We start from the raw sequence: 288,358 nt of genomic DNA, 5'->3' as shown, positions 1-288,358 counted from the left end.
GGTGACCAGCCCATCTGGATGCACTGATGTTCCTTAACTATTGGGTTGCTTTGACACCCTGAAAGTTAGAATGCCTTGCAATGACAATGTCTTTAACAAAGAAAGGTGTCTGTGAGCACCTCCAGACAGAAATCCAGTCATTCATGTTAGCAACTTGTCTTTGGCAAGAGGAAAGATAGACAGCAAAACCTATTAGTTTAGCTGAATGGCCCTCTAAAGAAGTTGTGTGTCCAGCTTTCTTGAATGATACTTCTCTTCCTTTGGTTCCTTCCAGATCTTATGTAGTTCCTATTTATGAGACTCCCTCCACTCTGAGTTCACAGGGCTGAACTGCTTCCGTGACCTAAAAGAACTTAAAAAGTCCTTTAGATAATGTAACCTGGCAGATATCCTTTCATCATGTATTTTATGGAACCAAATATATTTTTCCACTTTGTCTAGCTTTAGTGTTACTGAAGATATGAATATTCATTACCCTAAACTGCAGCTACTAATATAAATAATATATGCATACTTAAAGAGGTTTTTCATAACAAAAATAGCTTTTATAGTGCAATTCTATTATGTACAGACTATTTGCAGCTCTGAGACCATAGGGTCAATAGATATTTAGACTTTTTATGAGCATCTCACCAGCTAGTGCAGAAAGTTAATGGTTTTGCTGCCTTAATCTCTCCCTCTCTCTCTCTCTCTCTCTCTAAAAAAGACCTTCTAGAAGAAAGCTAACTGTTGTTGAGGATAAACCCAAGATAAAACAAATTCCTTGTTTTAGCACATGCTTTTGCTTTTGAAAATGTGTGTTACTCTTTAGCATGTTCTATTAATCTTGAAAGTTACTTCTGTCAGTGATCGTTGTTTACACAGTTGCTCCTTTGCGTTATTTGAGTCATAAAAAGAAGATACAAATGAAAACTTCACTGAATTAGGGAACTATAATAAAGTCTGTTCCATCCCAGCTGAGTGTCACTTGTGTGTATGTGTGTGTGTGTGAGTGCCTGTGAGTGAGTGTGGATGCATCTTCAATATGTGTTTTTTTCACAGCTTTTATGGAAAGGTAGAGAATAGCTACTGCCAGCACACTTGAGTAGAAGCACAGGAAAATTCTGCCTTCTTTGTTGGAGTCTGTAGATCACAGCTACATAGAAAATGCACAGTAGATAATTACCTTTTCAGCATATTAATTAGAAGAGCTCATTTGCATTATAATGCATAACACTATATGCACAGTGATAATAAATTTAATTTTTAACCAACACACAAAGTTTAGCATTTACTTAATTGTACTCTCCACCAGCTTTAATTGAGCAAGAGACATTTTCTTGTCTTCTATATGTTAGAGCAATGCTGTGGGATCCACACAGTACACAAGTACTGCCAGGCATGCACATGATGGGCTTGACTCCATTGTCATGCATAGATATCCAAAATACATCTAGGCTACCTGAGATGTCTGTGAAGAGCTGGTGTAGATGACAAAGGACCAGCAGGATCCATGCCTTTTGTCAGCATCAGCTAGACACTAGCCTACTGAAATAGCACTAAAATGATTGCACAGAGGCAAAGGTGCACTGGGATGGGAATCAGTTTGGGAGTGAGTTATCTTAGCATTTGCATGTAGGTGACTATATGTAAGTGTCTGTGGTCTCACTGAGATCTCTTCAGTGTAGTCAGGGTAGGTATCTTGTCTAACCTCCAGTTGCTGCCTCTGAGGCCATGTATCTCCTTAAGGTCATGCATCCCATCTGCCAAGCACATCCAGATATCTTGGTTGTCTTTTGGGGTCTCAGATGTTAATAACCACCTGTGTTCAGGAAGATCTTTTTTGATGATAAGGACAGCCAAGGTATCTATTTGCAAGCTCACATGTAGACACCTAAAGGTAGGTGTCTCTGTCCAAGCCATTAATTCCTTATGTCCTTCACGGAGAAACCAGCTCGGCTTGCATGAAAAATATCCTGTGGATTCTGAAAATTATACTTTTTTATTATACATGGATTATATAATGTATGCAAAGTCTGGATTTCTAAATTCTTTTCTATGATACTAATCAGAAGCACAACTTGCAGTGTCAGTAAGCATGAAGACTTAATATGAAAAATAATCGTGGGATCTCTCCTGCGAAGCACATAGCATGTTTCATTAGAGCAAAGGCATTGCTAAGATTGGAAAAAGACTTCAGAGGATTATCAACATTATTTAGGGCTTTCAGCCTCTGAGTCATGAGGCAAGATAAACGACACAAAAAGAACAAATATTTCACAGGACTCCATTCCATCTGGAAAACAGCATAAGAAAGTCATGTTGAGAAAGTCTTTGATACTGTAACTAATTCAAAAAGATGATGCCATGATGTTGGCTTACACTTGGAAAAGTGATTCAATAGATGTTCTGCAAATCTTCAAGTACCACAGGTAATTCATTCAGGAAAGAGTCAGACTATTTCAGTGAGGGAGGAATAACTCCAAGAAAAAAATGTCCTCTACCTCTCCTTAAAACCTTTTAATTTTAATCTCAATAAACCTAGACTGGAGAGCTGGCAGCTTTACTGGTAAAGGATTTTTTGTCTGCAATAGAAGAAATGTTTGGTTCAATTCAGGAAGATTCCCCTACCAATAAATTCCCTTGCTAGTGTTTGGTTTTTTTTTTTTTCCCTCCTGTAGACAGAATTTTCACAACAGTGGTGGCAGAAGAGACTTGATATTTTTTTTTTTTTTTCTGTTGCCTATTCTAACTTTGTGGGAATTCTGTATCTAGGTACAAGAAGAGACGTAGACATAAGGAAGAAGTGGGGAAAAAACAAACAAACAAACAAACAAACAAACAAAAAACAGAATAAAAAGAGACACAATACACACAGAAATTAAGTTTTTTCTATTCTTCATTATTTTATTTATTTCTTTCCACACTGAAGAGTGATGTCTCCAAATAGCAAAGCTGGGGTAGACTGTGCTGGAAGGAACTAAGACATCAAGTGGTACGTTCTACTGTGGCCATAAGTATCCAATGACAAGAGCATAAAGCCACATTAAATCACAGGGAAAATGTAGAAGCGGTAAGAAACAGGACTGCCAGAATCAGTTCAGCTTTGTGCAATCATTCCCACTTTTTATTTTCACAAATTCTCACTTAACTGTCTGAGCTTTCCTGGGCTTTCTGTCAAAATCACCATTACTGCTGCTATTGCATTGCCTTTTAGCTGCTTCTCTAATGATGGAGATTCGAGACTAAGGCGAGAAAGGCAACAAACACTTACACAAGGGAAAACCTTACAAACTGAGTATGTCCAATGGGACTCAAAAGTATTTCTGTGAGTTGCTGGAATTGGAATGCAACTTAGATATGAGAGCAAAAGGATAGAGAGTTGCTGGGATGAAAAAATTGTTAGAAACTAGATGTAGTTTGGGAGAATGGGCAACACTTATTCCTTAGTGCTCAGTTCCTTCTCTTTTCTTGTTGTTGTTGTTTTCTGAAAGTTCCACTCAAGGATGAAGAAAGAAAAGGGAAACAGGCTCAGGAACAAAATCAAATTGCATAGATAAGGGTATTGACAAATGGAAAACTGGCCTCTTGTTTCTTAAAACAAAATTACTTCTAAGGGTCTAAGGAACATTTATAGGAATGCAGCAAAGCTGAATAACATACTGACTCTTTCTGTCTTCAAAGCATGACGTCCTCTGGCAAAAGCCTTGGTTTGTGGTATTTTGGTGTCATACCTCATCAGCTGTAGCCATCATTCTCTGGACCCCTGAGCCATTTGCACAGCATAACTGCTCTTGGGCACAAAGGTCTATCACCGAGACTACAATGAAGGAATCAAGGTTACAACATTCTCAAACCAAAACCCACAGGCATGGATCTGAGTATAATACTTTGTCCTAAGAACTATGGATGTTGCAAAAATTAATCCTCCAGGACATAAATGTTTGAAAACTTTTGTTTTGATGAAGCATATTTTTCAGACCTTAGCTAAAGGAGATTGCCAAGGTTTTTTTCTAGCTGGAAACATTTATAGATCAGAAGTAATTTTGAGGACATTACTGAATGTTTCAGATTTATACTGCCAGCTGAATTTATGCAAATTTCAGACATTAACAATAAAACTGGATAATTAAGAGACTTGGAACAAACTCTATGGATTAACACATCTTCATGTCATTCTATGGCACACTGCATAAATGTATAAAATTACTAAATCTAAGTAAGCTGTGATGGAAATAATTTCAAACTACATATACACCTCTGACCGAATGTTGTTCAGAAGTGTCAGTGTTGTGCTTTTGCATATGCAGATCTGAAGTAATTAGAATAAATTTTAAACTCCTATGTTATTTGCATTGCTCTAATGGCTCCAGTAGTGTGAAATCTACTGAATGAATTAAAACAATTAAAAAGCTTTCTCATTTGTCTTCACCTATAAAGTTATACTGCTTTTTTTTGAGAAGAATTAGGATTATACATATGTGTGAGTTCTGTGAGGAAAAACATTTAGAGACAAATTTGTTTTAAAATGGGGAAACAGTTTCTGGTTACTATTGAATTAATGAATCTTCTAAAATCCAACTCATTGTTTAAACCTCTACTTTTCAGAGTTCTGTAGTACCCAAAATTAAATCTGTATTCTCTGTACAAACTGAGAAAGTTATTAGGTATTATGTCCATTTCAAATAGTCGATAAGTGAAGAAGCTCCCTCTCCCATTACAGCCTTTGCTGATGGGCTGTCAACACGTTTCAACATCTTCTTGACTGGAAGTCAACTGAAGAGGTGCAGTGCATTTCAGGAAGTGAGGATTTTACAACATTGTAGTATTAAAAAAAGGGGGAAAATGGACACTCACCACCAGTTCAAGACTGCTGGATATTTTATTTGGAAAATTCAAGATAGATACCTAAGTAACAAAAATGCAGAAGGTTTAAGGAGCTAGCTTATGGCCTATAATCATCAAGAAACTTAATTTAACCTCACATGTCAGGAAGAGGAAAAGGAAAAGGAAGAGGAAGAGGAAAAAAAAAGGAAAAGGAAAAGGAAAAGGAAAAGGAAAAGGAAAAGGAAAAGGAAAAGGAAAAGGAAAAGGAAAAGGAAAAGGAAAAGGAAAAGGAAAAGGAAAAGGAAAAGGAAAAGGAAAAGGAAAAGGAAAAGGAAAAGGAAAAGGAGGAAGAAACAAATGTTGCTGCTGAACATGCTACAAGTGTCAAACTACTGTCTCAGAAAGTGTTGCACAGATTCCTTAGGGATTGAATTGGGATGAATAATTTCCATTTTTGCAGACTGCCAACCTCTGAATGATCCTGGCTAAACCTGGATCTCAAGTGACAAGAACAGCATGATAACATCACATTATCTGATCCTTCCTGAGCATGTGTTAGTGGTATACTACAGCCAGAAATCCTGCTACTGCTGTGCTAAATCAAAGAAATTCAACATGGTGTTTCCAGAATTCTGCAAGGGAGACAAGCCCCTCTCTTCCTCATCTGTTTTGGCCTAGAGCAATACAAATAGTGAGCACTAGATTCATGTAAACAGTGGAGACATCACTGTTTCTGTGATTCTCCTGTAGGAGTCATAGCAACCAGCTAGCACTAAACTGATGCTTTTATTTGGTTGCTATCAGAGCAGAAGAATTTTGGCAACATAAGGTGCTATGCACATAGGTTTGAGATATTGTGTTTAAATAAAAGTCATTGTAGTCACTTCGGCTGCATTGAAACAACAGGAAGAAAAGAAATAAAATTTGTCATATGGAAAAAAGGGAAAGAAATCTGTAGCGGAAAATTATTTTCAGACTTCTTATAGGGCACAATCAACAATAAGGAACAAAAAATAAAATTTAAAACTATTTAAAAAACCATTTGAGAACATGCTTTCAAATTAAATTATTCAAATTCCTTTCATAATGAAAGTCTCATAAAATTGAAATACATTCATCTCTCCTAGTAGTATTCCACAAAGATTTCTTTGTGACTGATGAAATAGACTTTGCCTTGAAGGACTGTCACATTAAAAATCTCATGCATTCTTTTTATGGGAACATGCCACAGAAACAGTCAAACAGAAGCAGTTCTGTTGTCTGTGGAGATTTAGTTAACATACACAGGGATTTAATAAGGCCTTGCCAATGTGAGTCCATACCAAGATAAATCAATTTAAGAAAAGAAGTAATTATTTGGAAATTGGGAAAACCATGAAGGCTCAGTCATTTGTGCTTTATTTTGCTTGGAGTATGTGTGCTCCTCATATAACCTTTATGTTTTGGTCTGGGAAGTCGCAGAGGATGCTATGACTGCTCACACAGTTATTCTTCACATCCCCTCTCTGTCAAGTCTGAGTTCATGCAGATTTTCCTTTTCTACACAGACATGGCCCTCCTTCAATGATGTGTACTTCACTATATCAATGCAGATTAATAGACAGTGAACTTCTCCCTCTGCTTTCTCTTTTGAATGAATATAGAAATGCAGATACTGTACTTTTCCATGTATTATATATTCTTTCTGTTCTGCATTGTTTCAGTGTGGATCACAATGCCTAAACCAAAATAATATCAATATCATTGTAATACTATTTTTTCTCATCTTGGCCTTTAAAAAACGGCAACAAAACCACTCACACACACTGCTGCTTTTATTTCCCTGGATTTAAAAAAAAAAAAGAGAAAAAAAAAACCAATATATTCAGGAAGAGGCAAGTCTTTTGAAAACAATTAAGCTCTCAGGTAAAAAATGTCAAAGTTATTTATACCTTATATTAGAATGAATGTAGGATCTTTTGCTAGTTTTGTTGTAACATGTAACAGAGGAGAAAGCATGCATACATCTTCAGAGGAACCCATGGGCTTGCATGCACTCCCTGAAGATTCAAGTCTATTTTATGAACCAGGTATTTCTACCTGAGATCAAGCATGGACTTGAACCTGGGCCTCCCTCAGTTACGTCTCTGCTGCTGAGATACTGACATGGGCCCTCACAGATGGAAAATCTCACTTTCCAGCCAGCCCTCAACCCAAGGTCTGATATCTGTATCTGAAACAGGGAACTTACACCAAAGAAAACTGTGACTGCACAAAACACCTACACATCTTGTTAATTTAATCACTTAAGAGGAGAGTAACCACTTTATTTAATCTCAGGTTGCAGATTTGAGGCTTTCAGGCTACGGACACTTCACTGACATGCTCAATTAGGTAATGACAGAGGAAAGCAGCCCCACACCTCAAGCATGAAGCTTCAACTGGAATTTTAAATGGACCATGGCAGACTGGCTGGTCCTGGGGAAGAGGCACTCGCTCCTTCCTGCTCACAGTCAGACAGCTCAGGAGGTTATTTCGGGAGGACAGTTTTGGTGGATAACTGATAATTTAAGGCTGACAGCTTGCCTGGCTGGATCCCATCTGAGGATCCTGACTGGGGAACCTCAGTTCAGTGAGTACATCTCAGCAGTAAGCAGACTGTGACATTAGTATTGCCCTTTCTTTTCCTCCATTGCATCTTCCATGTGAGAGATTTTTTTCCTTATATTCTACCTAAAGCTTTTTTAAAAAACATTTTATTTTTTCACTCCTTATCACCTGCTTTGCCTTTTCTCTATTTTTTTCTCTTGTCTTAAATATCATCTTCCCCTTTTCTGCAATGCTATGTGGTTTTCTGCCTGGATATACAGGTTTGAATTGAGCCAGTTGATTAGTGGTATAAAATTTACATAATGCTTTCAACCCTCAGCTACCATAGGAATATTGCTTAATGAATCTCTACAACTTGCCTGTGAGGTAAGTCTAGCAAATGTTATTACTGCATTATTTTTTTTCTCTTATTCACAGAAGAGGGAAATATATAAATTGAGGGCCAAGACAACACTTCTTCTCAGTTTATTCAGCTGTTATTATTCTACTTCATTATTAATGCTCTCCTGCCTTCTCTTTTCCTTTAACCTTATTTGCATCTCTGTCTCTAATTCTATTTATTTTCTGGTTGCCACACACAGAGGTGACTGTTAGAGGTTTATTTTGATCAATGTAATATGCACTTGACTGATCTGTAGTTGCAAAATACTTGTTATTAACCATAACCATTAAAATATCTTTACTTGGACAGAATTACTGTGTTTCAGAAATTGCTGTTACTCTCTTATTTGTATCAAAGGCACTTCTTCTTTTATTTCCATTTAAAATACTGGTTCTTTTATCCTTTTCAACTTTCATGTCACCTTTTGAGCTGCAAAGCTTTTACAAATTGAGTTTGAAGTATCTCCTCAGAACTGTGCTATTAGTCATACAGCAGAGTTCTCTCTGTTTTATTTTTTTTTTTTTTTTCTTTTAAGAGAAGAGAGAAATATCTTTTTGCAGCAGTACATGATATACACTTCCTAGGACAAATAAAACCATACTACAGCATCAGGGACCCTTAATGTTCTGTTTTGTTTTCTTTTGGATGAGCCAGGAAAAGGACATAACCCAAGGTTTTCCACGGTTGCATTGGCAGAGGCATCCAAAGACACATGTAACTCATTAGGAACGTTACATCGCAAAGCATATTCTTCTAAGGGAGTCAAGTCACACTGGGTCCTCATTTGCCAGAAATAACAGAAAGAAACTCTACTGATGATTCTTTTAGAAAAGAAACTATGATTAACATGATAACTGAAGTTTTATTCACATTTAGTAATAAACAATCTGAAGTACATGTGGATCATGTTGATCTGAAACAATGTAATTTTGTGCATAAACAACACTGTTTAGTTATTTATATCATTTATTACACTAATGCCAGTACCAATGACCAAGACAAAGCCTAATCCCAGGTTAGTCTGCAGTATAAGAAAAGACAGACAAAGGATGAGCAGAAAAACAGTAAAAGAGGTGAAGTGACTCATAACACACAGGTCAATGAGAACCTCTGATTTCAGTGGAAATACTTATATCATAGCCTGACAATTTATTCTTATAGCCAAGGCTGTTGAGGCCATGCAGCCAAAAGCTATATTTGAGCTGGTTTCCGGACTTGCTGATCTTCCTGCACACATTGTTTTATGCACCCCTAGTCCTTATTATATTGGGATTTTCAGTTTAAACCACATCTAATCTTCATTTAACAAGTTTAATCTTCATTTACAATTTCTGTGTATATTTACAGCATTATCATGATTAGGTTCCTTAATGTTTTTAACAGAAAATCTCAATATTTGCCTCTACTACCGCCTTTTTGTTTGTTTGTCTGGGCATGAACATTGGAATGTAGATTGATAATTGTGTAACTAATATCTTTTTAAGATGCATACCTAGATTCTTCAGTTGGGAAGGAGGACTCCTGTTCCAATTTTCTGCTCTAATTTGGATGGAAATACAGAAGGATTCCCATGTCCGTCTTGGAGTTCTCAGTAATCTTTACATGAAAAGTAGTTAGAAAGCACTGATAAATGAAGGACTGTTTAAAAGAAATAAAAGGAGGAGAAGGATGCAATCCTTCTCTTTCACAGTCTCTTGCACGCATTTGAAACCGCGGAGTAAGGCTGAACACAAGGTTTTCAAAAGATAAGATTTTCTGAGAATAGAAAAAGGCACATCATGCGTTAGCTGGTCAAATGCTTTTGGAGTGCATGTGTATGTGCATGTATTTGTGTATCCATGTGTGTGAATGTTGTTTTGTTTGTCTTCTTAAACTGTTTATGATTCTGGGCAAAGAATTTTGTTTAAACAGGAAAACAAATTAAAAAGGTCCCCGGGCACTTTCTACTAATGCACACACTTTCGAGACAAGAATTATTGTAGGCATTGAAAGAATAATTTCTACAGAAATCTGTGCTCAAAACCCTGGGAATTTTCTCCAGAATGTCCTGTGTGTTCACTAGATGTTTTTCTTGAATATCAACTGGTCCCAGAAGCAGCTGCATTTGTGGCCAGTGACTATATTTAACTGCTTCCTTCAGGGGCTCCCAGCTGTGGTCCCTCACTGCAGCTTGCTGTGTATTCCTGAGTCCTCTTGCTGTCAATGCAGCTATGACAATTTCTCCTCCTTCATCTTCTGTCCTGCCAAGACCAGTGCTTCATGACATCCACCATACATTCTTCTGTTAGCAATGTCTTTTATAAATTTTGTGAACACATCAGTTGTGAATTGTTCAAATGCTACGTTGAGGGGCACAGAAGTGCCTTTAAGAGAATCTGCAGCTTTTACTGAAACAAAACACCATCTGGAATAAATGATACACTTGCCTACACAAGCCCACTCTGCTTGCTTCTGTCTCCTTGTAAAACTGCAGTATCTCTATCACATTTTTATTCCACCTACTATCTGTGGGACTATCTCGCTTTAACTGCCTAGAAGTTAGGCATCTGATCTAAGCTGGCAGGCTGAGCTCCCCTTAAATTCAGTGGAGAGTGCGAGTTCCTCTGGTTGGGGGTGGAATGGAAAGAGATTCTTTCTGGAAAGGTCTACCACTTTGATCACAGAAGTAGCCTGAGCATCTAACTCAAATACTGTATGTGTAGTAAAGGACGCGATAGATTCTACAGTTAAGAACACTGATTTCTTTTCCATATATAAGTGAATGTGAAAACAATATTTATTAAAAAAAAAAAAAAAAAAAAGTGACAGAAAAGTGTCCACTTAATAAAATATGCTGAAATTTTTCATATGTTTTCATAACTACCATGGATCAGCAGTTTGGTTGTCTAGGGAAAGAAATGTTTTTAAAACTCTTCCTCACAGTTCTGGGTCCTTTCCTGGCTCTGCAGACCACTTCTGCTAGGCAATCTCAGGTTGCACCAGAGGGATGTGGTGTGTTCCTTCCTCAGCACATGCATGGCTGTTCTGCTGTTAACCAGCGGCAGGATTTCCATATGCCAACCTTTGCCTTAAATCTTCATTCTTTCCTTCATGAGGCAAAATATCCCATTCTAAAACACCTCTGAGAGTTTTCTCTGGCATCTGCAAGATTTGGTTTCCAGGTGGGGGCAAACTGCACAGACTTCACTGCAGCATCAAGCAGGAGGAGAAGTACTTGGTAACACTGTGAGGGTTTTCAGCCATGTGAATCTTACCAGCATGAAAATCTTAGATATCCTTACCAAAGTCTAAAGAAAGAGTTAATTAGGAAATATGATCTTTTGAATATTCAAATCTCACTCAATACAAAGTCTATCTGTTAAAAGGTCAAAGGGTTACATTAATTTTCTCTCACTGTATTAACTTTATTATGCTTATTAACTATATATGCATTTTCTTTTTATCCTGTTATTGTATTTCTTTAACTTTGTTCTCTCCTTGTAAAGAAATACGTTTCTTTTCTGATCCTCTTCTTTCTGTGTGATCGCTGGAAAAAAAATCAGCTCACATCACTCTTACTTGAGTAAGCCGCATTCTTCTCCTGGTCAGTAAGTGATGAAAAATTATTCCCTGTTACACATTAAAGAGGAGATGCATTTACAGTTTAATCCAGGGAAAACCATTCATATATACAACCAGGAAAATTTCTTTTTAGTAGCATCCTTATCCATTGGCTTGAAGGTGGCAAGAAAGACTCCATGCCCTACATCTCCAGCAGCTTTGCACCCTTGGTCTGTCAGAGGAGAGCTGTCCCCCACGCACTCCTCCTCCAGCCGCAGCAGTCATATTGGTGCTGGCATGAATGTTGGTACCTCTAGAGGACAGGGGTGCTCTGCTGGGACCAGAACCAGCTCCAGATGCCTCCACCAACAACTGCATCTGCCAGAGCCTAGGATGTCCACCAGAGCAGCACCATGATGCCAAAAGCAAGACTTTGCTGCTATGGAGCCACCCTCTGTGCAGTCTCCAGCCATGGAGAGTTTCCCCTAATTTCAGTAGCAATCATTGCAAGCTTTGGTGTCGCAGTGAGAGGGACATGAGAAAAGGAGAAATTGTGAATATCCGACCTGCGTGCATTGTGCTGTGCACTCAAACATGTAATTACACTGAAGCATTTCAAGGAATTTGACAGCCTAAAAAGGCAAACTGTGTAACAAAGGTACATTAAAGATTTTTGGGTATTCATACACAGCCACTGGCAGGGCTTGACAGATTTGCTTGAGGTCAATGAAAAGCTTCCAGAATATGGTGATTTCACTCACAGGCGTGAAAACATTTTTTTTCTTTATTTTTTTTTTATATATTAGTTAGATTTTTCTGTCCTGTGTGTTTGGCTGGTCTGCTCATGAGCTAGTAAACATGAAAAAGACAGTCTTACGCTTCAGAAATTGTCTGCTAATGAAGGAAAGAAATAAAGAATGGCTTGCTGGCTGCAAGATTTCTCATGATAAATCTTCTCATTACATTTCCTAGCTCAAGTTCTGCACATCCAAAACATTTGGACTCTCTTAACAACTAGAACCAGAAACAAACCTATAAAAAGATCAGTTCAAAATTTATGTGCCAGAAATCCAACTTTGCTTCTTTTGTACTGCTCAGTTAGACCAAAAAATCTGAAACATTACTTTTTCGACAATCAAAACGAAGTGAGAAATTCAAGAAAGCATTTATGTGTGTTACTGTTGTTTCCAAAAATTTGCTTTCCAGGAGAGATGTTTTGGGAAGTTTTCAGTCTGACAAGAAGCTGTAACCACAGGCAACCCAAGGCCAAGAGTTAGAAAATAACCAGTGTCTAACAACTATTAATGAGAATTGAATAACTAAGCACAAGTTAATTTGTAGGTAAAATAATTTTAATGTTTTTAGTCTTTAAGTAAATATTTAGCAATGATGGGCAATTTAAAATACGGGTTATTCATTGATTCATGCTACTCATTTCTATTTGAGTTTATTTTAGTACAGCTCTAACTTTTTGCCTTAAAATAGGAAATATATTTGTGCATTTAAATATAAATTATTTTCTTTAAATATTAAACCTTAATGTTCTTCCTGTGATTCTCACACCATTTAAAAAGCCTATTTTAAATAGTCTCCATCTAGTTTTAAGACTGGTTTAAAATTCTGACAGAAATCATAAAGATTTTATATTTATGTTATACACTTAATTCTTAATACCTAAAATTCCTTTTGTGACTGTTAAACCCATTCCATAGCCAGATTAGTGGGGGATACTTGAATTTTAAATATCAAATTGTCACATTAATCATGGAGTGGTAGGCTGCACATTTAAAGATGAGGACATGAAAAATTTCAGATAGCTACTTGAAACTCCTGTACCTCAGTCAAACTGCCTACTGTGTACATACATCTTACTGGAACAAAATATATGCGCTTACAAGGAGTCATTTGTTTAAATGCAAAAAGAACTTCACATCAGTCTAGAAAAGTAAAGATTATCAGGGACAACTAGTCTGTACAGGTAAAAAGTTCATACTAAGAAATCTCAACCATAGATATTTTCCCTCAGATATTTGAATTCAATTTGAGAGACAATGTATCTTCTTAAACAGATATCTGATCTTAATCTATAGACACTTAAGAGCAGAGAACTGTCCCTGATTATCTTCACCACTGAAGTGTCCTTATTTGTATCACTGTGGTGGTTTGTACCAAAAAATTTCAGACTTTGTTAATATTAATATTCCTAAAAGGGAAAACGTAAGCTTCATTTGTCTTGTAGCAAGCATAAATCTCTGCTGTTAAGGAAGCATTATTTGCATACAGTGAAAAAATCATAGGACACCACATAAGAATATGAGGTGCTCAGATCATAAGGGTTGCAACCAGCATTAGTTATTAGGTTGAGCTACTGGCCATACTCACTCTGCTGAATATTGCACAAACTCTGAATGGTCCTGGAACACATAGTTCAAAGAGCTGTTTCTAAGGCTGGCGATAATTTTGGACTGACAAAATGAATGGATAATAATTATGAATTTTGAGCAGAGCCTAATCACTTTTGAGTGTTGGTTTTCCAGTTTTCCCCAGTGTCTCTCTTTCATAGAATCATAGAATTTCCTGAGTTGAAAGGGACCCACAAGGATCATTGGGTCCAACTCCTGTCCCTGCACATGACAACCCCACAGTTCACACCATGTGTCTGAATGTGTTGTCCAGTCTCTTCTTGAATACTGTCAGGCTTGGGGCTGTGACATCTCCCTGGGGAGCCTGTTCCAGTGCTCTACCACCCCTTGACTGAAGAACCTTTTCCTAATGTCTAACCTAATCCTCCCCTGGCACATCTTCCTGCCATTCCCTTGGCTTCTATCATGGGTCTCTGAAGAGAAGAGATCAGCACCTGCCCCTCCTCCTCCCCTTGCAAGGAAGCTGTAGCCACCATGATGACTCCCCTTAGTCTCCTCTTCTCCAGGCTGAACAAACCAAGTGACTTTAGCTGTTCCTCACACGGCTTCCCCTCAAAATCCTTCACCAACTTTGTGGCCCTAAACAAGTCACCACTGAATCTTTAGACATTTATTTTCTCTTTTAAAATTGGTGTTACCTACTTGCCAGCTTTTAATATATGGAATCACCCAAGCTCCGAGCATTATTATATTATTGAATATGCTTAGCAATTTTTAAAAGAATCAAGAGGATACAGATTTATAGCTAGGTTAATAGAGTTCAGATTTGGTTATATTTCCATTACTGTATTTCAAATGAAGTCCTAAAGTGATAAGAATAAAAAGAAATATTCTACTAAAGCTAATTGTATAAAAATATTAAGGGTCTGGATTTATCAGTATTAACCTCAATGTATTTGATAGATTCCTTTATCAACCTGAGACGAGGCCTACAGGTATCTGGAAGAACATGTTATGAAAATACCAGTCTCTGTTATAAACCACAAAGTCTGTTATAAACCACAAAGCTTGGTCATGTCATCGCAGAAAAAAAAAAGAAAAAAAAACAAAGAAATCCTGAGGTTTAATTAGCAGCACAGTTTACCTCCACAGAGATACCACAGACTGCAGAAGGAGGCTGCACATGCTGCCTGGTTAAAAGCTAATTGCTTCTTATTGTCTCTTTGCAGTAACAATATTCCTTTCAGAATTAAAGTAATAAATACTCTGGAATTGCAGCACAGGAAGAATGTATACACAACAGACTTGATGTTCTGCAAGGAGTTTAACAATTTCTAGCCACAAGTGTTGTGTGTGAAAGGTCTACTGGAGGATGCAGCCTTATAGGCGACCCCTTTTGATCCTGTTCTTCTTGGGAAGGCACGACTATCTGGAGTGAGAGCAGAGAAGCTGTGAATTGTGTTCTACCTTCATGGCAGCATGTTAAATAGAGAAATGTACTGCTTAGACTTAGACAGGTAAAAAAAAAAAAAAAAAAAGTTGCTATGTTTATCTGTATCTTCTTGTTTTCTTGTGTTTCTCAAGCAAGTAAGGACATAATCTCAAAACATTTATGAAAAGCCTGTGCACTGTGAGATTTCTGCCAGTGTAGCTTAGATATTTAAAGCATGTAAAGGCAATCTTTATAGAAATAATTCATAAAGAGATAATGGGTTGGAATATTTTGCCTAGTTTCTAAGGAAATTAAACTTTTACTGTCTCTCTTCCTATTAATTTTCCCACAGTCCCCAAAGCTTCTAAAGCTGTCAGTCAGTTTCAACCACATTTGACAGGTACAGGTGCCCTGCATTTAAGAACATGAGAAATACCCTCCCAGCTCACAGCAGTGGCACATCTACCCACTGGGATACTGCTTTGGTCAATGGCAGTGGGAGAAGCAGTTTAGGGAGAACTCATGAACCCCTTTTCCCAAAATCCACTACTGCGGAAATGTTAGAAGGTTCATCCCTGCCTGTACCTTTTAGTAATTAATAAAGAAGTTCTTACTCATTTTGGTAAAACCAGCAGGAGGGCTTAAGACAGACATACAAATTAGTGCCCTCTCCAACATGCTTCTGTGAAATTAAATTTGGTTATACTTTCCTGGCAACAGTCAGCTAATCAATGCATGTGCACTGGTAGCCAAGTAGCATATGTATGTTTTCTAATAGGTCAAAGTAGTGCCTCTGTTCAGCTGTCAGAGCAGTGAAGGGCAGCTGAAGGATGTACTGTTGGTGGACAAAAACCTTAGGAAAGTCCTACCACCCTGGAGGCAACTTGCCATGTTTGTTTATTTGTGCTTTCTATGTTACTCTTCTATTTGGCTAGTATTCAGAGTTGAGGTATTTTTTCCACATTAGAAGAAACTGATTATAAAACTTGGATTGTTTTTCTGATTATTTTTTTTTGTCTGTACAAGCTGACTGTTTCTCTGGATACACTGAGGAAAGAACCTCCCTTGCCATAGCCCTAAGCCTCTTCCTCTAGACATAGGAAGAAGGAGCTACGTTTCTTCAGTTCTTTTTATGACAACGTATTGCTCCATTTTCTATTTGGTTTGAGTTTGAATTTTTTTGTTTGTTCCTTTGTGTGTGTGTGTGTGGTTTGTTTGGTTGGTTTTTTATGCATATTGTTAAGCAAATTCAATAGTTTGACTGGTTTTTAATTGTCTTTAACTACTTCTATTAGTTCTTATGAGTGAAAACCTGCTTCCTTCAAACCCTGGTTTTGCTCAAGAACAAGTCTGCTTGTAGATGCCTACTTTCTCCAGGAAAACAACATCAGTCAAAAGCTCAGTTCATTTGCTTCAGCTTCTAACAGAGCTGAGCAGAAAATCCAGAAAAAGTGCAAAAAATACTTTTTTATCTAGGTAATGGTAGACCCTTCAGAAGCCAATCCAGTTTGCATTAGGTAATATCCTTCCATCAACATTAAAAACAAAAGACAAAAAAGCCAGAGCACAGTGAAATATATACTTTGAAAAATGTCTTCTAACCCATTTGTCTGAACAATTACTCTCACCAAGCACCAAGAAAATTAAACCAAAGAAAGATTAAAAGCAGCGAGTATGTACAAATTAGTTGTGAGTTGACTCAAGGGGTAAGTCTTTAAACTTGGACAAGAGAGGAAATGTTTGGTGTGAAGAAGGAAGATAGAAATCTCTGGAAGGCAAATTATATTGGTAGAATTCCCTTTTGGGGGTTACGTTATGACCTCTGTGTCTTTGTGGAAAAGAAGAAAGCTTGAGGCTTGAGGCATGTAAGTGAAACAGCTGAAAATATGGAAACCCAGACTTTAGAGAACATTCCCACAAAGCTAGGGAGATGCTGTGGGTGTACATGTTTCAATTTATCTCATGAGTGGTTTTCTGTATTTTTTTTTCCTGTACGTATTGTTTTGTTTTTGTTTTTGTTTTTGTTTTAGAGATAGCTTAGAAAAATCTTGTACTCACACAATAGGAGGGAAGACATCATTAAAGTTTCAAAACGACATTTACCTTGAGTTAAATCCATCTTTCTCTTGGTCAAGAGGAAGAGAGAGTTGTGATCTGAATTGCAAAAATCAGCTGAAGTGACCCGTGTCATTTGCCCTGGCAGCTGATGAGGGTGGACACAGTAGCTGATGCACGTGGACCCATGAAGGTAAATCAAGCCTGTTTAACAGACATGCACCCATAGCTGACCTCACTTCCCAGCTGCCCTGTGCCACCCTCTCTGCACAGTCAGATGCTCCCTTGGCCCATCGGCTTTCCTTTCATGTCCCCTGCCTGACAACAAAGGTCCGGGAGACTGGGATGGAAGGGGCTACACCATCCACAGATTCACCACGGTTCATGCTGAAACCTGTGCTAACTCAAACCTCAGACAGAAATAGCTTAACTCTTCCATCAAAACAAGCTATGCTTCTGCTTGTTTTCCAGCAATTTAAAAATATTGCTTGCATACATGTAACTGTATGCAGGCAAGATCAGTGTTCTCAGCAAGTTATTAATTAAACACCAATTATTTACGTAAATAAAAGAGTATGGGAATTGTGAGTTGTTGTACCTGGCATTTTAAAATGTCACCTAAAATTTGGTACTTGAATTCCCTCCCCGAGGATATGACTGAGTCCCCTGGTGTTTTTGATGAACACGAGGTGTAATTGATTATGAGAACACTTTCCTTTTCCTGCCAAGAATACTTTTTCCTTAAATGCAATGAACCGATTATCAGGTCAAGGTAAGAATCGCATTGACTGAATATATGAGTCTATATTACATTAAGCCAGTACAGTAATTTTTATCTACAGTGACCCTCTAAGCTGCCCAGAAGCATGCACTGGTCAGGTGGGAGTGATGCAGCAATTCTGTGGTGTTTCCCACTGTTACGGTGGGAATTGGTATGCTGTGCTCAATAGACAAAGCCCCGTTTATTCTAGGTGCATTTTGGGTAGCTGGTTATGAACTTTGAGGTCCAAAATGACATGAGGATTATTAATGTAAGTGATTACCTCTCTGTGGATTGTAGCTATAAGAGTTGATTGGTGAAGACATTGAAAGTGCCATTTCCTTGCTCTTAATACTGCTCTTTAGGTTTTTTACTCCACACAGCACCAAATAATCTAGGCCCAAGGTGGACACATGACTTAAGAGGCTGGGAACTGCCTGTGAAAGGGAAATCTCTTTCCACCTGGACTGAAGCAGATCTTTCCCCAAACCACTACTGTAGTATCAGGACTGAGTCCCAACCCCTGCCTTTGAAAGAGACCCCTGAGGGTTTGGTAGAATTAGGATTTGTAAGTTAAATTGAGACCTATGTGTTTATTACAGGCTTTTTACAGGGTCTGTGGAAAGTTCTGCTTGTACCATAGTGGAAATATATATGACAAAATACAGTTGGTTTTTGATATGTTAAAGGCAGTTAGATATGTAGATGGCTAGTTATGCATCTTCTGTAAATAGATGTCTTTCATCCATCAAGTAAGCATACAAGCAAAGTGTCATTTCATTGAAAAAATACATATTGCATTAATGCAATCTCTGATGAAATAATATTTTTCCATCTGTCACAAAATTTGCCATAACAAATGGGAAATCTAGGCAAGCTTTATTTTAATGTATGATACTGAGATAGTGAGAAAAAAAAAATGTGCTTTATGTCTTTTTCTACCTTCTTGTTTATGTATTTTAAATATTAAAGCAATAATCTTCTTTGCTAATGTTCCCTGAATTTACTCTAGCTCTATCCTGGAGGCTATAAATTCAGTATATTCTATTTTTTTAATGCCTTTACACCTCTGTGAAAAATATATTTATTGAGAAATCTGGAAGGTCAAAAGGTGAGACTAGATTATATATATTAAGAGATTTTAAGGAAGGTGCCTGTTCTAGACTGTGGAAAAACTTCACAAAGAAACCCATAGATTCATGTGAGGAACCTGCTGAAGTGTGAAAATTGTTGACTCAGCCCCCTGGTGAGTTCTGAACTAAAGAATACAGAGTAAAGAGCTGAAAGGGAAAAAAAGCCAATTCTCAGCTAGCGGGTACACTTTCTCAGTAGTATGAACAGATCTACTAAAGCTAATGCAAGATAAACATGTAAAACTGCTGAAGGACCAGTTTTAATCTGATTATAGACAGAAACAGGTACCATAAAATCTAACAGGTGAGATCTTTAAACAGGTGTTCCTCTTTCTTTGTGTTTGCTGAAGATCTTATTACTGCAAAATCACCATTTTTCTGGTTTTCCTGCTTCTGGGTGCTATGCTTCAAAATTTGTTACTGGGTTGTAACTGTTCTCCAAGTCTTTTTCTTATATTCTTCCCAAGGCATTCAGTGCTGGGTACCCTAAGGGACAGTATATTAGGCTAGACTTCAAGTCTGACATCTTACAGCTGTTTCTACATATTTGTATTTCATCCCAGCACTGAATTGGATTGAGGCCCCATCCATAGCTGGAGCAAACAGCCAGACCTGGGAGCTGAGAATCACTCCTGCATTTCAGAGGCTGGATGTTTCTTAATACGACTACCAGTGACTTGAAGCAGCAGATTGTTGTAAAGACTCCTTAAAATCTTAGCCCTGAAATGAAAGGTCTTCTAGAAGTGAGGTGTCAGAACATGTTTCATGTGAGACCCTGGGATAAAGACAGGGAGCTATATACTCTGCATCTATCTTTGCTGTTACTCTTGTTGCTGTAATGGCTAAAAGCTTCAGTACTCAGTTCAGAGCTGTTTTCTGGTCCATTTATGCAGTATAAGAGATGAAAACACCAGCTGAGTGAACAAGTGAACACCTACTGGAGACAGAAACAAGCTGGCATGTTAAATAAAACAGTTCTGTTAATACAGTGCTGGTGACATTTGCACAATACACACAGTGACACATGATGCTGATGACTCGTATTCCTACGCTCCTTCAACTCTTACAGAAGCAGTTATTCCCTGCATTAGGCTGATATATGTGATTCTTCTCTATCTTAAGGCCAGTGCTTTCTATTTGCCCTTAGTAAATGTCATTTTGTTGATTTTTATACATTCTCCAGTTTATAGTATTTGGATTCTAACTCTGCCCTTCAAAAGTTTACAAACTGCTGTCATAACATTGTGCAAATCACTAAGTAATTTCTTGAAGTAGCAAATGGGACCTGAAGACCCCAGGAAGTCCCAGAAAAATAAATAATTGGTAACTTTACATTGAATTACAGATCAATGAGAAGTTGCATCGCAGAAGCAGGAAGGATGAGAGCAATGGTTCAATAGCAGCTATAAAAGACAATAGCTGGAGCAGCAACAAGACACAGAAACTTTTAACAATAAATAGCTTTTATTTAACAGTGGGAAACATATGTGAAGACGGACTCATGTCTTAGAGGCTTGGAATTTTTGGAGGTGGCATACAAAGAAAATTATCTTTTCAGCAACAAAGTGAGGCAAGTTTAGAACAAGAAGAGAATGTGAAATAGTCAAGTCAAGAGGGCAGAATATAGTTGCATGAGATGCTGAAGTGTTTAGAGAGAAAAAGTCTAGATACTTGAGATACAAACCAAGGAAAAACTGTAAGACTTACTCACTGCCTAGATGTAAAGTAATATCTTGACGACACAGCCAGCTCCCTGCGTGTGCTTTGCTATAAGCTCTTTATTAAAGATACCCAGCCTAATTCTAGATGAGTGTTCAGTCATCACAGTACCATTCAAAGATAGCAGCTTGCATAGTACATTATTTAGCTGTAGATTTTTCTTTCACCCATTTGGAGAGTTGTTCAGCTACCTGAATATAATTAGCTAAATAAGTGAGTTACCTCTGCACCATTTTTTATCATGCAGGATACATTTGGACTTAACAACCCAGCATTTGCCTGACTAAGAATTACTTGTTTTGAAATGCAGACAAATGCAATTAGTTTTAAATATTCAGAATTCCTGCTGAAGTCACTGAAGTAAAAACAGCAAAAAAAGAAGCTAAAACTTTCAGTGTTACCTCCATTCTCTTTGTAAGTTTCTAAACACTAAGAACATCTCCCACACAGGTAAAATTTTTCAGTGATGTTTATCAAGACTGTATCCCAGAAAGCCAAGACACCCACACTCTCTCCGTCCACTTCTAGAAGAATCACTTCTAACCCCTTTCCTCTATCAAAAGGAGGAATACAATTGCTTCTTTAATGACATTCAGAGGCATCTCAAGAGGTGCCTCTAGCTTCATTCTTTATGTTGTTTATTTCACAGAATCACAGAATCACAGAATTGACTGGGTTGGAAAAGACCTCAAAGTTCACAATTCCCAGGATTAGTAATAGTACTGTAGGTGCTGACTCTCAACTTAATTTCTCTTGTTACAGAAAAAATCTTCAGTATCCTATTTATCACTCATTCTTTGTAAGCGATTGATGGGTTATCATCTCAAATTACAATGGCTTCATCTTTGATAACTCTGTTGTTAGTGCCAGAAAGGTCTTACAAAATGCAATGACTAGTACAGTGGATAAACTGCAAATGATGTCAAACTTCCTCAGCTACTAAATATCTGAAGTATTTTTAACTGTCTGAGCAGACACAGTTAGATGTAAAGTCATTCTTGGTTGCTATGGGTTAAATCTAATGCAACTTCACTGAAGCCTTTCATTCGTGATGCTGTAACACAACATGAACTATCACCTCTGCACTAGTAAAATCAAATGGTTCATCTGAAAAAATGTTACCAAGCATTGCATGGGAAACATTTCAAAATCAATACTCTGTAACATTACTGCCACTTAACAAACCATACCCAGGCCTCACACACACAAAACAGCCCTGAACAGGCTAACATTTAACTTTTATGGCAGAAAACATGTAATACAAGGAACTGCGAAGACAGAACGGTTGCTAATAAGTTTAAATGTGAAAATAATGCCATTGTTACCATTTTCTACAAACTCTTTCAATGTCATTTGGACTCAAACATCTGAAACTGCAGTGTCTTCATTTAAAAAGTAATTTGTTAAAAAAACCAACCAACCAAACAAAAAAAACAATTACTGTTTCTTTAGCCTTTATCTACTACTTTTGCTGTACAGCACAAACCTAATGGAAGTTATTGAGAAGAGCATGGTGCACTCACAAAGCAAATAAATATGTAAGCCTAGGGACTTAGGCTTATATCTGGATGCATAGATCAATATGTTGCATAAAATCAGCAATAAACAGGTGTAAGGTTTAGGGAATGTGCATAACGTTTTTAGTCTTGCTGGCACAGTGACTAAGCTTAAAGCTGCATGCCAGCTTTATAGCTGTAGTGGTTATAGCCTCCAGTGTATACGCAGTATGTGCTAACTGTACTTAGTACTGTTTAAAATGATCTTGATTGTAGCAGATCAGAGAACTGGGCAACGCAGCTTGGAAACAGCAAGTGGGTCACTGCATATTTCCAGCTCCCTCTCTGGAGAATTTCCATCTGTATGGGTGACTACCCCACTGATGCCCACCCAGGAGCAAAAATGCCAGGAGGCTTATTTCAAAAGGTGGAGAGAGCTCCAACCTTTGCTCTCATGAGCCTACTCCTAAAGAAAAAAGAGAAGAGAGGAGACAGCTTAAGTCCTTCATAGTGGCACCCAGCAAAGAAGGATGGAGAGTCCAGAGAAGGAAACAGGAGAAGCAGCCACACCTGCTGTAGAGGCTGAAGGACTTAGTGAAGGGAGCAGGTTAAGTTGAGGCATGGGGAAAGATGCAGTTTTGTGCTGTTAAGATAAATAAATGCTGTTATGGTGATGAATCTTTATTCAAAATTTTCAGGTTACTTTAAGCACTGTTAGCTACTTTAAACATACATCCAACCCCCCTATCCTCATCACTTCCCCAATTTTCTACCTAGAGCAGTAAATAGGTACTCCCATTAGGAGCTGTGGGAAATAGATCTCTTCCCTGTGATTGTTATTGAGGTAGCTGAACACCACCTCTAAAAACTGTGCAAGTTTAAGTTTCATATTCTGCCTCTTCAGCTTTTCCTCTGGCTCCTGTGAAATGTTCCAATCTGACTTTCTCTCTTAGTGATTTTTACTGATGGTATATTTTACATCAGGACTATTATTTATGACTCAGTCATAGTCACGGTTAAATACCGGTAGTCCTTGGCACATTATGCAAGAAGGAAATCGGGGGTTTACCATTCAAGTATCCCAATAAAAAGACGATGAGTTGAATTACGCCCTGAGTTAGTGAGATTACATGTCTGTCAACAAGTAGAAGGTCTGCCTCTGCATTCAGAAGACAGAGGGCCATTGTTTTCCACTGGTAAATGAGGCAGCATGATACGCAGCCCTTCAGTAGGACAAGACAGATCCCTAAATTCATACCTTAACTACAACTCCTAATGGATCCCCAAATGCTTGGGACTTTGGAAGGTGCCGGATGTTTTTATATTTCTGTTGCCATAGGGTATAAGAATTTCTATAATTCTTAGTACAATGGAAGCAAAGTTAGTTTGAGACAGACTTCACTCAAATAATTCTAAAAACTCAGGAGAGTTTTGTTATCTGCCATCTGAAGCCTTACACTGGCAGGCTGAACTTAGTTTCTTTTTACTAACAATTCTGTAGGTGGCATTCACTATAAATAAAATTAACCTAATTTAACCTGTTTTACAATTTATCTCAAGACTTTCCTTATTGTTCCAAAATTGCCTGAATACACATTACATATATGTTAAGATGCAGTGCAATACATAATTTGAATATTTAATAAAGTACATGTAAGTTGATGTTAATTTAGTTTCTGCTTGTCACATGAAGTAAAGATACATTTATTTTATTTAAAGAGATTCTTTACTAACCAGGTAAGTCAGCTGAAATTGGTCATTTATTTTTAAAGTAAATCCAGTGTTCCTTATGTCGCTGTTTATTCTTTATTTATATATGCAGATATAATTACGCATACATGTGTGAATGAAACTGTAACAGCATTTTCTTTTGATTGTGAGCTTTAAAATCCTGCCATCTATATTTTGCTTCTGTGATGTCACTTCAGGGACATTTTATGCTTTCAGTAAACATTGCCTTGAGGTTTTTGAAAATATACTGCTTCTTTAAACCAAGATAGAACAGATGGAAACTTTATTGCTTAAACAAATGCTTACAATTTTCTTCAGGGCACAAAATAGTATCATGAACTTGACTGAGAGCTTAGGAAGCTTCCAGAAGCTTTTAATCTGTCTTTGCTGGCAAGAGGATTGAATTCACAAATGTTGTTAAAGAAATGTTTTCCAAAAATCCCTTTGTTTCCCTTTTTTTTTTTTTTTTTTTCCCCTTGTTTGTGTTTGGTTTGGTTTGGTTGTTTTTTATTTTCCTTCTTTGAAGCAAAGCACTGGCATTCCTGATACCAATGACCTTTTGGATTAAATTATTATGAGAGAGATTTAGCATGACAATACATTTTCTCATTAGCTGTTGAAATTTCAGTGCAGACACAACAATGTAGACTGTTTCAACAGACTTCACATTAGTCAGTTACCAACTAGCGCAATTTAACCTGATGAAGTATTGTGAAAGAGTGTGATATGATCTGTCAAAAAAATGTTGCATTTTTGTAGCAGTTTTCATCCTTGAAAGGATGCATAGAATTAATTCTTGTCTATCCTAAACCAGCCAGAAGCAGGACTATCAGTTTCTTATAATGTACATTAGTGTAAATCGCAACACATCCTCTGAGTCAGGGTCTTTATTGATCTCAGTTCAGAACATGCTTGTATCTTTGTGTGAGAGACAGACAATAATCTCAGTGCTTTTACAGCTGTTTTAATTTAAAATCTGCTGATAAAACACATCTATAATAAGGTCTGCTGGAAGAGTTTCCAGCCCTGACAGTTATCTATAAATTAATGGGAGTCATATACTTGTGCTTGTTTGGAAAAGTATGTACAATAGCCTAAAGCAGATAACAGAAGTCACATCTGCTGGAGGATGCTTGCAAAATGTATAGACAAAGGTGAGCCTTTGTTCTGAGTCACTTATTCTGGCAACAGAGTCATGGTGCTGCTAATACAGACAAGAATAAGGTATGAAGTTCAGTTAGAAAAATAAGCTAGATACTTTTCTGGGAAGTAACCTTAATGAGACTACTTACCTATAGCCAAATCTCTAACTTGCTCATTAACTTGATTTGCCAGCTGGTCCAGGGAGGTGTTTGTACCACTCTGCTCTGCACTGGTGTGGCCTCACCTGGAGCACTATGTGCAGTTTTGAGCACCACAGTATAAAGAAAGATATAAAGCTACTGGAGAGTGTCCAGAAGAGGACTACAAAGTTGGTGAAGGGTTTGGAGAGGAAGCCGTACGAGGAACAGCTAAAGTCACTTGGTTTGTTCAGCCTGGAGAAGAGGAGACTGAGGGGAGACCTCATGGTGGCTACAGCTTCCTCACAAGAGGAGAAGGAGGGCCAGGAGCTGAACTCTTCTCTCTGGTGACCAATGACAGAACCCGAGGGAATGGCAGGAAGATGTACAGGACATTAGGAAAAGATTATTCACCCAAAGGGTGGTGGAACACTGGAACAGGCTCCCCAGGGTGGTGTCAGGGCCCCAAGCCTGACAGCGTTCAAGAAGAGACACCCTCAGACACATGGTGTGAACTGTGGATTTGTCATATGCAGGAACAGGAGCTGGACTCAATGACCCTTGTGGGTCTCTTTCAACTCAGGAGATCCTATGATTTTATGATTTTGTCAAAGGTCCAGCCTTGCGTTCCTTGCATTCACAAAACATCCATGAAAGGTTTGCACATTTCACATTATCGTGGCATTGCTTCAGCAACTGAAAGTAACTCCAACGTAGATGAATCCTTAGCATCATTCATGTATAGTAGATTGCCCCAGTGAGACTAATTCTTACATACTAAAGGTATTGAAGGTGGAGAGGGTGACATGGCAGCTAGATATGACACCTGTGCTCAGATTCTGCTTGCTTCCCAGAACAGACAAAGCCAAGACATCCATGCAGTGCCTCAGGATCGCACTGCAGCGCAAAACCAGAGCAAGATGACTCTGCCTGCAAGCATTTACACATTTGGACAGAAGACAATAGGAGGGCACAAAGGAAAAAGGGACTACAGAGTAACAGTGAGACAGAATGGGTGTGGTTGGTGAGAAGGTTGCATGGTTGCAGCCTAGTCAAAGATGTGATTTTTGTAAGCATCTCTACAGGATTTGGAGGAGGGACTGGAAGATGCTTACGAGTATGAAAGGCAAAATGGAGGAAGAGATAAGTAGGCTTGTTTGGAAACATAATACTTGGGTGAGGGAGGCTGGCAGCATAAACTGACTGACAATGAGTATTTGACATCCCAGAATTCACAGGATTAGGAAGGCAATAGTCTGTGAAAGACTGTGAATGCGAGGATATGTAATGCAGCAGTTGTAAACCATTGCAAGGACTATACAGCAAGCTATCAGGCTATCACTGCAACATCATTCTGCATGAATAGCAGGAGGACAAATTTCGTTTATTTGAGGCAAGAGAAAAGAATATTGCAAGAACTGAGTCATAAAATCATATTAATCTAGATGAATTTTAGCTGTGGAGATGAGACTTTTTCCAGAAAAAAGCTTTCAGAAATAACTGTGCATGAACACCAAAGATCAGCGGATAATTCAGAGTCTGTGACAGTACTTCAGCTGTGAGCCCAGGTGATAGGCAGGCTGATGATTTCCACACTGATCAAAAAGGCAGTAGAGAAAAGCTATGTTGCATAAAGACAAATCAATGTGAATTTAGCCATTTTTGAGCTTTAGGCTTTGACTACTCTTCTAGACAGACCTGAGAAGAGGCTGAGACTTTTAATTCAGTAGATTTGTGCTTATTTGTACTAGGTGATTATCTAGCTCATTAAGATATAAACTGGATAGTGTTAAATCTTTCCTTTGAAGTCCCTACAGGTAAGTTCTGTACCACATGACCAGCAGTTCAATCCAACTAAAACACATTGAAATATGCTAATATACACTCACTTGTGTGTGTGTATGTGTGCACATATAATGAATGACAGATATTATTAAATGAAGGCTGTGCTATGCATGGCATCTTCAAAGGCATCTCTCAGCATTCCTTAAAAGTGTCCCACAGGAATAATTTTCATTAACAGTTATATTGACTCTATTTTTTCTTGAACTCAAGAAGGACCTATTTCCAATCCTGGTTTGTCTAACAGCTTATTGGATAACCCTGAGAACAATAACTGTCTGTTTTTTGCCTCAATTTCCCTTATTCTGTACAAAGAGAATAATAATACCAACTTCAGTCCTAGAACATTTTGAGCATAGATGAAAAGCACTATGTAAGGTGTAGGCTCATCTTTAGCAGATTTCTCCACACATCAAAATAGTATTTACATGTAAGGAAAATGTCATAGAAGATGAGTTTGTTTCTCATCCATTTAGAAATTCAAAGTGCAGTATAGAAAGGAGAGTTTATATGATAGTTTTGCCACAAAAAAAAAAAAAAGAAAGTGTAATCCTAGCTTGTATAACTATTTCCTGAAATGTAGCCAGTCCTTATACTGAACTATCTGGTTTACCAAAGCCGAGTCTCAGTAATTCAAAAATTCTTCAGTAGTCAATGTTCCAGTGAAAACTTCACTTACATCCTGAACTGTTGTTTTCTCTTTCTCATCTATCACAATTTCCCACCACTACAAGACCAGACTCTCCTTTGCCTGTGTGCACAATTTCAAGTCAAATAAGTAGTGCTGCCCAACAACAGGATGAGGGGTAATGGGCACAGACTGAAGCACAGGAGGTTCCGTCTGAATATGAGGAAAAGCTTGTTTACTTTGAGGGTGCCAGAACACTGGAACAGGCTGCCCAGAGAGGTTGTGGAGTCTCCTTCTCTGGAGACATTCAAAACCCACCTGGACACATTCCTGTGTGATCTGCTCTGGTGAACCTGCTTTAGCAGGTGGGTTGGACTAGATGATCTCCAGAGGTCTCTTCCAACCCCATTCTGTGACTCTGTGACTCTGTGATTCTGTGATCCTGTGATCCTGTGATTTTGGATTGTCTGGGTTGTATGATTGAGTCCTTATGGAATAAACATTTATCCCTCCAAAATCTAAACAAATGAATTGCTCTGACAAGCAGAGTGTTTGAAATGGCATGCCAAAGAGTGTATAATACTAGATGACATATTCATTCTCTATCAGTATGCTGCCTGCATGAGAGAGCACTGGAAATGGAACTAGCAGAGTAATGTGTGTAGGTGGTGATGACAGAAGGGATAGAAAGGTGGCAAAAAAAAATTATGTTTTTAATTTAAATAACAATTCAAATTACAGCTTTAGAGAATAGTCACAATTCATAATACTGTCTATAATATGTGAAAAATACTAGATGTGTGTCAGAGAGTATTATATGGTTTATCCAAGATCAAGTAAGTCCATTAAAGGACAAAGGGTGTATTTTTTGCCCATTGGCAAAAAAAAGGCAGAGCTTCCATACCATTCAACCACACCATTTAAAGAACAAAGAAAAAAGCAAAAGAGACTTCAAATCCTGTGCAAAGGGTAAAGAAAGTAATACTATCAAATCCCCAAACCAGCTTCTCTGGTTACAGGAAATAGAAAGTAATTTTCCTTACATTTGTACAAAAGCTCATCCATACCACAGTGATAAAACCTTCTGAGCCTAACTAGCATTCCACCACATTACCTGCCATGTGTAGTAGCAATGTGCAGTAGCATAACGTCTTCCTCACAATGCAAACATCCTCATTACTCCCCAAACACAGTTTCCTTCAGAAGCACAGCAAAAATAGAATTTTTATTCCTTAAGAAAGGATTAGTTAGGTAAGCCAAAAGCCCACTACATCTCTACAGCATAGATATGTATTCACAGCTTTATCTATCACCATAGGTAACACCTACAAACACTTTCTATCTAAAAGCAAAAGTAAGTGTGATCCCTGGGGAATTTCTGACTGTTCTCTTTGTATTATATCAAACGTGTGTTGTTGGGAGACCTTCTTTAGAAAAAGGAGCCGATGGTGCTTGTTCTCTGACTGCCAACTGGGATAAGAATTCCTTCATTCATTAGAAAATATGAAGGACTAATATTGATCCCTTCCTCTCTTCCACTGTGGCATACAAAATGCTGGAAGCATAATTAATTGCTTCACTGGAGCAACGTAAAGAAGCAAGTTTGGAAACACTCTTTAGGACAACATTCATTTTTTTGGGAGGCAGGAGTCTTCCAGTGTTCATCTTGTTATTAAATATGTATCAGTTTTTTATTTATAGCATTAGAAATTGTGAATATAATGTTTTTTATTTTACATTGCATTTGTAACAAACTCCTGCATCATTCATCAGTCAGCACAGGACTCGAGTTCATCAAAGAAGGAAGTAAATAATAACAATTAATCTGTCCAGTGTTACTTAATAATAGCATGAACTACTTCATGGAGTCAGAAGTAATTGCCACTAAGTGTATTATACAACAGCCAAGGAAAACTGATTTATAAACCCAGCTGTCAGGCTGCAATCTAATGGTGACTGCATCATGCTGTGGAAAGCTGTAGTAATTTTGGAAATGACCCCACTAAATATTCTGGAAGAGAGCCTGCTGTTATCAGTAGTTACATCTACAGTCACCCTCAAGGGCTGTCCCCCAACCCAGGGTGATGCTCTTGATTTCTGCTTCATACATGCACTCCAAATGAAATGTCCTTGGGGATGTCTGCTCTTCTGCAAGATTTTGTCTGCTGCCATTTTGCTGCCCAGGAATGGTATCTGCCACAGAACCCCTATCACTTTCTTTGATCCAGGTCTATAAAAAATGGCATGTTTAGACATCCCATCTAACATGGCATGACAACACCCACACTGGTCCAGGTTGTGCAAATCAGCTTTGGATCCTTGAGGTGCAGCAGAAATATCCCTGGTCTGTGGCAGGAGGAAACCTTTCTCTAGAGCAAGACTGTAATTCAAAGTCCAGCAGAGTGAATAGTGTCACTTGGAAATTAGCCATGTTACCTCCTTAGATAACATGACATTATAATTGGATGGTTCCCTCTGCTTTTCCCTGCTTCTCTCACTAGTTTTGTCTCCCCTCCTTCCCTCCAGGTCCTCTCTTCCCTGCAATTCCCTTTGTGGACAACAGTCTGAAGCTGCAGTCACCTCTGTGCTAAGTACTGGGTTCTTTGCCCAGGTGACTGTCCCTGCATATTCCTGGCTGCTGTCACTGGTAGCAGCTTTTCTTCAGCACGACAGTCACTTTGCCTCAGCACCTTCTTCGAGTCTTCTTAAACAGGCTGGGGATTCTCCTACCTGGGGATTCTCCTACCTGCCCATGACGGGGCAGTCCACACAGGGCAAGATGTGCAGCTGCACAAGCATGACCACCTACATTTTCTTTATCATCTTCTGGAATGCTTCTAGATCAGAATGCACCTTCTTTGGAGAGAGCCTATAGGTCTGCCAGGGAAACACCAGGTGTGTCCACACACAGGTATCTGTCCAGACAGAGCCTTCCTGGTCAGAACACTATGACCACACATATACAGCTCCTGGAGGCCATCAGGGGTTAGAGCTGATTGTGTTCTTGGTAGCATATAGCTATCCTGTGCACCTTATTTACTAGCAGGAGCCAAAGTCTCATAGCTGAGCCTGGGCTAGAAGAGGTCTTTTGGATAGCAGTAGTCTCCTGTAAGCTTCAGGGCAGAGGAACCACTTCAGTCTTCCCAAACAGCAGCCTATTGGCTGGTCTAGGCCATCCGTGCTTCTGTCTGACCCACCTTTCACAGTAAATAGTGTCCTGACAGTGTGTGGCTTGGCCTCCTGGCAAGAAGAGGCCATGTATCATGATTGACTCAACTGTTGTCTCCCTATAGAGGGCCTGCAGAATATGGGCATTGAAATAAATAAGATTGTCTGCTCATAAGGGACATTTGGACACTTTTTAACAGTATGATTTTAATCTCCTAGGCTCATCAAGGTGAATATCAGTGCATCATTTTTACAGTCATGGATGTGCAGACTACAACCAACATGTTATCCTTCCAGAGTGATCAGGTCTTCAGTGGCACAGCTGGCATCTTTCTGAGCTGCTAGGAGTCAGTACATGACAAAACCTGCGTCTTATGAAGAGCCACAAAATGCAATTTGGCATCATCTCCTGGTTAGGTGGACTGCAAAATCCATGAGCATCTGTCTGGGAGCTCCCTGTCAGAAACGCAGGCCAAGCACACTCAGGGTGAACATGACAGCTGAGCAGCTGAACAGAAGTTTGGAGGGTATTCCTGTGGCTAACCAGCATGAGCAGTTGGCAAACTTGAGGTCGTTCCTACAAAATAATGTGAATGCTTTCCTTTTGAAGCTGGCATTACAAAGAATCTATGAAGGACTACAGTGCCGTTTCTAATTACGAAAAATAGGTAAGCACAGATCTCAGCTTATGGAGGCAGGATATACAGAAAGACAAGGCAGTCATTGCAACGTGATTCATCTTTGGTAATAAGGAAAAGAATAACATACTTTTCAGGTAATCCATCCTAATTGCTGCTATTCTCAAACAAAAGCAAACTTTCCTAGGTTTAATTTGGGAAGGAGGAGGTTTTTTGCTTTCTTCTGCATCATCAGGAAAAGGACTTTTTTGAGAACTATCAGCCGGAATGGACAATGTGTCTTTCACTGTGGCTGTTTTGCAAAGGCGTTACTGACCATTTCACCTAAGTAACTTTTGGGTTTTCTTTCAGTTTTTTCTTGTTAATGCTGTCTTTTGCTCCAGTTGAAAGCCATTTTTTCTCCACTGGAGTATCTGTCTGTGCTGAAGTCTATGTTGCCTAAGACACCAGCATATGGTATATTGGCAGGAAGTCAGGAGGCATCATTTCCATTCCTACTTCTGCCAATAACCAGCTATAAGACTCAAAGCACCAGCTCCCAAATTCCCTCCCACTTTCAGTCTTTAATGAAAAGTTTACGATGTTAGAGATAGTGGTTTTTTCTCTCTGCAGTATTTGCAAGTGTTTTACGTACTGTAAATATAATACAGTATGGAACGAAGTTAAAGTTTGCCTGCTCTCAGCATCCTTCTTTTTTCCACACCAATCAAGAGACATCTTATGCATCCAAATCCTCCAGTTTTGTATTCATAAATTCTTTTAGCAGAATGTGAGTTATATATGCCTATTGACATTGCCTATCTCTTATCAATTGCTCCCTCATGTGGGGATCTGTTAATATTATGAACAGTTGATAAAAAGCTTTTTTACATAGCACACATAAAATCAAGAGTTTGCTGGCTGAGGATCCATTTTGCATACAAATATGTGAATAATTAAGTCTCATAAACAGAACTGCTCATTCCACTCAAGTGAGTCACCCTGTTCCACAGCAGAAGAGATGCTTTGCAGTACTTGTCAGTCTGGGAAGTCTTCAAACCAAGCAGCAACTGGAGCGTTAATGTCACTGCCTACTGTATTTGGGGCCACAGTGTCTGCTACTGTGTTTACAAATGGATGTTTCCTGTAGATGCGGTACCATATTGTGGGTGCCGCCATGAAAGTTCCCGGCCTTGTCATTCCCATCACGTGCATGTATCCGATAATGAACAATAGCTGCTATGACTTTTTGTATTCCAGGCTTGTTATCTTGGTATATATGAGAGAGCTTGTCAAATTTCAAAGGAAAAAAATGCCATAACTTTAACACTCTACTGCAAGATATAACAGCGTGTCTCGTGAACCAGTAGGATAAACCAAATAGCTGGAATGACAGGCCAGGAGACCAGTACAATTTACTCATTATTTCTAATCAGAGCTGTTCTGTGTCTACCAGATCAAGACCTCCCAAAGTCACTCTTAATTCCTAGTTCAGACCCACCCTGTATCATACCCTTGTCCTAAGCAAGAAAAAATGGTCTAATCCTGCCAATGTTGATATCTCAAAAGGTTTATTAGTTCTTCTGCAGCCATAAGACTTTAACTCAACAAGATTTGATTTCAGTCTCAGCTAATGGATCAAAACATCAGGCATATACTTGCCTTGAATCAAAACAGGTAATACAAGTGATTTAAACTATACTGGAAAAAGGCCATTTGTGTGCTTGCTTTTTTCTCCTTTCAAAATATCTTTAGATTCAGATTTATTTCAATGACTACGAAAATATTTAACTTGTAGATTCAATCCTTCAGGGCTTTACTTTTTCATAAGTGATATTATTTACAGAAATTTTGGCAAAAATTAATAAAGGCTTTATAACATTATTTATAGCTTCATCCCATTGCATGAAACATCAGCTTTAATAAGCAAGTCTGGTGAGAGATTAGATAAGAAAACCTTCAATATTGAGGTGAACTCCCATGAGTATAGAAAACATACAAAATTTTGGCTTATAGTCAAGATTACTGAAGGAAGCCATGTCCTTTAAAAGGTTTTTTTTTTAGATCAGATCTATGTTTTTTCCACCTGGCAAGATGTGTTATGTTGACACACTGCATAGGACATTTCAGGTTTATTTATGTGATGGAGAGCTTGTATGAAAATTTCTCTCATAGACCCAGTCTGTAGATTTTATTGCTCAAGTAGGAAGGAGAAAACTCAGAATGACCTCTGAGTATCACATCTTCTTTTAAAGTCAGATTGATGGCTTCTCTACTTTTCACTCTCCTGTGCCTTTTTCTCAGTAATGCATAAAAGCCTGGAATAAAATCTCCAGTGTGTAATGCATAGCTAATTTTATTTTTTTTACTCCAAACCCTAGCAATTCAAAGCCAAGTAAACACCAGCAGGCTGTATTCACTTACACTATGCATGTTGATGCTAATTGCAGTTCCCTAAGCATTTTACATTGTTTGCACAAAATAGCATTGCTTTGCCTTCAAACAGTCAGTTCAGTGACAGCTGGAATGAGTTTATCTCATACTGCTTAGTGTCAGGTGCATTCTTACAGCTTTCCTGTCTCCTTTTGAGGGCTAATTAAGGCATTCTTCTCTTTTGTTTAATATTTACATTTAAACAGCTGCATCTCATTTGGATATAGTGCAAAGATGGCACCTGGCTTTCTTTCCCTGAATTAATTCTGGAAGCTTTTTTTCCACTCCTTCCCTTCACTAAAGAGCCAAAGTGGTTATTTTTGTGTTTATGTAGGGAAATGAACCAAAGCGGCTGTAAATGGAAAGGACTGCTATCCATTCATAAAGAGGGTGCATCTTCCCAGGATCCTTCACAGCTAGTCTCCTTAGGATACCCAGGATGAGAGCAGAATGCAAAGCAGAGTCTTTGAGGTTTTCGTCAGGCTGCTGCCTTTGTCAGGCCGTGGTCTCCTCAGGGGCTTGTTCATTGTTATAGTCCTTTTTGCATTTTGGGTTGTTTGTTTTTTTTCCCTCCACTTGAACGAAGAGTGTACAGGAAGAAAAAAGAAACAAAGCCTAAACATTATGGAACTAGGAGTGCATAGCAAATGTACATGTAACAATTCCATAAAATGTCTGACAAGTCAGTAGGAAGAATTGCAGAGGTGCAGCCCATTCTGCCTTCAGAGATTCACATAGGCCCAGGTTCTCCAAGGAGAATGTCTCTGTACAGAGGCATGGTCAGAACTGCAGCCGAGCCTCAAGGCACCAAGTGTTTTGGCAGAGTATGCAGCACTGTTCATGATCTTGGTGAAAGGTAAGAGCCTGTCAGGTATATTAATGCTATCTTTTGTGGTTCCTTCCACATTTACAGATCTCTGTCGTCAGCTAGGTGAAGTCTTAAAATTATGAAAAACAATGAAATAATCTTCTTCGGGAAAATACAAGGGAAAAGACCTAGCTCTATATAGATCTGTGTAACAATTATAATATTTGCTCGATTTTTAATATTTTTTTGTCAGTAAAGAACTACTAGGAACAGTTAGACACTAACTCTGGCCTTTAAAGCAGTAGGGCACTTAGCTGCGATAATCCACATAGTCAATAGTAATGGTATAAATACATGTGAGAAAAGTAATGAAATCAGAAAATTATACTGGGATGATAAGTTTAATGGCCGTATGTTCATTGATACAAGCTAACGATGTCATTTTCTTCTGAGCAATTTTCATTTCTCAAAAGGAAGGGGAAAAGAAAAACCTTTACTCCTTGGACAACATTATAGTGGGAAGCAAAGGAACTCAGGAGGTATGTCCCATCTGTCCTGGCAGAGGCCAGCAGGATGGCAGTGCTGCTGCTGCAGTATTCCCTGCTTGAGAACCCAGAGTAGCAGAGGGCAGCATCAGAACAGCGAGGCACTTGCTTTGCTAAGGGGTTCTGCAGGGACTTGGTGACAACAGAGGAGGTTTGGGGGCTTGATGCTGTTCCTGGGGAATATTTTTCTCTCTGCCAGGAAGGGATCTGCCTACAGTTTGATCCCTCCCTGTTTTGTTCCAGGTTTATCTTCTATGATTATATGATTCTATCTCTGCCCTTCATCCTTGCCCTGGAGACACCAGGATTGAAGTTTCCTTTCCATCCTTCTCCCATTGCCACCTTTCTTGTTCTGATCTCCCCTCATCAACCGTAATTCTCCCACAATATGATAGCTCCTTGGAAATCCTCTTTTCCCGGGTTACCTCTTTCCACTTGATGGTTTCATTTTGCCAGTCCAGACCTTCCTTTCTTTCTTCATCCCTCTGCCAATCTACAGGCTACTTGTGCTGGTATATTCTTCCTAACCACATCCCATTCCCTGCTAATTTCAGTGAAACAACTTGTCTTTTATTGCTTGACAAGGATCAGTTTGGAGAGCTTTAAGAGACTCTCGGCATAGGGACTCAGGCAGGACCAGGTCTGTAACAACAAAAACTGGAGCTGAAAAAAAAAAGTCCTGCCTGAATAGCACTCAGTATAGGACTGTACATGGGACAGGACTTTTCAGAAGACTTTATTGCAAAGCTATAGCAAGTCTCAGTATGTGTAAATTGCACTTTTTCCCAAAAGGCTTGTAACTGGGCAGGTTTTCAAAACTGACAAATGGCACATCTGGTTTGGAGGCCAGACCTCTCCAATCCAAATTTCAAGTCTGTGTATGAAATTATGGGACATTAGAGCCTCTAAAGAGGAAGAACACCAAGGGGGCATTCATCTGACTACATACGAATGTCTTTATCGAAGCTTGTAGTCACTGAACACAGAAAGTGCTATAGAGAGAAATAGATAGGCACTTCTAAGACAGGCTGCTAATATAGTCCAAGCATTCATTACAAAGGTGTCTTAGAAGGATTATCTCATATACAAACCTCTAGAGTATAGATATCTAAAATCAGGTGAAATTGATATCAACATTCAACCTGAGCAAACTCTTTTCCAGCCTCACACTCGAAACCACCCAATGGATATTTACTGAACCATTCTATGCAGAGCAATGTAAACCCTGAATATAAAACAATAACAAAACATTGTATATGGAAAGTGCTAGGCAATCCTAATACAAGCAGTTTCTTACTACACATAATTTTATTATTTCATCTGAAAAACATCAACCTTTTATATTACAGCAGAGGTACACTGACTCTGAGGAACAGGACTACTTTGAAGACTGTTAGTTCTCATAACCAATTCTGCATACTCAAGTTTGCTGTTTCCTCAAATATATTAATGATATAACCACAAGGGAACTATCTACATTGTTCATTATGTAAAAACTGAAGCTTTTTCAACAGCCTGTCCTTGCACAAAGGTTTATCACCAAATTGGACGGTACTGAAAAGTTTGGAACAAGGAGCAGTTGTCATTGTCAGCTTTTATCATGAGAAAACATGAAGAACAGATTAGGTGGTTGTCATTTGGTTCTGGCCTTAATGGATTTTTTTTACACTGGAAGAATCAGCTCCTTCAGAACTTAAACTTGCCTCAGGAACATATTGATTTTAACAAACAAGTATCAAAAGGCAGTCTTTAACTCTCAGTTTAATTCAAGTGGTGTTAAAGTGCTTCATGGAGGGTAACTGAATAATTTTATTGAATTTGAGTAATTGCATTCAATAAATGTTTCTCTGGGAATCTAACATCATTTTACTTGGATTTGTAAATCTTGTCCCACTGCAACTTCTGAATTACAGTTTTCATACTGTGGCTGTGCTTTACATTTTCCTCTATCCTGGTTGGCTGACATCTTTCAATTTAAGTCCCTCTTTCTGTTATTAATAATGGATCTTGACCTGTTCTCTCTTTCAGAAACAATTCAGTCTTCATCAAGGTTGAAAATCAGGGAAATAATAAATTATTTGATTCATTTAAAAAAATCATACTGACATTTTCATTGAGTAGCAGAAAAGCTATTCTGTGCAGTAAGAACTTACATCCTGATGAAAATCTAACAACAAAACAAAACAAAACAAAACAAAACAAAACAAAACAAAAAAACTCTTGAAAATTGTTTTCCACACACACTAAAATTCATATTATTTGATCTATTTCAGCTCTTGGTCCTGTCTGAACCCTATGTCCTCTGCCCACACGGCAAATGTCAATGCCATAACCACAGAGCAGCTGAGCAAATTCAGTGCCAGAAACGGATGAACACTGAGCTTGAGAGGTGTCTGTCTTTCAGGCACCTGGGTTATACTGAAGGAGAAACTTTTTTTTATTATTATTATTAAAAAAAATAATATTTTAATGCAGTACATCAAAAGCAAGACGGGTAAAAAGAAAACAGGCACAATGATATTGAGGTGTGAAGAGAAACAGTGACTTGGACTTGGGTAGGAAAGAAACTACTATTAGAGTTGCAAGGGAGGAAACTGGGCAGAGAGGAAAAGTAAATATTGCATATGCAAACTGGGACTAAAACCAGTGGAGTGATCCTACAGCTGGTAGCTGCTGAAGGTAACAGGATATTTGCGTGGTAGCAGGAAGACAGGGCTATGATCTCTGGCAGTTCATCGTCTGATAAAATACATGGGCAAATGGTCAGAGACCACAAAAGAGGCTAATGAAAGCCACAGGAGAAACAAGGGAGAGAATGAAGATGATATGATGCAGCAAAACAATTATAGGGCTGAGGCTGTGTGAAGGGAAGAAGATACTAAAGGTCAGTGACAACATTGACAAAGCACCCTGAAAGGAAGATGAGGGTTGCTTGACCAAGAGACCTCTACTGGGATTAGGAGTTTCTGTGGGCTTGTTCCATGGTGGCCTGTAAGGATGATAGATTGTGTGGAGGCAAGTCTCTTACCTGAAGTTATGTGCTGAGTTCTGAACACCCTGCAGCAAAAATGATAGAACAGAAAAAAAAAGGTGGTTCCAGAGAAAACAGCTTACAGGAACTGAGAAAAAAATTAAAATAAATGTGACTGCTTATTTCACTGTAAGATAAAAAGAAGATAAATAAGAAGGTGCAAAATAGAGACATGCAAACTAATAAGGAGCAGTCAGGTGGTAAACTGAACACTCCTGTGTACTTTCTCCATTATTTTGTCATAACACGGGGACATCTGGGGAAACAGAAAGGCAGCAGATGTAAAACCAGTAAAAGGAAATGTGTTTTTCCTGCTTGGCCTATAGAACATCTTCTCATGAGGCAGCAATATAGCCAAGAGCTCAGCATGACTCAAAAAGGGATTGAACATTCGCATGGATGAGACCATGCAAAGTTACAGGTTTATAAACTGTGAACAAATCTGAAAACTTAGAAAGGATGGAAGTCCCCTGCCTCAGGATATTTACCAGCTTTTAAACGTAACAATGAGAATGAAGCTTCTTCCTTAGGAACAGCTTGTGGGATTTCTAGCCTCCTAAAACTCAAGGCAACTTTATCATACAATAACATTAAATTACTCCTCTCTCTTTTTAGTGGATGCCTATATCTATTGACAATAAATATACATTCTTTTTGCAGGCTGTCCCTCATATGTATGTTTCTGGATATGTTTGGACAATTCTTGTGGTATTCTGGTCATGAATCAGCAACTCTTGTCTAGATGGATGTCTGAGGAGTCTAATGACCCCTGGTGACTTGTTCTAGAGATGGGCTTTAAACACACCATTCGAATCTGGCTTGTACCCAAAGTTAGAGCTGCTACTGTTAGCACTCCAGTATAGGTGTTAATCATGCTTTAGTTCAAAATCTGATCTCTCTGTCACTTAAATTAGGATAGGAGAGCTCATGCTGGGAGCAGACTGTTACACAGCCATCTAATGCAGTGGGTGCCTCTGCCTTACTCTGGGGAAAGCTTTAACACTGCTTCAGACAGCATGGTGGCCTAGCAGACTCCATGTTGGTATCCATATGGCATCATACGGCCAAATTCACAGTAGGAATCAATTTTTGAGGACTACCACAAGAAAACCTTACTGTAGATAACCCAGTCTTTTTAAACATGAAATTTCAGGAGCTCAGATTCAGTAAAGAACTAAATAATGCGAGCTCTAGGAACTGTACATGCTTAAACCCTTTATTAAATCAATGTCTCTCATTTCAGCTCTCCTACCTCTATTTCCAGCTGCCACTTGCAAACCGTAATGAAAGATGAGCATTCCTTTCCCCTGAAAACAAGCCAGCCAGTGCTTAAAAATGATATATGGGCTCCTCAGTGTGTGCCAGTACAGAATCTTCTGCTGAGCTAGAGACAGTACATTCCATCCGAGTCCCAGAGGGGTGCCTACGTTAGTGTTGCAGTTTAGAGGAAGTGTGAGATTTTGAAGCAAATTTCCTATTATGTCTATTTGTCATGCTTTGATTTGCATCACAGAATAGTCTGAGAGTGCATGACCTGGATTCCTTCTGGATGAAACTAAACTGGAAGATGTGCTCCTGGGAGTGTACTTAATGCACTTCAGCTGCAAAGGGCACTTAGGTCATGGGACCACTTTAATCCTAACACAAAACCTTGAAATGTGCATATTGAGAACGTCAGGACCTAAACATCAACTGTTACTTTTATGGAACTTATTTGTCCGCATTGCTTAATAATATAGACGTAGCAAAAGTCACCAAATGCCCTAGATGAGCATAAGAGAAATTACTACATAAAAACTATTGCCCTGTTGCTTTTTTAGATACAATATTCCTAGGAGCTCAGGCAAAATTACCACACACTGACGGCCTATTTTTCTTCAGAGATACCAAGGCATTTATCAGTATGATATCTAATCACTGTAAAACAGGAAAAAATAATAGTCTTCTAAAATTGCAAGCACTATTTTAAGCATCTAGGTTTTATTCTTCTTTTATTCTTTTTTTTTTCTTTTTTTTTCTTTTTTTTTTTTTTTTTTAGTTTTGTTTTTGTTTTTTTTACTCGAAAATACTTGCACTTACAATTGCTATCCGCACTTCCTTAGCAGATAGTTACATACCTAAGTACTAAATAAGATCCTTGATTTTGGTACAATTCTTTGGGGATGCAAAGTGTTATATGACTGCTAAGTGTTATTAAGCTGAGGAGAAGGCTGACTAATGAGGAAGGCTTTCTGCCTTTTAGCTCTGCGATGGAGAGGGCCTGTATTAGCTTTTTATATAAAAGCCTTGTAGGTAAATCCTCGTTTGCGAACATCATAAGCTCCTGCTAATTTGTTTGTGTAATGCCATTGGAACCAAAACACCTTCCTTGTTCATCTTTAAGTGATTATACAGGTTACAATAAGATGCTGAGGTACATGGATGGCACAGTGTCTCGTCAGACCAAGAGAATGGGAAGTACTGATTCTCTGGAAAATAAAGAGGGGAGTCTTGACCTTATTTCAGTATTGATGATACTCAGGACTTTTATTATTAGTGCTGAAGTTTTTCTTAAATTCCCCATTTCTTTATGCCCTACTTTATTAAGAACAAACTTGAATGTTCTTGGTTACAAATACAATTAGTCCAAAAGATGTAAAGTGTAAGTAATAAATAAGAAAAAAAAAAAAAAAAGTAAAAAAGAAAGAAAAAAAAATACTTTAAAACTTTGTGATTTCTGTGACAATCCAAAGCTATTTTGGACCAAAATGCTTGTGAACAGCAGTCTACTACTGTCAGATGGCTATAAGAAAAGGATTTGAATTAACTTCTCACCTTCTAACTTAACTTACCTTTCAATTTCTAGAAATCAAAGTTCTTCTTTAGATAGTCAGTTCTCACCAGCTTTATAAAGGAAACTGGACACTGTCTCAAGTGGCGAGTCAGAACCAGACCCATGTGGGACTGATTCTCCTGCACTGTTCCAGTCTGATCCTAACATTTTCTCTCGTGTTGTGGATCCTGGCATAAACTGAAAATGCCAGGAAGCATGAGGAAGAGATGGACTGCACCACACCACACTTTTAAATTACAGATATTCTACACTGAGAGAAGATGCCTTCACAGAATATGAATATATACCTAAAATATAAGTCAATATTTACAGACAACTTCACAATATTAAATTGAAGTAAAAGGTTTTCCAGATGTGTCTGCAGATAGAGCTATGGAGAACAATCATTTATGAGTTACTCAATGTGCAAACATGCTTATTCAGCATGGAATGTTGCACAGAGATTTTATTGCTAAGTACCTTGGTGTTAGTAAACTTTTCATTAAACCAATATGAAGGTCCCAGTATCTAAAAGGCAGAAAGTACCAGAGTCTAAATTTAAGGATGACTCAATTTTAACTCAGTGCTACTGGATTTGAAAAATAGAACCCAAAGGTTTTTCTTTGGAAAGCAACAATATATCTGTTAATTGAAATGAGGGGCATGGGGAGGCTATGTTAAACATATTTTAAGTCCAGAAAAGGCTTTTTAAACACAGTCTTGCAATAATACAGATGTCAGGATTTTCCAAAGATACTCTTGCATTACCCCCTTGATTTTCAATATTCTTTTATCCTCACTGCTAAAACTGGATTTAATAGTGTCTCTCTGATCTGGTCTGAATTCACCCCAATGGGAATGCTTAAAGTCTGTTATGAAGTTTTCCTTAAAATTTCTCTTGGATAAGATAAAAAAGGAGAGTTTATTCTGATTCTCACTGAAAAAAAAAAAGCCTGACTTAAATCATGCTTTCGGTCATTCATGGAGCCTGTGACCAAGTGCATCTCCTTGGAGTTGTTAGCCACAAAATGGACCCTGGGCTCCTCATTGCTTCCCTACAGAGTAGCAATACCAGACCTGTACTCCTCTTCAGCCGTCCTCTGATTCCCTCAGGGACAGCATCACACTGACTGTTCTGTAATCAGCTGACTCTTTTTCCAAGCTGCTGCTTTCCACAGCACAGTGTCCCACCCTACAAGTACAATCTGTGCTGCTTCCAGATGTATGATATAGCACTAAACTGTTACAAGTTTTCTAAATTAATAAAAGCTTTTTAGCAAGGGATTTTTTATCTTCTTCTAGAAGCTATAACTCTGTGAATATTTAATAGGTATTAATTTTAAAATGGAATTTAATTTGCGTTTCCTTAAAAACGTTCTGTATGATCTCTGACCTAAAATATTCTATTGTTACTGTAGAAATCAGCTTGAAAGCAGAGAACTTGTGGTAGTGTCCCCCTAATGCTGCCAAGAAACATATCCTTAAATAAATACAGGTTTCATTCCAAACCTTGCTTTGGGACCTCAGACAGTCATGAGTCAGATTTTCCATGTCACTGGCACTCAGGCTGTTCCAGGGGTGCAAAACTTGGATGCTGCTATGCAGCCCAAGGACTAAGTAAAACAGTTTGCATTTTTCAGCTGAACTAGTGCTATACCATTTCCTACAACTGCTTTTCATCAGACAGACCTCCTACCTGCCACAACGCTGATGTGGCGTTTGTATCACTGTTGATATGCTTTTTCAAGAGTTGCGTTCCATAGCATAGCTTCTGATTTTGCAGGCTCAATAAAACTTGCTATTGTATTCTACAAATGGCTTCTTCTGGCAGCTGCTGCTATCGGTTTTTAACAATGCTGGCATTCAATTACACAATGGAAAAAAAAAAACAAACAACATTTCCCATCACCTAAATTAACACAACACGATATTATAGCAGTTGGAACTTCTTTTTGGCCTCCCAAGTGATAATATAGAAGAAATATCAGCAACTTTATTTGAACATTAATTGAATTGATCTAGTTCTGATTACCAGGATCCGCAAACAGCTTCTTCAATGTGAGGAGGATCTAATTATTCCCAGAAGAAGGAGTCCTGTAAATCTGAGGTGTAGTAAGTATGTGTATGGACTAAATAGTCTTGCAGTTCATAACCCTGTAGGTCTCTCCATATACTGCAGAAAAGCAAACAGAAATGTCTGAGGCATGAGCAGAAAGAACACCTAAGAAATAGGGCTGTATCTGGCAGATGAATGTACACCATGTAGTCCCATGTGCTTCCCTTTGAAGCCTAAAGATGCCAGAGGAATTCAAGGCATAAGGAGAGCCAAAACAACTATATCAGTCCACCTCACAAGGCTTCAGCAAAGATCAGACAGTTAAAAAAGAGGTTCCAGGTTATCTCCTGCTTGAAAAAGACAAGACTGTTTCGTAAAGGCAGCATCTAACGCTGTATGGTTGGGGATAACACAACAGCAAGTGTCATTGCCACAAGTAGCAACCCATCAGCTCTCTCATATGCATGCCCAATCCTTTAATCATTATTCAGATACCACATACATAGATCTTACTTTGAATTCTGCTGAAGTATAAGCTGCTAGATTAACTGCTACAAAATGTTGAAAAATTAGAGAAAATACTCTGTGCAGGAATGGTAATGCACAAACAATATCAATAACATTTGTATTGTTAGCTGAGCCAGAAAAGCTGGGAGCAAGACAAGAATAGGCAAGCCACTTGATCATGCCATTTATTTCGCCTATACACTCACTGTTGCATGGGGTATTTTCTGAGATGTTCCTTCTGTTTTACCTGCTAAAAGAAACTTACCCTGGAAGTCCTGGGCACAATATCAGGACTGAAAAGGATCATGTTCATGAACTCGTCAAGATTTGATTAGGCAGCTAAAATGATTTCTGTTTCATAGTTTAATAGCATGTTACGGATATTTTTTCCTATGGTGGAGCTTGGATAAACTGTCATGGCAATTCTGAATGCATTAGCACACTCCGTACTGCAGGAATGACTACCACTGCAGACTCACAAACTTCATATCAAAACCTCAGGTGTCTGAGATACACACCTCCCCAGGGCCTGAGACAAAGAGACATCTAGTAGTAATTTACAACTGAGCAATGGCAATTGCTTCCCAAACTTCTAATTCTCTGATGCAGAATAAGAACAGGCTGAACATTCAGGTGAAATTCCTTTAACATCCACTTCATCACATATTCTAGCCTGCTGCTTCCTACAGCTGGAGGTTCATTTTTGCTCCCATGTCAGTAAAACCCAAACCTCCTCCTAAGATGTACATGACTCAAATGCCTAATTTTGTTTTATTTGTCTTTTGGTAGGGTCACTATGTTCCTATTTTAGGAGCTTCCACACTAAGCTTAAAACAAATGATACCAATATTCATACTGCTGCTAATAATAAACAATTACTAAAGGGACTAGAATTTCAAAGTATCTATAAAATGCCATAATTAAAGCTGATGTGAGCCCAATCTTGTCTGTCCTCTTGTATGCCAGATTACTGTGATCAACAGCAAAGTGAACATCAGTTTCCTGAAGGATTGTGCAAAGAGAATCTGGCCCTGGCAGGCTAATTCCAGGCATCTGGTGTCCCTGTATAACCAGTGAAAGCCAGTAAACACTTTTAAGAGTAACTGGCAGAATTTAGACAACTAGTTTAGGCTCTTTGAATCGTACTCTAGATGTGGCTATTTCTGTCTAGTGGTTATAAAGGGGATATTGCATGACCAGCTGAGATATTAACAGATGCATTTAAGGCATCAACTGAAGTTAGGTCAGATGAATCCCTCTTAGGAATCCAGTTTCTTGTCTGCATTATTTGTGTCTGCTTGTATGACCTTGAATTTGACTGTATTAAAACACACTGTTCTGATGGGCTCACCAACTCACCAAGTTGTGTGAAACCCAACTGATCTACTATTAAAGTTTATTTAGTTTCACTGGTTTCTGAATCACTGTACATATTGACTTTACAGATCTGTGCAGAGGAGTGCTAGAAACATTCCCATTTGGTAAGGACTCCTTATGATTTGCATGAAGATGTAAAATTGCTTTTCTAGTCAGTTCCAGCCAAGATGAGAACTTCCTCTCTTGCTCTGTAATGTCAGAAATATAGACACTATTCTTGGCAGCTGTTCTCCTTTGAAGTGTTTCATTAACAAGATTATTATTCAAGGACCTCTCTTTTCAAGAACTTTTCAAAAGAGGTAACAAAATTGGAACTCTAAGAGTTATTGCAGTCCCATCAAAATTATCACAACCCCATCACGTCAAACATAACAAGACAAAACAAGCTCCTAGCGTAAGCAACTATTACATTTCTTCTAAATAGTTTTTAATGGTTTTGAAACATGTTCCCCTCTTAGTGATATTTCACAATTTCCAATATATAAAAGCTGTTATTACTAATCAACGCTTTAAGCCATCATTGATGACACTAATATCCTTTTGTTTCCATTTTGGCTCTGGTCCGAAATCTTTCAGAAAGGCTGTGGAATGTCCCTTCACTTAGCCCAGACAGATAAAATCTTCATTGCTGCCTTGCAGCGCTACAGTCAACAGGAAGCAAATGCCTGAACATCTGGGTCATAGTTTTCAGCAACAGTAGTCATCCCCCAAAGTGTTATTCAGTGCAAGTTAAGGCTGAAGGCCTAATGTCTTCATAGATTGGTCAATTTTGAGAAGCCTTGCAGTAATCAAGAATTTCATGTTTCCCAGATTAAAATAATGTGAATAAGCCCTGAGGTTAAAAATATCAGGCCAAAGTCCTGCTTGGGACACCAGTTGAAATACAATAAAACTTTATTTAACTCAAAATTAAGGTGAAAATACAACCTCCTAGTAAAAATCTCATGCAAACATCAAAACACAAATAACACCAATACTACTGCAACCAAACAAAGCTTTCTGCCTGTTTCCTTGTGGCCAGGGGAAGCTGTTTAAGAAACTGAAAGTAATTTATTCAACCACAGAAGAATACATTATATTTGTATCTTGAAAATCACATACGCAACAGTCCTATTTATAAGTATGGCCTATACAACTTCAGAAGCCTTATTTTCATTTATTAGCAGAAGACAACATACTATTGCATCTAGACCTATCTGTATCACACCAATTGCCATTGCCAGATGTAGTAGTGACAAACAGGACTGAACAAGGAGGCCACGGAAGAATTAGTCTGACTAAGAACCTTTTTTAATCAGTTTCTCAGTATCATTAACACAGGCTGTTGCTGCTTTTGCCAAAGAAGTATAAAGACTCTCTCCAGCTGGTCTCAAAATTGGTCAAGCTACCTTGCATAACTTCATCCATGCACCTTAGGGTGTTAAGCATTATCCAAGAGAAAGACCTTTTTATCCTCTGACTGGGTAACACTACACAAAGCTTACTTTTCTTTTTTGGGTCAGTGGAGAGAGGAGTGCAAAGACATAGACTGCATCCTAGGTATATTCTGATGATCCTGCTTCATGCCACAACTTGTCTGGACTCACCCGAATAGCCAATTTCAGCACTCTCTGACTAGGTATGATTTAGCATTGGCTGAGATCTACCCAACTCCTCAGCTCAGATGAAATTAATCACATTGTCTGAGTAAGCAAAGGTATCCAGGGTTCTGGTAATCAAAAACTTAATGAGTGCCTGCAAATGTGACCACTCTTCTTTTGATCAACAGATATGATATCCAAAGTTTCAAAAATAAATATTTTTAAAATATAAATACAAACAAAAACACTAGGGGGTGATACAAACCCTCAAGCTGAGGACATAAAACACGTTGTTTACTTTTTTCTTTTTTCTTCATGACACTTTCTTGAAATGTTTCTCATTATATTAAATAGTAGAACTGAAACTCAAGTAGTTGAACAGAGTAACACTTCTCAGAATAATGCACAATGGTCTCATTAGGACTAGAAACAAAATTTCCTGAAAAGATACAAAGACCTTCATGGTACATATTAGTTTTGCATGAAGTTATTTGCTATCACTTCAGAGGACTGGTTCTCAACAGCTTCCATTAGAAAGAGTTAATTGGAAAAAAAAGTTGTCAGAGAAAAATATAAATCTGAGAATACTAATTGACTGTAAGAATATGTATGTTTGGTTAAGTAGGTAGAGTGACTATGCATGAATCCCAATTGAAGGAAATTGTTTTACTCTGCTTCTATTATCTATGTCATTGTCACCAAGACTGATAGCAATGACATTCCACTCTGAAAAAAGACACATAAATTTGAGTACCTACATAGAGATTTTTACATGAGTCTTCTACCTAGATATGAAAAGACCTTTGGGAGACCCACACCTCCTTGACTGGTATCAAGAGTCAAATGGGTACAATAAGGCACCAGGCCAAGTGACTGAAGTGTAGGCAGGTAAATCACACCCCAGATTTCAACTGACTGTAATGAGAGCTTAGACATCTTGCTCAAATGTAGATAACCACATCTAGACAGATACATTTAGAGTCTTAGTGGCACCCTAAGTCTCATGCTTTTTATCTAAAATCTGATTGTGAGCTTGGATCCTCTACATTCGGCTCACTGGATACACAACAAATGTGACAATTATCAGACAATTCCATTAGTGACACACACCAACAATAGTTAGCGTTCACCACATCTGCTGTGCTGGATGCTAATAGATGACTGCATTTAAGAAGCTAGTGCAAGCAGATCCAGCTATCAGCGGACATGCGAGAGGCACCATTGTTACCAAAGGACAGGGAAGAGGCAACAAGCACTAGAGAATTTACAGTACTGCCTCACTGCATCACACTGTATTTCTCCTGATTACTGACAACTCCCTGTTTAGGGCTGCTTATTTCTCTTTAGTGATCAGTAAAGTTAAAGTCTTGCTGTGTTCTTCATAGTCATAAGCTTTGCATTTTTAAGATACTTACTAGCAATAATGTGAAATTTTAAGGAGATTTTATATCTTTTTATTGCCCAATCAGTCATTACACAACTTGGTGGAAGTAGTATATTAACTGAGCAGAAAAAGCCTGTTATAGCAACTGCCAATGAGAAGCAATGGAAGGGAAGCCTGCAATGAGAAGATGACACTTGGAACAGCCTTGCTTTGAGATGTCTTTCCCAAAGCACAGTTCCGGTGTCCATTGGTGTGAAGCAGCCCTCCCTTCACCCTGTGGTCTTTGGGCTGGCCAGCAGTCAAACAGGTTTGCACTATAAGTCTTAAGGGTGTACACAGGAGGTAAGTTAGGGCACCAACCTGACACTCAGATCAGGGTTTGCCAGAAGGTGGAAATGTATTCCAAACAATGCGGAATTTCACAACTATTCAGTTGCATCTGAACTTTGTATCTTAAAGAAACTTGATTCTGCAAGAAAGACTTTCTTCAATATGTTCTAATAGAAAAAGCAGAATATAAATTTGTAATACTTTATTAATTCCTTTTTATACCATTTTTGTTATAGATTTGAAAAAAAAAACAAACAAAAGTCGTATTACAATTGTTAATGTATTTTTACTTCTGAGACCAATCAAATGGATTTTTTTTTCACAAAGTAAATTCAATAGAAATTGACATTTTACCATAGATTGTTTTTCTTCTGGAGAAACTTGCATTTCTTTTAAACTTTATGATCAGCTCTTGTATTTTTACAAGAATGCAACAGAGGCCTAACATCAATGCCTAAAGAAGTAAGTTAGAAAATATGAAGTCTTTGGCATATCAGCTGCATACCTTAGGGAGAAAAACAGATTTTTCTTGCAACAGAAAGCTGCCAGTAATAAGACATTAACTGTGCCATTTCTGCAAGTAAATCTTGCTATATTACACTATCCAAAAAGTTTGGACTTAACGAGCTAATCAGCTCTGGGCAATGTTGTATTTGAAATTATTGTATAAGACAACACTTTTCTACAGGACTAACGAGTTTTGCAGCTTTAGTAGTTAATGTATTTATTGATTTCCAATAACTTAGGAATTTTTATTGGTTTGTTAATTCTTTAAGTATTCATATTAACTTTTTATTATCTAAGACACTTCACACTCTTCCTTCAGCTTTAAAAATTATTCTAATACAGTAAAACTTATGGTAGAGCTGGTACATCTATTTATACTTTTATTTTTAGATGCTAAGCTCTCCAAAAACTGTAAACTTTGGGTATTAATTCCCCAGATAGTTTTAGGCCATTTCTTTTATAATATCTAGTGGGAAATATTTGACCAAAATCTTTCTGTTTCTTTCATCATCAGCTGCTATTTTCGCCTGTTTGGAAAAGCCTTTTGTAAAACAGCACAGGTGTAGGACTTGACCCTGGAATAGTTCCCAGAGCAGCACCTGACCTTCCTTACCTTGTGCAACTATGGGCTGTTTTGAAACTGTCAAAATCTCATTCTCAATTCCAACTGAGCTAGAAGAGGACATTTGACTGTGCTGACTGGTGTATGTCTTGGTAAGTTTAAAAAACAGAGGCAAGTTCAGAACAACTTTGCTCACAGCTATAACTTCTTACAGCCTGCTCTCTCATATTCCAAAAATAACAGGCAAGTATTTGCTAAAAGTTTAATAACTAACCTTAAAATAAGCTACAGAATGGATCATTGGGTGAGATTTTGTTAGTTCATTATTCAGTACAAAAGCAAAGTTCATAATAAATCCAATTCATAATTAATAATTTGACCTGTTCTATTGGTAACAGTGACTGGTGTGGTTTTAGTTCAATTTATATACATCACAGCAGTTTCAATAAACACATAAACTATAAAGAATTTCCTGCGCTGTAGCAAAGTGGCTAGTTTTGTAAATACGGACTCATGGTACTGATCACAATGATTTCAAGGGGATTTCCTGAAACACTGAGAGCTTGCAGAATCATCTTTAAGGGTAAACCCATGACTTCAGTTTGGCTACAGCTGATGCCTTCCCACACAATATTTCATAGTCTATCTGACAGGGAGATCCAAGCAATATTTTTCTTTGCCTCCCCAGAGGCGAAATCATGATGATGTAAACCATTTTTGCAATCTTATTTAAATGCATCATTAGATATATGCACATACTCTTCCTTTGACCACAGTAGTATGGCTGGTTTATATTGTTCCGTTTCTTCAGCTTTGCTTTGTATTTCATTCACCTGTGTCCCAGACCTGCATAACTTTCCAATAGGTAAAGCTCAAAGTTACATATCTGATGGATGCAAAACCAACTCAGGATCATTATCTCCCAAAACACTTGTTCCTGGACAAAGACAATCAAGGTCAAAGGAAACCAACCAATTTCTTCTTTTAGAGGTGTTTGTCCCTCATCTTGCATAACCAAGGTTCAAACAATGATTTCTTACAATATAACCCTAAAATCAGTAAAAGAATAAGTTATCCTAAGGGTTATTTTCCCACAAGTGGGTCAACTGGAATGAAAGTCCAAGTCCAAATGGGACAACATCAGGATACTAAAACAGGTAGCACGGATTTCATCCTTTCTGCATTGAAATGACAAAGTCAACTCATCCAGAAGACATAGGAGGAGTAGAGAAGATCAGAAGGGCAGACACTTGTCATTTGTGCCATTGTGAAAGATTCTGAAATGTCTGATTCACTTACAGCACCTTACATTAAAGTCAAAGAGGCAAAGAATCTTTCCTGACATGTCCTCTCACATCTCAGGAAAGTTGGCACAGAGACTTTGGCAGCAAAATCTTACAGTGAGTCCTGGCTATCAGGAAGCATGCAGGGCTCAATTTGCTCACATCCCAACTAGAAACAGCCCCTGGGCTGGAGGGGCAGAACTGCTGACACCTTTGCTGGCCCAGGAACACTAGTTTCTCCCCCAGGCTTCTCATCTTGGGTGCTTGACTCTTCCACCTGGAGATCTGTCCTGTGTTCAGGGAGGGCATTTTCTTTACCATGTCACCCCCTTCTGCCTCACTTTCCCTCCTGCAAGCTCTGCAATGCAGGCTTGGAGGGGAGCATAGCCTCTGCCAGCACCACCAACATTGAGCCGTCCCGATGCCTTGCAAATAGGAAGTCAGAGACAACATCAAGGCCTTCTTCACATCAGACCTTTCTCATCCCAGAAGAGAAAAAACATAGATACATTTAGTTATATGCGTATGCAATTACTGCATAGGTTCAGCTTTTCTTCCTTTTAATCACAGAAAAAAAAAATTACTTTCTCTGACATCATGCCAGTTAGTGCTTGCCCTTTGATGTCTCAGACATTCTTTCTAATTCCTAATGTTCTTAGCTTTTTCTTTCTGTAGCAACAACACTTAAAATCAGAGGATTAGCTCAAATACTAAGAGCAACATAAAGAGCAGCTGAATGCCCAAAGGTGCAAGGAGAAGCAGAAGGAAAAAGAAAGGAAGAATATCTGGGTTCACAGCAGCATGCTTTTATTGGTTAAAGTGTTTGTCTTGAAAGTGTTTAAAACCATATAATAGTGGTTTAATGGAATTTCAGTCTTGTCTTTGAAGTCCTCAAATGTACTCTGAAGCAGAGTCAATTTTCTTCATATTTAAAATATCAAAATAAATGTTGTGTATGGGGTTTTGTTTGTTTATTTTGTTTGTTTGTTTGTTTGTTTGAAAATGAACATCAGTTTTCAGCGTACAAAGATTTTTCAGATGAGGCCTCACAACAGTGGTGCTCTCTGCTGTGAGAGATTCTGTTTAGAGCTATGTTCTCCAGATTAATTTGACCTTTTCAAGACTCTTTTAACTGTACTTTTTCTTGTCATTTGACCACAAAGTATTTTCCTCTCTCTGAACAAGCAGAAATCCCAAAGGGTTCCTTGCACACAATAGATTTTTCAGGTGCCTTTCCTAGGAAGTTCCACTGTAAATTTTGATTTCTTGCCTTCACAAGCAATAACTGGTGTATGGATTCTAACTGCTGACACTAGCCTTCACATCACTTCTGAAATTTATGCAGCTAATCATGCCTTTTCAGTTAATACACTTACATGGAACTAATAACATAATCAAATTAAAACACTGAGAGGTTCCATGTAATAAACTATACTCTGCCTCACTGTGTTTTTAGACTGACCTTGACAGTAAGATTTTTGCTTACAGCAATTAGTTAGATGGCTACTGTTCCCTTCAGAAATTCAGTTCTCTTTCATAATCTGAGGGGTCTGTGAAATATTGCTTCAGTGTTTTGTCAGTCTTTGTAAATCATTGCCACACTGTGCTTTTTGTTTTCTTCCTGAATACTACCATAAGGACAAATATCTATTGCAGATGAGAGCTGCTGGGTGAAATGGGCAGAATCCATGACAAGGGTCACCAGGAACTTAAGTCGTAAAGAACCAGGATATCCGAACCCCAGAAATGGCACAGATTGCACCCAAATAACAAAAAATAAGAACCTGAGACACAACTAAGAATTAAAACAATAAAACTTGTCCCATGGAAGCTTTATTTTAGCCAAAAGTCCAAAATTATTATGCTGGCTAAAAACCCAAACAATATGTATAAACTTATGAAGGTTCTTACAGCTACTCAAGGCCATTACAGGGGAATGCGTCACAGTCCCGTTTTCTTGTACTATCTGGGCTACCAAAGTGGCCCACACTTTTCATGAAGCACCATGAGAGAAGACAATCCCTCGCAGTCATCATACTGTGCCTCTGAGTCACTGAACTGGTGAGGCTATCGAGGAAGGCAGAAGGGGATAAACAAATCTCCACCCTGAGGTTTTGTGGCCACAAACTGTTTCAATTGATCTGTGCTTCACTATCGAGGGATCGTTTGTTTATTTTTCCACAGTCAAAATCAGTGACGTTTTCCATTGCAAAAACCTATTTTGCTATTTAAACAGTTTCATCGCATTTTTGCCTCCTTATTACTCCTTCTTCCCTTTCTCAGATTCCTCAGAGGCCAAGTGCCTTGAGAATGGAGAATATTAGCAAGACCTCTAGCAGCCTTATACTATTTATTGTACTCTGATCATGTTCTCTTATTTTCTGCAATATATCTTGACTCTCTTTTCTATTTTCTTCAGCAGCTGCTACTACTTCCAGCTGACGGTCTTTCAGAAATTTGTTTGGCCTCAAAGAAACTATATGTCCACATGTAAGTTCAACTTTGCAAAACATTCATTGTCAAAAAGGACATCCTCTAAAAAGTGAGATTTATGAAGCATTGGGCTTTAAGATAAAGGATAAAAATGTGATATTTTAGAAAATTCCAGCAGGCTAGACTTAGAAAAGAATCTGCACCTTCATTTTGCAAAACTTGGGGCTAGGAAAGTACATCTCATTCTTTTCTTCCTTCTTTACGAACCTTTTTGTTTTTAGAGTAGCTCCTAATGTGTGACCCCGTCATCTAACGTTACATAACCTGAAACTAGCCCTTCTTTATATTGATCATCTCTAGCCAAAGACTCAAGTAATGCTTTCTGCTGTTGGATCTGCAAGCTAAACAACCCTTTTTCTTTTCCTGTGCTGAATTTCTGATACAGCTGGTGCAAGCTCAGTGCAGACAGGAGAATAGCAATCTGTTCTTCCAGAAACCAGAAAAAAATGCTGAGAAATTAAGGATGTTTTCCTTATCATTATCCTACATGAAAATGCAATGATATAATATTAAGAATCAGGTATGTTAATGTGCAGAAAGACTCCAACACCTTTAGAATCTTCCTTTACATAAACATTTTTTGAAAGATGTTTTCCATCATTGAACCCTTTTGAAAAGAAATCTAAAAGAGAATTTGATCACGCATTTCAAAGAATATAAGGCTGAACAAATTCCATATGCTAATATTTCAAAAAGACAATAAAATCCAGTTCATATTCCATTTTTCATTAAAAATACATAGAAACAAATGACACTAAAGAATTATATAAAGGTTGTGCCAGTAAAGCTTTCTTTCCATGGTGCTCCATAACCTATTCTATACAGGTCATACTTTTTACCAAAAACAATTTTGGAAAAGTTTCAGTTCTTTAAACATTTATCAAGTGTTTTCATATCCTTCTGCATAATCAGACATACTTGGTACCCTAGGTCTGCCCAGGTACACTTCTGAGAGAGGGAGAAGAAAAAAAAATACTATTAGAATTCCTTAAAAATTGTGAACATCTACCAAAAGCTTGTGTTTTCCAAGTAGCATATGCATTTAACTTTATTACAGGCTTTCAGGAAATAACTGTAGCACTGGAATTTTTTGAGATGTTTCATTAAACAGAAAACAATCACAATTTAAAAATCTCCGATACAGGCAAATGCTGACTATTGTTACAATGCTCACAATATGCAGCAATGTTCATGCTTCACATTGCTGTGGTTAAAGTTGGAGCACAGTGACTGAATAAAACAGCCTAAAACTAAAGCTAAGGATAATGACAAAATCTTTTTCATGGAAGCCTGAGATCTCTGGAGAGGCCAACGTGGCAAATTTTTATGAAAGACAGAATACCTCAGACTGTTGCTCTCCAAGACAATTTCAGTTTCTTTCGGAATTTCCACAACTTCATAAATATGCTTTATGGAGCTTGTGTAATTGATTGCTTTGTTTTAGTTTTGTGCACAGATTTGCTTTTCAGCCTGCCAACCCATGATCACTACATAAAATATTAACCAAGTACTTGTTTTTACTGCAGTTACTGGCTAAGTACTTCTTACCAAAAATGCTCTTCCTGTCCCATTTGGCGTGAAAGAGTAACTTACCCAGTTGCATGGACAAATGAGAAGTTCACAATATCACACACAGGGAGAGTATCTCGCAGGTCTTACAAATTATTTGAATTTCAATAAATGAAAAACAAAAAACATCTAAACATCCTAGAAGAAACTCTGAAGACAAGCTGACACTTTATATTGCAGATGATGTTTCCTCTGCAGTAGCTGCAAGTCATCTATCTTCTCGAATTGTACATAAAGTGTAACTATTTGTATTACAGAAACAGTCCAAAAATTAATTCTCGATTGGCCTAATTATTCATCTATTTCAAAAGGTACTCCTGCTTCCTCCTCTTACCCTCAATTTCACATTTTAATTATTAACACAGACAGATCATTCAATCAGAAATACTATTCCTATGAGAATTGAAGCAGAATTAACTGAAGAAATCTAGAAGTCCAAACCAGCTGTCCTCTAGCACAGGCTTGTGTCTGCATGAAATTATCTTCTCTCTGACACCGGGTGTGAGGTGAAGTGGACTCTGCTATGCTGTCAAGCTCTGATTAATTAGCTTGTGAATTTTGTAGTTCCAGGGGCTTGAGCAAGTTTTTGTAATTTGTACACAGTGTACCTAGTACACAGAGAGTACACTGAGCTCATGAACAGACTCCTGTTATTGTTGCATAAAGCTATCTAAATGGAGGGTTTATTTTTCAGTGCAGCATTATTAATGCCTTCTCTATTATTGTGCAGTGTGAGGAATAGGATGCCTTTGTCTCCCTTGTTGGCTGAAGCATTACTACCTTTAAATTTCTAATGCCCTGATCCATAGATATGCTGTAATCATTGATGAAACAGTTTGCCAAACTCCACATTTGAGATCAAGGATATGGACTTGCTAGGAGACTTACTCAAAAAGTTTTGTAGCTAAGATGCATAACTACATGTGTATTTAAAAAGGAGGAAAAAGTTTGAATGTATCTTTTGAAAACTAGAAGTTTGCCTTACTTCTTCCCAAATGGTGAGATTAGATGTCCTGTATGTTTTCGTGTGACTTCTGGCATACCATAATACAAGAATTCTGGGCTAATTTTCTGTTCTTTGGTGTTTGTGACAAATTAATTTCCCTTTTCCCTTTGTTTCTATTTCATCCCACACATACTTTGAACTGAAAACCTTAAAGACCCAGGTGTTGAATAGTTTGAGCTTATAATATAGGCTGCCAGAGCAAACAATTAAATCAAATGATAGGAGAAAACAACAGTACAGATCCCTACTGTTCAAAGTTTTTGGTATGCCTCACTCTTTTCCATCAGTTTGATATAACTTTGTGCTACACATCTTTGTTCCTCACTTGAACAACCATCAGGCAGCTGGCTCCCCATCCTTCTGCAAATGCATTTGATATCAACTGCGATTTGCCTGATTCACTCTAGATGTCCACAGTGCAGATGTGTACATCTGAACTAGTCATCACAGATCTTTCACTCTCAATAGACATCCAGTTAATGCAGTCAGTGGAGTTTAGATTAAATTCTTCATCTGCTGAGGTGGTAAATAGAATTTATTTGATTAGACCTTCACTATTAAAGGATAGCAGGATGATTACTTCAGATACAGATCCCCCGTGTACAACTACAGTTGCATAAGTATAGACGTCTAGTGTCATTTTAGGTGTTGTGGTGTATCCCCTTCAGCTATTTCAGAGAGGAGTGAGTCTTTTCTAATTCCTGTCTCAAACATTCCAGCATTATGGAGAATTGCATGACAGCATATAAGAGCTCTGGACAGTCCTAGATACCTCTGGTAATGCAACTGCATCTAGTCAGATTAGATGAATCCCACCTGTCGGGACAGGAGAGTGAGTGAAAACACGAAGGGCTTCAGCTTCTCTGCCAACCTTGGGACAGAGTCTTCATGTGTCACACACTGGTAGGCAGACCTGAGCCTGTATCATACTGCTGGCCGTTGGGAATCTTCCTATAAAATGTAGGAAAACCTTTTTGAACATGTTTCTATGGGTTTTGTTGTTGTTGTTGTTATTAGCCAAATGCATCTTAATGCACTGCCTGAAGCCCACAGTCATGACAGGGGTTTTGCTGTCTTTGGCTGTCTACAAATAACAGCCCTTAAGGACTGCCACTGGCTTTGATGCTGTCTGTTCAAACAAGGCAGGCAACAGAGGAGCAGAAGCAGAGGCACCAAGACATAACGAATCCAAACCATAAGTAGTAGGTCAACAGAGAACAAAAAAGCAGAATTTCGCTTTCCTAAGAACAATCTGAAGCCCAGGCTCTGGGCCACAGGGCTTCTGTTTCAACCTCTTTTCCACCAATTTCCTATCCTCACCCTTTTCCTGCTCACCCCACCAGTGAAAGAGCAACAGAGATTTAATCTCATTGTCCTTATTTTCCTAACTTTCTTTCCTGGCACTAGCTGTGTGTATACACCCACTTCTGGTTTTCAGACTGGGACACATTTTTTTGTGAAGTCATCCAGCTCTGTCTCCACACTGAGCCCTTCCTGGCTACACTGCTGTAGTGTTTCCATGTAAACCACACTCTTTCTTGCTATGAGTCCCAGCAGGATAACTTCTGGCACAGATTTTCACGTTTTATCTATTGGATAATTACATGGAAGGACTCCACACAAAAAAAAAATTGCCCCTCTGTAAAGATCCTGTGTTTCCTGGGTGCTTCAGCTCGAGCTGGACTTCCAGCCCCAATCCCACAAATTGAACACTGGGGTCTTTCCCAGCACCAGCCCTTCTGCAACCCGGACTCCTCCCACTGTACACCGGGCACGCTCTCACTTCTCTAGGTCATCCATCCCCTAGCACACTTGAAAAGGGCACCCTTGGTTACACTCTGCTCCCTCTCTACAGGAGAAGAAACCTTATTTCTTGAATGGAATTAAGAAATACATCCAAGCATTGGAAAATATTCATTGGAAATTGCCAGGAGCACCTACAGGGGAACTGCACACCCACCCTACTCTCAATTTAGATGTCATTCACCGTCACAACTAATCTCATTGCTGCAGCAACACACACAGATTAGAATATCCTCAGAATTACAGTGACAGAATATGGTAAAAAACATTAAAAGACTGACATAAAAGGACGTTAATTAATTTTCTATTCCTGGATGTATCCATGCCCACTAATCTGTATAGCCACTGTGTCATACAGAGGTCAATAGAAAACAAGAATGAATGATTGTTAGGGTAGGGTTACTATGGAGAATTTCCCATCCCAGAAAAGAAGCTAAAGCACTTGAGATAGTAATGATAACAGTATAAAGAAAAACAAAAATAAATAGAATAGAGAACTTTTTATGAACTATGCCTCTGCAGAGGCATGGAGCATCCAAAAGAAAGAGGAGTATTCTATTTGTCTTCAGAAATAACCTCTGCTTCTGAGTGTTGCAAGTAGCAACAGAGGACAATACAGAACTATATCTGAAAGCAGAACAGGAATGAGAGACTGGAAGACGTTGAAAAAATTTGTGGCCACCTCCATTTCACATCTCACCCGAAACATGACCTCTGGATGTGCACAGCTTCCCCAGTAATGCACTAGGTGGATCTGAGCCAAAAACTTTCAGTCCCAGAGGCGGAAGGCTTATCTACTAAGTCACAGTGACACTAAAGCCCTTCATTAGGACCCAGGATTTTAAAGGCAGGGACTGTTCTATTCCAAAGTACACTGCACTCAGTTTTTAAACACTTCTCATTACCTCAGTACATTGTTTCCTAATCTTAATTGTCATTTTCAAAGACTTCTCAGTTTTTCTTTTTTTCATGCATTTCAGTGGACTTCTGACAAAGACAATTTTTTGTCACTACAGAACACACACACAACCTGAGTTGTGTTCAGTGTTGTGTTAGCTATGTCAATAGGTGACCTGAATGATAACTTTTTTAAAAATTATGTTGTTAAATAATCCTCCCCTGTGTTATCCTTAATAGAGTAATTTAGACTTCACATGTGGAACAGTGATATTAAAAAGGTAACCAGATAAGAAAGTATCAGGAATACTCTGATATTTTGTATAATCAAAAAAAGACTGGAGCTCTTGGCTAGGACTCTGCTACTTCAGCATTTCTTCCTATATACGTTACATAAGCACGATGCAAAAAAAAAAAAAAAAATAAATAAATAATACACTGGTTATAACAGTAATAATAACTGATACAATCTGACATTAGATACATTCAGAATCATTGTATGCAGCCTGTTCTCACCGTATTGCTCATTGTTGTATGAGGCTTTCAGTCTCTGGTCTACTGAAATTTAAATATTTATCAAGAAGTATACCTGTTAGCTCCAAATGCTCCATAGCCTCTGATTAGGGAGCAGAGTCCCAATCAGACTCTTCATGTCAATATGGGAGAAGATGCCTCATCACTTAAATACCCCAGCCTCTCCTCACTCAAACAGCTATTAAGCAAACACAGGATGTCACCATCAGCATGTCACTCTTCTGAAAATTTCACTTCCATAACTATTTGGTTTTTGAGGTTTTGTCTCGTTTTCCTGCAGGTGTCTAAAGTAAGATTCACTGATCAGCTTGTTTCATTTCACTTAGAATGATTTAAGGAAAACCTAATTTTTCAGTTTTCCTCTTTGTAACAAGAAAGGAAACCATTATTTTGTCAATCTAAACTGCTTTCCCCCTCCCCTTTCGTTTACATTATGTTACTTCATATTTTTGTTCTGCTGCTAACCCAGAAAAAGTGAGGGTTTGCACAGCTCTAGTCATTAGCTAATGAGTGAAGCATATGAATTAATATGAGCATAAGATGCAGCAGGGAAGACTTCAGATGTGGGGAGAAATTAAACCGAGAGAACAGACAGTAAAGTTAAGAGGATATTGTAAAAAATGCCAGTAGAATACAGATTTATTTTGGTAGATGAATCTCCTCCAGCTATACTTTTCTTCCCCCACCTGGAGTTGATTTCTGTGTACACTTTATGTTCATGGCAAAACAAATTTCAATTTCATGCATCTAAATTTGCTTCTGTAACCATTTATTTGATAAGTGCTCACATACTTATCCAATCAGAGAAGAAATACAGCCTTACATAATTTCCCTTCAGTTTATGAAATTAAGTAGTGCAGCCAAAATAACCAAGATGAATTAATTTCAGATCCCTGGTCCTGATACATTTGAGTGAGGTGCATTACAGTGAAAAATGAATACAGTGAAATAAGGTGTCCAGAGATGTTGTGAGGAAAAAAACTGAAGGTTAGCTAACATCATCATTCTCCATTCAAAAGAGGAGATAGAGACCACAAAAAAAGAAGTCTGGTTTTGTAACTTTGTAAGGATGGCAGCACCTTCTTACAAAAGTGAACCCTCTCTACACTTGCACTACTTCAGGATGCAAAGCTTTATCCCAGTCAGCCTAACAGATGCAGCAGCCCCTTGTTTGCAATCAGCAACTTCAACCTTCCTTCCACCTTCAAGGAGACTTGGAAGGTCACTTGGTGCAATGTCAGATTCTTGGAGAAAATAAAGGGAGTGGCAGGAAAGGGGGTACACTGAGGGACCTCACCTATAATTTAAGCTTTTCCCACGGAGGAAGCAACTACATCTACCCTGATAACAATAATAAAACCTGTTACACTTGCTCCACAAATAACAGGAAAGTGAGGGGTGATTATGGTCACTTCCATAAAAAGCTGCTGATAAAAGCCCTCTACACTCTTGAAACGAGTGCTCAAATATGGGAAAACAAGGGTTTTTTCTGTACCAGTGTGTTTTTCAAAGACAACAGCAGAGTAAGCTTTTCTATACTGACCAACAATGTTTGCAGCCCTAAAGAAGAGGAATTCAAATATTCTTGTCACTATTTTGTTTTTGGAAACTACTCATATTGCACGTGATAGCACTAGTTATAGAGTGAGATCTGAAAACCAGGCAATAATTTGTCAGTTTGGGACTGGATGTCAAAACCACTTTTCTCCATCTCTTTCCTGATGTAATCATATTGGAAATGTAAAAAAGAAATCAATCTTCAATGAGATGTACCACTACATCCTTATTAACTGATAAAGATAATTACTCCAAGATTCTACTTTATAATTAGCAAGCTAATTTCTTTTATCATGGGAAAAAGCACACAAACTGCTAAAATTACTTTTTTAAGAAACAGTGCAAAATATTTGGTTTTAACTTGTGTATCTGTAAAGATCTTACATTTTCCTTACTGGCTTGCTCACTATTAGAATGCCACTATTTTGTAAATATCCATCTGCATATTGTATTACCATTATCACTATCATCATCATCTCATAGCACAAGACCTCCTAGTCCCAAATATACCTATAAAGAGTCCTTCCACTTCAGTACAGTTCAATAATAAAAGTTGCTGAAATGAGAGGTTGTCTGTTAAGCAAATAGTTGTAATAGTATAGGTCAGGTAAGCAATCCTAGTTACTATATCAAAATATCAGCACAAAGTAAGAGCACATTTAAATATCAAGGAACAAGATCTGAAGAAGACAATGCAATTTTATATGTGTGTAACTCTAGTCTGTGTCAAAACTGTATGATACTCTGCTATGCATGTAGGGAGGCAAAGTCTCTACTGAAAAGCACTATGAAGCAGACAAATTTCTATGAATTTGTTAGCTTATACTCTCACATTCAAAGGCAACTCCTACTGTCAGAGCAATGTCAAAATCTACTGAACATTTTTCCCTTGAGTTCTTCTAATACACCTAACTTTGCTCCTGGCTGGCATACTTTGTATTATAAATACTGGATGCGGATAATATCTGACCATTACTAGTACTCTGCATCACTTACACTGGTTTAAGACAGGCAAAATGAGAAGCATTCATACTTGTAGAAAACATTGTTTAGAGTCATCTGGCCTGGATTTTTCTGTTCAGAAGCTTCTATTTTTCCCTTATGCCTTCATGAACTTAGTGAGACAAATAGGATATATCTAAATGGTGTTATCAGGTCAAACAGATGAGATATGTTTATTCATGGATGAGAATGAAATGAGCTAGAATTGTCCTGCATAACCCTGGCAGCTACTGCAGGGGGAGGCAAACTGGAAGAAGGCAGAAACCCCTCAAGCTTCATTCTAAGCCCATGCCTAGTTTAGCAGCTGTGAAAAAGGGGAAGAAGCATGACCTGTAAGTCTGCGTAATAAGAGGAGGAAGATCCCATGCCTCTCCTCCCCGCTTTCATCTGTTCCCAGGTACGAAAACATTGCTTACCTGTGCAAAAACATGGTTCTTATTACCCAGACCCCTCCCACAGGCTAATATTGATCCTGAACAAGAATGTACTGGGTAGACATGAAAACCTGCATTATCCTGAAATGGTTACACTTCATTATCCTCCCCTCTCCCATTTTGTGTCTGCCTTAATTGTTTCAATCAAAACTGCTCTTAGGAAGAAGCAGCAACTGGCATACCGTACTTTACAAGATGTAGGTCCTTTTGTTTCCTCCCACACAGTGTAAGCAGAGGCAATAAGATGTCCTTCTATGAACAGATCATCTGTGTATTACCTGACATTTTGTTCTACTTTGTGACCAAAGCATGACTGTTTGGGTTTCTTTTTAATTCCAAATATTTTCAAGAATTCTCCTTTCTCTTGAATTTTACATTTTAAAAATGAGCTACCATTCCCTTCGGTCAGGAACAGGAAGCTTTGATAGCCAGAAACAGCTGCAACATAGCGGATATAGTATGGTCATTATGAGTTTGTTTTAGCCACGCATTAAAATTCTGTTGATTTAAGTATTCATGTGTGTCTAATTCTGCTGCATGAGCCAGAGAGTTTTCAGGCATCTGTGTGAAATATCAATATCACTTTCTATTTACTTTCCATGTGAAAATGAAGGAACAGCTTGTCAGTCTGATGCTGATTTTTTCCCCCGTAGTATTCTGGTTTGCCTTTTCCCATGTGCCTGTTCCTACATCCCACTTTTCAATGTCACTTTATTTTAGCAGGGAAATCTCCTCGACTTTTATTTATACAAGCTAAGAGGACTATAGGCACTGAAAAATTTCAAGTCCCACCCCATAGTCCTCCTGGAAGCTTTACATTTGCAACTTAATTTGAATCACATTTCCTAGATAGTAAAATTACATGTTAATTAAGGGGCTTTCCCGGCTCCTGTTATGCTCATGCAACTCTGATAAAGTCCAAGCAGTTACTCTAAATTTAAATCACGTGAAACATTGGTTCTGACTTTTTCTTTTGCGAAGAATTAAGAAATGGGATAAAAGACACATAAGAACAGATTTCTTGCACAAACAGATGGGAGTTGAGTTGAGGCATTGAGTAAATCCTCCTTAGACCATATAATGTACCTATTTAAGTAGGAGCAGTAGCTGGAAGTAACAGCACTCAATTGCAAACTACGTGACATCATACAGCTGCATCATGGACCACTGCCACTTGAGAAAAAATGAATTTATCCACATACCTAAGATTTGATGCTAATTTTCATTATATTTGCCATGAAATAAGTGCAATTATTAGCTTTGATAACTGCACAATAGGCTTTTATAGAAACAATAGTTTTAATTCAGTACTATGCAGCATAGACACATCTATCAGATGGCTGTTTGCTGAATGACACTTATTGGCATCCACATAATTAGTAATTAATTACCATACATATAACACAGTATCTTGCATATCAATGGGCCAGTGACCTATAACAAGGCTATGAAAACTGAGCAATGTATTAAGCAAAAACATTTATAAAATTATACTATATATGATTCCACACATTAGACAGGAGTTTCAAGTAATGAGAGTAAATGTAAAAATATGTAAAGAAGGAAGTGAAAAGAGAAGGCAATAATTATTCTAATCATGATTGGTTTTTGCTAGAAATGTAATTTATTCATATAACAGGAATTGAAGAGGAAAAAAACATAATCACACTAGATATGAAAAGCCTATGGAGGAAACTCTTGAGGTGCATGTTAGACATAAAGAATGAAGTGAGAAGGAAGTGAAGAGTCAGAACAAGCGCATATGGGGTACGGAACTTCCTTCAACACATTGCACATGAACCCTCTCTGGTCCAAGTAATATCTTACCAGAGACGCTAAATATAGACTTGAAAGAGGCAAACATGGGGCTAGAGGTCCTCTCTTACATAGACTTTGGGGTTTTTTTAATAACATTTTTAATTGATTTTGCCTTCATATTTCCTGGAACTTCCATGCCTTGAGTGATTTTTTTTTTTTTTTTCTAAAAATGGATTAGCAAAAAGCTGCAGCTTGTGATGGAATATTTTAAAATAATAGAATGTCCTCCTAAGAGTACCTGTTACACAGAAAGATCAGTACCTTTCTGGGAGAAAGACTCCCTCTGACAAAGGCTTGTTTTTTACTTCTCTTTCCCTCATTTGTGGAACAAAAGTGTCAAAGCACCACTCTAACACATACAGTATATGAAAGCTACCTATTTCAACAGTATGAAATGGTGGATGACTCAGTCACAAAATATCTTGGATATTCTGCTAAAGCCATACAATAATACAGAACTGTGTTCATATGATGCAACTGTCTGTAGCAGTTTCTCACTATAGCATTACTGCCTGAAACTTATGATTGCTGCAGCCCATGGGACTACTTTGTACATTAATTTCAAGAGCTTGAGAAAATTTTCTAAGTCAGAGGCTGTGTTTTGATTGCTTAGCATAAATATTAGTAGAGATTAAAAGAAAAAAATTGTACCAGTACTAGAAATACACCTTAAACCCTGAAAAAATAAGGAGAAACCTCTTTAAAAGTTCCTGTAGAAGTTATTTTCTCTTATTCGAGAGAAAAATCACATAAGCATAGCTGTGAGTGAATGGGATTGCATGTAGCTCAATTTCGTCAGCGCAGTAACATAAAAGGATTGTTTTCCACATGCCATTTGGAAAGGCAATTATAGCTTCTGCCTTCATATTCTCTCAAGAACTGCTGCATCAGAAGATAAAGCCTTAGAAGGTCATGCTGGTCCAAGGAATATATTTCCATCTCTCCATCCCTCAAATGAATGAAGGAAGAAATTAAAAATAAATAAAAACAAAAAAAAGATACTTTCATTTCTTAAAAACCTTGTTCATTTTCTGGCTGCTTGATTTCCTGTATGACATGACATATGGTAAAGTGTTATTGTGCATTTACCTTTTATATGGTTTTCTAACAGGTGCTCAGACTATGGCCAACTTCCAAATCATAAGGTCAATGTTTAAATCGTGGAGTAACCGTATATATTTTTAATGAATGTAATTTACAGGCTTTAAAGTTAAGATACATTTTAGTATGCATAACTATTTGGTGTGACCAGTAGAATTTTATGCATCTATCCACAAGGGCTGAAAATTGATTTTCTACTTGAACTGCCAGGGTTGCTCAGTGATTGTAAACTATTATACAAAGATTATTTCCATTATATTTTCAAGGATCTAAGTAAAGAGGAAATTTGGTTTTGACATCTTCTTGACCCGCAACTTGCTAAGTATTCTGTGATTTTTCTATTGTGTTTTTGAAAATGTAAATAATATGAACATTAATGTAAATTTTTTCTGCATACAGAGATATATGCAACTGTGTGTGTAAGAGTAGAAATTAATGACTCCAAACATGTGGTTTACCTATTCAACTTAAATGAGTTACATATGGATCACAGAACTGGGCTCATAATTCTGTATGTGTGAAATTTGGCTCAGTGTTTGGCATTCCCAGCACTTAGCTGACATTGTTAACTTTGAGCCAGTTTGGATCTTCTTTTCCGGTTCTCTTTTTCTAAATTCACTAGAGTGAACACAACATTAGATGAACTTTTACCTGTCTTCCTTGCAGCATCTCCAGGCAAACACACAGACTCCCTCACATAAACGAAACTAGCAGAACATAATCAAACTGTGTCTTCAGATGAGAAAGCAGCAGACATTGTCACGGCAAACGTTTTATTAAAATATTGCAAAGGCATGAGCAGAGTGCGGTGAGTGATGCCAAACCGTTGTCTTTTAGGACAGAGAGTGTGCACAGACAGCAAAGTGGTCGGTCCTGAACAAAGGGCTGTGAGCAAACAACTCATTGCAGTACCATTGTCTGCAAAATGCTTTTCACCAGCATTGATCAACCCAGGTGCAGCCTGATGCTCTTGGCCAGACAGCTTTCAGCTCGCCAGACAAGTTTAGTATGATGCTCAGGCATCTCCAGCCTGTGCAGCAATGTGTGGTACAGTCCACCTTTAGAGGAACTAGACAGAATGAAAATTAAAAGGAGTCATGGGATGCATTTATTTAGGTGATCTTTAAAAGCAAACCACAATTAAATTACTGTAAAATTTCTTCACCGTATATTTGAAATGCAACTGTGATTTTATTCATTAAACTTTCAAGGAAAAGATGCTATTTACATTCAGAAATATCTGAAATTATTTCTGTTCTGAAATTATGAATGTGTTATTTAAAAAAAATGAAAATACAATGTGCAAACAAACAACAGCTTGTAATTCTCATGTCATCATTTAGATGACTCCAAGGTAAAATCTACACATTTTCTCTCTCCTTTTTTCTATATAATTATTCTGTCAAGGTAACTTTACTAAAAGTCCACCTTAAGTTTTTATTTGCAAAAGTAAAACAAATTGATTTCCATACTCAGGAAAATTACCTTCATAACATAAGTTCACAGCTAATAACACTTTCTATTTGCCAGTATATTAATTAGTATTTCCTATTTTTCTCCTCTTGCTTTCAACATAATTTTGTTATTGCTACTAAATGGTGTGAAAGACTGTTCTGAATGCAGACTTGTCCATTTAAAGCATTGATGTTGTAAGTGATAGCAAATAATTCAAGTATGCAATATAAATCAGTACAATCACTTGCAGGAGTCTGTCATGGGAAAAAGTAGAAGTCTAGCAGCTATTCAGAAGCCTTTTCATCTATCCATCAACCTATCTTTCTATATCTACATATTAATTTTAGTTTACAGCAGTGCTCAGTGGGATTTCAATAGTTAAATCTGTATCTAAGTTCCTATTTTAAATCCCTGTCTTAAAGGGATGAGAACTCAGATATAAAAATTCCCTCCAGGCTGGTTTGACATATGGTTTCTGACAATATTGCAAGTGCAGCATGGTGGAAGAAAGAACAGTTAAAATAACTTTCAGGAGGAATCTTGTACACACCTAATCCCATCTAGGACTCCAAGTCCCTGTTGGTAGTGACTAAAGCAATTAGTCTTGTACTGTTTGCATTGCAGTGGATGTCCCTGCTGGAGTCTCAGACCTAGGCCACACTTTCACCATGGGGAAAACAGTGCAAACCTGGGAGAAAGAGAAGCGAGGAAGAGAAGTCTTCATGCCCCTCGGGGTTTTCTGCTCAGTTCCTCAGAATTTGCCACTGTAAAGAAGACATCTTCCTGAACACATACAAAGTCCCTTTTTGAGGGACAGTGGAAAGACAAGAGCAGCACAGCACAGAAAATAAGAAAGTGAATCTTCTGTTGTAGCTGTATCTTGGCGGGACTGATTTTCAAAAGTATGTTGCTGTTCACACACACAAGTTGGGCTAGTACATGCCTAGCCTTGGGTAGGGTGAGCCATGAACCCCCTACCAGTGCTGGGATAGACCCTCCCTTACCACCTACAGAGTTCTTTACTTTGCCCACAGCCTACAAAGATCTTAGTTCTCTAGGATGGCTAGATACCTTCCATTCTGAAAAACTTGCATGTTCGTGTTCCTTCACGTGGCTGGTCTTTGTAACCATCTCTCCCTATTGTATCAAACTGCCTTCTTTCTCCAGATGCTTTTAGACTATTTCTCACTACATTTTAAGATAAGCATTTTCATGCCTTCTCCACTACTGCCATTCCTTTTAGAAAGAGTTTCCTGTGATCATCAGAGCTACTTCATTATTTTCAAAGCAATTTCCTTATTCTTCAAAGTTTCAAAGGTATGCTTGAAAATACTTGACACTGTCTAGGTATCTGCTGACGCTATCATAGTAACATTTCATTGCTTCCTTGCACTCTTACATTTTGACTGTTCATTACAATATTATGAACTATAGCCCTTTTGAGCAGGAGTCCTTCGCTCTGGCAGCACAGCAGTTGGGATCTGGAGCCATCGTAGAATCAGCAGATGCTCAAATATTTGCATCAGCAAGAATATCTTCTGTGCTGAAGCATTGTGATGGAGTTTCCAAGGTTTCTAGTGTATAGTGTGAGGTCTTCTAAGCTGTGGCAGGCACAGAAATGTCACTGAAAATTTACCTTAACTGCCAATCCCACTCAGAGCAAACATGCGTTTTGTTCCCTGTGTCTCACTGAGTTTAGTTTGGCCTGAATATCACAGTATCACAGTATCACAGTATCACAGTATGTTTGGGATTGGAAGGGACCTCAAAAGATCATCTAGTCCAATCCCCCTGCTGGAGCAGGAACGCCTAGGTGAGGTTACACAGGAACATGTCCAGGCGGGTTTTGAATGTCTCCAGAGAAGGAGACTCCACAACCTCCCTGGGCAGCCTGTTCCAGTGTCTGTCACCCTCAGTGAGAAGAAGTTTCTTCTCAAATTTAGGCAGAACCTCTTGTGTTCCATACCTTGAGCATACCCAACAGATCCCTATTCAACCATGCAGGCCTCCTGGCTCCCTTCCTTGACTTCCTTCGTGTGGGGATGCTCTGATCCTGAGCGTGGAAGAATATGTGACCTACTCTACATATTTAATGCATTAGGAAGAGAAGCCTGGTTTAGCCAGATGAAACTGTGGGAGGTTGAAATGCAATAGATAAATCATCAGTAATTACAACTTCATATCTCATTTCCCCTAGAATAACAAGTGACTCCACAGTCTCATGTAGCCTAACAAGTTGAGTCCTTATGAGTCAATTATGGCTTTGGTTTCCAGCACAATTATTAACCTTGAACCTTCGTTTTGTATTTGTTGTACCTGGAACATCACCAAAAACGGTTATAGTTTTAGTAATCGTAACACTGTAGGCAGCAGTATTTACTTACTACATCACCTCAAAATCTTTAACATTGAAACACTGAGTTCTCACTACATTAAAAATATAATGAGCTCACCTCCCTGCCTTAAACAACTTTCAAGGCTAGTGTCAGAAAGCAGACACCAGCCACAGCAGGACAAGGCAAACAAGCAAACATTACCACTCTTTTGGACAACATGCTTTACGAAGATGAAACAGCTGGACAGAGACTGATCAGGTCAGAAACCAAACAACACCAAATAATATATTATTTGATATTTCACACCCAAACATTAAAAAAACAAACAAAACAAAACAAAACAAACAAACAAACACACACACACACAAAAAAATAAAACTAAAAAAAGTTTCCCTTTCTTCCCAAAAAGTCTTTCACTTGACAAGCAGTGGGAAAAAAAAAAAAAAAAATTACAACTGAAAACCCCCTATTTTCCATATTTAACCATCCAAAAACTAATGAAGTTGTAGCTACGAGAAGCCATTCCACACAGCATAATTCTACTAAGATGTTCTTCACACATCAAAAAACAGTTCAAAACCACATGGGTCTGATTGCCCTTTGCACAAAGGCCACTAATCGCCACTTTGGCTGTATAAAGGAGCTTTGAAGTGGGTATAAATTCTTATTCTGCATTCTTATTAAGGATCCTTTCATCTGTCAGAAAGGTCTAAAAAAAGACAATGGTTATGTCTCTACATACTTCCCATCTCACTGCAAAAGACACTCAAACTCATACTAACCATTTATCTCAGTGTAAAATTCAGGGCACTTACAACTCAAGAAATTGCATCAAAGTAACTGCATCTTGCCTCCTCCAGGATTTTACACCGAGGTATCTGTCTATAAAAAACAGTAAAAAAGGTGAAAATCTTTTAACAGTGAAAATCTAATTTTCACATAAAGATACAAAATCTTGGATCATATTAATTCTGCTAGATTTAAACAGAGTTCCAAGCTGTTATCCCTGGATCTGGTAGTGATGATCACTTCACTATGCAATGGCAGGCATTTCAACAGGAAAGGGCTCTTTTAATTCCCCCTCATTTTAAACATTCTGGCCCATTTCAGAAAAAACAGTTATACATCTTAAAGAAGAACATGTGATAAAATCTTTGTGAAGCAGGCCTGAATCAGAAATATTGTTCTTGTTCTATAACATATGTTGGTGAGGTGCATGTATGTATATGTGTATATTTATAGATATGAGGCACACACTTATATGTGTCAAAACACTTTAAAATAAGGTGGGGCACATAGGTGAATAAAAGCTGCCTGTCATCAGAAACAGTTTGAATGTACAAGGACAGATAAATCCTCTTGCAAGGATCACAGGGCTGACTGTGCTCTGACTCTTCTACTTCATGATGTACTCTACTTGGCCTATGTCCTCCTCTAACCACCCTGGAAAGTCCACAGGACACAAAGCTCAATGCTGCTTCCAAATGTCCACTACCACCCAACTTTTGATAGTTGCACTGCAGCCCTCCAGCTCTACTCATTCAGAGCCAAGACACTACTAAAAGAAGAGTAAAAAGGGGGAACAATAATTTCCATTTGTCCTGTACTTCAGCAGTAAAGTTGGCTTCGAAAAAAACTGCAGTGCACTCACCTGAGACCTAGTCAAAATGGCTCGAATTGCCTAGCATCACTTAACAAAAACGTAGAATCAAGCCATTCAGTGTTAAAACAAAACAGGAAATAAAATGAACAGCAGTCATATTGAATGAATCCTGATGGATGTTTCCAATGGATGAGTTAGTCCACGACTGCAGTGTTTGAAGGAGAGCTCTGTCTTTCTACAGTTGCCTGATGAATGGTTTTAACAAGCCTGTTTCAAACAGTAGAGTACGGTGTTCATAAAGTCTAACTGTAGCCTGGGGAGACTGTCACTGGCCAACAGAGTCTAGAAAGAAACAAAACAAGTTACTAAATTCAGAGTATGATAGTTTCTGCCTCCTGAACTAGTGTGTCTGGCTGTGATTCCCTTCATCCTTGGCTAAAGATGGAGACTATGCTTAGACTAATACTAGAATTTATTCATGACTCTTCCATAAGGGTTCATTGATTACTGCTTTGAATATCATCTACTCATAGATGGCTACTTACTGTGTCTGCCTAGCCACTTGCTATTGCTTCTTTCTCTGCAATGGCTGGGTTTGAATCCAAAGATTTTTTTAAGTTGATTTTTAGCTGTTGCAAATATAAGCAGACTTATCTAGGCACACAAATGGTACTCTCTGCGTATAGGAATACCATGATGTGAATATTCTATGAACGTTCTTGTCAAGGAAATTGGTTTTGCATGAATCTTAATTTTAAGTGACTAAAGGGATTGCAAATATCATCTAGGTGATTGGTTTTGTATCATTCTTGCAGCTGTATTTCTAGTTATAGGTCCCTGGATAACAGTGAACAGTTCATCTCCTTCCTAGGAACATATGTTCCTCAAATAATACTTGTAGATCGTTATTAAAGGCAGAGTAATTGTAATTTAACCAAGCAATACTTACAAAGTTATTTTAATCTTTTCTCATAAATCATTTATCCCAGCCATTTAATCAATTAGGTAGAACTCTACTGAAGGCCTGCTAATTTGAGAAAAACTTGCTGGTACAGAAAGACTCAGTGCTTTTAAGTGTCCTCTAGACATCTTGTTAGCAGAGACAGATTGAAAACAAGGGTCTGCCCCCAAGGTAGAGTGCTTCTCTGTACTACCTTCTAGGGAATTTGGCTGAACAGCTCACAGCAATATCACAGAAAAAGAAAGTGAGGGGAAGTGGAACAACACTGACAAACTAGGAATTGTGGTATTCCAATGCTAGCCATTAACACAGACAGTATATCCCAACAGTACCTCACTAACCATAGGCACTGTGAATTTCAGCTCCTGGTCCCAAATGGGTTAAATGAATTAAGTCTGTACCTACATGTTCTTTTACTGATTAGTAAGAATGTAACCTTATTCTTGGAAAATACTTATTAATATTTATTAAATACTATTAAATACTTATTAAACAAAATTAAATTATTATTTAAACTATACAGACGTATTTTCTAAATTTTGACAGGCTATTTTTATTTAGAGATTTATTAATGCAACATGACAACTCTCATCATGGTTAGGGTAAGTTGCTTTTAACAGCAGTGTTGAGCTACTCAGGAGAGAAAACTTCAGTCCATAATTAGGGAAATAGAATTCTTTTCTGTCACACCATCCCTGGAACACCTCACATCTTCTGTTTAAACAAATGCATGCCAGTCATGTCATAGGAAATTTATCTTGCATTTTGATCCCTTTGGATGTTTGCCAGCATAGAACTTGAGGGCTTAAAAAGTGCCTCTTTTAGTGGTTCATAATCCTCGCACCTGGTGTCTTTAAAATCATTGCCTGTCAAACCACCACAAACAGATGTTCCTGTCTGTTTGGCAGCGCTGTTGTAGCAAGTTAAACTGCCTGTGTCTGTCTTTATAGGAAAGACAAATCTTTATCATTTTTCTGATCATTATTTTTCCAAGAATCATTAATCCACTTGGCAGTTTATGTAATACAGAGCAATACATGATCTCTTCTCCTGGGCCACCCATGTCTTGTAATGTAGATAAATGTGCTTCACATCACTTATATTAATTATCTTGGCTTCCTGTAAGGAGAACAGACTTCAAAGGATATTCCACTCTCTCCCTCATTCTCCCTCTCTTTTTTTTTTTTTTTTTTTTTTTTTTTGTGGGGTGGGGATGGACTTTCTAAAACTTGTTGGTTCAGTCAGGGTTGTCAATCGAGCATCTTCTGAACCGCAGGCTCAAACAATCAAGATGGCAAAATCCACAAACTTCCACCTCTGGCTAATGAAAAGCAGCTGTACTAACAGAAGTATTAGCTATAACCATGGTAAACCATGAACGCAAAGTCTCTGCACTGTCTTATAACTGTCTTAATTATTACAGTTATCTACAATATTAACAGCAATCTGTCCTCCTTCTGCTTCATTTTGCTAGGAAAAAAGAAGCTACAGTCATAAACTCCTATTAGACTGAAGTTCCATTTCCCTGGCCATACAAGTCTTCCCTGTGCATGGCCCAATGAATGGAAGAGAATTGCACAGGAGGCTTGGAGGGCAGGCACAGCTTTAACACTTTCCTGTCTCTGCAAAAACAACAGAATGAAACCTGTTCTGCTATGTTCTAGATGCACAATTGCACTTATGTAGTGCCATCACTTAGGGATACAGACTCATCCTGGTATCAACTTCTGAGATCCATTTTGCCCAACAGCATCCAGCTTCTACTAAAATTTTGTATTAAATCCAAATTAATTTGGCCTAATAGAATTAATTCTAGAACACCTTAAAAAAAGGCTAAAGCAATTTCTAGCCACTAATTATTATCTCTGAGAACTCACAAACGGAAAGGGCATCAAACTGCTAGGAATTTTAAAAAAGAACAAAATTAGAGATGATGAACTATATAGTGATGACTTTAACTTAAATTCTTAACAAATTATGTAATAAATATTCAATCTAGATACCAGCAAAGAGCTAGAAAAAGAGAGGAAAAGTGGACACCACGTATTTGTCAAAGAGGAAATTGTGTTAAATCAGTCTAATTGTCTTCTATGAGCAAGAATACACAGATGGCAGACTTTCAAGTCTAGACAAGAGCTATCTGTTGTTTAAGAATTTTGACTCCAGGTAGTTTAATTTATACTTTCACAATCTTGTTAGGCACATGTGATCTAGATTAAAATATCTCAGTCTGTTTGTTTGGTGGTTTTGTTTTGTTTGTTTGTTTGTTTGGGTTTTCTTTAACCATATGTGGAAAATAGTTACCAGTAATCAAATGGAAGGATGTCTAGGTTGAAGTTTCACCTTGTTCTGGGTTACTTTTGTGTTTTCCTCCATGACATAAATTATGGAATAGAGTTTATGCTTATAAAATTCACAAGAAATGTGAAAGTGGGAGTCACTACAAGAATACCAGAGGACAGGATAATAATTTGAAGTGTTTTTTAACAAACTGAACACATGGAGTAGAAATAACAAACAAAATTCAAAGGGGGATAAGCATCAAGTTCTACACTTGTGAAGGAATAATCCACTTAAATGCAGAATAGACAACAACTGGTTAGGAAACATCTTCAGAGAAGGGTCTGGGGTTACAGTAGATGGCAGCTGGACATGAGTTAATAGTGCCACACTTGTGAAAAAAGCAGCATCCCCCCAGGACATTCAGAAAGGACAACATTCCACATGATGTGAAACAGTCCTTTCATGCTGAGGCAACTGCAATTCTGGGACCAGTTTTGAGGAAAACATTTCAAATTAAGAAAGTCCAAATGAGAATTACAAGAATGATCAGAAGACATGAAAACTGTCCTAAATCATCAAGACTGAAAAAAATTAATTTGTTTGGTCTAAAAAGGGGAATATCAAGAACACACCTGATAATAAAGGATTGCTGTGAAACACTAAGACAGTTAGTACAACAGATATGAGATTGAAATTGTATCAAGAAAAATTCAAGAAGGATTTTAAAAGCATTTTTCCCCTGGTAGAGGTACTGAAGTGCTGAAATAAACTGCAAGGAGGAAGGGGAGCAGTTGTTTAAGAATGAACTAAATTAGCATATGCCAAGGTCCTTCTTTCTTAGAGGAGACAGTGGACTACATCTCCCACCTCCCCCCACCAAAAATACTTTCTAGTCCTACTTTTCTTTCATACTATCCCCTCATTCTGTTACATTTCTTCCCATTTCCCATTACTCCAATCTTCCAGTATATCCATCCATGGATATTTTGTATTCACCATGACCACCACCCTTATGTGATCAGAAAAAATCACCTCAATTTTTCTGTATCAAGTTTGTAAGTAGCACAATTATTTAAAAAAGATTAAGCAAGAACAGTTGCAAAACCAAACATCCTCTGTCATCCAGAGACAGTAACTATGAGTGCAGATAAAAGAACTATAACTTTCTAATACCCAAATAGTTTCTGAAAGAATATATTTATTTTCTATGTATTACCTAGGCCAGTGCCAATGTGCTTGTGTGCTGGTTTGGCTGGCATCAAGTTAGTTTTCTTCATAGTGGTTAGAATATTTTCTTTTTAGTAGCAAGCATGGTCATTTGTTTTGGATTTAGTATGAGAATAGTGTGGTAACACCGAACTTTCCATGAGAAAGACTTATTCGTCCCTGGCTCAGAATTAGGTTTTTCCTTTCCAGCAGCTAGGCTGTGTTCTGGATTTGGTGTCAAAAGAATGTAAGAACTCACTGATATTTTGATGTTTCAGCTGTTGCCAAGAAGACCAATGACTTTTTCAACTTTCCAGTTGCAGGTGCACATAGAAGCTGGGAGGGAGCATAGCAGAACAGCACCTAGACTGGCATCCAGTCGGCAGGCTGGCCAATTAGATATTCCCTACCATTTCCATCATGCTCCATATATAACTGGAGCCAGCTTTTCTAGATTTTTTTCCTGGGATCAGGTGTTGAGGACTAAGGTGCTCTCCTTTCCAGGACTGGCTGCTTGAGGAAACCATGTTGGAGCACAAGCTGTTGTCTGGATCTCCAGTCTTCCAGGATCAGCTCTCTGAGACCAGTGTTCATGAGCAATTACATTGTGCATCATTTTCTGTCTTTCTTTCTTTCTTTCTTTCTATCTATCTATCTATCTATCTATTGATCTATCTCATTATTTTCTCCTATTTTGCTGTCTTATTAAACTGTTCTTATCTCAACCCATGAGTTTCTCCCTTCCCTTTCAGTTCTCTCCCCCACCACCCTTGTGGTGGGGTGGGTGGGTGGGCATAGGGGGTGTGAGTGAGAGGCTGTATGGTCCTAGTTGCTGACTGAGGTTAAACCATGACAAGTCAGAACCAGATAAAGACAGAGCTTGCAGATATGCCAACAAAGCTACAGGAAACCTGCCCTCCCAGCTGGCAGTCAAGGCTGCTTGGTGTACTAGGGCACCCTAAAACCCACAAAATGCTTGTAATATGAACTGAGAGGCTTCTGGTAGAATATGTGGTGGATGAAGGGGATGGGAGAGGGCAAAGCACCTTCCAAGAGTAATTAATAATTTGAAACAAACATTGACTGTGGAGTAAATTGTATTCTGGAGCCATCTATCCACTGCTCAGAGTGGAGGACTATAGAACTAGGTTAGAGAGAAACAAATAATTTTCAGGTACCTGAATATGAGAAAAAGGAGGTGAGGTAAGAAGTGCTGATTTGGTAGTGTTGGCCAGGCTTTTGAAAATAAAGATGGCAAATGTGAACTTATGTGAAAAAGCAAGTCAATAGAAAGTTTTAAATCTCTGGCCTTTGGAGTCAAGCTCTTTTTATAAAACAAGTCTTATGACCCTTGAATTCAGACCATTAAGACCATCTCAGTCAGAACAAACTAACTATGAAATAAAAGGAATCCAGACACTTCTGTTCCTGGATATTACAGAGGAAGAAAGTGTGTGAGAAGAAGGCTGCTACAAGAAATGCAAAATGTTTATTGGTTTTAGCGTGTTCCTTCTCCCCATCCTTTTTTTTTGGCTGGATATAGATTAGGCTATTTTTTCATGTGCTATAGAAATGTTTTATAATATTAGTTAAATCCCATTAAATCATCCCTTAGGATAGGTTATCAATAATAACATCAGCTTCTGCAAAGTTAATAAAATGTTCATTTTATTTTGTAGATGTTACTCCAGTTTTGCAGTTATCTGTCCTACTTTTGAGCACTGGTGAGCTATTTACAGTTGTGTCTTTGGGATTTGATAGTTTTTATTTGATTGAAGGCAATTTGTTCTCACAGCATCTCAATGTTATTCATTTAACTGGAATAATACTATGGATGGGAATTATAATATCAATGTATTACACTACTGCATGGATGAACTAATACTTTCTAGCAATCCACATTCTTGTGGCAAATAGAGTAAGTTATTAATATTAGTCCCCAGTTTCCTAATCGTTTACAGAATATATTCTCTGTTATGATTTATAGGGTGTAATTCTAACAAGTTTTCAATATTTTATAACCATTTTAAGCAAACAATAAACTATTAAATGTAGAGCATATTATGCAATAGAAATGCCAAACTGGAAAAATACCTACCTTAAACAAGAGTTTTAAAACCAGATCTCCCATCTGTGCAAAAGTTTGTAATTTGGAACAATTACAGATGCAGTTTTGCTCCTTGTGCAGATCACTCCTTTCAATATCAGTTGTCTATTTTATTGGTACAATCACACATCAATGCAGAAAGGCAATGATGCCATCAGTTACTTATGCCTATGAACAAATCACTGTAATGGCTTTATAAAGGGCTAAGAATTGGTCTCTAAGGAAAGCTGCAGAGTACAGAGTCCAGCATGCAGAATGCAGGCATGAGTAGCATTTAGATTAACTTCAAGAAAAGGTGTTGATTGTACCACTTATCACACAAAACATCGAACTCCCTTCTGAAGGCTGTCCTGAGATGGAACGGTTGTGCATGTGCGGCATTACTCTTCGCTCCTTACTCCTCAAAACAGCCAATCTGCTTGTTGCAGTTGATCCCTGGCCCTTGCTAACTCCAAGACCATTGCTGGACTCTGTTTGGAAGATTTCTAATAGGCACAGGCCCAGACTGTAATGAGGTCCATGTCAGATTGCACAGATTGAAAGCTTTGCAACAGGGCTTGAACCAAGGCTTTGATACTGTCAGTGGCACAGCCTGCCTATTGCAGTCTTCACCGCATCTCCCGTGGTGTCAGTCAAGACCAGACCTGGCCTCTGATTTCTGATCTCTGGATGGAGTCTAGTTTAAAGTAGGCGTTCACTGAAAGAGAAAATGGACAGAGATGCCTTATGTACAGCCATATGTGGTCACATGCACTCCAGAACGTTAGAGTCCACACACTAACGTATTACCATAATTTCCTTTTACTCATCTGAAGAAAGTCCCCGAACACATGGGGGCTCCTGTGAAACCCCAGAATGTTCACCACTGACTGCAAAGAAAAGTTAGTATTTTATTACTGATCCTCTATATCATCTTGCTATACAACACCTGAGTTGGGTGTGCTTGATAAAACACTTTATGTCTTGCCTTAGACAAATTACACAAGAATATTTATTTAACAGTTCTGAAGTAGTAGGGGAGAATTTGCTTTCAGGATTACTCTCTTGAGCACGAAGCCATGGCAGTGTTGATTACTGCAGCTAAAAATTATAGCGGTACATTACCAAATTGTTACTTGCAGGCCAAATTGTGTAGTCCTTCCTCACATCAATTAGCACAGGCTTAACTGTTTGGCAGACAAAGCTAACTTTAAAAACATGCTTAAGCACTTCCTAAAGAGGGATACATTCTCAAATACAGATCACATTTCAGATCTCTGATACCATACATAGACTCATGATGCATATGTGTACCTACATAAAATATTTAACTTTTAGATGTTTTAAGTAAAGTGAGATTGATGTTTGCATAAAGTCAAACACCTCAGCAAAGCTACTCGTCAACATGCTGTTAACAGTCAGTGGCAGGGATGTAGACTGAACTGACTGAACTGCTGAATGACCCAGTAGCCGACTACCTGGTCCTAGTATCCTGAGAAGCCATATCAAGAACTTGAGGTGAGTTGCAATTCCTGGATCCTTCATAATAAATATGGGTCACAGAGCATGGTCTGCACATGTTTGTCACCTCATATGGTGCTAGGGGACAGCCAGAGTAAGCAGCAGGCCTAAGAAACTGAGGACACTTCCAGATGCAGACACAGACACAGGAACTCACTGGAGGTAGCTCATCCCATTTGAGGACAAGATATCTGAGAAACTGAAATAGTTGGCCCCTGGCTGTCCTGTGTTTGCAATAACTACAGGAAACTGTAAAACTTCACACAGTTTTTAAATGACTATACCAGGTTAAAACTTTCCAGTTTTGAGGAACAAAATAGATAGTAAGTTTAATCATTACACTAAGGTCTTTCTCTACTCTCCCTATTTTCTCTCTGCAAACTCTATCTGACTTCCCTGGCAGTTTTATTATGGACTCAAAAGAATATGAAAAACAGAGATGCAACCTGTTCTTCTGAATTGGTGTGAAACATCTACATTAATGTCAGTTCCAGGTTTCCTCTAAAATATTCTGACTATGCACTTGAGAGATGAAGTGCAAATTCTGAGCACTTTGTAGTACGGGTTCAGTACTGCAAATCTCACACTTTCCAATCCAGCCTTATTTTACATACTGCTGGATATCACATTTCATCACCCAACTGCCAATAACCCACAAAGAATTGTCTGCTACCACTTTGTTTTTAAAATGGAAAATAAATTATTTTAAATCTGGCCTTTTTTTGGCTGTTTCTCCTTTAGTCAAAGCTCATATACAGATGATATTTGATAGTAAAGCTCACCATACTATCCTTCCAGACTGCCTTTCCCGTGGGTGTCTATGAAGAAAAGTACTTCAATATGAAAAATGAATGTAATATACAGTAGGAATCATCTCTGAATCTCAATTAACTTGGCTTGTGAAGGATTACAGAGCAAAAATCAAATTTTATTTTGTTTACTTATTTATTGCCTACAGTTATCACGTCATGTTCCAAGCTGCCCTGGAATTGTCAATAAATAATGAAAAATCTATTTGCAACAGGTTCTTTTAGGCAAAAGTGTGCATGTTGGGACAGACATTTTGCTGAAAAGATGATAATGCCAGTAAATTAATTTTTTAGCTTTCTGAACAATCAGTCAACTCATAAAAATATTTAGGAGAAACTGATAACCTGATCATATCCATTTGTATTCTCCCCGTTCCTGACACTGTTGTAAGGCTTGTTCCCACTTCTTCAGACAAACCGTTAATCAGGGTAACTCATGATCATTTTTGCGAAAATCACACAATTACTTAGGTGTAGATTTGTTCAAGGAATGAACCCCTCATTAAAAATGCATAAGGCTCTAAAAATACAACAGACAACATTGCTAACCATTTTATGCACGATGTCAATTTGATACAGCATGAAACATCCCTGTAAAGAAGATTCACTGCTGATTGGTTTTAGACACCTTTTTACTACCAGGTTTGCAAACAGGCCTGAATGCGATACCAGCATACATGACACAGCAGCTTTTGTCTTCATTATTTGCTTGATGAAGTTCAAAGATGACAGCAGTAACTACAATGAAAAGGATAACAGCTACATGGAAACAATCAAAATTGTATGTACAATGTGCTAAAGAGATCTGAAGTCACTCACACGAATACTCTACAAAACTCTTGAAATATTACTGAGAGTGATAAAACCACATGCTAAATGGTTCATATTCTGTTGTTGCCCTATTGATCCATCCTCATCCTCACTGTTAATTCTGTCAGTTCTTCAGTTGTCTCTGTGAATTCCTGTATGCCTTTTTATAAAGTTGAAGGTAGGGATTTTTCAGGCTCAATTTACCATGCAGTAGAATGTGAGGCATCATATCTTTCCTAGGAATTTCTAGCTGGGTGACTAATAACTTTTCAGTTTTCAATGGTGAGTTCAAACTCAGTCAAGATAGGAACATCAGTAAGTTATGGCCACTTGAAAGCTGGATACAAAATTTCAAAAATGAGTTGTTGGTTTCAGAACAGTTCCTACTAGACCACTGTTCTCAGCAAACCCCATCACAATAGACATTAATAACTCACATATTAGACCGAGCTAGAAAAGTTATTTGTCTTTAGATAGTCTTCTTAAGATCACGCATCAAAGACATACCACACTACTTCAATAGATCTGACAGAATAAGTGGTTCAGGTTTCATAGAAGTCCTCTGAAGGTGTAGTGTTCCATCATCTTACAAACACTGGGGCTTTTCAGGAGCAGCACTTTTCAAAGTTAAGAAGCTAAAGTAAATAATGTCTTAATGTTTTCAATACTTATTTTATTTTTCTGTCTGAAGGCAGAATTATGAAAAGATTTCCATGGCCATGTCAATAGTCAGAAAGTATTTCCGTGATCAACTATGTATGTATGATTAGTAAACCCACTTAGATCTTGGAAACATGGGTTGTACTCCTGACTCTGCCTTTTAATATGTGATTCTGGACAATATTTCTTTTTGTTTAGTCTTCATGAGTGACATAATGACATATACCTTACTGCATACGTAGGCCTTAACTTTCAGAGGCAGTGGGCTCAGCTGGCTGCCAGTTCTTCTAATTGCAGAAGCACTTTTCAGCAGAATCATGTTGTCCCAGAAACTCTCACTTTATCCCATTAGAGCCAAAGTAGTCAGTAAGAAAAATAGAATGGCCTGGAGAGTCAAGGAGTGGTAGTGTAAGTGAAAGGTAGTGGTAAACGTACAGACAAGACACTTGCAGAGCTTAGATTTATTTTCAGAAATCGCACCCTTAAAAGATGCATGGTTTCAGCTAATTTAATAATTTCAGTGCAATTTTCTTAGAACTCTAGCTTTTTAAAGTCTTTTACCAATGTTTCTTTTGTAATCGCTTCAGTTTAAAAGATGAAAAATTAGACTTCTATTTCTTTTTCTCACATATGAAAACTTGCCTGATACACCATTTGTTCTTCAAACAGACTAAGAATAGTCACTATCAAGGACGACAGAAAGAGCTTTTTCAAATACGTGAAAGATAAAACTAACACCAGAGGCAATGTAGGCCTACTGATGAATGAGGTGGGTGCCCTGGTGACAAGATACAGAGAAGGCAGAGTTACTGAATGCCTTCTTTGTCTCTGTCTGCTCTGCCAGAAGCTGTCCTGAGGAGTCCCATACCGCTGAGGCCCCAGAGGTGGTCAGGACAATGGAGGAGTTTGCTTCAGTTGATGAGGACTGGGTTAGGGAACAATTAGGCAATCTGGACATCCATAAATCCATGGGTCTGGATGGGATGAACCCATGGGTGCTGAGGGAGCTGGCTGAGGTCATTGCTGGACCACTCTCCATCATCTTTGTCAAGTCTTGGGAAATGGGAGAGGTGCCTGAGGACTGAAGGAAAGAAAATGCCACTCTGGTCTTCAAAAAGGGCAAGAAGGAGGACCCGGGTAACTATAGACCAGTCAGCCTCACCTCCATCCCTGGGAAACTGATGGAACAACTTATCCTTGGTGACATCTCAAGGCATATTAAGGATAAGAGAGTTATTATGGGCAGTCAACATGGCTTCACCAAAGGGAAGTCATGCTTGACCAACCTCATCGTCTTTTATGAGGCCATAACGAGGTGGATAGATGATGGCAGAGGGTGGATGTGGTCTAACTTGACTTCAGTAAAGCATCTGACACAGTCTCCCATGATATCCTTACAGTTAAACTGAGGGAGTACGGTTTGGATGATCGGGTAGTGAGGTGATCTGCTAACTGGCTGAAGGAAAGAAGCCATGGTCATGGAGTGGAGTCTAGCTGGAAGCCTGTACCTACTGGAGTGCCTCAAGGGTCAGTACTGTGGCCTATATAATTCAATATATTTATCAATTATTTGGATGAGGGAATAGAGTGGACTATCAGCAAGTTTGCTGATGACTCCAAGCTGGGAGGAGTGGCTGACAGGCCAGAAGGCTGTGCTGCCATCCAGCGAGACCTGGACAGGCTGGAGAGTTGGGCACAGAAAAATTTAATGAAATATAACAAGGGAAAGTGTAGAGTCTTGCATCTGGGTAGGAACAACCCCAGGTTCCAGTATAAGTTGGGGAATGACATATTGGAGAGCAGCACAGGGGAAAGGGACCTGGGGGTCCTGGTGGACAACAGGATAACCATGAGTCACCACTGTGCCCTTGAGGCCAAGAAGGCCAATGGCATCCTGGGGTGTATTAGAAGGAGGGTGGTTAGTAGGTCAAGAGAGGTTCTCCTTCCCCTCTACTCTGCCCTGGTGAAAACAAACCTGGAATATTGTGTCCAGTTCTGTACCCCTCAGTTCCAGAAAGACAGGAAACTGCTGGAGAGAGTCCAGTGCAGGTCAACAAAGATGATCAAGGGAGTGGAGCATCTCCCGCATGAGGAATTGCTGAGGCAGCTGGGTCTCTTTAGCTTGGAGGACACTGAGGGGTGACCTTATTAATGTTGACAAATATATAAAAGGTGAGTGTCATGAGGATGGAGCCAGGCTCTTCTCGATGACAATCAACAGTAGGACAAGGGGTAATGGGTTCAAACTGGAACACAAGAGGTTCCACTTCAGTTTGAGAAGAAACTTCTTCTCAGTAAGGGTGCCGGAGCATTGGTACAGGCTGCCCAGGGGTGTTGTGGAGTCTCCTACTCTGGAGACATTCAAAACCCACCTGGACACATTCCTGTGTAGTCTCATCTAGGTGTTACTGCTCCGGCAAGGGGATTGGACTAGATGATCTTTTGAGGTCCCTTCCAATCCCTAACATTCTGTGATTCTGTGTGATTCTGTGATTTTCTTCCCTCAGTCTCATTCACTAGATAAAATGCTTTGCAGAAAACTAACATGAAATCTAAAGAACCACTAAGTTTTTCAAAGTGCAGGCATTAAGGGCTTATGTGCAAAAGAGCTTGACAACTTTTCCCGTCTGCTACAAAACCTGCTTATTTATATATAGCTTATCAGGGAACTAAGGTTTCTGAATGTGCTTGAAGTTCTTTTACAGAAAAGACAGGCAACAGCTGACAGCAACCAAGCTGACAGATGTTTTGCTTAGAGCATGAGACAGATTCCCAGCTGAATGATATAGGTATCTGGTTCCACACTTAGCCTAGGATTCTACCCACCTCAGCAGAATGCTTTTGCTTGACTCTCTGCTGTTAAGCAAGATATTTAATTCCACCCAGGAAATGCAAGAATTGAGCTTACATATGGATTGCCAGGGAATGCTCTAACTGCAGAGCTCCTCTGCAAACAGAAAGCAGCAACTTGTTCTCCCCTACTGTGTGCAGAACGTAAGACTTTTTACGCTCGTGATCCTGGCTGTAGTAGCATGGAAATCCAGGAGAAAGATCGTTCATTGGATACAGCCTTCTCTTTGGCATTCCCTGTTTGCCCGTTTAGCCATTCCCCATTCAGTCTATCCCCTGTTGCAAGCCCCATTCTTTGGCATACAGCTGTCCCCATTTACTGTACTTCAGCTTCGTATGAATTGCATTCTTGAACCCGGGACACTACATCTTCAGTGCTGTAACACTGACTGCCATGGCAGTTAAGGCCCTCTGGGGGACCTACGTTTATGCAAGAGCATTGTCTCTATTTGCATGTTTTGCCCTTTTCTCCCCAATAATTTTTTCAGTTCACTGGCTAGTTTCAACCATACTTCATGGAAAGATAGATATGTTAAAAATATGTGTATATACAACACTTGTAGCAGTGATCAAGCACATAAAGCAAAAGATCAAACAGATAATGAAGCAGAGGAGAGAACCTATAAACATTCCAAGTAAACACTATGGTGCCACATGAGCTAAAGATGTGATAAATGCTGGAGAACCTGAAGCAGATGAAGTTCCTCCTTCTCCCTTCTCTTTCCCCCAGAGCACCAACCATGGGAAGGCCTCACTTGGATGTCACATTTTCTTAGACACCAAAATCAATCAGCCATGGGATACAAATCTCCATGAAGCCAAGATTCTTTAGTTTCCTGTACTCTGAACACTACTTCTAACACCCTGTTCCTGGTAACACTTTCACACTAGAACATCAGAAGTGGCCAAGATGTATGTAGAAGGAAAAATGGTCAACAGAGAGTTTATGGGGAGTGTTTGTTATGCCACAGTTAACTGCTTCTCAAGATCTGCTCTACAACACTGAGGTCACCTTAAATCAGCCTTTCATCTAAAACTGAACTACTCTAACTCGCAAGGGCAGCAGAAATAACAGACACCATGAAGCATCCAGATCCCATGTGATCACATAGAGAAGAGGGGAATAAATTGGTAAAAAAAAAAAAAAAAAAATCTATGTAAAAATCAGCTGTGTCTTTTCTCTATTACAATTTCACAGTGAAACAAATAATGTGAGCAATGACCTCACTGAAAAACACCCTTTTTTTGTTGTGGTTTTTTTTTTTTTTTTTGGCAGTTGAATATATAGCCTTTGAGCTTTCAGTTTCAAATAGTTTGTTACTGTTCTGCCATATTTTTATGTTTTGGCGGGTGGGGGGCATATATTTCCAAACAAGATGTAACTGAGGTAGTGGAGGAGAGAGTCAGTTGAATTCAGCTGAAAGCATGGAGAAACAATCACCTTGTCGTAGTCACAGAATGACTGAAAAATACCATTGGACTTATAGCTCAATTATAGCTTCTCAGCATGCTTTTCTGCCTGTGCATACTAAGGTACCAGACCAAATTTTTTCATGCCAGAAGCCCATACCTCACCCAACAACAATTTTCAAATTCTCTGCATGGGGTAGAGTGGAGGCGTTGAACTCATGAGTTAATCATTGGTGGGGAAAAATGGAAGGTTTTACACAGAGAGTTTTAGGTTGAACAGTAAATGTTTAGGTGAAAGTATTTCCACACACTTTACAATTAACATCTTACATGGTTTTTATTTTATATGCCATGCCACTATGAGCAGATATAAATTTAACCTATTGTAACAGATCTCGTGGTTCTCATAGTGAGCTGTCCAATGTTTTCAGCAGATATGATGTCTGAGTTTATTTTAGTTTATTTAATACAGGATGACCTTGGTTACCAGATAATAAGGGACCTTGTCTACTTAATAGAGCTGACAAAATGCACATAAAGACACTGGAATATATATAACACATAAATTATAATTAAATTACACATGGCACAACTTTAAGAAAGAGCACTTGTATTCCTTGATCTTTCATTATGACTGAGGGATTTTGGTTTTTTTATGAGGTCAGAAAAACTGGCATACAAAGTCTCTAACTCTCTGAAGTGTAGAAATCTAAATGAAGTTTTCATGATGCACTGAGATTACAAGCCAGGAAATAAAAATGGAGAAAACAGGCAACTGTTGTAATGGAAAAATAAAACCCAGACCTACACAGAAAATGGAGAGTGTAACTCTGGGCAGTATTTGACAGAAGATGTCTAAAAAGATAGGCTAGAACCTGAATGAGTAGAAGACACTTTGCTGCACCACCAGTGCTGGCCCTGCAAAGGGCACAAGACTACACAACTAGATAAATGTGACCTATACATACAAGAGAACTATTCAAGAAGAAGGGAAACAAACCATGCTGTGAATGGAAGGATTATAACATTTCTCTTCCCATTAGTCTTCTTGACACTATTTGCCCTGTAAGACTATTACCTGAATAAGTGAACTTGAGTCTTCCATGAACTACACTGATGAAGGGAAAAATAAGTCTTTCAGATGTCATCCCAGTTACAAAGGAAAAAGTGTGCATGAAGCAATACGTGACGTGATTTCTGAGTGTAGAATGGGGCATAATAACCCAGAGACACCACAGTCTTTACAACCAACATTGATATAGGTGAAGAAATGATTCCTGATCCTTCAACTTTTGGTACAGCTTCTCTGAGTCCAGTGAAATCTGAAGAAGTCACAATATGATCTTTTATAATCTGAAAGGCTAAATACAAGCTCCAGAGGTGCTGATGGTGTTATCTGACAGAGTTGCAGAAGCTTTATTTCAAAGAAGATTCCGTAATGTAACCAACTGTTTTCCTGTGCTCTATTTTCTTTATGGAAAGATCTTTCAAGATTCAGACAAAAAGGTAAGGAAAGTCTTTATTTCATCCGAGAAATAAAGTCACCTTTACATCAGATGCTCTATCAGATGCAAGTATTATCCAAAAATTAAAGGGAAAAAAAACCAAATTATTTAAGATGCAGTATAACGAATATGATTTGTTTCCCTTCCCTAGGATTTATTGTCAATACTGGGAGAACTTGAAGCAGGTACAATAATCAAGTTAATTTTAAAAATGCTGTATTTGAAGTGAAAGTGCTATAGCCCATGGTAACATAGTAGTATATCACCGCACACAGACTAGTTTTAAGGGATGTGAATCCACTGATTCCAGTGAATGAGTTATCACATTCTTTTAGGCCCAAACTCTCCTCCATGGAGTATTTTCTAAATTCTAGCTCAAATTCCTTGAAGGCTGATGCATACATAAAAATTAAATAGTTGAACAAGTATTTGCAGGAGTAAAGCCTAAGAGATAGCCTTCATGAAGTCTGACATAACATTGTTTTGAGACCTTTAATTTCAACCCCAAATAACATTGAGGTCAGCATCTTTAAAATGTCTGTCTTGAACAGCCTAGACTTTTATAGTGGTTAAGGTCCTCTTGTAGAGTGAAAGGAGATATTTTGCATGAAGAGCAGGTGTTTGACAAAAACATTTTTTAAAAATTCCATTCCAAAACAAACCTCACTTTGCTTAGGTATGCTTAGGCATATACATGCAAACATGAAGCTTTTTTTTTTCAGCTTGCTTTTCAAGATTAGCATGGTTACAGGTTTAACTTCCAGTCTTAGAGCAACACAAATTGCTTTATCATTGCTATTTTATTTTTACAATCATTCCAACCTAAAATTTCCTCTCGGCAGTGTGACTTTTTATTAGCCTTTTGAAAACATCGGGTCAGAAATTCAAACTATAAAGCAGCCATTATTTGGTTATTGATGCTAACTCTTTGATAGGTCTGGGGAAGTAAGGTACATTATGTCTAGGCCTTTGAACATTTTTTCCCTTTCATTTCAGCTAGCAATAACATCAGAGACATCAAGCTAATCCTTACAGCTTCTAATCAGTATTGTGGACACATTTATTTCAGTGACTGAGCCTCTCTGCAGCTATTGAGAATTTCAAGTTGAAACGTTAATGATTATAAAAATGTCACTGGGATGACATAGTGCCTGTTTCTACTGCCTACAGTTTTGCAGGAAAACAAAGCTACTGGAAGTAACACTTGATCATACTGTGAAGTACAACATTACAGCAACCATTTTACATGCATAAATAGAATTTTATAAGAGAAAATATCCTAAAGTACTACTAGTCATAGACAGCATAGATCTATCTGTTCTAGTCAGTGCCCTCTTTCCTTATCCTCCAGAAAGTGGGAGATGGCCTTCCTGGTGTTGAAGGATCTCATGTCATCCATTTCTGTTGAGACTGAGCTTCCCTGATACAAGTAAGAATCTCGGATCCAGAGACTAGACTTTCCTGATAGAGTTATTTTCACCTCATCTAGAAGATATCTTTGCTGTCCACCAGGCAGATCTTGCAGAGAAGGCAGATGGAGCAGAAAGAACTGTTATTTTCTCACTGAACATGTTGAAAGTCAGAATTTATTCTCAAATGAGCAAGCTCAACTCTGCTTTCTGTTCCTCCTCTCTTGTGGCAGAGCATCATGAAATAAGAGCAAAGAAGTTGCTTTAAATTGCTTTTGAGCTCAACGTAGCTGCTAGGGATCACACTTTTACTTCCCTCCTCCCCCCAGCAACAAAAAGGCAAACAAACTTCCCTTGGTACAAGAAAGGATTTTCATACAAGTCACTGATTCCCAGAACACGGACTCCAAAGAGAATATTCAATCTTGTGATGATTAAAAAAACCTCAAGAGTATATAAAAAAACATAAGACTTGACAATACTGGAAATTTTAGAATTGTTGTCCATTACAGGAGTGCACTACCAAGATTAAAAGCTTCTTTTAGCAGAGAATAAAACCTCTTCTACCTACAAGACAACCTTGATGGAAGGTGAAGGGAAAGACAGCCACTGATGCCTGAGATATTTAAATGAGGCAGAGCAATTATTCTATGTCCCTTCTCCTACAGGCACAATCACTACAAGAAAGGATATCAAAATAATCATTTCAAGATTCCTAAAGCCTTTATCCAACCTCAACATGTTAATATATTAGAACATCATTTAAATCTTTTTGTGCTTACTAGCTCTTTTCTTATGTTAACTGTAGATTACTTCAGTGCCAGCGAAGTTTTTACCAACTTGTCTGAAAGCATATATCCAAAACAAATCCTTTTTTAAAGTTAATGCAGAGTTGTGGCAATGTATATCCCCAAAACCATTATAAAATCCATCATTTTAATCTGTAATCTATGCTGCTAATTTTTTTTTAAAGTTGTATTAATCACTTCTGCAGTCGAATCAGCAGAAAAACTATTCTTTAAAATTCTAATACAAATTAATTAAGGTAAAATCTGCAAAGACTTGTTAAGGTGATTTATACCCATCCTTGGCACTGATAAGCAAAGCCAATATCCCTCCATCATACTTTTATATAAAAAAATGCCATACACCACTATACAGTCAAAAAGAATGCTCAGCAAAAGCTGAAAAAACTGAGGGTTATCTGCCATACCATCATTCATTTTGATGTGCCAAGATTAGTTAAACTCTTAAACTAGACCTCGTGTTTCAGAGTTTAGAAACTTCTAAAGTTTCTGACAGCTTTAATTGATATACTTCTAAATAATCAAGTTGTCTTCATGTCATCCCATTTATATTATTTCCATGAACAACTAGGAATGAAAATCATCATTTCTGGAAGTGCTAAAAACAAACAAAAAACAAACAAACAAACAAACAAACAAACAAACAAACAAACAAAAAAGGTAATTGGTGTTTCATTTACTTCCACTCTACATTATATACAGTGTACAGCAGAAGCTGTCTTCATTTTTCCTTTTCTTCTCTTTCTAGATGAGTGATCTGTTTATTTCACCACCAAATTCAGAATTTCTCACAATTTCTGTAAAAATACTTCAGACTTCTCAACAGAATACTTGTGTTTATTTCCCAGCTTTTCTTGCAGTAACTGATTCAGCTCGATGCTATTTGTCATTGGCAAAAGTCTGCTGTGGATCTAATCACAAATTCTCCTTCTCTAAGCAGAGGCAGGGCTGGTTTCCCATATGTCCTTGGGAAAGCACAGGATGCACAGACTGGATCTTTATGGATCCATGCTTGGATCTGTCACTTTTCTGACTTAAAGACAGACCTTGTATTTTCCCTGAGATGGCTACTGTTGGACAGCTTTTCATGCCAGTACCTTGCTGCTGTGTTATTTTAAAACAGTGTAGTTCAATTACATAGATAAATGCATATATGACCAACTATGTCCCCAAACCATTTTAAGGATGCTATTTACAGACTTCCATTGTTCCAGTTTATAAATTCCAGCCCTTTAAAGCATTAATTTTTTGTTTTGTTTTGTTTTAATGAATATGGAATTCCAGTATTAACATTTGGTTTATTCTTTTTTAAATAAGGAAAAACTTATTCAACAATCTGAATTAACTAAAATTTTCACAACAATTTTCACTTTCTCATCTTTGTGGTAAAATTAAAATTCAGTACTAACACAAGTGATAGTTTGCCAATAAATGCAAACTACTTTGGCCTTTCCTGGTCCTTCTAAGACAGCTGACTCCCAGAATAAATGGCAGTGGCATTTTCAAAGCTGCTAAATTATTCTGATCCTACTGAAGCAGATACTGTCTGGCATGAAGGATCCTAGAACCAGTGAATCTGAACAGACAGGAATAACTGAGTGAGCAGAATTCACTGTTAAAACCATGATAAAGAGCTTAAGATAAAAGGAGAGATTTATATTGAAATAGAAGCTTACAGTAGCAGATCAGTTTAATTTACTCTGCCATGTAGTAAGCAAAAAGGCATGTAAAAGGTGAGTAGACAGATTTGACTTGTAGATCGATATTTTGTTGATCTCTGACCACAAAACAATTCATCTCTGCAGTGCAGGGCAAAAGTAAAGGGGAATTTAATGTCAAATCAGTTAACCACAATCTGAAATTGAAAAAGCATGCAGTATTGATAATGATGGTTAGCACAAGTTTCTCCTATTAAGTGATATCATCCAGTACGTTCATTGCAATGTATTAGTTACACAGCACAGTAAGCTTGATCTCCCAGGCTAACACTAGAGCAATCAATTGCAGCAGTGTCTCCGCCATTCTGTTTAGAACTGCGTTTTTGTAGCTCAGTCTGGACTTCTTAGAGAAAAATTTAATTTCAGCTGCCTACTATAAGGTCTCTTTGTCTACACAGTTCGGATTTTTGAGGGAACACAACTGTTCAGGAAAAAAAAGTAGGCATGATACCATCATTATGTTAATATACTCGGAAATTCTGCTTGGAAACCACATTTTTTGTGACATCTCCAAACAACAATCAGTAGGCTTTAAAACACATATGCATTCAGTGTTTTTAGGGTTTTTTTGTGGTTTGTTTTGGTTTGCTTATTTTTATTAAAAAAAAATATGGGAGATTGATATCAAAGGGGATTATAGTAAAAGGGAAAAAAGGAAAGGAAACAGATAATTAAGCTCTTCCAAGAGCAGCATATTTTTTCAGGAACAGATATGGACACAGCATGCCTATTATGCAATGATATTAAAAGAGTAACTGTTTGAAATTATAGGAATCTTATAGGAATATTCCAGTAGGCTAACATTATTCTTGCTTCTGAGTGTCTCCTCAAGTAGTTGAAAACTGATGTCTCATTTAACAAAAGTCAAACCAAGCCAGTTCTCAAGTGATCTTTAGTAGTTTTACCATGAGTTGCTCAGATGACTAGTTCAAACGTATTTTTTGTTCCACATCAGAGCACAAAACAAAGACTTCTCAGTATTCCTCATGAAACCGGCTGAGATGTACAGATACATTGACCAGCTTGGACTGGTTGTTTTCCCATCTAATTTCAAGCAGCTGTCCTAGTTACCTGATCAAGAAGTATCACTGAGGTTCCAATACCACTGTGGGACACAGGGTGGCCTCCCCATACAGCTGTAAATCAGAACTCACAGCATCAGCTCAGTGCAAGGGAGACCCTTGCTAGAGCCACATCCATTTGGATTAATTTAGAGCAAAAAAAACCCACCTTCACTGCATCACAGCCACTGCTCTAAACCTGCGCCAGGTAACATCCAGAATCCATGAGGTAGGATATCTCAGTATATGCCTGCTGTGGAGCTAGCCACACAAGGCTCTTCCTTTAAACACACAGAAAAGGCAGTTTTTAAGTTATGGTTCATCTGGTCTTCTTTAGCTGTCTACTTTAGGACAAGACAAGCTAAATCTCAGAAGCTCCTGTGTCTCTCCACTGACTATAAAAAGAGGTTCAAAAATCAACTTAGTTGTAAACAGTTGTATAAGAAATATGTATTTGGTCAGATAAATGCACTGCCTGTCCATGTCTCATCCTGCATCCTACTGCAAATTCTCAAGAAGAGTTTTTCCCTATCGTGTTCTTTAACTGTCATCTCTGTCCCTACTAATCCTTAACACCTCCTGAACAGCATAGGAAGAAATATTATTTCAGACTAGCTATGAATTCAGGAAGACTTTTTGCATCAGATAAATGTATTTCATGTTTCACAACTGCTTCAGATGCATCAGTTAGGTCAGTCTTCAGAGATTAATTAAAAGTTCTGAAGTCACCACTAACTTATTGTTTACATCTGTAATCCACCTTAAGGAAGAAACATGAGGCAGAACTATAGATAGGATACTTGAAATTTGCAGCAGAAGACCAGTGGGGGAAAAAAAATAAAAAATAAAAAAAAAAAAGACAAAACCCAAAAAACATAAACAAATCAACAAAACCCCAAAAACAAAACCAATCAAACAGACAATGTAATACATAAAAGGGCAGTACTGTTAATTACACATCATTTTTAATGGACAATTCTTTCAATGTAAATAAAATAGTCACAAGACAAAGGCATACTGCCTCAGCTATTAAAGAAAATATGTATACATGTGAAGCTTCACGGAGAGAGGTAGAGAAAGAGAATTGTTGAGCCTTCATCATGATCTGCCATTATTGACTGGACAGAACTATTTCATTTTAAGATACCCATCAGTTTTGGTAAAAAACGTTCTGAATGAATCACTGTGCTAGAAATGAGAGAAAAACTATTTAATCAAGGCCACTGGCCCAAATGCAGATAAAAATCCAAATCAGTAATTTCTAAACTGAAGCATATTGATTAGCCAAAAATGGTGTTAATTACTCTTGAATGAATGACCATGGAACCAAAATTAATGCTACTGAGTACCTACAAGACAATAATATTCTTAAGTACATCTTGCTAGCACAGTGACAACACCAGCCTATTTCCAATTCAGAGGTACTTACAGCTAAGCCCCATAGGGTATCCTTTTTCCTGAGTTTCCCCAAACCATCAAAGGAGGTGTTGAGTGTACAAGTACCTATTCCAAAGTGCCAGAGCAAATGTTACTAGACAGGTTCTGGAGTCAAAACAGTGATACAATTAATAAAAGAGACAGAAAAATGCATTAGACAAGTAATGAGGTTACTCAGCCAGTTTTCAGCAGAGAACAATAGCAAAAAAAAAAAACAAAATACAAACAACAATCAACCAACCAACCGAAAAGCACACAAAAAAACCCCTGTTTTACATCAACTCCTGGGTGGATAGTTAGTGGTGAATAGGTCTTCATAGTTACAGGCAATAGAGCCTTCAAAGTATATACAGCCTTACTTCTGGCAAAGGGACTTTTGAGTCAGATATACACAAGGGATGACCTGGTCATAGAAGAAACACCCAGAGCAAACAGTTCAAATTAAAATCCATCTCCAACATTTCATTTTTAGGCTAGATCCCACTGTTTTTATTACTTCCAAGTGTTTTCGCTTCGGGTCACAGTGTGAGCTGGAGACATCAGAAGACATGAGAATGGTTCAAATGTTCAATAAAATTAACAAGAGACAGGAAATTTCTATTCACCCAGCTGTGTACCAAACTATTATAAAACATTTGGGGTTAGATTCTTGGCTGCTGTAAATCTGAATAGTTCTACTTAATCCCATAGAAGTGCACCCACTTAAAGCTGTAAAACAATCTGATCTCCTTCAGTGATGAGAGTTTGCCTGCATATTGCTCAGGTCAAAAGCACTTATGTCTATTTTCCTGGTTTCTGCCTCTAACGGCTGCACTTTACCCTTTCAGGCAGAGAGAGTTAGCATGTGAACCCAGAGTAATATATTACTTTTGAATATGAATCATGTTTATGTCCCATCAGTCCAGCAACACTTCCTTTTACAATAATAAGCCATTAAAATCTGTGTTAGAGGATCACTGCTCTTTCCAGAGCTTAACATGTAGCTCACCCAATTCTAACACTTTCATGACAGAAGTGGGAATTTGGGAACAGAGCACATTTTATGGAAAAAAAAAAAAAGGAAATACATATGCGAAGAGAAATGCATTGTCAAGACATGTGAGTGCCCATGTTGTTACTTCAGATATTCACACTGGAATACAAGCTTTCACTCTGCCCCCATTCTTTCCATCGTTTTGCCCTGACATTACATCAGTCTTCTGACACAATTGCAGTCTTAAAAATGCACAGTATCATAAGGTCTAAGATAGGGCAGAGAAGCAAATGTTAATAGCAGTGACCCATCACAACAGCACCTTGTAAGAGGCACCTGCTATGTATCTGCCAGGGAATAGACATGGATGGAGGGAAGTCCTCTTTGGCAGAATCAGAAAAGGCCAGGTCAGGGAGTGACACCTGGTAGACTTAGGTGGTGAAACGGGTGCTCAGACTCTGTAAGCTGAGCCTTAACCACCAGGGATAAAAAGAATCTCTTCAGTGTAAACATGATGCTCAGAGACCATATACACTCCAGAAGTGGAGCAAGGAGAATGCATGTGCCCCCAGAAATTACAGCAGTATGCAGGGAGAAAATCAAATCCTCTGCAGAGATTAAGGGGGAATGTGCCCTTGCTTTCTGCAGAGGAAAGGGACTTTTAGTCTCCTGCCCTCTTTTTGTATTAATACCTGTTTGTTCTCTTGGTGACCTTAGAAGACATACTTATCAACAGTCAGTGAAAAAAAAGCCTCCAGATCACATCATCCCCCATCAGGTCTTATGCACTGAAACCTTCTTTCTCAATTGCAATCATTGCTGCTTCAGCTGCATCTCATCCTTTGAAATGGACCTATACATTCTAGTTCATCCGTGAGACTGACTGGAATTATTCACAATATACAAAAAGGTTCAAGATACCCAGCCATGCAAGAAAACTGAAAATCAGATAGGCTTACCAACAACTGCCTGCTTTCTACAGTAATCTGTTAGCACTGCTACTCTGCAGCAGGTGACAGTGAAAGGAAATAATGGGATGCTGTTTGCTCTGTGCACTGCTGGGACCCAATAAAATAGTACTTCCTTTGTGCTACCAGAGAAGCTACCTAGACCAAAGTGGTGAATTCTCTAAAGGGCCTGCAAAACATTAGCAGCCTCTTTCTGAGACATTTGCAAAAACAGGGGAAAATACTTCAGTGATCTGCTGCCTCTCGCTTATATATATTGGGTGAGCTCTGCAGACCTGTGTAGAATGCAAGCGTCTGTATGTTTCCCCCTACAGCTATTCTAGCTTGGCTGTATCAGTGTAGCAAAGTAGAAAGCACATACCAAGTAGGAAAACTGACTATGGCTTTTACATAGATTACTTTAATATATTTTACATAGTATTATCCCATAAACTTTCAGCTCACTAATTATACTGATCATGGTTTTTGCAATGGTCCAGTCATTACTTAATATTCTTTGTAAAATCATGTCCAATAATCTGTTCTGAATAGCAAATTAAGAGTGTTCAAAATATGAATGGTTTTAACTGGATGGTGAGCACACCTTCTCAGTTCCCAAGCTACGTAAATACAACTCATCGCAGGCACCCATTCAGAAGTTACTGGATATTTAACTTCTCAAAACTCCCTGTAATTTTATGGCGCAGCCTGATTTATGCAGAAGCAAAATAAACCTCTTTATGTAACAGAATAGAGACAGAAAAGCGTCACTTCAAAAGCCCCTGCATGAACTTTCCATATGGTCATGGCAGTGAACAGCAATGTAGAAAGAAGCATCTGTCCTGCCACCATAGCTCAGTTTCCATGAGCAATGAAACAAGAACAGTAAACAGATCAAAAGTCCCAGAAACTCCGGAAGAAGAAAGGATGAGAAGATTTATGTCAGAGGGAGAAACAAGATGGGGTTATAGTAAAGCCTATAGAATCAAAGTGGGATATAAGAGGGTGAATTGTGCTTTCTGGATCAGAGAACAGTGTCATCAAACCTGTAGAGAGCACATCTCTCCTCATCATGCAGCCAGGACACCTGAAAGAACAGTCCAGGCCTCCAGAGGCCCCTTTCGGTCTGTGAGCAAGACATGGCAACAGCACATTGTTCTTTGCTTCTCCCTCCAGGGAAAACCACAAGTCATTGTTTCTGCAAATGCCCTAGCAAACGGACATTAAATGAATACACATGAATATTGGGAACTGGTCCTTTGTAGTAGTTGCCCAGATGCTGTGGCTACATTATATTATTGCTAAACAGCTCTAGTTATCTTCAACAGGTTCCCAAAAAAAAAAAAAAGAAAACAATTTGAAATAAGCACCAACAAAATAAAATAAACCCTCAACACTGAGCAGGTGCCAAGGCATTTCTTTGTCTTTTATAAGAGACAAACAAGACTACTTTGCAAGAGGAAACACCTCCTTTTTCTTGGTTTCTGCATAAATATTTTCCACAAAGCAAGCAGGAATTTCAACCATTTCTTATCAGTAACTGGAGCTGACTGAATCATTCAAAGAATATCTGTTTTAAAAGTATCCTTCTTCACCTTGTATGCTTCAGTGAAAAAAGTGTTAAAAAAGTTCAGTTACAGCTGGGTGTCTAAGACATTATACAGCTAAGGAGAATCCTATGAGGTGGTTCCACAACTATGGCTGTGGTTTAATGCTGTGGCTAATTTTGTTAAACCAACTGGCCACTTTGACAAACACTCTGGTAGATATTAAGGTGTGGCCTTCCCAGTACTTAGCAGATGAGTATAGTTCTAATAAGTATCAAAGGATTATTTAAATGTATTTCATTCTAGTTGGTGTTATTGTTGGAAGACTTAACCTTCACTGTGACTGAAACAATGATAAGTCATTTGACTATCTGCTCCTCATTAAAAAATGCTTCAAGTGCTATTCTTGCTCTTAGACTTCAAACCCTACCAAAAATTTTAGGAAAAGAATGGCAAAAAAACCCTTGAAAAACAGGATATAGAGGGAAGTTAAAAACAAACAAACAACAAAACGTAACCTAGGTGTAATCTGTCTAGAATAAGCACAAATGTGGTGAGCTGGTAACAGTTTAAAGTGCAATTCCATAAATGAGTGGCTTAAAGAAAAATAGTATCAATTGTCAAGCATAAAGCTATGTGGACTATATTCAGACTGCAGTTAAGAGTGTTTAACTATGAAGAATACACTTGTAACTGCAAGAGTAGCTTTTACTGAAACATAAGCATCAAGACCCTCTTTCCCCTCTCCCCTGGAGAAAGAAATCCTGACCCTTATGTTACATTAAAGATGATTTAAATGCCTGAAGCAGCTTTTCTGTGATTCCAACAAATAAACTAAAGCTGCTTCAAGCCCAGACAGCTCAGTTTACTCACCCACCTCACTTACTGAGGCTGTTTCAGAAGAGGTTGGGTCTGTATTTGATGTATTGGCACAATACAGAAAAATACTTAAATTTATAAAAAGTCATTAAATGTTTATCAGAAGCATGTGACAAGCAGACTTGAGAAGCATGTAATAACTTATCAGTCATTACATGCGAATGGAGTTAAAACCAGAACAAACTATACAATGACAGAACCCAACCTCCTCTATGGTGTTTCCTATAGTTCTTCTTCCAATTATTTACCAGAAAGAAAAACATCCACAAAGAAAGTATACAGACTCTTAATACTCAAAAAGATGAAGAATGTGCCACTCCTCATAGCAATTTGTCCCAGCCCCTCACCGCTTTGTGGTCAGAAACACAAACCTTAAAATGAAGCTGGCTTTCACTCACAGCCTCTGGCTCTTGCCCCTTTACTGCATCACTGATACTGATTCTCCTCTGAAGGTGTCTCCATGCCACTGTTTGTTCTGAAACCATTAGTAACATTATGCCATCACCTGCTTAACACCTGGAACATGTTTGAAATTGGAATTTAACAGAGAGTACAGATGTTTGGTTTTACTCAAGAGCAAACCACAGGGAGACAGACATTCAGAGCTCTGGTCACACACTCCATCAGGGCTCCCTGAGGAAAGGAGCTCCAAAACCCTCAAACTGCGACCACCAGCACTAAGGGCAGTGCTCTCAGCAACCAACACAGTTTTCAGCCTGGGGTTTCCCTCTTTCAGACACCTTTGGATTTTGCAGAACAGCCAGACATTTTTCAAAGCACCATCATTCACCTGCTCACTGTCAGAGCCAGGATGTATGAGACAAACGTGGCTTTGGGCAAGACTGCTAATTGGAAGTATGTAATTTAGTTAATTTTTTCTGCTTTTCCTGGAAAAGATACCAGCAAGGAACCTAAAGAGATAACAGCAACTGTACTGGACTGCAGAGAAGCATCAAAAGTACTAGACAGAGTCTGAAAACATCTACTTTCAAATTCATGATGTCTATATTATTTCTCACAGTTCTCCAATACCTCTGCCAAAGCACTGTTGGGTTACACAGGGATTATGTCTGGACACTGCTATTCTATGCTATTGTAATTGTTACTTCTTATGTTTTTTTCTAATACTGCAGAGCAGCTGTTCTTAGTTTCTAAAATTCGGCAAATAACTGGTTTTGTTTGTTTGTTTGTTTTTTGGGGGGTGTGTGGGGGAGCAGAAGGGGAAGCATGGGGAGAGGGAAGAAAAATAATTAAAAAAAAAAAGAGAGAATCAACATTCATGTAGTAATAACCTTAAAAAAAAATAAAGTTTTAAAAAAGCACTTACATGTTTGTGATTTTCTAATCTTGACATCTTAGGGTCTCAATATAACAAATGTTAATAAGTTCAATTGCAGTCAAGGTTCTAAAAACATTTTTGTGCTTCCTAAGAGACTTCTCCATGTCAGGCAGAGGCGGGTGTACTTTGAAATATGTCTGGGTAAAAATAGCATCATTAAATTCAGACTCAGATGCATTTAAACAAATGAGGTAAGAGTTTTTTATGCTTTTCCGTGTGGTTAATAGTGTTTTGATAACATAGCTTGTATTTTTATGAGATGTATGATGATCTCTTAATGGTCATGAGTAGTCAAAGTCTCTTGCAGTCATTAAGGCAGACAAATCTGACTCAACAGATGTATAATGGCTTTTCTAAACACAGCCCAGGAAGATGGTGTCAGACACATGCAGCTGACTGTGGAATTAGAAAAAACCTTCCTTTGACCAAAGTAAAAGCAATATGTATCATGATGGGTATTTATTCCTAGTAAGAAAATAAGACTCACTATATGAACACCACACAAAAAGAGTGATGTGGAGCCTATTAAGAACAGAGAAATTTCTCCTGTCATCAACAACCTTCAGATCACACCTAAAGTGCTTGATGAGCTAATCACTGAAATTTTTACAGAAAGAGAGAGAATGAGTACAGCACATAGAAAAGGGCATTAGCTCTTCAAATTTTTTGGCCAAAATGTTCTAATTAGTCTCTTATATAAAATCTAGTGCTCCCTTTCCAAAGTGTTTATAAAATATTGGAAACTTTGTTAGTCAGAGAATTTTGCAGAGATCTTCCAAAGTAAAGACAACATTAATACAAACTGCAACTATTCTGATAAGACTATCACTAGAAAATCATCCTGAAATGTTTCTGCCCTACATCCTGAAAGTCTGCAGGTTTGTTTGTGTGGCCCTCTGAGACAGGGCAAGAACTGCACTACCAGTCGGTTGCCTGTATATGGGCTGTTCTCTGGAACTCATCACTTGACAAATAGTTGAGGTTAAGTGCTTCTACTGAAATCAAACAGCAGAAGGCTTCAGGCACATGCCACACTGTGCAACTTGAAGCTTTTCTTCTTTGCCAGCATTGGCGTAGAGCTTCCTGGAAGTGGTTAAATTCAGTTCAGCTTTTTCCCTGAAGATGTAAGATCATGGCCAAAGAAAGGTCAGAGTAGAGAGGGAAGAAGAATGAGAGAGAAGATGAAACTGGGACAGTGTCAAGGACAGAAACCTGGAGAGCCAGACTCACCGCTTTGGATGTGGAGGATCAGACAGATATGGTGATGCCAGAAACTCCTCTTTTCAGGAAGCATTACAACTCCAAGGTCTTTCCAACAGTGGGAAAAGGAAGGTGGTTAACCTGATTTTCATAACTCTGGCACAAGTTGTGCCACAGCTGTTATCCCACCCATGACCGGCAACTGTTGTAAGCTACTACCTACTTCGACTGTGTTCAGAGCTACTCCTGGCAACTGAAATGCATATTGTGTTGATTTTCACTTGAATGAAGAATAGATACAGGGCTTTGATCTGTGTCCCACCAGAATATACAGGCCCTTGCCCCAGGAAAGTCTCAAACTCTAAAGACAAAAATAGGTTAGTTACAGGTCTTCCCAAGCCTGAAAAGAAACTCTAAGGTCATCAGGTTTCAGCTCTGAGGAAGGACTTTTTTTTTCAAAATGAATTCAAAACTCTCTTCTTTGCACTCTTTTGTCCTTGGGTGACAAACTGGGGCCAGGTGGCTTTCCGTTTTATGTGGTTCAGTCTAATCCACTGAGCCCTGCAAGCTGCACCTGTCCTAGTGTTACTTCAACACCTCCAAGTGGTATGTGTTGCAACATGACTAATATTTATCATGGTAGATCTTTTTATAATACCCTTCCTATGTCAAACCAGTACCTTTTCTCAACACTTTCTGAGTAACATGAGGATGTCACACTTGGCTTTGCAAAACTTGACTTTTATGCACTTCCTTTATATGCATTGATATTTCTGGGAGAGGTCTGCCTCAAAAAATCAAAACAAAAGGATTGGAAACAACAATATAGATGTTAAATTGCCACTAAGTTTAGGGCTCTGAGTTTCATCTAGACAATATTCTAATTCTGTATGTTAGTTGCATTGTATTATCTGATTGATTCAAATAATAATAAAAAGAATAATAGAAAGACAGCGAATGAGATTCCACTATGCACGAATTTGAAGAGCACTGTGCCAGCTGCCATGACATAGTTTACCACACAGACATCTGAATTATAAAACAAAAAGGCTTACATACTTTAAGAAAACTTAGATTCTACCATGATTCGGGCAAGTTACCAAGATATTATCAAGACACCAGTATTGTCTTATTGTAATTGATTTAGATTTATGACTTTCTGATAATCTGAAGTGTTTTTTAAAAAAATCTTTATAATGAATTATTGGGAAAAGTCTTTGGTACATTCTGCCCTAGATTTGATGCACTATATGGCATTATAATATTACAATCAATAAATTCAGAACAACAACCATATGCATCTTTCTGTGAATCTATAGGGAATTCCAAGGATAAAGGATGCTTTCTATGAAAAAACAGGTAAGATAGTAAAATGTTTTCCTTTTATGGTCTCAGGTGAAAATTCTCAGGATCAGAATGCAGAACATTCCCATTGTGCACTTGACAACAAATGGCCTTGTGGTGAGGTCTGCATGGAGCCCATGTACCACAGGTTGACTTCTGCCACCTGCCGCAGCCCATGGACCCAAGGACGTGGCTCCTGGCTCACACCCCGTATGTTTTCATATGTGATCAGCTGGTGTCCATGTTTTGAAATCATCATATCCCTTTGATCTCAGAGCAGCCTCTGAATGGATCCCCACTTCCCTCCCACAAGGAAGATACAGGTACACTTTATATATGTCTATATATAAAGATATATATATATATATATATATATATGTATCTTTACACATATATAAAGATATAGTAGTTTAATGTAACAAGGACAATAAGAGAAAGGCTCACGAAGTTTCCCCCAGAACATAACACAAACCAGAAGAACCAGCCAATGGCTCATGAATCGGAACATTTTATTTCAAGGTCAGTTTCAGACAGAGAGGGCGGGTGGCACTGAGCTCCTTCATCCAGGGCTGTGGGGAGCCTCCAGCTGCCTGTGGGACCTGGCACGGTGCAGCCTGAGGATGTGTGTGCAGCCTTGTCCTTCGGTCAATGGCTTTGTGGAAAGCTGCAGAAATCTCTGGCTGAGCAGCTGTGCAGGGAGGGGTTGGGAGCGCACCACGGTCTGGTCATGGGACTGTCTGGGCCTCTGGCTGAAAACACAGGAGAAAAAAACAAGGAGCACCCACCCTGGCTCACCATGGGCAACCCCTGCCCAGGGCTCTGCTGGACTCTCAATTCCTTAACCTGTTCTCATTGTGCTTGTAGAAGGTAGCGAATCTCTGGCTATGTGGCTGAGAACAGGAGTGTGCCATGATCTGGTCCTGTCCTGTGTAAGCCTGCTGCTGCAAAAGCCAGGATAAAAAACAAAAGGACCGGCCACCACCTCTCACCACGGGCAACCCCTGACAAGCCTCTGCCAGGCTCTTGATTCCTTAACTTAGTATCGGAGTCCTTGTAGAAGATAGTGAATCTCTCTGGCTGTGTGGCTGAGGTTGGGAGTACACCATGGTCTGGTCCCATCCCTGTCTGGGCTTGCATCTGCAAAAGGCAGGAAAACAAACAAAAGGAGCAGACACCACCACTCCCCAAAGGCAACCCCTGACCAGTGTTCTGCCAAACTCTCCTTCCTGCTCTCTCACCTCAGCCCTCGATCACCCGCCTGTTCCCCTCCAGTCTGGGCCAGCTCTGGATCAAAATTATACAACTTCACAGACTGTATAACCACTTTCCAGGCTAAGCCAGTACTATTTTTAGTCCCAGAGACAAATGGGTTCTTTAGGCACAGAAACTTCAAAGTGTGTGCAAATTTTGAGTGCTCAGCCTGGGAATCATAATACCTGGTTTTGCAGGTCTCCTAACACAGAATTTGTCACTCATCTCATACTGACTTTGGTTTTGTAACATTCGTGTACCGACAAGATCTTCAGGGACTGGTATTTGTCACCTTTCACCTCTACATTTGTAGAGGTGTCTGTCTCTCTAGGTATGTAGACAATTGAGTCAGTGGAGAGTGATCAGTACTTCTACAGCAGATGACCCCTTCGATTAAGATGAATAGCAACATTAAATGTTGTTTCTCTCCATTGACTGTAAGAGGAGACTAACATAACCAGTCTTAAGGAGAAAGGATGCCTCTTTAGCATCATTGCCTGGTGGTTGTGGAGTAAGTTTTGTTCCCTCACTGCATGAACCTTTCTACTTCCCAAAGCCTCAATCCTGTAGATTAATGTTTCACACACACAAGAGGAGGAAGTTCTGAGTGTCACCAGGGCTGTTTATGAAGTCTGCATGAGACATTTATTGGATAATACATATAAACAGTAGCCTCTAAAGCTTTTTGTGTGTGTGTGTGTGTGTAATTTATGATTTTGATTTTCAACTCTGCCTTAACATGATTCTGAGTCCTAAACAGTAAAAATACATCAGTACCATCTTTGTGGTTCCCCTGGGTTCTTGTACCGTGATGCAAGACCCTTTGTTAGGATAAAATCTGAGCAGGAAGGGAATATGTCAGAACTTCAATATGAACAGATTTCCTCTCTGCTTTGTTCTGAAAAAATGTGCTTTCACACAGCAGCAAGGTGAATGCAAAGGCCAACAAAAATAAACAACAGATTGCTTCTCTGACTTGTCAAATCTACTGTTCTCCCCCGATCATGCCCTTGCCTTAAGAAAACTTTCCAGGAACCTATTGCAGGACTTTGAAGCCAGATTAAACACACACAGATTGAACAGAAAATGTAAGATGTGTCAATTTTTTTTTTAGCTAGTACCTTTAGTCCCAGAAAATTTGGCTTTTATTTCTATGCTCTCTTGTCAAACATCACTATTTATATTATCCAAATCCAAGTTTCTTTTTTTTACACATGTCAAGCAAACATGTTTGTGGGTTTTTTATTTATTTGTTTTCCCCAATATGTATAATACATTGTTCCTCAGGCACCAAGCAAGTTCAGAATGCCTTCTTCCATTTGTATGGCACAAAGTATGTTAGTTACTGTGCATAGTGCAGGTCTTATATGTTCCCACCTTTCCCATGTACCCTGCAGAGTCTGCTTCCTTGCTGCCTGGTGTCTGTTCCCTGGCACAGGAACATCAGGCTAGCAGTCATGGTCTGTAGCCTCTAGCAAAAGAAAGTCTTATCACAAACAGCTTTTAAGTTAAATACAAAGGTCATTAAGAAATGGTGTATGGGAAATATCACCCTCACTTTGGAGAAGTCCACTTTTTTACTGCACACTATTTGGGTGCATCCTGACATGGGTAACAAAAATTTCTTGTCCTCTCACTCTCCATAGTTTTTTCATTTCCTTCAGGAAAGACAACATATGGTAGGAAGTGGAAAAGGTATGTGAAATCCATAAGGTGCTAAAGCTTTCTGTCCCAGGGTAAGCCATTTCCCAACATTTCGTATTAACATCTTACCATTTAATTAATACACAACATCAGTAGCACAAAACAGTCCTCTTCACCATCATTACAAACACTTTGTGACCGATTACTTGCAACTCCTTTCAAGCAGGTTTATGAGAGGATGTTGCCAGATGTCTTTGGTATTAGACCTTGATATGGAGGCTGAAGATACCCAAAATAATGGAAAGGAACACAGGAAATGGGAATAGAGATAAAGTGTGAAAGGTGTGAAGACAAATAAGTATGTAACCACTGAAGAAATTAGGGTCATTTGTTTTTCATACCCTTGCCCCTCAGATGCCTTTATTCTTTGTAGGACAATGTAAGACAGTCTATTAAAAGCTTCTAACAATAGAAATAATTAATAATTTCTACTTTCCTAGTATCCGGTTCCCTACTATTCACTATTCCACCCTGTTCCCTAGTGAGCTGGCACATCACTGCAGGCCTAAATTGTACACACCATCAGAAAGACTGTGTTCTCTATTCATTAAACTGTTCTGGGATACTTAAATTCTCTTTCATTCAGTTTCTTACTCTTTCCTGCCAGAAGGTTCTGACTTATTATGGTGAAAACAAGACAGCACAATGCTAATTCATTACATTAGTAAATGTCATCCAAATATCATTTCTTCTTCTCTAGCAATTAGTCTGTGCCACTAGAATACTTCTTCTGAAAGTTTTTCTCCTGGTTTAAATATAAGTTGTTACCTGAAACGGCACTAGTATATACTAAAATAAATTTCTGATTAACACCCAGTGGTGTATTTCAGTGTCCCAGTTTCTGGTGAGGAATTAATCCTGTTGTTGCTGCTGATTCTGTGTTATCTTGCACCATAATAACTGTGCTTCTGTGAGGTGACTGCAATGTTCTGACTAATCAGAATTCTCAAGTCAACAATTTTGGTTAATTAAGTAAACGCATAGATATTGTGACCTCTTTGTTATATGTTCACTAATTTTGACAGTATTTCTAGAGTCACACTTTGTGTAGAAATCAGCTTTGTGGTTATAAAGACTGAAAGGGGAAAGCAGACCTTCCTGTGGCTCTCATTTCAATTTCTCCAAGGAAATTTCTCTCTTTACTGCACTGTAAAGAACTTAAGTGATGAGAGGCAGATGAGATAGAGAGGAGAGAATGTAACTGATCAGTTCTGCCACCTTAGCTTCCAATTGAAAGCTTTTGTAACTAGTTTAATTTTACTATAGAAATCAGACAGTTTTGTCTTTTGATCTGTATTACTGCCCAAGAAGGCATAAATGACCACAGGGTAATATCTTTGTTAGTTTTTCAGCATTACTGAAAATCCCTCAAAAGCATCTGAAATGGATATTTTTAGTTTTATTTATTTGTTTAGTTGCTTATAATTTGACTAATTAATTAGTCATGCATCTTTCTAGAGCACTTTCACTGATTTTTAAAGTAAGCAATTCTACCTGATGCAATAGCAATGTCAATAAAACCATCCCACTGTTTGGTCAGGGTAATTTCACTTATAGGGATGTGATCCTTCTGACGATGACTTCTTTGTAAAGATGACCTGGAGAGCAACTTCACAGAAAAAGTGTAAAACATAAGTCAAGTTTTTTAGCTATACAAAAGGCTAAGCTTCTACTCGTGAAGGGACTGGGATCAGCTGATGAAACAGAACTTATTCAGCTGTGGTGTCTCTGTAATGTCTTTTCCATCATCTCTCAGCTGGGTCCACTGCCCATTACCAAGGTTTCAATGTATGACATTCTTTATTTTGTGTTTTCATGTTACTTATTGTAAGAACTCTGTCTTATATCAATTGTTCCTAGATGGTATGTAGCTTGATATTTCCCATGTTTCTCCTAAAGAAAGGCTTATTTCTCTGAAAGCTTGTCTGCTTTTACCTATATATTTATATATGTATATACAGACAAGCTATGCAAATAAAAATACTGGTAATTCCACAATCTTTGCTTTTCTTTTGAATGAGAATGTACATATCTAATCTAGGATTTTGCTGAGTGTTTCTGTGCAAGAAGATATGTTCTTCAGCCTCTTTTTGCTAGAGAATTGAAACAAAAGCTATACTACTTCATGTAGTGGTGTTTCCAGATCATGGTTCTCAGCATGATTGATTTTCAACTTGACCCTGTATCAGGGTATATTTTAATTTCCTTGGAGTTCTGGTTTCTGCACAAAAGGAGACTGTGAACTGTGGTGCATTCTGCGCACTGGATGCTCTGTGGATTGAGCATGAGGGTCACCCATGAATTTATATGGACATAGTTTAGTTTTCTGTTTTGTTCTCAATTTCCTAATAGGTCCCAGGGTTTAAACTGTTGACTTTTTTTGGTTGGTTGGTTGTTTTGCCATCTGGCAGATACCAAGCACATTTTTCCATTGATCTGTCTCTCATAACCTCAAGTCTCAATTGTGTAGCATTAATGATCACCTCAGAGTCCATCACTTCATACAGGAAGCTGACAGTCTTTTTCCTCACATCCAATACTTGACATTTATCGACACTGACTTTCATCTTTCATTTCATCACTCAGTCACTCAGTCTCATACATTCTCTATGTAGTTCTTCATAGTGATCTTGTGTCTTTTTTATTTTGAATAACTTTGTATCATCAGCAGAATTCATCACCTCAGAGATCACTGTCTCTTCCAGCTCATTTATGAATATGATGTCTGGAGAACAAATGTATGCTGTATAGAGGAAGAACTCTAAGTGGAAGGCACTGCGAACCCTTCAACACTTTGACTTTAGCACAAAAGCATCTGCCTGAGAATTTTGTGGTAGAAGTGCTTGTCAAATGTTAAGAGATGAAGGATTTTGCAAGCCTTCATCTAGATGTTCTCTATGCAGACAAGCGCAGTGGGCTGCAATGATCCAGGCCAGAGAGAGGATTTCTACATAGACACATCAGAGGAGATAAGGAAATAGTAACTTCCCAGATAATGTGGGAAGGATTGTTCAATATTATAACTGGGTACAGCTTTCTTTAAAAGTTGTGCCTATAATTTGTTAGGGTTAGGAAGATACTCTGGCCACTACTCTAAAGGACAGATTCATACCCATTCCCATCTTCTTCCAGATGTTTGTTTGAAAATAGGTTTCTCCAGTCTTTGAACTGTTTTCATTAGGGATTAGTATGGGTTTGGTCTTGTTAGCCTGCTTTAAATCAAATAATACAAATCTGGAAACACAGAGCATATATCATACTGAAATGGAGTTATTATTGGATGGAATTTTTATAAAAGGGTATCTTTCTTATCATTAGGGAGATTAAATGTCTTTGGAAAAAACATAAGTCATCAGCTAAATGTGTAATCCCAAACCAGCAGCAGCTCACTGGGCAAAGGTAAACTTTGCTTCTGCGAGTAAGACAGTAGCAAATAAAGAGATGATTTTCCCTCTCTCTCTGGAGATGAGAGGACTACTTGTGAAAGGCCAGTAAAATCTTCATTTAAAAACATATGCCAGAAAATTGAGAGGTATAAGAGGTCACAGGAATGTTATAGAAACGTGCATTATAGCAAAAGAAGAAACTCAGTGTATTTGATTTATAAGAAAAAAAAAGTCAGAAACCAAGTGACTGGAAGCTCAAGCAAGACAAAATTAAACCAAAATTAGAAATGATGCTCAAAGTGAAGTAATTGACTGTTGGGTCAAATAGATCATCACCTGCTTGAGAAATCATTTCATATTAGTTTGGGCCTTCATGCCAGAATTTTGATATCTGAGAAAAACTTTCTCACAGTGTTAACTGTCAGTTGTAAAAAGTAAAAAGAAATCCCTTGTGCATAACAGAGAAGGAACAATAAATGGGGTTTTCTTACTTCTGCTCTCAATTCAAGCACCAGCGTTTTTATCTTCTGATCAGATGAAGAAATACAGTTGCTTCTGAAGAACTAGATTTGAAGGACTGTAATTGGTCCTAGCACAATGACACAGTGACTGAGAACTTCATATCCCTTTATTCCTTATTTGTTCAGTATTTCACAGACATAAATAATCCTCTTCCAGATGCTGAGTTTGAACCCAACAGTCCCAGAAACAACACCGTAGTATCTTTCCCAGTTGGTCTGATTTAAATGACTTGTTCCACTAACTACTATATCATCGTAGCTTTAAATATTTTGGTACAATTTCATAATTTCATAATCAGTTCATTAATTCTTGTGTTTTATGATATATTACTCCTGAGAAGACTTTTATCCTGAGGGATTTTGATATTCATGTTAATATAACAGAAGTATTATGCATAAGTTTTTCTTTGATCTTTAGAATTTCACTGAGAAGTGCCATTTGGGAATGCATTGATTAGTTTTAATCACAGAGTTAGATCATTAAATAACATATATCTAGCAAAAGCAACTATTTTACCCCTTGACTATTTTATGCAGGTCACAAATAATGAATAATTTGGCACTAAAAAATAATTAGGACACCAAAGGTAATGTATTTACCACACCAAGACAAATTATTACATTTTTCATTGCTACTATTAGTACCTACAACAACACTTCAGCTTTTACTTTTGTTTGTGAGTTTTAATGTGTGTAATATTTACTGTGCTAGGTCATCGCTGTGGTTCTCTTTTTAATTCCACAGAGCAATCATGCACCTGATTAAAGCTGTGTGCTTAATGCTTCAGGATATCCAAAAGTTTTCACTGTTACGTGTATTACAGTATCGCATTTCAGTGATTCCATTTGCTTGCAGGCTTAGGTGTTTCCAAATCACAGCTTTTTTTCCTGTATTCAATATGGTCTTCCAAGAGCTAGAACTGTTTGAGGTAAGCTCACATAGTTTCACTTATTTCAGTGCAAAACTTCTTTTTATATGTAATGGAATTTTATTACCTCATCCATTATTTTTTACTGCTAAGGCTTAGAAAGGTCATATAGTAAAAAAAAAAGATCTCATATAGGAAACAAATCTTTAGCACAGTTATCATAAACTAAGGAAAAAAACCCCCAACCATGTAAAGCAACACTGGTGGACTCCACTGTTCAGAAAATCATATGTTACCAGTTGAATATGTGTTATTCCTGGGTTTCATTTATCAGCCTAATGCTTCTTTTTATTGTCTATAATAATCCAACAGAAAGTCCACTCAACTGAATTCCACACTGTATTTGAGACAATGTTGTTTTCCTGGGAAAATTATACAATTCCATGATTTTCCTCATAGTTGAAGAATATTTTTCAGATGTCTGACTTTTCCATTTTCTAACTCTAAACTGACACCTGTGAACTTTGTGCATTTTGTTCCACCCTGCATATCTTTTCTCTGCTTCTTTTGAGCACTGGATCACAAAGCAAATGATAGACCATTGCATTGTCAATTATGCTTAGGGAAAGGCTGTCAGCTCTCAGAGGCAATGATCAAATGCTCACCTTTCAAATATTCTTTTTTCCACCTTTTATCCAGTCTAGACAGGATATGATTCAGTAATGGGGGGTGTCACAGTCAAATAAAGGCTTTTTTTCCTCCTTCTCTGGATGTGAATTCTTCTCCTCAAATTTATGTATTTTTTCCAGTGAATCCAACAGTTTAAACAGACATTCTCAAGGGCAACTAAAACCATGTCTTGCTTTTCTTAAGTCACTAATTTTTGATTTAAAGAGAGGAAAGAGGATGTTTACTATGAAACAGATTTCACACTAACCAAAAGAAGCAACTAGTCCCGTGGATATAAGTAGATTGGTTTATTTATCCATGGTTTTTTAATGAATCTGTTCCCAAAGTAGCCTAAAACAGTGCATTTTAAATATGGAGATCCTTGGTCAGTTATTCCCAACAAGTTCTGCAGTTAGTAACAATAAAAACAAGGTTGAAAATACATATACCAATGTGATTCCACGGGAAAATATCAGTGTTCAAAAAAGCCCCTCACGCTCAGTTTGCTTTAAGTGGACATTGTGAAAACTAAGAATTTTCAGGTGTTTTTATTTTTACTTTTATTAGGAGGGTAAATCTGATTAAAGAAAGTAACTTTGTGATTTGAAACTCCTTAAAAATGACTGATTGAATGCTTTGCCCCAGAATCTGTGAAGTGGAGTGGCATCTTGGTGATGCACTAGGTTTGGATTCTGTTTTCTAGAGATAGAAATGTGGTGCCATTTGAAATGCCTTTGGTGCCCTTCTAGGCCTTCAGATGTTACTGTAGAAGGGCACAGCTCTTCTACAAGTTCTTAGTGGTACCAGTCAACATCAATGGGTTCTCTAGAATATCTTCAATCTTGCATACATTTGTGTAACTGAATCATACCACATATACTCCAAATAATTCCAAAAAATAGATGTGACATCCAGAGAAGGTTTTGCATCACTGCTGCTTCTGTACTGCTGCTCTTTTAAAAGCATGGGGTCAGCCAAGTGCCAACAAGAGCCTCACACCTCTTCAGCAAACTCCCAAACTCCTCCAGCCTCTTTAGCCATGTCTACTGCCAGATGTAAAGAAGAGATGCTTGATTACCCTGTCAGCAGGGCAAGTGGCATCTTTGGGAGCTAAAGTATGACACAGAATGCTCCAACCCATTGAATCATTAAATTATTTAGGTTGGAGGGGACCTTCAAAGATCATCTAGTCCAATCCCCTGCCATAAGAAGGGATGTCTTTCACTAGATGACATTGCTCAAAGCCCTGTATAACCTGACTTTCAATATTTCTACTGATGAGGCATCCACAACTTCTCTATGCATCCTGTTCCAGTATGTCACACATCTCATTGTAAAATATTTCTCCTTAGATCTAATCCAAACCTACCTTTTTTCAGTTTAAAACCACTGTCCTTTGTCCTGTCACTACAGATTCTGGTAAAAGCCTCTCCCCATCTTTCTTATAAGCTCCCATATTGAAGTGCCTCAATAAGGTCTCCTCAAAGCCTTCTCTTCTCTAGGCTGAACAACTCCAACTCTCTCAGCCTGTCTTCACAGGAGAGGTGTTTCAGCCCTCTGGATGTTTTCAGGGCCCTCCTCTGCCCCTCTCCAACAGGTCCATGTACTGAGGGCTCCAGAGCTGGATGCAGAACTCCAGGTGGGGTCTCACCAGAGCGGAGCAGAGGGGCAGAATCACCTCCCTCAGCCTGCTGGCCACGCTGCTTTTGATGCAGCCCAGGATACAGTAGGCTTTTTGGGCTGCAAGTGCACATTGTCAGCTCATTTTTTCATCCACCTGGACCTCCAAGTCCTTATCCAGCGGGCTGCTCTCAATCCATTCATCGCCCAGCCTGCATTGATACTGGGGGTTGCCCTGACCCAGGTGCAGGACATTGCGCTTGGCCTTGGCATGTATTGGCCTGTGGAGAAAATGGTCTGCTAGTGATTAGACTTAACAAGACAGTAAACTAGATAGATGAACATGAAAATAATTGGACAAAGTGTAATAGATAGTAGCATGCCATAGTGATATTTTAATTTTAAAATGCCTATAAAATAAATTATTTGACTTAGATATTTGTCTTCATTGTTCATCTTACTGGGTTTTTTTCCTAATTTTATAATAGATATTGGCTAAATATAAAGTTTATGTATCTGCAAAATAACGTGTTGCCTGTTCACATGTCACATCTCGCCCTCAGGTATGAGTCGGGGAGAAGTGACTCAGGTTCGTGGGTCCCCTTTGGTTGGAAAACAGTACACACAGTACTTAAGGTCCACAAACAAAAGGCTTTTATTTTGCAGCTTGGCCCAAATGGTGTATGATTCGGTGGCAGAAGGATTTACATTATTTTAGGTTCAATCAGTAAACATAAAAAGTTTGCAGCATATGCAGGGCTGTGAATCTTATGTTGCTATGTTACTTATAAAAGATAAAGCAAAAAAGGCAGAAGTATGGGAAAGAAAGAAAAGAGATAGAAAGATTTCACCATCCTTATGGCTCCGCTTTATGTACAATGGGGTTTGCAGTCTCAGGTCCAGCGATATGCGGCATCCTCTGGTGTCTTGTTCAGTTCATGTGGTAAGACTGGTGGGCAGAGTGGTCCTCAGGATGATGGGTGGGTGCCACCAGTGCTTGCACAGGGTGGACCTTTATAGCCCTCTGGGTTGCCTGCTTGCATAACTTTTGGTCTTTTGTGGATGTATCTCAATTCCTCCCAGCCCTGGAGAGGTGTCTTAATCTTTCATATTTTTGAGTATTTACATTCCCATATATCAGTTCTACCTCAAAAATAATCAGGTTCTCATCTTAGAAGCCCCATATTCCATCAGAAACCCCTGAAACCAGTGACCAAAAATTGTGCATGGGGTACAATACTGATCTGATGTAATTCATAAAAAATGACAACAGGGATGGATTTCTGACAGCAGCAAGGCAACCCAAGTGCTTGGAACTTGACAACAGCATCGATCAACCACAAAAAAGGGAGTTATTGCTTTTTACCACATAGCAAATCTAGAAACGTACCTGGTAGATTTTCAGGAAAATTTGGAGTTGGCTTAGTTCTTTGCAAAAAATCCATTTTTAGTCACTGCAGCTTTCTTTTTTTTTTTTTTTGTATAGCACTCTAAATGCGTTTTTGAAAACTTCATATTCTTTAAGGCAGCTATATTAGTTCAACATTTTAAAACAAACTGTTTTCTGTTCTTAGCCAATTGTAGACAACAAACCTCTAGCAAATCTATTGCCTGACACTTTGGTTTAGGTTAGTGCTATTTGTTGATGCTCAGACAAGACAGGTAGGAAAATATTCAGCATAATTCATGACTTTTTATGACTGCCATTTAATACTCACTGTCTTTAATCCAATGAATAAGAAAGTGACAAAAATAACTAAAATGAATGAATAGACACAACACCTGGTCCAATCTCTAAGAATAAACAATGATAAAGTTTGAAAAATATCTTGAAAGTCCATTGAAACATAGCTTTTTACATGCCACTGTCTAAATGGTTTTGCATATTTATGGTAACATAAAATAATAATAGCTTACAAGCTACAATGACAAAATGCACTGTGGCATTATAGGTTGTCACGGTGAATGTTAAAGGAGGAAGTATTTATAGATTTTGTTGACATTTTTCTCAGTAGAGATTGCTCAAAATTATTTTTTCTTCATTTATTTTTCACCTCAATTGTTTTCTGGGTTTTTTGGTTTATATTTTTTTAATGTTGGTTTACACCATTGGTGTTATAATATTGTGAGAAGTTGAGACATGGGGCAAAGCACTATTAAAACCTTTTAGTAAGGTTTCCCTTTTTTATGCCACTGTGGCTCATTAACATTCCCATTCAGCAAAATAATTAAACTTAGGCTTGTAAGTAGGTTCAATTTGAATATGGATGCTGATATGTTTAAAATAAAGCTCAGGACATTTTTCAGATTCAGGGCCTCATCAGTTTCACTATATTCAAGGTGTTCTGCATCAAAGTGTCACAGAAAAATGCCCAGCACTAGTGTAGTCACAGCCACCTGAGAACATAGCAATGGAAAAGTCTGTAAATAATGACAATGCTTTTTATTAGTCCAAATAGTATTGCTGGAAAAGTAAGAAAGATTAAGGGCTTTTACATAAAATCCTTTACAATTGTATGGAATGCCAGTGTTGCAGAATTTCTGCCTCCCTTGAGTGGATACACAGAAAATTGAGGTGACTTGGATATCACTTAATGGGATGCAAGCTACTGCAGCCCAGGAGCTAATGTTAGCTGAGAAATATGTATGAATTCCTTTCACAAAATACATTTGGGGTTTCTTTGCCTGTGCAGAAAGTATCAAAATTTATACCATAAAATTGTCCTATGCATCTTGTACCTTTTATACTACTATGAATTCCATTTAGCATTCAATGATAAGATGATTTGCAACTGAGGTAATTTATAATATCTGTTATAAAGCAACAGATAGGAACAGATTTTACTACCTTTCCTATTTGTATTTTGCTGTGAATAAAGTGAATTTTGCCATCTCTAACCTTTGGCACGACCTTCCTGCTGTCATCCATAAAGCAAAGACAGCTGCATAGGACAGCTTCATATTCCCTAACAATGAACATTCCTAAATCATTGTACAAAAGAGTGAAAAATAATCCCCTAACAACTAACAGTTCATAATAAATTCTAGCAGCAAGATGATCTCTGGAAAAATCCCACTTATGCATTAAGAACTGGGATTGTAACTATTTATACATCATTTGTCTTGACTTCTGTGGCACCATCAATGTACTGAATCTCAGTGAGAGCACAGGAAACATTATTGAATTGCACACTGTTGGGGCTTTATATGATCTACAGGCAACTTTATAAAAGACATTAAATGTAGAGGACTAGAATTTAAGTCTGCTAGGTACGTGACACAGCTCTTCTACTGATGTGCTTTATCATCCATTTAGCACCTTTGAACTTGCACATCCCGGTCTTCAGAGTGTCTGTCCTGAAATCTGCCTAACTCCCAGGGCCCTGAGAATTTCATAAATAATATTTGAAAATTAGATTCCTATATTAGGATAGCAAGTGCTTGACAGATGAATGTGACTTGATTACGAAAAGTACTAGAGCACATGACACCAAGAATTATGTGCCCAAATACCTTTAAAAATCTGTCCCCTGCACTATATGTGTATTTAAATTTAGGTACTTGCTTATGTACTAGCTGAGACTGGGAGAGTGATGGTTTTGCCAAGTGTGGCGATGTCATTTCCAGAAGAAAAATGTGATGCTAAACTGGGTAGGAAGGAGTATGGAACCTGTGCTTCATGAGCAGCAATTCACTTCCAGTTTCTTACACTGTTCTGCTTTTCATTATACATCCCATCTGATACTAAATCTGAGCTACTTCTAAACACAAATATTTCTAAATGAGTGGTTTCAACAACTAAGTTTTTTATCTTGTTTCAGGGCAGGAGTTCAATCTAACTGATCTTCTGCACTCCTTTTACCCTATATTTTTACGTGTCTACCCTGTCTTCAAAGAATTTTTGCTTCAATTCTGTGTTCTAGTGTGCTATTAAATGATTCATGAACTAAATCAACCATCTTTGAGTCAAAAGTGAGCCACATTCATCACCCTTTTAAACCTTGAATAGAAAACTAAGGTCACAGAACATTTCTTCATGGAAAATACTGTAGAAGCTATCTTGTAAGAAATAACATTTATGCTCAGTGGGTCTTACAGAGCTTGCAATGACAGCCTCTTCCTGTGCCAGTGGGAAAAACTTGAGATGATACTATACACTGAACTTAGAAGACTTCCAGGTGGATCATGCTGCTGTCTGTGACTGAACAGTCAAGAACACAATAGGTCATAATTTTTAAGAAATTGTCATGATCAGAGAAGTTCCTACTTTAGTATTTATTAATGGCTTTTCTTCTGAATATGGCAGCATACCCATACATTTCATATACTTTTCTCCAATTCAAACTGTTTCACTATTTGCTCAATTTAGATAAAAATAAGTGCAGAAGTAAATGCAAACCCAAAGTCCCAAGCCCAGGTATCAGTTCACTATAACTAAAAGCAGAACACACTGCAGATCTCATAACTTCCAGTCTGATTACTGGATTATTAGGCACCATTTCCTGTCATGTAATTAATTTCATCTTGTTTCGTATTTCCCAATCAGTTAAAAGAGAGTAAGAATATTTTTTACAAAGTATTTCACACTTATATATACTAGAAATTATTACAGGAAAGAATCACTCTATGATTAGGATTAGGTTTTATCTAAAGCTCCAGGCACAGCAGATAAAAGGCTCCAGTTGTAACGCTGGCTGCTATGACAGTATGAAAAATGTATTTCATGCCACAATAGTCCTTACCCCTGACACAATGAGCACCTTCTCCTGATCATACTGCCTCACCCTTCTCCTGAAGCCAGGAAATAACGTAATACAGCGACATTCTCTTATTCCCATCATTCTACAGGAATATAGCCCAAGTAATTCCAGTTAATTGTTCTTTTGGTTTGGGTTTGGTTTTAATTCTGTTTCAAACCTTGGTATTCTCATTACTCATGAATCATTAAGTGCTTTCTGTTTCTTATCTTTAGTACACTTTGTGGCAATGAGTTACACTGGTAGTTCACTTTCCTCACTGCTTTTTTTTAGTATCAGCTTTATTGTTTACATGTGTGCAGCTACGTTTGCTCTAGTATCTCTGAAAGTCCTGTGAATTTGGAGTCAGACTCTAAAAACTCTCCCCAAAGCATAAGATTAGCCAGCTACAAGTTGGGGACAGAAAAAATTATAAAGGAGCATTATATTCTCCTGTACATAATACCGCTACAAGCATCAGAAAGAAGCTTACTAATGTCATCTGAAGCCTAAGAGTTTCAAGAGATAGCCCAACCTGGTCTCATATTCTATTCCTCTTTTATGCTGAACAGACTGTCTTCTCTGATGTAATGCTGCCAATCTGCCCTTTCCATTTTCTCTTACAGCCAGCCTGTTTTTTATGTATCTCATGCCCTTTGGGTCTAAATCTGCTTAGCAGTACTTAGAAGCCAAGTTTCTAGGTGCCTTTGAAATGCTAGAGAACAGAAAGCCAGACAGATTGTCCAGGGTTCCATTTACCTTGTATCTATTTTACAAGAACATTAAATCAAGGATTTAAAGCACCCTTGTTAATTACTACTTGCTATAGTTAATTATAGGACAAGATGGCAAAATAGCCTATTGAGTCATTTGGACAGACCTTGCAAAGATTTGATCTTCTGCAATGCTATGTCTTGAATTTCAAGTTGAATAGAAAATTCAAATTATGATCTGGATTAGTTAAACAGTGCAGCCTTTGGGTTCAAGGCTTATATTTGCATACACAGGATAATAATCTCCTGCCTTCTAAGAATTTTGTGAACACTAGCCAGTTACTGTTTATATAACTTTTTAAAAAATACACAGTGCTATGTGACTGTCAAATATAACTTGACAATTATCGTGCAGAAGGCTCAATAGCTACAGTGCTACTGTGGGTTATGGAAATTCCCTACTTTGTCACATACTTCATGTGTGATACAAGGCAAGTTACCAGTCCCAGTGATGGCATCTATACTGAACCTGAGCTGCCTGGTCACAGCAATGTCAGATGCTTGTATACTCTGGAGTCCCAGTTCCAGGTATCTACCTGTCCTCATAAACAACCAGAATGAGTACTGATTAAAAATCCCACCTTCCCTTGTAAATAGTAAATCAGTCCCTTCTAAGAGGAATTTTGGACTCTCTTGCATGAACATTAGTCTTGTGATGTCACTGCAAAGGCAGGCAAGAAATATGACAATGGCCAGACACATCCTGCTGGGGAGGATCTGCTGTCACTGCAGATAAGTGCGTTTGGATGCACTTTACAATGCAGAAGGTACTAGAGATCTTCCTACTGTGTGCTTACTCTGAACCTGGTCCTTGCATCACTCCTTGTGGTGAATAACATGGTCAGCTGGTGAATCTGCTTTCAAAAAACAGTGTACACAGTGTCTATGTACTTCAGTTCTTCTGCAAAATGATGGCAGATTATAATTAATAATGCCTAACAAAGGTACTATGGAGATGAACATATTTTGAAAATGGTTAAGATACTATCTTAGAGGGGGACTATAAGTACATATTACTGATTATAATTGCTTCAGTTCCATGTAGTAGATTACAAAAAATATACTAAAGGTGTGATAATTAATTTTTATTTTTAGTACTAATTAAAATAGTAACTGTAGGCAGTTATTATACAATGTCTTATCTGTAAATATGAATATTTGCATAATGATCCAAGAAGAAATCTAATACTTCTGAAATGCATCCAGATGGTGTCATCTCTGAAGCATTCAGATAATAATCCTTATAGTTGGTGGAATCTCCAACTTCTATATGGATGTTCTCTGGTACTTACAACCCTGAAAACATAGACACCAAATTCATAATCTTGATTACGAACATAATATAATAAGATGTCTCATTCCATTCACTTGGACAGCTGTGGTCCAGCTGGGTTCATCCATGAAAGCTACTCCATATGCAAAAAGATTAGGTCTTAGAGTAATGAAGATGAATCACTGATGATTTCATGAACCGAAGACAGAAGACGATGTCTACAATGTCTTCATAAGGCTGATGATGGGCACCTGGCTGATCAGATAATAAATCCAAAGTATGCAAGGGTCTGTTCTCTAACAAATACTTAATTTATCAATGTGAACCTTACATAGGGGCCTATTACTAATCACATTAGTTCGACTGACTGTGAATTAGCTACAGATTTTTTTGGCTAAGGGAATGGTTCAGCACTGTGCTGAATATGGTTATTCTGTTATCCAGGATTAATGTCTGATTGACAGATCACTGAAATAAGAAAAAAAGAACCCATTGGTTCAGTTAGGCTTTGGATTAAAAACTAACAAAATATATATTGAGCCAACTGGTTACATGTGATTTTGTTTTAGACCATAATTTAATTGAATTTTATATTTATTCCTCTGCAGATCACTGCTGATATTTTATAGCAGTATACCATAAAACTACTTTCCTTCTATGCTTTTTAGAGCAGGACTCATTTGCAGCAGATGACACATGAAGAAAGAGCTGGACTATGTAAAGGAAACCAAGTATAACTACAGCACAGGAATTTTCAGTTATCTAGAAATAGTATTTTTCCTTTAATCTAAAAGAAGTCATATACATTATGAGCCTTATAATGAAGATGAAAACATAATGATACCCAGTATAAAACCAAGTTGCTTTTCAATTACAATAATGCTCATTATGATTAATTTATTTTACAACATGTTTTACAGAAATCAAAAAGCTTCATAAGAAAGCTTCATGGGAACATGATGATGGCACAGTGTGATTCTGAATCACATCCTTTCCTTTAATGAATCAAATACAGAGAGGAAAATACAAAGTAAAATACCAAGAAAAAATTGAGGCACTAAAAATAAGTTCACCAAAGTACTAAATGGGAGTAAAATGAATCAAACCTTTAAATGTCATCTTATTAAGTAGTAGAATGCCATGCAACAAGTGCCTTAACCAAAGAGAAAAGAAAAAATATCAGAAAGGCCAAGCATGGACATCTCAGTATTTGGAAAGTTTGCCCTTTATACCTTTTAAACTGCAAACATGAGGGATGAAGGGGTAACACTCAAAGGCTGAGAATATGGTCGCTCAGCACAAAAAGAGCAAAGAGATAAAGAGAATGCAAAAGATGACAGTACTTGGATAAAAGCCAGTCATATAAAGATATCAGCACACAATAATAGAAGAGACTGGCAGACATCCCAAATCAATTAGGGAAGATTACTACAGCATAGGCCAATATACTTGCCTTCAGAAAGCCTAAGATACAGATAACAAAGTTCAAGAATAGCTACAAATAAAAGGAAGAAAATGTGAATCTGGGGAAGTAGGAGAAAAATGAAAGCTAATTATAAAGGCTAATTATAAATGAAGGTTAATTATAAATCAAAGGAAGGCACAAATGTATTGTGATTTCACTAACTCTGTTTGACACCTCTGTATGACCTACACAAGGTCTCAAATTACTGATTATAAACTGTACCTAAGACAGTAATTTAGCAGGTGTGGAAAATATTGAGACCCCTCATCCTGCAACCAGGTAGACTGTAGCTTGAGGTTCAGTAATCCTGAAAACATATAATACAAATTGGTGTAAGCTCCCAAGAACTTAATCTACTCAAACTGTGAGATATCCTTACCAAACCAGGCATGTCTAACATGATGGATTTCCAATTTTAAATTAATAACTTTTAATGGAGACTAACAAAAAACTACACATAAACTCCTGCTCATAAATCAGTTCTGTTTGTAAATAAGCCCAAGGACATTTCCATTACTCCCTCAGGATGGGAAAAATTATCACCTTGGGTATCTTAAGACTTGAGATGAAGGTAACGTAACCCATAAATTCTGTGCGTGGTGATTCAACAGATGTTAATAATTGATTACTTAGGCTATAGGTAATAATTACTTACTTGGACCGCAGCTGATGGCTGGCAATCGCATTGAGACTGTTTCTGAAAATACAAATTGACTGACAGGAAGTAAAGCTATTAAGACCATCTACTGTTCAACTTTTATGAATAACGAACATTCCTGAATCAGTTCTTTAAACCATAGCTCCTTGAACTGCAGTTATGGACTAAATTCCACAGTAAGAAACCGCATCTTCCTTGGATTCATTTTTTTCTTTGTATTTCTCAAATATCTCATATAAGTGCTATGTCCCTGATTTGTCATCTAAATCTCTATTTCTACTATTTAAAGTGTAACAGACTTAGAAGAGAATTGTCAGGCAAATGAAATTGTCCCTTACACTTCATTTGCTTTTTCTTCCATGCCTTCTGCAATGGAATTTAGAAGAATGCACTGTTACTCCTTCTGCAGAGAGTTATTATCCTTATTTTGATTATGAAAACACTAAGAAAATATGTTACAAAAATAGTGAGATTGTGAATCATAGCTTAGTTACCTGCCTCACCATCACAGAGGTACGTTACCAGAACTGTGTTCCTTTCCATCACTAACTAGATCTCATGAAGAACATAAACTAGTGTCTCTCTCTTCTGCAAACATATTAGAAGATGGTGTGGGTGTGTGCAGGTGTGTACAGCAAATTAACAAACAGTAAAAAGCCAGTACTGTGTGGATAGGTAAAAGTGTCAGCTGTAAGAATACTGTCAAGGTAAGTGCATGACTTGGAATAGAGAATCTTACACAAACACCACTGTTTTCAACTGCTTAAATAAATTCATTCTCTATCAAAACTGTGAGGTTTGATCAGGAAACATTGTTCAAATGCCCACATAAAACCTGTAATAAGCCTTTTTTATATCTTTTTATCCAAAAATGTGCCCGACCACTTTGCTTTCTATAAATTGTTTTTTTCAGATCTCAGTGACTCAGCTGATTTTGTTCCAGATTAGTTTATTTTGACAACTGACTGATTATCAGAGCAGCAGATTCTGTAGTCATGAAGTTTTAATTAAGGATATTTCTTTCATAGGTAAATATCTATAAGCTCCTTTATAGCAGTTTTTGCTTGGTGCCTTAGGTTTGTACGAACACCACAATGTGTTCAGCCTAAATCAGCTGTGTATAGTGACACACTGTGTGGTGTGTCACTTTTTGGGCATGCAGGCTTGCACTGTGTAAATGCCAGATTGCTAAAGACAATACATTCCCACCTTCACTGACTTTTGATATAGGGTATCTGCCAGTATATCCATGCAAATTGCAGATCTCTCCAAAACATTTTTCCAACAAAGTAAGTAGTCCCACAGTCCTTATTTAAACTGAGGGTGGGGAATGCTAGCAAGGCAAATATGCTTAACCATGTGCTGAATTGATCAGTGTTAATGGAAAGACTAAAAAGTTCATGGTCCATTTCTCCTCTCCCTTCCCAAGTAAATCTGCAACTACAATAGACAGTTGTAATGACTGGATATCTACTGTGACTGCAGATTATGCACTCTTCTGAAAATCAGGTTTCCAAAATTAGTAGGCAATTTTGGAAATACAGATCTAAATCAGTTTTCTGGTGTCCTGCAGTAAACTAAATCAATTCAGGTCTCCAAAGTCCATTTGCAATGTGTTAGATGTTAATGCCCTGCCTGGGAAGGTCACCGAATTTTCATACACTGTTCAGTGGCTTCATAATGGCTAATAAGAAAGCTCACATGATTTACCCCGACTTAATGAAAGTTGCCATTGCGATACAGCCAGAGTGAGCCTACAGCAAAGCCTCTAATTCCTGATCCTGCTGATTTCCACCATCCAGGGCAGCTTCTGAGTAAGTAAAGTGCCAATGAAAGTAAGTTAGGGAGGAAAGGCACTGAAAGACACTGAAAGACACTGAAAGACATTTTGTTGCTCGTAGAATATCCCTAAGACTTACACCAGGAGGATGCATGAAAGATGTCTTTTAAGTTAAAATTAAACTGTTTCTAAGGAACTGTGAATTATGCAGTACAATCACCTCCTGCAATCCCTGAGATGTTTTAAGTGACAATATCGCACAAACAGTTTTAAGTGCTTAGCCAAAGTCCTTTTCCTTTTACACAAGTCTGTAATATCAGCATGCAAAGTCATTGCCTTACATGCAATGCTATAGTGCAGTTTGCCAGAAGGAAACAGAGAGAAAAAAAAATGCTAGACATTTTAGCCTAACGACTTAAACATTGATGTGGACTGCCATTTGTTACCTGATAATTTTGTGCGCTGTGACTCTGGACAAATAATTTAAACCAATGTTTTCCCTATCTCTACACTATAAATGTTAACAAACACCTACATAGCTTCCAGAGAAAGGCTCTGATGATTGCACAATTTCTGTAAAATCTTTTTGAAAATGCGATGTCCTTACTAGCTCCAGAGGAATGCTGAACAAACAACTAGAGCTGAGATGTGCACATGCTGACAGGGCTGCCATGCAAGCTCTATTGTCTGCCACAGAACTGAGAAAGGCTGGAAGTTTCTCAGGGAGAGCTGGTAAAACCACCTATTATTAATTTGCCCTCCTTTTCTACTATAAGACTCTCTTTTCAAACTTTACAAGTGTCTACCTCAGGATGATGTCTTTTCACTCACAGAGAATAGCTATTACACTGCTATTAAGATTGCCATGCCAAGCTTTCAAAAGGCATTCTTTGCAACCTTAATTTGGTCCCTTGTGCATATCTATTATGAAGCCAACTAACAAATAACATGATTGGAGACTATTTTTCCTTAAAGAGTTTCTGCCTCATTCAGTGTCCAAATTGGAAGTCATCTCAGAGGGCAGGGTTCATCTGCTCTGCCTTCAGACATCTCCATATCATCACCTGTACTAATCACTGCTGGCTTCTCTTAGTGTCACTGAAAAAAGAAACAGGTATTTCTAGAGTACAACTCAGCTTATTCTTAGGTAGACATCTAAAACACATGAACCCTGTTCAAAAACTGCCAATTTTTGTCTATGTTACAGACATAACAGTCTGTAACTGTTAGACGCGGTATTTTATTTGGCAGAATATATACCAGGCATTCAATTTGACTGTGACAGTATAGTGAAGTATGTCCTCATCCTCTTTCTCAAATAGGATTGAGGTGCAGAAAGATTAAGGTAAACAGTTTTCAGTAGTTTTAGATACTAAGATTTGTGATGCTTGGCATTATATAGCACTACACATATTCAGGAAACAACTTCTGTCAACTTCAAATACAGTCATGTGTGCTCTGCACTTCTTCAAGTCAGACCCTACTGTCTCCAGCTGAGTACTCAGAAAATGAGGAACACAGCACTAGAGATCAGCTGTGAGAAATCTGGTTTATGTCATCTGTGTAGGTAGGTGGGTGTAGAAACCCTTTCATGGTGCTCAACTGCCTTAGGGGTTCATTTTTCTTTTTCATCCACTTCCTGCCCCACGCACTTCATAACTTTCAACTCTGCAAAAAATGAAGGTTCCACAGACTATGTCCCGTTGTACTGTAAATCAGGATTCATCTCCTGCGTTATGTGTACTGAATCCCCTGGAAAAAGTAGTTTGCACACCTAATAATTAAAGCATGTCCTACATATGTAAAAGGAGGCTGAGTTAAGATTCATAAGGCATTTTATTTCTGAAATTTTCTAACTTCTGATTGCTGTGATTGTCTGGGCTGAAATTAACGTGCCCCAATTTATGTTTCCTTAAGTTAGACATCAAAGTCTGAGCTAATCACCCATAGTTCTCTTACAATCACTGTGGAAAGAGCCATTGGGGGGGACGGTGAGGGCAAGGGGAACTCAACACTTCCTAAGATAATTATGAAAATGGCATGTTACATTAAGAATCTACTATTGGCACCTGTTTCTCCCAGAGACTGTAAAAGGAGCCTATGATGTCTACATCAGATTTAGCCTTCTAAGTTTTGTTTTGTAAGTCTATGTTTAGAGCAGATTATTTCTACATTTGTTAATACAGTACACCAGTACTTTAGAATACCCACAATGACTCTAAGTGTGCACATTTTTTTATTTTATTTGGCTTTTTTTCATGTGTGTTTTTATCTCTTTCTGCCATTCCAGAGGCCTCTGGAGAAGCCTTGGTATTTAATTTAGAAAATATTTCTAAATGAAAATGGAGGTAGATAAATGACAAAATATATTTTACTGTACACTCTGCTTCCTAGGAATGCACTGAATTAGTATGCTTTGTTGAGTTCTCCCCCAGGAGACTGATTTAGTCTAATGATAGTGCAAGGTCATTAGCACAGTATCAGCATAAATTCTGCTTAACCAGTGCCAGGTGGTTAACTAGTTTATGCTAACGTGTTGTGTACATAAAACTGTGAACTCAACTCCTCTGTATGACAATGTGATCAGAAGAAAGAGCTCGGTGGCCTGAATGTATTCCCACTAATTTGGAACCAGAGATAAATCATTCTCACTCCTGCCCCAAAGATAAGCTGAATACTCTCATGCATTGCCATGTAAAGCAGATTGAAAACAATTTTTCCTTAAGAACCTGATTTACAAAATGCTCATATTTAAAAGAAATAATTTAAAATATGCTTAATATAGTTTCTCCAATATTTACAAATCAAGCCCATATGAAAATCTGTTTGCTTATATATTGTACAGTGTTGTAGGTGGGTTCTATTTTTGGTATGATGTAAAATTACCTTCCCTGATAAAAAACAAGGCTGAGTGTATGGTCCTGAACTTGGGTCAGGGCAATCGCGGTATCAATACTGGGGATGAAGGGATTGAGAACAGCCATGCAGAGAAGGACGTGGGGGTACTGGTGGATGAAAGATTGGACGTGAACCAGCAATGTGCACTTGCAGCCCAAAAAGCCAATTGTATCCTGGGCTGCATCAAAAGCAGCGTGGCCAGGAGGTTGAGGGAGGTGATTCTGCCCCTCTGCTCAGTTCTGGTGAGACCCCACCTGGAGTCCTGTGTCCAGCTCTGGAGCCTCAGTACAGGAAAGACATGGACCCGTTGGAGAGGGGCCAAAGGAGGGTCCCTGAAAATGGCCAGAGTGCTAGAACAGCTCTCCTGTGAAGACAGGCTGAGAGAGTTGGGGTTGCTCAGCCCAGAGAAAGGAAAGTTCCAGGGGGACCTTATTGAGGCTCTCCAGTATAACATGGAGCTTGTAAGAAAAGCTGAGAGAGGCTCTTCACCATGGTCTATAGTGACAGGACAAGGGACAGTGGTTTTAAACTGAAAAGAGTGTAGGTTTGGATTGGATATAAGGAAGAAGTTTTCTGCGGTAAGGGTGGTGAGACAGGGAAACAGATTGTCTAGAGAAGTTGTTCATGCCCTATCAGTGGAAACGTTAAAAGTCAGGTTGGACAGGGTTTTGAGCAATGTGATCTAGTGAAAGATGTCCCTTCTTATGGCAGGGGGATTGGACTAGATGATCTTTGAAGGTCCCCTCCAACCCAGAGCATTGTATGTTTCTATGATACAAGCTCTGGAAGGAAGAGTTTCGAGTCTCAGAATTTTGCATTTCTACCCCTTAGATTCTGGATTTATCCATTTAATGGTGTCCAGTTATTGATTCTGAAATGACTGAAAAGGCCTCATTTTGCTGTATCTGTGAAATATAGACATGTCAAGAGGAAGTATTACAAGTTTGCTTTCCAAGCACAAAACCACACACAGTGCTAAGATGATCAGCAATGGAAAAGTGGTTCTCCATTGTGCGTTGTACATTTCTTACTAAAATGGTGTTGTAAAATTCTTGAGTGGGAAAGAAGAACAGAAAAAAAACTCAGAGACTGAGGCTTTTGGACAATCTGATTTACTAAGTATCTCGACTGAACATGTGCATCTAGACCTCAAAGAGGAATGAAATTACTCACGTAGGAAAGAAAAAAAAAAAGCCCAGAGTCATGTCTCAGCAGTTATGAAACACTGTTCACAAGATGAGTAAGTGCTTTTCTGTAAAACTGAAGGCAAAGGATGAAAGGCAAGCTGTAACTCAGGAGGACATAACTCAGGAGGACAAGGGAAAAAGTTATATAACTATAAGGTTCTGTCCTTACAAAATCCAGAAAATATTATAATAAATTTTCTGAAGATCTACATAGCTGATTAGAGGACTTTGTATAGGACACACGTGTAATGGCTGTGGCTGCTCAGAACTTCAGCTCTCAGGAAACTGAGGTGGAATCTTTAATTAACAAGGGAAGATATTTGAGTTCTTAAATATCTTCTCAACATAACACAAACTGCAAAAGAGTAGATGACGAGAAGTTCATGTGTTACTGCTCTGAGGGTTCAACATCGAGGTGCATTTCAGTCTTTAGAACATTGCTCAGATGGCATGTTCTAAATTGTTGTCAAGATAATAATTTACAAATTTCAGAGTGTTTTCATGATGAAAATGTGCTGGAGAACTAAAATACTCAAGTGAAGGAAGGAAAATACTTCCCGTCCCAGAGGAGTGAACACAGAAGAGTCGAGAGGGAATGACCTACACTATACTGTTCCCTGTCTCAGAAAACCTGGATCCTTTGTTTCTTAAGTAATATCTACAACGTGCAGACAGAAAAAAATATTTATTGTGAGAAATTTCAGTCTGAAACCTCTGATCCTAGAGATCTCAGGCTACCAGTAAGAAAACATTCCTAGAATTTCTCTAAAATTCTAGGTGACAGTTTTCTAACTCAAATATGTTTTATCCAAGACAAACAAAATTTGACCTCATTTTGACAAGTGCAAAGGAATTGATCACAGAAATAACAAGAGTGGTTAGGTAGAATTTACTGTGGCTTGATGACAGCTGTTTTCCAAAGTCCAGAGAGTAGGTTCAGATTACTTATATTCAAATATTTTGAAAGACCAAGCGGAGTATCTGATAAACTGCTACTGTTCATAAACAGAGGGAAAAAAAAGACCAACAAACTAAAATCTTTAAAAATAGTAATTTATCACTTAAATTACTTAACATTGATGTTGGGGGATTCTCTGTCTCAAAATACTGTAAAACTGAGTTGTCTCCTATTTTAAAATCAAATTTTGTTTGTTTGGGTTTTTTTTTTGTTTGTTTTTCTAAAAGATACCATGCTAATTCTTGAGAAATCAAAGCAGGAGGTCAGGCAACAAAACACTGGCTTATTTACACAAGAAGTCAAACTATATAATGTCAGAAAGGTCTCTTCTATCCTTTGAATCTATGAACCTGGGAACAGGGATACAGAAGAAATATTGTCTTTTTAAAGGTATTATTTTCTTATTAAGAAAAATTTATGAGAAGGCATAGCCTGTTGTTTTTAAACCTGAATTTAAATCTAAATGCTGGTTCTACTGATATCGGGGTGGGGGTGGGTGGAGGCGGGGAAAGTCCTACTTAACCTCAGGAGAGCAACATTTCTTCTTTTGTTGTTGGTCATATTCATTTTTTGAAAGCATGACTCTGAATATTTCATGCACACTTTATGTCAATTGGCCTCGTCATTACGTACCAGTGGGAGAGACTGTGTGATAGAGCAGTTTCTCAAAATGCAATGAATGAGCATGTTCACATCCTTTTTCTTTCCTTTCTATGTGCTTATCAATTGTGCAATATTTGTCTCTAATACTTGCAGTGCAGAGCCAGCCAAAAGTTACATACAGACAGCAAAAGTCATTTAAGAGCTGGGAAGTGAAGCAGGTATACATTGAAAGGGAGAAGGGCACAACATCCTGTAGCAGTGCAGACACAAGAGGAAAAACCAAGAAACTGGATAAATCAAAGCTGCCTGCAGCTGTTCTCAAGAAGGGGCCAGAGAAGTGAGCAAGCACAGCTGACTGCTGGGGTGGGACAAACAGCAGTATCAGGTGCAGGTCTGTGGCCCAGATCTAATGTTCAGAGTTTATTACCATGAGTTGCCATGAATCAATGCCAAGTTCATAGTGACACCAGGCAGCAATGCCTGGGCATGTGCTTGATAATCTCAACACCTCAAGTGATGAGTTTCGCTGGGGAGTTTCTATGTATGTTGTTGAACTGCTGCCGCTAGCACAGACAGTAAGGCTGGGCCATGGATCATTGTGGTGTACTTCTCGTCTTGGTGTCTTGGTACCTGTCGGACATTGTGATTATCTTAGCAAGATACAACTCACCCTGTTTTCTAATTCCAGACACATAATGACTTTGGTCTACCTTTCCCTTGCATTCTTTTTGTCGGCCATCATGGTTACATTAATTTACTCAAGATGCACATTTTAGCAATTCTGAGATGTTTCTCCATCCTATTTTTTGAACCTCTTCTCATTCTCAAATAATTCACAGATTACAAACTGGGGGGAAGGATTGTTTCCATCACTTGCTTGCCCTCCTTTACAACAGAAATCACAGTGCTGCCCTGAATTAATCCCTGAAGGTACATTTTTTTAGTTTTCATTTTCCAGTAAACTGCAGAACCACTTAGAATTTTCCTCTGTGGCTTGTAGCGTGGTACATATGAACAGGCTTTTCACTGTCACCTTTACAGACCTTTTGGAAGTGATCAATAAACCCCATGAGTTCCTAAGTACAGCTTGTAACCACTTGAAGTCTTGCCCTTCAAATTTTCAGTGATGAAGAATATACAACTTGGATAACTCCATGGCTTTGCATTACTTTCCACACTGAAAAGTATGCCTTTTATTTCTGATCTTAATTTGTCTCACTCCAGTTTTCACCTTGATATGTCATTGTCCGCTAGACAGAATAGCCTTCTAGAATCAATATCCTACCTCTGGGAGGTAGCTGTGACTCCTCTGATTTTCTCCTTGACAAGCTAAATCGCTTGTGATTTTTAAGCTTTTCCCTGAATGGAATATTTCTCAACCTCTAAGCAATCCTGTGGTTTCCCTCTCAGTGTTTTTCACTTTATCATGGTCCTTTTTTAGACTACATTCACAGGAACTTGATGCAGCAGTTTACTAATAACAGAATAAAGCATAATGCCCCTACTCTAACGGATACAGAAAGACAAAAACTTAGAACAGTTTGGGTTGGAAGTGACCTTTAAAGGTCATCTAGTCCAACTACCCTGCAATGAGAAGGGACATCTTCAACCAGATTAGGTTGCTCAGAGCCCATTCCAGCCTGGCCTTGAGTGTTTACAGGGATGGGGCATCTACCACCTCTCTGGTCAACCTGGGCCAGTGTTTTACTGCCCTAATTGTGAAAAATTTCTTCCTTCTATATAGCCTAAATCTACCCTTTTTGAGTTTAAAACCCCTTGTCCTATTGCAACAGGCCCTGCTAAAAAATTTGTCCCCATATTTCTTCCATTCCCATCTTCAAATAAACATCCAGGGATCTCAGTGATAATGCACAAAGATGTTGGGTTTTGCTACTTAATAACCATATTTGAAACATTTTGAAGGCTGGACACACAGCACATCTGTGCTCCATGGACAAACAGTATGACACTGGAACATTTCCTAGCCAACACATGATAACTGAGAGGGCTACAGCCCATTGACTTCCTCGATAATCCAACCACTTATTTTTTCTGCATCAGTGCTTTCTAGGATTAACTACTTTATCCAGTAACTATACATGCTTTTGTTCCCTATGTTCTGTCTATAATCAGTGGAGAGAAACTGGACCTTCCAGAAAACAACTCATTCCATCCCAGCACAACTGCCTAAAACTGCTGGGCTAGAGTGCCCTCTGATGGGTGTCCAATTGAGAACAATGAGAACCCCTGTGACTCGCTTACGCCAGGCACTTTCAGAAGACTAAAATGAGGTGAGATGGATGCCACAGGCCCTGGGTAGTGCTGCCATTGGCTATTTTAAAGCATAAGCTATGCTGGGGCTACATGTCTGTCTCCATATAACACTGTCAATATAAATCAGACTATTATTTCCCCAAGGGTTTTGTCATCTGCAAATGTCATGAGTAATGAGTGCATTTTTCCCAGATCATTGTTGGAAATGCAAATCAAAGCAGAAGCAAAAATTAGCCTAAGTGGGGGTCTCTCACAAAAAATCCATTTAAAAATGCTTCCCTTATTAGTAAACATTTTTAAACCTGTAATATAATGAGTTTTGAAAACATTCAGTATGCATGACTTTCATTTCATAAGATTTAAATTGTGTGGTACCAAGTCAAATGCCTTATGATAGCTGCAATTTGATGCTATTCTGTTTGTCAACCAGATTTCCAAGTTAGTATAATAAGATTTTCCAGGTTTATTAGCATTAATTATATTATTTTCCTTTTTTAATTTGTATTAAATAGGTCTCATATTAACAGTTACATTACTTTATCAGGATCTCAGTCAGGCTGACAGATTTGTAACTACCTAGGTCTTCACACTTATACATCAGTATGTCCTTTTATGTAGGAACCGTGATTTGCTGTAAATCTTCATACTGAAATCACCCGATGCCTTAAATTATCCCAAACCCTTAGAATACAGATTAGACAATGTACCAGAATGTTCTCCAGAATGTGAAGATCCAGTGATCGGCTCATAAAACTGTCTCAGCACAACCTAAACTTCTCATCCTTTGACATAGAGTTTTATGACACCTTATTATAAAGATACTGTTTTCTTTTGCAGTGGGTTTAGTCCTTTTTAAAGTGAATTCAGAAGCTGTAGCAACAGCCATTGAAATGCAAGCTTTTTTACAAAGGTCTACCATTGCATGTCAGTCTTGCTGCTCTGTCCCAAAATCTTGCTGTACACCTGTACGTCAAATGGAAAAATCTGGAATTTTTCAATACTGGGACTAAAATAAATACCTGATGATCTATTTGGAACCCCACAGTAATACTCCTTGTCTGTTTTCTGACATGAGAAAAAGACTCGTGCCTTCTGCTACAAAAATATTTTTGGCTTTAGAACAATGATGGTAGCATCCCATGCTTTGTACACGGAGGAATAGAAATGTATCATGAGTGTATGATAGGAGTTATACACAGTTCCTCTTGGCATATATCAAAGCCATTGGTGGTGGAATCCACTTGCCTGTTTTCATCACTGTCTAATTTATGAGGCCTCATGCTGTTTTGCTTGAGAGTTCTGTAAGTAGCACAAGTACCTCTGCTTCAGGGACAGGAATTTCAACTTATGCACCACAGAAGTATGTACTCTTTTTCAGAGAAAAAAAAAATGCTGATAAAGCCTCAGTTATGTGCCCTGGTCAGCTTGAGGAACTTAAACTTACACACTGTGTCAAGCCAGGGAGCAAATCAGCCAAACAGCTATGGAGTGTTTTAGGTGAAAGCCAGTCCTGCTCTTGTGTCAAAGCTGGACTGGTGCAGACAGGGAGGCACGGGGCCAGAAAGGCAATGCATGACCTTAGCTCTAGACCCAGCTCTTGGGGAGATGTATGAATTTCATATAGGAAAATTTATACTGGTAAAGCTGGGTACAGAAAGAGAAACAGCCTTGGAAACAGTGCCCTTTCTTGACTGAATTATGTAACTTCTCAGATACTGTCAAAACAGCTTTTGTCTGCCTTCTGGATGGAAGATAATCTGTCCTTTCTTCTGCTCTTCTCCACCACCTTGAAACAGCGACTGCACGCCCCCAAAGGAAGCAATTACAGATTCTAACTGCCTGAGTCTAAGAGAGGGTGAGGGCCTGAAGGCACTGAGAAAGGAAAGACTTCACCAGGGGCCGTGGTAAAGGTCAGAATATTGACCACCTCCCTTTATCTTAAAAGGAACCTCCATTCAGAAGAGAGCTAAGTAACTGCAATCCTATTGATGCTTTCTGCCAGTAATGCAATTGGAAACAGGCAGACACATTGTCTGGACGAACAGAAGACATCTTCAAAGCTCACACTCTCTTCATTTGCTCTATCTCCTCTATTTGACTTTCTACTTTTATTAGGATGACTGGATTAGCCACCTTTTCTCTGTTTGCCCAGTTGCCCCTCTGAAATGGGCACCTAAAATACAGGCACATCTGGTCACAAATGAAGCACTACCAGAGCCTTTCCATTATCTACCACATGGGAGCAGGATTAGGTTCTCTGTCAGTTTTGGGGAACATGAAATGGATAAAGAACCACGAATTATGCATAACAGAATTGCACCCTACTGGTTCCTTAAAACACACAAGTAGTTTCAGTCCCATTGTCATCCGAACATGCTTGTGGAGAAAATATTTCATACAGCCAGAGGCAGTTTTCTGGGTGCTGCAGGACTCATCCAATATTCCTGATACAGGACCATATCAACAATCTTTTACTAGGTGAGGTGTTGTTTCATGTTTCTGGCATCATGCTACAATTTGTTTGACTAGCTAAGTCTATATGAAATGTCTTAAGAAACCAACTGAGTAAGTAAGGAGTAGAGAAGTATTAAAACCTGGTTGTTTTTTCTACGCCTTCATTTGATTCTTTTCATTGCAGATAATGGAAGTGAAAAGAGTATTAAAGCAGTGATCTAATCACAATCCTCACATGCCTTTGATTTAGACCTAAACTCTTCCAGGCAGTAATACAATCTTTTAATAGTAGACACAACTTAATGAGGGTCTCAAATAGTAGGAATTAACTTTTTATGAAAAGCTTGGCATGACAGAAGAGCCCATATATTTCTCTCAGGGACAACTGCAGGTTTTCTTCAGCCAATGTGTTTTCATCAGTTATTCCAGCAAGTCTCCTCACCCACCCTGGTGCAGCTTTGTGATTTGAGTCCTTCCTGCCCAAATGATAACCTTTACGCAGCCACTGCAGGCCCGAGAGTGACAGGACATTTGGGTGCGTGCCCTCTTTGCTGGCGGGGTGCCGCTGGCACACGGCTCCCACTGGACCCACCCGCCGGCAGCGCAGCGGTCCGGACAGGGCAGGTTCACGCCGCAGCGGGACCAGCCCACCTCGCACAGCCCTCCGGTCACTTTTTGCCCGGGCTGGAGACGGCGCGGCCGTTAGCTCACGGAGGTCCCGAGCACCGCTCCCTGCCTCCCCCCGCCGGCCGCTCCCGCCCGCCTCCCTCCCTGCCCCCGGGCCGCCCCCTTCCCTCGGGCCGCCTGTGCCCCCCGGCCCCGGTACGGAGCGCGGGGCGCTCCCGCCCCTCCAGACCCCGGCGGCGGCTCCTGCCGAGCGGAGCGGGCGGCGCGGGGGCGGTGCGAGGCGGCGGGCGCGGTGCGAGGCGGCGGGCGCAGCCCGGCAGCGGGGCCGCTGTGACCGCAGGGGAGCGCGGCTGCGGCAGCCCCCGCCCGCGACGTGGGGCACGGCGCTGCCGGCCGAGCGGAGGGGGCGGCGGCCCCGGCCCGGGGATTTCTCACCTTTACCGAGTTTGGCCGGCCCCACAACGCAGAAGAAAGTTCAGCGTGCGGGAAGTTTTGGGGCAGCTCAGGGAGTAACGCGGCAGCTGTGACTGCTATTTCGGGCGGTGTGGTTTTTGTTTGGGGTTTTTGAGTGTGTGTGTGTGTCTTTTTTTTTTTGTTTTTCTCCTTCATACAACTCCTCCAAATACACAAGCAACACGCAACAACAACATACAAAAAGTCCGGGAAGAGGGAGAGAGCACGAGAGAGAGAAGCAGCCTTGGTGAGGAGAGCCCGGTTTCTTTGCAGAGACACGGTCCCGTTCCCAGCGGATCCCAATGCAACTGCTCATCCTCCTCCTCCTCTACGCTGTCGTCTGTGCGAACTTTTGTAGCCGTCAGGGCACCACTGCCCCGGCCCAGGGCGGATCTATAAAAGCCTTGCGGTCCTCGAATATCAGGCGAGATGGTAAGTGTCTCTCTGTCTTTTTTATTCCCCAGGGCTGCATTTGCAGAGGAAGCTCCGATCCCGGAGCGCGCCCCGAGGGCGGCCGTTCCCCCTTCCCTGGGACCGGGGGCCGTGTCCCCAGTGGCTGACGGAGGTCTGTCCGGCCAGGGGTCCCGTCCCTGGGCGGCCGGCGGCGTCAGCCGGGACGCGAAGCCCAGTCCCCGAAGGCCGGCGGGGGTCGGCCCGGGGTCGTGTGGCCAGGTGGCAGGAGGGAGGTGTGGGCCGAGGGGACGGCTCTGCCCGGCGCCTGCTCCTCCGGGCGGTCCCGAACTACTTAGGGCAACTTGGAAGAGGTTTCCCGGGAGCCGGCGGTGCCCCCAGCGTCCCTTCGGGGCTGCGGGCGGCACCTCGTCCCTGACGACGCGGGGTGCCCGGTGACGGCTGCTGTGGGGGTCCCGCCCGGCGCCCCTCGGCACCCGCGGGCCACGTCTTCTCTGTGTCCCGTTGGTGTGCCGACGCCGGGGCTGTACGCGGGTTTATGGCGGCTGCAGCCGGAGCGGGGCCGCTGCGGTGCCCGCTCTGGGGGGTGTGTGGCGGGCGAGGGCGGCAGCCGTTGTGCCTCAGGGCGGGGCGCGGGCGGTGCCGCCGGTCGCCTCAAGGGTGCTTGGCGGGAGCGCAGCTACCCTCCCGGCCCCCCTACCGCCTTTCGCCACCTTCGGCTGCTGTCATGGCCCTGAGCGTGCCGTCCTCCGGGTGGAGGGCGGCTTTGGTGGGCGGCTCAGGGCCCGGGGCTGTTTGCTCGTTGCTGGACAGTGCCCCACGGGGACTGGCCTGCTCCCTTGTGCCAGCCGGACCACTGGCAGGAGTAGGATGCTCAGTGATGATGAGCACCAAGGAGGGTGGCTGTGGGCTTTTGGACACTGCCTGCCTGGTAGGAAGGGTGGTTTCAGTCTTTGTGTTTGAATTCTGGCCTGTTTCCCGCTGCGAGCCACCAGCAGAGGATATCCTGGACAGCTGAGGTGCTGTCGAGATTCTGCAGCACAGCTGCATGGGACACAAGTGCCTCCAGGGAGTGGTCAGCATGGCCATGTGCTGTGGCCTCGTGGTGAATGAATGTGGAGGCTGCATAAAAACAGCACCACTGAAATTCACCTTTGTGATACACTTATTTGTACCTAACGGTGAAGAAAACCAGGTCTGTTTGGGAACGGCAATGAGCCTCTGGTTGGGAGCAGCCTGTTGTGTTCCAGCTTCATGTGCGAGGACCTCCTTTTGCATGTTCAAGTGTACCTTCTTGCAGAGGGAAATGCAAGATGTTCTCCCTGAAAATGAACAGAGTTAACATCTTCCAGTTGCCAGAATTTATATATTTTATAAACCCTTTTAAAAAACCCAGCCACTTGAGCCATTTCCAAGATTGTACTCTGTATTTGCCAGTGTTTATTTTTCAGCATGTATACAATGTGTGTAATGGGTATACAGTTGATTTAGGAAGATGGTTTTGTTTCAGCTTTGGAGCCATACTGAATTTAATAATATTTTGTATGTGTTTCCTGGTCACTGAAAGAAGGCATAGAGAAGGTGAAGAGGCTTTTTCTTAGAACTGAGACAGCAAGTGTGGAAACAAGACAGAATTGCAGTACCTTCTGTCTCAGAAGTCAAGTTTAATCTAATTAAAAATGAATGTGTTTTTAATAAAAGCATACTTCCATTATTTCTGTTTCATCCTTTAAAACTATGGTGCATTTTATCAAGATTCATGACTTGTAAACCTGCCATCTTATCCTTTGTAGAATAACTGAGACTGTCTCTGAACCAAGCTAAGCAAGGTTCCTTCCAAGCCAAACTCCAAACAAGATTTTTCATTAAAAACTGCAGTGATTTACTAAGAACACTTCAAAATGTGTTTTAGTCTAATCTTCTCTGTTAGTGAAGTTACCAGTGACATTAGTGAAGTCAGTGAAGAGTTAGTGAAGAAACCAGTTAGTGAGTTAGTGAAGAAACCAGTGACACCTAATGTAAATAAAGTTTTCAGCTTACTGGCAGTGTGACTGGTGTTCTACTCTGCAGAAGAAGCCTTCCCAGAGTGATGAAGAGAACAAGCCTATGTGAAATGATTAATTAACTGTTCTTTTCCTAGTTGTGATAATCTAACAGTGTGATTAAGCTTAAAATTATCTTGTACAACTTGTAGTGGCTGAACTTCCTGAGTACCAGGGTGGACTGGTACTGGGACTGTTTGAAAACATCAGATGTGTATGGAATTACCTGCTACCTTTGAGCCTTCCTGGGCCATATGCTGGTACAGCCTGCAGCCGTAGCAAAACACACACACGCCGAAGTCAGACACCTCTGCAGTTCTTTAGCAGATGTTATCCATGTACTGAGGAGGTAACACACCTTTAGGAAGACCACATGTGGACCCCCAGCACGCTGCAGCCTTGCCCCCTCCTTCTGCTTTGGAATCTTCTTGCTTTGCAAAGGATGGTGTGTTCTGGTACAACCAGTGGAGCTGGGCATCAGGTCCCAATATCTAAAGCAGATCAGCTGCTGCTTGGCCCAAATTTATTCAAATGAACCAAACTGTTGCTTGAGTTTCTTGACTGAAGGTCTATATTTGTGCAGCCGAAGGTTATGAGCAACATTCCAAATGTTGCATGCATGTGACGAGCTCACAAGCAAAGTGTTTAGACCATAGTTGGCTGTTGGCCACTGAAAGTATTTCTGTCTTTCATGATTTTCGGTGGTGCTTGTGTCTTGTTTTGGTCTGAAGCACTGATATGGAATAGCATTAAAGGCATGTGGGTTGCATTGCTGAGTGAGGCAGACAGTGTTTTTTACTTTGTTAATATTTGCAGACATGACAATATGGAATGAGATCTAAGATCACACAATACAGTGGGGTGAATATGTTCCAACAAGCTCTCTCAAAATGCACAGCAGGGATCAAAACTAATTTACTATTACATCCTGGGTTGATGATCATGAGTATTACATTGTGGAATTAAGAGAGATACTGAAGAGGAAGCAAGGCCTGTTCAGCTCTTAAAAAAATGTTATGTCTTGGCAAGTCCAAGACCACCTGCACTTTTTATTAAAAAAGAAAACAGTCCTTTGGATTCCAGTTAACTGTTACCTCCAAGCAGGATAAACTAGTGATACTGCATACACAGAACTTGGAGTCTTGGTCTTGCTTTTGGCTAAAACAAACCTTTGCACTGTGCGTGAATCCAGATTGCCTTTCTGCTTTTAGACTAAAAGAGGTTGGCCTATTTGTAATTGCTCTTACTTGAGATTGAGGTTGCTCTGAGAAAAAAATCTATAGATGAAGGGCAGCACATACAAAAAAAGTGCTATTTAATGACTACCAAACCTAACCAGGCTGTACTTCCTGCTGAAGATATTAAGAATATAAATAACCTGCTTACAAGACATCCGCTTGTCCTAGTGGAAGGACGGGGATTGATGACTCAGCTGTCCAGTGTAGCCTAATCAATTTTTTAAAGTGTCCTGGGGATGCCATCCACATTTATAGCACATCTAGTGGTATTTATTTAAAGTGTTTATTAATGCCATTATCTATTAAGTCCGTGGAAGTTTGTCAGAATAACACACAGGAGGCTTCCAGATGCTTCTGTTGTTCTCTTTGCCTCCGTTTTTGCAGGTAATGCTGCCTGATTACAGAAGCCTGATAGTTTGTTTCTGCTATTTTGGTTGTTTATGTGCACTTGGAGATGAAAAGTGGACATGAAGAGTGCTAAGTAATATTGTTTACTTTATGGTGTTTAAATGAAACATCAGTTGCTCATTCTTATCTGTTACTGAACAACATCTGTATGAATGCTCAGTCTAGGAAAGTATGCCCAGTCTGTATACTCAGACTAAGCATCACTATACATATTTTAAACTTTAAAATCCAAAGTTTGAAGAAAAGGCAGAACAGAACAGACAGCATAGTGTCAAATCATTTCAGTATGTAAACAGCTGAAAGCCATGGAATCAGTATCTTGTGATGTGGATTTGAAAACGTAACATCAGAGGACTTGAGATAAGATTCTAGACCCTTGTAATTTTCATTCTGAATCCAAAAAATAAGAAATTTCCAAACTTTGGCTTGCTTGTGCAGCCCCAAAGTACAAAGAAAAACTGAATTTCACCATTCTGGGGAAAAGGCAACGGCTTTTGGCTCTTTGATGGCCTGTCCAAAGGCATGTGTGTCATTTATCCTCCCCTTCCCTGTGTTGGCCTATGTCTAAGTGCAGATGATCTGGGCAATATTCTCTCACCAAGTAGGTATTAACTGTCTGCTCCTGGGAAAAGACATGTTTTTTTTTCATACTGCTTTGAAATGGCTCTTATATCACTAGTGGTACAGTATCCTCAGTTTTAGAATGAACTTACTATTTTGTAATAGACCTGTATACATTTTTAAAGGACTTTGGTAACATAAAATTGTGTCAGCTGGAAAATAGCTACAATAAATTTGGTGTTATAAGCTTTATTTTCCTGATTGTTTTTGTAGGTTTTGTAAAACAAAACCAAAACAAAATAAAAAAACACACACACACACAAAACCAATGTGTATTTCAGTCTTCATCAGATTAAAGAAAACCCACCTTAGTAATTTGCCTGCAGTAATGCCCTGTGGTCTACAGTTGCTTAACTTTGATGATGTCTCTTATCTGTATAATTAACTGCTTGGACTGAAGTATCAAAGGATATTGCATGAGAATTCCAATCCTGACTCAGCAGCAAGCAGCATGGAGGAATTCTCCAAAGGAGCTTTGAAACATGTTTTATCAGGTGGATGTGTATCATACAGTGGAAGCCACTTCACTTATTAACTCTCCAGCCAGTCTCTCAATATGTCTTGTTCCTTTTTTAAAAAATGTATTTGTATGTAACTTAGTTAGGCCAGCTAACTCTTAAAAGGCTTGCAGATAAAACTTGGTAATGTTATTACTTTGATTCTTAGAAATTGAACGCTGCTGAAAATTCTGAAATAATGAGTTTTTTTCACTGTGATGAGAGGCTGTGTTTTATAAAACACCCGGGAGTAGGCATAGATCGGAAACTCACAGAGCCCGAATACTGAAAAAAAAAAAAAAAACAAACCCCAAGATTTAATGTAACTTCTTGAAGTCCTAGTTGAACAATGAACAGGTAGACAAATATTTGAGCCTAACTTTTCAAGGTAGTTAAGATCTTCTTTACATGATGTTGTTAGCTATGTAATTTATGGAATTTGGGTTGGAAGCAAAAGGTATGTTTAAAAACATTTGTTGGTTTTCCATGTTGCAAGTGGAAGTTCTGAAAGTAATTTACATGTTATGCAATTTTTAATCAAGTAAAAAGGCACTTATAGGGAAAAGGATTATCGAAGGCAGAAATTCTTTTAACAAAATAATATAAAAATTCACTACATTATGTTTCTGGCACTCCTTTAGACTGGGTGTAAATATGGTATAAAAGGAAAAGATCTGCAAATGGTGTGTTATTTATACAACAAGAAACTCCTTTGGGGAACAGCAAATTAGAAGGACAGGGAACGGCTTTCATTTCATGCCTCTACTAGTAATATGGATACAAAAGGTGCAACAAAAGTTTGTATGTTTTATGCTCCAGTCTTTTCATATGGATAGTCTTGCTTATATTAAAATGTATCTACAGTAAATTACAAATGGATCTCTTTAACAGCAAACAAAATATCTTACAGGACTGGCTCTGAACACAAGAAAAGTAGGCAGCTGCCTGATCTCAGAGTCAAAAAGGCTTCAAAATGTCCAGCTCCTTGTCGCCTCCAAAGCAATAATAATTACCTCCAGAGGTCCCTTTCAACTTCAGTCATTCTATAATGGCATCTACTGCAGCTGACAGATGGATGGTGGTGGGTGTTGGTTGATGAAATACTGGATATGACCCATAAATATGCACTTGCAGCCCAGAAAACCAACTATATCCTGGGCTGCATCAGAAGAGTTGTGATGAGCAGGTCAAAGGACATGATTCTGCTCTTCTGATGTGGTGAGACCCCACCTGCAGTACTGAGTCTAGCTCTGGGGCACCCAACACAAGAAGGCCACGGACCTGTTGGAGCAAGTCCAGAAGAGGCCACCAAGATGATCAGAAGGCTGGAGCACCTCTCCTATGAGGGCAGGCTGAGAGAATTGGGGGTTGTTCAGCGTGGAGAAGAGAGGGCTCAGGGGAGATCTTATAGCAGCTGTTCAATACCTGAAGGGGACTCACAGGAAAGCTGGGGAGGGACCTTTTTCATGGTCATGTAGTGACAGGAAAAGGAATAATAGCTTTAAACTGAAAGAGGGTAGTTTTAGCTTAGATATAAGGAAGAAATTATTCACCATGAGAGTGATAAGGCACTGGAACAGGCTGCCCAGAGAAGCTGTGGATGCCCCATCCCTGGAAGTGTTCAGGGCCAGACTGGATGGGGCTTTGAGCAACCTGGTCTAGTAGAAGGTGCCCCTGCTCATGGCAGGGTAGTTGGAACTAGATGAATCTTTAAGGTCCCTTCCAACCCAAACTATTCCATGAATACATCCTTGCCCAGAAGCAGTGGTCACCTTCCACATCTGCTCTGTACCCCTCTCTCTCTTTCTCACTCTTACCATTTTCTCTGTTTGCAGAAGTAACAGGAACGTGAAGTCTGGCTGTCCCACAGCTCTGGGCCCAGCTGTGTTCCTTCTCCTTGCTCTCCTCCTCCATTCCTTGTCTAGCAATGGTCAGTTTTGACCACACAGCTGAGAAACCTTGAGTTAGCTGTCAATGTTCATAGCATGTTCCCAACCCAAGGGAAGCGCTGTCTACCCCTGTCTTCTCTGGCTTTTCTAGACCTGCAGGGATTTGACGCTAGGATATTAAATGAATCCTAATAAATACCATAAAGGCTCTGTGTTGGTATTATTTGTAGTAAGAAAGTGCCCACTAAAACAGCAAAAATCAGTAGTACTCATTTACATTAGATGATTCAAGCAGTACTCAATAATTGCTTCCACAAATGAGGCTGATTACATTATATCACATTTTGGATAAGAAAGACCAGTTGTATCACTGCTTCTGTTGAGGATCTCTTGGCTAAAATACTGGATTGTGTTAGGTTACTTGGCAGTTTGTTTGAAATCAATTTCCTGTTGACAAAGCTAAGGAAATGTCCTGTTTACACTGTCAAACTGGCTAGATATTCTTTTGGGAATTTGGGTTTGGCTCTAACATTTTTGGTAGTGAATAAATCCTACATGATCTCAAGCTTCCTATTGTACTTGAGTAATCTTCAGTTTCATGCTTCCTTTTTGATCTGTGTCCCATGCTGTGAAGGCCAACATCCCGTATTCCTGCTTTGGCAGTCAGAGCTCTGCAAACTTGGAGATGGTGTGGGAGGACACACTTTTACCTTCTGTACAAACTTCCTGCCAATGTATTTTAGCCCCGCTGTGCATTGGGACTTGATGATGTGAGACTCTGTAAAAATATTTGTTAAACACCAGGTCCATGAAAAACTTGAAAAATAGCCATCTTGACCTTCATTTCACTGAAATCAATGTCATAACTTCCATCAGCTGTTACTGCAGCAGGGTCTGGCTCACAGTTTACATTAATTAATACGCAATAAAAGAAAATGCTTAGGAATCCAGTGATGAGTTTCTTATAGAATCATAGAATCATTTAGGTTGTAAAAGACCCTTAAAATCTTGGAGTTCTACTGCAAAAAAAAAAAAAAAGCATGATGACTCAACCCGTTCCCTGGGCAGCCTGTTCCAATGCCTGACAACCCTTTCAGTGAATACATCTTTCCTAATATCCAATCTAAACCTCCTCTGGTGCAACTTGAGGCCATTTCCTCTCATCCTATTACTTGCTACTTGGGAGAAGAGACCAACACCCTTCATGCTACAACCTCCTTTCAGGTGGTTGTAGACAGCAATAAGGTCTCCCCTCAGCCTCCTTTTCTCCAGGCTGAACAGCCCCAGTTCCCTCAGCTGCTCCTCATCAGACTTGTGCTCCAGGCCCCTCACCAGCTTCGTCACCCTGCTCTGAACTTGCTCCAGCACCTCAATGTCTTTCTTACAATGAAGATCTTATGTAGGTAACCTTTACAATACTCACAGTTAAGATACTCAATCAATGTCCATGAACTGAAAACATACCAAATCCTTTGCACTAACAGAGATGGGAGGGATAACTGATGTAGTTACAGATTGTGTAGCAAGAGTACAGAACAAAACCTTGTGGGTTAAATGTGTCCAGTTGCTTTTTCTTCTATACTGACAATCTTACGTGTCAACCACAGGATATCGCACAAGAGGACTTCATCTATAGTAAATTTCTAAGCAAGAGCTTAAGGAAACCTGTCAATATTTTTCCGTGTCTTCCATTGTTTCTGTTTTTTAAAGAGGCTCCAAGTGTAATATGCGTGGGGTTTTGTTATTGTTTCTTCTTGGATCGGTTGCAGAAGATTTTTCTCATAGTTGAATGTATTTCTAGTCTGCTGTGACTCATAATAAAAGTGGATTGAGGATAAAGCAAAGCCCCAGACTGGTTAGAAAAGAAATAAAAATAGATACATAGAATTTTGATTACCAGAAGTACTGTGGAATTTGGAAACCCTTTATATACCTTATATGCCCTTAATTTTTCAACCAGGAATTTGCTTGTAGAATAAATCCTTTGCTTTAGCAAACCAGTGGCAGTCATGTTGCATGAAAACAGCAAGTAGGTGGTAATAATGTCTTTAGAATCTCTGTGGAAATGGACCAACACAGCTTCTTAATCACAATGTCTCAGCAGGGATAAACACTGATAGTAATGATTTCACTAACACATCCAGATGTCAGTATAAGGGTTTAAGACCTCATGACAGAAGCCTACAGAGAAATTGCTGCTTTTAAACTGATGGAAAGCCCCAAAGTTACGGTACTGTTTCTTTTCCTGGATGATGCTGTAGACCTGTTCCCTTGCTGTTTTAAGTCTCCTTCTCGATGCTGTCTGAGGTTGCTGAATGTTTGGAAGTTAGCACAGGGTGATGCTGGTTAGCTCCATTGCTGCCTGTGTGACCTGGGGATCCCAAACCCCTGTCCCCACAGCTATCACTGCTGTTTTGGTAGCATGGCTGTGTAGGTGTGAGAAGGCAAAAGATGTTCTTTGATTCTTCTGTTCTCTCAATGACAGAGAACAGTTGTCTCCCTGGATAGGCTTGTTTTAATTTTTGTTCGTAATTAACAGTTGTCACGCTGGAGAACTTAGTGACATGGCATGCATTTCTCACCAATTCCCGTCATTCATTAGATCCTGGAAAGCAGAAGCCAAGGTTAAACTCTTCTTTTAAGCAAGAGATAAAATTCTTGCATCATACAGTAGTGATCTGGCTGCCCTAGTATATAAAGAATCTCCTTTTGCATAATTGGCATGTGCCAACATATGAACTTCCAAAGTCCTCTGACAGTGCACGCCACATTTACTGTACATGCACTCAGACTGGCTTGAGTGGTGCCTCTGAGAAATGGAAACAGTGACGACCCTACCCTTGCAGCACCCTTGGGTGATGCCAGGGCGCTTTCAATCTGTCCTTGGACCCGCACAGCAGAGCCAGATTTTGATGTTACAGCCCCATCTCCATACAGACTGCCTGCCTCCCAACAGACTCCAAGACACAAGTAATTCCCTTGGCCACAGGACAACATGGAAACAAGCACCAGTCCAGAAAATAAACTAATTTTTGCCACAGAGGAACCTCATGCCATACTCTAGTGCACATCTGAGGACCGATCCTGGGCCTGTGTTGTTCCCATGGTGCCAAGAGGGGAGGATGAGAAGTGGACCAGCGTGGCTGTTCAGCCTTCTCTTTCCCCAGTCCCCTAACTGGTCACAGCACATGTAGTAGGCCTTCACTGGACAGAGTTCATGCATTTGATGACATTTTTCTGTGGGCAGTAATGCTGTGTGATCATACTCTCTGCTTCACTGTAGGGGCTGAGCCCTGGCAGCTTGTAGAGGCAGAAGTGACACCCACAGCAGTCACTACCAGTGTGCAAAGACTGGAGATCCTTACAGGGGTGCAGCCATCCTTAAAATGCTGTGGCCTTGCTCCCTGTGCTGTCCCACCTCCTCTCCACTTCCTTGCTCAGAGTTGCCACCACTTTTGCAGGCTTAGAGCTATGAGGTCAAATATCACGGCACATGGGTAGCCAGTTTTGAGGAACAGAGAACCATACAAAACAAGTGTGTTGTTCTGTATAAAAATCAAATATCTTGGTGCTCACATGCTTGCCTGAAAATAACTCCCATGGCACGGGAGCTAAATAGCAGTCTCCCCTCCAAAGAAATGCCAGAGCAGACCAGGGAAAGCTATTATCCTAGTTTTGTTTCTTTGCACATTCCTTGTGTTTGGTTTCATCTAGAACATAAGGAAATAGGGGAAGGCTATGAAGAGGAAATCATCATGATTTGGTATGTAATTTCAATATTTTTTTTTGGAAGAATGACTTTAAAGGCTTTTTTATCAAGTTGTGCAGGATATTTTTCAAGGGTTTTAAGTGCTGCCTTTGCTTTTTATACAAGGACCTTGTCTCAGGATTTCTCTCTGCAGCCTTTCAACAGGAACGCCATTTCCTAATGCTACTGCTATCTTTTGTGCTGTCTCTTGCAAGACCTGAAGTCAAGCCTTATTGGGTAGGTTGGTTTTCAGCTTACCTCAGGCAAGTCACTAGTCAAAATATTGGCAAGTGTCACCTGTTTTTGTTACCAGAAGAGAGACAGAATGTTTTTCTGTAGATGCTTTTGTTATGAAGTGATTACAAATATAAGTACACAACATTGTAATTTTGACAACGTATTTCTAGCACTTTATTTTCAAAAAGGTCTTCAAAGATGATTGGCCAAAACAGAGTAGAAATACCTAGAGTTGCCTTGTTTCTTTGTAGAGAGTATAGCCAGCCTGGTCACTTAATGCAGCTTCTGCTTTCCTTTGGTTCACGTGGGTAGGAGACATCCATTTCCTTTGCTTATTTATTGTAAATCAATATTATCTATTTTTATTTAAATTTTACATTTTTTTTGGCTAAAGCAAAACCTACACTTAAGAGACAAATCATCATGAACTTCATAGCATTATCATTACTTTGCTGGCTTGATGCTTTTGCCAGTTTAGAATTTCTTAAAATTACCAGATAAAACAGAGGCTCTGATGCCAGCACGTGAGTCCAGGCAGTTCTGTAAATTGGTTTTGACAGAGTTTCCTACGTGTGCAGCAGCAGGGGGCACAGCTTTTCGGGGAGCATGAGTGGGCCTGCTGAAAGAGCTAACTCGAAGAATCTCAGGGAGCTCCCATTAGGGACTTCACTGAACTTCTGTAAGAAACCTACATGCCACGTCCCAGTTACACAGTGCTTGCTTATGATGGTTGCCAGTAGAGTTCATACTTGTAATGGTTGCTGAATCATTTCACACAGAATATCCATTTTTTTCCTGCACATATGCACCAGTTCCGTTAAGAAGTTGATAAATTTTGGCTTTTTGATGCTGACATCTGAGGACCAGAAGAACACAGTTGAGAACAGACTGACAGTACTGTAAGCTGAAGATTTGTAGTGCCTGTCAAATATATACCGAAAACAAAGCAGTGCCCTCATAAACCTCTTGCCAAATATTTGCTCTTATAATAATGCAAAGGAAAGCAAGCAAAAATTTAAAAAGAAAAGGAAGAAAAAGAGATTTCAGCAATAGAGATATTTTCATTTCAGTTCTTGCCACGACCGAAAAAAAAATACAGGTGACTAATCGTGTGTGATTAAGATGAAACATAATAAAGAAAACAGAAGAACTAAAAGTGTTATCTTTGTTAGATTTGCTGTAGGGCCAGAGGTGGCAGGACTAAAGAGTAAGGTCATGCAGGTTGAGCATGTGCATTACCAGCTAAGTGTCAGAGAGAGGATGGGGAAGGAGCTGCAGCCCTGCCTCAGTTTCCTACTTGGTCTTACCATCGGTGTACACAGTGAAATAGAAAGGGTCTTGTTGCAAATACTGACTAAGGTGGAGAGGTGGAAGAAGTTGGATAGTGTGTTAAGACTACTTCCAGCTCTCTGTTGAAGTAGTTGCTCCATGTCTTCCCAATGAAGATGGAAGAGCATCCCCTGTTTCATTGTGTGCTGGATGGGGCTCCCTTCTGCCTCCTCCCCTCTGCCCCGAGAACTGAAGCCACAGATTATCACTTTACCATCAAATAGTCTGATATATTGCCAAATGTGGCTTTTTGCAGTTGCTTCATGTGGTACTGAAGCTTTGGTAATGGAACAGGTGATGTGTTCAGTCTCCATATTCCTTGCTGAGCTGTGTGGGAGAGCCAGTCCATGTGAACCATGTAGCTCACATGAGGCACATAAATGTTTTGTGTCATTTTTGGTCCATGCGTGCCATTTTCACTTCATGCAGAAGATGGACAGTGGGTATAGTTCTTGTCCTCACCTTAATGCCAAGGCTGGGAATAATGCAGTTTTAAATATTGTGTGATTGTGCTCAATTTGTACAAAAGTAATTTCCTGTAATTGTGACCTTATTAAGGTAACGTGATTTTGGCTGCTGTTCACCTCTTACTAATGACTGGTAAATAAAATGCTAATTTATTTTACAGCTTTTGTGTTGCAAAAGTTCAGGTGTTCAGATGACTTAATTAGCACCTAATTTTCACACTACACTGAATGGTTCCTCTAATCTGATAAATTTTAGACATCTTTGCTGAGATGAATCAAACTGTAATGAAGCTGTTAGTGCCACTATGGTTTGAGTGACATCCATATTTCAAATATTAACTGGTATTCTTACATTCATACTCTATGGATCTATATTTGACTATTAGTAGAGAAAAAAAAGAATAGAACTGGTTAAACTATGTATAAAACAACGATGGCTTTTCTCTATTGTGGCTGGTAGAAGAGAAAGGAATATTACAGAAAACATGAGAGGCAGCATCTTCATGTGTGTTTTCCTCTAGATCTGGTAACTGGAGCCCATCCTGTGTGGAAAGAAACACATACTTGAAGAACCTTGAGACAAAACAGTTTCTAGCATAGAGTATCGTAAATCCATCAGGATCACTCAGTCAACATAGAGCAGCAGCTGACACCATCTAGTTTTAAATGTGTAATGAGTTACTCTTTTATGAGCTGTATTATCCTGTATTATCCTCTAGCGGTTAGTGTTTCTCCCCGTGATTATTTTGGAAAATTCTGAACTCAAATGTAATGAATACAGGTCAGATAGCTTTGGCTGTTCTCCCCTTGAAGAAATTCTCTGCTGCAAAGGTGTTTCAGGCTTGCATCCCTGCTGCCACATCAGTGGGGGTGTTAAGTGGATGTCTTAGCACTTCTTTGGAGAGATATCTGATTTCTAGTGCTCTCAGAGATCTGGTTTTGAGACCTTAACTGTATTCTGTAACCTTCTCCCTTGTCCTGTTTTTCTAAGAGAGAAATGGTGTCTCCTGGTCTGTGTGATTCTGTACATGCCTGTACCTCTGTGTTTAGCAGCTGGTCTGTCTATGGAGAGGCAATCAAGTGCCATGCAGTATTACTTGATTCTAGCATAAATATTCTGTGTTTCTTTAGAACATTTTAAAAATAAGATGGAGCTTCTATGCTGTAGCATTTGTTTCATTCCTTTGTCTCTTCTTGACAGAATAATTTCAGAATAATCCTTTTCTATTTGCCTCTGTTTTGAAAAGAATCCCTGCTGTGGACCAAATACCATCATCAGCCAGTGAGAAGGTTTCTATATCTATATCTATTTCTATATCTATCACATAGGACTTCTCTACAATAAGTATGAAGTGTTATTTAGTTCCCTGGTAGTATTAACGGGATCTATGCTCATGCTCATCTCTGAGTATCTGGGACCTTACTCCAAATTCAGATGCCCAAATTAGAAAGTTTTGTTTACAGGCCCTACAACCTTCTTTTTTATTGTTCTGCTAGACACAGAAAAGCAGGTCACACTTTTTTGCTTCTACAGTTTTGGAGCTGTCTGGACATAAAGCTTTTTACTAGAGTAATAAATTTGTTGTTCTCAGCTATAATCATGCTTAAGATTTCAATGAAAATCTTTGTAATCTGATGTTGTTCTGGAGAACTGATGTCATATGATCTTGGTGTGAAGGTCTATTTACTATTTGTATTGTTTACATCTGTTGCACTGAAAACAATGCTGGTGGGGCTGCTATGCTCTGGAGACCAGTCTGCACAAATCTTCCTAAAATCTGCAAATTTTTCTTTATGATTAGTCTTTGAGGGAGTTTTTTCTTAAATATGTGGCTTGATTGTGTAATCAAAAATGCATGTTTTCTAGTTTGGAAAAGAAACCCATTTGAAATCATGACAGCTTATTTGATGATGTCAACTCAAGTTTTGCAACCATATCATAGTAGGATGTAGTTCATTAAATACCTGTATTTTCTGTGTTTACAGTAGATTGAATGCTGGTGTTGGCATGTTTTTCAAAATCTGAGACTTCGATTGCTGCTGTATACAAATTACACTTCCGTTATTCTTGGTTTCAATTTGTCTTGCAAGTGTAGAGTGAATATTCTTTTTACATTTTGTTTGGTTCACTCAAATTGAGAAATCAGTTTGGGCTTACAGAAACCCACAAAACAAACAGAGTGATTCATTCTCTCTTTCAGTCCATAAGTAAAAAACAGCTACAAGTGTAGGAAGTCAGCATTGCAGAGAAAAACATCCAAAATACAAATAGTAACATACCTGCACAGATTATTTTAAAAATATTTAAATTGTCATTTCCTTTCATTTTGCGGCACATGAATCATTTCAGAAATATGGCCACTATTGTGTGAATAGGAGCAATGGGAGTTAATTAATAGGCAGTATTTCATTTATTTACTAAGTCAGACTTGAATGCAAAGCATGTTATGGTACTTCTTTTTCTGATGCTTTCAACACAATTAGGGTAATTTTATTTAACGAAGAGCTATTTAAAATGCTGGGATATGCACATTTTAATTGAATTCTGATTTCTATCCAAATGCAGCTTGATGCAAATCTCAGTCAAAACAATAATTTTCATTATTATGAATATGTTCTCTGACATCTTAAAAAATCATGAAATTCAGGATGTGCAATAAATATATGGTGAGGCAAAGTATCTTTAAAATATTATTAGAAAGAGCTCATCTTCCTAGGGAGCAGAAAGAATTACCAGATTTTGTGCTAAGTTATATTTAATTGCAGACAAATATGTCCTTAATGGTTGTGTCTTTAAATATTATTTTAAAACAAACAAGCCTGAAAAGTAAAAATGAAAACTCAGATTAAAATTAAAGATATAAAGCTAGGTTTCGTACTAGTAGCTTAAAATCACAGCTGAAATCTCAGATGTGAATCAGTCCATGTTCCCAACTCCACAGTAGACCTGAAAAATGAATTCAGTCACTTTATCTCAGGTCCTGGCTACAGGCCTTTGAAAAGTGTATGTTTGTACATGTATGTACATCTGTATGTATGTGTGTGTTTGCCTTATGTTTAAGGGATTCTTAACACATTCAGATTCAGTCTGCCTTACTGTATGTTTAAATGAGGCAGAAATGTAGCTGACAGAGAAAAAAGTTAATTTTACCAAATGGTGGTTTGAAAAATGGGGCATCATGTTAAATCTTCCCTTATAATTGAGTGGGAGAGAAAGGCACCTGCAGAGATCTGTTCATCCCATTTGTTTTAGATGTTCATCTTCAGGTGGGCTGAATTACCTTCTATGTGTGCTGCCTTTTTGCACTCAATACAGAGCAAGTCTAGGGCAAGTAGGTCAGTAGGACAGCAAACTCAGAGCAGTACCTAAAAATATTCCAGTTTTTATCACTCTGTGAGAAATGTGAGTTAGGTCTTCTTGATCTCTTCAAAATGCTACATCTTGAGGATAAGATTAAAGATTTCTTTAGAGTGATGAACAATGGCATTATACTACTTATTTCTGGATAGCAAGTGATATCAATGTATCACTATGGGAGTGTGAACTTCGAGACTAACGTTCACTACCACTGCTTTTGGGATAAAATTTGAAGGGTTGACACAACTGTTGGAAGAAGAGCAAGTTTAGGGTTAGATTTGGCTTCCTTTTTTTTTTTCTTTTGTCAGGGCCACAGGTAGGCCAGCATATATTTGCACAAGATCTTGTGTTAGCAGTTTTTTATATGTACAGATGCCAACTGAGATACATATCACCCTTGCCAGCTGTTTTGGACCTCATAATGACACTGGGCTCTGACTCATGGAGAATGAAGTTGCCAGAGGTTTCTGGCAGGGTCTCAAATCACTGCTGGTAAGGAGGTGACACTCGGAGATGCCTGGTTGAAGGTCCACACTTGTGAAAGTTGAGCCAGAGGTCGGTGCAGAGTGTAAGTACTGGGGGGAGAAGGGGTTGGTCAAATGCTGACTCTCAAACTGCAAAGAACATCATTAATCTTGCCGTGGCGTTCCTAGGAAGACACCTTTGGGTGTTGGCTAGTTGTATGAACATGTAGGTGCAAACATAAATATGTGCTTTTTGAGCTCATTACCTCTCTACCTTCTGAATCTTTGCTGTTGTGCTTGTCTTGCTGCTCAGCTGAAGCCTCTTTCCCCTTTCTCTCTCTTCCCTCATCTTGACGAAGCCCCTCAGACCTGTGCCTGCAGATCTCCTCCCTGGACATGCAGCTGTAGCACATGTAGTACATGTACATGTGTTCCTGCACATCCGACTGGGAATGGAAGATATTTGGTGGCTGGCTACCACTCACATATTGTAAGACAGTGTTTTCCCTTCTTGATCAGAAGATGTAAAAGCAAAAAAAAAAAAAAAAAACAAAAAAACAAACAAAAAAAAAAAAAACACCAATGTATTTAGAATTTGTTTTACAGTGTTTTTTCTTTCTTAAAATAAACCTATCTAAATGTTTAAATCTTACTGTGTTAAGACCTAAACTTTATTTTATATATTGAATTCAAATAAAATGTAATTCTTTGGACAGCAGAAGTAATGCAACCTGATCTCTTAAGGCTTTGTGCTTCCTTGGTAGGCTGTGCTGTGAAATGTGAGCTACATTTGAAACTTTCCCCAGTGTTAAGGCATAATGTTTTCCCTCTGAATTGCCTGCTGACTGGTGAGGATGAGGCTCATGCTGTTTCCCTGCTCCCAGGGAGGCATTAATGCAGTGTCTTCTCTGCTTTTTCTTCCCACCTTCAGAAAACTAACAGAACTGAAATACCTTTGAGGCTTTTATCCTCAATTTAGCCAATAGGTTCAATAGTTATTAGGGAAACTCACAAATGGGAATATAGGCATAAAGTAAATTCACACTAGTGATGTTATTGAGTGCTAAAGTATTAAAAAATAGATTTTGTGTATACCTAGAAGTCTCTTTATGGAAGCACTACAACATGAAATCAGGCCTCAGTGTTGCCTGAGCTCTCATCCCACTGGAGTGTGGGATAAAACTAGCAGTGCCTTCAATGGGAATAGAATATTTAGAATTTTCAGAAATCCCCATCCAGACATATTTTTATTTCTTAGAGAGTTATGAGTATTTCAGATAGTAGAATTTAAACACATAAAAGAAGAAAGGCAGAATCATAGGAAGTAGGGAATTCCCATCTAAAAATAGAACATATTATAGACTACAGAATGGATGGGAGAAGTAGAGAGGTAAATCACATTTTCTATATTAGACTGAGATTTATATCTTGATGGGAACACCGTGAGTCTCTAAGGTTTGTTCAGTGTTGTGCAATGGCTCTGAATCCAAAACAGTTGCAAGTAGGAACATCATAGCTCAGCGTGTCCCATTTATTTATTTTCAAGAAAAAATCCCATTCTTATTCAGCCCTTTACATTATTTCTTTTTAGCTACTGGTGTTAAAAAAAGTATTTGCAATCTTGGACTTTTGTCCCCACAAATAACTTGTAGTTTAAAAAGTATTATTATTAATCAGTTGTCTTTTCAAAGTTAAACTTGAAGAGCTTCAGATTTGATACACCAAATCAGAGGAAATAGGGGCACATCTGGTGGGGACTTGAAGTCTTGTTTCTTTGTCTTACAGCTGGGAAGCATCTTTTATTTGGTTAAACAAACTGCACAGAAGAGAGATGCAAGAGCTAGTGAATACAAACACAGAAGTGAGAGGATATATAAATAACATAGTACAGAAAAGCTAAGACAAGGTTCTTTCTTTCACCCTCTTTGGGAATAGATGATGGAACCAAATTTAGCTGAAAACCAGTATTTCTGCAGAGGTGTTGTAAGGATTTATTTACACAATAAATTCACTTGTGAAAGTTCAAGTGGTAGAAAGCCTGATTCACAATATTTTAAAAGGGTATTTGATTGCATCCCATGTGAGACAAATGGTTTAATAAGTTTGGAGCAATGCTAAGACACTTCTGGATTTGACCATATGCCCTGGAAGATAATTACATTGCTACCATTGTTTCCAACGTGCAGAACTTGGTCCTGAATGAAATGGAATACAAAATATCATTAAATTAATTGAATGTTTCTAGAGCTATGAATCCAAATAGATTTTTTAAAAATCTATAATCAAAAATATGTTTTATTTTGTTATCTAATACTTATGCCTGTTGTAGTTGTACGTTGCCCGCTGAGGAAGTTGGCACAAGTGCTTTCAGAAGAAAGATTTCAGACTGAATGACTGATTTGACCTGTTCCAGCAGTTCCTACCAAGACATACAAAACCCAATCACAATAATTCCTTCTTGGCTCTTATTATTGAACTTAGATTGAACAGAAAAACAAAGGCAGATGTGTAGAATATGTTGGAGATAATGATTTGGACAAGCAGTGGGTGTTTGTCATCTCCTTTGATTGTTATCTGTTGGCACACTGAAAAAACTCACTTGGATGTGGTCTGAACCAAAGGATCTCAGTGTCAATCATGTTTTGGTCTGAATAGCAGCCCACTGGGGGAAAGGCTTGTTCAGAATGAAGGAACTGAAGATAATAATAGCATTTCACATCTTAATTTTAGTCAGCACTTTGAAGGCTTTTAAAAGGCATTAAAAATAAAGCTAAGGTCCTCATTTCTCTTCTTGCATGTCTTCATCTTTTCACTTGACATCTACATGAGGTTTGGAACTGTTAGATGGCTTTCTTTCCTCATTGCTGGCTTGATCATAAAAAATGCTGAAAATTTTTGCTCAGATATAGCTACAAGTATGTGTTTAATCCCAGGAGTAGATTTCTCAGTGTCCTTTACATTTTGCAAGTCTGTGGTCTCTCTAAGCTATAGTCCACTTTCAAGGACTTTTTTTGCCTTATGACTGGAATCTTCTCAGCTTGATTGTCCTCTCCCATTCTTTGACTAAACTATCGTTGTCCATTTCTCTGTGCAGTTCATTCCTGTTTTTAACCTTCAGTCGGGGAAAGTAGTGCCTCACACTACTCAGTTTGTCTTTCACTTCTTATGCCTTTTTTTATGTGCTATATTCTGCTAAATCAGCATTTTTCAAGGCTTGAATCTTTGCCTACTAATAGAGCTCTACCTGTCTTCCTGCTAGGCAATATTCCTAACATAATTTACTGCTCTTCATATTTCCTATGAAATTCTTTGCTAAAATTCACATATTTTATTCAGCATAAAATATGTGCTGGTGCTTCACCTCTGTCCTTTTTTAACTGAGACTGCAGTTGGAAGGGCTGCCTCAATTCAAGTCTCTGTATATGGATCGAGTGAGCTCCATCTTCAAAATAGTATATTCCGGTTGGTACTACTTAGGAGCTGTACCAAATCTGCTTAGTAACCTTCCTGTAATTTTGGCCACGATTTGGGTCTGCTAAATTTACTTCTGTTTGCTCCAAGATGAATACTGTCCTCTAGCTTGGGTGATTCACTCTCTTTCAAGTTAATTCCTTGTTATATTCATAGAAAATTATCATGTTATGTATTGATAAACTGACCCTTGCTAATAGGAGGATGTTCCAAGTAATTTTGTTTCTCATTCCCTCCTGAAAAGCAGAAAAAGCACACTGGCGCCCAGTTTTAGCGCATGAACGCTACACTGCTGCACAAGCAGTGGCAGCATAGTAAGAGTGGTTCAAAACTAATAGAGAGGACACATAAGTTAGGTTTTGGGTGCCAAGTTATTAAAATGCTTTTCTGAGTGACAATAAGTTGTCTTGTGAGCAGCGAACCAACAAAGATTGGTTTCTTAAGGGTTTTCAGAGCCGGTATGGATGGCCTGATGCCTGACAAGGGTGCTCCCATTCTGCAGTCTTTTTTTTAAGTGGTGTCATTAACAGACTCCCATTTTCTAGCTGGCCTCCTGTTTTCTCTTAACATTCAGAAATACTGTATCCTGCAACTTCTCTTTCTATCTCATATTGGTTCAAATTAGCTCAAAGGTTAAAAATCCAGTAGTGGAGATTGACAAGCAGACATACAGACATAGTGTGTTCACATGGGAAACCGGCTCTAGAACTGTCTCTGCAGGTAAATGTACTGACTTGATTTAAGATCCATTTGCATATTGAATGTTATTGTGCGTGCACCAAACAGTGTAATTATTAAATTATAGTTCAGCAAGTGCAAGTCTCACATACGTAATACTAGGATAGTTTGACAAAAAATACGTATGACTAAAGAATTTATGTGGAAACAGTTTAAAAGCCAGACTCATGCCTGTATAAAAAGGAATAGCTCCATCTTTGTCCTTTACAGAAAGTGGGGATAATGTTGATATTCTTGAAATATCAGGCAGTGGGGATAATGTTGATATTCTTGAAATATCAGGCGTATGCAACACATTGAGGTGGTTAAGTTTCAGAGCTCTAATGCTTTTCACCTCTTGGACTTTATATTGGTTTAAGTGGAAGAAAGTAAGCAAGAGCATTTACTTCTCATGATTTACTGGGTATTAAATACCTAGCAGAAATCTCCATCAGAGTGTGTCCCACCTTCCAACACCCATTTTTGAACCTCTTCTTTTTACGAGCATTACCTTTTGGCCCTGAATCAAGACAACACTCAAGCATGTACTTCCATCCCATTTACTTCAATAGCATTAAGCTTCTTTGTGTCCATGCATGTACACTGTAAACAAAAGCCTGATTGCAAAAGTTAAATAAGCCAGTTGCCTGAAGGTAGAAATCTGCTCCCAGGATGCACCGTCATATCTTCATGCTCGGGATATCAGAGCGTGCTGCTGCATGCCAGCAGTGGGAGCTAAGGGGGCTCTCGGCAAGAGTTTCATGTCCTGCAGGGTGACACGTGACCAATATTTGCATTTGTTCAGAATAACCTAATATATTTTGTATTACTGATCTTCGGTGTTTGTTTGGTTTTCTAGTTTTGTTTTGTTGCGGGTTTTTTTGTTATTTTTTTTTTTTCTCTTGAGAGGTGCAATGTGATTTAAGAATGCATAAGGCTAACATAAAGAGTACAATAAAAGAATTGTGAATACTTTCTTTAGGGTGGAAAGGCTTTGAGAAATCTTCCTTTTACATTGAGGCCTACTTACACTTCATCTGTGTGTTATCATTGATCCTGTTGTGGTTGCTGATCACCATGTGGATGTTGGGTTGGAAGACTGACCTCACCGTCTCCCTCAGTTTTGAACAAAGGCTCCATTTTTTGAGTCTTTGAGACCTTTCTCTTGCTTCATGCTGCTGTAGCTTGAATTATTTCAGCAGAAGCAGAATGTTATAAAGGAATGGCCTGATGGATTAGGCCTCTGATGCTGACAGAGGCCTTTCAAATAATGACACTGCAGTGGACTTACAATATTGTTATAAACACACGTCTGTTTATCCCAGGGTAATTATTCTGGAAGAGGAGTTTCTGCAGAACTTGTAAGCAAGTTTTGCACCAAAAGAAACTAGTAGATTTAGTCAGACATTCCTCATTAAGCAGACTATAATATTTCACCACAATTACTTCATTGTAGTGACACATTTCTGATTAAGTTTAGCGCAAATTTTTCTTTCATTACTTAAATACCCTGTTTTTAAATGCTTGAAGGTTCTAGAATACATTGTTAAGTTATTCCACTGGTTCAGAGTTTAATTTGGTCTTGTTTTCAGTCTGAATTTGTCTAGACTTGTCTTTAAACTGTTGCATCTTGCTGTGTCTCAAATATAAATGTTTGCAATAATGGGAACAGAAGATGTGTACTGGCTAAGAAAATTTTCAACATGTGAATTTGCTCTATTGTGAAAGACTACTCCTAGCTTTTTAAGGCAATAAGAAAAACTAGTTCTTTATGTCAGTTTTAGCCAGTTTTGTCACCTGTGTAACTGACCTGAATTCAAATTTTTCAAGATAACTTACCAGTTAATTAGTAAAGTTTAAAATACAATGTAACATTCGATCAAATAACCCTGCTACACTTCTGTGAGGTATACCCTGGAATAATTTTCAGACTCAGAACAGCTTATGATCTACTGGTGAGAAGTATGGTCCCAGCACAGCTGCTTTGCCAAAACTACGTACTTTGCTTTATGCCTTGGATCCTCCAGTGAAGGTTATTATGAACAAAAATTTTCCTTTTCCCTCCTTGCTGGTTCTCGTCCTTTCCATTTGACAGAACTGCGTAATTAGCTATTTTCTGACTGGTAAGAGGGTATCTGTATCTCCTGTGTTCCACCTGTTATATTTTCTCTGACTTGTGCTCCCCTCTACCCTTCTTACTGATGAAAGTCTCACATAAAACTTCAGAAGTGCAGACCCTTTGGATTAATGCTTTTCAGTCCCTGGAAACCTGGATTGCTGCAGGACAGCAGCAGCAGATCTACAGTTGTTTAAAGCCATGGCCTCTGAAGGACAGGATGTTGTGTGAAAAGGCTTTTTGGTTTTTTTTCCTCCTATCATGTACGGAGCTCTGTAAATTTGGTCTGGGGAGTATCTGCATAAGACCTCTCACTCCAGCATGGTCATCTTTCAGATTTGGTGTGGCTTTGTGAGTCATGGTTCACCCGACATGTAACCACTCTGTGAGCCGTTAGCTCTTGCTTAACAGGAGCTTGTGGTTGTGGTAGAGTATGCGAAGTCATTCTGGAAAAAGGAACTTAGTTGGGAACTTAACCAGAAATTGTATTAATGTATTAATTGTTTTAATAGAGCTTTCAAACAACAAGAAAGTACTGCAGAAAGTTTGAGACTTGTGCAGACTCTGGAAAGAGTGAATTCTAAATAATTTCTCAAAATAAAAGGGTAGATTGTGGAGGTAGCAATCTTTCTGGTGGGAGAGTATTTCCAGTGTTGCCTAACATGCCAGTGAAACAGAGAAACTTTGGCAGAGATCTCTCTGTATGGAATGTTAAATACTATGCTGGAAAATGCTAGCATGTGTTGTCAATTAGTGATTACAGGAGAAATGCTGATGAAAGAGTGCACCAGAAAGGATGGAAAATAGAAAGTGATATCATCTTGTTTACAGGGAGATTCAGTGGAACGCAGAATTGCAAAGGATTCAAAGGCACACACATGCACAGATGTTCCCTGAAGCTGCCCTACAGCTGGGTTTTTTTTGGTCCTTCCTGAAGAATGTTCCACTGAAATGGAGCAGAGTTGGTGACACCTTAGGATTCATCTCACCTAATAGTTTAAACTGTGTACATGAAGCTGGTCATCTGGTTTCTCTCCTTAGGCAATGAACGATGACAGGGTCATCCTAAGAAGGTTTTACCTCACCTCAGGCTGATGTTAAGGCAAGGTGATATTAATCTCTTCTGCTTTCCTGTTTTTTTTTCTTTTAACCTTCTGATTGTCCTGGGAGACTGTTTTTTGTGCCAAAGAAGTCTTCATCCCCCTAACTATTAGCATTTCAGAGCATGCTAGCTCTTTCTTAATTTCCATTCAATGAAAAACTTTGGTCAGGATATCTCCTTGATCTATGACCTGCCTTCGTCCTTCTTTTCCTTATTTTGTTTTCCCTAGTTCCTAGGGATAATATATTAGTTTACATTACTTTTTCAACTCTATTTCTGACACTTGTAAATGAATACACTAGGTTGTGTGTTGCTCTGAAGAGCTAGCAACATGTCCTAAATGTTGCACAACTGGGCCCAAAAATGGCTAAGATGGAGGATAGCATGGAAAATCTGAAAGCTACCATGAGCTGCCAATTTCTGTTTTTGTGTCTTGTTGCTAGAGAGAAGTTAAAATGTTTAATATATGATAGAAAAGAGAGCAGATGTTGCATGAGGAATGAAAAAGAAATGGGAATCCAAATTATTTACTGAGAGCCTGCTTCCCCCTAAAAAATAAGCTTAATAGCTTAAATTAAATTTGTCTTTCCTTTTAATTTAGCAGAAGTTACTCTGGTGCCTTACCTCTTGCACAGCACAGGCCAGAGAAAATCATGAAGAAAAAGTGAGTTAATGTGAGTGGTAGCAGAGGCAGAACAATGAAAAGAAGTGACTCAATTAGGTGTGACCACGAGTGACTTCACTTTTTTCCTTTAAAAGTTCTAGCTCCTGGTTGTGCAGTCTTGCAGCTTCCTCAAATGGATGATATTTTTTGTGTAGCAGTAGATAAGAATGTGAGAGATGGGTATTGTCAAATAAAATTTATCTAACTGAATTTGGTGCACGGCTTACTTGAGGTTAAAGAAAAAGTAAAGCCATTCCAAAGAACTATGCTTTCTTTCTGTAATAGCATTAAATTAAAAATTCTGTGGATGTCATATATATTTTAGAAATACTTTGAGAGAGTTTGAAAAAGTCCAGTGTCACTTTTTATGTACTCCTAGTTGCGGAAACAACAGCATTAAGCTGAATGAATAATGGAGGAGATAAAAAATGAAACACCATCATCACTTTTCTATAATCCATTACTGTCATTTCATTAATCAGTTGCTTCAGTGAGAAATGTTAACTGACCAGTTCTCTTCTCTTCTAATACTGCCATGTAAATACTGAAATATAAGACAGAAGCAAAGCAATGAACAAAGCATACGTCAATATAATGCTTAGGTTTCAACATAATGTTGTTTGGTTTTTTTTTTTATTACATATTTATACAAAAGCTGATCTTCGAAATTTTGTAGATGTCTTGGGAAAAAATGAATCAGTTCTGTTTTTTGTATTCTTATGCACTGTAAATAGGTTGGGCTAATTTATGAGTCATAGCAAATAAATTAATGACCCTTTTCATTGGTAAAGCATAAAGAAGATCTAGTAATAATAACTAAGCAAATAAAAAGTGTTCTTGGAGAACATACAATGAAAAGTAAGGATAAGCCTCAGATCTGGAGGTTCAGCAACTGGACCCTTTTACCTACTAGCATCATCATGATTGGTTGGTTGGTTTTGGTTTGTTTGTTTATTCTTGTTTGGTTTTTTTTTAATTGTTTTGTTTTTTCCTCCCAACTCTCTCTAATTTAAGTATCCCTTCCACGACTTTCAATTTATCTCTCTGTTTGTCCTCACTGCCCTCATCCATTCATTCCTTGTGGTCATTCCTCACCCACACCTGGGTTTCTTTTCCCTTCACTTCTCAAAAGCTACACTGCAACATCAATGGGTAAAATACAGTGGCATGAAAGTCATGGTTAGTATCTTTTTTTTCCCCAATGAGAAAGAACTGACCTTTCATTTAGAGACGTCTGTCTTAGTTGCTGGTCTATTACCATTCTGTAGTACGTATATATTTCTTTCCAAGTACTAATGACAAGAGCAAGTGGCGGCATTCAGCAGAAGGTCCTGGAGGTCAGGAGCAATGAGCTGGAGAGGGAGGAGCAGCCTGTGGGCAGCTGGGCTTGGCAGGGGAAGAGCCGCATGGGGAGCGGAGCCGGAGCAGAGTGGAGCTTCTCCACCTGTGGTTGCACAGATGTACCTTAGATCTGTACTGACAGCTTGAGATGCCAGCTCCAGTCAGCGTCAGTGCTGGGGGGATCTCTGGTGGGCAGAGGGTTTGCTCCTACACCCCATTTCCCACAGTATGATATTTGTGTGCTAGGGAATCTACTGAAGGTAGGTTTGGTTTAAAATACTCAGATTTCACTAAATGGCTGCTGCAGCAACACTTGTTCTGTGAGTAACAGACATCATTCAGTGACACTGCAGCTGTTCGATTCTCTTCTTTTGCATAAAGGAGGGGAGATTTCAGTGCCTCAGGGATGAATGAGAACATTTCTCTGTCTTATCCTCATTGATTTCCTGTTATAACGTGTAGCATAATAGTGATAATAGGTTGAGTGCACTGTTTTTCTCAGCAATAAACCGTGTGATAAACTGCTGGTCTTTTTGTCTCTTAATTTGCCCTGTTGGCAGCCACATTAAGGCTTTTTGCATAGCACGGTGATAGTTTTATTACTTTATTCAATTAAAACTGCAGACAACCTGAATGAAGAATGGAGGTACAAATGTAGATCACTTCTGATGCGCAGAAAATCTGTTGTCCGGAACAGAATATTGATTCTAATGCACACAGCATCAGCTTTGGGTTTGCTCTTGGTCATTGCAGCCCATGTGACTACAGAGGAAACCCAGACATTTAATTTAGACTGGGCTGGTAGATTCAGATGGCTTATCCAAGCTAGTAAGCCCATTTGTCCTTAACTGCAGGGGATGCATTTGCACATATCCAGTATAATTTTGGACTACTTTGATTATTCATTGCCACCAGTGTAAGTATAGCACTCAGGATAGATGTGTAAGCTTGCCTGAGGAGCTGCATAAATTCTTAGGTAGTTAGTTCATCCTAAGCTTTCTGCTGCTGGACCTGTACTGTTACATATATCCAGACTGGGTAGTTTACAGATAATACAGTGGTTTTCATGAACTGTTGTTGCTGCAGACCGTAGTATAGGCACGTCTGCGTTCTTCATGCTCTGAGATGAGATCCATCTGGAAGACACTGCATTATGTCCTATCTCATTACTGGAAGTTTCTGACACCTGGCTTGCATCCATATAAACTTAATACTGTGTCTTTGAAGCTAGTACTGTGTAAAAGCTGAGTAGAATTGGCTATGTCATCAGTTACTCCATCTCACCCTGAAGGCTGTATTGTTTTAATACAGTATTTTAATATAGACCTTTTTTTAAGCTGTCAGGTTGCTGTTCTGGAAGGTGTAACAGCTACCTCTTTGTACAAGTTCCTAAAAAAAGTAGGAGTTTTAATAAATATTATTATTTTGGTTTTGTTAAATGAGACCAATTGATGATAATGTAGCATATTTCATGTTTAAGACTTATATAACATTAGCTGATTAGTTGCCTCAAACTGCTAGCAAGTTGGTGACTGCAGAAAGAGAACAGAAGCCAAATGGCTTGACCAGCACCAGAGAGGGAGACAGTGCCCGATATAAAGTAGTTCTTGGCTTTCATGCTCTGGTCTCTTGCACACAGAGAGGTTATTTTCAGTTGTGCAAAAACTGAAGTAACACAAGGGTCAGACCAAAGGAGATCTAGAGGTATTTTCTCTGCTACACTCTTCCAACTCTCAGTAATCGATACTACAGAGACTTGATGAGCCATAGTTTGCATCCAAACCATCATATTTTACAGCTAGTGATGAACCCATGCTATACAAATGTCTACTTCTTTTTTGAACTTTCTTAAACCATTAGCCTGTTCCATGTCCTGTAACAGTGAGCTCCACGAGGTAATTACATGCTGTGTGGAAACTATTTTATTTTGCTGGCTGTAAATGTGCTGCTTGCATTCCACAATATCCATTTTCTTCACTGGAATGTGGCTTCCATCCTGGCCCTGTGCAGCGGGTATGAGGTGTTGGAGCGTGGAGCTGGGAGTCCCTGGCTGTGATTGTGCATGGTGTGACTGTCTGTCTGCCTCTCCTCAGCCAAACTGCACACGACTGGAGTGACTGGCTGCTGTGCTTGCAGCTCCCTGGCCATAGGAATGCGAAGGAATATATTTTTCATTTTAACCTCAACCCAACCATTTCTTGGCCTGCTCTCTTTATTTTTCAGAAAAAGCTGTCAGTGGCACTTTTGCTGACTTTCTGGAAAAATACTATATTCAATGAAGTATCTGACCTTCCCTACAGCCTCTGTGTTGCAAACATGCTGTACCCTTTTTAGCCTAGGAATGGAAAAGCATTTAATCCTTAAAACCCTCAGACAGTTATTTCAGTTAGTTTTAATTAAACCTCCTAGACCTGCTTACTTCTGCTAATTAAAAAAGAGAAAATTAAAGTCACATATAAACAATCTTTAAAATACAACCGATTGTACTTTTTATGATTGATAGCAATAGTACACAAGGTGAGGATTAATATCTGTTGAGATCAAAATGGTTTCTGTAGTTCATTTTTAATATGACATTATGGTGTGTGTGTGTCTGGTATCATGTTTTAATGCTGGACCAGTTTCTTTCCCTTGTCCTCCACAAGAGAAAGAAGTAGGGACGCGGCTGTGTTTGGTGTTAAACCCGCTGTGACTTCAGTGCATGCCGCAGAGCCAGGGGAGGTCCTCATGCAGCAACAGGTCCTCCAGCAGGAGAGGGACCTTGCAAGTGCAGCAGCATCGTCTCTGCAGGACAGTGTATTCTCAGGTCTGCTAGCATTGCTCTGAATTGCTGGAGAACACTAAAAGCAATTTTTCAAGGTCTTTCCTCGTTGTTCACTTTCTAGGAGGAGTTCCCTTTTGTCTGAGGATGACATTTTTCCTGATTCCTCTTGATTGTTCGTTGGAGACCTTCCCACCTGCCTTCCCACAGCAACTATACACAATAGCGTGTCTGTGCAGCTCAGCTCATGCTTTTCAGGACAGAAGATTTCTCTTTGCTTTCCTCCTTACAGAAATAGGGGGGGAGGTGGCAGGTGCTTCATTTCTTTACTGTGCTGGGCAGCTAGCCAGTCATTTGTGGAGGACATTTCACCTTTTGAAAGGATCTAATAGTGGAGGGAAAAATGTCATCATGAGACCTTTCAAGTGTTTTTGGACCACCACTGGGCTAACAGACAAGCAACTCAAATAAATTCTATAGGCATAAAATGCCTGCTGAAAACTCATGTAACTTTTAATAGAAAATAAGAAAAAAAAAAGTGTTGCATTTGGAACACGCTCTACACTAAAAAGCTGTATACTTGTTATATTTTATCTGTGATAGGTCAAAAAGCTAATAGAAAGTTTAGCACCATCTAATAAATCCTATGGCTTTTTAGAGTAATTCCTCTTGAACTTCTAACATTCCTATAAATCCTAGATGTGAAGTACCTGTTCTGTAGGACTGCTCTGCTGCAGCCTGGCTTGCTTTATAGTATATTTTTATGATGCACTGATTATCCATGGTGCTACCTCATGGCATCTCCTCAGTGATTTTTTTCTCTACCCCAAAGACTAAATTATGCCTTAAGATGGTAATTCTTGATGAGATAAGTGATGATCTTGTTGTGGGGTGGAGCTCAGCCTCGGGAGACATTGCTTTGTCAAGCTCCCAGCCTGGAGGAGCAGCTCGGGTGTTGGTGAGGGATGGCTCCACACCCACCAGAAACAGCAGCAAAGGCCCAGGAATGTTGTTTGTGTCTGTAAAACTCCTTGTGCACAAGACACACAGGGCCACCCTGGAAGAATCAAACAAGATAAACAAAACAGCGAAATCCTGCTTTGCCTTGGGAAGCCAAGATGCTTCAGCGGCTTCTGTTTCCTCACTGAGGACCTGGGAATTAATTAAGGTTCCTTGAGTTCAGACCTCCTGTGGCACGTGGCCAGCACTGCAGCTATCACAATGCTCAAGCTCATGGGAGCAGCGAGCATGTCTGTGTTGGGTACCCTGCACTGCCAGGTGCTGGTCCCCTGCGAAGGCAGCGTGGGCAGACAGGGAGGGGTTGGGTCTGCCCAAGGTGCCCAATTTTGAGGTTGTGACTGTCTCTGCACTAGGAGCTGGAAGGTTGTGATAAACCACTGATTTTCCTCCTGACCACCAAAACCGAGGTGGGCACACAAGTATGTGGGAGGAGTGGGGTGTGTGGGCACCAGTCCTCTCCAGCATCTCGGGAATTGCAAAGTCTCACTTTAGTCTTATGCTGTGCAGTAAAACCTCTTGTTTTACTCTTTTGGCATGAAGCATTAAGTACAGAAAGTTGTTTATACAGGTAGGGCCCTGAATACTTTCCATTTTGTGCCCGTGGAAATAAAGCACTCCAGTGTTGTTTGAGTATTTGTGTCCCACTACTGACAGCAGCAAGTCTTCTGCTGTTCTTTCCCTGCAGTACAGAACACGATGGGATTTTCTAGTGCAAAACCATGAAATTCAGGCAGACTTTGTCACAACAGCAGTCTTTTTCTTCTGCTTCAACAGTGTTTGACATGACCAAACTTCATTTATATATTGAAGCTTTGGCCTTATTGAAGAAAACTGTTTAGAGGATCTCCAGACAATGAATCGCTGCAGATAGTGGCCAGGCACCCCAGCAAGGGAGTCTGCCAGCCCTTCATTTACAGCACAATGTTCAAAGCTGGTGCAGTGGGTGAAATTCAGTTCTGTTTGAGGAGCTGTGCTCAGGAGGCTCTTACCTATATTGCAGCATTTAAAGCTTCCTTAGTGATGGGGCTTTATCTCTCTTGTGCAGTAATACAGCAGAGCTAAAAAATGACTGCATAAGCGAGTGTCAGGTGAATCTTTTTTTTTTCTTTTTCCTAGATACAAATTAAGCAGCATAAATTTGTCTTCTCAGAGTAATAAAGGACCTGTGATATTTTAAATTTACAGCTTGAAAACTTTTAACAGAAAGCAAACATTGCAGTAACCTGATCTCTATAAGAGGATTTTTTCACACTGACTTTCTTCATTTTCTTCTTTTTTCACTTAGATGAGGTTATTTTTTCTTAGACATAGTGATCATTTGCAGATTTCAGTCTGCTTCTAAGAGAGCATGAAGGAGTCTTGAATGGCTTCTCCTGCCTCCTTTTCCTGTTGATTTTAGTACCAACTTTTAAGTCAGCTTCATTTAAGTATATGGCATTTTCTGTAGTCAGACATGCCCTCCAAACCTCACCTCGATCACTTTTCTTGCATGGCTGCAAGGGAAACATTGCTCCCATCACTTCAGAAAGAAAAATCAAGGTTGAAAGTCTCCTGACCAACATGCAGATTGCAGAAAGCCCGTGGCTTTGCAAGAGTTCAGGCAGGTGACGGAGCAGGGCTTTCATGTTGGGAGTACTACACTATTGTTGAGCACGAGGTCCACACACCTGACTCTTGACTTAGATTTGCAATAGCTAAACCTGCTCCTCGTGTATTTGCAGTGCGGAGCTGCAGCCTCTGTCCCTTGCCAGGACCCCACTGGCGGAATGCAGCATCACCTGTGGTCTCTGCACCCAGCTGTCCTGCTCCTGCGCTGTGGTTACCCTCTCTACCACCTTCTCCAGCAGCAGTTTTGCTCCATGAGCAAAACCCTTCCCTTTGACAAGCTGTCAAGTGACAACTTGCAGTTAGCATTTCTTTTGCAACCCAGAAACACCAGGTTCACTCAGATTCTTGATCTATATGTTTTGATAAAACAATCAAGAAAAAAAAGAATAACGCAGCTCTTCCTGGCTAATGATTTTCTTCTACGTGTTCAAGTCCCAATTTGCATAAGGACAAAATGTCAGATTTACTGAAATATTTAAAAGCCTCATTCTTAAAATGCTGTTAAAGAGTCTGAACTACCTTATATGTGGAATATATTTTGCCTTTTGATATTTTTTCTGCAAGATTTATGATTTAAAACAAAATTATTAATTAAACAAAATAACTTGTAATTAATGACTTGATCTGTTTATTTCTGATAACTGCCTTCAGGGTTTTAGAACTGCAGTTCTCATCATCTCACCCTGTGCTTTTATTCACAATATGAAATTAGAAAGCAAGCTGTCTCTGAAGCTTTTGGTTTGTTGTGTTTTTTTCCTCAACTCTTAGTTGGTTTCAGCTTGGAATGAATTATTCAGTGAACCAAAAATATTTAAATAAACTGTCAAGAAAGATACATTATCTGTATTTGTGGAAGAGCCTAGTGCTGTCAGAATCTGTTTTAGCACTTCTTATTCTAGGTGATTAACCACTGTCTTCCATTTAACTTGTTGCTAATAAACCACTTTATTATTTGACTTGTTTTAAAATTTTGACAACAAGCATGTACTGTTTCAATTATTTAGTATAAGTAAATCAGTATTAATATTTTATCTTTTAATAGATATAATAGTTTTCCATTTGTTTTTAAATAGGTTTATTAGAGACAGATGCATTCAAATGCAATAGCATAATTTAAACAAAGAGTGGTTATGTTCTATTTGCTCTTTTCTTAATTGATCCTTACGTGTAGTTGGCCAAGAGGCAACCTGGAGAGCCATGGTCCATCAGTTTCTAGTTCTTAGGCCACAGACTGCTGAAGCTTGTACAGAGGCATGAGATCCCTAAGCACCTCTTAGGCTGCCAATAATATTTTTTTTTAATCTAGTAGTCTTTCTTATTTAGATCTGGTTTTCATTGGAGATTTTCCTAGGATATGATTAGGAGGGCAATAGATAGAAATCATGTGTTCTTGACTGTCTGCCCTATGCATGTCCATGTTATCATCTCCTGCATTATTTGCAATATCCACAAATAACTTCAGCCAACCTGTATGAGGCTTTAAAATTCTTCTGTTTCAGGGATTCTTTAGCAACTCCAGCTCATTTTCTTATGGCAATGAAAACTCCTTCTCTGAAACTGTATTCTGTGAAGCAGTCTGAAGGGTATTGTTCATCCTAGGTAGATTTTTAGCCTTTCTTCTTCATTGGTGGGTGTGGAAAAGAGTCTCTCTGTCTTGTGGTCTTCAGTCTGGATGTCCCCATGTCTTCTGCCATTTCTTCCTCTTTTGTACTCATTCTTTCTTCTGCAACACATTGCTGGGGATCCCAGATGTTTGTCAGGAATGGCTGTGTTGTCAAAGTCTCTGTAAAACAGCTGAGCTGAGAAAACAATAGTTGAATAAATTTGATGGATTGAGCAGACATTTAATGAGGATCAAGGGAACAGAGGAGTGAGGCTGTAAGGAGCTCCTAAAGTACTGCATTTCCCCTCTGGCTCTCTTCTCCATCACTTTGATTGGTACAAAAGAGCTGAAGCCAGCTGCCTTCTAGCATTTGAATGCAGCAAGTTATAGCAGCTGATTCTCATTCCTGGGACCGTCTGTGTATGCACTCCTGCCAGCATAGAAGTGCCACAAACATGCTGCAGTGGGGCAGGGTGAGCGACACAGGAATTTATAAGCTTTGTCACATCCCTACCATGAAATTCAAAGTGTGAGCTCCCATTCACTGCTGCAGGAATTCCTGACCTCAGCTGAAGCCAGGGCTTGCCCTGAACTCATGCAGACCATTTTTATTTTAACTTTGTTTTGGAAGCTGTTTTGCTCCTTGCAATTGTCCAGAACTTGTGTAGGAAAGAAGGTACATGAAAAATGGCACATTCTGATGGGAATTTATGTCATCTGACATTCTAAGATGCACAGAGGGTGAACTTATTTCCAGGGCAGACTGTCTTTGCTGACTGCAGAAAAACCCTTGAGGTGACAGAGATATCTCTGCTTTAGATCACTATGTTTGAATGAACTCCACTTTGGTTAATGAAACATGTATTTGGTTTCTACTTTTTTGGAGGAGAGAGGAGAGAAAATTCCCTGAGTGGGTTCTAGCTGGTACCTATCTTGGACTCAAAGCCGGAAGAGAGGGCAGCAGTGGAACATTTCCCCTCAGGGAGAGTTTTGGGTCAGGGTTAGTTGCATGACACAAAAAAGTTCAATCTTTCAGATCAGAAAGCATCAGCAACCAAGTCAGATTTGTGTTCTTTTTTTCTGGAATTTCTTACTTAGAAATCCTAGATCTTTGCAAGACTCCACATTCTTCTCTGTCACTATGTTGATTTCATTGTGGCTTTTCCTGTTGAGAAACTTTATTGACAATCTTTCTGTTTCCAAACCTATGAGCAAACAGTGGCCAAAATATCTGTGTCAAATCTCGTTTAGCTGCAGAACTGCCAGGTTTCTCATCTCAGTTGCTCTGGAAGCTCCATCCTTTCCACCTCTGTCACATGCCCCAGCCATCACGCCTGCTGCTGAGATTTCTGCTGGGGTCTGTGCCAGACCTGAGCCTCGCTGGGGCTGGCAGCTTCTCCTGTGACACATGGAGCCAGTTTCTGCCTCCAGATTCAAGCCCAGTGAGACCGAGAATGGAGAGAGCTCAGCTCAGGGCAGGGGGTGAATTTCCTTTGGCCTGAAGGAGGCTTTTGGGGATTCTTTTTACAAGCAGCATACCACTTGCACATTTCAATCCCTGGATGATACTGGATAGTTGCAGTGAGTGAAACTACAGAAGTGGCCAGAGTTACGAGAAGCCTGTTGAAAGCAAAACAGTATTGAGTTGTGGTACTTTGCCAAGATGTGTTAGGCACAGATTTTATAAAGCCACCTTGTCTGGTAAGCCAATATACAAGATGAAAGTGGGGGTGACCACGAGGTCAGGCACCAGGCTGGAGGTTCATTCCAACTAAGAGGCAGCAATTATAGCCTGTCGGTAGGCAGAAAGGACTGCCAGACTATTCAAAAGCTTTATGAACAACCACAGCTTGTCCTCAGAAGAATATTTTTCATTATGTTCATGAAGTGATACTTTCTTCACATCTCAGTGAATAGCTGGAGCAAATGGAATGTTGTTGATTTTTCTTCTTGCTTAAATATATAGAGCTAAATATGTATATATTTAGATATAAGAAAGTTGGTGCTGATACAAGGCACTTTCCAGTCCTCTAATAACTTGAGCCTAGGGCTCTTACAGCCTGAGACAGCTGGAATAGCTGTGCTAGTCTTAGAGGCCTCTTCTTTTGCATTTGAGGTCAAGTAAGTGAACTTTATTCATATGAACTCCTACTGCAAGGGAGTGGCTTCACTGACATCATGTGAATTAAGGATATTTGGAGGAAACAACAGAGGAAGCTTGTATTGGTGCCATTGACGTACATTGCCCACAATATAGAAATACTGGTGTTGGTAGCGGTGTGGATCTCATGGGTCCCAGTCTGTTGTTCAGACATCTTTCACTGCAGTTGCAGACAGGAGACACAGTAAAGCAATTTTGGGTAAGCAGAGAAGGATGAAACTCACTTGAGGTGTAAGGGTCACTTTTAAGAACCATGCACGCTCTTTTTATTGAGTATCTGTTGCACCCCACCTCCCTTCACCGCTTCGCTTTAGTAGTTACGGAGTTGTTGCTGAACCACTTATTTTTCTAAACAATCAGAGCTGTCAATACTCCTGCAGCGCAGGTCCATTCCCCATGGAAAGGTGGCCCAGTGACTGTCCCAGGGCTCCCACCAGCCAGCCCTGGGTGGCTGCTGTGCTTCAGGGTTCCTTTGTGATAGGTGACAGATCTCTCTTCTGGTCACATTGTTTTCTATCTGGCTCTGGAGATTTTAAAATGAAGCATCTAACCTAGGGAAAGCTTCTGTAATCTCCCTTCACAGCTGATGGAAAGAGCTACCCACCTCTATAAGGTAGTTTATCCAGTCCCAGATGTGGTATCTCTGTTAGGTGGTGTGAACCAGCCACTGGGTATTTCTGGTGCTCTGGTGACAGCAAGGGAAGCTTCATCTTCATGTCATGGGAATAAGGCTGAGCCTTGGTTCTCTGTGAAATGGCAAGAATAAAGCTGGGTTCTGGCAAGGGCATGAGAGTGTGGCTATGTGAATGGCATAAAACAATGATTTAGATACTTCCTTACACTAAGAGAAAACAAGGCACAGTCATATTTAAGAGCTGCTCATTCCAGATGTAGACATACAGGTTTTCTTTGCATTTCGTCAAGTGCCAAGTGATCTAATATCAGATATATTCAATTTCCTTTCCTTTTTTGAACCCCAGTGAGATTTTCATTGTTCAAGGAATGAAATGCTTAAATGGTTTTATTTGTAATTTGGTCTGTTAACAGGGATAGGGAGAGATGTTATCATTCAGTTTTGTTTGCTTCAAGATTTTTTGTCCCATTTTTACATAGGCAATGTTCATAAGCAGCTTACTATTTTTGTAGTAAAAGTTAATGTTACTTTAATGGTTAGCTGTGCGTAAGAAGAAATTGCAGCTACTGTGCAAAATTGTTATTCTGAAGCAAAAGTCCAGGATACTTAGTACCTAATTTGTGGAACTTACACATTTAGAAGACAGTTTATTTACATGATACTTTATAAAAATAAATATTTCCTACTTATTAGAAAACAAAACAAAACTTGTTTTCGTCATGAGGAAAAGAGGAGTTAAAGGTTATAAATAATCATTGGTCTTCTTTTGAATGCAAATCTGTATTAGACATAAGGTAGTAAAAGTTGACTATCTTATTGAAGTCTGAAATTCTACATTCACGTGTAAAACCGTGTGCTAGAACTGTGTCATTGCCTCAAGTGGAGACATGCCCTGCCCCATGATGGATGAACCTCCTCTCCACCCGCACCATCCTGTCCCTCAGTCCCATAAATGCAGTGCACTATCACAGTGGATTTTCAAAAGCATTGTGATTGTACAAAAATTCTAAATGTTTGAAATATTTGAAGTATCTGTATTATATTATAGTGGAAATAACTTGTGTGTTGAAACTGAGACTCTGCCAATGTCTCCTTTGCAAGTCTCTTCTGTTTTACATTCCCAAACACATGCCAGACTTCAACTACAATGCATTTTTCTTTTATCCTTAACATATAACCATGCTATTCAAATATGTACTTATTTAATTTTTTTTTTAATGAGCTAGCTCTTGCCATAACTTTTGATGCTTCAGACAAACTACCCATCTCAGTCAGCATTTAGGCAGTGGACTGTAACTAAGGTGAGACCTTTTTCTTCTCCCATAGTGTAAATTCAGTTATTGTAAGGCAAAAGATGCCAGACAGCTCCGTATTAATTTCCATTGTGTTTTTTCTCCTTCCTCAGCAAAAACTTCAGGAGGCTTGAGTTTCTGCTAGGAGTTTCTCTTTCTCGTCTTAAACTGATAATTATGGAGGAATCAGGTCAGCACTAGTTCTGTAATAATAGTTTGCTGATAAGTCCTATGCAGATGGCAAATAAAGCCCAGAGGGGGTTTGCAGGTGGTAAACATTATGTGTGAATAAGAAGAGTGGAAGAAGAGTCTGATGAAAGCTTAGAAAAGAACATTTTACTTCTCCTACAACTTCCATTGTAATCCATATTGACCAATTCTCTGTACAATGTTAAGGAGAGGTATTTCGGAGACTATTTGAGGATCATCTTATCTCATTAGTATAAAACAAGAGCATCTGATGTGGTAACATCCCTCTTGTAGCACAGATCTGAATGTTCTGTCACAGTAATACTCCCTGGCCTTACAGGAGGCATGTGAGGTTAGATGCGTTAAAGATTTTACAGTACTATGGTAGTGCTGTGTACAGGAACACTGTGGATACATTCTTACAAAAACCTACTGGGACTGAAATTTCAGGTCAGGATGTTCTTGTTCAGTTGTTGCTCTTATGCGGAATATGTTCCTGTACAGATAGCATTATAAGATACATTAAGTGGATAATTTGTTATTCAGCTTTCTTGTGGATTTCAAGATGGTGGATTTTGTCCTTTGAAGAAATAGATTCCTTCTGGGTTGTACAGTAAGTAGCTTGGAAGCAGTCATAACCCTGGGTTAGGATTCTCTTATTTTTTCTCACTCTTAATTTACTAAAAGGGATTTTGCACAGATCAACTTACTCTGAAAATGGTGGGGTTTTTTTCTGAATATCTATAGTCAGTTTTTAAAAGGCCACTCCTATGTTCCTTCTGGAGCAGGGTGGTTTTTGTCTTCTCCACTGATAATATGGGGCACTGCTGGTACAAAGGCAGGGTGAGCCAACATTCTCAGACTACACTCCTATCCTTCATCCAGTCATTTAGAAAACCTCATCAGGGACAGGTTTCTCAGGATTAAATTAATAGCAAATATCAGCCCGTTTGTCTTTTTGGAAGCCTCAGATGAAGCAAATATTTTTCTGGCCTGTTCCTGCTTCTTCCTCCCAAAATAGCTGCTGAATCCACCAAAATTAGACTCTTTACCAGGCCTCCATGCTTTGTTTGAAGTCAGATCTTCTGAAGAGAAAGTTAAGGTTTATTTTCCTGTACTTTCATATAATGGCCTAACTACAATGATCCTTTAAAAACAAATACTGTGTTTAGTGTGAAGAGTAAACGTACATTTTAGGTTGAGGTAATCTCAGTGCCTGGTGTATTGTTGCTGTGCAACAGAATGCATTGCAACAGGTTCAGACTGGTTTTATGCCATGAAAGTAACTTGGCTGATACATGCAAGGTTTGGATGCAAACTGAGCAAATTATAATAGAAGATCATGAAATTCAGAAACTCTAAGAAAGGTTTGTTTGAAGCTTGAGAGCAGATGAAGCAGTTCAAGCAAGCAAAAGCATTCCTGTGTTGTAGTTTGTCATGTCATTGATCTTAGTTTAGTTGGTAATTGCTTTTAATGCACTGAAGATTCCCTCATTTTTTTTAATTCAGTTTCAAATATTTTTCACTGATGTTCTTGTGGGGCATCATAGCTGAGCATCATATTGAACTAGTATATCATTTAGTCTTTGATTATATTTTTTAGAAGGTGAAGCTGTTATGTGAAATAAGATAATTCAGTTTTCTCTGATTACATTCACAAAATATTTAGCAATTTTCAAAATGCCTTGAAAGCAACAGATATTGTGGCTTTTATTTCAGAAGAAGCTTTCACAATGTTAAAGAGACAATGCCAGCTTAAAGTTTCTGTTTCAAAGTTGTTTCACCTTTTACTGCTGGTAGCAAGACACATTGTAATCCTGGAAAAATGTGGTTTGTAAGTCAGTTACATTCTGTAAAAGTACTGAAACTGAAAGGATCAAAGAAAAGGATCAGTCCCTGATCACAGGTCTGCTCTCTGGTTCCTGCATAGGAGAATAATGTTGCTGTTGTTGTGTTCCTGACACTATAGAGAGAAGGTTAATAGGGTGCAAAATTTCTCAATAAGAAAAAGTAAAAGCTGTTTTGCTGAAGTGTATGAAACAAGCTGACGTGAAAATATACCCAGGTTTTATTAGACACTCTCAACTTCAAATATACTTACCAGCAGACCTAGTTTTACTATGGCAAGTGCTTCTGGGCTCTGATTTGTATACTACATGACATGTCTGGAGGAGTTACAAGCTCTTGAAATGTGAATGGTTTGGTCTTTGCTATGGGTGCATGTAGAGGTAATGAAATTGCAAGTTGACCTTTTAGTATAGCAACGCTAGCAATTGCTGCTATAATAATCATCCTTTCAGTTCCATGGGAGAATGGAAATTACAGTTCTACAGATTGCTTCTAATTTTATGCATGAGCTTGTTTAGAGCCATTTGTTACTGAAGAGCATGTTGCCTCCTCATTGTGGCTTTTAAAGAGGCTGTAGCATTCCCACTGTATTTAGTGGTGTATGATGCTGGATGCAGGCTGACCAGATCAAGCCATCATCACACGGTCATCCTTGCATCAGCCAAACTGAGTTTCTCTGTGCCTCTGCCCATGACAAGAGCTGTTGGTGAACAATGAGTTTTCCCCAGTGGGGATGAGTGATGCTACAGCCCCGAGCTCTGTCCAGGGACACAGCTGGCCTGCCTTCTGTAAGGATTGTTCCCTATCACCCTCTTAAAAGCACTGTGATGACCTGAAATTGATTAGCTCTTGCTGATATGATGTGGCTCTCTGTTGCACACAGGCATGATGGTACCTTAGAGACAAAGGTGTCTTTGAGACACTTTTCTGACCTGTCCTGAGTTTGGTTGGAGGTTTTTCTTTGCTTGGGTTTTTTGTGTTTGGAGTAAGCAGAGAGCATCTGCTGGCTGGTTATGGTGCCAAGAGAAGTCAGTATCCTTCTGTGACACTAATTCAAGAGATACCTTTTATCCATATATCAGGTTTAGTATCTTAGCATCTTACCTGAATCCATAAACTGGTTTTGTCCAGAGGCATATAACTTCATTGAGCCAAATCCAGGTCTTTTTGCAAGGTCCCGTGGGCTCTCTGTGAACATTTTGCCCAAGTGACATTGTGTTAAAGCAACGTAATGATTCCAGGAAGGATCAAAGTTGTGATTAGCAGGTATGGGGGTCCCTGAGGCTGAAGGAAGGCTCAGGGCAGTGTTGTGACCTGGACTGCATTGCATGGAAACACAAAGGCAGAATCGTTATATGATGAGGCCTGGGAACAGAAAGATGTGAATTGATTTTGAGAGGGATCAAAGATGGGGTCAGAAAGACAACCATGGGCCAGAACCTTCAGCAGAAGCTAGTAGTAGGATTAAAAAAAAAAAAAAAAACAAAAACCAAAACAAAACAAAACAAAAACAAACAAACAAACAAACAAAAAAAAAAACACCCTACTGAATATCTTATAAGACTGAAAATAGCAGGAGTGATGCTGCATCATGCTCAAGGTGTAACGGTGCTGACATTACCATGTGCCTCACCTCAGAGACCTCAACCTGAATGCTTATCTTTGTGCTCCTAGAATTGATCCCAGTGGATCCAGGAGACAGCAGGCTCGAAGGATATCAGGAGAAAGGTTGCGTTGCTACGTGTGGACATTGCCAGTTTAAATACAAGCAAAAGCAGTTAATCAATTTTTGCAGGTTATTGTTTTAAAATTTATCTTATTTTTCTTCTCGCAGCTTCTCACAGTGTTCATCTTTCCCTATATCCACCTTAGGACTCTTGAATTCAAGAGTGCAGAACTGGACTTTGTTTCCCTGCTATGTAGTCGGTGTGTGTGTAGCAAAGAGATGGACACTGCTAAGAGGAGTCTTAGGGAATAGCTCTTCCCACATCCTAAAAGAAGCAAATGCAAATTCATACCAGAAAAGAGGCTGAAAGGAATGTACAGGAGTCAGACGGATTGAATGAAATTTGGCTTCAGTGTCATTAGTGGTAGAACTCTTTGTATTACCATAGAGCCAGGGCTGCATCTTTGGATTTCATTTCCACCACTGCCATTAGATGTGCTGCCAGTTCCCCCAGTGTAAAATGAACACTGTGACACTTTCCCATCGTTGTACAGTGCTGCAGGGGTCACTGGGAGGAAAGTCCAAGCTAAATCCAGACACTTACTTGGTTTACAAAGTATTGTTTTATTGCAGGCTTATCATGGGGTAGGAAGTGTGGGGAGGTTTCCCAGCTGTTTCCAGACATCTCCTGCCTGGACTCTCCCCTCCTGACAGCTGAGGCCACACCACCCTTTCTGCCATTCCGTTTGTCCCGCCAAACAGAACAGATAGCCACAAAGTGCTCACTGTCTTCAGCATGTGGCATTAGTTCCCCATCTGTCTAGCATTTTGCAGCTTTTAGAGATAGATAATTTCCCTGTGGGGTAGAAAATGTTCCCTGGAGCTGTGGATCCTAGGGGATTAGGGATGCTAAGATGGAACCAATAGCTGGAGAGGGCATTTACATCTTAGGCAGTCCTTTTGGTTTGTTATCAGAAATGCATGGGTTTTAAAGTGACTTCTGATATAGCTTGTCCTCATTTATATTGTTCTAAGTTATTACCTCTCAAAGTTTTTCAAGCAGCTGTTTATCATTGTGGAAATACATCTCCAGTTGAGAAGAGCAGATGGGTACCTCACTTCAGACTCAGCAGGGAATTAGTTTTGTGAGTCTAATCTTATAAGCAAGCTGGATTTAGGACCCAGAATTTGGCTTTGTTTTGGAAACAATATTGTATGTTCAGCCAGAGTACTACCCCACCTATGACTGGTAAGCCTAGCATACTGGTTTCTATATGTGTGTGCAGTTATGGTACAGGGAGTGAACAGAATCTGTTTATCAAAGACATTTTCCTCTGATTGTCAGTGTCCCACACATTATGTCTTGGATCAGTCAAGTTATTAACTACATTTTAAGATAAATTTTGATGCCAGGTCTCTTCTATTATTGCATATGTCTATACATATAGGTGTATTTGCATATCTGTGAAAAATTCTATCGTAATTTTGCATAGATAAAGAACATAGTAAAGTAAAATTAATCTGAAAAATTGACCTGAAAGAACAGGACAGTGCCAGTGAAAGTTATTCACGGTCTATTGGTAGACAAAAAGGTTATGCCTCTTCTTCCTATTTATAGGATTCATCCTACTTACAGGATTCAGTTAAAGCACTGGTGGTGCTTCAACAGTGTCATATATCAATGAAGAGAGTATGTAAGAAAGGAGCACGCAGGTTTAGAAGAGACTTTCCAGACTGGTAACTGCATCCATGCAGTCTCCCTGCACGTGTGTTTGGCTGCAGGGTGGCTAGAGCTGCACATGCAGGAGGGCAGGTGGGCATCACACCTGGGCTGGCAGGCGGCACGCTCACACCTGGAGTAGGAAGGTGGGGAGTTAGGTAGCGTAGGACTATGATATTAGGAACAAAGCATTTAATTGCAACTGCTGTTTAGGGGAATTTGTAGAGATGCACTTGCACAGAGTGATCTTGGCAGCTGGATCCATTCTGTGGTACCCTGGAGAGGACAACCCCCCGTCCCTCCACCTTAAGCACCACCTGCTCTTCTAACAGCATCAGCCTATCTTCACCCTACCTACACAAACAGCTGCTGTCCCCATCACCCCAGGGCAGCAGCAACCCACTCTCACTTTTCCTTTACTTAGGTAGGCTTCTTCCCCCATTGGCAACCAAAGATTATTCTCTCCCTCCCTCTGAAATAGCAGCCTCTTCCCATCTGCTCCTCTGAGCCATCCTGAAGAGCATGGAGGTTCATGAACTGGCATGGGAGGAGGCGTTTGGCTGCTCATCCAGCCCAGCCATTCTTTGTGTAGCCCAGGGAAAAGGTTCAACAGAGGAACTGGGCTTGACTCACTGGCTGCAAATTGGGCCATGCTGCTTTAGCACATTCCAGCCATGAGCAGTGTAAAATGATATACCAGGAGTACAGATGTGGTTTGTTCACTGGTGCTTTGCTTCCCAACATTCCTGATCCATGCAGGATGCATGTTACTCTTTTATTCTTTGCCTTTGATTAAAAAACTATGAATAAGGGATAACTGCTTTTCTGCTATGTAGGGACCTGGGCCAGTTCTTTCATCCAAAGAACAGAGGTTTTGGTACAACTTCCATGCAGTCCAAAATGGACAGTATTGCGTGCTTGTAAAGGCATCTGTTGACTGCTTGTGTATATGCAAGCATGTATGCGGTTTTTGCTGTTGTGCTCTTAAAATGTCATGTATTTTGACACAGTAGGAAGCCAACTATCAGGATAGTAGGAAAAACAGAATAACAGAGTCACAGAATCACAGAACTGTTAAGGTCAGAAGGCACCTTCAGAGATCATCTAGTCCAAACCCTGCTCAAAGCAGGATCAACTAGAGCATCTTGCCCTGGGCTGTGTCCAGTTGCATTTTGAATTGCTCTAAGGATAAAGCTCCACAATCTCTGTGGGCAAACTCTTCCCAGCATTTGACCATCCTTAAGAGTAAAAAATGTTTTTTTATGCTGTTTAAATGAAATTCCACACATTTCAGTTTGTGCTCATTACCTCTTTTTCTTTGACTGTGCACCACTGAGAAGACTCTGTCTCTATCTTCTTCACCCCACATCAGGTATTTTTATACATTGATAAGACCCTCCAGAGCCTTCTCTTCTCCAGGCTGAACAGTCCCAGCTCTCACAGCCTCTCCTCATATGACATGCTTCAAGACCTTCATCATCTTTGTGGTCCTTTGCTGGACTGTCTCCAGAATGTCCATGGTCCATGTCTCCCTTGTAGCTGGGAGCCCAGAAATGGACACAGCACTCCAGGTGTGGCCTCACTAGTGTTGAATGGAGGGTAAGGATCCCCTCCCTTGACTTTCTGGCAGTGCATTGTCTGATGAAGCCCAGGAGGCTGCTGGCCTTCTTTGACACAGGAACACATTGCGGGCTTATGTTGGTGTTCACCAGGACATCCAGGTCCTTCTCTGCAGAGCTCCTTTCCAGCTGTTTGATCCTGGCCTGTCCTGATGCTTGGGGTTATTAATCCCCAGGTGCAGGACTTGTCATTACCATTTGTTGAACTTCATGAGGTCCTTATCAGCGCGTTTTTCCATCTTCTTGAGGTCCATGTGAATGGCAGTACACCCTTCTGGTGTATCAGCCACTCAGACCAATTTTGTATCATCTGCAAACTTGCTGAGTGTCCACTCTGTCCCATCATCCAGGTAGTTATTGAGATTGCTGAACAGTATTTAGTAGGTACTGGTGTCAACCTATGGGATGCACCACAAATGACTATCCTTCCAGCTGGAATTCATGCCACTGACCACAACCCTGTGAGCTTGACAGTTTTCAGGTTAAATCACTGTCCACTTATCTAGCTTATAGTTCGTCAGTTTGTCAGTACAAAATGCAATGAATGTCTCAGTTGTTTCCATGTCTTTTGTCACCAGGTCCCCATTCTCTTTCAGCAGCAGACTTGCATTTTCCTTAGTCTTCCTTTTGCAGGGATATACTTGTAAAAGTTCTTGTTGCCTATCACATCCCTCACCAGATGGAACATCAGATACACTTTGGTTTTCTCAGCCTCATTGCTGCATGCTTAGACTGTTTCTACATTTCTACTGTCCCTGCTTTCACCTTTGTACGCTTCCTTCTTATGTTTGTGTTCGGTCAGTAGCTGCTTATTCATCCATGAAGGCTGCCTGCAATCTGTGCTTGACTTCCTGCTTTTGGAGATGGACAAAGCTTCAGGTTGGAAGAGGTGATCCTTGAAAGTCAACCAGCTCTTGGAGGACCCCTCTTTGCTCCAGGATGGTGTCCCATGGGGTTCTTCCAAGCAGATCCCCAAGCAGGCCAAAGTTTATTCTCCTGAAGTCCAGGACTGTGATCCTCCTGTTTGTCTTGTTCCACCCTCTCAGGAACCTGACCTCACCATTTCATGAAGCTGCCAAGGCTGCCCCCAGCCTTCACATCTTTGATCAGTCTTTTCTTGTTGATGAATATCAGGTCCAGCAGAGCTGGACATAACTGAAAAACTCTCAGACACAGGAGTCTTAAAGGTTATCTGTGAAATTAGTGAAATTTTCTTGAGTTAAATTTTCTTGAGCCATTTGTGGCTTTTATTTATTGCGTTTATTTTTTTTTCTTTCTTGAGTGAAAGTTCACATCACCATTCCCTGCAATTGTTAGTCCATTTAGGTTTGCATTGTGACCTGCTCTGCTTTTGTGGGTGCCATTGCATGAACACTCCTTCTCTGATACACTTATTATACTATAGTTATGTGCAGTGATGCCTACAGTAGCAGGATCACAGCATAGTTACACCTGGTCAAAAGTTTTAACATAATTTACAGACATTACATAATTACAGACATGGCTTTGAATGTGGAGCATGCAAGCACCTTTCTTTCTTAAAAGCCTTTTTAAAGATATGGCAAAATTAAGGACATAATGAAAATAATACTTTTGTTCCCTTATGTTGTGGGGAGGTTAGTTAGATTCTGTTGACCTTTGGTGTGTACTTGCCACATTGTTCTCATTCTGGACTGTTGCCTGTATCAGTGTGGGCATATGTCTCCCTGAAATTTGGCTTCGGGAAGAGACATCAGTGCAGAAATGCCTTGAGTCTTGCATCTGATGTTGCTTCTCCCAGGTTTAGTTCCGCTTTCTTCCTTCGAGCTGCATTCTTTCCCTAGAACAAGCCAGTGTTCGTCTCTTAGCTTTTCCAGAAAATGCTGGTGGTGATATAATCAATTCCTTACTGTCAGTGTGTCAATTCTCAGTCGGCTAGCGCAGCAATAGATTTAAAACTTAAGTGGGTGGAAAAACAGCTTTAATTAATTAAGATGGCTCATAATTATTTCTAATGTTACTGTTCTCTGAGGACATAGATAGTCACCCATGAATATGCTGCATTAGTTTGAAAAAGACTAATTTCCCTAAAAGAGGAAGATAATTTTGTATGAAAAGTTAACCAGTAACAGCCTACTTAGATATTTCTGTGTATTTCCTTTATTGCAAGTGGGTGTTGTTAGCGTGGTTCACAAATGCTGGGTTACAGTAAATAACATATTCCTGCCTTTTTCGGCATCTGCGTGAACTCACGGACCTCAGCAGAGTGGCCTTGGTGTAGCTGAGGACAATACTTGCTCCCGGATATGTTCAGGTAAGTAAATTTTTTTATTGATAAGAAGCTGTGCAGACCATAGTACATCAGTAAATGCTTGTGTTATTCAGTATCATCCCTTTCCCCAAGAGCATTTTTATGATTATCCAAGCTTTTGATCACAGTCATTTTACATGATCAAATTAACTTTCTGTATCTAGAGGCTACAGAGACTAAAAACCTTATATCTCTTAGAAAATTAAGCTTCAGCATTCATCTTTAGTATCTCTTTCTAGATCTGTGGCACTCCCTCTGGTGAGTACTTGCCAGGAATGCTTTTTGTGGGTATTTATAGCACTATTTCTTTTGTAAACTAAATCTTTTTGATAGACTTTGGCTTTGGGGCTCATTTTTATTCTGTATCTCTACTTGGGTTGTACAAGACCTCTGACATGTGGTAATCCACTGGTATGAGAGGACAGGGTTCAGTGTACTATAGGTTTACACAAGTTTGGGGGCTTTATGCAAGTTTGGGGATTTCATACAAACAACTTTTTTCAGTATCATTATTGTTCAAGTCCTCCAGATCTTTCGTAATGCATGGTGGTAATCCTTGACTTCATAATACATTGATCATATAAATTATCTAAGAAAACCATCTGTACAAAAATGAAGATTAAGTGTGTGAACTATTGAAAATGCATCAATGGGAATGTTTCTTTAAGCTCTGTATATAGATCATAAGTCTCGAAACAGGAGGAGAAAGAACTGACTGATGTTTCATCTATATATATACTCCCTTGCGTCAAGATCTCTGATCCATAACATTGGATTGCTCAGATAATGGTTTATATCAACCAAGACTGACCAGTAAATTCAAAGTTTGTTCTGAAAGTTGCGTTGCCCTTTTGCTGATCTTCTTTCTGTTTTGGATGTGCTGCCTGATGTGACTTGCCAAATGTGGGCAATTTCCCAGCACTTATTACTTGGAAATGCTCTTATCTTGAAGAAAAAAATGGGAATGTCTAGATATTGCTTGTGCATCGTACCTGAGGATGTCCCCTTATATATCCTTCCTACTTACCAGGACTATGTCCTCCTTTCTTTGAAAATTAAGCATGTTTCTCAACTTCCTAAGAGAAAAATTTGGCAAATGTGTAAGAGTCCATAATACAACTACAGATTTAGCTTCTTTCAGAGTCCTAAGATTTAGTCAAAGTAATGACTTCCCAAAATTCATAGTGTTTTTCATCACATTTCTCTGTACTTTTAAGCCCTGTGGAGTCTCTCTAGCTGACAGCCTCATCCCATTCATTTTGCTTTTTTAAAACATTTTTACCCCTTGACTTCAATTGGAGTGGATCTTGGGCAAAAAGATTGTTTTACATGGTAATTTGGTAAATAACGCTACTTAATAACCTGAATAAGTTAAGGGATGAAGGAGGTGAGACTGTTGTTTTCTTCCTTCAGCTGACTGATGTTTTCTCATCCCTCCTTTTCTTTCTCTATTTTACTATCCTATATTCCTAATTTCGGAACTTGTGATGGCTACACTAAATATGAAAAAAAAAAAAAAGAAAAGATCCTTGTTGCAAATGCTGCTGAGATCGCAGCTCTCTTAGAAATACCTGTGGTACCTTTCAAGCAGCTGCAGTATTTGGCATGCTGTGCTGTGCTCTGTGTTATGATAGCTACCCTGCTATCAATACTGAGATAGCTAATTTAAAGATAGCTCAAATATGTTCCCTTGAGCTCTAGTGTTGACTGTGAATAAGTACTCTGATTACACAGTGACTAAGTATTCTATATAATGTATGTGGTATACCCAACAAGATAATGGAAAATGGAAAAGGAAGACTGCTTTTCTTGGTTTGCAGGTATTCAGTTTGACTGCAGAAAATGAAAAAGGTGAGAAAAATTATGGGAGGAAGGGCAGGACACTGTCGTGATAAGGATCACTCTGCCTGTTTCTTCCTGTGATAGGGCAGCATTAACATTCTGAGCATCACAGCAGCATGCGCGGCATCAGTGCCTTCCAGGAGCCAGCAAATACAATTCAACAGCGCCTGCATTTGTCAGCAGATCGTGCCGTTGGGAAGGAGGGGGAGTCCACATGAAAGCTGTTAGCATTTCTGTGCTGGCTTAGGGCTCCAGAATAGTGTATTGTCTCGCAATTATTTCCTTTAGAGTCGATCCAGTGAACTTTCCTCCACTTCTGCTGTCCCACATCTGTTTTGTTAGACAGCTGTAACTGGTTTAGAGTCATCATAATAAAAAACAAATCTTTTTCTTCTTTCAAAGCAATCTGTAGTTTGACAGGGAATAAAATGTCCACTTCAGCACTGGTGAAAGAAAAATCTGCCATTAATTGACAGAAATAGCTTTCTCTAGACTCTTGTTTGGGCACAGTATCAAGAATATGTGTGCCCTAAAATACCCTAGGGGTTATCACGTAGCATCAAAACATCTTTTATACTTTGTAGTTGTCTTTGGTGTGTTTCTCTGTGATTCTCCTCCCTCTTCTGCTGTAACACTTCATTCAAGTTCATGCATTGCAATGCTGCAGTGCTGTATTGCAATTTCTCTTTCTCTCCTTTATCTTTTGCAGTAAAGCTTTTATTTATTTATTTTTTTATTTATTTTAGAAATCGTTTGAGTTTCTCTGCTGGTATTTTTCCAGGACTCTTGTCTCTGTGGAATAGGGTATTCTACAAACCAAGAAGTTCCAGAGGCTCAGTTCTGACCTGCAACAATTTCAGGCCTACTGAAAGAATTCTGGGATGCAAAATGTTGTTTAATTAATAGTCAGCACAGCCTCTCCACTCTTTTTCTACTCCCAAACCAATGCAGAAAACAGAGGCACAACACATTTCACTATTTTTATAAAGCATCATGAAATATTTTTCAATTCTCTAGTGCCTTCTGAAGCTGCAGACTCAGCCTTTAATAGAGTGTGGAGTTGCTTCTGGGCAGCGGGAATGGCAGATTTTTGCAACGATCTTCCTCTGCAGCCATTCTGCCTCTGTCTCTTTTTTCCATGAGTTCACATTAAGCTGTTCAGCAGGGAATTTACAAGCCATAAAACTGCATTATTCAGTTATGAAGTAACAACCTCATCACCATGACTTCAGCAAGTGCTCATAAAAGCCAGAGGCAGATTTATAAGCAGAGGAATTGCCAGCTATGTCTAACATCTGGTTCACAGTGACAGACTGTGTGTTTCCGTCACCCAATGAGGTAAAATTCTGGTTAGGTATATTGCGGATAGTCTTTCTTTGTAAATTATTAAACAGGTTAAAGACAAAGTTAAGCATTCCATATGGTGCACTTTGTTTTAGGAGAAAGCATTGTCCCCTTGGATCTGGGTTTCTGCACTGCAAATGTACTTTCAGGTTCTTCATTGTGTTTGCTTAAAGCAGTTGTGATGCAGAAAACTGCTGTTCTTCCATGTCACAGTTTGGTCACTGTCTCGTGGGTAGTTTAGCCATTTTCTCCTTCAATACAACACCCGAGTAGTATGTTCACCCTGTGGGTAAAGTAGAGTTTGAAGGTCTTGGCTGGCCTGCTTTTGGAAGGGCCAGTGGCACATTGCTTTGTTTTTTGGGTAACCTTTATATTTTTTGTAAGATGGAAGCCACATTTTCCTTTTTCTGTTTCTTTGGGAGCTCATTAGATCTACATAATCTTTCAAAACTAATTGCCAGTGGTTCAGAAAGTTCATTTATTCCTCTCTCACTTGAGGCTGCGTTTCATAGCATTTATTAGTGGCCTGCAAAATATTAATGAAGACATCAAGCCATTTTTTTTCCTCACAGGAGTATGAAAAAGGGTGAAAGACACTGAGATCCCATGTATCACCCGCACCTATATATAGCTGGAAAGTAATCACACTGATTATTTTGAATATTTTAGGAACTGCTCTGAGGCCAAAAAAAATTGTTAATGTAGTCTGGAGCCCATTATTATCAACAAGCTGTAACAGGGATGTTGAGAGGTCTTTTACATTACTTCAGAATAGCTGTTGCCCATTAACCATGCCAGGACTCTCTAATATTGCAGAAGGTTTTAAAAAGCATTTAAAGATCATTAAAACATTAGGCATTTAGAGATCATTTAGAAGGCGTTGAAAGTCATCTGTGTGACCCTGGAGATCTTGCTAGGTCCATGGCTGCCTGTGTGGACACTTCCGTTTTACATATTAGCCCTGTACTATTTCAGTAGTCATAAAATTATGATGTCTGTAATATAAAACGTTTGGATTCCATGTTAATATTGGCACAATTCCTATCATTGCATCTATTTACGTGAAATGCTGTAGCTCATGGACTAGTGGGATGTTGTCTCATTTTTTGCTGAAGCGGTGATTTGGTGACATGAGTCAGCAACAGTTTAAACAGAGACCGTATCTGCTTCTGTTTGCTGTGACTGCCCATCTGTTTCTTCTCTATTACTTTCAATTATTTGTCTAAAAATTAAGGAAATATAAATATGTCTATTCTGGTTTTGTAATAATGTTGTTCAAAGTCCAATGCAAGACCATTACGAAAATCATATAATCTTGAGTATGACATTATACAACATAAGATTATAAACAAGAATATTTCCAAGAAAAACACTCAATATGTAATGAGCTTAGCAAAGTTAATATTTTGTGACATTAACATTTGCCTGAAGGTCAGAGTGACATGAGTCTGGTTTGAGTGTGGAACGTTTTGTTTCTTCAGATGCCTGATGTGGCACAGGCACATCGGTGCTGCCAGCGTGTTTGTGTGCTGCTAATAATTTAATTCTGAGGCTGTGCAGAGCATTGTAGTGTGGGAGTGATGCTGAATTGTGTTTCAAAATAAAACAAGATGTGAAACATGAAAGGGGGAGTGGAAGCAACCCTTCAGCAAGCGGCTTCCAAGGCAGGAGCAGCGAGACATGGACAGGACAGTGCTCTGTGCTTCTCAGGAGCATGTTGAGCATTGCCCACAGTCCCTTGGAAGTTGTCCGAGTATTTGTTTTGTTCTCCTCTTGATAGATGCTGGGAAAAACAGCACAAGAGTCCTTTCTAACTGCTTCTGACCTTCCATCCAAATAATGCCTTTTGAATAGCAAGCTCACAAAGATACAAAGATGCTTTAACATATTAAAAATAGGACATTAAACAAAAAAAAAAAAGAAATAAAGAAAAAGAGCAACTGTGTGAAATGTGTTAAGGCAGTGACATGCATTAAAAATATCATGTCAAGTAAAAAACATTTCTTATCAACGCAACATGAAAATGTAGTGATATTTGAAGCAGCTAAAACATTACTTTGATGCATCTGACTATCCCATAAGTGCTATGACATCCCTGGAAACAGGGGAAGATGTTGCTGAACATCTGAAGAGAAATAGTGAGCTGTACACATTTCGTTGCACATTGTGACTTAGCAATTTTTATTTAAGAAAGGATGACAAAGTCTTTTGAAATTCTATTAGATAGTATTACCATTCAGTGGTTCCGAATTACTTTAGTAGTCTGTGTGGGCTTTGTGATTATTAATCATTGATTAGGATTAATTTGGATTGTGCAGTTCCATAGATATCATAGCACTTTGGTAAAGAGTAGAATAAATACAAAAGGAGGTTGTTGGTGCAGAGTGGTTCTGTGGCAGATACACAGTGTGTATTTACAAGGGTAGAAGATAAAGCTTGTTGTCTTTTGTACAAATTGATGAATGCAGTGTGGATGTGGGCCCTGACGGGTTTGAGTACAATAAAGAATAACAATGCATGCTATTAAAAACTTAAATTAATTAAGCACAAGCAGACCTCTGCTGCAGCAGAAGGCTATGGTCCTGGGCTTGCCCTCTCCTGTGGGATGCATGTGATTCTTCTGAGCCACAACAGGAAGGGTGGGACTGCCGGGGAGGCTGCAGCCACCACCAGCAGACTTCTTCACCTCTCTTTCCAAGAAAATCGGTATGATCCTGGGAACTGGGAGCTCAGATTCCTCGTTCACCCATCCAAAATGCCAGGTAGATGTTGAACATACAGATCACTGTATTCAGGCATTTTGCTCTCTCATTAATTTTTAAAAACATTTACTGAATTTGTTTATCTTTGTTAGCCTCTCAAAGCGTTTATCTAAAAAATGGTATAAGTTTTCTATTGATTTTATTGTGGCATCCATTTCGCATACAACAATTCCTACTTATTTCCTTCAGTAAAAACTACTCAGAAGTCTGTTTTATGCTAGCACATCAGAAAATGAGACCAGTTGTACTTCAGAACAACACTTCAAAGATTTTATTGATTTTTGTATTTTTCAGAGGAATGTTTCATCACAGACTTTCAGTGAAGCCCTTTCTTCAGCTCTTCTTGTGATATATAGTGCTCTAAAAAGGCAAAATGTTGTCTTCTTAAATGACTGACCTTCTAGGGCAAAGGCATCAGTGACTGAAGTTTAAAACACATCAAGTTGAGACTGAGTTATATTGGTTAGTAATACAAATTTTTCTTCTTATAGCATTTAGAAGTATCTGCTTGCAGGGAGCAAAATATGAAGGCAGTTTTCAGCTAGAGATGTCATCTCTGAGATAATCCGTGTTCACCTTCTCTTTTCTGTGCATGTTTGTGTGGATGTATGCACATTTTAATCAATTTTAATCAGAGAAATCTGAGTGTCATAATGTGATAAGCCTTTCATGTTGACCTTAATTTTTAACAAAAAAACTCAGGTAATATATTTTGTGAGATTATTTTTTTAGGTGCAATTAATATAAGTCTATATTTTATACAAGATTACAGTAATGATTACGTGGAAATGCTCTCAAAGTCATATGTGTTTATGCATAGAGAGAAGGGTGAGAGGGAGCTAGGATGATTAAGGGGAAAAAACAGTGAATTGTGAGATGTGAGATAAGAGTTTTGTTGTACGTGTTTTGGGGTCTGACTATATTGCTAGAGATGAGCCGTGTCACAGTTATGCACTTTTCCCAGAGGAGTGCTGATAAACCCTTGTGTCACACCAAAGCAGAGGGTGTCCATGGTAGAGATAGATCAGGGAAGCTCCTTGAGAAACATTTATAGTGCTCTTAAAAAAACCTCTGTAAAGTTATTAATGATATCCATCTGCCTTTAAAACTAGATTTGATTCACTACCATGGCCTGGAGTTTATCCTTTTAATTCTGTGCTTGGGGTGAGAGCTCACATGCTGACCACCATACCTCCGGGGAGGACTGGCAGCAACCACCACTCAGGACACTCCAGGGCTGGCACCGCACCCTCCGTGTAGTGGAACGTGTTTTGGGAGGAAGGACTGGCTCAGCTCAGCCCACTCACAGTCTCATTGAGCACCCTTAGGAATACCATCTCTTATGAAGACCTCATTCATCTCCCTGTTGTGTTTTTTTTGTTGTTTGTTTGGTTTTTGTTTTATGACTGTGCTACACTTTGACAGCTTGGGATGAGTTTTTCCAAGATGGATATCAGCCCTGAGCCATATTATTTTAATTATCTTGTTTGGGAAAATAGTGACCAGAAAACTCCAGGCATTTCTGGGAATAAAACAGGGGAAAAAAATGTTTGTTTTCTGATCTTGATAAATGTGTTGACTTTGTTTGGGTAGCTGTAACTCCTCTGTATTTTGACAGAGACTTGAAATTTGTCAAGGGATGGTTGGTGGTGGGGATGAGGAATTGAATTTCTGATAAGAAAATGCTTTTTGATGTGCTCCTCCTACACTTGTCTGAGTGAAAAGTTGGACATTTGTGTGCGCTTAGTGGCTACTCCCCAGAGCTCCTGCGAATGCAGCCACATGGAACATCTCCTGGTCAAGGCTGGAGAAGACTTCCCTGTGGTTGAACCAGGGCCTCATGGACTAGAGAAGCATGTGCTTTCCACAACATCCCTTCTGACTGAGTAGTGTTGAGGGTCACTGACTTGTATAAGGGAGGCACCATATTGACCAGTGCATACCAGGAGGAAGAGACTGCTTGGGAAGGAGCCCTACAATCTGCTCCTCCATCTCAAAGCAGTGGGTGATGTGCATCCTTGTGTCAGGTATGTTGTCTCTGGCACATCATCTGGAGTGTGCACGTATGGTGCACTGGCTGCTACAGCACTGAGGGTCTCTGGTTCACCCCTCACAGATTCCTGACTCCCGTGTTGTAGTACCCAAAATACCCAAAATTGGCAGCATGAAGCTGCAAATCACACTCTTCTCATTAAACCCAACCAGCGGTGGTCACTAACAGCAGGAGTCTTCTTTTTCTGTGTGCCCCATTTGGGTCTATTTCTGACCCATGAGAGTGCTTAGTGACTTTGTCTGCAGCTGGCTGTTCGAGGGTGAGGTAACTCTGATATACACCCCTGGAGAGAGATTTTAGATGAACTAGGCACTTTGTCTCATGAAATTGAAATGTAAGCAGATGGTGTTTTTTCTTACATAAAGGGTGGTCACATGGCATGGGGGCTGGCAGTCACACTTATCCCTATTAAAAATGGGACAAAGAGCCAAGGTTTGTTGTGGTCCCACAGCAGCACCAAATGGTGGCAGGGCTAAAGAAAATCAGTTCCTACTCTGTTTAACCTCTTTGTTCCTCTTAAGCTGTGCTGGTTTGGGGAGAGACTGGATAAGCAACAAGGAGAAAGAAATACCTGCAAAATCCAAGCTCGTGCTAATAGCAGTGAACAAGCAGTCAAATCTTCTGGGTTTCAAAACGGAGGCAGAAACAACACTTTCCTACGAAACTGGGTAAATTTGTGAGTGTTGTCAAGTTTTGCAGCCTGTAACAGCTAATGTCAAGTCTGTCAGAGGCACATGAGTGCTGTGTCTCTGATTTCAAGCTAGCTGAGGGGTAGAAAAAAGAGATGAAATATGCAGTCTTGTCCGGAAGAAAAAGATGAGTAGTGAATCTTTTTCATTTTTTTTTTCCCTCACAGTTAGGAGAAACCAAATTGCTCCTGAGCCAGTTTAGCTCTTTGTGTCTCTCTGAAATTTAATACAAACCATTCACTTCAAGTCACGTATGAGAAGCCTCCATTACTGCAGAGCAGGCAGCATTTTGACCACAGGGCTGGCAGACCAGGAGGCTGATCACATTTTCCTAAATCTGGCTTGCTGTCCTTATAAAGCCTATGTTAAATTCCAGGAGCTGGTTAAAACTTGTGGCAGCAGTCCCAAGATCCTCAGCCTTCTTGATGAGACTCAGTGGTGTCACCATCTTGGCTGAGGTGCCCAGCTGTGGCAAGGGGAACTGCAGTTAGGAAGTTACTACAGGTTCTTGAACGTCATCCAAGTGTATGCAGATCCTCAGTGGACCAGGGCCAGTGGTCTCCAGGGTTCTTGGCAAGAAGCTGGAGAAACCAATAACCCTGTGCCGTCACCTGCTGCCTCCTACTCCAAGGTGGGCATCACCATATGAAACAATAGGCCAGCTAAAGTGAGACAATTCAGCTGTCTCTGCCAGCAGACAAGCATCTTAATTAATCCTGAAACCACTGAATGTAAATGAAGCTTATGTGACAGGTTTAGTGAGACACCTTACTTTGAGGCAACTGAAGGTTAAAGATGTGACCCTCTTCATTACGTTCACATCCCAATCCTAAATTTGTTCAGATCACATTTCCCAAAGAAAAAACAGTCTTATCCTCTGCCATCAGTACAGCTGAGTATCTCCTTCATCCTGAGTGCTGTATTAATGAAAAGAGGAGACTACCTTGAGCAGATTAAGTCCAACACAATGAATGGTAGGCTAAGTTTACAGACTTTTGAGAGCAGCCTTGTGGAGAAGGACTTGGGAGTACTGGTGGATGAAAGATTGGACATGTGCAATTTGCACATTGCAAATGTGCACTTGCAGCCCAAAATTCCAGCTGTACACTGAGCTGCATCAAAAGCAGCGTGGCCAGAAGGTTGAGGGAGGTCATTCTGTCCCTCTGCTCCGCTCTGGTGAGACCCCACATAGAGTCCTGTGTCCAGCTCTCAAGCTCTCAGTACAGGAAAGACATGGACCTGTTGGAGAGGAGCCAGAGGTGGGCTCTGGGAATGGCCAGAGGGATGGAATACTCCTCCTGTGAAGACAGGCTGAGAGATATGGTGTTGTTCAGCCTGGAGAAGAGAAGGCTTTGAGGACACCTTGTTTCAGCCTTTCAGTATATGAAGGGAGCTTATAAGAGAGACTGAGAGAGACTTTTACCAAGGCCTGTAGCGACAGGACAAGGGGCAACATTTTTAAACTTAAAAAGGGTAAATTTAAACTGTATATAACAAAGAAATTCCTTCAGTGAGAGTGGTGAGACACTGGAACATATTTCCTAGAGAAACTGTGGATGTCCCATTATTGGAAATGTAGAAAGTCAGGTTGGAGAGGACTCCATGCAAGTGATGTAGTTGAAGATGCCCCTGCCTATGGCAGGGGGATAAGACTAGATGATCTTTGATGGTCCTTTCCAACCAAAACTATTCTATGATTCTTAAAGATATTAGCATAATAGCCAGCAGCTGCACTGACCTGGCCTTTATGAACTTTTCAGCGGTATTATATGCAGGAGAGTGTAAGGAAGTATAAATGAGCTCCTCAGGGGCTGATGAGAAGGTGCCTTTTTGAAAGTTAGACATCAAACTAACTATGGTGGTCATAGGCTGCACGTCATAGAGTCATGACAACTATAGTTGTCAACAGTTTATGGCACACAAGAAGTTATGACTGAGCCATGATAAATTATACAGGCTTTGGAAGTCAGGACAAGTGCCTTATATTTGATACGGCAGAGCAGAGCGGTGACATATAGATGAGGTGATATGGTCAAAGGCATAGGCCTGGGAAATTATTTCTGCAGAAGTTTTCAGGGTGGATATGAATGGTGCAGAGGTCCATGTGATATGGGTAGCGATGACAGCTTAGGCTGCATTTCAGCTGTACAGATAGCCATGAAGGTCTGTATCCTGTTATCCAGAGAGAATCGGTATGGCTTATGTGTGGTAGAACAAATACAGGATCTGGAGTGAGAAAATGCTGCCAACACTATATGCCAGAGACATGGTAAAAGGACAACAGCAAATGAGATGGAAGGGACTACCTTTTTCTTTTTCTCTATATCAGTGTATCTTTTGTCATAGTTATCTGACCTTACTAGATACAGTGAATCTCAGCATTTGTCAGCTGTTAATTGAAATTATTTATCCCAGGTTTTGAGTATTCAGCAAAGCTTTGATGTCTCACTGCCTGACAGTGACAGTTCCTAATGGTTGCTGTTGGGTTACCTGAAAAAGTATGCAGAGAAGTATGTGAGCACTGTGTCAAGATCAGGTTTTGTGATTTACTCTGCTTTCTTCCTGTTTAGTATTGCAGAATATTTATGTTTTCTGTCCTGAGAAATGTGACACTTGTACAAGGTTTGTGGCTGTCGCAGAGGTGAGGGGATTGGCACTCTTGGCCTGGCACACTGCCAGCTCTGCAACTAATTCATGAACAAGGGAAAGCAGGCAAACAAGGAATTTCAGACTATCTCCCCTGAAAACTGTGGACACAGCCTTTTAAAATAAATGATTGTCATATGTTTGGTTTTAAGGCATCTCTAAAGGACTTACATGACTAATAAATTTTAAAGTATTTTTTATTAGACTTCTACCTTTGGTACAAAGCAAAGCTTCCATGAAGGTCATATTTGTTCCTGAAATGAGAAAACTGAGTCTCCTTCTTTGAGATATTTCTTACCCTAGAAAGTATTATTTATTTTCTTGTAGCTCTGAATAACTCTTTTAAAGGTGCTCTATTTTTTTTGCTAACTGTAGAATATCAGTGCTTCCTGACCTGAAGCAAACATACTGTCCAGTTCCACTATGGAGTCTTGTTTGCTTTCTGTACATATGTGGACATGGGTGTGCAAGACTGCACACTTCCACCAAGATGGCTTTGTCAAGTTACTGTCCTGACCTGGGCTCTGGTCTTCAGGACCCAGAGGAAAGCAACGAGTCGTGAGTGACCAAGTGCCATCATTCCTTGGTCCATCACAGGGCTGGCTGAGGTACACACAAGCTACAGTTACAGTATAGCCCATTACTTTGTTTTTGACAACCAAATCCAGACAACCTAGGACAGGTAATTCCAAGAGACAAGAGGGTAAATTTTGCATATATTGTTCATGATTGTTGGAAAACAAAGAGAATACAGTGAGACTTTTCTTCCTCCAGGCATTTAGGTCCATATGTAGCTTCAGATATGTGAGTGGTTGCACCAAATGCTGTTGAGGGACTTCAGATCCCTTTTGAAAATGCCAGGAACTCCCTTCACCTCAGTCTCTGTCTGAGGATAGATGAAGCCCTATGAATAGCTGCCTCTCAAGGTCAAAAATGCTGCTTCTTGAATACAAACTTATGAAAACATCTATTTAAAATAAAAGTATTTTCTGTGCTATATTCCTGACTTAGCATGATCTGAATGTCTTCAAAATCTCAAGGAGCAGCTGCTGGGTCCCACAGCAGTTTCCTCTGACTCACATTATAAAACCAAGGTGCTGCTGTGAATGAAAAATCCTTCAAGGTGTCTGGAATTCTTCTTTTACTGGGTAAGACAAAACTATCTCCCCTATAATTGAACTGTACATATCTGTCTTCTAAATTGGAAATTTTTACTTTATTTATTTAAAATGGAGGGTTGGGAGAGAAAATAACCCCAAACAAAACCTTCGCACCCTTATAGTAATGGACATCTTTATTTCATGTCTGCCACTAATACTGCTCTTTTAAGACATTTTCTAGATTGCACAAACCTTTAAAATGTTGCCATCAAAACTGGTAGTTAGATTATACATTTTAACCCTCCTTTTTTCACCTAATATTGCAATTGCTTTGTTACGTTAAGTTGACCCTTCCATTTTCCTAAATGTAGGCTCCATGGGAAGGGTACATTAAAGCTACCTATGACAGAAAGATTAGATAATAATATGTTAGCAACTGTTTCTTCTGTACATGTTGACCTTTTCCATCAACTGAATGAGCACTGACAAATGTGCTTTTTCTAATGCTTAGGATTCAGAGTGGAATAAATTTATATCATTGCTCATCTATTTTTCTGCTTTTTCAATATACTTTTACTTTCAAAGCAGGGTGTGGGAAGTGATTGGGGTCCATAATGAATCGTGACAAGTAGTGGTCATCATATCTGTCATACGCATAAATTTGCTGTCACCCTGGGTGAAGCCGAAGGAAATATGTTGACCACTTTGCTATGTAAAAATTTACGGGAAAAGACAGGGTTAGAAATTAATGCAGCTGGGAACTCCTTTCTCTACATTCTTTTTCCATTCAGTATTTTGCTGATTTGAAAGATTGCTAATTTAAATACCATGTACAGTCCCTGAGATCTGGTTACATCTTAGTCAGCCAACAAGAGCTACTAGTCCTCAGAGTGCAGCTTTAACACAGCGTTTGGTGAATTAAATTCATGCCTGGATTTAGTGGGGAAAGAATGCCATTACTTTTTCAATGGCATTTTAATTAGTTTTGCTCCTTATCCCTAGGGGCGTCTAGAGGAAATCTGATTCATGAACATTTGCTCCATATTCCTGCTGGAGTCAAGCTGGGAAGCACCTCTTTGTTATTAATATTTCCTTGTGCGTAGCCAAAGTGCTGTCCCTCTTTTCCTTACATAGGTATTGGTTACCACAAATATATATGTATACATACACATGTATATACATATACATATTTTATCTCTTATCTCCTGTTCTCTGATCGTCACATTTAAGATTTAGAAAATGAAATTTTGGCATCATCTTGTTCCCACAGATCTCCCTGACACCTCTTACAGAGAAAAGAATGGGGGTGGCTTTGGAAAATGCTGCCATGAGCTCTTGCCTGGGCTGAGGGTCAGGTGCCTGTTCTTCATATTAGGTTATTTTACACAGTCTGCCATCGTCTTGCCGCATGATCGTGAACAGTTCCATTAAATGCTGCAGCCATAATATCTCTGGGACCTGTTTGCTGGAGTAGTCTGTGAGGCAGTGCCAAACACTGTGGGGTAAGGTTTGTAAGAGGAAAGGCAGAGATGACAAAATACCTCAGTGTAATTCAGCTCAGAATTCAGCAAGCAGAAGAGAGACAGTAGGAAACCAATCTTCATTTTCTCTGCTTTTTGTAGAAGGTTGTTTCTAACCTAATACATTTTAGCTTCGGGCTGTAGCCTGTATCCTACCACAAGTTATAATGGATGCTCGTGGTGCTCCCTTCTGCTTTTATTATCTGTGAACTGTTTGACAACAACATATTCGTTGATTCTTGGATACATATAATTATCTATTGCTTGTCTCAGTTTTTCTTTTTATTTCCCTTTTTTTTGACATTATATGACGTGTTGATCATGGATTTAGACGATGATCTGGGTTTGGTGAGATTAGGTTATTGATTAAGTAGTTAACTGCTGCCTGTTATCTCAAAACTGCTCTGAAATGTCCCCAGTGAGGTTTTGAGAAAAGCTTTACTTCCTCAAACCATTTTATCCCTTCTTTAGCTATGGACTTTCTGAATGAGGATAGTCCTGCATCACCCCCAAGACCTGTCTGGGTATTTCTGTAAGAACAATTGCAAGATGAACAGTACATCTCATTTTGTCTTTGTCCTTCATCTATCTTCCTTTCCACAGTAGTATTCACCAGCTATTGCATCAGTGATGCATGTAAAACACAGGTGAACTTAATAGTAGTCTAAGTTTTGTTTGCTACTAGGTTGTTCCTTACAGAAATCCTTTCTCTTTGGGAAATTATTTGTCTTAGTACTCCATAAAGCTGGTTGATTGTCACAAAAATCAATTGCAACCACAATTGTTAACTTTTATTTCTGGACATTTAGTATTATGTAAAGGCTTTGCTGAAGCAAGTCATATGGGAGAGGGTGTATTTGGGTTTGGATCTTGAGATCTCAAATCCCTAGTCAGTTCTGAGTATTTTTATTATTATTGTAATATCCAGGCATGGAAATGATCATCAAAAATATTGCAGCAGAGCATGATTGTTATAGAAAAATGCTCTAAATCATTTTAATCCAGTCACAGAATGCAAATACATGTAAAGCAACGTTATGCATACAACTTTCACGTTTTCTTCATGGAGTTAAGACCAAAATAGCGTTTTCCATGTTCCTCCCTAGCAGGAATGAAACTATTGCATAAAACATTGCATCCTGCAGAGTAGAAAGTCCTTGCTCTTAAATCATGTGTAATGCTTACACAACATGAGTAATTTTTGATATGAGTTCCGTCTTCTGCTTCTGTTTATTTTTGTTTCTTTGTCTGTATTTCATGTATTAAACAAGCAACAAAATTTTGAAGCTTTTTTAAAGAAAAGTAGTTTCAGAGATTAACATAGGTTTTTAGCAACCAATTTCTAGTGGTAAACCCTCCACAAAAATGGAAAAAAATGATGAAATACAGGTGAATTATGATTAATGCTGGAGTTTTTAGTTTCTTTATGGATTTGATGAAAATACAACTTTATGAATAATAATTGACTATTTATATTCGAGTTAAGATGCCACTTTATAAGAAAAGCTTTAGCACTTTTTCTCACTGCCTTTCTTCAACCACTTTTGTACTGATTTTGCCATAAATACAGCTTCATTTTTCGACCTCTTTCCTTCAAAAGGATCAAAGTCAAAAGTCAATTGAATCCATACTGTTACCACTGCTGGAATGTATTTTATTTTCAACATTTTAAGTGTGTGCTGCTACTTCTGAATGGACACAGTTTATTGAACAATAGTAAGATAATGCAGAGAAATCTTCAGTCTCTCTGTGTATTGAAAATACTCGCTTTCTTCTGCCTTTAAAAATTAATAGTTTTACTGGGATATTTTCAACTCCTTTGATGTTTAAACATTAGATGCTACAGGTCTCTCAGACAACATTAAACAGAAGTGATGTTTCAGTTCAAATCCTGACAGTTGGCACAATTCTCTGGCTAATACGTACACCAGCTGAAGTGACCTTGTGTGCCTTTGCCTGATTGTCACACTAAAACACTGGGTCCAGGGAATGTGAGGTGTATATTGCTTGCATTTTAAATGTGCTTCACAGTCAAGGTTTTGGTTCTGTATCTGATTATATTTCTTTTCAGGAAAGACAGGCCAGCCAGGCATGGTGGTGGAGTTGCTCTTTATGTGAGAGAGCAACTACAATGTATTGTGTGTTGTCCAGGCATAGATGAGGAGCGAGATGAGAGTCTATGGGTGAGAATTTAGGGGCGGGCTGGCAGGGGTGATAATGTTGTGGGTGTCTATTACTGGCCACCAGATCAGGGTGAGGAAGTTGATGAGGCCTTCTACAGACAGCTGTGAGCAGCCTCGCAATCACAGGCCCTGGCTGTCGCGGCAGGATTTTAACTTCCTTGAAGTTTTCTGGAAGCCAAATTCAGCCAGCCAGCCACCTGGGTTGTGGAGTCTCCTACTCTGAAGACATTCAAAACCTGCCTGGACACATTCCTGTGTAGCCTCATCTAAGTGTTCCTGCTCCGGCAGGGGGATTGGACTAGAAGATCTTTTGAGGTCCTTTTCAATCCCTAACATTCTGTGATTCTGTGATTCTGTTATATATATATGTATATATATATATACACATATGTATAGAGGTTTATTATTCTACCAAAACCCCAAGTGAGTTTTTGCATTGACTTCAGTAACCTTTGAACTGGGCACATAGCAGTCTGAAAAACACAGTTACTTTGCCAATGAGTTGTTTTCCCTGATCTGTTTGGCCAAACATTGATTTTTACTCCCCCATGTGCTCTGAATGCAATTTGGAATTAATGTCTGCTTTTATTAGACAGCAACTTTAAAGCAGGGAACAGTGTCATGTCTTTTCTAAGTGTCTTTACAGAACAGCATCATCACAGCTGCTAGAAGAACTTTGCAATCTATATGTGTTAATTACTGCTAAAAAGTGCTTGTAAGGAAGCAGGTATGACTCTATTTATGGGTTTCCTTAAAAAATGGGATCCAGCCCTGATGTCTCATTTGCATGCGAGAAGTTCACTTCCAGGACACCAGGTCTGGTCCCAGTAGTCTGGAGAGTGTATTTGATCTGCCCTTCCTGCACCCCAAGTCCCTCATAAGAAGGAGTGAGTCCTTGAAAAATCCACTTCTAAACCTTACCATCAGGACTCAGCCACAAAGAAGAGAGGACCAATGAAAATACTTTGCACCCAAAGGCATTTTAATTTTTTAAGCCAATTCAGCTAGTCTAATTTAAAAAAAATTACCTTTTCTTGCAAACATTCTTTTCTACCCTGAGACCACATATTGTTTTTGTACTATCAGACAGCAGACATATAGTTAGTAATGAATGTCCAGTGACTGTTGGTTTTTACATATTCTCCTATCACTTTTCATTGTTACACTGATCTGTTTTTCATGTTTTTCTCCACTTCTTTTCCTATCCTGCCTGTTGTCATCACGGCAGCTTTTGCAGAAGGGTTTTGCATAACCATATGGTGCCTGGCTCAGGAAATGCCTTGAATCCTGGGGACTACAAGTCGCTGCCATAATGCATTTTAAGAGCAGCAGACGTGTTCTAAAGAGGCATCTCGTCACGGGAGGTGTCCCCAGGCAGTTGTGGCGTGCTCCTTTGCCAGCCCCAGAGGAGGACTTCCAAGAAGCTGTGGGCACATATGTCCTAGATCTTACACTGGACAGCAGACACCAGGTGTTGTTGTTGTTGTTTGTTTGTTTGTTTTTTTCCTGAGCATTGTGTATTTATGGTTAAGTTAGGTGCAAAAACCTTGTGTAGACCTTTATATGCTCGAAGTGGGTAGCAAATTGAGAAATGTGTTGCCTGTCATTGTGACCAGTGGTATACACACAGTCTGGTGGTTTTTTGTGTGTTTGTGGAAGGAAGGGAGGGAAGGGAAGGATGGCTCACACAGCAGATGATGTGATTGATCAACATGTTAACTAATGTAGCAAAATCCCATCTGTTTACATGGTTTGTATCTTTCCCAACCATGAAAAAGAGATGAAGGGAAAAGAAGCACAGAAACAAAATCCAGCGTGAATGAAAAGGAGCCCAGTCCTGTTACTGATGTAACTAACACAGCTTCAAGGAGAATAAGGACATGTCCTAAGAGAGAGGCTGCATGAACATCCACAAATACCATCCTCTCATTCTGCTTGGCAAGAAGAGTGGATGCTTTTCTTTCCAGATTTCTATTTTTCTTTTGGAATGTGCTTAAGCCCCTGGGTGTCTTCTGTAATAATCAGTTCCCTTTTTAACGACAAGCAGGATCTAGAATAAAGGATATTGTAACAAGGGATCCTTTCATAATAACTAATTGCAACTTGATTGTGGTTTGAGTTTTTTCAGTTTCTGTCTATGTGATTTCTTTTATTCATGTTGGCAATGGCAGTGAGAGGGATAGTAAAACATTCTGAGATCCAGGCCTATTCTGATAATTGTATGACTTCCTGCAAGATTTTAAGACACTTAAAAAATACTTGTGCTGAGAGCAGATTCTGTGTAATAACAGTGCCCTATCTGCCTCACTTCTTTCTGTAGTTCCTACAAAAATAGTAGCTGAAGTAGCTTTAGTTCTGAATGAAGCGATGTTTGTGGTTTCTTTAATCACTATTTACTTTCAGTAAGAGAGCTTTTTCAAGTAATGGGAGTAAAACATATTCTTCTGTCAATCAGTCTAAACATTAAGAAAGCTGCATAGAAAATATTATAATTTAATCATAGACGTTCTCATTTAGGAGAAAAAGTCACCAAAGTCATGCATGCAGAAATGTCTTAGCTGCGTATGCAGATTCTCCAAAAATGGCTGTGAATGTATAATTCTGCATGCACAGAAATTCAAACTATCAAGATTTTGACTTCTATCACGGTGTGTAGTACTCCATGGCATGCCTGATGAAAAGCTGACGTAATCTGCCACAAATTCTGATTAGCTCTTCCAAACATAGGATCAGGAGCGATTCGTGCCCAGAGAGCCTGTGTTTGGGACATCCTGGATGTGGCTGTGGCAGAACCTGGAGGGTAAAGCCCTGCAGAAGGTGTGTTGCTCCCAAGCACCTAAAAAGAGAGGGAAAAGTTTTATAGAGTGTGCTGGTGGAGTTCAGAAGTACAGATCTGACGGAATTTTAGTACAAATGTGATACCCAAGTGGTACAAAAGCATGAGTAATGACAATTGTATTAATTCTCCTGCTAAAGCAATCCAGTGCCCAGTCCCTCTTAATTGTAAGTTTTGTCTGAATCACGAGATAATTTAGATAATTTAGATTCCCTTCAATAAGTAGCCTCCTAGGACTACAGTGTTTCCCATTATATTTGTCAACACCTGCCATAACAGAGCCTTGGTCTTAGTCTGCTGGAAGATACTGTATATTAACAATATTGCGGCTACTACAATGATGCTAATAATTTAAAGCTCTAACATGTCTCCTGTCTTTTTCAGCAGCCAAGAAAACTCCCTTTTCTTGTCTGCCACTGTTGAATTTGGAGAGTAATGCTACCTTTAATGTCCTTCCACTAATGTTTTAATGTTTATGGTAATGCCAAATGCTTTGAAAGGTTTTGCCTCTTGTTTCTTAAGTTTCTGAGAGAAAATACGATCTGCAGGCTTCCTTGTAATCAGCTGTGTACTATGTTCTGGTAGAAAGTCATGTTTTGCAAACTTTTTGCCTCTTTAATAGTTGGTCCAGTTTGTGAATTCTTGTCTTTTTGGAGGAGAAAAAAATGAATCCCTATATCCACGCTGTACATTCTCAACAAAGAAAATAAATCCCAAGGCCAGGTTGGATGGAGCTCTGAGAAACCTGATCTAGTTGAAGATGTCAGGGGGGGTGGACTGGCTGACCTGTGAAGGTCCCTTCCAACACAAACTGTTTTATGATTCTATGATCCCCATTTTTTAAATTTCTATTTTCATTCTTTATCTCATTGCGAGCCTGCAGTTGGCTTCACTTTTGTCCTTTAATATTTATTTTGACAAAATGCTGTTGCCAATGTGCTTTTCTGGAACCTGCTAAACTGAACTTTTTTCCTTTTGAGCTAACCCCTTCTGCCCTTGGATTTCTTGACTAATTGTTACAGTACACAAAGACTGATCATTCTTCATCTTGACATAAACAGCAACCTGTATTTTGAGAATGTGAAGAACTCAGCACATATCTAATTGATTCATAGACTTTTAATGACTAGTTGGCATTTCTTTCAGGACTTGCTTCTTAAAAGCAGTCTTTTTATGGCCATATGGAAATATTTAAGATGATTCAAGGAGAGGAGGGAAAAAAAAAACAACATAGTCAAATACCATGCCCAGGAATCTGCTGTTGACAAAATTTTAGGTGAGTTTTGAATTAAGGACCTGATACTATCTACATCTTTATGTCATTAACACAATGTTAAAGAGATTGCATTAGTTTAAAATTCATAAATGTTACAGCATCTGAGTAATTTTATAAATGGTAAACTATGCATCTTGGCGTGAAATTCTTACTTCAACATCCGTGTTTCAGCTCTGTGTGCAGTAGAGAAAATTTTGTTCCAAAGGTGTGATCGGAAAAAGAAAAAATGTAACAGGAATTACATTTCCTGGGTGAAGGCATTGACCATTACATTCTGGTGAAGGGCTGAGTGTTTCCCTTTGCTCTCTGGTGATGGCAGGGAGCTCAGAGCTCTTGTCCTGTGGCTGAGGAGCAGCTGTCTGCACTGCACCCTCGCTGCTCAGCCACTACTCCAGGACCGTAAATCAGACCAGCTCCATTTTAGTCAGCTGAACAATTCAGATTTTCACCAGCTGATGAGCGGATGTTCTCTTTGAGTTAAATGAGAGTGCCCAGTGCAGGTGGGTGAGACTTTCAAGTGCGCCTTATGGAGCCTTTTTTTGTTTTCTCTTTCGGAAATTATAATCGCACTAAAAATGTGAAAAGTAGTGAATGGAATTCAGATATTTGGCTGAATTCGGCCTTTACTTTTGTGTCTAGAAGATAATTCATAAATGACAAAAAGAATATTCCTCATATTATCTTTTAATATTTATTTAGAAAGGCATTTTCAGTGACCTGGGTTCACAGAATCACAGAATCACAGAGTCACAGAATCGACTGGGTTGGAAAAGACCTCAGAGATCATCAAGTCCAACCCTTGGTCCAACTCCAGTCCATTTACTAGATCATGGCACTAAGTGCCATGTCCAATCTCAGTTTAAAAACCTCCAGGGACGGTGAGTTCAAACTGGAACACAAGAGGTTCCACTTAAATTTGAGAAGAAACTTCTTCTCAGTAAGGGTATCAGAACACTGGAACAGGCTGCCCAGGGGAGTTGTGGAGTCTCCTACTCTGGAGACATTCAAAACCCACCTGGACACCTTCCTGTGTAACCTCATCTGCGTGTTCCTGCTCTGGTAGGGGGATTGGACTAGATGACCTTTCAAGGTCCCTTCCAATCCCTGACATTCTGTGATTCTGTGAAAATAAAATGTTTTGCAGTGGATAAAACAAGTCATCCCATGTTGATATAAACAGGAACCTTCTCCTCCCCACTTCAACCTGTGAATGAAAAACATCTGTTATTTCTTCAACTCTAATTACTAGGTTAGAGAGGCACACTTAAAATTTCCCCTGGTATCATTGTGAGCTGGTTTAGTTCAATTCTTCATTAGTTCAATGTATCACTCCTCTGGGCATTTACTATTCCTCCTCTTTCTCAGATTCTGCATCCTGCTCTTAGAGTTTTCTCTTCCCCTTTTTATCTGCTGCTCTGCTCAGATCCTCAGCTGGTGTAAGTAGCTCTGATCACTGTAAGGACACTGCTGATTTACACAAGCAAATCCTGTTCCATATTGCCTTACTGCCTTATGAAAATGGATTTGGTGAGCAAGTTTTGTCTGTAATGTCTGATCTGAGTTTATTAGCATCCTAATATGCCTCAGCCAAGTGTTTTTTAAGGGTGTTTTCATTTTATTTTTAGGAAAAATTTATGTTTATTCTTTCTTTATTAGTTAAATGTATTGAAGAAACAAATTGTCCATTGAGTTGTATATGTGGAGCATGTATTTCTTTCTTGACAGAATGGTTGTCTGCATCCATTAAAAAGTAGGAACAAAAAAGAAAGGCATTTTATTTAAAGTTTTATGTATGAAATAACCAAATAAACGTGTATATGTGTAAACTTTAACTGGCAGGTGGGTGATTACCAGTCTCTTAATTAAACTCAATGAATCAGGAAGACTCACAGCCTTTACTTGCAGCTGTGTATCAGACAAACCCTCAGCAGGCTGCAGCCTCCTGGTCTGCTGGGATTTCAGGTTTTCCTGTTGCTTTTTGGGAATGCTACCACCTTCTGCCAGTGCCTGCCAGCACTGACCCTGCTGCACCTGGGCAGGGAGGGAGGGAATGAAGGTGGGATGACTGCCTTCTCCTTGCCAAATATTTGATGCTCAAATCTTGGTAATGTTCACTCATGTCAGTGCAGATTTGAAAACAACGTAGGGACCTGTAATTTGGAGAGTGAGTGTGGATGCGGGCAGCCCGTGCCAAGCGTGCTCAATCCCACCCATAGCCCGTGATGGTCTCAGGGAATGCAATGAGGACCAGGGCTCCAAAATGCTGCCCTGTGTCTTGGGTGGTGAAAGGGCAAGAACTAGGTCTGCAAATGTGGTGTGTGGGAAGAAGGTGGGGTGAAACATCCCCCAGTGCCCCTGCAGCTTCCCTCAGCTTGTGTCTGCTCACCTCACCATGGCCAAGTCCATCGTCTCACCAGCCCTGACAGCTGCTCAGCAGAGGAGAAAAGGCTGAGCATGGAGCAAATCAGGGTTCATAACAGCTCCTGTGGTTTATTATGTAGGCGGTTTGTTTTAGTAACAAATCAGAAGTGAAGGTCTCAGAAAGACGGAGCTGTTGTGAGATGAGGAGCACCCTGAGAATGCAAAAAAAAAACCAAACCATGATCACTTTAAATCAAGTAAGTCAATACAGAGGCCAGCAATTGGTAGGACAGTAGTGCCAAGCTGTCTGAATAAAACACTACTTACGTTACTCACAACTGATTTTAGTAACAAACAATGCAGCTGTTATTTACCAAAGATATCAGTTATTTAATTATAGTTTATACCAGAAGAAATTCAAGGTCATAGTTGTGGTATTTTCTTAATTACAGTCTAGGCTATAAAAAAACCCAGAACATGTCACCCTAGGGAACCCAAAAATAGATGTTGCCATTCCATCCTGTTGAGTACTCTTGAGTGTCTGCTGCAAAGTAGGACTTCTGAAGTATCTAAATCAAGAAAGGTTTAAAATTTTATCCTTTGATGGACTGTTCCCTGGTATCCATGGAAATGATTGAGATAAACTCAGCAGAAACGACTGAAGCAGGTTGGAAGTGCAAACAAACAATAAAAACAAAAGGTCTCTGGAATTCTTTCCAACAAATAGAAGCCAGGAAAATATAATTTTGACATTAAATTTGTCATTAATTCTATTAATTCATATCTGTTCTGCCAAGCTGATTTTTTTGCTTTTCTTTCTTGTGTTGAATACATGAACTTCAACATTTTTCCACTTTTGGGCAAGGGTTCAACCTGGCAAGAACGGCTTGTAATGGTTATTTTCTGAGTTTTAAATGCAACAAAGGAACATTTATTATTCATATTTTTCTTATTATTCCTTGTTTTCTTATTTTTTTCTGGAAAATGACCAAAGCATAGTTATTATGGTGGAGTTATTTTTCTTTTCTTGGTGCCATACTCGGTAATACCTGACTCAAGGTTGCTGAAGCTAAGAAGAAAAACCCTGGCATCATATATTCTGCTCTTGTTACGAGTAGAGATGGAATGATGCTATTTTTTTTGTCTTACTGGACTATAATCCTAGATGCCATGAAAATATGCAAAGCTACCTGAGTCAGAGCCACTTGTTTGGCTAGTCCAGAGCATGCCAAGGTAGCCTTCTGCATTTGAAGCATTAGTGTGGAAAAAAAGTTTTCCTGAGAAATGGTGCAGTACGTCCCTGTCTCCATTCTATAGCTCTGATACAGGGTGTTCACAAAATGAAACAATGCGATAGTACTGTGTTTATTGGACTTTCTCAGCCTTTTTATCTCAGTTGCATAAGCCTCTTATCGGGCTCCTCTCCAGCCAAACAGCTACTCAGAGCTGTGTTAAATAGTCAACTTGCAGCTGTGCCTTTCTAGTGGACAGAACCTCAGTATGTGATGTTCAGCTAAATGTGCAACATCAATACCAGCACAGAGGTGAGGTCTGGCAGCAGTGAAATAGTTTGCTTGGACTTCCCTAGCCAATACAGATGGAAGGTGGACCTCCTCACCACAGGGCTACCTGCAGGCTGCAAGTCTTGGTGTCCTGGCATTGGTCTCCAGGTGCTGGCTCCCTCATGCTCTCAGGGACCTACTCTAGTCAAACATCAAAGTCCCATCTGGTGTCCAGCTACATGGATATCACTCTTGTGTGCTTCTCTGCTTTTTTGATATGCAATGAAGGTCAAGAGAAGAAAGGCACAGCCTGAGATTTCTCCCTTAAATCCTCTGCCCTGACATCTACAAGCATTTTTCCACAGCATTAGGCTTTCAGCAAGGCAGGGGCAAACTGTTTGGTTGATTCACTGGGTTTCTCTGAAAGCTTTAAGGTGAGTGGATGCTGATGGTGTCTGCTGGTTAATGCTACATCATCTCATGTGTCTTCTGAAAGCTGGAGGAGTGAAATGTGCTGCTTTGTGTTTCTGCTGGTGAGATCTGAGCTGAAGCTGCTGAATTTATCACTGTAACTGCTCAATTCTTCTTCTGTCAAATGTTTCACTGAATCCACAGTCAAAGGACAACTTTGAAGTTTGGCTTCGCCTCCAGTGTGATTACACAGGGGACTCCAGTTTTCCATTTAAAAGTGAGAGTTCATCGAAAGCCCATGAAAGTGAAGGATTATTTAATTACTTCTTGATTTGCCAACAGTATACTCAGCTCTTTTCAGACCATAAAGATATGTAATGTCTGCTCCCCATGGAGTCTTAGCAGTCCCAAATATCGTTTCCTCCACACAGGTTTCAATGTGTTTTCATCTGCTCATGCGGTACCTGTTGTGGCTCTGACTTAACGAACCTAAGAGCAGGTATTATGAAAGGTTTGGGAACATGCACAGCAGAATGTCCCAGGCCTGCTCAGATCACATCTTTTTCAGCTGAAAGTGTCTGAGGTGGGATTTATTTAATGGGTGAAATGGACAAAAAACCTTTCACACATCTTTATTTTATTGCAAACTGATTTGCTAAAAAAGGATAAAAAACCCTACTGATTTTTATTTTTTTTTTTAATTATTCTTCTTCTTTGTAGCTTTCCCGTCCTATTTAGGGAGCTTCTGGGTAAAGAAGAAAACCTGGTTTCCTAAGGGAATTGCCCAATAAGGGCTTTGGAATAGAAATCTGGAAACATATATTTAATTCTTTGTCCCATCACTGTTTTGTTGAATGATATAAGTAATGTTTCTCTGGACTTTCTAGTTCTTCCATCCTTTTACCTTGTAAACTGTAAAATTTTCAGAGAAGAGGTTATCTCTCACTTTGTTTCCATTGTGTACAACACAACGCTGATCAGTATCTCCAACCACTACAAAACTGACTATGAACATGTTAGGTTCACATAGAGAGGGAGCAAAACCAATGAGAAATCCACTGTTGAACAAAGAACTGCAATGCCATAGTCTTCTGATCTTGGAATTACCTTTACCTGTGTGTGTCTTTACACTGTTGTTTACTAATTTTTTTTTTTTTTAAATTTACATTACTTTGCATTTTACATTGCCCTTCCAGTGTTGGGTACTACAACGAGGAAACAGTAAGAGAACAAAACTTTGTACTAGATGGCCTGACTCATGCAGTAAGTACCACTAAAGGGCTAGTAAATTCCACAGTCAGAACTAAAAAGGGTGTGATACTCATTACGTGACATCCTTGCCCTCACTGCAGTGGGGTGGCTATGGCAGAGGCTCCATGGGCCAGCAGCACGAGTTGAGCCTGAATGGTGGCTTAGCTCCACAACTTATTAGGTTCTTCTTTTTTCTGTTAAGCATCCCCACAGAGCCTAGAAGGAATGTTTCCAATCACTTCCTCTTAGGAACCCAGCCAAACAGCTGTTCTTCCAGAAAGCACTTGGGAAGCTGCGATGTGTAAATCAAGCCTTTGGAGCCACCTCCATTTCCAATTTTGGTTTTGGCTTACAGTGATCAGGCTGTGTCTGTGCTGGTGTGAGAGATTGTTGCTGCATGTGTCCCAGCAGCTCCTGAGCTTATGGGCTGTGCTGATGTGTACCAGCATCATCTTCCCAGCCACTGGTCCCTATATATTGGCAGTGAGTGAGTTCTCCTGCCCTTTCATCACATGTAGTTTCATTCTTTGGTACAAGACTAAGGAAATCTCTAGATGATCCTTTGGTGCAAGATCATAACAATAAAAAGCCACAGCCAAGAATTTTATGAGTGTGCCTGGAAACTTTGTTAAATTGCAGTATCTATCCACATGACAGCTCTGCATCATTGTGATGCCAAACCTTCAGAGAAAATCTTAAGCACTTACAGGAAAGATCCTCTGCACTTAAAGTACTCAGTACTTTCAGTATGTACAGCTTAAATTGCTATCCAGACTCAGGAAATGTTGTTTCCCAACACAGAGTTTTTATCTAAATGATAGAAAGCTGTCCCTGTGGCCCTACTTGTTTTCTGCCTCCACGCTGGGAAAAGACCTCAATGTCTACTGCCCTCTTTGCAGCAGTGCTGTGGTTTCCAGTGAAGAAAATTGAAGCATGGGGACAAGAAGTGTTGTGTTCTGGTCTAAACGGTCAGAAATTGGATACAGAATTCCTTTGAGTAGAAAGTAGGAAAGCTGCTATTTATTTACTTTCTGGTTAAGCCTTGGGTTCTGGTCCCTGCTCCAAGAACTTTTTCTGCATTTTACCTCTAACCATTTATTGGAAAATGGACAACCCATCTTTGAAACAGCATCCAGAACCTATCTGTCTCTTGAGAAGAGACAGAAGGAGTCTGAATTCTCTCAAGCAAAAAGAAGAATCGCAACATGGGCTCCTATTTCCTAGGAAGAGATTTAGCTGTTACGCTACTACAGAAAAAGGAAAAGACTACCAAAGGTCATATTTTAGTACAGTGAGATCTGCCTATGTTGGTTTTGTTTGTCTGTTTGTTTGTTTGTTTTTTAAAGATCTAGGTAACTTTAAGGTACTTAGGTCTTCAATGCACCTGCCTTGAAGGGACTGAAATATTCCCACAAGCTTTTATCTTTGTACAATCAGTTGATATGCAGACCCTAAGAGGCTAAAAGCGTGCACATGACAAACTCAGTCCAAAGGAACGATGTCTGCTAGAATACAATTGCCAGACTTTCCATTATAAGAAGTGACCTTTTACTCCACTCCAGAGATTTTGAATCTTCAATACTGACATAGAGGGTAAGGAAACTCACGTTACAGAGAAAATTGCCTTGATTTGTCTTTAAAACAGCTTCTCCTTTCATTGCCTAATGTTCTAACGTATGACCTTCTACTCAGTAATTGCTTGTCTATCTGATACAAAATGTTTAACGTGAGAAACCTTTCCCCCTTTGACAGGATTTTTTTCTTTCCTTTTATCAACATTTTTCTTTTTTTAAGGAAATTCCACATCTTTTTGAGTCTTATAATTGCTTGAATGAAAGAGTTTATAAAATAATATCTTAAAACAAATTATCCTTTAAAGTTTGAACCATGGCAGACTTCTGAGGGAAAAAGTCCTTTCTTGGTCATAAAATCTCAAAAAATAATGAAGGGAAAATGAAAAAAAAAAAGTATATTTTCCTTGGACCAGGAGGATTTGAAGGAAGCTTCCCACAAAGGTCTGCTTTCTTGTAGCCACTGTCTAAACAGGAAAATCTGGAGTGCCTAAGTCCACAACATACTAGTTCTTTGCAAAACAATGTAAGCCAAAGTCTGGTGTTGATATTAATGCTTAATAAGAATTGTGTCTATAACTGGCATCATCTTTCCGAGGCATTACACAAGTTCATTATGTACGAGCCTTCTCATGGAGCTATTGGCTCTCACTGCAAACGTCTGCTTCACTTATCAGGTTTCCCTTCAGCTCTTTGCAGCACCAAGAGAGTCCTTTCCCTCTTTATTTTGTTCTCATGGTTTGTCCAGGTTTTATGTATTTTTATTCTCATGATCATACAGTTATTTCCATTAGTCTTACTCCACATAATTAGAGCTTAATATACACATTTTTGGGTTTTATACTTAATTATGGGTTTTTTTTCATTCGTTGATACCTTCTATACTGGTATTCTACACAGGTTAATTTTACTTCTTTTAATTACAGCTCAATTTTTCATTGCTCTGATATATACTGTATAGATATGGAACATATTCTTCTAGTAAAAGTCTCCACACAGCTCAGGGATTCAGAGGGAGCTGAGTAAGTGCACGTGAGGTCTGAGTTTGGCTGAACATGCACACAGCATCTTTTGATATGTCCTCAGTGACAGAACGGGTCATGCTTTGGATTTGAACTCTGATGATGCCTGAAGTATCTTTCGTGCTCCTGATAAAAAGAAAGAGCCTGTTGATAAGAGAAGGGAAAAGTACCTGGAGCTGCTTCTTTGAAGTTCAGTGGCAAGCCAACCAAACTGAGAGCCTTTCATCAGCTTCAATGGGGTTTGGGTCCACTTCTTAATTACTGAGTTGCTGGGTGACAAGTAACCCATAGGGTGATGTTAAAATACTGCTTTCTGTTTAGGCCTTGATCTAGCAAACTCTTTAAGTATGAATTTATCTATAAGTTATTTTGTAGTCTGCTTGAAGTAAACAGATCTATTGAAGTTGTATAAAACTGAAAACAACCTGAAGTAATGCTTTGAACTGGATCCACTTGCCCGATATACACTTAGGTGTGCATCCTTATAGCAGAATGACTGTTTTCTCAGCTTAGTGCCTCCATAAGAGGCATTTTACAATTTTTAGCCTGGTCAGGGTTGTGCTGTACCTGTTTCATTACTGATGATCCAAAACCTTTCCCTCCCTTGGTCTGCCTTCTTGGAGAACTTCTGGTCAATCATGATGGGAGCAAAGCTGACCTATGTGTTTTAGGCATCTGTCCGTAACAGCACAGAGATGTCTAAGACAGGTGCTACCATATAGTATTCTTTTCTTCATTAGAGAGCAGAAATGTGAAGTTGTGCTCACTGACTAGGATTCATTTTATTGTTTATATTCGCAAAACAAACAAACAAACAAACAAACAACAACAACCAACAAGGTAAATGATCTTACAGTTTTAAATCTTCCCAGCAAGCTGTGACCAGCTATGGAAAATACTGTTTTGACCATCAACTCTGTCATCCTTTTTTATGATTTACACAGAACCTTATGGATAACAAATAAAGTTTCTCCTGATTGCAGTAGAGTGGGGGATTTAAAAAAAGCAAAACAAAACAAAACAAAAAACAAGCTAGTGAATGTCTGAACAGGCTGCCATAAACACAACTTGCTTGGCATGTCTGTCCCCAAGATGAACTGATTTGTGGCCTGGATTAAAAAAAGTTTTACTGTGCTTTGCTTCTCACTCCGTGGATTCAACTATTTAGATCAGGCTAATTTTCAACTGGAGGAACTAAAGAGCTATTATTCTCCCCAAAGATTATCTCATTTGTTTAAAACCTGGTGGCAAGCCATTGACCACTTCTTTTTGTTTCAAAAAAAGCAGCCATGGGGGAGGAGGGTTATATCTGGAAAACTCCCATGTGCAAACTCCCAAGGTTCTTTCCTGAAATAATAAATAGTTTCATGAGTGGTAAAATTAACTTCACATGGTTTCCAACAACTCTCTTCTCAGCTGTAGCAGAGGATGAGCTCATCAGGTTATGCTCCATGGGATCTAAGAGGTTATTTTTCTTGTTATAAAACATGTCAGAATATGGTATCTTTTTAGCTTCTACCACTGTATCAAAGTTGTTGAGGTTGGCCAACCACTTGTGCAAGGGGAAGAAAGATAGAAGCAAATTTATACACAGGACAACATCTTGAGAAGTGAGGCTGAAATTCCAGAAACCTTAGAAAAGTGGAACTAAATATTCCATATTATTGGTTAGGTCCTTAGACACTGAATTATTCTTTCTGAAGGAATTGAAACTTACGGACTCTTCTTGCTCCATGGATATCCAAGAACAGATGTCAGATTAGCTATTAGCAAGCAGTAATTGCCTTTTTTTTTTTTTTAAAAAAAAAGAAAGGTTAGTGGCAGAGTTCATTTTCTCTTGAATGATGATAATAAAAGTGAACTTCTTTCTGTAGTAGGCATGTAACGACTGAGAGTAGCTTTAAGATTAATGTGTCCATACATTGCTAAAGACTGCAAGGAAATGCAGGCATCCAGAGCAAATGCAGAATGAAATTTGTGTTTCTGAATCTTGCTGCTCATGCAGCATGGCATTAGGAGAACATACCCTAGATGGGAAGGAGAAACATTGGATGTGTTGGGCACCCACATTGGGGAAAGTCTTGAGACAAGCACAATTTTCTGAATATTGAGCTGAACTTCCCAGTTCCCCGTTTGACACCCAGCTGCCCTCTGTTCAGGGGGAAGAAGATAAGCACTTCTGAAAATGCATCTGCTTTGAGCACTCAAATGGGAGCTCTTCTAACTTGGACAGCTGGACTGTCATGTATACCACTATGTTTAAAATTAGTGGTTGAGATAAAATTAAGAGGAAAAGAAAAGAGATTAGTTCAGATGAATAAAATATAGAGCAAGCTGCTTGCCAGTCAGTTCAGGCTCTCTGCAGGGAATTGCCTTGCTGGGAAGGATGTCCCCCCGTGTTCTTCCCACTCACGTTCCTTATGAGATCGTTTCCATCCCTCTGTGCAGGACGTCTTTAGCTCCTGCCATCTAGAATATCCTCCTTCTGTGTATTGCTTAAATGGCCTTTCTGCCTTATGACTTAACACCTACTTTTATTCATTGTGAAATGATTTTATATACGTTTTAGTAAATGTGACAGGCAGTGTATTACCTACTGTCTTATTTTATTTACTCCCATAAAGAATTATGGAATACAGTTAGAATTCAGGACACTAAAATACTGCATTGTATTGCATTGCAACATGCGACAGTTCACTGCCTTGAAAGTGACACTGCCTTTTCCTTTGCCTGCATCTTTTCACAAGTGGTTTTTTTTCCTGACTTTCCCCATGGCCTGTGCCTGGTTTCCACAAGTTTCTCCAGTGTATCTGATGAGGACAATGCCTGTCTGCTTGGAAACTTCATCTTAGTCTCACATTGTAGTTGCTACAAGAGTTACAGGGGTTGCTCACATCTCAAGCTGTTTCCAAGATCCTTGATGATTCATGAGAGACCAACCTCCAGAGACTAAATTCGGGTTGACTGTGTTCCCACATCTATCTAAACCAGCTAACTCTGCAAAACCTCACTAAAGATCCTCTTAGAAAACTCTAGTGCTTTTGGCTCCAGTCCTGGCTGGACCACTTCACACTGTAATTTGGCACATGAGGAGAGAGGTAAGAGGGGATCAAGCGTTTCAGAACTCTTGAAAAGAGTCTACTCCAGTGTCAGTTGAAAGCTCTGGGTGGCTTTAGATTTCATCCCACATGAGTTATAGAGACAGTATTCATGGCCATTCTCATCAAACATATTTTCTTCCTTTGCGGAAAAGGCATATCTTCATACTGTAATATCCCCTACTTACTATACCAAGAATTGTAACCCCATGCTTCTCTCCAGCCTTTCCTCTATAATGACTATAATTACTGCATTTACCATGACAGAAATAACAAGTCACTGTGCTTTGATTTTTAAGCTTTTTAACATGTTCGGCTTTATTTTTGCATTTACCTGTTCAACTTGGATAGTGCTGTGCCAGCAGTGCTACATTTCCTTTCTGCATTACATTTCAGCACTGATCTTGGTCATCTGTGGCTGATGAGCAGGCAGAGGACCCCTATCTGTGGGATGCAGAGTTTAAGTTAAATGAAAAGCCATGACAGAGCCTATCTTCTTGGGGTGCAAGAATGCTAGTAACATACTTTCTCAGATGGTGCACTGAGTAAAGTGCAGAGCATTTTTGTTCAGGGGTATATACATATATATGCACATTTGAAATATGCTGTCCCTAGCACTCCAATCTCAGCATCCGACAACTCCAGAGTAAAGCTTCTACTGGGACTGGCTGGGAAAAGGGAACCTTTCCCTCAGAAGCATGAACTGCATTGAACCACTGCAGTAACTTGTTCTGACTTAGGGAATGGTTGTTTCATTCAAAAGTACAGAATTTGCTATCATCAAAACTGTTTTATTTTTATCCTTTTTCCCGGACATTTTGAACATCTTCTTATGAAATATTCTGTCCAGAGTCCAAAGGTCCTCAGTATTTCAATAGGAACTCAGTAGTCTTGGCTGGACATTTTGTTTCATTCCAGATTAAGAAAAAAAAAAAAGAGTAATAATCTTTTTTTTTTTCTTTTCCAGGAAAAAAAGTAGAAAACAGACTCAAGTGTAGATGTTCTTAATGAAAACTACAGCAAAACTGATGAGGGGATGAGTGGATGGTCTTTATTTTCACTGAATTGCCACTTTTCCAATGCAAAATTGTTTGATCAAAACAGAACAAAACAAAATGAAACTGGCTAGCTCTGTACTTTGTGAGCTATGGAGTCAGGGCTGTATTTGATTGGAAAGGGTGTCTCAAGGTGAGAACATTTCATTTTAAAAAGAAAGCATCTTAGAGAGATGTCACAAATAGATCTTTAGAGATAGTTTTTACAGGAAACCCAGACTTTTATCTTCTAAGTTTCAGGTTGTTTGGAAGCTAGAATTATTACCCTGTCAGAAGGGTACAATGAACTGTTGACACACAGCCACGCTTTGCTTACAGCTATCTACAGGGAGGTATTTACATGCTAGGAACCAATGAAATCAACCTGAAAAATAAATGTACTTACCATGAAGTTTGTGCCTTTTCTCTGAGTTCCTGTTTTCCATGAGCATTTATGAAACAAATATATTTCTTTTAGTTTAAGAGCTTAAAAAGCTTCAGTCAAACATTAGATTTTATTTTAAGGGAGACAACTGTGATTACTGCTTGTACTGGAACTGGAGATTGACGTGACCTTCAACAGAGTACTAGGAGTGGTGTCGAATTTAAGATCAAGACACAGGAGTCTAGCTGTTTACATGAAAGCTAATGTCCTAGCTCCTGTTAGTAAGTAGAAATTTGGTTAATGCAGTTGGGTGACTGAGTCAAGGCCTGTCCAGATGTAGCTCCCATTTGCCAAGTTGGGAAGGGGCTCAGCTTGCCCACATGCAGGTGGCTCCACGAGATGACACAGCTTCCATGGGCTGCTGGATGTGCTGCTGTCCCTCTCTGTTCTTGTGGAGGCCAGGCAGGAAACCATACTATGTCCTAAACGGTGTTAGAAATCTCTCTGTGAGTAACAGAACTAGCCCTAGATCCCCATGCACCACTTGTGGAACATGGATAGCTGTCTCACAGGTGGAAGTTCTGATTTGAGTGTCCTCATTGAGGACTGATTCCTGCCATGATCTGCTTATTGCCTTAAAGCCTTTTTATCCTCAAAATTTCACCACACTAAAGTTGTCAATGCACAAAAATATAGTTTTTTGATTCTGGGAGCCAAATTCCACTGTTGGTAACTGCTGGACAATGCAAGTGCATGGTGCAACTGAGAAGACATTTTGACTTTGATAGAGTTTGGTCTCACTGTAGTTCCTGTTATCCTTGGAGTCAGGGATATACAGAAGCTGAGTACATATACATGTACAGAAGCTTAGTACATATACTAAGCTTTACCTTAGTATATGTAAACTTTAGTAACAACTGAGTGTTTGCTCAGGCAGAAGTTGTGGAATTTTAATTAATGAAAGACTTGACTATTTGTCTTCAAGTTACTCAGTAAGATGGTTGGTGGAACAGTTTCTGACTTGTTACATCGGTGTAAGTGTGGAGTAGCTATTTGTGTTAATGATCTATTAACGGCAAATTATTCATATAGTATAAATAAAATCAAAATGTGACCTAACACATGCTTCTAGGAGGAAACACTCAAGCACAAGAAAGGAGCTCAAATTCACATGTACTTCCCTGCAGCCATGTCATTGATGGTTTTCTTCAGATGGCATCTCTTGCCAGAGGACCAAATTTGGGGAGCAGGGATGTTTACCTTTTTACTTCACTCTGTCTCACTTGATTGTTCTCATACTTGCAGATTTTAATAAAGTTAAAATTCTGTTTTAAAACCAAATGAGTGAGAAGAAAATGATATAATTGACTTCAATGTAAAAGTAATTATGTATTTATAATAAAATAACAGTCTATACAGCTGAGTACTGTTGTATTATTGTTTTGTAGGGGGTTGAATTAAGAGAAAATACACCGCACTTCTTATTTAATAATAACTGCTCCTAGGCTCAACTTTTTTGTAGACTTTAACTGCAAGTAATTTGTGCTTTGTTATAAACTGTTGTGTTTTTTGCCTTCCTGTAACTGGAACAACATACTAATTTCTACAAGTTGTGACTACTAACAGAGAGCAATCACCTCACAGACTTGTACCGGAAAGAAGAGACCATCAGCGTGGCAGGGAACGGCTGCATCCACAGTCCGCGCTTCCCCAGCAGTTACCCCAGGAACCTCCTGTTGACATGGCGGCTCCACTCCCCAGAGAGCACCAGGATCCAGCTGGCTTTTGATAATCAGTTTGGACTGGAGGAGCCCGAAAATGATATCTGCAGGTGAGTGGCGAACGGAAGTTTGCAAAGGGCTCCTTAATACCGCTTCAGTATTGAGGATGTGGCTACTGACTTTAGACTGCAACAAAAACCTGAATATATCTGTCCGGGTCTAGGATGGCCCTGCTTGGAGGACAGACCTCCAGGGGCCCCTTACAACCTGAATTGGTCCTTGAGTTTATAAATAAACTGAGATGTCCTGGTTTTGGCAGGTTTTAGTCCTTCTATAGTATTTTAAGCATGAGGAACTTGCATGCGCAAATCCAGCTACCTAACAACCCAGGTACTACTTTAATAGGATTTTCTCCTCTGTCACCTCTGTCATTTTTCAGCCAGGCAAAACCCATTTTTTTTCAGTAGTTGGAAGTCTCTGGGAGGTGCGAGTAAGTAGGTATGTATTTTTATTGGGATGTGATGGACAGATAAAAATGCATTGAAAAATATAATTATGTTCTTCACATTATTTGTTTGTCTTTATTCTTCACTGGTAAAGTTTGTTTCAAAGTCTTTAAATATAAGTCCACAAACATCAGTGTACTCTGCATACTAATAGATCTAACAAAGTATACTCTGCTATATCCCAGTTGCTTTGGTTTCCCCTTAAAAGCAAAAGCGACCATAAGCTCACTTGATCTGGCTGATTAACCTAGGTGGATAAACTGCTTTGCATTAGCAGAACACAAAGATGAATCTTGCCAACATTCACTATAACAGTAAAAATCCATGGAGGTTTTTGTTTATATTTCTTTTATTCAGCTATCTGCTCTGTGGGAGAGAGCAGGCTCAGGATTACCACACACTTCAAAAAGCAGATTGCTGTGATGCTACTAACATAAAATGCTCAAGTCTCAGCTTCCAGCTCTCTGCCTGATCATGTTGTTACTTACACCTTATCTATATGGAGAACTGGATTGTTAGGATTTCTGCACACCCAGCCTCTGCTTATCTTATCTCCTTTGTCAATTAATTCGCATTTATAGGGTTTGGCAGCTCTGCAAGGTTTTACAGAGTGGATTTCTTTTTCTTGTTTTGCTTTGTTAATTTTCTGTGTTACCAATAGAGAGAACCATTTCTGCAGATTTGGTTTCCATTTAGTAATAAAAGAATGCAGCCTGAAACTGTCTCTCCTTCCCTGTGCCTTGATGGTCTTGGCAGCTGCTGCTCTGCTCTGGTGCTGTTGGTCTGAGATCAGCAGCAGTCAGTAATGACAGTTGCCTCCCAGCGCCGCAAAAGCTTTCCCAGATTGAGAGCCTAATGCATACAGAAGAGGCCTGTTAATATTTACATAGTGGATAAACTGTGGCTGACCTTAAAGCATTGCAACTTTGAAACAGAGGGCTAATTTACTGTGGAAAAAAAGATGAAGTATTCTCTGTCAAGAGCCATTAAAGGTGGTGGCACGGTGAGGGGAAGTCAGGAGGTGACTGGCATTGTGGGTTTGGGTGTTGGAAGCAGTCCGCCTGCTTCTTCCAGAGCAGCTAATTTAGGATGCAGAGAGAAGCAAAGACCTTCCATCATCCATAGTGTCTCTAGAAGCTGGAGAAATATCACATTCTTTTCTGAAATAAAGCTTTCCCTGGTGTTCCTGGAAGACCTTTATTTGTGTAGTATTACTTCCAGAGTGAGGAATTTCTCAGGCAGACAGCTTGTGATGGCTTTAAGCCTGTTAAGTACTGTGTGCATAGTTAGATTTTTTGCTAATGCTTGATATGTTTTTCGAAACAAGATTCCTTTCTGCGACTTCAGTCCCTGACAATCCCTGCAGTGCTGCTTTACACAGCTAGGCGTGTTTTAATTTAAATGAATGCTGAGAGCTGAGCATATGCTTGAATGCTGTGCATATCGAACAAATAACTCAGCCCCTCTGCACCTTACTTTCCTTTTGTACTTGCTTTTGACCTTATGCTTTTTTTTTTTTCCAGAAACTTCGTATAATTTTCTATCAAATTTTCATTAATGCTAATTATTGTAATTTACATACTATTAAGACTGAACTGATTGAAATTCATTCAGGCTGAGGAATGGAAAGGTATACTTTAGCAGTGCTGTTTCAAAAGGAGGGGGAATATTCAAGGTTTTACAGAATTTTCTAGAAGTGCTGTTAGCATTTCCAAAGGCACTTGATAAGAGATGATTCTGAAAAGCAGTTAAATTACCCAGCCTCTGAGGCACTTTGGATGCACAGAAACAACTGAGATTGCACCTACTTCCACGATCATTGCAGCAAAGCTTCTGCTGTTGAAAGCAGAAATAGCCCCTGAAAGCCCATGGTTTTGCCCCATTTGCCCCATAGTCTAGCTCCCGGCCTCAAAAAGTGAAGGCAGTTTTCACCGAAGCATGCAAAGTCATCCTATGCTGAACATTCTGCAACCCCTCCTGTTACAGTAAGTGTTCACTGGCTGTCGTGCTGTCCGGGAAACAGGGGTAGATGCTCGTGTGGACAGTTGGGAGCTCTGCCCAGGTACCACATCCATCACCATGAGGGAGTGGAGCAGAGGACAGTGGAGAGAGCCTGACACAATTTTACCTCTGCCTGGAACTAAACTTTGTAGCACCACAAAAAACGTATGTATGTTTCAGCAGAGTTTGGGCAGATTTAACTGATTTGGTTAGGGCACATCTGTGATTTTCTCTTCTGTGCAATTTGGGGCTGGTGAATATAAAAGCAGCAGTGCTAATATTCTCAAGCCACATAGTACTTGTGTACTTTTCACACAAGCTCTCAGCAGAAAAAGAAAAGCAGGTCTGTTATTTCCAGAGTTATTCAGCTCCCACAACTGGGCAGGGAGGCGGGTCGCTGGCCCACAGACCCCGGGGTGGGGAACAGCACATTTCTAGTAAGAATCAGTTAACGGTCTTAAACTCCCTCTTTAGAGGGAGCACATGTTTTGATAATGAAAATCTTTCCTGGTAAAGACCTCCAGAGTTTTAAGGCTTAGCTGTACTGTGAGGTGGCAGCTCTCACCATATCACATTGCCTGTGCTCATCCTACCCCTCTTGTCATCACCTCTCCCTCACCAGCCCCACAGTTCGTGGGGCCTAATTCTGCCACCACAGATATTGAGGGACTGTTTTTCTCATAGACACAGTGAGATTGGGAATTTTTCTCTGCCTTCCTTATTCTCCAGCTCAAGAAATGACCAGCACATGTGCAGGCTGTGGCAGTGGGTGCTGACACTGTGTCCTCTCGTCCCTGGGGTTTCATGTCTGCTGCTCCTGGCAGAGCCTTCTTTGGGCTGTGAAACGGGTGCAAGGTGTGACCTTGCACAGAGCAAGATCTGCTGTTGCTTTTCCTCTGGTGACAGCACCCGGGTGAAGACCAGAGGAGCCCACCCACCATGGCACAGAGTGCCAACCTGCCCCTCTCTGCTTGAAGCGAGTCTTTCCAAACCATCCAGCAGGGGCCCTGTGTCGCCTACAAAGAAGGTTCTAAAAGCACTTTTCACCAGCATGGACTGTCCTGTGTCCTCCCAGTATCTCCCTTTGCTGCTGGCATGACAGCAGCCCAGCTCCAGCCTTGCCACAGGAGCAGCAGGCAGGAGCTGGTGGCTGCTGCTGCAGCGAGCTAGGGGACTACCAGAAAGTGCACAAGTGCTTGCAGCTGCTCAATTTGGCCAGCTTGCCTTAAACAATATTTTGTCACGTCTATAAATTATTTATCCACAACGTGAAATGCATTGTGTATGTTTACTATGTACTAAGCACATACAAGTGCCTCTCATTGCTATTTTAACAAGGTAGAAAATATTATCCGTCATGTTCTGGGAGCCCAAAAATCAGACATTTGACCAGTCAGGCAGTAGCTTGCAGCTTAGTATATTTTATGCTACACAGGCATGTCCACCATTTGTAATATTTACTCTGATGTTTTGCAGTGGAGAACGGGAGACAGTTGTACATTTGTCTCCAGCTGTGCCCCTGTCTATTTGCAACCGTCTTCTGTAACCAGTGTTAGCAAACACTAATCCTTCAAACCGGTTCACAGGTATGACTTTGTGGAAGTGGAAGATGTATCAGAGACCAGCACGGTTATACGAGGACGGTGGTGTGGACACAAGGAAGTCCCTCCAAGAATAACATCAAGAACAAATCACATAAAGATAACCTTCAAATCTGATGATTACTTTGTTGCTAAACCTGGATTCAAGATTTGTTACTCCCTTGTGGTAAGTCACCTCACTGTGTCATGGGTGAGACAGGCTGTAGTGTAAAAGAGCATCAGTACATGAAAACTGGATGGTGTAGCTAACTGCATTGGATCAAAACACTGATTGACTGAAAGTATTTTCATTCCAACAACTACATTAATATAGATCAAAGTATTTTTGAGATCCTGTCATTAAATATAAAATAAAGTCAAGACCAGGCCAAGATTTACACTAATCATGTGTTTCAGCAGCACTAACACTTTCTACACTGAGGCTGTGCTGCCGGTGCCTTGACAGATGCTGCAGAAATAGCAAAGAAATGGCTGCCCTGTGAACATAAAGACTCCTTTTTTATGTTCACTTGAGGTCAAATAAAAGTATCTTGGGGGGTTATGGCTGTGATGCTGAGTTAGGTGCAAAGCAGTTTATTCTACATACAATAAAATTCTACATACAAAATACTGTGCTAAGGCTCAGGCTGTATTTTTAACCACATATAAAAATACCTCTTTGTATAGGCAGTGGTTTTACCAGTATATCATGTACTATGAAAACCTCAGGTTTTTTGTTTTGTTTTTGTCTTTAGGGAGCAGGAATGCTCATTACTCTAAGTAGATTTTGATACAAATATGTATCCCTTTGTATTGTCTTCATTAATATTATAATGCTTTTGGTGCAGTGTAGCTCAAAAGAGGCAGATTTTAGAAACACTCTGGAAATGGCAAGCATTAATTCATTATACTGTCATCATTATATTTTCATATCCATCACGCTTCTTATTCCCTTTTTATTCAGTCCACTGTTATTTAACAGAATAAGAAAGCCTGGAATAGCAATAATGTTAATTCTGTTACAGGAGAAATCTACTGTTTGAGTCATTTCACTTCAGCCTCTCGGGTTTGCATGCTAGTATGCCTGTGTATGCTAAAGAGTCCATAAACAGCACATCGTCAAGACAACTGTGGAGATACAAAGGCTGTGTTATCTTACATTTAAATTGTTAGGCTTCTAGTGGAGTAAAGCATTGCACGAGGAGTAAATCCTGAGCTCTAATTTACTCTAATTTGAAGGTAATCTACTAAAACTAAAATTAAGGCAGAATGGTCTATGAAAGACCACTGGGCATAAAAATGAGACAGTGAAGCAGCCTCTCTTTACACTGCTCATATTTCAGTGCAGCTACAAAAACTCAGCTGCATTTAGCAAGCTTTATTCCAGATCACGTACATCTAGTCTGATAGTATTAGACTTTCCAAAATGAATGTTATCACTCAAAACACAGAACCTTCTGCACTAGAAAGCTCAAAAAATGCTACTGTATATATCTAACAGTCCAGCAAATCTATTCAGAATAATATTCTCCAAGTGCACCCTCTGAATGAAATACTATTTTATTTCTGAGAAGAGAACTGTACAGGTGATTAGTGGCATTTGCGAGATGGGAGATGATATGTACTTACCTGGTTTTCAGATTTCAAACCATCCAACCTAAAACTGCAGGATTAATATTCAGCAGAGTCAGCCCTTATTTGATAGTCCCCACAGTCACTTAGAGCTCAGTTCATGGATATGCTGAGCACTGCTGACCCCTGAAGGTTGAACTCATTGTGCATTTCTAGGCGGCAAACCAGGGAGCATTAATGAAGCATGCAAAAACATATGGTATTTTCTGTTGTAAGAAATCAAAGACCTTTATATTGCTTTTCTTTCCTTCCTTTATAACCTTCTCCAAGACAAGGCTACTTCTCAGGGCTTTCTTGGAAAATGGTTTGCAAGATTTGTGCAAATCTTTAGCTGCCTTTTATTTTTCTTATCTTTGGAGTTAGTATCTGTATGGCAGTTGTTTATTTGTATACCAGACTGTAACTGATAATTTTCCAGAGAAAACTGAAGCAAGCGATTTGGAGAGTTCCCTTCAGTGTATTGGTCAGCTGCATCTCCTGAGCAAGGTACCAGAATGGCTGGGTGAATTTCTCCCCGTTACACAGGCAGCCAAACAGCCTCACAGCCTTGTTCTCTGGCTTCTCCTTTATGAATCTTCAAGGAAGTCAGTTAAGTTCACTTCATTTGATGCAGATCAAGTTTCTACTTAGTTCAGCACTCTGCATGAGGCATAAATGAGGTACTGCACAGCTTAGCAGAAACATACTTCATGATCTTCATGCACTTGTGTTTTTGAATTAACTTCACATTTCAGTACCATTTGGAGAAACAAAAAAGGGTTTATTTTTCTAAATAAGACATAAATTATCCCTTTTATCCCTAAAAACGACATTTTCCCCTGTAAAACAAGGCATGCAAAGTAAGCAACCTGTGTAAGATGAAGGCGCTTGGTCACTCAGAATGGTGAGAGTAGAATTCAAAGTGACTCTGGAAAATTAGGCTGAAAAGAATTACAAGGATGATCTTTAACAGGGCAAGGTTGGAAGTCATATAGATCTGGGGGTATAATTAACTGTCCCAATATATAGTAAGTGACAATGGACAAAAGAGCAGATCTGTGAAAAACATCTGAGCATCAAAATGTTGCATTTAGCAACTTGTGCTTGCCAAGGCTGGCCTCCTCCACCTTCTTCTTTTTCCTTCTTCTCTCTCCACATCCTCTGCCTCTTTGGGCAGCGAGGGTGGATTTGGAGGGAAGGGGCAGATCCAATGTGCTGCTGCCTGTTGCCTGTGCCTGATCCGCTCTTTTCACATGAAGCTGTAGGACTCCCTGGAGTGAGAGCTCCAGGGTGGATCTGACTCCAGAAGCTTGTTAGTGATAATAGCCCCACTGCTTATCCCAAGTTGAAGGAGAGTCAAAAGTGTTCTAATGTGGCTGGAAAAAGTCACTCCTCCTCTGTGCTGTCTGTGATGCTACGGAAGTAGGTAAATGTGCGCAGCTGGTGGCTGGTGTCTATGGACACTTTGTGTTCAAAGTCGCCAGTGGTAGCTGTGGAGCTTGTTGGCTTAGCCTGGGTGTCTACACAGAGAAATGTCTCCCTCAGACCTCTTTAAAAATTGTCTTTTCCTTCAAGCCTCAGAGGCCTAGAGCAAAAATTGTCTGGAGCAAGACCTGGACAGGTATTAGGGATTAGCCTCACTTAGCTGGAAATTTGTGTGAAATTCCTCCCTGCCATTATCACTTAAAGTGCTTATTCTCAAACTGTTTGTTTGTTTGTTTGTTTTTTGCTTTTCTTGATTGAGTTGCCTTAGAAACATTAATTTACAGTACAGAAGGCAGCGAGCAGCGAAGTATTCCAGTCTTTTTTTTTCTCACACATTATATAATTTCTTGCTCTAAGGACATAGTGTTTCACAACAAACACTGGAGAGATCTGTGATACAGAGGAAGATAAGTAATCCTAGGTTGCTTACGCAGTTGCTAGAGGGGAGGTAGGCGCTGTCTTGAGAAGGGCCCCTGGGTGATGTGAATATTCCACATTGCCACAAATGTAAAATTTAATTCCACTGCTGCTTGCAGTGCAGGTTCCTCAACTGAGGGATGTGGTGTGTAGCAAGTAAGTATTCAGTAATTGCTAAAAATACTGCATCAATTATTTCAAGATGTAGGAATGTAAATTAAGTTACACTGTTTCACATGGAAATAATCTTTGCTTGATTGAAGTAATTTCATACAATCCCCTTGTTCCTTCTGAAGTGAAATTCTTCCAATGTCCTAATTCTGGAAAGGAATGGATGTTGGACCAAGATTGGACCCCATGTTTTACTAATACATTAGCATGGACATTTACAAGCTAGGAACTCATTCAGAAATGTGTTCCAACAAAAAAGGTGAATGTTTTGAATTAAAATTCCCAACCTTGCATCTAATTTCATTTTAATGAGACAACTAGAAATTGTTGGATTCCATTTGCTAATTAAAAACATTATTCTAAGTTTATTGTAAAAGGCACATATTTATTATACGTTTATAACAGTAAATTGTTATTGCCTTACTAATTGTTTCTTTAATCCTAAATTAAATCCATATTTTGGAACTTTGACTAAAATCTTTAATGGAAACAAGGGCGACAAGAAAGCTAGAAACATATGTATATGTACAAACATGCATACATACAAAGATGTAAGGTTTAAAAAATGTATGTGTAGATATATTATATATATAAACCTATATCTTTTTATACATACAGATCATTTTACATATATACACAGAGATATGTGCTTTTACTTTTATTTTCTTTATAATACAGTTCATGACTAGGGAACATCACATGGCATTAAGAGCAATCTCTACTTATTTGGGAATTATAAACCAACAGTGATGGTGCTAAACAGGAGAACATAAATGCATTTGTCCCAGGATAAACTTATGTGTCAAAACGTGTATCAGTGTGTTAGATCATGCGTAATTTTTGCTTTTTTAAAATGACATTTTTTGAAGGAAGGAGACATAAAGAAATTAAAGGAATGGAGGGATGGGAACTTTGGGTCTTGATCCATCATGTGGAATTTTACAGAGAAGTACCTTTCTGCTAAACACCCACATCATAGGTCAACACTGATATGATCAAAAAAGGAACATTGGTCACAAAGTGGGGTCAGACACCCCAGTCAGTACAATAAAATTTAAATACTTTCCCATGCAAAAAAAATATTGACCAGTCAAAGTTAATTCAAATACTAAACTTTTTGATACTTGCCTGTTAAGCTCACAAGAAAACATCAAAGATTCAAAACTAAATAAGGAAATTAAAATGATCAGAATAAGAAATTAATCCTGATACTTGTACTAATAAATAGTCATTCTGAATTAAGCGACTGGTTCATTGCATTTTACTAGATTTATTTGCACAAGTAGTGCAGCACCAGGTTACAATTTTTTTAAGTCAATACATAAACTCACTTCTAAGAGTTAACATGATCACAAAGAATTTCCACCACCAGTGCAAATACAGATTCATAAAGGCCATAAAGGATGATTAATTCTTTATCACCGACCACAGAGCTGAATCCAGCCCGGAAGCTGTGTGAGTCTTCACTGCTGTGCTTCTCTTCTAGCTTGTCACTTCTTTCACAGATAGACATTTCATTTCTGTCTCCAAGACAAAATATTCTGCCTGAAAATCCATATAATATATCTCATGTGACAGCAGGCGTGATAATGGTGCATGAATACCTTCCCTGCTTTTAGATAATCCACAGAAGGAATCCCAGCAAATGGCTGGGAGTACAAAAAGAAAGTGATGGGGGGGTGGGGGAAATGTCTTGGTTAATAAAGTGATTGAACATGAAATGTATCTCACAATGAAGAAGCAAGAACTTACACGTGGAAGCTTTATCAGTTCTTCTGCTATGCTTTCTCTGATTTCAGGTTTGATTGCCTCTCTCTGCTAGGCAGCAAAGATTTTGTATAAATACTCCCCATGTGCAAAACTCATAACAATCTTTATGATAGAATTTCTATTTTCTTAGGTTCTGGCAGAAAACTATTTTCTGTGGTTTTGCTCAAGGCATACTATCCTCATAAAATTATCAGCCAGAGGCTCATCTTTCAGGAGAGAACTAATTAAGTCCTTTCTAATTAGATAAAACTTGCTCAAAATCTTTAACATGCCTTCCCCAGCTTTACATAAGCAGAAGATTTAAGAGGTTATCTATGCACAATTTTATTTTTCTTTTTACTTTGGAAGGTGTTATAATGCTTTAAAAAGCAACATAAAATGACAGCATGTTAAAAAGAGAGATTATGCCTCAGTGCATCTTGAGACATAGAGCATCTCAGAGTAATTTTATCCTGGGAGGAGGTATGCTTTCCATTTAATGAAGGTTCCCGAGAATCCAGCAAGCCTCAGTCTGCTGCTTAATCTGTCTCACAGGACCTAACCTGTCCTTCATCAGGGTTTGAAGAAGAAGGAAAGGTGGTGTAATAGACAAGCCAAACAGTGTGGTGAGCAGGGATGTTCCAGTTCTCCCAGCACTCAGGGCAGAACAAAATATAGCAAGGGATACAAAAGAAGCAAAACTGGGAGTTAGATAGCTCAGTATTAAGGAAAAAGCTTACTTGGGTTGAGAAGGTACATCTGGACGAGCAGTTTCACAGGCAGCATTGCCTGCTTCAGGGGCAGCTGAAGTTCCTAATTAGAAGATTCATTTCAACATTTGCATCTAAGCAAGAGCTCTTTCTCCCTCCAGCATCCTATCATACCTTCCAAAACCCCAAATCTTTACTGCCTAACTCATAAGTCTTGCCAGCCCCATCTCCTCAAGTCAAAAACCTTTCAGGTTGTCAAGCCTGAGACTGACCAGATGAATGCAGATATCAGTCAGAGGGAGCCTGGGTGCTGCAGCCAAAGCTATGACCTCACCTTGCCCAGCACTTCAAAGTCAGTTGTCCCAGACTGCCTCTTCTCTCAGTGTTCCCTAGACTGTGGTCTGATGTAGTCCTTCTCTTGGCAGGTCTGTTCTGAAGGTCTGATGCCCCTGCCATGTTTACTTTTGTTGTCTCAGACAAAAAACTTGGTCCCAATCCTTCTACTATGTGACTTTCAGAATTTTAAATTTCATTATGAGTCTCCTCATCGTGTGTCCTGGTTTCTAAAGCCATTTGTAAGTCAGAGATGACACTGATAAGAGGGTGGTGAACAAAATTAGGTTTCAGGGAGAAGAGGAGTCACCTACCAGCTTGGCAACAGAAGACGCTATGAGTACTAGAGGAAAAGACTACTTTAGGGTCATCCAGGAATGGAAATGAAACAGTGGCATCAGAAAAGACAAGGGAGAAGAGTTAAATATAGTCCAAGTTCAGAAATAAAGGTAGTTGTGGGTAAGGCAAGCACACACAGTGGAAGATGTAAGTCCGCACACAGAGAGAGAGAAGGGAGCAGAAATGCCAAAATGCTGTTGGCAGAGAGGCAGAAGAAGCCCCAAACAGGCAAAGATTCCTGAAAGCGGAAAGGAAAAATTAAAAAGCCGAAGGACGGAGAGGGTGTGACTGACAATATCAAACTCAGCAAACACATCATGAAAGATGGGGAAGAAGAGACCTTCTCTCTTTACCAGTAAGGTGTCCTTGTGTCTCTTGTTCATTATGGTAACATGAAAGCAATTTCAGTTGGATGAAGAAGGGTGAATGGCAATTAAGGAAACATTTTTAACAGGGGAATGAAGGGAAGGAGGGATCTGTGTAAACCAGAGGAGTTGTGGTAGCATTGTTAGAAAGGAAAAGAGGCAAATGGATTGGAGATTTTAAACAGATGGCGAACCTGCATAGGAAAGATTGGATCTAGGAGTCAGGGCAGGTGTGTAGCAGGTAGAAAGCAGGACAAAAGTATGGCCATTTCATTACATCAGCCTCTTTTGGCAAAACCTCTTACTGGACTTAAGGTGTATTCGGGCTGGGTTTGGGGATGTTTCACAAATGAAAAGACTCAGCCAGGAACACGGGTGAGGAATTGAGTCATGGCCAGGGACATACAGACCTACTGGCAAAGAAGATACCAAAACCAGAAGCAGCAGGACCCAGTAAGCACACAGAAGCTCCTGGAAACTGTCAGACTTCAACTAATAAAACAATTGTTTTAATCAGAGAGGAAAACAGACCTTAGTGTCTGTGTTTTCCCAGGTATAAGTATGTGTGCCTGGCAGTTTTATTGTTTGAACATCACAGTGGAGAGCTGGCCATTTGCTCTCCTCCATCCTTGATTTGTTGACAGCTCAGTTAAAGAGTGACTCCTTTCCAGGACTTTGTCATTGACCTGTCTTAACATAACAGCAATCCTGTTGATGCTCAGTTCCTGTTGAAAACACTACATCTTTAATCCAGTAGTGTGTTATGCACTGTTTGAAAATCCACTGAACTCCTGACAGTGGCCAAGGACAAGAAAAGATAACACTTTATATCTTCAAAGGATTATACATACACAAGAGTGTTATTTTCAAATCCAGTATCCTGTCCCAAAGAGTTGACTCTGACAAGACTTAGAAGCATTGTTCATTTAGGACAGCTTTAGATTTTGAAGGACTGCATTTCCTGCTGGCAATACTTACCTGTTTTAAGAATTCCTGAGGAAGTCAGTGACCATGAGGGAATTCCTACTTTTCCAAGGTAAGTTAAAAATACAAAGATGAAAACAGAAAATGACCATCCTGTGCAGTACAAGAGGGTTACCCATGATGGACAAAAAAATCGTAGTTTATTCTTAGTAGAAGCTCAAAAGCCTTATTGAACATCAACATGATTTATAGCAAAATACAGTAAGAGCAAATTGGCAAATACCAAGAAACATGCAAACATATTAGTAATGAAGTCAAACATCTACATAGCATGTAAGAGTGGTGTATGAGGGCCATAGGAATATTGCAGTCATTGGTAATTATGCAATACTGGCAGAATAGTGACTCTGTGGGGTTTTTTAATTAAATGAATGAGGGGAACTCCACTCTCATAGCAACTGGCCGTGATCTTGCCACTCTACTTGGCTAATCAAGGAGATGTGTGAAGATTCATAGTGAATTGTCTGTCCCTTCAGCTTGCATGCCCATGTTGCATCCCAGTTCATAACCAGTTTCTAGTCCTAGCATAGCTGGATACATAAAAAAATGTATATGAAAGATAATCCAGAGTTAGATTGCTGACTTAAGGACATGATGCTATCTCTTTAAATCCATATTCTGTCCTTTAATTCCTCTTCAGCAACAGTTGAAGAATGTTAGCATGTGGAATGATGAAAATATATGAAGAACTTAACTTATTTTGGTTTGGTAGCTCTGGAGGGTGTGTTATAGAAATCTGGTTGCAGATGGCAGATTCATAGAGAGAACAGCCATACCCTGTTTGATTCTGTAGAAAGGTTGATTCAGCACAAAGGCTGCATTACAGTGCTGCAGAGAGGTGTTAATTAATTCCTGGTGCTTCAGTGGCAAGGCTGGTCCCTCCCACCACCACGGCCACAAGGGCAATGGTTTGCTCTTCCCAGGTTTTGTTCCTGTTGAGCATACTCTGCTCTAGGTTTCCTACAAAAGCTGAAGGTGCAGCTTAACTTTAATGTGTGCCAACTATGTTGGAATAGGAAGTCAGTCTGCTTTCAGGATTTTTATCTGACAGACTTCCAGAGGATGTGACTGGTGAGATGAAGCATGCCAGACCTCTAACCTGCACTAAGGAACTTGTGAAAACCCATCACAGCAGGTGTTGGTTGCAAGTTGTCTTTTAAATCAAAACAAGAATTGCATGTCTTCACAGTCTCGTGGAGAGCTGGACTCCTAGGCTAAACTTCATGTTTTGTATTCCACCAATACTGTTTATTTGACTATGTGTCAACATTATCACATAAGGCTGAGCAGCACAATCCTGCTCTTGTACTGCTCGATCTCAAGTCTGGGTTGCAGGGTCTCTTTCAACCTTAGCACTGTTCAATGTGTTTTTGTAATTCTTGGCAAGCTGGGGAAAACAATGCATCGTGTCTAATACGTGTTTAATTGCTTACATAATAAATCTTTGCCTTGTTTGTTGCAACAGCTGTAACCACTGCAAAATACTTACAGCCATGGATCAAATGATACTGATTGTTTTAAGATTTCTGAGTCTAAATTTAGAGGGGTTGTAGACATCTTTTTTTGCCTTTTTTTTTTTTTTTTTTTTTAGTTTTGTTCAGTAATGTGTGATGCAGCCAAACCTAGAATCTGATTATTTAAAGATGGGAGGTTGTTCAGCCATTTTTCTCTAAGGACAAGAATTTTCAGTGTTGTAAATTTATTAGTTGTTCATTTATTATAATTTTTAAATATAACAAGCATAGGAACATACCTCACAGGAGATTAAACAATAGACTAAGAAGTCACTGTTGGAAAGACATTTTTTCTTTAATAATCGGTTTCTATTTTCCTTTTTTAAATGACGTACTGTTGCCTGCAATTATATTCCTTCCTAATTTATGATAAAGAAGTCTGTTCTCTTTGCTGTGGGTGTCTACCTCCTTCAGATGTTTGCAGAGTGCTCTCACAGCTCTTCGCTTATCACTTAGTCAAGCGGTGATGTCCATATTTAGCTTTTAATCTTTCTCAAAATTTCAGGATATCCAAGCCCCTCAGAGTTTTTAATGTTCTTTTCAGACTCCCCCAGATCTTCCCATCTCTTTACAATGTCTCTGTGGTAGAGAAGGGAGCTGAATCTGGGGTTTCAAGCATCACCAAGGCTGTGTTATGGGTGGAGTGTCACCTGCCATGGTACCCTGCTTAGGTGGGTCTATATGGCAGTGGCCAGCTTGGCTGCCTTAGCATTGGGAATGTCTCTTTTAATGTGTTTTCCTCTGTCAGTTCAGTCTGTCTTTGAGCTCCCAGGTTTCTTAGGTTCCTCCTTCTGCTCAGCATGTAATTTAGGAACGTATCAGGCTGCGTTTTTCCATGGTGAACTCTCCCCTTGCTGGGTTGGGACAGGCTCCTCCACTGCCTTCCTGGACACCTTCTCACAGCCTCAGGTCTTCCCACCTCAAAGACAGGCCCAACAAGCCTTTGTAAAATGCCGTGAGATTAACTTCTAAAAGATGCTACAGAGGCAAGTTCCTGCTTGCAGTCTGGGATGCTGTGCCAGCTGGGTGAGCTGCGTGGCCAAACTGAGGCTGATGAACAAAAGGGTTTGTCTGCTATGCTCTTTTACTTGGATTCTTGCTTTTCCTGTGTGTGCCAGACTTACCTGAAGTCCCCTCTAGTTTACAAAATTTTATGTCCTTCCTCCATGCTGGAGAAGCTGATGTGCTTGCAGACCAGCACTCTTCTTTGTTCAGCATATTGTTTCTAGCTTCAATGACCTTCATGCTATACACCACATTTCCAAAGACAGTCACAGTGCTCTATAAATCTAATTTGTATTTTCTATGCATACATCTTTATTAAATTTACAGCCTCCTATTTTGCTCTGAGCACTTGATAAAGTCCATGCATGTCTTCATAATAATACAGATGACAGATATGGCACAGTGTGTTTCTGTTTTTCCCTTACACATGCATATTCACACACACGTCTTTTATTATTTGCAGAGTTCCTGTCACTTTAGACTTGATATAGGATAAGTCTTATTAGAAAATTTTTGGCTAAATGGCACTGTTATGTAAAATAAGCTGGTGCTGAGCTCCGCGCTACTGAACTGAACTGAACACCTCCTCAAACCCACCACCTGGTTTGTTAGCATAGTCCTTTGCCTACAATCTCCTGTCTGTTTTTCAACCAACACATTTCTCTCCATGTTGAAATGATTTTGAACATACATGTCATGTCAAAAAAAAAAAATCTGTCACATTTCCTGTCTCTTGTAATACCAAGAAAAATGCAGTTCTGCTTTCCTCAGTTGTCAGTCTGATGACCAGTCAATGCTTAATTGCAGAAGGTCTGAGTCTGTAACTACACATGGTCAGATTTCACAACTCATCTGAAGCAATGAAAGCTAAAAATAATTTTTAGATGTGTGGAATTAATGTATCTTGTCAGATCATTTTCAGCAGAATCAAATATCTGATTTTTTTGTGGCCCTTGAAAACAGAGTTTTTTTCATTTTAATAGTTTTTGTGTGGAGAAATATTTTAACTGTAGAAATTGATGTTTTGGGGCAGACAAAAGTTATTTTCCAGGCCCTCTTCTTTTCTTAAACTGCAGAAGCCTTTTTTATTTAATAACACTTCTGATCTTGGCAGTTATAAAAATGCTTCTTTTTAATCAATACTTATGTCCTGATGTATTTCTTAGGTGATGTGTGGTAAAGAATACTCTGTAATGGAAGTTTCCCTCAGACTGTAGAAATCAGGCACTGTGTTGTCTCACTGCATGGTCTTGCTTCTAGGCACCATTGTTGTCCAACCATCAGTCATATATATACATAAATACAAGCTCTTGAGGGATCAGACCTTCTAATAAAGAAGTCTGTGTAACCCAAATTTTTGGCAAAAAGTATTAAACAGGTTGGATGTGAGCCAAAGCATAGGTACAAGGTGGTTTGCACACTCACCTTTTTACCACAGCCAGTTTGGGGCCGGCACAAGCCTCAGGCTGTTTCCAGTATGCAGTTTGTTGTGGCCACTCTGTTTTGCAGGGTAATAGTTATGTCCTAGTACGAGAGTCATACTGTGTCTGATCAATCTCTACCTCGTGGTGTTTACTAATATAGATGTAGCCCCAAAGTTCTTACATAGTGGTTGGTCTTTTCTTTCATTTTCTTGTCACTACTTGACAGCACCATGAGCGACAGAGTTAATGGCATCTGTGAGCCCTGGGATTCAATGTTTGCTGACTTATGGGTAATTTTAAAAGAGAATCTTATATTTGAGAAAACAATGAAAAGAACAAACCAACCCTTAAACTTGGGAAAAAGTCCTAGAAAGAATGAAGCTAATTTTTCAACTTCTGTAAGGCAGGATAAAACAAACACCTTTGGGCCACAAAAATTTATCTCACACCAAGGCCTGTCCAATAAATTTGAAACAAAGAAATGGTTGGAAGGACATGGACACTATGAGGACAGGTAGTCTGACTGCTCTGTATGGTTTGTGTTGCATGCTGAAGAGACTGCTAGTGATGGAAATACGCTGCTGAAAACTTTTCTTTTTCTAGAAGTAAACAGAATGGGGAATGCTGTATAGGTACAGGTACCTAAACCAAACAGAAAGCAATTGCTGTTTTTACAGAGGAGGTGAAACTTTTGCACCTCACTGGAAATGAGATTGTCATTTCAAAGTGCGTGTTGTGCTACCTGTCCATATTAGATCTGAGACACCTGTCCTCTAGGCAGCCATGATGAACACAAGGTCTTCTGTGCTTATCTTATGCTCATGGTTAGCAGAGAGCCTGGATATATTGATCGTACTCTTATTCAGACCTTCCACCCTTTTTATGCATACACATGCATTTATAGAGAAATATTGGTATTATTAAACTCTGAATGGAAAAAAAAAAAAAAAAAGAGCAGTCAAAGCAGAATATAGGACACTCTGTTCCTTTTATATGTAATTTATCTCCAGCAGAAATATGTGAAAGGAAACACTCTGCTTTCCCACCTTAGCAGCAACTTTGTGTGCTGGCATTGCTAGCTCAGTGCTGGTTCAGATACATTTTCCAAGTGCATTAAGAAATAGATTAAAAGCAGAGAAAATGCTTGTAATGCCAGCAGCTGAAATTTGGAGGCTTGCACAGCTGCTGGTCTTCCAATGGTCTTCCAATGGTCTTCCTCCTGGCTGTCCAGGAGGGTTTGCCATCCCAAACAAAGATGGACAGGGTGGCAAGAGGGCTGTAATAAAACCAGCAGTAAAAACTCAACAGGCTGTAGGATTGGTACATTAAAAATGCTTTCTGGTGTTCAGGAAAGACTCAGAGTTTTTGAACACAGACCAAATTCTTTCCGCTGGAGTGTACCAGAGCACTGTCCCCGTGTTTTCTCCCTGTAAGCCTGCAGTGCTGATGGAGGTGGACAGCCTGAAATCCTGGCCTGCTCAGCCCAGCACTGCAACGCCAGGATGGCATGGGTTTGGTGGCACCTCCTGCAATGTGCATTGATACTAATATCACTGATGGATAGGTTAAAACTAACTGGCTGCATCTGTTGTCTGGAGAATAATCATCTCTGATTTCAGAGAAGCCGCTTGCACCCACAGGCTTCACTCTCCTATGAGCACAAGCCTCTCCTGCATCTGTGGGAAGGCAGTGAAGACATGCAGATGTTCACACACCCCCACCAGTGAGAGGCCCCGTCTCTGCCTGGGAGGTGGTGACTTGTGGTGGTGTGGTATCCCTGGGGTACAGGGAGAGCATCTCCCCACACCCTGGGGGAGATCTCTGTATCTGCAGCCACAATTCACCCTGTGTGCCATTCCGCCATGTCACATTGCAGATTAGCTGCATGTATTTCTCCTTTCCTCAGCCCAGGCTCTTGGCGTGATTTCCTTACTGAGTCCACGTGTGCCATCAAATAGAGTTTATAGATTGCACTTTTGTCTCCATTTACATTCTTCAAAACAAAATCTTATTTTTCTTTCCTGCCTCTGCTACCTCTGGTAGTCCCAGCATATTTCTTTGTATTAAATGGTGTTTATAACTTCTCTTTTATTTTTTTTCCCAACTTCTATTTTTTTTTTCCAGCTTCAACTTCTGTGACATTTTCCAAGTCATTAGTAAAAAATTGAACAAAACTGTTCCTTTTGATTTTCACTGCTTGAAAATTATTTAATCTACTGTAATTCTACACCTATCCTTTGTCTATTTGGTTATGCTTGTATCTAGTCAGAATTTAAATAAAATGTGTCACCTGCTGGTTTTAACCCAGTACACACTTTCTTGGTCCTTAGATCATGGTCTCAGTTTGGTCTTTAAAAGGATCTCCCAGGCTGGCTTTTGGTAAGCTGATCCCCAAACTGATAACAGTCAGATTATTTACAAAAAAAAAGCAGCAAATGTAAGGTATTTTCTTTTTACGTAGCCTTTATTCATAGTGTTATATATAATTGATGTTTGTAAAAATAACACATGAAAGAAATGAGAAGCATGACTGTTCCTAAGATACTTGTATTTAGCTTTCACAGTAATGCAAATTTTTAGGAATAAGCCTGGAGCTGGAAGTCCAGCCTGAATAGTTTTCTTTTCCTTATTCTAGCTGTTTGATGATACTCAAGTTAAAAGAAATTCCAGATAATCAGTATCCCTGTTTGCAATAAATCAGCTGCTTTTGATCTCATCAAAAACCTTGAAAAACTAAGAGAAACTGGTTCTTGTATTCCTCAGAAATTATGTATTCTTGCTATTTCTATGATATTGTTATAATCTCAGAAAGTATATATAGCAGTCCTTTTTTTGTCATCCTAGAAAATGCAATGCCTTTCAGTCAAAGCAGGAGGGTGAACAAATTGTTTTGCTTTGCATTATCTGTGAAACATAACACATGCTCCTGCTGCATGCTTACTGCAGAATTAAACAGCATCCTCTGGGAGAGAGCTCAAAAACAAATGGATCCTTCACAAAAAAATCAATAGCCTGGGATTGCTGCTAGGACAGCTAATGTCCCTTACCCATACCTTTTTACATCATGTCCTCAGCTTTGGAATTAAATTTGCTTAGCTCCATTAGAGTTTTTCATTACTATTGTTATTCATCCTGTGTTTCTCCCAAATCGTGTCTGAAAATGTGAGTGTACATGTCAGAGCACTTAGCAGATCCTCCTAGTAGAACAATGGAAAATTTGGAATATTGAATGAAATGAGACTGTGTTTGTCAATTATTATTTTCCACTGATTATTGAGTGTGCTTAAATCCATATGAAAAAAAAAAAAAAAAAAAAAAAAGTAGAAACCCAAGCAGAAAGAAGAGAGAAAATGAATAGTCAGCTAGTTAGCTCCTGGAAAGTTTTCTTTCACTAATACTTTCCCTTCCAACCCTAGTACTGGGACCCCTCCATACATTCCCATTTGGTATGAGTGACGCCAAGAAGGAGGACTCAAAATAACCAGCTGTCACTGCCTTATGCTAACTCTGAAAGGCTTTTTTGCCCACCTGGACATTACCCAGCAAGTTAAGTGTCAGCATTTTCAGTTTTGTTCAGGAAAAAATTGGCTATTACCAGGGAGGCTGCTTCTAAAAAGCTGTCAGTCGGCATGACAGAAGCTCATCAAAGCTCATCAAAGCACTGAACTCTGACCTGGGAGCCAGTTTTTGGCTCCTGGGGTCACTCCTTCCAAGCTCTTTTCCACCTGGCAGCTCCCCAACACCATTTTTATGTGTGGCATCACCCTCACCAGGACCCCTCCTGATGCCTGTTTCCCTCCACCCTGGCAGAGCTGGCATGGGCCGTAACAGGGGGACCAGCAAGCTCTGCAAAATGGCCCAACACCGTGGCCCAGGTGTGCTTAGGCACTGAACGGAGGTGAGCGAGGAGCCCAATTGCCTTCAGCACCCTCCGCTGCCACTGCCAAGAGATGGGCACGGCAGACCATAAAGCACAAAGAGTCTCTGCTGAAAGCAAATCTCCCTTTCTGTATGATAGTATTATAAAGGGATCAGGGAGCAGCTGCAGTCTTAGCTTAACACACCTGTCTTGCATCCCTGGAGAGCAATAAGGTGAGCCAGGGCTCACAAGGAAAATGGCGAATGCAGTGGCAATCTATAACATCAATGGCAGGAGAGTGGCCAGGGCAACTGCATACTCATTAGTCTGACCTAGAAAGCTTACAGGGCACTTGTCAGCAGAGAAGGTGGTTAAAAATACAGAAAACTAGAAAAAACCTCAACACCTCTTTATCAAAGGAGCTCATGCCAGACTGGAGGGTAGTCTGGAGAGAAAGGAAATGCTGTATTCCAAATATAATTGGACTTCAGAGGAGCATCTCACCCCGTGCCATGCAGTAAACAATCACTTACACTGGAGGAGATGGCAATTAATAAAAAGCCATGAGGAAGTCGAAGGGAGACAGCGTGCTGTACTGCAAGAAGAGAGTGTATAGCCAGGGAGAGCTCACTAATCGGAGTTTCTAAAGGGTTAGTCTTATTTATTGGTTTTGTATTCAGTCTTTTTTAGGGACCAGAGTATAACCTGTCAGAGTAGCATTTTCATGACTTTTGCAGCACACACAGAGCTGAAGTGTCTTGCTCATGAATGGGAAAATCAGAATACCAGAGAAGAGAACCGAGTGACCTTGAACACTGAAGAACTGATTTGCAGTGAAATGTAACAACCCAAAAAGAGTGAAGAGGTCACTCCTGTAGAGATTAATAATAAAAACGTTTGCTGATAAATGGCATCTCACTGATTAGCAAAGAGAGGTGAAGAAAGTTTCTGGATGAACTAGGCACAGAACCAATTAGATGGTAGTGGCATCTTTTCTGGAATACTTTGCACAGTTTTGGTCCCCATAGTACAGAGCAATCACATCTTCCTTGGACTGTGTTCGGGGAACAGCTATGGGACAGTTGGGCAAAAAGAGGACATTTCTTACTGAGGGCGAAGACAACTTGGCTTGCTTAGTGTGACAAAATAGATGCTGAGAGGAGATATAACATCTCTTCAGAAATACTGCAGGAAGCAAACTTGGGAGAGGAAGAAAAGGACAAACCTGGCACTTACATAAGTGCAATAAAGATAAATTTAGCTTGGAAACAGCCAACCAGTCTGAGGGATTTGAAGAAGCAAAGAAAACCTAACTAGGTTCAGAATGGACAGTGAGCTGTTTATGATGGTGAAGTTGCCCGAAATAATCAGGGTTTGGAAGTGACGACCTGGAAGAGCCTTTAAAATTTTCTGTCCCTGTGTTTAATTGCAGAAGTAAAATTTGCCATTCAGGTAAAAATGGCAAAGGAGGGATTGCAGAGTATTTGCAATGAATGCTAGTTGATTTATACGTTATTTACAATTGCTTAACTGCAGTAGGCACCAAAGTAGCTATTAGCAAACAAAATCCCTTGTACATGGAAATACATGGACAGGACTTTGTGGTAATTAGAAAAATTAAAGTTAATGCAGAATTCGCACAGCACAGCAGTGAAGTCCAGTGCACTCTCTTGTGGGATCATCAAATGGGATGCTCATGGGCAGTGTAGTGTTAGATGGCATCTGATTTTTCAAAGGCATAGCTATCGCCTCATTTGAGCAAGAATTGTCTGACCTTTTAGAGAGATCATTTAAATGTCAATGTCTTGGGCACTCTTACAATATGCACCTGGCAATACCTAATTTCAAAACTAGGTGAAGGATGAAGAGAAGTATTGACCAAACATAACAGTTATTCAATATATTTTTCTACTTCAGTTTTACTTCAACTTTTCACAAACGAATGTGTAAAACTGCAGTTAACCTAAATCATGATTACAGCCTTAAAATTTTGAAATTGTAAGTATCTGTGCTTCCTGCTCAGTTATAGCTAGTAAATGTGTCAGAACAAATCAAGAGTGATTTTATACGTCATTTTTTACTAGCATTAACTTAGTCATCACAGATAAGGTTGTAGCTACTGATATGTAGTGGCAACTGGGCTTCATAAGCTAAATTTCTGTCTTTTTTTTAAAGGGCAAGAATCATACTATCACATTTGGTATCAGACAGTTTGGTGGTTGTCTGACCTTTTGTCATTGACTTTAAAATAGTGGTGTCATGGATGGCCTGTTTTTATGGGACTACACCAAAAATATAAAGGAAAACTCAATATGGTTAAAATTATTTCTTCATTTCTTATCCATCTCGGTAATAGTTGTCGTCAGTGGTAAAATTTGCATGTACTTCCAGTTTGATTATTACTGCCTTCAGAGAAAATTTCATCTCTTTTTCCTCAAGTTGTAATTTATGCTAGGTTTTCCTTAAAGACCTTCTACTGTCCTAGTTCCAGTGAGAGATTCTAACCTTCTTTTGTTTCTGCATGGGACCTCTTTGAACATGTCCCATTTCACCTCTGATTTGGTTTTGCAGAATTTGTGCCCCAGTACATCCCTTAGCCTTGTGTCTCTGCAAACTTCTGGAAGCTGCTTCCCTGTCGTATAGTTTGTAGCTATGGCATCTAAATACCGCAAATGAGGTGAACACAGAAAGAAACAAACACTTTCATCTTCTTTGTTAATTTTTCCTCTAATTTGTGTCTTTGTTCCTCTTTCTCATCTTTTTTTGCCCCAAGAACATGACTGCATTTTTGCGTTCACACCTGACATGACCACGTCACAGTAGAGAAGGTCACTTCTTCAGGAAAGGACCTTATTAAACTTCTCAGGCCCTAAATGCCAGTCTAGGATGCTGTTTGGGCTCTTCTTAACCACAGCTCTTTTGTGAACCTTTCCTGCTCCCTGAAGCAGAGAGTGTCCCCACAGCTTTGGTTACCCCTACTTTATAGTTGTTTGGGCAGATAAACAATCTTTAACCAAACCTAATCCAGTCACTGCATGGACCTGCAGATTAGGAGAACAAGTTCAGAGAGGAGCTTATAGAGACATGGGGATTTTTTTTTCACTGGAGAGAGTTGCCAGTGTGTTGTGCCTGTCCTATTGCAGTTATTGCCTATTTTGGGTATTACAACTCACAGATGACAAGCACCAAGATGACAGAAGACTGGACTACAGTGATAAAGTATATATAAAAAAATGAAGAACCACGGAAATGTTAGAAAGTGCTTCTTGCTTTTAATTTGAGGACCAGGAAGTAATTCAGCATGGCTGGGAGGACTCATGCTTTACTATACCTGTGGTACAGCAAAGTGATTCTTGGACAACATGCTTCTCAAGCTGGCGAGCTCCCCAACCCTCATCACTAGTATCTTTAGTGCTAGAGTTAGGTTATGGTTGGATTCAATAATCCTGAGGGTCTCTTCCAACCAAAATGATTCTATGATTCCTGATTCCTCCCTGTTCCTACTGACCCTGTCAAACCCCTTGGCTTGAACCCAGCAGGGCCTGTGCTGCTGCAGGTCATGGACCCTCAGGCTGCAAACCACCTCCCTCAGCAACCAGTGATCTCTGGCTCTGCATTCTCATATATCCCCGATAGCACTGATCTTGCTTCATAATCTCCACTTGTGAAAGCCCTTGGTGAAAAAAAGAATATTCCTTGTGACTCCTTGTCACTTATTGGAGATGCATGGTGGGAGACAGGTTATAGACAAAGTCAGTCTTCGAGCTAGAGAGTAGGTTATCTTTGTCTGGAACAGAGCCAAGAACAATATATCAATGTCCATACATATTTAACTCTAAGGACTGACTCAGGATTTGTCTTGCTGAGGTGTAATTTTGGAAGTTGAGGTATGGAAGTCATTTTTCTTCAGTAAAAGTAGCTGCTATCAGAATGTGATTGTTGGCCCTGATGCTTTGTCTGTATTTTCACTGCTTGTAGAACAGTTAATGCAATGTTTTGTTAAAGTCTCATGTAATGTTAGGTTACCATGACACACATACAAAAATAAAAGTACTATTTTCAGGTTGATGTAGCCACATTGTTACTACCCTGTTTTTTCCAGTACTCCATTAAAAAAATGTAATTTTTTAATGTTTCAACTGAAAAATTTAATGTCATTTTAAGTAGTCAAGAAAACAATAGCTGAATGATCATATGCAAATTCCCGTAAACAAGATACTATGAATTGAATAGATAGCACTGAAAATACATTTGTCCTTCAGGTTCTGCTGGGGACAATGGTGAGAAGAGGGTTTTGTAATGATGAGAACCACTTTGATATTATTACTTGAAATAGCTGCAAGCAGAAGCCATAGATAATAATAATCTTCAAACTGTAGAGGTTGAAAGCTCCAAGAAGCCAAGAATGAATGCAGCTGCCTTGAGTGATGGGGGAACAAAGCCATATAGTTGTGAATAGTTTATGCAGATGAAATATAATCACAGAGTCAAAATGTGCAGTCATCACAATTGAGATCCAAGAAGCAGGTGGTACACACGTCTGTCTCAAGGTTTTGGAGGGGTTCCCTGGCATCGACCATCTCAAAGAATCATAGACTAAAGAAACAGTTTCAAAGTTTACAATTAGATAACACAAGGGGACCATCACTTCAAATACAAAATTATTCCATGTCTACAGTCCTCTCCAGACATTCAATGAGGCAGATTGTTCCTGTTTTAAAATAATGCCTCTGAACTCAATTTTTTTTCTGGAAGTGCTAAATGGAAGCTAATGACACAGAAGAAATTATTTCCAAGTTTTGCAACTGGCAATCATTACCAGAGTATCCATGAGCTTTTCAAATCCATTTCTATGTACATTAAATCATGGCTTGTTAAGAACTAGGCAACCAAATGTGCAGAGAATATGGCCAAAGTAGCCTGCTGCTCCTAAATTCTTTATGACCTGAACACAGCATTTGCAGATCTTTTTTCTTAAAAATTAAAAAAAAAAAAAAAAAAAAAAAGTCACCAATAATATTTTGCTTCTGTATTCCTAGAAGAAATTGATCACTTCAGTTGTTGATGTTTTAATAACTTTGTGGTTTTGGTGATTACTTTGTGACACTATATTGTGATGGGGTTCATTAACTTCTACTAAATCTTAAGTACTGAAGAGATCACTGTAGTTTTGCTGCCTCCAATTTGAGAGAAAAGAACATTTTAAGGAAGAAGAAAAAGTAACAATATTGAATAAACAGTCTCCTGACTTTTGATACATTTGAATATTTGTCTATGGCAAATGAGAAACATTAAAACACTATGTATGTTGAGTCTGGATCTGAAAGTGGCTCTCTTCCTTCTTGAGTAAAGGAGAATTTTATTGATAGCAGACTATGTGATCAGTCTTCTCTTTTCCATTCCTAAGAAGTAGTTGAATATATGCATGCATGTATGGTCCAATGCAACACTGAGTCTAGAGAGCATCAACGGAGCAGCTACCCTTCCATTTTCCCTTTCAGTTGCCAACTTAAAAAATACATAGCAGCTACCAAGTCAGTGTAAAATGATGAGCCCAGGCATTGATTCATCTTCTTTAAATCCTTTCATTATGAAGTCTGTTATAAGAAATTAAAATCTTGGTATGCTGTGACTTCAGTCCATTTTCCTTACCTACCAATTCATGCTGATCATTAGCTATTCATTGCATGTGTGTTTTTAACAACCATTCTGTAATGCTGCCTTTTTTTCCATTTTTCATGGTTTAATTATTCCAGTTGGAAATGAGTAACTGCCAAAAGACTAAAGAAATGGCTTCTTCATTATTTAAGTAATGATTACCCATCACTGGTCAGATAAGTGGATTTGCATTTAGGTGACCACATGCCAATAACTACAATTTTGACCGTTGTGTCTAAGCTAGTTCTCCGAGACTCCCTTTATAGGGAAAGGAGAGAAAATAGATCAGATCATTTGCACCCTAAAAATGCTAGTTTTAGTTGACTGTAAATGGAAACAAGAGCAACTAGCTTAGATGTTTACTTTGTAGATGTCCAAAGATAGATGATATGGATCCCCTCCCTGTGCTCAAATTAATCATAAAAGCCCAGAGGTTTTGTGCGATGACACTGCTGTTATGAATGTACTGTGGCTTTGCTTTTTTATATAAAGTACATAGTGCCATTCAGTGCTCTGGACAGATGAACAAGTCCTGTTCAGCACAAGCACCAAAAGCAGTACAGTCATGTTAGGACTAACTTCTAAATGGATTAGATTACCCTGCTTTTCACCTTGGCTAAGTACTACCAGGGTATTAGCAGGTCCACATTCTTCCCAGAACAGATCTTTTTGGGGAACAGTATTAATACTCTGATTATAGACTTACAGAGGTGCTGTTTAATATTTATCTTGGAAGATACATGTAATGGTCTTGACCAGACTAGGTCCTGCTATGCAAAGCAGTGTATATCATATTACAGATAATAATAATACCTATCCTTGCCTCAGCAAGCTTACAAGGATGCAAGTAGCATTACTTAGGAATGACACATAGCAAGGGCCTCTTGCATGCAAGAGCGTTGAAAAAGGTGACAGATGTTGAATGCTGAGACGATTTTTAGGTTCTGCAGTTAATTTAGGACATTGCCTTAATGGTGATTTTTCCTGTGGGTTTTCCCCTTAGGATGATTTCCAGCACGCAGCCTCAGAAACCAACTGGGAGTCAGTCACAAGCTCTATCTCAGTAAGTAATTTGTTACTATTTTACCCATGGATAGATTGATAGGATGACTTGAATCCAATTCACTAAAATGGCACAGAGGAACCACGTATTCACCTTTGGCAGAGGATGAGGATGAAATAAGTGTTTATCCGACTCATACTGGAGTCAAACAGTGTGTTTTTGAGGAGAAAATATTCAGGATATGCCATCAGCTGTTGTAACCACATGAGACAGCCATTGGGAAACATTTCCTGCTTTCACACTTGTCCTGCCAAGATGAAAATGCAAGATATAAACTCCTTACAATTTTCAATTGTAAAAATTCTTGACCTAAATAGAAGACTATACTTAAAACAGGCTGGCAGGAGAATGGATCTAGCTTTTCATTGACAATATTGAGGGTTTTTTTAAATGTTTGTAATAAAATATCTGAAGTCTCCATATTCAGCACTGAAATGCAACTTGGGAAAAAAAAAAAAAAAAGAAGAAAGAAGACAAGTAATCCAGTATAAAATTTTCTTTTTCTCTTCATTACATTTGATTTGTGTCACTGGCAAAAAATCTGTCCCTTCTCTTATTTCCCCAGCAAAGTTAAATGCTGGGGAATGTCAATGTAGCATTAGAACCTGTAATATCAACAGTTCTATTCTGTGCACTCTGCTGGCTGGTCAGCACCATGTCATAGCTTTTGTGAACTCCTCTTAAAACACATGACATGAGGATAAATGCTCAAAGCAGACTTCAGACCAATGTTTGGAGTTCTCATGGAAGAGGGTTTCGTGTTGGCACCTTTGTTACAGTAGCTGCCAGGAGTTGCCAGTGAAGGAAAAATAAATAAAATATGGGTAAATTCTACTGATTAGTGTCCAAGCCAGGCAGTGAGTAGAGATAAAATTCTGTATTGCCCAAATTAGCAGATCTGAAGCCAATTTCACTTGTGTTTACACTTGAGTTTGCAAGTGGCATTTGCCCTTCATGATGTAAAGCATTGATAGCCTTGAAATAACTGTGCTGAATATCCTGAATAGAAATGTTAGCAGGGTTGAGATCTACTGGATATGCCAATCAGGAGATGCTAAACCGCTGTTTTACTGAAAGACACAAGCTCATTTTTCATTCAAATATAGGACTGGAAAAAAAAATTATGTGATAGAATATTTTGTTTAAAAATATGGTAGGTGATGTTTGAAAATGTAAGCCTAGGGCTCCCTCATCAGGTAACCATGAAAATGAGATCAAGTGGATGGTAAACCCCATGTCAGTTATCTTCCATAACATCATAAGGCGCACAATATGCCAAACAATAATCCAGTATTTTTCTTCTCATATTGAAAAAAAAGTGTATCTATCTTTCACATCATTTGCTTCTGAAAAGTTGATGTTAATGTGTTGCAGGTAGGGAAGTTCGCTACCAGTATTACAGGTAGCAAGCTGGTGCCCAAGGTCACACAAAGAAACCTTCAGCTAAACCAGAAGCAGAACCTCAGTTTCATTGGTTTTCCCATGCTGTCATCTATCTAATAAAACATACCTTCTTCCACTGGGCATGCACTGCACTCACTAGCCCTTTCTTATCCTTAGGGAAAATAAAGTAGAGAGGTTGAGTAATTCTGAGGGACGGAAGGACAAACTCAGACCTCTCTGTTGCTGACAAGATGACATACTGCCCTGCTGATACTCAGCATGGTAGATCTCAGTTCTGCCCTTCCATCCGCAGGCAATCCAAACACTCATTTTAGGATCTGGGTACATTACAACTCTCTGAATGAAAAACTGAGAGTGAGCAAATTGATTCTTTCTTGTCTGAGGTCATATCACAGAACTATGTTTTTGGGGTTTGGGTTTTGTTTTTGTTTTTTTTTTGGATGGTTGATTTGGTTTTGTTTTGTTTTTGTTTGTTTTTTGTTTGTTTGTTTTACTCAGAAAGCTAAACCCCATACTTCTGCCCTTAACCCCACATGACAAACACAGAAAAAACAAAACAAAACAAAACAAAACAAAATTCACTCCTTATTAGGTTCACTTCCATTATTTGTGAATTAACATTACGACCAATGAAAAACTGTGATTGAAATTGAACTGTCTTTCAGCTTGACAATGCAGATAGAAAATATAAAAGAGTAGGAGAATAGAAACTAAGGGTAAAATCACTGACAAAAAAGACGCCATTGCATCCCATGAAAATAAAAATTCATTCAGTGCTTTTAAGAAACATAGAAGAGGTACATAATGTGGAAAATCTTTGCTCTCCACTGCTTCCTGCTTTTCACTCTTGCTCTCGCCCTCTCTTTGGATGCGAACTCAGAAGCCAGATTATGACAAGCACCAGCTCTTCTAAAGCCAGTGCCTGGTTCTTGGCAGGACAAAAGAGAGGCAGTTGGCTTGGCAGCTTTGAAGTTGCTTTTGGGCTTGTCACATGATGTTGCTGCCAGTAGGTTATCTGAGCTGTTGAAACAATTCCTCTTGACTTGGCTGTCACTGAGAAAAAGTTAAGCTTGCTTCTGTGTGTGAAAGAGATTGCACAAATCTCTCGAGTAGGAGATTTTATATGAAAAGAAAATGGGGAATCCCTGCCTTTATGAATCTGAAATGCCATGCAAATTCACAGCCTGACCTGCAGTTCTGTAATGAAATGCACAGTTGAACACGTGAAAAAAACCTCTTGCATTGTCTAAGCCACATGCCTTTTTATGCTGCTGCTTCTTCAGCATCCTTGCACCACCTCCCTCACTTTTGAAAGGTGTTTGGGAACTGATGTTTCCGTGTTGGGCTGCATCACAGGTGAGCCATAAGCTCCACTGAGCTCTCCTCAATGAGCAAGCGGCATTTGGGTGCGTTTTTCTTTTGTAACCTCAAAGGCTGTGTTAGTACACTGCGTGATGCCTGCTCACCACACAGTCTCTCCTGCATCATTGTTTTGGATAACAACACTATGTTCACTTTGCTGATGCGAGCTGCTCAATTCCTGCAACTCTCATCTCCCTTACGCTCCCTATTCCAAGCCACTTAGAAGTCAGGAGGTATGCCTTCCCTTTTAGTGCGTCATGAATTTTTATGGCCGTCTGCACTGTGTCTTTTTTAGCACTGCATTGTAGAGGCATTGCAGTCACAAGTTGGCCCTCTGAAACTTTGTTTTGCTGGTGGCGATAAGCAGTAAAATGAAGCTGTGCTTTCCTGACAATACTATTCTAATGTTTTCTATTTCTTCTCTTTCTTATTTTTAATAATTTGGACTGTCCATACTTTCAGAAAACATATGTGGTAAAATATCAAGGATTGATACTTTTGTTGTATAACTTACTATTATAGAGAATTTTTTTATTTTGAAAGAAATATATATTTTAAAATTAATTTAGTAAGCATTGAAGGATACAGTTCTGCAAACAAGTGAGTAACTTTACTCAAATGAGTTGTCCTTTCCCTTACTAGCCAACTGAGTGAAACTAAACACAAAGATTAACAGTTCAACATACATTTACTTCAGAGATGTGGCAAAAACTTATTTTAGTGAGCCATTAATATTAAATGGCATATTTCTGCTACATTACTTCAGAGCTGGGTTTTCATGACAGAGTAGGGTTTCTGGGGTTTTTCTCCCAATTTATAAGACAAAAACCCAAACAGCTCTTATGTTATATTATGCTTCTTCTCGGACATAATCAAGTATTTTTTTGTGGTCTTTCAGAAAGTAACAGATCTGCATTAATGGTTTTTAACAGTAATAGTTTAGACATACTGTTAGACTTTGCGCTTGGACAAGGGAAAAGGTGATATCAGGGTAGTGAATATTGTGGTTCTAAACAGCAATTATTAAAAATGTTTAAAGTCCTCTTCAGTAAAAATGAAATTGCTGCAATCTTTCTGACAAAGTCACCTTGTGCCAGAAGTCCAGAGGGAACCAAATAAGCTCATAGAATGGTAGTTGGCCCTTCCGGATGAGAAATAATATTTTATAATGTATCACTTGGTGTTATGATGTAATTGTAAGGGTATCACTATGTTGGTAATCCACATATTCATTCTTGCATTGCTGAGATCCAAATATCGCATTTTTTCTCTTTTTCTTAGTGACTTGTGGTTTTGCTAAAAGTGTAGGAGAATTGGCATTCATTGATGTTTCACAATACATTTAACTCTTGGGAATAAAGGGCCATCTTTTAAAATCTTTAACCAAGCCAAATTTCTTGTCCAAATTGACGAGGGAAAGAAAGACAGTCTAGATTTGTTGCCTTTGTCTTTCTCTGCTGCAGTTTCTGATCTGCCTGTTACTGATTTACCAACAGAGCTGGTGGAGCCGTAAAGGCATCACCCCAGCACTACAAGGCACCTCTGTTCTGTGGTCATGACCATCACAGTGGTTTCAAAAGACGTTTCCATTACATCTTTGTACATGTGCAAACCACCATCCCCTTTGTGGAGTGGGTGTGCATGTTGTCAGTTGATCAGTGGCAGTGCTTCCACTCTCTGCATCTCTTCTGGGACTTGTTTGGGAGTTCCTTGGTGTATCTTCTCCTTCCAAAAGAAAACACAGGCATAACAAAGCCTGGCCCAGCTAAGGACTTCAAAAGATGGCCCAAAGTAGCTGTTTCAGTCATTAATGACAGAAGTTTCTCAGTAACTGTTGTCAATTGTTTTGAGTGGTGCTGCAATTTATTCCAAGTACACTGAGATGTATGTCACTCTTAGGGGGTATCCTATCCCTCTCCATCAGTGACTGACCCTACGCTCACGGCGGAAGCACTGGATCAGACCATTGCTGCATTTGACACAGTGGAGGATCTACTCAAGCACTTTAACCCAGAATCCTGGCAAGAAGATCTTGAGAATTTGTACACAGACAGTGAACACCATTATCGAGGCAGGAGCTACCATGACAGGAAATCCAAAGGTAGGAAAAGGCACTATATACATACTTTGGGGCAAGACTGGCCTATTCCTTTGCTCCTCACAGAAATGTCCATTGGTCAAGTATTAGATCCTAGTGTTCATGTTCCTGTTGGAGCCACAGGGCAAACTACAGTCTGTTAAAACCAGGAATAAGTAGTTTTATCCTTAATCGTTTTCTGACTGAGCAGGATCTTGCATGAGAAATCAGACTGAAAACTGCCCATCTTTATGATTAATTGACAAATAAAAACATAGGCCTGTGTGTAAAGGACAGATGGTTCTCAGCTTCAGTCTCTTAAACATTGCTTTGTTTGTAAGGCATGGGGCTCCTAATTACTTGCACTATCATCCTCCTTTAAATACCCTGCTTAGGGATTGTTCTCTGTTGAGTAAGGAATAATCACTTTTATCACATTGTGCTTAGGGAAGCATCTGGTGCAGACACCTGTATGTGCAGCTGGTTATTTAGGATGTGAACATCTCACTGTTTTTCATTATGTTCGTGGCGAACATTATGATGGTTTAACATCTTTGTAAATGAGCAAAGCACACATTTCTGGGTTATGTTTCTTGCTTCCTTCTGTTAGGTCAAGTCACTCACCAAATGGTAAACCGAAAGGATGCTAAGCTAACAGTTCAAACCCACAATGAAAAGGAAACACTCTTTAGAAGAGAAGGTGGTGCTCTGGGGCAACCGTGCACTGAAGGGCCTGATGAAATTGCCCTTTATGTGCAATTGCAGATCTAGGAGGTATGTTAGGGTTCTTCAAGGTGACAATTGCTGTGGTTTTCACAGAAGATCTGGGGTGAAATCTTTTATTTTATTTCCCAATATTGTCTTCCATTTCCAAATTATGTATTTAGAATAATTCTTCTTTATAACTTTAAAATTATAATGTCACAGTTCTGATTCTGTGCAATCTACTGTTTCTTTGCATCTCAAATCCTACCCCTGCTATGTTAAGCATGTTCTAAGCAGGGAGAGAGGATTTTAATTCTATGTTCATAACTTACTTGCTATCACATGATGAGGCTTTGATCTTAAAAGGGCCATACATGATGCATCTATATTACAAAAAACAGCGTTGAGGAGTGTTCCCAGGCCCTGATATCCAATCATCATATTGTTAAATTGTCAGCCTAGTCTCTTCTTGGTTTTGTCCCAGGCCAAGTGTCATTTTCCCAGGTCATGTGTCATTTTCCCAGGTCCTTGCTGAGAATGAACCAGGAGTTGGCAGAGACCAGCTGCCTTTCCTGGTGGGCAGTTTGCATGTGTCCACTTTGTTGTGGAGAGTAAGAGGTTAGTGGCAGGGATGTGGGCTGTCCTACAGCTGCTGAACCTTGTGCAGGAGAATGACCTCAGGCATATATGACGTATTAGTAGACACCCAGCCACCTTGGCCTGCAGTTTCCAAGACACATTGGCTGACACAACACTTCAAAGGAATCTGCAGCAAAGCCCTGAGCACCCGTCTGCTGAAAACTGAACCCCTTTACTTTTCCATCTCAGCACACCAGAAATTTCAGGCAACCACAACAGCACATGTTTTGTGAAAAACGTCACCTAACTGCCACTGCATCACTTCTGAGATCAGTTTGATCTCATTTAGAGGTCTGTGAAACATGAGCTGTGTGTCCCTTATTCCCAGGCTGGATTGGGCACTGATAGACATGTATACAAAAGGAATAAAGGGTCTGTTTTTATTCTAATGGAAGCTGATTAGAAAACTGGATCCTATACTGGTGCTGCTCTCCAGATTTCATTTGATGCTCAGATCACATTTGGCTTAGTACCCCATATGTTTAAATAACCATGTATATATAAAATAGCATTTGCTGCTTTATTGATGCTTATCATGCAGGCTACAGGTATCATTCTGATCTGGTAGTGCTTGGAAAATTTAAATACGTAAACCTTTCTTCATTCAGTATAAATGTAATTCAGCTGCTTGGGTAACAAAGACATTGTAATAGACATAAAAAGTTTTCCAGTTATTATTTTAACACTTGATTTACTTTAATAGTTTTTTGTTGTTGTTGTTGCTGTCTTTGTTACAGGAGTAAGGGAAGATGTTTTCTATCAGTTTTTCATTTGTCTTCAAAATGAAGGCTGAATTCCCTGACTGTTACTGGTCCTCTGTACAAAAGTACCTCACCACAATCAAATCCTTTAAAATTTAAGTTAAGAATTTTTACTTAGTCATAAACTTTTGATAAGATTAAAGTCTTTTTCTTGGATGATGTCATGAGTAGGGGATAGCTTTAACAAGTCCTTAAATTAGAAATGCTTGGTGGCTTTTAAACAGACACTGTGAATCTCCAAAGAATGTTTATAGGCACTGGGATAACCTTGCAGCAGAGAAAGCAATAGATTATATCATCATTTATTTCAGATATCTGTTTCTGCTTCCAGCTTGGGTTTTATTCTTTATCCTTAGTTAGAACAGCCCTGAGGCATATTAGAACAATTTGATGTAATCTCTGCTAATCTTTCACAGCATTTTCTGAGCATATCATATAAATGGTATAGATGAATCACTAATGATTTTGCTCCCATCCAAGTCTCTGCCCATACCAAATTGTGCCACAAAACTGAGCTTAAGAGAGGGTGTTGCTGAATACCAATTCTGATAACAGCAATATGTTATAAATGACATTTAAGTGGTATCTTTTGTTAATCATAGATTAGAATTATAGAATCAGAGAATCATTTAGGTTGGAAAAGACCTTGGAGATCATTGAGTCCAACCACAAACCTAACACTGCTAAGTCTACCACTAATCCACATCCTTAAGCGCTGCATCTACATATCTTTTAAACACCTCCAGGGATGGTGACTTCACCACTTCCCTGGACAGCCTGTTCCCATGCTCAACAATCCTTGAAGTGAAGAAATTTTTCCTAATATCCAATCTAAACCTCCAATCTAAACTTGACGCCATTTACTCCTGTCCTGTCACTTGTTACTTGGGAGAAGAGACTCACGTCCAGCTCACTACAACCTCCTTTCAGGTAGTTGTAGACAGCAATAAGGTCTCCCCTCAGCCTCCTTTTCTCCAGGCTAAACAGCCACAGTTTCCTCAGCTGCTTTTCACAGGACTTTTGCTCCAAACCCTTCACAGCTTTGTTGCTCTTCTCTGAACTCACTCCAGCACCTCAATGTCTTTCTTGTAGTGAGGGTCCCAAAACTGAACACAAGATTTGAGGTAAGGCCTCATCAGTGTGAAGTACAGTGAGACAATCACTTCCCCAGTCCTGCTGACCACATTATTTCTGATACAAGCCAGGATGCTGTTGGCCTTTTTGGCCACCTGGGCACACTGCTGGCTCATGTTCAGCTGACCATTCACCAACACCCCCAGGTCCTTTTTTACCAGGCAGCTTTCCAGCCACTCTTCCCTGAGCCTGTAGTGCTGCCTGGGGTTGCTGTGAGCCAAGTGCAAGGACCTGGCACTTGATCTTGTTAAACCTTGTTCAGTTGGCCTCAGCTGATGGATCCAGCTGGTCTAAATCCCTCTCTAGAGCCTTCCTACCCTCAAGCAGAGCAACTCTCCTGTCCAACTTGGTGTTGTTTTCGAACTTACTGAGGGTACACTCAATCCCCTGGTTCAGATCTTTGATTAAGATATTAAACAGAACTTGCCCAAATACTGAGCCCTGGGGAACACCACTTGTGACTGGCCATCAACTTCATTTGAATCCATTCGCCTCAACTCTTTGGGTCTGGCCATCCACCTGTTTTTTTACCCAGTGAAGATTACTCTTGTCCGAGCCATAAGCAGACAGCTTCTCCAAGAGAATGCTGTGGGAAACAGTGTCAAAGGCTTCACTAAAGTCTAAGTAGACAACATCCACAGCCTTTCCCTAATCCGCTAAGTGAGTCACCTTGTCATAGAAGGAGATCAGGTTAGTTAAGCAGGATCTGCCTTTCCTAAACCCATGCTGACTGGGCCTGATCACCTGGTTGTCCTGTATATGCCATGTGATGGCACTCAGGATGATCTGCTCCATAACCTTTCCTGGCACCAAGATCAGTCTGACAGGCCTATAGTTCCTCAGATCTTTCTTCCCACCCTTCTTGTAGGTGGGAGTCACATTTACTAACCTTCAGTCAACTGGGACCTCCTCCATTAGCCAGGACTGCTCATATTACAAAAAATTTTAAGTACCTTTGTGAGCACCTCTGCCAGCTACCTTAGTACCCTTGAATGGATTCCATCTTGCCCCATAGACTTATGTGTGTCTAAGCAGTGTAACAGGTCACTAACCATTTCTCCTTGGGTTACTGGGGCTTCATTCTGCTCCCTGTCCCCGTCTTCCAGCTCAGGGGGCCAAGTACACAGAGAACAAATGGTTTTGCTATTAAAGACTGAGGCAAAGAAGGCATTTAGTACCTGAGACTTTTCCTCATCTTTTGTCACTATGTTTCCACCTGTATCAAATAAAGGATGGAGATTCTCCTTAGCCCTCCCTTTGTTGCTGATGTATAGAAACATTTTTTATTGTCTTTCACAGCAGTAGCCAGATCAAGTTCTAGTTGGGCTTTAGCCTTTCTGATTTTTTCCCTGCATAATCCCACGACATCCTCGTGTCCTCCTGAGTTGCCTGCCCCTTCTTCCATAGGTCATAAAGTCTCCTTTTGTTGCCAAGTTCCAGCAGAAACTCTCTGTTCAGCCAGGTTGGTTTTCTTCCCAGCTGACTCGTCTTTTGGCACAGGGGGACAGCATGCTCCTGCATCTCTAAATCTCCTTCTTGAACAATGTCCAGTCTTCCTGGACTCCTTTTTCCTTCAGTACTGTCTCCCAAGGGACTCTGCCAACCAGCCTCCTAAATAGGTCTAAGTTTGCCCTCTGGAAGTTAAAGGTAGCAGTTCCACCATCCCCGTCCATACTTCTCCAAGAACTGAAAACTCATCTTGTGATCACTATGCCCAAGATGGCCTCCAACTATCACATCACCCACAAGTTATCCACAAAGATAAGAGTCAGGGTCAAGGAAATAAGAAGTACTGTAATTTAGCATAGCTAATCACAGAATAGATGAAGCGGGGTTGGGGGGCGGGGGTGTGCATCAGGAGATTTTCTGGTCTAACCTCTCTGCTCAAGGCAGTTTCACTAACAGCAGGTTGCTTGGGACCATGTCGAGTCAAGGATGGAGATCCTGCAACCTTTTTGGACAACCTGTGTCTAACCACATTTGTAACAAAAACAAACAAACAAAGAAACCAACCAACCAAACAAAATTTTCTTAAACATTTAAATAAGTTTTTCTGTGTTACAATTCGTGTTCAATACCTCTTGTCCTTTCAAAGACTCTGGCTCCATCTTCTTAACTCCCTCCCATCATGTATATATGTGTATAAACATATACGTATATATATATATATATATACAGTTATAAGATTGATCCCTCCCAGGATACCACCTGCAAAGACCTTAATATTAAGAGTGTCTTGATTAAATCTGTATGCATGATAACTCCATTCAATCTACAAAATCTGATCTCACACTTCTGCAACACTGACGCAACTCTATTGAATAAAATGTGTTTTTTCTATTTACACTATTGAAGTGAGATATTGGTGTCAGGTGTGTCTCGCTAATAATCACATGAAGTTTGAAATTTAATTCTACATATAATCAGTGAGGTTTGCTGTTAATCACTCCAGTAGAAGTCAACTGTAAAATCACATTGAAACCCAGACTGGAAGGACAGAGGAGAAAAGGGAAGACACACATTCACATTTTCAAAATCCTTAAATGAGAAGCCTTGTATAAGCTATAAACTACAGTGTACACCTCCTATGTGAAAATATGACAAGTAGATGTTTCAAATGACCTTTGTAGCAGTTGTAAATAAATTCAAAAAGGTCTGTTAGCCATTGCTGCATTTTAGAATCTCTGAAAGTATGACTATTCAGCCTTAAGCTTATCCTAGGCTCTTAGGAAAACAGAAAGTCATACCAAATAAAGTATATCCCTGAGAATAATTCCTTTTTCATTGCTGTAAATTGTTGTAGCTGACCTCAGTATCATAGTAGTTTGGCTATTACAAATATAAAGCATGTCTAGAAGGATATCACTGACTATTGGGTTAGTTAATACTGTTCTTAGCAAAACCACGGGTAGATATAAAATAGAAAACAGCCATACTCTACTATTATGTTGAACATCTAAACAAACAAGTCTCTATTCTTTTAGAGAGTCATAAGGAGCACTCAGACATGTTTGAAGGAAACCTCTTCATCCTACAGATTAAATTTTTGAAAGCATCAATGTGTCTGCTTGATAATGTTAGAAGAGCTCCTCAGAGATACTGTTGTAAACAGTTCCAGCCATCAATTAAGCATCATTTAATGTTTCCCACATGGTTGTTTGCATTTATCTTTTGTTGTTCACTCTGAAGATTTACATCTAATTGAAAAAGGCTTTATAATTTTTAAAAGACCTCTTTCTGTGAAAGTAAAAGTTCACTGTTTCTTATTGTAGAATTAGATCCAAATGTCTAGGGGATGGTGCCTAAATAAAGAAGTCATCTTTAAAATGGAAGGTTTTTTTCACAGATAAGGTTAGGAAGGAGCATAACATGTGGATAGATACATTCTGGTAATGAACAAGCCTACAGACAGTTCTGAGCTCATTTTCTTTTTGGGAAATGGTATGCAAGAAGTCTTTGCCTATCAGAAGAAATTAATCAGGTGGGACATTCCTGCAATAGCATCTGATTGCAATGACAATTTTGCAAATTAAATAAATAAACACTTCCTGGCATAGCCTCACTTTTCTCTAGAAGGGGAGTTGCAAGATGAGACCACAAGTCTTCATGGAATGTTTTTGCTGTCCACAGCCAAAGAGGTTCCCCAAGATCAGGCAAGTTTCACCATGTCCTTGACATTAGGTTTTAATTGTCACTACTTAAAATGGTCTATCAAGAAGTTAAAATTTCAACTCAGGAATGTAATTTCTCAGAGATTTGCAAACAGTGGCCAAAAAATTACTTCAAATGTCCAGATACTCTTTCTTGAAAGGTTCTGGGATGGCTGCCAACAAATTTCAGTGCATCAGACAGGGAATGCAGGCATTATGAATGCTGAATGCCCTCTCATTCATGGCAAATGTGAATATTACAAGTAGATGGAATAGCTTTTCAAATAGCTGCTAATTTAAATATTTCTTGTGCTTAAAAAACAGAGTCTTCCACCCTTCTTCAGTTGGGAACGAACTTGTCTGTTGCATTCAAGCTACACAAATTCAGATCTGCATCCATACTCTTCCCTTCTATGACACATGAGATTTTCTCTCATGTTTTACGTGACACCATTGTCGGGCACTACAGTGGAAGCTTTTCTTATTAAATCCCTTTTTAAAATGCTAGTGAAACTTGCAGCATGTCATTTGTCACTGGAATAGGCTTTTCAATTCTATTGATTTTGATGAAGTTTACGACACTGATGGTTTGGCCCGCTTTTACTACTTGACCCATACCACAGCTGATAATTGGTTTGCCAGTCCATAATAGGCCCATATATTGTGAACCCTGTTTCATGTGGATAGCTATAATTTCACTGAAATTTTGATCTCTCTTTCTTCTAAAATAATAGTTGCTGTATTGAGGAGGTTTGTCTTGGCATTGTGATTCTGTAGTAAACCTGAATTGCAGCATCTTCTCCCCAGCTCCCACAAGAAAGACTTGGAGAGATTCCAAAGTTTTCAGATATATTCAACAAAGTGCATTTTGTGGTGTCATTAAGCATGTGTAGTAGAACAGTGATTACCATCAGCCATATGTGTTGAAAACTAAAAGCCACAGAGTTTGATCAAAATTCAGTGTGGAGAAGAATAAATTCATCAGTGTCAGTGAATTTAGGTGATTTAACCAGTGGACAATGTGACTGTTTACCATATGTATGGGACTGAATTTTCCAGTTCTGTTTCAACCACACCATAGCATCGGTCAGCTGCAGCACTGCTCTGAATGTCTTTGACTGCTTGTACAGCACCTCTGCTCTACCTGACACAGTCCTGGAACAAACCTTTATGCTAGTGGAATGTGAATGCTGTGGATAATAGGTGCAATATGTTCATAGGTCTCTGAGAAGTTCCACGCTCTATAGGAGAAGGCTTTTAAAGCCAAGAATCAAAATGAAAACAGCAGCATGACCTCTGTTACAAGCTGTAAGCCACACGTGAAAAAGCATGAGAGTCAAACTAGAACTGAACTCTGCATATCTGGACTGATGCATGTCAGGTGAAGGGATTTCCATTTGTCATCACTGGACCTCATGAGGTTCTTGCCAGCACATTTCTGCAGCTTGCTGAGGTACTTCTGAAAGGCAGCCCTGCACGGCATGGACAGCTTCCCACAATTTGATGTCACTCACAAACTTGCTGGGGATTCACACAATTCCATTGTTTGGGTAATTTCTGAAGATCTTTAGTAGTACTGACCCCAGCATTATCCTCTGGGGAATATCGCTAGTAACCAGCCACCAGTTATGTTTGGAATTGCTGATCCCTTCGTTCAAGCCCCTTGGACCTTCTGGTTATCTATCCAATTTGTAGTCCATCTATCCCATTATATCTCAGCAGTTTGGCTGCAAGGGTGCTGTCAAAAATCAGCAGGGGCCTTTTCTGCTTTCACCTCATCCAGCAAGGCAGTTGTCTCATCACAGAAAACTCTCAGGTTGGTCAGCCACAATTTCCACTTGGAAAATCCATGCTGGCTGTTCCAAGTCACCCTCTTGTCTTTCACATGCTTGGACTTTGCTTCCAGCTGGATTTACTCCTCAATTTTACCATGAAGTGAGGCTAGGCTTACTGGTCTGCACCTTCCTGAATCCTTCTTGCCTTCCTTGTAAATGGTCTTGATATGTTATAGGAATACCCTGACAAGGTGGCTACCACTTCTTACACTTCACTTCTGGTCTGGGGCTGATGCACAAAAAAAGTGTAAAATGTTCAGACATGTTGATGTTAGGGCCATATATGAATTTGGAACAGCTAAAGTGTTAAAAGAAACTCTAACAGACTACCTGTCTTTTTAAAATTAATCAATGACCAGCAGCACAGGTTTTCTCACCTCTCTGATCTATAAGGTTGTCCCTGCTGAATAAGACATGGTATTACTAGAGTCCCTGATTTCAGTGTTTACTTCTGATTAAGATAAATGTTTCAAGGTAAGCACATTCCTTAGTGCTATGTGAAATGAGGATGGACTGAAGCATAGGATTTGCAGGGGAGAAAGGGGCAAACACAGTAGCCCAAGTATCCAACTTACTGCTCCACTGCATCTTTTTATGTCTCCCTTGCCTTTAAATTGAATCTCTGATGCAGACATTCTGTAATAATACTTTGAAGTTATTTGCATCCAGTCTACAGAACCTTTTAGTTCTAGTTTTAAATTAAGGACTCCAGTGGTTTCAGTCCTTGATAAGTAAAGCAGCAGGATTTCACACCAATCACACCAAGGCTCGGTTACATTTTAGTCACAGCAGTGAAGTGATGCATGAAACTGACTGCACTGTAAAATCTCATTGTCATATGGATGAGGAAATGGACTGGCTCCAGACAATAAAACAATCCCAAGATGGGGAAAAAAGCACATTGAAACTTTCAGCAGAGAGAATTCTTCAGAGCAAAATGTGTTCTTTGTTTAGGGGGCCACAAACTGTGGGCTAAAGCTAATTAGGCAATGGGAATTGTTCTTTGGTATCAGTGTGATATTACTAAAGTACAGTATATACTGTTCAGAGAAGACATCGTGCACTTACCTTATCCCATCAAGCATCAGATTTCTGTAGAGCAGAGTCAAAAAGAGCATGTTTACCTCCAGATGAATTTTTATGATGACTTCTTTATCTCTTAAACTCTTTATTTAGTATTTACTTGTCTGCTTACAGTTATTTATTTTATATATTCATTATTATATATTTATATATTATATATATTATATATTTATTTTCATATATGTATTATTTATATTTATTTTATAGCATCACTAAAATAAGACCTTTCTGTTATTATATTTGCCCTTTTCACTCTGGACTCTGATACACAAGATATGCTAAATGCAGAGAATTCACATCTTAACTGATAACTCTGGGATTTGGGGTCCCAAAAACTGCTAATATGTAAGTATCAGAATGCCTTGAGTATGAAACCAAGGAGAATTCACACAATTTTCCATTGGAAGATTTCCCATAGGTTTTTCAAAAATAGTTCATAATAGAAAAATACACTAAATAAAATGTATTTTGCTACTGGCTGATTTCAGAATTCCTGAAGAATGTGTCCAGAAAAATGTTTTGAGCCCTCATCAAAAATAGCTGACTCCTTCATACTGCATAGAGGAAAAAATTATCCTAATTGTCTGGTTATTCCCTCCTATGCTTCAAGCAAGTCAACAGCTCTCCGCAGTACTGACTCAGCTACAGCCTAAGAGACCCTGCAAAGACTTCTGAAAGTCATCAAAACTAGGCTTTTGAATGCTAGTTAGCAAAGCCTTCCCTCCAGTGAAAGCCTTTTACCAGGTCACCCCTTCCATTTAAATTGAGCAGCTTAAGTACTGAAGCGAATATGTGTAACATGGTGATGGATATAATATGCTCTCTGCAGGAAAGCCCCCCCACCCTGGTCCTTTAAACATCGGTGCTTTCCCTCTCTGCCAGTCTCATTACAAAGACTCATTTCAGTGTTGATAACACAGCAGTGATAATAGGTATCAGTTCAATGCAGGAAGTAGGACTGTTGAGCCTAAGGGAAGTTTCATCTGTGAAAGAGCAACTTTTATTCAGTCTCCGGGACATCTTCTCCCAGACACAGATGTCAGTTCATGTGACCTGCGTCTGGGACCTATTTAATGACCAGTTTGTCGCTGGAAGCCTTGTTTTTTGTGCCACCTCAGCAGGAAGCATTGCAATCACAGGTTGCATTAAGCCTTTGAGCATTTTATTCTGTCTAGAGATGCACCAGCAGCAAGTGCTGTCCTAGTCGATGGCCAGCCTTCCCCGACAAGAGCCTGCTCGTATCAGTATCCATTCCCCTAAATTGCTGCAGTGCCAGAGTGTGGGTGATCCAGGCTTTCCCCTCCAGAAATCTCACTATTCATGAAGGCAGAATATATTCCTTTGGTTATTTTTTCTTTCACATCAATCATCTGAAATGAAGAGTAGCCAGATACCTCTTTGCTTTATCGGTAAACAAAGCTGATGGCAAAGGTTCTGATGAGAATGTTTAGAGGAGTGGCAATCACTTCCCTGCAAGAGGAATTAGTTTGAGAGCCTGCAATGAAAAGAGATGGCTGTGGAGAATGACAGCAGAGAATAAAATATCATCTGTTAAAACAAATAAATCAATATTCTCTGGACTTCTAAGTCCTGGCTGTGGACATTTGGAGTGAATTTTTCTCCCAATGCATGAGTATACCAGCAGCCCCATTGATTTTGTGCTTATATCAGGAGGATGATCTATACCTCTTTTGGAGAGATACTAGTTCTCTGGAGAAAACCTCTGAGATTTCACAGTGAGATGTATCACAATTGCTATAAAATCACAATTTATCTGCTAAATTCCTTTTGACTGAAATAACACCTTGCCAGAAAAGTGAAGCTACTATGATTTTGTATAGTAGCACTCAAGGCATTTACGTACCTTTGCCTCTTGCATATCTGCCTTGTGAATATCTCCAGGCCATAATGTCAAGGTGCATGATATTTACAAATCACAGCTTTTTACACTATTTACTTTGTGATGTTGACAAGGGCTGAGTCACAGAAGGTATGAAGTGTTGTAGTGCTCCTGCCTTTGTTGGAGGTTTTCACATGTTTATAGTAAAGCACACACTTAGCTACACTCAGGACCAGAAATGGTGTTGAGCTATTAAACATGCGCATGAAAATCTGGTATGCTTACAAACACCACACCCTTGGTTCTTATTTGAACCATTCCTGTTTTCCTGTTGGTATATCTGTTAGAAAATACTTTTTGGGGTAGGAAAGGACTATTTTTAATCTGCTGCACCATCAAGTCCGTTATTTTCCTTCCTTCAGCTTAATTTATATTTTGAATGCAGTTTCCTTGTCTTTTAAAAAATAATGTTCATAAAATTATTGATTTGTCAGTTATATACCATGTTTCTGGTTTCCAGTTTCCCAATTTTTTTCTGAAAGTTGAAGATTTGAATCAGAGGAAGATGAATTCTTCAGCTTTCAAGCTCCATGAGCTCAAAATGCGTTTTCATTTTCTTTCTTGTTCTCTGTTTCAGCCCAGAGAACCTCACTTCTCAACACAAGTTCTCATGTACTCCAATTCTGAATGAATTATTGAGCTTTTGAGCACTTAGTTGGTGGACACAATCCTAAAGAGAAGAAGAAAGTAAAAAAGGAGGGGAAAAGAAAACAGAAAACTTCTATAGAAATAAAGTCATTATAACTGTTATTTTTATCTGTGTTACAATAGTGGAAAACGGATTTATGGAAGGGTGGTATTTTTTAGTTCGTTTTAGCTTTGCAAGCTAAAGCTAGAAGCAGCATTTAAACTCACAGTTGAGAGTCTATAAGTTATTTTTATGGTTGGCTTTACTACTTGTTTTCGTGACACATCTCACAGAGACACCAGGCATTTAAACATCAACCAACTACTGGCATTCAATGAAGATCATTAGTTTTAATTGCCTTTATTTGCCTATTATAGTAGCATTTGCCAGCTGAAATTAATATTGCCTAGATTGATTTCTCCATCTAAAGGAGAGTTATCTAGACTCTTATCTATAAACAATACAGACAGACAGCTTGAGAAAGCAAATCATGCCACCTGTCTTAAATGCCCTTTTGAGGAAGGAATGAATCACTCTCCAAAGATTTTTCTCTACTGACCACAGGAAGAGCCTTGATTCAAGTGTTTGCATTTTGTATGCCTGCAGTTGGGCAAAAGGCGTTAAACTCATGATAACAGAAAAGAGCTCATCATCTAAGGAAGCCATGTGTACACATGGGGAGGAAGACAGTAGCAGAGGTGGAATCTCACACCCAGGGATCCAGCAGATCCATGACAGAGAGAATAAAATAACCCAACTTCAACTTTCAGGCCAATATTTTACTGCAAGCCTTCCCCACAGCTTTATAGTCAGTGTGAGCCCTGTATGAGAGTCAGTGGAAGCATGATGAGAACCTGGATGGCCATCTGAAATGTTTTCAAATTGGTGAATTTATGTTTATCTGACCAGAAATTACTGCTATACTTCACATATTTTCCAACCAGTGCCACATCACTTTGTGTTATCGGTTGCCTTGGGAGTGGTATAAACCAATGGAATGTCCCACTCAAATCCTACTAATGAAACTTCTTTTGCATTGCAGTTGACCTGGACAGGTTGAATGATGATGTGAAACGTTATAGCTGCACTCCAAGAAACTACTCTGTCAATTTAAGGGAGGAACTGAAGCTGACAAATGTAGTTTTCTTCCCCCGCTGCCTCCTTGTCCAGCGCTGTGGAGGAAACTGTGGCTGTGGGACTTCGAGCTGGAAATCCTGCACGTGCATGTCAGGGAAAACAGTCAAAAAATATCATGAGGTATTTTGACTCTTTCTCTTGTATTGTTGTATTTTGCATTTCTTTCGGGTTATTTATTGCTCTTGTGGATCCTCAAGGCTTTTCTCGGAACTCTGTGTGTCGCTTATATTAATTATCATGGTATACTGATCATGCTATATCATGTTATGTTATCATTATCAATATCATCATTATGCTATTTCATGTTATATTATCATTATTATGTTATATTATTATATGCTTATATTGATTATCATGTTGGATCTGCAGTGAAAAAATCAGTGGGCAAAAATCACTGAATGCAGTGAAGTGTCACAGGCAAAGATGTTACCACAGAATCACACCCATAATTTGAGAGAGACCAGAGTGGTTAAATGAATGCTCCCTGTGGTCACCACTCTTCCTGAGGTCAAGGATCTGCTTAGGCTTCCAGGCAGGTGGAGCTTAGGCTTAGATAATGGCAAAGCTTTTGTTGTCCATGTCTATGTCCATGTGTCATGTCCACGTCCATGCTAGACACCAGCATTCACAGCTTTCCCTGTGGTAAGCCATAGAGGCACAAACCCACGTAATCAACCTGCAGGAAATACTGATTTTAGCCAAGTTTAATATTAATGTATTTAATGTCACATTATAATACATACATAACATCATAGCATAGCTTCAGGCTACTTTTTTTTCAGAACTTCTGCTGTTTTCTTGATGAATGTCTGTCTTTGGGGTATATAGTGGATACAAACAATCACCCAGCAATTTGCATTTGGAAATAGTGAATAAACAGAGTGGAAAGAGTTTATACATGTGTTAAAAAGAGGTTTTAACAGGTATTTATGGATAAGGTAATTTATAAGAAGTCGGAGCTAACTTTTGCCACCTATCTGTGTGGATGTTACAACAACATCCTAGGGAACTTTGTTGCAAGAAGGAGGGTTACACTGAACTGATTTTTCCCAGCAAAGGACTGATACATCATGGATGTGTATACCACTGGAAATCCTCTTTTTAGTAACACAGAGATGTGTTCCTTGAGGCATTTGACTACACTTCCTCTTGTTTTATGCTCTGTCTTGTAAAAGTATGACTATGCTTGGAAATGACAAGTAACTTGTAAACTCTCTTCCCTTCCAGATTTATTACCTGTAGGAAGCAGCTGAATCTTTTTGCCTTGGATTTTCTCCCACTCAGTAATTTCTTAGGAAGGCAAATTTTTTGCATAAGAACAAAGTCCACTATGGTTTTTTTAATTCATTCAGAGCACATTTAGACAGGTAAAAACAATAAAAGATCAATTCCTGTTCTTGCCTCTAAACCAGTGTTTTCAGAACCAGACATGAACCATGTTCACCAAAGTGAACATATCTAAGAAAGGTACTTGGTATTATCCTTTCAATTGTCTGAAAGTAGGTGTCTGCATGCCATGCTGACCTTATTTCTGGTACATGTCTTTTAAGAGCCTGATTTGTCACTTCACCTAAGTCTCAGGTGAAAGTAAACTTTATGGACTTTTAATCTAGATGTGGTGCGGTCTCATACCATAAAGGCATTAACTCATGAGACCCTAAGGTTGCAATAGCAGTGGGCTGTTGAAGGTCAGACCTTTGGCTCACGCTGAGCGGCTTGGTTACTCTTTTCCAAGGCAAGAGATTTTTCTCACAATTAACTGCAGAATACGGCATACTCCACATCACCGGGGACTACAGAATAGTTAACATTTTATCTAATTTGAAGCAAGATGCAGGGGTTGGCCCTGGTAATTACAGAGTGGAAAGCCTTATCTCAGTGGTAGTAAAGTTAATTAGAAAAAAAATTAAAAGGTATAAAACACCTAGATGACTATGAGCTGATAAAATGAACTCAGAATGCCTTATGTATGAATAAATATTTATGCAGCACCACAATGTTGTCAAGAATGCTAAAAGACCTGGCACCTCCTTCAGAAAGCATACAATCAACGAGACAAGATCAGACATGAATTAGAAACCAGTTAAGGGATAAAGAGCAAAGAGGTGGAAGAGATGAGAGAAAGTATATGTGGGTTCCTCCAGCATGTGGATTAAGTGCTGTTTCATGTATGATCAGTCTCGAAGGAGGTGCACAGAGAGGTGGCAAAAATGGTGGCTAGCACAGGCAATAGTGTGCTTTAACAGCAGAGAATTCTGTGAGGGTTTTCAGAAGGCTGATGTAACTACTTATAAGTGCAGTTTGGAAAAGCAACAAGCATTAGGATGTGCAGGCTCCACTATTTATTCATTTAACACTGGGTGCATGAGGGGAGGAGGGAGAAATTAGGGGTGGAAGTTGGACTGAAGGTCAATTAGTGAATCGCTGTGAAGAATTTCAGGAGAGCAGTTGTTTAGTGCAGTTGTGATGGAAAAAAACAAACAAAAAAACCACACAAAACCAAAACCAACCAACCAAACAAAGAACATTTCCCTGGGGTGCATTAAGAAAAGTGTGACTAGCAGGTCAAGGGAGGTTCTCCTCCTCCTCTACTCTACCCTGGTGAGGCCACATCTGGAGTAGTGTGCCCAGTTTGGGCTCCCCAGTTTAAAAAGGACAAGGAATTACTGGAGGGAGTCTAGCAGAGAGCTACAAAGATGATAAGGGGTCTGGAGCATCTTTCTAATGAGAAGAGACTGGGAGAGCTGGGTGTGTTCAGCCTGGAGAAAAGAAGGCTGAGAGGGGATCTTATCAATACTTATGAATATCTGAAGGGTGGGTATGTCAAGAGGATGGACCAGACTCCTTTCAGTGGTGTCCAATGATAAGATGAGGGGCAAGAGGCACAGACTGAACCATAGGATGTTCCATCTAAACATGCTTTTCTTTGAGGGTGCCAGAGCACTGGAACAGGCTGGCCAGAGAAGTTGTGGAGTCTCCTTCTCTGGCGACATTCACAACCTACCTGGACACATTCCTGTGTGATCTGCTCTGGTGAACCTGCTTTAGCAGGTGGGTTGGACTAGATGATCTCCAGAGGTCCCTTCCAACCCCCACCATTCTGTGATTCTGTGACAGTCTTCTGCAGGAAGAGAGGTGAACAGGTAATTACACAGCAAATATTTCTTATGGCCTGGATAAATTGGTGGGCTGCTTGTACTGGGTTTTTACTGTTGGTGCTTAGAAGGATACAAGCAGGAGTTGAAAAGATAAATAGAAAGAGAAAATATACATCTGGGGAGATACAGAAGGAAAACATTGAAAGCATTTGTAAAGAAAGTGTCTCAAAAGTTTGGGGTAATTTAATTTAGAAAAAAAAAAGATATAATAATTAAGAGAGGGCACAGTGAAAGGTAGAAAATAGTGAACAGTACCCAAAGGAAAAGAAAAGTACAAGTAGAGTCCAAGAGAGGTTGGAAGGGAACTAATTTAAAATGCTAAAAAGAAACTTTGTTTTTTTGCACAGTAAATATATATGGAATTTCAACCCATAAATATGGGTGGTACATAACTCGGAATTATTCTAGGAGATTTAGAAGTAAAATGTAAACTAAAGAATCCCAGGTCACATCTGTATCAGAACTTAAGCCAACTATTGACAGTAGCTATAAAAGAAAAATGCTGATTATAAACATGTTATCAAGCACTTATTTTTTATCAGGTGTTTGGGAGCATCTGGTGCTGGGACACTGGAATATCACACTAACCTGGTATTGGTCAGAACCAGGATGTCAAGACATACATCACACCAAAACTAATCACTAAATTCAGGAAATTCAATATTCACACCAATACATTACTGCAAATTTATTTCACTACTCCTTTGTTCTTTGAAAACTGTATGAATTTAAGACAGTGTTTCAGCTTTAACGTTAAATGGCTTTTGTAAGTTTAAATTTAAACTTGATCCCTTAGGGATGAAATAAAAGCTCACTGAGCAGAAATTAAGCCATGTGGCTCCCATTAACATGAGTAGAAGTCATGCAGATAAATTCACGTATGACATACTAAAGATGTGTCCATTAATTTTAGTCCAAAATGTTTTCCACTTTATTATTATTATTAGCCATGCAGAGCTGATCAGTTTTATTCTTTATTCTCCTTTGTCACTTAACTCTAATTTTATTAAATGCCTGGGGAGAAGCTTCTTGACATGCCAGTTTTAGAACCATGGAGCTGGTTTACTCCTTTCAAAGCCAATTTGAAACCCACTAACCTGAACCAAAAAGCCTTTAGTTGCATAACAAAAGATAGAGCTTTACACTTTATGAAATCCCCAGAGCTGTTAATTTGTTTAAAGATTACTTTGATTTCCTTGCAAAAGACACCAGAAGGAAATACAAGATGGTGGAGCAAAGAAGGTGCTTGTAGCAGCTGAAACAGAGTCCTGCAGTCCTCCAGACCATTTCTCTTGTCAGGCTCATTTTGCCAAGCTGCTCTCCTGGAGCTTCATCCGCTCAGCTCCTGGACCCACCAGAGCTGCTTGTCCTGCACATGGCTATGCTTGTTCTCAACAGTAAAAATGCGATTGGATATCATTTTAAAGTTGTTTGGCATTTCTGAGCTACCCAATATTTTTGGGTGAGAATGACAGGCAGGCAAATACTCCGGAAGCAATAGGTTCTTTTTTGGCTTTGTGGTCAGTGCCTTGAAGTACTGGAGTGGCTGTGTTCAGGCAGCTATGGGGACACCAGTGCCCAGAACCTATTATTGAAAGGCTGGCTTCTAGTCCAGGGAGATTTCAAGGTTACCTTCTCCGTGTATTCTTAATGTTTTTTAGTTCCCCCTTAGCTCCTATTCAAAGCCTCGCACTGTACTCATCACCGAGCGCTCCCTCCTGGTATCGCAGGAGTAGTAGCTGTCATGTGTAGCCTTTAATTTCCCCAAGCTGCAAGTGCCGCTCCAGTTCCCTGAACAGACTGTACTGCTCTTTCCTATCACGTCCAATTGTAAGAAATAATGCAACAGCAGGGAAAATGAGAAAATGAGGATGCCACAGTAAGGGGCATCTTTTTCTTTATTGCCCTGGGAAATGCTAATAATGAGATCTTGGGAGTTTTTTATAACCTGGAAGTTTGCCATAAGTTTACCAAAATACTCAGCAGTTTCCAGAAATAAATGGGTTCATAACTTGACTAAACAGATAGTTTTATGGGTGGGGGCTTTTTGCAGGAGTCTTGTGATGCTCTGTGGTTTTCCACAGCTTCTGGGTTTGCTTGAGACCAGAGCTCATGGATAAATACTCATGACTCACCACATAGTGTCATGAACTCTGCAAACCAAACAGGCTGAGTGCTGGCAGCATCTCAAAATGTCTCTCAGGCACAGCCTACTCTAAGCGATACTGAGTTATGTTGCAGGGCTCTGTGCAAAGGAAAGACAAAGCAATTCATGAAAGTGGATGCAGCACACCTTAATCAAATGCTCATGTCTACTGCTGTCTAACTTGCTAAAGGGGAACTGAAATGAAAGCGTGTTTTCCATTGCAGTACGTTTCTTTTGAAATGCCTAGAGCTGTTCTTTGAAGGAGGCAGGGGGCTCTAAACCCAGAGATAACCCAGCCCAGAGGAGGTGTTGGGGAACTCAGGCCAGGACTCAATTCAGCTCAGGCTGTGGCTGTGCCATCCACCCAGCATGCACATACCTCAGAGAAACAAGAAATCGGTTTCCCCATCTCATTGCTGTAACTGATGAGATGTGAAATGAGTTTCCGTGAGGAATAAATGCTCTTAGGGTAGCAACCAGAATTTGTCAGAGTGTGTAAACCTCTACACACGCAGTGCTGAGCAACACAGCTAAAAGGCATATAAGGAAAAAAGCAAAGTGGTGAAAGCTGATTGCATCTTTTACCTAGTTACTTGTCTCTCCTGCACAGACATGCATTTTTCACTGGGTAGAATATGCCTTCCCTCCCCTCATTTTCTTTTTCCGGCGTTATACCTCTGTTCAAGTTTCATATTGACTGGAGTTGTCTGGTACCTTCATAGGACATACATGCAATTAATTCTTAACGATTTAGATTAGTGTTAGGGTGGCTACTTTGTAACCTCTTGCTGCCCTGAGTAGGGTAGCAGGCACCTCAGAGTGCCTACACGATGCCAAGTGTAGGTACTAGAGAGAGTGCAGAGGAGGGGACGAAGCTGGTGAGGGGCCTGGACCACAAGTGTGATGAGGAGCAGCTGAGGGAACTGGGGCTGTTCAGCCTGGAGAAAAGGAGGCTGAGGGGAGACCTTATCACTGTCTGCAACTACCAGAAAGGAGGTTGTAGCATGGAGGGTGTTGGTCTCTTCTCACAGGTGATAGGACTAAAGGAAATAGCCTCAGGTTGTTCCAGGGCAGGTTTAGATTGAATATTAGGAAACATTTCTTCATAGAAAGGATTATCAGGCATTGGAACAGGCTGCCTGGGGAAGCGGTGGAGTCACCATCCCTGAAGGTGTTTAAAAGACATTTAGACAAGGTTCTTAGGGACATAGTTTAGTGCTAGTTAGATTAGGTTGTGGTTGGACTCGATGATCCTGAGGGTCTCTTCCAACTGAAATGATTCTGTGGTTCTATTCTATTGTTCTAAGCCTTTGCACAAGTTATGAGGCATAGAAACAGCTTTAACTGGACCAAACATTGTAAAGGGAAAACTAGACAGCAGGGAATATTATTGGGGAGAAAAGAACAAGGGAGCAGTGGAGAAAATAAAAAGGTGACATGGAACTGCAATGAGACAAAGGAGTTGTTCCGATAAATTTACAAATGTAACTAATACAATTTGCTGTTGTGAGGTCTTTTCTGTTTTTTGAGAGAAGCAAACCTTAAGGAGGAACTTGAGAGTGCAGACAATAATTCTCACCCTGCCTTTACACAGGGAAGCATAAGATAACTGGACAAAAATTATACAAATGTTGCCAATACAACAAAGGAAATTTGCTAAGGTATTAAAAAGAGCTGGCATCATCAAACCAGTGTGCAGGGAATATGGTCTGATTGTTGTATGTTCTGGAGTTGATAGGACATGTATAAAGAAGATAAAAGGTTGGTATGGTAATAAAGGCACAGACTTAACCTGACAAAAGTGTTAATGCAGAGAAATATTGTATAAGAAGCAACAATGGGATTTATTTGGAATGCAAATACAGGGAAATAGAATGAGTCAGAAATGACTGCTAGGTCACAGGATGAGCGAAGAAAGCATAGAGGTGCAATGAGAGAAAAAAGGTTCATTATTTACTAGAATTATATGAAAGTTCTTGGGTTAACATCTGGAAGTTAAGCAAGTGAGAGATCCTGTGACACATGTCTGGCCAGAGAGGCAATTTGGGAAGGGATACATGTGTATTCAGTCAGCGAAAAAGCAACAGCTGGAGCCATAATGCATGACAAAATCACCCAAAGTGAAGGTGGTGTTGATGTCAGGTGTTTCAAAAGCATCATAGCTGAGTTGTAAGCTAGTTCATTTATTTTTCCATGTTTGCTGTATTAAAACCAGGTGTTTCTGTTTCATACAAATAATAATAATAAAAATAATAATAAGAATAAATAATAAAAATAAATAATAAATAATAAAAAACCAAACAAACAAACAAAAACAAAAAACAAAAACAGAATCCATAATCCCATCTACATTTAATAATCCCTTATTTTGAATGCTACAACTGATCAGCAAACAAACTCTTTTTTCTTTTTCTTGTTATCCTAGAATTATCTCTGATAAGAATGAATACAGCTTTGGGTCTGTGTCATTATTTTAGGCTGTGTGCCTACTCGAATAAAGGTCCTTATGCAAAATTATGAACTACGTTCCCATAATGCTTGGTTTCTTATGCTCAGAGCACAGATATACTGTGTGTGACCTTTGGATTAGATAACTTTCAAAAATTGCGGAGTAAGATTTTTCATCTGTATCAGAACTTGGATCTGTGTTGAATGCAATTTTGATGCTTCCTCTTTCATGAATCTCAGACAAATATAATTTCGTTTGCATGCTAGAATGATGGTATTTTGGGATGAGCAGAAGGAGATTAGATAATGCTGCATAGCAGGATTTTAAAATAAGTTCTGCAAAGTACAAATTTCACTATCTAAAATAGCGTACAGAGTTGCTCTTCATCCTTTGGTAAGCCATAGTCAAGTTATTGGTTATCTGTGGTCTTCTAAAGCTTATAGGAAAAAAAAAATAAAAACAAAACAAAACAAAACAAAAACTACTGATATAAATATATAAATATAGTAAGAACAAAATGGCTATAAGTAACGGGATACCCCTTTTAAAAAAATATTATTTATAAGAAGTTTTGTGTGGGTTTCCTATTACTCTCTGCTTTTTATTAAATCAGCAGTCAGCCATCATGGACTGTCATGGCTAAATATTGGCCAACTTCAAAGGTAAACAATGCATGGCCAGGATCATCAGCAAATACTGCAGGGAGTGGTTCTCATCTGGCTCTACCCATCCCAAACCATGAGTCCAGCCTTTGGGCTCCTTTCTGAGTTATCAGAGCCAGCCCCACCAGAGATGAGTATTTCAGGTAAATCTTTCTCTGGAGTCACCTCTTTGTTGATGCTCCTACTGGAGAAACGCCAGGTATGGGTCAAGGTGAACAAGTTATCTCTAGCTGGGTCCTTTCCCCATCAGTCATCACCTCTCTGCTTTCCTCAGCCCCTGGCCATGAAGTTTCCTTACAGATCTGCTGAGATCAGAGGGGCTACCAGGCATCAGCCCTGACCTACTGTGCGCCACAGGCCACTGGAGAGCAACCTGCTGTCCCCAGACCAAGACCCAAACTTGTACTGCATACCTTCTGGAAAGTCAGCCATCTTCTGATGTCACCAAACAGGCTGAAAACCCCATGTTTCCTTGGAGGGTTGTCCAGACGATGAGTTCACCTGACTTAAACAAGCGTGCCCTAATTCCAGTTTGAAATTTTCTGGCTTTAGCATCCAGATATAGGTTTTTGTAATGGCTTTGCTGTCTCATTTAAAGAATCCTTCAGAAGTCGACATCCAAATTCAGTGCATGATCAATGAGCAAGATTCCTGGCAAGGAAAGGCATGTAAGCATTTTCTTTATATTTCTTTCACCACTGCCCCCAAGGAAAATTATGCAGTGACCACAGTCACCTCACCTTGAAACCTCTCAGATGCTCATGCATATCGACAAAGTAAAATGCCATCCAGCATATTGGTGTGCTCCTATGGATCTGCCTGCAGAAGAAATGCTACAAGGCCCTGATAACTTTTTTGTATTACCTATAAACATCAAACCCAGCTCAGAAGCTAAGTCTGTCTTGATTTTTTTTATTGCTTTAATAGTTTTCTGACCATAATTAACTCAGTGTTTGGTGAGGGGAATATGGCTATAGTCATATAGTCTTTGTGAGGCAATGATCTGAACAGCCAAGGCACCACATTTTGATTAGTAGTGACACACATTGCTCTTTTAATTTGAAAACTGCAAGGTTATTGTTCTTTTTCACCCACATGAACCTTTTGTGCATTCCAGACCTTCCTCACATCCCTATTTTCTTACGACTACTGATCCCATCAAAAAAGCAGCAATAAAGTGTCCTGAACAAAATTTCTTTGAACTGTTTTCATTAATTCATTAGTTCCTCACCTTTAAGGATCTGACCATGTAATGAATAAACAGCAGCTATTTTCAAAGGGTTTTCTTTCAGCTACTGTGGTCACCAGAAATGCCCTTACTTCCTTGTTCTTTTCAATTCCCTTGTATTTAGCTGAAACTAAAACTATTAGATGGAAGCTAGACGGAGAGCTTTGAACATCAGTTCTGTGATCAGCTATTAAAGCAGCCCCATTTCAGCTATGTTCAAACATTACCTTCCTGTCTTGTCTGGGGAAGTGCCTACCAATTCATTTCTCTGCTCTTATCAGCAAAGCCCATATACTGTGCTCATGTTTCTTAATATAAAACACAGGGAAAATCCTCAAGCTGTCAGGAGGTCTGTTAGCTTAAATAAAGTCCACATCTTTGCTCTCATCCCGTTGCATACTTTCTTTTGCTCTCAATTGCAAAAAGGAGATCTACCTACCCATAATCTTGCAAAGTGTCAGTCATCTGAAATTGTCAGATTCTGATGAAAGGAGGCTTTTTTAAATAAAGAATTTTACCATGGGTTCAGCATCAGCAGCTGTACTTGATTTTAAAAGAATGTTTTCTCAAAAAAGGCATCTTTTAAGAAGCAGTCTATTTTCAGCTTTGTAATAATCACAGCAACCCAGATGGGTCCAGTTCCTCTGTGTTTTGGCTGACAATGTGGTACAGTGAATTGTCCTGGTGTCCATCAGGATTTATTGCATATATTGAGGCAGTCAATGTTTGAAATCAATGCAAATCCATAACAATTTTTGTGCTTAAATAAAAAAAAAAAAAAAAAAATACTTCTTACTGCATTTCTAACAGGAAAAATATGTCTGCCCAACATGTGAAAACAGCATGTCTGTACCTTGCTTAGGCACAATCCTTCCTCTCAGTATTACATAAGTTAAACATAAATTTTATCACAAAAGGGATAGACTGTGTTCAGTGCTTGCCACTTTTATAACATCCCACGGCCTTCCTACCCTTCAAACATTAGGTAGAGAATGAATGGTCTCATCCTGGAGGCTGTTCACATGCCTGCCTTTCCCCACCTGTTCCGAAAAGCCTTCATGATTAGCCTTTGGCGAGGCATTCACACTCAATTTTGGGGACTTTCTGATTCTGTTGAAATTGCTAATACTTTCTTGATCTGGTGTGCAGCTCCTTATTCCCTCTCCTTACTGAGACCATCTCAATTCTTGTACAGTGTTGCGACTCCAAAGTACAGAAAATACTTTTCTTTTTTTTTTTTTTAAGAGGATTATTAATTGAGTAACAGTATGATCAGTGAGTTAGGGAACCTGTTATTCAGGGCAGAAGCCTAGGTGTTTTTGTGGCTGAGACACTAAAGATGTTTAGGTCCCCCTTGACCATTGGCTTGGGCAGATCATAGACAAGACAGTCTTCTCTCCATCCTTTGAACAAGCAAGACAAGTGTAGGTGAATCAGCAGTCACTCGGCCAAGCCAGCCTGAGTCACAGCAGCCTGTCAAGAGGTGAGATGTGTTAGCTCTAGTACCTTACCAGTGTATGGTTTCTGGACTGAGTGCTTCAGGCCACGGAGAGCAGAACCATCCCACCTGCCTAGCACCAGATGTGGAGCTGCAGCCTTGCTTTCTCCATGTGCTGCTGCTCCCCACCAGTAAATAAGTGACGTCAAAAGAGAAAGGACCGTATAATGCCACTGGTAGTTTTTCTACTGATGTGTTGCAGACCCTCAAGCAAATCAGTTTCAGATACTCCATCTATATAAATCTGACAATTACCTGTACCTTTCTGTGCAATGTGCTGTGAGATCTGGGAAGAAAAGTGTTGTAGGAGACTTAAGGAGTTCTTTGTCTTAATTCATTTGTTGTATCTAGTCCAAAATAGTATTTCAGTTTCAGGGCAGAAATTGGAAACTAGTTTCTCTTTTGTTTACTACTGTAGGCCCATCAACAGCAAACTAATGAATCAAAACAGGATATCCTCCCCTCAGCCTGCGCCACCGTGCTGGTGGGAGTATGAGCTCTTATATAACAACTCGGCCTCCTACAGTGGGCTCCCAAAGCATGTCCCCACAAACACCATCCTCCTTCGCTTCTTCCAGTCCATACTTTACATACTTAAACTATCACAGAAGATTAGATAGGATCCAACATTATTGCTGTTTTCTACATAGCCATAAAGCCATTTTCAAGAAATCATAGGTTCATAAAATAATACAGGTTGGAAGGCAGATCTGGGAGTCGTCTAGCCCAATCTCCCATTCAAAGCAGGGAGAATTTGGAAGTTAGATGAGGTTCCTCAAAGGCTTGTCCAGTTAATTTTTATGATCTTCAAGGTTTCTGCAACTTCTCTGGATAGCTTGCTCCAGTGTTTAACCACTGTCAGTATTTTCTTCCATATATGCAAAAAGGATTTCTTTTGTTGCGATTTGTATTCATTGCCTATTTTTTCATCTTCTTTATAAACTACAACTTACTTTTTTAAGAGTCTCTGTGTTATATTGCCTAGATAATTTTTTTTTAATCTTCTTATATGATTTATAGTCCCCTAGGAAATAACTTTTTGGTTGTGGTGTTTTTTGGTTGGTTGGTTAGTTGGTTGTTGGTGGTGTGTTTTTTTGGTGTTTGTTTTGTTTTGTTTTTTTTTCACATTATTCACAGCAATCTCTTAACAAATTATTTAAACTGAGGCAGAGATTTTTAAGGTAAGCCAACAACAGTCAGATTCCAGAGAAGCTCAGTGGTATCTGGCACATATTTTGCACAAGCTCCATTCATCTCCTTCTGCCTTCCACAGGCACTTTATTTTTTGATCAATTCTAAAGATATGTGTTCAGAAATTTCAAATTATATAAAAAAATGTTCCTTCTTCTTTAAAGATATTATACAAGTGAGAGAAGGGGCAGAGCAATTTAAAAATGTATGGGACTGCAAAGACAAGCCAAAGGAAATATGCTTGATAATTTGCATGCAAAGGAGCAACTCTGGGCATGGTTAGGGAACTGCACAATATAAGGATATCTAATATGGGAAATAATACAATCTGTCAAAACTCCAGGATGAACAGTACAGCAAGATGTCACAGAGTGGAAAGAAAAAGCTGGAACTAAAAAATTTGTCCAAATTAGTGCTGGTCAGGGCCATTAAGGGCTGTTGGTGCCTATAGGGCCCCAACTCTCTCATCTTCAAATCTATAGCAACATTTTCTAATCAATGTGTTTCTGTTGATCCTCCCAGGTGCTGAAATTCGTCCCTGAGGCTGGGCATCCCAGAAGAAAAGGCAGAACCAGGAACAACATGGCCTTAGTAGATATACAGCTGGATCACCATGAGCGTTGTGATTGTGTCTGCAGTTCAAGACCACCCCGATAAAAAATGAATTAAAACAATATAAAAAAACAAGACATATTAATTGCGGCTTACTGGACATTTACTTTTAAGCAGGTTTGCTCTGAGGACCTTTACTCACTAGTCATTTGAACTTTGCTACTAGCCTGCCTTTGCAATTAGCAAAAATGATTGTTGTGTTTCAGCATAGCTGTGCTGATTAGCGCCATGGCAGCTAAACAGGTATATCATAGATTTATGTATCAGCATTCAAGAATATAGGATTATGGTTATCTGTAGCTAGATTCTGAGGGTTGAGATTTTCAAAGCTGTGTAGGTATTTGTGGTAGCTAGCAAAGAGATAGTGTTGTGTTTCTGTTTCTCACTCACCTGTTCCTACACTCAAATTCTGCTGCCATTTCTGCCCACTCAGCTCTCCTGATGGTCAGTAGGGGTTTGTGGGTATAGATGAAGAGAGAATTTGAGCTTGTATGAGTGTAAAATGGTTTGCCCAGCTCTGAGAGGGAACTTCCCAGTGTTCCCACCCAACAGAGTGAGATATAATGAGCAAAATGCATCACTGCATGAAATAACACAACCATAAAGTCAAATCTGTTTGTACTCGAGCAAATCATGTGCTGAAATTAGTAGATGCTTTGCATAAGCTGGGACACTGGTGGCAGCAGGAGGGTGCGACGGCTGGTACTTTTGCCACAGTGACTCCATGGGAGCCATTGTCCAGGAGCTTCTGCAGGAGGGGGCTCTAGCCAGGTCCCCCAGTAAATCTCTGTGGGCTGGGGCTGATTCTGGTCTCTACCTGCCTGGATTGGACTCCTGCCCCTTGCCCAGAGCTTCCCACAGTTGCCCAGGAGTAGCCCCCTCAACACAAAAAGGGAGAGAAAACACCCTTGCTGCAGTTCGAGGAGTGCCACATTTCCCCAAGCAGGCGATGAAGATAGGGAACTCGTTTGTTGAAAATATTGATTTGTTTTGCAGTTTTGTTACTGGGAAACAAAGCTGTGTTTGAGATTTAATTATCGTTATTTGGTTTGGGGTTTGTTTGTTTTAAATATGGACTATTATAACGTCGTCATGTATGCATTAATCTTAGTTATCCAAGGTTAGATGTCTCATTTCAGCTCTGTGCATTGCCATGGTTAAACTGTTGACAGTGAATTTCTTTTTGATTGCATTTTGCTGAGGTATATTAACTCATTAAGCAATGTCTGTCTGTCATGGAAAATGTGCATCATTTATTAACTTCCAGAAGAATACTATTAAACACCACCTCATAATAAAATAAGCACTTTAAAAGCTACAGCATAGCTTTCTGTGCCTTTTAAAATATTATGAAAGTGCTCTAGCTGAAAAAGGAAAAAAAAGTCCTTCCAAACTAACTTTAAAGGTTTTTAAATGCTGCTCCAAATATGCAAAATACAGTCAGATTTAAGTCTGACAAAGAATTGGAGATTTGATCATGAATGTAACAGAGGGAATGGGGCAGCATTTTTAATGGCTGAGATTTTATATTTAATAGCAGACATAGGCTGCATTGATTCATCTTGTTTGTGTTGCCTCTTGTGCTTCTGTCTCTCTGAAAGAGTGAAGTAGTTTGACAATAGTGCGTCATAATTAGTGGAAACTAGCCTGTGCTATAATACTGAGAGCCTTCAAGCCAGTGTATTTTAGCAATCTACAATTCTATTATAAAAATCCCCTAATGTTCTCACTTACCCCTTTTATCAGCTCAAGTATTTTGTGAGTGCTTTTTTGTAATTTTAGCAAAACTTTACTGAAACGTCCCTTAGAAATGTGTGTTACTTTCTTTCCTGTACTTTAACCTTTGAGATTCAAAAAGTGTGGGCTTTTTGTTATTTATATCCATTTTTCCTCTTTGGCTCCCAGATGTCTATTTAAAAATGCTCCTGAATGCGGACTTGGGAAGTGATTCATCATTTTTCAAAGCAATTCACATTAAAAGAACATCACTGTAACCAAAGATTGCCAGTTTCATTTCATAGTTCAAGACTGTTTAAAGAAGACTTCATTCTTTTTTCTGTCGCTAGCTTAATAGCAAGATTGACCTAGCCCTTCTGTAATTTTTAGCTAATTTTGGAAGAAATTTGCCTGCAAGACCTTGACAGTACTGATTGGTTTTGAGACAGTGCATTCTAATACATATTCCTGACTGAATTATGCCCAAATTGCGCCTGAGCACTCTGGCCTCGTAGTTAGCATTGGTTGTAGGAAGCACTCGTTTCACATGACTTTGTCCTTTGAGTGGTCCTTTAAATCCCACCCACAGGGGAAAACGTGCACCAGGCACGATATCACCCACGTGCCTCTGCCTGCTCGCCCAGTCTCCACCCCAACAGCCATGTGTTGGGAGGGGGATTTACACCTCCTAATTTGGGGGTCCCGTCTTGTCTGGGAGTCTGAGTGACCACTATCGGCAGTTGAGAAAGAGAGGCTCTTCCAATGTGTGCCTTAGTCCCTACATTGAAATTGCCCAATGTAGGAACTTTTCTTTCTCTCTTTTGATTATGATGTAGGAACATTGGAAATCTGATTTGGGCGTGAGTGAGATTCACAAAGGTAGATGGTATGAGTACTCATTTTAAAGACTGAGCAATTAGTAGTTTAGCTAACTGAAATAAATACAGGCAGCAGTGGATGCCAGGGTCTGGCAGAAAAATCCATCTGTAAAGCAAAAAGAGATTGGCATAAGAGGGATTATCCTCTTGCTTAATGTTGGGTTTACTTTCTTAAATATAGGCTAAACTTGTTACAGAATTTAAAGTATTTCTCCCGGGACACTTAGTGATGAATGGAACCATTCACTGTTTCATGCTGCCGTCTGTTATCCAAACAGTATCTTCCAGGTCAGTGCAGGAGTCAAGAAGGTGCTTTATGTTGAAGTGTGGTGATGACAACATGTGAACTAAGCAAAACTCCCAAAAACCCGAGCCTGGAGCTGCATGAATGACCCTGGTGATACCAAATGCCAGCAAAACTTTTCCTTTGTATTTATTTGCAGAAATTGCAGAGATGTGTTTCCATGCCTTTATTTTCTCTTTTGTCTATGTAATAATTGCTATGTTATTTACATTTTGTTTTAACTTAAAAAGCAAGGCTATTATAAAATCTAATCTGGTTCTTTTTTATTGGAGGAATTGGAACCCCCCAAAATAAATACATTTTCAAAAGAAACTCAGAAAGATTCCTAATTTCAAACTACTCCCTAGCTTTCTATTTCCTGTATTCTTCTGGGATAGAGCCTACTTTCTCAAGTGCAATCTATGTACACTTTTTTTTGTTATCTCAGTTAAATGCAGCTTTTTTAGCAGTATTTTTTACTTTATGCAGTATGTAATGCATCTTATCCTGATGAAAAACAATAAATACTGCTTTTGAAAGAAGATACTCTGAGTGATTATTCGGAATTCAGATGAACTAAAACCCGTGATTCACTGGAGGACATTTCTACAACATGACACTATCCATGCTAGGTCTCCTTGTGAATTTTAGCAGCCATTCCCAGGAGCATCAGAGGAGTACCAAAGTACAATTTTGGGATGATCAGGTTTGAACCCCCAAGCTGGAAGTGCTGACAGCTCCCTTGTGAAGCAGCAGCAGCATGACAGTGGCACAGCATTTCTGATAGCTGGGTTACAGCACTCTCCCAGACTCAGTGCCAGTCTCAGCCTCCACAGGCTTGGCTTGGCTCCAGCAGAGGTGTCCTCGCTTGTCCTCCTGAAGCTGCTTCTTGCCAGCAAAGGTGCATCTCACCTGAACCAGGGCAGAGCTAAGCATCCAATTGCTGTATGCAGGGAATCCAGAGGAATGTAAAGCCTCTCAAGGAAATTTAATCTACCCTTGTGAGTCCAGGTATTTCCCCCAGATTTAGTGGAAACAAATTTCGTCATATTGCATTTGGAACATAACTTTCATAGCTTTGATAACTAACTTTCAATTTAAGGTTCTTGTGTTAAGCCAAAGCTGCCCTAGGCCTTCACTGGATCTTGAATTGAATTAGGATTTGAAACTTTTTTCAAATGAATTCTTCACTAGCTAGACACCCTTTCTGATAGCAGAAATACAGATAGTGTACAGTCCAGGGACCCAGCTTTGCAGCCTATCCTTATGCATGTGAGCCTTGTTCTCTACAGTAGTGCCACCAACATGTAATGCTCAGCTGTTCAGATGAGCATTGTTATCCACTTCGGTTTGGTCCTTATTACTCAGAGAATTTTTTGATATTTTTTCATAAAATAGGCAGTCAGGAGAGACATTTCCTAACAAAGGAAGCAGTTCACTTGTGTATAGTGAACAAGAAAATACTTAATGGGTGGAGAAGACATTATTTGCCCTTCAGAAATGTACCGAATACACTGTGTAGATGGCAGTTCAGCAATTGTTAGGTGCCCAAGGATAGCATAAAGCTTCTTCTATCTGGCATTGCTGTGTATCTGTATATCTGATGTCTAGCTAACATTATCAGTTTGTCCTTGCCTTTATAAATCTGCAACATGAAAAACAGCTCTGTACCTCTTCAGCTGAAAAAGTATATGATTCCTGAGGTCTTTCAGGAACTCACCATTACCTTTCTTTAAAAATAATGTACTTTTAAAACGTTCTTTTTCCCATTATTGAAGAACACAGAATCTTTTTCCAGCTGATTTTAATATCTGCAAGAGCTGTAAAAATAGTTTCCTGCAAACTGGTTCAAGATTTCCCTTGCTTTTTTCTGGAGCGCATTGCCCAGTCACACTGCCGTAATGTGAATTCAGCAGATGTCCAATTTGTACTTAGTCTCCCAGGAACTCCAGTGCAGCAGCTAATGAAAACGCAGAAATCAGTATTCCGGTCTGTAGTTCTAGGAACTTTAACTTTTCTTATTGATAGTATTGATCAAATATGCTGAAACACATAACTTTCATAATTTATTTGGTCATTCATTGATGGGCCTTGAAAATCTGCTTTAAGTGTTTACAGTGCAAATTCAATTTTGCATTTCTTTTCAAAGACGTCTTCGAGAAATGGGATTTCCAACCCAACAAATATTCTGCCATGAATAGTAGGAAGGAAGTATTCTAGGTTTTAGACTATCTTCTAAAATTGATTTGACTTAAGACTTGGTCTGAAATTCTTCTATAGGTAGCAAGAATATTTCAAAACAGAAGTTATAAAACCTCATTTGTTAAACTGAGTTTCAAAACCCCTATTATGTACTACACATGGAAAGTTGCTGTGGCACAGACATGCTTTAATAAAAATGGAAATACTTATCTAATAATGGTTACTGTATTAGATGCTCCAATTTCAAGCTGACAAAGGCTTTCTGCTTCAGTTTGACGAATTTCAGTTTCAGAACCAGTAGAAAGAGAACAAGATAAAAAGAACAGGGTACCTTTCAAATATTTTCATATTAAGGGTAGTAACAATAAGAAAAAACCTTTAACTTCTATTATTTGCATTTTATTTTGTTCTGTGTTTGAATTTGGAGAGTACCATCTCAAGTAGCAGGTGCACTGAGATGGGTTCTCTCAGTTCAGTCTGGAATTAATTTACCCTCTTCACCACGAATATGGTCCAGAGAACCATCCTTCTTATCAACACACTCCTGTCAAACCTTTCTTTCCACTGTCATAGTCACAGCTTTTTACCAAACAAAGACTAAACAAATTAATTTAATTTGGTAATAATAGTGTTTCAACTTGTACCTAGTATATGGAGAAAGAGGATTCCCTCCAAAGAAATTAAAAACTATAATGTGTTGAAGAGTCACAGACAGGCTGAGATGGAAAGGGACCTCTGTAGATGACAGACCTTCTCCAACCCTCTGCTCAAAGCAGGGTAACTTGCAGCAAGTTGCTCAGTCATGTCCAGTGGGTTTTGAATTTCTCCAAGGATGGAAATTCTATTACTAGACTTTATGTAGATCAAGAGGGAAGGATTAACTTTGTTTTGACAAAAACTGTTTGGAAACAAGAGACAGAGAAAACTCTGACAAAGTCTTGGGCCTCCATGGAGGGCTGTGGCTCAGGGAAGACTCTCAAGTCCATAGTGACCAGGCCTTCTGCTGCCAAGCTAGTCAGGAGTACAAGCTCCCAGCCCCAGAGCTACCCAACAGTATCAGTAATATGATAATTCAAGGACCAGACAGAGTCACGTATCTTTTGTGGTGTGGGGAGAAGGGTCAAACATCCCAGAAGGAGAATTTTTTCCCCCAAGGTGTAGTAAGTGTCTGGTTCATTAATAAAACAGACACAGCTCGTTAGCTTACATGACTAAAGGCTCATCCCCACACACAAGGAAGAGCAGAGTGTCACCCTGGCATGGGAGGGAACCTTGATCACCTCATCAGACCAGTGGAGCCCCCAGCCCCCTCAACTCCATGCTGCCCTGGGGAGACGCAGCCCATGGGCTGGAGAATGTCTGTCACCACGAGCCAAGGGGAGAGGGTCCCCATCACCTCACAGATGAAGAGGTCATGGGGACAACCATGGAAGGGCAGAAGAGGGGCATTTCTAGGTTGCACAGGATTTATTATGGGAAGTTTCAGGAAGGGTGGGGAAAGAGAGGATTAAGGTGTTTTGGGGAAGAGCAAGTGGGAAAACAGCAGGATCAAGGGACAAAAGGGGCTGGTTGGGGGCAAGCAAGGGCTGGTCAGTGTACCTGCCTGACCATGCTCTGTGTGTGACTGGCCCAGTGTGTCCTGGCCTCTCACTAAACCCCTTTTCTAGACATTTTCCTGGGCAAGGGACTCTGTGCTTAGGGAAATGGGGCAGGCTGGTGGAGGGCCAAGAGGGCCCAGGTCTGAAAGCCTGAGCATCTAGAGGTCAACTGAGACCCACCTGCATGTGTATGTGTGTGTGTGTAACTTGTGCTTGGCCCCACTGCTGGCTGGCCGTGGGTGTGTGGAGCTGCAGCAGTCTCCACCCCGTCAGGCCGCCAGACTCAGCAGCCAATAACACCATTCAGCAAGCCATCGCAGGGGAATATTTCACAAATTGGGAAAAGACTGGAAACTGCATTATTTTGCAGCTTCCAGATAGATTTTCTCATTAAGTCATAGGAAGGCAAATCGTCCAGCTTTACTGGAATACATAGGCTGGGCTGCAGCACAACCCCCAGAGCACCCCCTGAACTCAGAGAGCACCTGATGTAACAGAGGCCTTCATTAAACCGTTCTGATACCCAACAGATGGCATTCATTGCAACCTTTACATCAAAATACCAGCCCTTGGATTCTGTTGCTAATTTATTTCAAAAGGTCAGGCAAGGATTTGTGTGCCCTCAAGGAATCGATTGCTTTATGGGAAACTGCAGCGTCAGTATTCAAATAACCCCACATAGGAAAAATGCTGCAATTTTCCCAGTTAAACTGTATCTGAACACCAATTACACAACTGATTATTAAATGAAGATCAGCCATGCTAGCTTCCATGAAGAAGACTAATTGTTTTTTTCAATTAAATGAATGCACTTGAGTCCACATTAAGAGACTGACAGGAAAAGGTAAGCAAATTAGTTTCACTGAGAAATGCATCTACTGCATACCTGAAATCTTCGTGATTGAGCAATGCAGGCTAAGTCAACAATTTTAATAATCAAAATGAAAGTATCTCTTAAAAACTCCTTCTACACAAAACTAATCCAATGAGCAAATGAAAACTAGTCCTTGCATTTTCAATCACTAGCTGATTATGCTGAGTTCTGGCCAGCATCAAGGGCATTTGGTTTTATCTGAGTACACAAGTGCTTTTGTCTGACAAGCATTTTAACAGGCTATGCAAGTTTCATCAAATACTAAACTTCTTTCTTTGCCCTTCACAGCAGTGCCTATCGAAAAACAGAGACCAGAGAGTACTCCCTGCATAGAGCAGAGCTCACATGAACATGCAAACGCCTGCATGAAATAAAATACAAAACCATGCTTAGAATTATTTGTGTGTAGGCTGACAGAGTTTTCTTGTTGCTGGCATTTGTTTAAAGACAACAATTTGTTTTTAGACTCCAAATTACAATATTGTCGATTTATGTAGGACCCTACTGAATAATCGACAGTGGCAAAAGTTGGCAAGGTGATAACTCACCTATAAACTCACCTATAAACTATGTTTGTAGGGCACCTGTTAAGTGAACTGTCTACACAAGGTTTGATGAAAGAAGCAACCTGATGTAGCACCTTCTTTAGCTTACAAAACTGAAGGCTGACACACAATATTGGTATTTACACTCTATAAAATTTGTACAAGCTATATGACTACATGGGTGCAGCATAAAATAGGCAAAAATGTTGCCTATAGATAAATGCAGGCTGGACATTTTAAAAGACCATGCTAAGGCCTGTAACTTGGAGAAAACTCAAGGAGAATCCATGGTCTAAGAAATCCAAATTATCTGGGTGGTCCTTGAAAACTGCCGAGGACCTTATGAACTTTCCTGACTGTAGACCACCTGATGCAGCACTGAAAAACTGAGAAACTTGCTGTACAATAGTATACATGTATTACACTGAAGTTATGGGGTTTTTTCCTAGTCTCAGAAAGTTTTCTGAGTGATTTCTTTAACTGCATTCGGTTCCAAGAAGTTACTCCTCCTCCATTAAATCCAAAATGGAACAATCTTCTGATTAAAAGCATCTTGCTAATATGTTAATATCTATTACATATATGTATAGCCATGTATGCACATATGTAAGAAAAATATATATTATGCATTTTTTTCGTATATATGCGTATGTTTTTCCAGCTGTTTGGATGCCAGATTTAAAAAACACCAGGACAAAGATTAAATCTTACTTCAGCAAGATAAAATTCATCAACAGGCAAAGAGAAATATTATTTTTACACTGCAGTTAAATTTTCTGTCTTTCTTTGAAAATCATTAAAGGCTTGTAATAAAAGTATGATGCAAGACCCTCTAATTTTTCTTCCAGGCTTCCACTGCTCACACAGGAAATTTTGAGAAGTCTGCTCAGTGCTAATACAGATACTGAAGGTTGTTAGTCCTAGTTCATATAGTTCAAACTTTTCAGCTAAATTTCTTTTTATGAATTTTGCAGTTTTGCTTCTTCTGCACAAGTCTTGAATGATTATCAACATCCATGCTTTGTTTTTTTGGGTTTTTAAATTTACAAGACATCAAAAAATATGGCTCTGCTGGAAAGATTCAGTGCATAAGAAAAGAGGAAATGCTACAGATACCTCTGCCAAGATCTTTGAATTAAGCATTGCTGTTGACCTCAGACATCTGTTAGAAGAACCCAAAGGCCTTATGTCTTAAGATACTAGTAAAGCCTGAAGATTTTAGGGAAATGGTGAAGTGCATGAAAGCCTGAACATGCTCCTCACCTCATTTCACTGACAAGGGGCAGCACCTTGACCTGTAACTCCCTGAAAACCTTCTAGGACTACCACTTTTATCTACCATGATAACTAGCCTTTGGTTCACGGAGTCACAACCTACACAGAGAGGAAGACTCAAACAGTTATCCAATATATACAGCAACCTTCAGTTGACAGAATGGGAAAGGACACACAGAGGATGAATGACAAATATGAGCCTTCTTTCCTCTAAAAGCAACAAGAAGGTTACACTGGCTTCAAGAATCTTTGCTTCAGTTTGATTTGTGATTGTGCATTACTTATCAGTTATTCACACTGGAAAATTAACTGGGTCTTTGGCCTGGAAACGTAACAATGTTGAGATGCCTGATAAGACAGAGGATTCCTCCGACTAAATGCGTATCTCTGGCCCAGCCTATATCCCCCGAGAGTCACAGGAGAGAAACAGGGCCGTACAGGGCAGCTTCCCTGACCATAACTCAAACACCTAAACCAGGTGGGCGAAGGCAAACAGAGCGGAATAGGCGCTCCCTTGCCAAACCGTCCAACAGCAGGGTTCAGTGCAAGTGCTGTGGACGACCTGTCCCAGGCTCAGTTCCTGACACATACAGCTAATTAGCAAGTGGCACCACAGGGAGCAGGGACCAGTGAGCAGAGGGAGAGCAGCTCGTACAAGGTAATACAGAAGGTTTAGTTTAAGTCTTGCTTTTGTTGAAGGCTGAAGGCTGCTCCCAATAGACACATCTGTACATGCAAAGCTGAAAAATTGGGCTGAGGAGTCACCAGTAACTAAACACACCACTCCCTGGGCTTTGAAGAAAGGTCATCTAAATTTACTGTTCCTACTTGATTATGTAGAGTTTCCCCACCTCTTCCTTCTAATATAGTGTTTTAACATGCTGTAGTTACTCAGGTTTGAACTTAAATATGTTAAATACAGTTATACATGTTAAATATGCTGTTGATACAGTATTTACAAGACCAGAATGCAGAGACACTGACATACTTTGTAGAGAGTAAGGTAAATTTAAGCACAGCACACTATTGCATTACAAACATCATTTTCCTCACGGAAGGGAATAAGTAATACAATGCTATTTATTCACACTGCCTATTCCAAGGCAGTGTTTGCCAACTATGCTGACTATGATGATTATATCATCCATTACTTCATACTAAAATCTGGCAAAACTAAAAACAAATGATACATCACTGCAAAGTCCTCTCCCCTGTCTGTTGGCAAAAAATACTCTTCACTCACTTCCCAGTGACAATAGAGTGGCAGGATGCAACATAACAAAAAAGTCATGAAAGCTGCAGAAAAGGTAAACTTCCTGTCTATTAATTCTGAACTGTCAGGACGTGCTGAAGCAATGGGCAGTTATAAAGTACGTTCCAACTAATAACAGAAACACTAATTTCCCATAAAAGAATTATTACAAGAGAATGTACAAGTGGCTGGGAAACCTACCATGCCCAAATGCTGTTTGGAATTCAACTGAAATGGATGGAGTGATGCAGAAGAAACTATATGACTTCCTCTTTCCTTCGGGATGGATGGCAGATGGATTTATCAAGCTTGTAGAGTACTAATTCTTTTCAGGCATACAATGTCATTTATCATGTCATTCATGGCTTGGATCATTACAATTGTTTCTTGGCACCATTCAATACTGAAAGCCCAGCTCACAAGCTTAGTTTGGGTACAAGGTCACAACTCACAGCTTGATATTTCTAATTGTTATTTCTAATCCAAAACAACTGTTTTGCTCCACTGCTTTTCAGGTCCCCCCATATCAGGCAGTGTTCAGAAACAAAGTTTTATTTCATACCCATCTCCAGTTTTTTTCCTTTGGATTCATAAATGAACTGATTCTGGTCCACAAAGAAAAAAAAAATATTTCTGTTGTAGTCTTGCTGAATATTTTCTATTAGATCTTGAGTGCAAAAAAAGATACTTGGATGAAATGACAGGGCAAACCTCTCTCTGCAGTTCAGAACAGCCATGCTTCACCTAAGCCAAAGTTTTCAGCTGAGTATTTATTTACATGCACCAATGTGATATCACCACAAGCTAGAAATACATTCTAAGTACCCACATCCAAAAATGAATACAAATCAGGGTTTCAGTTTCTCCAGTTCTCCTGATGTGTGATATTAGTTGGAAAAAGAGTGAAACTAAGAAACTGTTGTGATACCTTCCCCACAAAATTTTGTATTCTGTAGAGGTTTTCCTGAGAGGCTGAAGATAAAATCTTCCCCAAAACTATTTCTCTGAGAAAAACAGCTGAATTTTAAACAGATTCATTTCCAGCCTCTGTACAGCAGGTGATTTGAAAGACCTGATCACTCCTACTGTCCCTGAACCGACCTTGCTCAGTCAAATCTCATTGGCATCGGCCAGTGCGCACTCATGAACAATGAGTACCAATAAAAACTGCTAGAAAAAGCTGAACTATGGAGTACTCAGGAAAACTGTAGATATTGCAGATGTAATGGCAGAAAGCTAGCACTCACAAGATCTTAGAATATTTTTTAAAGTGATGTAGAAGTTCTAATTCTGGTTTGAGATTTTGTTGTTTTTAAATATATATTTATCTAGATGGTGTCTAGTCTAGCTGGTTACAAATTCCCAGTCACTTTAAAGGTCAAAACGGATATTGAAAATCACCTTTGGAAATCTAAATTTTTGTAGACTCCTAATACATGTAATTTCCTCAATATTGGGTGCACTGGAGTGTGTAATGTGTCACTACAAAGCCTAAGGAAATAAATCAGTGGGATAACATAGAGAGGGTGAGCAATACAAATTTGAGAAGAGATTTTAGGTTGAGGGAACCCATGGTGCAGTAAGCCTGATGGGAACTGGGTAAGACTGAAAGCTGTGATGATTAACTCCCCATGACATTCAGGTGTCACAGAGGGTAGAATTGAACTTATTACTTGAGGGATGGGTCAAGTAGCATGTTATAAATTATCCCTTTGCCCTCTCAACAATCTTCTCTGTGCTTCTTACTGTGCTAAAGAAATCCTAGGTTGCAGAGAAACAAATGCTGGAAGCCTTACAGGAATTAAAGTGCAAGAGAGTTACTGTGGCATCTTACTTCTCATGCTGTATTTCTTAGCAGGACTGGCAGTGTGATAGAGAAGATAGCATTTAATTTAGTGCAGCTTTCAAACTGTAGAGAAACTCTGGATTAATTTTGTTTTGATCTAGTAAACAGAGGCAGCTTGTAAACCCTAAAACCACTTTGTGTTATAGTTTATTTTTAAAAACTTTTTTTTTTTTTTTTAAATTATACATGTTAAGTATCAAAAATGAGCTTAAAAATATTACCTATACTATTTTGGAGACAGAAAACAACATTAGTCAGAAAGACCCCTTGCAAGAACTGTTCTACAATGAGGTAGAAATAGCAATACACTATTTATAATGAGAATATGTAAAGCATCAAAGTTCTGCAGTTAAAAGATTTTGGATTTAAGAGAAGTGTCAGAGAGGTAGAAGGGTCCAAAACCCAGAAGGTGAGAAGAAAATTCATTATAAGCTGGAAAACAGGTTAATTTTGGTGTAGTTCATTCTCTATTGGTGACATGGAACTCAGTCTGTATAGAGACTCCAACTTCAGTCTCTGAATCTCAAGACTTTTTTTATGACTGAAATTCAGCAAAGCTTGTATGTGCATGCTTAAGTTAATTTCTTGAAGGTAATGAGGTTGACTTAGGACAGTCTGTGCTTCATCCAAAATGTTAAGTTCCAGTACCTTTGATGTCACCCTAGCAGACATTAGTTTCCTCTGCCTCACATCCACTATTGTTAACACGTACATAGCTGTGCGGTGAGCTAGGTCGTGGGAGTACCTGGATGAAAATTAATGAAAAGAAAAAAAAATCAGCTCTCAGAATCAGCTCTCTGAGCTGGTAGGAACAGCTGGCTGGGGGAAGACAGGACCACCCTGTTCCCTGGCAGCAGAGTGCTGAGCTTGTTCAACTCTACAGTCTTGCATTTGGAAGTAAATTCTATATCACAAATTTGTTAAGTGTAATAATGAACTATTTTAGCCAACTAAACTAAAGAAAGGAGAGAAGGCGGGAAGGAAGGCAGGAAGGCAGGAAGGAAGGAAGGAAGGAAGGAGGAGATGTACACATGTATCAAAAAAAAAAAAATTCCAGTGCCTAAGAAAAGAGCTGCAACTGCATGAAATTATGCAATTGCATGGAATTGCAATGGCACAAAGTGAGATGATCTTGAACAACTGTAAAAATCCAGCAAGTAGAATAAAGTGTTCAGAAAATAATCAGCCTGTCTTTAAGAACCTTATGATTACAGCCTTGCAATCCAAGCAATACCACCTGCCATGATGAACAACAATCAGACCAGGCATTACTGTTATTAATAAAATATGATTGTTTTTTTCTTGACTGAGTGTTCATAGCTAAACATGTAGGCATTTAAATATGTAATTAAATGTTACCTGCCATCCCTGCTGCTGTAAAAAGTGCCAATTTCTCAACAAATTTTCTTTGAGTAATGTTGTGCTGCAGTCAGCAAACAATTCTTAAAGCTCTGCAGTCAGAAGAAATATGCTGTGAGTTTTACACAGTCTTTAAAAAAGGTAGAAATTTTAACCAGGTCAAATTTTAACCAGTTGCCCAAAATATATATTACCACTTTGGATTTTGAGGCAGGACTCTGAACAGCTTGCCAGAGAGGAAATTTGATCTGAGCAACCCACGACAGAGTCCTCCAGAGAACCTACAGAACTTTTCTACATAAAGGAGGGGTGTGTTTTATGGCTAATAAAAATATGATTTCATTAAGGAGATTTATCATATGCAATATTACATAAACTATCTTTTTTTCCACTGCATGAATTCCATTGAGATCAATTGGGCAAGTGTCCAATTCCCAGACTAGACATTCTTTGTAATAAACAGAATATGAAACAGCAGAAGATTGTTGTATTTCAAACAAATTGTAATTTCTAGCTAGTGTCTGGCATTGCATTGCAAAGGACCCTGTTTCACCACTGAAGTACAAAGTCATGGTTCCATAGCCCAAAAAGGCCTCTGATGCTGAGGATGGCAAAAGAAGTTCAATGTTGAGCAGAAGGAAATTTTCAGGGTACCCTCAACTAGGTGTTCCTGCTCCGGCAGGGGGATTGGACTAGATGATGTTTTGAGGTCCCTTCCAATCCCTGACATTCTGTGATTCTGTGAACAGATCCAAATTAATAAGAAATATCTTTTCTGCTCATAGTCCCAGATAAAAAAAAGTAAGAGCCTGTAGTTAGTTAATGCTACTAATGGTATTGTGTGACACCATTTTTGTACACACCCCGTTATTCTTCCCTTATGGTGTGTTTGATGCAATATCAATCAGTATCTACTTAAATCCTGATAGTATCAGTGATGCAGGGTCTCTATTCAGTTCTGTAGAATTACAAGAAATTAAAACGCTGTGCATATTTTCTAATACTAAAATGACAGCTACTAATAACAGCTTATTTTTTGTGATTCAGTCAGTCTTGCACAGCTGAGTAGAAGATAAATTAATTTGATTTTCTATATGGTTGCTGTATTTTACTGAGTTCTGTCATCCCTCTGAAGGTTTGTCCTGACTCCTTTCCTCTCTGATTCTATAAAGTATTTTTCTTTTTGTCACCTGCATTTTCAACTCTTTATTTTGTAATTTGCATAACAGTGCTGCATGTTTTTCTAGGCTGCATTTTTATGATCTCCTGAGGTGTCCTCTCATCATGACTGTATGGGAAGAGGGATAGCTCTGATGTTTGCAGACACTCTCATTCTTAAAATGACCAAAATTAAGAAGAGAGATGAGTACAGCAAAGATGGATCTTCTAAATTTCTGCAGAGATTAAGATGAGAAGTTTGACAGCAACAGATGAAGTTTATTTGATCTGAGGTTGAAGTTCACTTGATCTAAGGTCAAGGAACTCTGTAAAAGACAGTTTCCATTTCTGCATTCCATTGCAGAGCACAAAAAAGGAACATATTTCTTCAAATTAGGTTTAGGTATGGAAATTTGGAATTTGTATAAAACACAGGATCCTCTACAGTCAAAAAGGGTGAGATTCAGTTGACCAGGTATAGATGTCCATAATGTAAGCATCCACAATTAAATCAATTATAAGAATGTCCCATATATAACCAAGGGAATTTCTACATTTGTACAGAAGATTCATCCCCCAAGAAATGCTTGTTTCACTTTTAACAGGGTCCTCAGTATCTGCACTGTAGACATCTAACAACAGATGAGAGGAATCCCACTGTAAGAGTCAAAGGTGCCTCTGAGGTGGGATGAACTATCCACTGAAGAAAGGTATGTATGGATGGAGGTGTCTTTGTTTGTATCTTTCTATGCTGTATTTAGTAGTAAAATAAGGCTTCTTCCTTAAACACTTATGTCAAGTATCTGACTTCAGAGATTAGTGCATTATCTGGAGACTGTACAAGACATAAGTTTCATAAATAATATGACATTTAATCACAAAAAATTAGTACCTAAGACATATTGAAATTATTATTT

General features: G+C 39.3%; 1 protein-coding gene across 3 annotated transcripts; it reads left to right on the top strand.

Moving 5' to 3' along the window:
- The first annotated feature begins 132,890 nt into the window (after positions 1-132,890).
- Positions 132,891-275,874, top strand: PDGFD (platelet derived growth factor D). Of its 3 annotated transcripts, none has more exons than XM_005501480.3 (7): positions 132,893-133,716; positions 214,346-214,532; positions 218,516-218,696; positions 241,137-241,196; positions 245,862-246,063; positions 259,417-259,631; positions 272,366-275,874. In XM_005501480.3, exons 1-7 carry the CDS (start codon positions 133,587-133,589, stop codon positions 272,498-272,500), a joined length of 1,110 nt encoding a protein of 369 aa, XP_005501537.1. In that variant the 5' UTR covers positions 132,893-133,586; the 3' UTR covers positions 272,501-275,874. The 3 variants fall into 3 exon arrangements, with proteins under 3 accessions (XP_064903920.1, XP_005501537.1, XP_005501536.1); XM_005501479.3 differs by having other exon boundaries at positions 132,894-133,716; positions 214,328-214,532; XM_065047848.1 differs by lacking the exon at positions 241,137-241,196 and having other exon boundaries at positions 132,891-133,716; positions 214,328-214,532.
- Positions 275,875-288,358: the final 12,484 nt, after the last annotated feature.

The sequence above is a fragment of the Columba livia genome, chromosome 1, assembly GCF_036013475.1.
Source record: "Columba livia isolate bColLiv1 breed racing homer chromosome 1, bColLiv1.pat.W.v2, whole genome shotgun sequence".
In the NCBI taxonomy this organism is placed as follows: Eukaryota; Metazoa; Chordata; class Aves; order Columbiformes; family Columbidae; genus Columba; species Columba livia.
This window is presented reverse-complemented; position numbering and strand designations above follow the sequence as displayed.

What these genes read in the sequence shown, in the direction of transcription:
- PDGFD (XM_005501479.3), top strand. Translation starts at nt 133,587, where the DNA reads ATGCAACTGCTCATCCTCCTCCTCCTCTACGCTGTCGTCTGTGCGAAC. An exon ending in CAGTCACAAGCTCTATCTCA is followed by an intron (nt 241,197 to 245,861) that starts GTAAGTAATTTG and finishes TGTCACTCTTAG; the next exon opens with GGGGTATCCTATCCCTCTCC. An exon ending in CAGTCAAAAAATATCATGAG is followed by an intron (nt 259,632 to 272,365) that starts GTATTTTGACTC and finishes TGATCCTCCCAG; the next exon opens with GTGCTGAAATTCGTCCCTGA.